This window comes from Euwallacea similis, chromosome 8 (assembly GCF_039881205.1).
Source record: "Euwallacea similis isolate ESF13 chromosome 8, ESF131.1, whole genome shotgun sequence".
Lineage (NCBI taxonomy): Eukaryota > Metazoa > Arthropoda > Insecta > Coleoptera > Curculionidae > Euwallacea > Euwallacea similis.
The window spans coordinates 2,242,321-2,528,730 of NC_089616.1; the positions used below are offsets into that span (position 1 = coordinate 2,242,321).

The window sequence follows — 286,410 nt, forward strand, 5'->3', positions numbered from 1 at the left end:
GCGGCGGATGAATTTCTAATAGGGTACTTTTAATATGTTATGACATAACACGTCGTTGCGTTTTAGTTTAAGTTACAACTACTGAGAGACTGCTTAAATACGGGGCTTTAAGGATATACAGGGTGGCACCAACAAATTGAATAAGAGTAACATACCCATCGTGGAAATTATAAAAGACGCTAAGTGGTTTAATCCAAATCCCAGAATTTTTCCAAATCTTCTAGATGGAAAACGGAAGTCAAAGTTCTCTATGTAATTTCCTTATTTTCGGCCACCTTGTACTTAAGTATATCACGTTCAGCATAAGCCCAGAGCTAAAACAATCATATTGCCCCCACAGCCAAAACACTGTTAACACTTCTAAAATTCTATTAGAAAATTGCCTTTTAATGGATAATTGATAAGGTTTCATGCCAACAATCTATCCGGACATTGATATAAATTATAAGCATGTAATCATCAGCAACTGGTCGCTATTAGGCTTAATTAATTAAATTTAATTTGAATTTACGTTAGGGGTTAACAGGTTCTCACGGTGGTTTACCAGAAATAATCCCCTTCGACAATTACGATTTGATTCGTACCTGCGATTATTTCATCAGACCTAATCAATATTTTAATTTATTCCAAAGAAGAGTCGAAAGCATCACGAAACCATCGCGCGTTTCCCACGTTTATTTTGGGGGTTTTTTTCAAATTAAATTTGGAATGAGTTTGTGTGATAGAAAGACCTGAAACATACGTGCATGTGTACACAACTCGATTATTCAATTAGTTAGGAAGCGTCCGGGGTAACGAACTATGAAATTTATGCTGCTGGACGCGCTTCCATTTCTAGGTGAGATTAAGATACGTCATGAACCGGAAAATGATTGGTAGGATGGCGTCATGAATTTGGGGGAAAATGACACAGTGGGGGAGACCCACTCAAAGTGGAATGTGAATACGATGGTATCAGCACGGAACTATTGGTAAAATTCTTGGTCAAAGTTAATGTCTGCTCAATCAAGTGTGGTTAAGACTGATCGGTAGTGGTCAAATTTGCCCATTTAAACCACTTGCTTAGCTAATTTGGCGAGGTAATTCAAAGCTACGCTTCATCAGTGCAACTTTCCTTCTTCTGCCAACAGGCGATTTCATATTCGAAATCTTACGTTTCGATTTCCGGCAACCATCATCAACTTTTTTTTTATCAGGAAGAGTCCCCACTAATTCTCGAAGCATAACGGCACTTTTTGCTGCTCCGTCTGGCATTAGTGAATTGTTCTAAAGCAAATCTTCGCTTAAGCGGAAATCTAAGAGATCTTAGAGCAGTAAAATCACCATAAATCAGCTTACCCGCAAATCTTATTTTAGGGTCAAATGGGTCTAAAGGACAGATGGAATTTCCGTTCCTGTCTGAATTTAAAGGGCCATAAAGATGGAGTGGTAAATTTATTAGTCACTGTCTATTTACCCCATCCCACATAAAGAAAGCCCTAACGTTTTACTATTCCTACTTACGTCGAAGCAAATCCGCTCGCTAATGCCCCGGAAGGTTAAAAAGACGATTTAATTGAGGTGAAATACTTGAAACCAGAACGAGGCAGGGCCCATAAATGTATTTACAGGGAGATAGGTAATAAAGTTAAATTTTCATTGTCGAAGTTGGAGGAGCTTTCTTGCATGTTAATCTGCCGAAATGGGCCCACTACCGCAAGATTGTTCACTGACATAATTTACGTGTTACAATGGGATTTGTTCACAACTAGTAATCTTTGTTTACTGCTATCGTTCATTTGCATTTCCAGCTGAGCATTTCTGCATTTAAATAACGACATCCCCATTTCATCAGCCGCGGGCAGTGATGCGTATCTCGTATTTCCGATAATGATCGTTGTGTAATATACACGACCGTGCATATTTTAACTCCATCTTAACACAACTAACGAGTAGCCAGCACAGATATGTCGATATGGGCGACATATGAGGGAGATGTATTGTCAGCAGCTAGAAGAAAACAATACATCAATCACACATTTATGTGATTTTTTCCAAGACTCAAGTATTTGCAACCTTCATTAAGGAGTTCATCCATCATTAGCACAAAAACGCCAAGCTGGACAAGTCTAATAGACAAAATGACAAATGAAAACCTCTACGCTTGCATGATAACGTTCCTTTTGGTATGGACTATTGCGAAAAGCATCTGGAAGTGAGATAATGATAATAACATATTTCGGATTGACATTTCTAATTAAAAATATTTTAATGGTCTATAAATTGTTCATCTCGGAGCAGTGGTGAAGCAATAAGAATTAAATCATGAGATTGCCCAATTGGGTAAAATCTTCACGTTCCCTGTAAAAATGAAGCTATATATGTGACCATAAAACAGTGAATCATAGGAAGCAAGAAAGAAATGGGATTATAGGCGATAAACTGTTACCGCAGCGGTCATTTAGCGACGAATTAAACGTTTCTGGGGTAAAATTTATTTATGTGACAGCTCAGGATACAAAGCGAAAAGAGGACCTTTTATGAGGTTCCGTCTTGCAACTGGAGATGTGCATGTCCGACAGGTTAAAAGATAATTTTTGGAATATACGCAGGCAAGAAAAAATTGGTAAACTCCTTTTGGAGTTGTCATTGGAAAATTATGAATATTGTTGCGACTACCGGGGTGCGAATGATTCCAGTGAACTCGCTTTCAGCATAAATACTTGACCAACAAACACAACTATAATTCTTCAACTACTAGTCCATTAATATATCCCTATTTTACTATTAAACACTTTAATATCGCCTAGTACCATTGCATCGTTCTTGTAACCAGCCTAGCCACAGACTGCCTTACTCTTAACAATAATCTCATTATACGATATCTCAAAATCTGGTCACTAGAGGATTCCATAACCTTCTTCCAAAATGTGAACATTAACATAAACAAACATACTGGAACATTCGACATACATAAAAGTACACAATAAATCATTCGGTCGAGCGCTCACGATAAACTCTTTTTTGCCTCTGTCCTTTTCCTTGTAGGGCGGTAGTAAGTTTATGCGGTGAAAAGTAAATGTCCGGTGACTCGGACAGTTTCATTAGAACCACAATGTTTATTGATACTTGCAATATTAAAGAATTCCTAATATCATGTATATAGTAAATCTACCTTGGTCAATCAGTAATTTCTGTCAAGCATGTCCCGCATCTATTATGACAATTTTTGAAATATTCAAGGGAAATTCCACAGGCATTCAGTAAAATTTCTCAATTCATCAAGGAGTATAACAGAAGAAATTAACGTTAGCAGAGTGACTGATTATTTGTCTGAAATATTTCTCGCTAAAGTCATTTCCAACAATGGAGACATACGTTGGCCAGCACGTTCACCAGATCTTTCCCCGTTAGACTATTATTTATAGGAAACTATGAAAGTCATGATTTATAAATCTTTAGCCACCGGTATTAATGAGCTACGAAGGAAGATCGTCACAACCTCAAGTACCAAAACAAGAAAAAGAAACTTCGTCAAGTAAGTTAAGGAAAAAGTGAGATACCTACGTAATTCGCCCGCAGAAAATTTGACTGTGCTTTAAGCTTTAATTTCATGCTGCTCAATTAATGTACCTGAATGTGAATTACACATGTGGTGGTAGAATTTCTCAATATTTGGAAAATAGTCCACGAGATTTTCACCAACGGTTCAAGAATGTCTGTGGTGAAAATTCAAAAAACCTTTTATTATTTTTTACGTAATCGGAACAAGAAAATGAAATTTTATAACATGTTTTATCAATTTAAGTTTTTAATGGTTTTTAAGTTATCGTTATGAAACTGGCTGTGCTATGCGGTGCACAAGATAAAAAGATATACGTAGTTAAAATTTTATGAGGCAGTTCCGACTAAATTTAATAGTATGGCTGTAATACGTTTAATTCCTTTGTCATTTGTTGAATCGTTTCTGTTTTGATATATGGATGCCCTTTCTAATATGCCATAATGTTATTAAATTTTGCAAACGGCATAAAACACGGGGCGCGTATGGATGTAAAATGGCACATGAACAGGTTTATATTACTGAATTAATGCAGAGTCTCCATAAACAGAGTAATGGCTTTGGGTACGTGGCATGTAATCTATTAGCGTATAGTTTAATAATGTTGCTTTACGGTTACTTCTTTGTCTCAAAAGTTATTGTTGTGAACCCTAAGATTTCTTAATGATAAATTTTACTGCTTTTCTTTATTACCATCCATGCTTCCCATTGCTCTGCGTTTTAAAGGAATATTACCGCACTCCTTATTATGTCTCTTTTTTTTTCATTTCTCCTTAAACCCTGTATCGACCTCCGTCTTTCGTAATTATAGTGGGTAGGCAGTGGCTTCCCCATATCACCTCTACGACCTTATTGTACCCCACTAAATGAAGCTATCACTGCAGCTTGCAATCAAGAAATGGAGGTGAAATTCTATTTCCATTTATAGCGGCATGGCAATCTTTTTTATTGACCGTTACTATCTTTGCCATTAAGTTGGCTCAAGCCCCGATAATGCAGGATTTTATGTATACTTCAGCTTATCTGCCGTATAGGCTTCTAGAAAGCCAGTTGAATCAATCTTCGCAACACCGTCTCCAAAATTCGATTTTATCGAGGAAGGCGGAGATCCCTCATGTAATAAAGCATTATAGGCCACTAATTAGTAATGGTTGCTAGAAATGACAATAAATGATATAAAATATGGTGGCATATGCTGAAGTAATTTGAATAATAATTTCTAATTCACCAGTACACATAGATAAAAAACAGAAGCTAAAAGTAGAATTAAAAGCAATTGCCGGCAGTAATTTTCATATTTATTGCCGTTCTCATAAAATTGGTTATTTATTGCATTGGCTTAACAATTATCGTTGAGTTGATTTAGCACTGTGCGGATATCATTTTATATGTAAATATCGTCACATGAGATAACTATGAAATATGATTCCATAACAAGGCAAAATTATGTACTTGCTGCGTGGCCTCATGAAGCACCCGCAAGGAATTTTCGAATTTTTAATATGATTCCGAGGCGGCAATCACCTCATCATTAAATATCATACGTTCATGGCCAAGCGCATGATATTTAACCCATATAAAATGGGCATAAACGCATCAGAAATCGCCCCAAAGCTTCGGAGAATTAAAGCGAGTAGCATCACCCCTCGAACTATAAACTTATAAGTCTGTTACTTATTTAATGGCCTCCATTTCGTTTTGTTTTAATTGCTCGTCAAAATTTGATTACAGGAAGCTACTTTATGTCCTTCATTTCTTGTATTTGTCTGCCTAGCTCTTGTAGGGCTCAGATTGGCCGACTCGCAGTAATCCGAAGAATCAAAATATTAGATGCTATAATGTCTCATTAAATTTCTTTGAAGCTGATCTTGGATGCTTAGTCATTATGGTCGCACTTCATTATAAGCTTTCCCACTTTGTGGTTAAGGAATTTCCATTGTTTGATTATAAGCAGGAGTTTCATTAGGTTTTGCTGCCACATTTTGAAGGTTATTAAGGTGGCAAGGTGATGACGATGAATAACGGCGGTCCTGCATCAATTATCCCGATCTGCAGCAGAAGTTCAAGATCCGAGCAAAGCTTCGATCGCAGAATTGCAATACCGCATCTGGATACAGATGCTGAAGGAGGAGTAAGATCCAGATGTTAATTCGGGATAATCCATATTACTGAAAAATCGGTTGTGAAAGCAGAAAGCACAGATGTCCCAAAAAAACAATAAATCAATTTTCTCTCTCTCCTCAATTCATTCTCTTCCGTGTTACTCCAATATCTCGAGAAAAGCTTCAAACAAAAAAAGGTCAACTTGATTTCTGGGGAATTGACATAAATAACGCAAAAATTCAATAATTTCGGGGAAGAGCGCGAATGGAAGAATATGAAAATAGAAATGAAACTAATAAAGCTCATTTCAAGTTAATGAAAAATCGCGAGCAAAAGACCAAATAATTGAAAGCTCGAGCTATTGCCAAATGGCATGGCGAAGAGGAGACCAATTAATGTCGGTTCAAGTTACTGAGGCATCACGAGAGATAAACAAACATGAGAAGTAAATTCAGGTCAGTTTAAGCGACTGAAAAATGAAAAGAGAGTAAGATCGCTTGTATTTGATGGGGCAGAACCACCACATTTTCACATGAAACGTTGAGAACAAAAGTACAATTTAAACTCAATAGAAGTTATTGAGAAGGAGATAGAGAGGATGAGGAGAGACAACAACCATAGAGAGGTTCACTTCCGCATCAGAAGAGAAATAATAAAAATTATAAAATAGTAAAAATGACTGAACCATGGTTCGGAAGTAACACCAAATCCAACGCCAAAAACTGATAATGCTTTAATTATGCAAATCTTAGCAACAAGACTTCCTTATCCGCAATTTCCAATTTTAACATTGCCCCAAAACTACCCTAAAGCAAATTAAATTTCTTTTGCTTTTCCACTTTTACTGTGACTAATAAAGTTTTTTTTATAAAGCGCAATATATATTTTATGGCTCGAATATATCTCTTTGTCTTCAGTTAGCAGCCCTGCGGTTTTAACGTTTTTAATATTCGTTTTGATATAACCTTTTACGTTCGCAGTTATACCTCAACTAAAGCGAATAGAAAACATTGGGATATTTCCGAAGGGTTTTTGAGCCTTAGCGAACGAAATTATTGTTTCACTTCCATAATAAAATGCTGAACGAAGCGAGTGGAATTAAGAGTATGGCTGTAGATGTAGAAGGTTCCTGGATATAAAAAAATTTATAGGCATAAAACGGGCATATATTTCAATGCAACATTACAATGTGTATAGTGTTGGAAATGTTACGTTGTTCATGATGGGTATATCTCAGAAATACCCCTCATGCATGAGCTTGAACAATTTATTCATGAGGATTCCCATATAGCTAAGTAAAAAGTCAGCGCAGGAAAAGTTACAGACACTGAAGAACACGAGCGTTAAAATCATGAGTTTACAAATTAAATATCAACAACTAATAAAATCAATAATTAATAAAAACAAATCATCAAAACTGCGCCTGTGTCGTGATTGGGTTGACGCTCTTCCTTATTAATGCGCAACTGGGTAATTGACGTGCACTGAGATCTGCACTTTAGGGATTAACCTTATTAAGTTCGCACCTATACAGGGTGATCCGCATTAAGTCTTCAATAATCAAAATGAATTTGTATAAATCCTAATCATTTAATTCCTCATAAGCCCATTTCGACCTTAAATCACGAAGTATATTTCATCAAAATAATCCCCGTCCGTTTGAACTCGGCATTGTGATTATTTAGCCTGTCCAAAGTTAATCCTTGAGGAGAAGAATTTTAATTACTTATTTCCCCTAGGGAAGTGAAAATGCATTTGAACGAGGACTAAGAATTAAGACCTGGTCCCACACAAAGGACGAATAATGTAGGTAAATTATCAAGTCCTCTGTTTTGGGGCCTTTCAAGATTGTCCATATCTTGGTTCTCCTTTACCCTCAAATGCTTTTATGGTTAATGTTTCAATTATATTTAATAGGGCACGAGGTCCGACTTTATCCACGCGTCTTTATCTAATTACCAACGATATCTCCACGGGTCGATAATGAATCAGGGCGCATGGTTATAGGGTAAATTGAACCGTATAATGTTATGGATATGAGTATGTCTCCACATCTATATTGTTTTCATAATTAGATGGCTAAATATGAAACCTTGCGGCATATTAGTTCCACAAATTAACTGCGATTTGATAAAATTCCATCAAAAGGAGCGACTGAAGCAAACCCCCTGCTCAAGTGACGATCAATCGATTATCAACTAGACATAATTCTGCCATGGGGCAACAATTTAATTCCTCCTAGTTACGATTAATTCAACTACACCCGATAAAAGGGTACATTTCCACACAATAAATTTGACTTGCATCTCGCTACCCTTAAGACCAAGGGAGGACTCGGTCACAAAAGCGGTTTAACCACATCTGTTGGATTTAAAAATGTTTTAGTGATCTGGATTAAATTTGTTATCAATATCAAAAACGGCTGCAAGTCTAAACATATGGGTCGCTTTTGAATTTTAAGCTTCAGTAAGATGCGAATTGTTAACATGCCCTGAAGGTCGCTATTGTAAGCTCATGTTTGGCGAGCTTAAAATGGATGGAAAAGTTAAAACGGATTAAAATTGGGGAGGCCCTGGTCCCATCAATTGATTTAAATTTAGAGGTATTTTCACGCAATAAATACTCATTTGGTGAGGCCTTTGGACAATAACAAATGTCTGTGAGCGGACAGGAATATTTTTAAACCAGTCGGGAGAGCTTTGTCTAAGGCTTCGGCTAAGAAAAGTAGCTCTCCAACTGTTAAAAGAACTGCTCCCTTTTTAAGATAAACAGTTGGAAATTAGTTAACGTCGACGTCGATATTTAAGAAAAGATCTACTTAAAAAAACGTGTCACCTAATCCATACTCGTGTCATGGGCCACATTGTTATCTCGGCATTTAGTAACTTGAACTTTTACACGAAACATGTTAGACATCTGGCACTAACAGAGAAACGAAACTCATTAAGTATCCCAAAGGTAATTGCCCGGTTCAAATTTAAAGAACTTTTGTTTTAGTGTCTGAGTTGGACTTTACCCGAACAAGCCCTTTGTGCAAAACTACCTGTAAATTTGATTGTATTTAGCGCCCCGGTTCATTGTCCATCAGCTCTAAAACTATTTCAGCAATCTCATCTAAGAGATGTACGAATTGACAAGTTTGTTTGTGCCCTTGCTGGACCTTCATCTGGAATTCCCTAAAGCAGTACTCGGATAATTACAATCAAAGGAGTTATTTGTGAAACGTCCGTACATCTGGGCGATCAATCAATAGATGCTATGCCCGGTGCGCCCTAATTTAATTTAGTGGTCAAGCCATTCATGACTTGCAATCCATTCCTTTTGATGACTAATGTATTATTGCACATGATTAGGGTGGCAATACCTCTATAGTTTTATTTCAGAAAATTGTTGGCTCAGGGTCTTCTACCACCTCATGAGGTGCTGCTATGCTCGTTATTAATGGTTTCACTACGACTTCGGTATTTGCTTAGGAAAGCATGACTTGTTTGAGCTAAAACCAGCCGTTGTGCTGATTTTATTGCTGCAGTAGTGTTCCCACCCGAATAAGCACCCAGTAGGTGCAGTTTTTGGTGTGTTTTTGCTCCGTCTCATTGCTGCTCCCGCTTGAAGATTTGCACAAAAGTTCAAGACATTTTTCCTCCACTCGTGATTAATAAAAAAACTCTGCCCTTTCTTCCTCTACATTCACAGTAATCGTGCTCAATTCGACCACAATGGTGTTCAGTTAGTTCTACTTCATTGTCCTTGGTGCATCCCCATTCCATGAAAAACATTTATGGCAGAAAGCCATTTTATGTAGAAAATGGGTGCAAAATTATGTAGAAAATTACTGATAACGAATTTACATCTACATGTGGGCATGCTCAACGCGTCACGCAACACCAATTCCATGAAAAATGCAGTGTCTAAAAGGGATTACTCCTAATCTAGGCTGCCTAAATTAATGAGGATGCTATTAACACCCGCCCAGCAAAAAAATCTCTATGTGTGCTTTGTTTGAGGCTATAAAGTACATATAATGAGTATTTTTAGACGCGAATTGCCCTCATCTAGAAGAGATTTTAGAATTATGTGGGATCTTTCGACAGGGGTTTGTGCACTTCCGCTCTAAACCCATAAAACTTTAAAAATACAAGTAGTGTGAGTTAAAAAACACGGCTCATCAGTCGACTGATAATCCAGGCGGTTACTCACTTGTTAAAGCAAATAAGGCCGTCAACGTGGCTTTTAGTAGCTCCGTCCTTAATGAGTGATTATCAGTTCACTTTCGTATTGAATAAAAAGTGGAATTTCAGAAATGAGTCACCGACTCGCAATATCCGTCAGTTTTGAGTACCATGTTACGGTCCTATTATTTCGTGTTAAAAGTCATAATGTCATGAATATTTAAAGGCCTTCCTTCAAGCTCTACCTGGAAATTTTCACCTTTATTTCCACCCTATAGTTATTAGAGTTGATATAAAAGAAAGAGAGGTCAATAGCAAATCGCGGGACAAATTATTTGGCCATATGTCAGTTCCCTGCATGTCTTATATACACCTTTCGTGATGGATTATTACTTTTGCATGTCAGCTTTCTCGCTGTTGAACCTGCGTAATTCGCTCTACCATCGAAATATTTATTTTGTGTATCTATACAGACTTTTTTTTAAAGCAATTTTATTGCTGGCAAAATCGATTCAGGATAAAGGGGAAAAGTTTTTTCCGTTGGTTCCCATCGCACGTTTAGTGGCGTGAATACAATACCTAAATATTATGGCCAATAAAAATCGCTAAATATACCTATAATTTATTAACAGTACCAGAAGAATCCTTTATTCTTCTACACGTGCTAAAATGCCCGACAGTATTTTATTACCCTTCACAAGTTAAAAAATCGAAACTCTTTTGTGTCAATGATGATAAATGAAGTGCATGTGTCACATAATGCCTCCCATAACGTCAAATTCGATTTACACTTCAATGAATTCGCAATTGTAAAAAATAACGCTGTGTCACGACATTCGATTTTAATGTTTGTCATTAAACAATTGTATTCTCCCTAGATCCAGTTTTATTACTGCCAAGTTGGATCTGATAATGTTCAACTTTAAATCTGGATCAATTTCAATGGCCTGTACAGCCATAAGTCCATTGAAATACTCAAACTGTCGAGGATTCCCAAAAGGCAAAGTCGGCCCCATAGATAATGTGCGCATGCGCGCACTTTACACCCTGATATAAGTGTGAAATGTGGGCTTGCCATGCTCTAATAGAAGAATGATAATATTGTTCCTTTCCAAAATAAATGATCCATTTATGAGTTACAGTGTTCTTACTCAGCGACTTAAGGCATCTTTCCATCGTGTTGAATGTTATTTTTGCCAAATTTTTTACAATTTCAAACATTAAAAACCTCAATTTCTGTGTCTATTGAATCAACTTTTTCCGGTTTTAACTAAATCAAAATTAAACCGGATCAAAATTCATAATATCCGCAGTTGTACGAAAAGTAAATTGTGAAACACGTGCGAAAATCGCTTAACACCCTCGTAACACACTGTGCCACTCGCCTTTAGGTCGTGTAACATCCTAAAAACCTAACTGGAACACCGATTTTTTAAATTCTGCTAAATTTGTATCCTGATCACAATGGATGAAAATTGAAAATAAGCAATTTCGTCGAACAAACTCTAGATAAAACTCATAAGACAATAGGTTATCCCCAGCTAAAGGCCATAAAACTCCCTTCCCGAGTTACTGTAGATTTTACTAGCATCGAAAACTTGCACTTGAATACATATGTTCCCTCAAACTGCTTATGACGCCTTTTCTAAGTCTATAACTCCACGGCCCGAAGAAAACGAAAATAAAACAAAATGAAAAAATATTTCATATCTCCGTCCGATAGAATTGTTCTCGAACGTATATTACTGTCAAATTGGTAGAAAGGTGGAATTTATTACATTATTAACTTGGTTGCTAAAATATTGTGTCAATATTGTGATATATTGTCCCCCCATGAAGATTTACACAGATTGCGAAGCTATATGCACCCGATAAGCGAACAAAGTGCTTTCTAAATCAAGGAGAGATTTTTCCTAATAAAAGCTGTGCTTCTTTGTTTTCAGAAATAATATTGACAAATGGCCGAATCGATTATACTTCTTTGTACGGGCAAGCCGACGTGACATATTGCGATTAGGAATCGGAGGAAACTTATTTCAAAAATAAAACAATATACTCAGGACGTTGATAAACGAGCATGGTTAGACTTTATTATGTGGCATCCCATGTTAGAGATTTTTTATGTACATCGATACACGGAATTTATCATTATTTATTGGAGGACAAACCATACAGCCTTTGTAATTTCAATTTATGGCAGTTGTGGATTTTATCCTGCTAATATTTATTAGAACAAACTCACAGACGTTAGAAGAGAAATACCATGACCTTCGCGAAGGAAGAACTCCCCTTCAAATAAATATTCGCTAACCCGAAAAAATTACCTGCGCATGTGCATAACTTAACAGTTTTTTACAAGTTCTCAAAACAGAAGTTAATCGTCTTAGTATTACAGCAACGAGATCAAATCAGAAAGTTTCAGAATCAATCCAAATCTGCTTGTATTAAATAAACTAAATAGTGTAATTGTCGCGCATGCGTACTGAGAGATTTCCCGGTTTCATACTCGACACAGGAACCTAATCAAATCAAATGCAAACATTAAATCGAGGAACGCAATTGTCGCGCATCCGCATTTGGAGGTTCCCCAGGTTCATATTCAGTCGCATTAGATCTATTTTTGAATATTTTCTGTGCAATTAGTTTAGGTATAGTACTTTTGGCACATTTATTAATGAAGGGACAAAGAGAGAGAGTGTTTAAGAAGCAGTTAATTAATACATACTTTTATGCGCCTTATGGGAAATTACCTGGCAGTTTAAATAATAAGAAAAACGAGGTACTAAACAGTGCTTGGGGACACCTAAAATTATGCACATTGCCGAAAGAAAATTATGGGAAAGTATTCATTTCAGCCCTAAAACACGTTTCTAACGTCATTTCAAACCAATTGAAAGCTGGACATAATAACAGTATTGTGAAGAAATAAAATTAAAAATATTTTACTTGAAGCTTGAATTTAACACGGCATGACATATTAATAATGATTGATTATTCCGTACAGAATAAGCATGTAATTTCCTTATGTGAAAGTTTAGCTTCTCGAAATTCGAGGGTTATTACCATCAATCCATATGGTTTCGTTCCATTTCCAGTTGGAATAGCGCTAAGATGACAAAAATTATTTTTTTAGCATTTAATAAAATTTTACTAGCGAAAAAGTCAGTGTAACGGTCCAGAATCTTGGAATAGATCGATCGAATAGCTCGTTTGGGATTTTAAAAGTTATTTTTGATAGTAGAAATTGCTATGGAATGACTGGACGAAGTGATGAGTGAACTGGATGGAGTGAAACTGGACAAATACATAAGTTGATCCTCTCAGTCCGTTTGGTAGGTCCCAAATAATTTTTCTTCATTTAAGATTCTTTTAATCGCTTACCATTACACCTACATCAAATAACAGGCCAATTATAGATTACGGAATTTCGCTATAAATTTCATATATGGGAAACTGGGCTTCTTTATGCTTTATTGATAAGTAGTTTTAGCGTACAAAACTTGGAATTTCTTGCCCTTGTAAACTAAATTATCATCTCTGATTCCAACTTTACTCAAAGGGCAAGTAACAAAGGAGCAAACGGAACCTTGGCCCTATAATACGAGTACTATCTGATGCTTCTGATGGTTGTTTATCGACCTGTTTACAAGATCGTGGCTCTAGATTTTACACTGAAACATAGCAATTTTATTGCAAGGTTGTTCGCCATATATTTTGTTAGTAAAGCAAACAAGTTGTTTTATTCTACAGGGCAATTCATTGGGAAACTTATATGCATACCCTACGGGCCGATGCAGGACACCCACGGAATGCTAATTCCACCATCATGAGTGACTCTTAATCGATTAAAAAATAAACGTTTTATTGGCCAGTTTTTGTTGCTCTTCAAAAGCAGTATAATCGCAAAATTTGCTTTATAGAAATCACTGCTTCTTGTAATATCATAAGGGCGCAGGAATATGAGCTCTCCTGGCGCATTCGCCACTACGTCTTTCTCCCTCTATCGTACGAGTCGGATTTTTCAATCTCCGGTTAAGTTTTACTCATAAGATTTACTGGTAACAGTCACCTTGTGGAATTTTAGACCATCCTACCCGTTATTGAGAACAAAAGACGGAAAGAATATGCTAATTTAAGGTGCCAAGCGCATGCATGTTAGTTATTACTGCCACCAAAGACGATTACACGACCTTTAACAGGGCAAGTTTTGAACTTAAAATCTGTCTGATGTGGTAATTTGCATGAGCAAACTGTTCCTACATCATAATTATTTCGATCTACAGAGTTTGAAAATTTAAAGCTTCATATGTATAATCTTTACAGCACTTAGAGAACCAAAGACTCGCATATTGCATAGATAAATACAAAAAATCTCATGAATCTCATCTCTAGTGAATATACTGACAAACAGCAGTAGAATACCGTTAACAGGGTATAACCTAATAATAACTACTATTTTTAGAACTAGTATGAAACATGTTTCTCATTAATTTAAACGCATAATCGACAATATTGACAATGCAAAATGAAACCAAAATACCACAAACCTCCACCACCTCACGTAGTTCCACTAATGGAATCTTCTAGCGAATAATGGGATGGTCAATAAAATGTCCCATTGTCGCATTATGGCTTGGACATATATGTACATGTGGTGTGTCATAGAAAATACAATTTTCGGCAATTGAAACCCGTTTTTAAATAGTACAATGAAGACAGGGTGAAAAGAAGCTGTCGGTTATTTAATAGCAAATTTAATTGCCTAAACTACAATAATGTTTTCGGTTACACTGTAAGGGTAAATCAAAAAGGGCACAGCACCGGAGTTGGCACATCACATACGAGCAACTATGCATCACCCTTTTAATTCCAGGGGTATTTTATTTCACTTTGACTATATTTTTTATAATTGCGACACATTAATTTAAAAAAATCCAAATAACCCTGAATGGCATTCTCCTTGGGCTCGCAGAATACTTCTAAAGCCGGTCCTGTGCATATAAGTGCAGCTTTTTTTATTACAAGTGTCGCCCCACACTTACGGATACCATTGAATCGGATTGTCGCGTTGGAAAATCTTAGGGTGCCTATGTTTGATTCTATTTAGGGGCTGAGGGGTAAATTGGGGGAAGATTCGCCATTCAAGACATAATAGAAACCATCAAGTTGTTGGTCACTGCCGATGTTCGACGAGGAGTGGTTAATTTCTCGCAGCTTTGCCTCGATGCCTTCTTATGGATTATTGTGAGCCGATACCGACTTTTGCCTTGAGGTTTTTTTTCCTAACTCACAAATTTCGATTTAATTTAGAAAAATTGCCAAGGTACACCCCATTGAGTAGAGCACAATCTGAAATATCATCGGCATTACAGCAAAAAGGAAAACACGTATTCGGAGCAAATGAATTGCACGACATACATTTGTCTAGTTTTAGTGATGCCATTTGTGTTTTGATTCACCCAAGTAACGAGCGTACATAAATTCCATCCCTCCCTTGATGGCGCGGTTTGGAATTAGTGATGTGACAAGAATTCCCTTAGAATTTTTCGATACACTGCACCAGCACTGAATCGCCTTTTAATTTGAGTTTCACAACTAAGTGAAATGGTTTTGTGGACGTTTTTGATCGACCTTCCATATATTCGCATTCCGCCAAATGCGAACAAAACTATCAACATAACACATGTCGATAAACTTTTAATCCCGATGTGGAAATCCTAATGGGCCAATACCTTTCCAAATGGCAAACCACACGTTTCATTTAATGCCAGTCAACCGATTTATATTTTCCATTAACTCATTATTGAAATATAATTAAACCAACGCAGCAGCAATTATTTCATATGTTCCCGTTGATTCCTGACAAAAGGACACTCGTTCTTTGTAAGCCAAATGAGGAAATGCATTTCAAATTGCTTTTATTGTTACGGAACATAGAGGTAATTTGTAAATTTTGAGGCACGAAAGGAGTGAAAGAGAGTCCATATTTTGTCATTACGTAGGTAGAAAAAATCCAGCTAAATTGCAGCGCTAGCAAGAAGACCCTGAACGTAAGTGCAATCCAATGGTTTCTGCCATTGGATGAACTTGGATTGGCCTAATTAGACTTATTTTTATTTTTATTTTTTATCTATTTTCAAGACGTAGTTTTTTATGTACTTTTAATTTCCTCGAATTGCCACTCCCACGATCTCCAGCTCTCTGTGCACGTTCCGACAAACCTATTGTAAAGTGCCCTTTTCCCTAATAATTTTCGAACTACTAAGAACTCTGAGTTTGTCTAAGAGGTAGAAAACAAAAAGATGTTTTTTAATGGAAAAATTGCAGCTGCTAAATTGATATTTAAGCGAAATGGTTAATAGCTCACCGCTTGTTATTCGACAATCGATTTCTGCTAAAAATTACACATTCCTATCCGAATGAGTAACCATTCCCCACATTACCCAAGGGCGAACTGAATTATGGTAAAATATTCCTCCTCTCTCTATTATCTATGTTTAGAGAAAATAAGACTTTTGTAAATGACGTGCTTATAATGTCTCTCGATCCTCAAGAATATAAAGAACACAAGATAATGGATTAAGAGGAGGAAAACGATACCGATATTATTGGGTAAGAGTATCTTTCTTTTGATTTATGGAACGTGGCACATGTTTTTATGACCCGTAGAATTTGCCGGACATATTTCTGGACACAGGGGGCTTTGCCTCGAGAGATATGTGCAAACGGACATATTATTCAGTTATAACATTTTTATTCATTTTATGACTTAGCAGCCAGTTCCCATGGAAGGTTAAGCTATTTTGTCGACAATTCTCGAGAAATTTTACACCTTATTAAACCATTAGGCGAATGTTTTCCTAAAAGCCACTAGAAATCAATTGAGCGTGCAGTTTCCATCAACAATATTTTAAGGGCAAGAAGGGTTAGATGAAACTTGTCTTGCGGGACCACTAGTAGCGGATTAATCCTTTGTGCGATTACAATCATCTGAAAACCATTATTCACCAATTGGAAGTTTATAACACGTGATGGTCCTAATGGATTGAGGGAGAAAAGAGCAGCCAGGTAGTAAAAGTGTAGAGAGAAAGTAAAAACTCTTCCCCTAGGGGAATGGGTTTTTTGAGCTATAATAAATGAGTTGCAAAATTTAATGGTAGCATCGATGGGTTGGGACGTATTAACGGATCGGCTAGGGGTAAGCACTGTAATTACCCACCACTCGATGACTCGAGTAAAAGAATTTTAGTGTTATTTGATTATTGCGGTTGAATGGATAAGGGGATAATTACGATTATCCCCTTATTAATAATAAGGTCATGCGGGTATATTTATCATCATTCCTTTATTTGTATTTGTATAACACAAATCCAACGCACTTTAAGTGGAATCCATCAGTAGTATTAAAAAGTGGCATATGCAAATTAAATCGAGATTTCAATAGCCGTTCTATTGGGTTAGAAGAATCGAATCACCTCTAATGGAGACAGCCAAAGTGAGTAAAGTTGGTGCATGTAAAGAAAAGCATGGGTGATAATTCGTTCTAACCAGTTAGGCACTCGGCCGAATGGAACTAACGGGCCTCGAAAAGCATTTAGGCGATACACTACACAAAATAAAAACAGTTTACTTAATAATGCTTAATAAGTATATACGATAGAATTAGCCTTTCACCAACGAGGGCTCAGCCTATGCAAAGCCCGCGAGATTTAATGCAGTAGCGAAAACACACCTTTCCTGAGGCAATTTAGGATACTCCATTAGCCTTACTTTAGTTGGAGAGTGTATCTTATACCAAAACCGGAATAAAGGACCAACAAACAAAATTCGAAAAACGAGCGAATAAACTTATGGTTTATGCGGGTGCCGGAATGGCGAACACCCATTATAAGTAATGCCTGGTGAATTGTTGATATTAACCCGGAGAACGTCTTGAGCTTGCTCTCCTCGCAACCTCATCTCTTATTGTTATGACATCGATTCTTTATGCGGCAATCTAGGGTAAATGGTTCGCTTTACAGAATATTCTATTCAAGGGCGTTAGTTTGTAACTACATTTGTGTTTTCACCTCATAATGTTTTCAACTCATAGATTTTTGTAACGCATTTTGCTCTGGAGACGCTTAAATGTCTGTCTTTGCTAAATGGGAAATTCTCTCGATTTGGGACTAATGGCCACATTAACATCGTAGCGCTATCGAAGTTAATACGTGAACTAACTGTAGCCATAACAGGAGTTTCTACCCTGTAGCAGCAACGGGCATGAGTGCCTTCAATGTAGCTACACGCACATCATGCTACGCATGTCCAACAGCACATATATGGATGTAGCCTGGAAACTAATTGTAGCCATGACAGGAGTTTCTACCCTGTGGCAGCATCAGGCATGAGTATTTTCAATGTAGCTACACACACATCATGCTTCGCATGTCCAACAACGCATATCTGGATGTAGTCTGGAAATTAATTGTAGCTATAACAGGAGCTTCTATCCTGTGGTTGCATCAGGCATGAGTGCGTACAAAATAGCTAGAGATACATAATGGAGACGAAATTGGACCTTGCAGATAGAAGTCAATCGGCCTAATATCTCGGATTTGGATAATTGTAGAAGTACATTTATGTGCACCAAGAACTGAGCTACTGTTGGACCAAGATTAAGCAGTAGTGAAAACTGTAATTGTGACCTGATAGGATTTATTTGTTCAGCCGCCACTATCCTTGTTAAATTTTTGAAACAACCCCAAAACCTGGTTCTGATTTATTTGTAAGATTATGTGAATCTGTATCTGCCCTTAGAGAAGTCCGTTATGACAATATTGGTATTAGTTGAAGTATTACGAACGGAGCACAAGAGAAGTACAAATAAAATACCATTATCAACGCCCATTATCTGTTTGGTTACAATAAAACCATGTATCGAGAGTCAACAAAAATAAAGTGAATATCTTATTGACATTATTGATGCTCTCGACATACCGTTATAATGTGCAGGGCTGGGCACCCTCTGTTTGATAAGCTATTGTGTGGGGCACTAGATAATAAAGCTCTCTTTTAATAATAAATATATCAGTTTAAATCGCTACTGTTACGCGAACATACGTAATTACGTTTTTCGTTTATTTACTTGCATTTTATTACCGGTTCACATGAAACTGAAAACGATCTAGTTAATACATGAATCCTATCACGTGCCATAAATACAGGTGATTCTGGTAAAACCGGACAAAATTTGCAGTTTAATTTAATGTTAATCGAAGTCATTAACTGTGTGTGTGTGTGTATTTAACTGCAACAACACTCGCCAAATGAAACCCTTGCAAATTTACTTATCTTTCCCTTAAGAAGCATATATTAGGACAGCGCTGAGACGTAATCCGAAACAATAAAATGTGGGCTAAATAACTCTTAGAGCCTTACCAGGGGTTTAAATTAAGGGAATTTAGGATAAGATAATGTACGAAGGTGCGCCATAAATCTGTAACATTTTCTGCAAAAATATCGCGTGGCCAATCTGAAATTCCCAGCCGCTAATAGAAGCGATACACGGGATTAAAGGGATCAGAAGAAAACGCCAGGGCGAACATAAGAGGCTTCTCTAGAACTTCACAAGAAGTATACTTTTGTTGAAAATGTCTAATTGCCTCCATCGTCGTCGAGCCAAGAGGGGATCTTTACTTAAGATTTCGTCGACTTAATAACTATAGTTACAGGAAGAAGTTCCTCCAAATTACGGGCAATTTTCCGGCGGCGGCTAATTACAAAATCTTGAGAATAACAAGAGAAAAATAAAAATAATTAGGGAAAAACCTTTAAGAGTCTCGATAAATTGACGATGGCACACGACTGAGGTCTTAATTGAACTTTTTTCATTATATTTCGTGCATATCTCGATTTCTCGAGTCTCCCATCACCAACACGAAAATCCCTCATGTCGGTCGGGATTTCACACTTAATTGCAACCATCAAATTTAAAGTTTTAGGAATCTGCCCCTTAAAACTTGCACCAAGTGCCATAGTTATCTTATATGATGGTCTAAAGTTTTATTAAACCGCTAGACAAGTTTGCTCTTGTATGGGGGTGAACAGGTGCGTCTAGGTTCAATTTAATACGTTAAAGGATTGTTTGCAACTTTTAAAACTGGATAATGTAACGTTTTCAGAGCTTCAAGGAGATTACAAATGGGTTTATGCTCGTTGTGTCAAAGGCAATATCGGAGCATTAGTTAAGGTTAATAAGCCGAACTTTCGTTTCTGTCTTGTTTAAACCGAGTTCAATTTCGCCAAAGACGTGGTTTAACGAAGAATTAAAGTAATCGTGTTTTAACTATACGAATATGATTTTTATACACATTTTAGGTAGGAAGCAAGTATCTGTAGACCAGTATTATGGATCAGCGTTTGATAGAATAACTAAACATTCAAAGACAGTTTTAAAAATTGCGCTTTGATCAGATCTAGTCTTGTTAACTTCGTCAGCCAAGCGCCATCAAAAAGAAATGTCCCAAGTGGTTTACAACTTACGTCTTTTCCAGACTAAAAGCTTTTACTTAATAATAATTAGGGCTTCGGCAATTTTGAATGAAGAGTCTTATTCAAGGACGGTGCGACGCGGCATCCCCCATATAAAGCTTTTTCCTTCCTCCATCAACAATGAATTTCAATCTTAAGATTTACTTTTTGAAAGCGATATTGAAACCCAACCGAGATCTAAGTCTTTTTGTTCGGATTCGGTGCTTTTTTCCCTACTGCTTCTCGACATAAAAATTTATGTGATGAATGTTCGAGTATTATTTGGTACAGATTGTGTGGGATCAGACGTGTTCAAAATGGTGGCAAATTGGACAAAAGTGAGGAAAATATTACGATAATTTTTTAATTTTTTCTTCTTTAGTTTTCATTTCATTTTTCTTCTTCATTCATTCATTCCTTCTTTTTACATTTTTGATGCTATTCATAATATCTCCAGAAAAATTATTCATCGGCCCAGGAATACCTCCTGAAGTTTCTCTCGCCACAAATTTGCCGCTCTTCGTCAAATTGAAATCTGCACTTGTTTAATCAATTATTCTTGGTCGAAAGTCTAATATTCCTTTTCTGTGCGACATGATGCCTCTACCGGCTTTCTTTATCAAAAATATTGATCTAACGTGAAGGCTTTCGGTTGGCTTCTCTTTAACACTAATTATATGGGCATTCGATTAGGATTAGTGTATCTCATTTCTTAGTGTGGGTGTGCCACTTAGCACCCATTATCTGTCTTCGATTTCTAATTATTCCTAATGAACGCGCAGTCCATTAGGTCTTCTATCGACAAAAACTGATTGATTAGGTTCCAAAAGACGAATAAACATAACAACTCGTTAATTCCAAGTCCTTGTACGTGCATCACTTAATAAACAAACTGGGGAAAATTAAGCATAATTGGGAAGAGGAACAAAGCATGATACAACACCGCACGATAGGGAGTCGCCACACTTCATGTACTCCAAGTTATCAATTACATCGCAGTATTTTTTTATTTTATTTCGTCTGGCGCTACACCGGTAACTTTTTGCGTTTCCACGATTTCGCCTTTTCTGTTTACAGCTCTGGAAATACCCTCTTTTCTGGATGCAACATCAATCAAAATCTTTGAAGCTTTCTAAATTTATAAAGCCGTCTCTCGTATTTCCTGTTGTCAGGATATCTATACTTGTAAATTGGATACGCCATGTTGTTAGAGCATATTCATATTGTTACTGTATTGGATATTTTGATTTTTCCAGGGAATACATCTTTAGAAGCACACGTTAATATTGGCGGAAATTTCAGAAATGTTGCCTCCGGATCGTAAAAAAATTCATTTTCATATTGAGACTTAAATCCACTACTAAAGGTGCACTGATACCCTAATGGAATCCACACACCTCTGTTAAAACTCGTTCATAACCCGATTGCTTTAGTTTATCATAACCCCCCCCCCCCCCTCCGCCTTCCACCCACTGGTTTTACGCTGTGTTAAACCACGTCTTCGAAATCGAACTCGGTTTAAACAGGAGAAAAATGAATGTTCGACATATTAACCTCAACCAATAAGCGAAAACAAACAGAATACAGTTCAGTTGCTCGTGAATTGCTCATTAAAACTTCAGTTGGTGAACACGAACATAACGATGGCTATTTATTGGGGTCTAAGGGAATACATTCCCACTTTATAGAAGGATATGAAACTGGGATGACAAATAATAGGGATTAGGTGAAAGCGCGCCCCGGGCCCGACGCCGAGCGTCGAGACGGGAAACCATTCATCATCTGACACGTAACACTGAACTTTCTATCTCACTTCTCGAGCTCCATCACAACGGGTTTTCTGGAGTTTAGATCTAAGTTATAAATCGGAAGCCAGATAATTGTCTTCATTTCACCCGGATTTCTCACCGAGGTATATACAAGTTTCCAGCCGGCAACTGGGATGAGATGAGGGTACAATAAAACTTTATATGGGTCAGCTAAGAGTGTATATCATATTTGTGCCTTTACTGCGGGTATAGAATTTTGCACGACCTTTCAGAAAATCAACTCCCTGCGGACTGCTTTATCGCTAGGGGTTAAATTTCCAATCCCTTCGAAAATTGGATTTAATTCGAGGGCCAATTTCTCAAACTGGAGACATATGTCCTCAAAACAAACTAATAATTAGAAGAATAATAAGTACCTGGAGCATTTTCACCTGCTGTTAGAAGTTAGACCGAAAGGGCGATAAAAAGGGGAGATCTACTACCATGAAATTATAACTCAGCTCAACAAGGTGCATATCGGACTACTTGTCGATATGCTTAAGCTGTAGTGGCAGAGACAATTAAATCCTAATTAAATGGTACGAGTCGCGCACATGTACCGAAAAATATGTAAATTTAACACGGCATAAGGGCCATTATCTCCTATAAAGCGACCAATTTTGAACCTTTTCCGGATTTGTTGCGTGACACGAATATATTAAAAGTTGCGATAAGGGCTCGACCTGAAGCACAAGGTGTGGTGGTTCTTTCTATTTATTTCACTGATAGACACACGTGTTTGTAAAAACTGCACAGTTTTTCTGACACAAGGTGCGCTTGCCGGCATAAAATTAACAAATTAGGATTGGTGCTTGTGCCAGAATATTTTCCATTCATTAACTTTATTAACTATACAGGGTGTCCGGGAAGTCATATGCCAAGTCTCGACGATCAATCTTCTATTAAAAACAGATTTTCGAACCTAGTTACAAAAAGTGTTTGGTAGTTTTTTTGCACTCATTGACTATCATCATTGAGTCAATGAGTGTGTCTGTGAGTGTACGTGGGAGTGTGAAGTGTTGCGAGAGTGAGAGCTATTGAAATGATGAGTTATCCGAATCCTCAAGTGTCTCAGAAAAACCTCACTTGTAATATACCTTGTTTCATCACTTCCTCTTGATTTCCCCTTTACATTGAAAATTCTCTGCTTTAAACCAATTACCAAATTATTAAAACAATTAATGTCCATTTAGCGTTTCCATTCAAATCAGCCATATGTATTTCCAATCAAGCCCGTTTGCAATTTAATTACTGTTCGTATACCTGATCGAAATTATTAATATCCATATTCAGAAATTCTATTAGCCGTGTCCGTTCGATGTACAACTATTACGCTAAACCCTATAAATACCTGTATATGCGGCACATGCAGGGTTAAGCGGGAAATTGTATGACGGAATAAGGATTCAAAATATCAAATTTAGATTTGAGCATGTTCTGCCTTAATTAACACAGGTTTGAGCATCTAATTAATTACATCTCTCTAGACAGATTACATATAATGTGATATTATGGTTAACTTGGTTCCAATTAGCCCAACTATCGTTGAATGTGTTTGCATTTGCCGGATTACTAGTTATACAGGATGTTCCAGAAATAATGCTACAAATTAGGTTTGGGTGCTAGAGAATAAAGCAATAGAGGAATAGTTCTTACAGTTTGTGATTGACAGACTTGGAATTGCTCCTGACAGCTGTTGGGCACGATAAACTCTCTGACCACCGCGAAGTCCAGATTTAAACTCATTAGATTCTTGTTTTTGTTTTTTGATGCAATTGATATATAACCACCCCTCTAAGAGCAATTTCAAGCCGGTGAATCAAAAACTATGAGATTTATTTCCGATTTACAGAATAAAAAAATTACTTTGACGCCTATAGAACGAAAAGAAGCGACTTTTGTGTAAAGCAAGTTTAGCTGAATCGCTCTATTTTTTTAACCATTAATGTCCAATTGTTTCTGAGATAGCCTGTATATGATATTATTATCTAGCCCATTAACATTTTTTGTATCACACTGTGGCGGCAATGCATAATTTTTGCTAGCAAACAATGAAATATTATGTCTCCCAGAACGAGTCTATTTTAGCCGTGCAGTTAATAACAAACAATAAACTAAAGCAATTATGCAATTTATTTTCTCTCCATCCTGTAGCATAAATCACAGAATTTATGAGTAAGAGCGAACAAACCGAAAAAAGTGCGCTCTTAATAATAAATTAGAGACAAACGGGCGCAACAGTCAGCCACTATATCATGGCATGGAAACGGAATGGGCGTTAAAGCCCAAGATGGGGTGAGAAAAAGGAATCAAATTGAAATAATACGTGTCATATCTGGACATCTAGTCGAAAACGCGATTATCGGTGGGCCGTGAAATATGGCTGGCTTACGAAACTAGATTTATAATGCCCTGCATTTGATAAATGTTTGATTGCCCGAGTTTTATTGAGTGCACGCTATAGCTAAATTATCCTTCAATCCCCTGGTAAAGATTAGTATTAGTTGAACTGGTGACCTCAGGTAGGGCATGCACGATTTTGTGATTGATTTACCAATTCTTTCTCGATATTAACTTAATGGAAACGTTTAATGAGGCAAATTGCAAATTAGCTGCGTCGAACATATTGCATTGCAGGAGTTCCATAGAAAGGACAGGATTTGATATCCCTTATAATAATCCCTAAAGGGCTAAATTGCAATTTATTGTAATGAACAGCATTGAATTGTGGTAGGGAATCCCGAGGCTACAATAAAGCCATACTCAATGTTTCGATATTAAGCCAATTTAAAGAAATCATAGCATCAAAGTTCAGCGCTTTAGCTCGATAATTTTTTGGGATTAGTTAGCTCACAGCTAGCCCTAATTGGGATATATATTTCATGACAATCATTCAAGTACTTTTGATGTAACAGGCAGGATTATCGAGACTCTACAACACAGCCATACTCAAGTTTTTTTGCAAATTCGTTTTAATTTGGATCTTTGAACTTTCCATCGGCCATTCTTTAACTCTGCTCCGCTAATGATTTGTCTTTAAGTCTCAGTAAAGTTAATGTAGAGCGATTTATACCTGTCAGATATATCGCTGCCAACCTGATTGTACGGGCGCACAAACGGAAGCTCGTTAACACGTTCTGGTTCGGATCACAAATTAGATACCATTCCGTTAAATATTGATAACTTCGGTATTTTTGAAATATAACCCCATTAAAATAAATCAGAAAACGTATCTGCAACCGCAATCCCGCCTCGGCATCTAGCAAACACAATACTGTAGCCGTGAGTGATTTTACTTCTTATTAATGGTAAGCAATTAAATACCCGCAATATAAAGTATCATCAAGACCGAGGTTATTTATTATATACGGTTAGTTGTTGTTTACATTTAGAAACCGGTGAGTATTCGAATTCTTATTCTAACAAAAAGCCATAGAAACATTTTCGCAGTTAGTACGCATGAACCTAGCTCGTGTGAGGCACACGCTCTACATCGGCGCAGAGACCATCCAGTAGAATCGCATAGCTTTGATGCCCGATGATATGCAGGATTATCATCCTCGATGTCTATTTGTTAGAGTATATGTGCTCTATTTTATTTGCGAATCAGAGTGTTTCACAAACATACTAAAACAAATATTGCCGCTGAAATATTCACTATCAGCACTATCCTCCAAATGTCATGCCCAAAATGATAATAAGCCCACATTAATTAGTTCAACGCTATACAATAAAATTCGGAGTTCAGTCCCGTGCAATTAAAATTTAATGATGTATACAGGTTCTCTGATCGTTAAACAATGGCAAACGCAATATCGCCGTAAAATAAACGAGCCACTAACCTAGACAAACTTATTACTGACCAGAATACATAATTAATGAACTAAATGAAATTGCCCTTTGTCTGGGAGATACGTTCCTAATCAAAGATGAATACCAACCCTTGTAACATATAAATTAGCGTCTTTAAGCTTCGGGGCCTTCCGGGCTACATGTCAGCGACAAGATAAGGAATTTGCATCAGTTCGCTCTGGTTGTTTGTCCTAAAAGTGCATTTTTGAAACTAGTTCGAAACGCAGCGTCAAATAATCAACTTCAGGACTGCCTTTTCTACCGCTCTAGATAATCTCATTTTAATCAATACATAATAAGATTATCATGTTGATGTCAGCCCTCTGGGTAGGCAGGAGAAAGAAGCAAAAAATAGAGAAATTAATTTTTTCGGTTGGCTGAGCTGATAGATGACCTCTCGTTACGTACTTTATTTAATCAGCGAGGCCAAAAATTGAAAACCCAGAGAGGGAAAATTCGACCGGGCCTCAGGAAATTGTTATCTGCAGCTTCGGTCAATTTTAATTAAGGGATTAATTAAGTTGAATGGCATTGGGAAGCACAAAGTGCAAAATCATCTTAAATGGCATAATATTGTGTCCATGTCGAACTCATGTATGTAAAACGATTCGATCCATGCAAATTCTGTTTATTGATTTGGAGTGATGAGTGCTGTTTCCTACAACCATCTCAGCGAAACAGATGTTCCACTGTCGAGAATGAGAACACTGTAAAATTATCAAATTTGAAGAAACATGAGAGCCTAACTCAGTACTTCATCGACGAAGCAAGACCAGACTTGCCCCTATTACCGACCTCAGGAAGATGTACAGATCTTGGAATCTTATCGGTCAGATAATTGTTCAGCAGCCCCTGAAAATGCCCTAAAATTGATGAGTTGGATCACATAGGGAAACACCGACTCCGAATTCGTCTTAAATAACATAATATTGTGTTCATCTCGATCTAACGGATCTGAAAGGATCCAATTTACCCAAATTCCCTTAGAGTATTTACTTAGACTTTTACCTAATAACCTCCATATTGTCCGCAGCACGTGTCACTCGACAAGAAAAATTGAGCAATCGATCTTTCCAAACAAAGAATCGGAAAAGGGAAAAAGCAACTGTTTGTCATCAATATTTACCAATGGCTGAGTATTATGGTTTTGATCCACGAACGTGCAGAGAATCAACCAAGTAAAATAAAACAACTACGAAGAAGGATTAACTTGTATCCCCGAAACATACTTAAGAGAACTGTGTATTTATAGCATTTACAGTTTCTTTCCCGTAAGATAAGGATTAATACATTTTTTAGCCGAATTTTTCTCAATTGTGGCTTTCATATGAGAGCGAAAAAATATAAAAAATCAATGAAATAGATGGAACGAAAACAAGGCAAAAGACGATCAGCCCTTCAGGAAATATTATTAATCAGTCAGTGCCAATGACAACATCAGGAATTGGTGGCATCTGTATCGTCTACAGAGTGCAGAATGAAAATTAAGTCTTCCAAGTAGAACTCTGCCAAGTAGATTACTGTTGGTAACTCCGAAACGGTAAGAGCTGTGAAACGGTCCTGTTACTGGAGCTCATTAGCGAAACCCCTAGGAGGTAGCCATATTATCAAAAGTTTCCAAGATATCTACGAAAATTATTTTATTTTAATTAATTTTTTTGCGCATATTTAACAACGTTTCGACAAAAAAAAACATCATCAGGGCATTTCTTAATTGAGGTTTTTAATCACGCTACAGAAAATTTTTCGTTAACCTACAATGAATTATTCTCATCAATTTTCAAAATGAGCACAGTTGGAGATATTGAAATCGGGTTTAAGGGTGACTTCGAGGAATTCGCGTTTAAAATGCGGCTGAAGAATTTTTTCGCACACACGAGCGCGGGTTTCCTTTACGTCGTGTAAATCCTGCCGACATCTATTTTAAGGTTTATTACCTACATGTAGTTACTTGGGTTTTTTGAAGATCACTGAATGCACTCAACAAATAAAGCCTTAAATTATATGTACCTATTCGTTGTGTGCTGAAACCCTGGAAGTTTATTGTTCCGAAAATTTAATGGCTCGTACATCGTAAAACTAAACTCGAGCAAATCTCTTCTTAGTCTTGTTTTGTCATTAGGAAAGATTAAATTCTACTGCTTAATGGACAGAAGGGCTTGCCAATAATATATGTCTCTTTGTGTCTGCCCCCAGATATCGGCTGCAGTAAATTTGATACTATACACTGCTAAATACAAATAAGTCATCAATTTACGACAGTTCATCAATCAAAGTTTTAAGATATAAATTTTCCTGTTGGTGACCAACTTTGATTATTTATGATGCAATCCAGTATTAAGTAACAACAGCAATGTATATACAGGGTGTTCACGGCTCAACCGTGAGAGTCTTACGAGGTCAGTTCAATTGGGGCAAAGTTGCGCGGTTTGGGGTTTGCCGTGTGAAATTTTGAAAAAATCCGACGAGTTTCGAAGATATTCGAAAAAACAGAAATTTTGGAAAAACGTTTGTATTTTTTCTTCAGCTTATTTGACGAAGAAATTTAAAACGATTTACGTTTCATCTTTACACTTTTTCTCTTCCACACCGAGACAATGCCATATTTGAAATCCGACGTTTCGATTTTCGACAGCCATCATCCACTTGAGTATTTCTCATGGACGCGAACTCCTGTGAAATAAGAAAAAGCTTATGCTGACTACATTTTAGTCCGTTCTATGTCCTTTTCTATCAAAACTCCCTTGAGTTTAAACTTACGTTAATTTCAGCCGAAGAGACACATCCGTCTTTCAAAGGATTCTTTATGCTTCCGACATCAAAGTTTAATATTAATCCATCTGTGCTCATACTGCAGAATAATAAATGTTTTTCTTCTGGAACATTAAATAAAAAATGCGAATTTCGAGGAAAACGCAACGAGAAGAGCAAAAGGGGGTAGTTTGCTTCCGGATTGTTAATATGTACATCAAAGACTGTTCACAGGCTTTAAAAGCTCATTTCTTTAGAAATATATTGTTATTATTGTCAATCCACATGCAAAATTGAATCCCAAGGGTGGGTCGTCGGCATACACGTTTTCTCCCCCCAAGTTTAACATTCGGATGCCTTTCAATCACCAAATGCTTTTTTAGATTAGAACAACGAACATTCATAACTTTTGAGGCAAAGTTCTCCACTCTATCAGGAAATAAAACATAATGAACAAAACGAGATGAAGTGAGTGCGCAGGGAAATTTTAAAGAAAATATTCCATTTCATTATTAAGATAAGATGAACTGCAGATACAGCAGGTATTTTATTTACTCTGGCAAATTGCTTTTTTAGAACAGAGAAACCTTTTAGAGGATAATTCTTTGTGTGGAGGATGTAGGAGTTTTAGAATAATTGAATTACACTTGATTCGCTTTTATGAAAAATTTCAATACAGTGGCAGAGCGCATAAAAAGGCCCTTAAGCCGGTGGTCATAGGGGTCCCAAACGCAAACTTTAAAATTGCCAATTCGGACGTGTCAAGATTTCCTCTTCGAGTGGAGATCTATCACCGAAAGAAATTGAATTGTCGTTTTGAAGTCCCTCTTCCAGTTTCAGCATTATTATTCGACAGATATCCCTGAACGTCCCTATCTTGTCCTATTATAATCCGATTTAGGGTGACAAAGATATCAGAGTTGTCGCTGACCCTTTGTATCCAGCGACTAATTTTTCATGGTTCATATATTGCGAAGAGGAAAAAAACGACTTTAGCTTTAAAATTTATATGTATTTTCCCACAATGGCTGTCCAGTCGTTGAAACTGATCACGAATAAAATTTTATGTCTCACAGCGCTTCACCAATAAAACCTAATCTAATTCAATGCGAGTGTTACTTATTCCAGATATAATATCAATAAAATATACAGTAAAGTTGGGTTTATAGTCCAAACGACTATAACATATTGCGGTACAGCACAAAAGTATTATTGACGAAAATAAGAAGGACAACGATGGCATGACTCACAATTGTAGATAACCGAACTTTTGATTAATGCATAATTCATATTACTAAGTCGCTATCACTTGTGCCGAAATGCTAAGCAGGCTCAGTAACAATAGAACCAAAATATCAGCATGACCTCAGCTGAGGCGCAGGTCACGGGCAGGTTTCTCTGGCTTTAGACGCGCATGACTCACTCTTAAGAAAATAATAATGTAATGCGTGTTAATCTGATTTGGATCCTGCTGATGTGATGCTAAGATTTCCCTGCTCACCTCGATAATTATCATGCGAGCATCCAGCCCCTGACATTATAGCATATAGCTGTGTGGGACGCCCCTGTGCTCTTCTACCTCGCATCAAAGTTTTAAAGAATGTATTAGCTTCGCTTCATAGCGCTGTGATATCATTATAAGTATCGAAATGGCATCAGAGAAAAGGAACCGATAGCCACTAAATATCGTGAACCAGACATCGATTCCAATTCAGAATCGGTACTACTGGCGCACTTCTAAAAACCCTTTTACATCCTTCGGTCTTCCGCCTCTGTTACCCTTCTCTCCCTGCTCCGGAGTTGGTTCCCGGACTCGGGGAGGAGGCATCCAGGGGTCACTACGTGGAGGTGCAAATAGGTCTTTGAATCTCACCTAACCTGAACTAAAAACATTCGATGATTCGACGAAAGGTCGCGAGCACTATAGCAGATAACTAAATCACGGCCGTTGTAAGATAAGGTTCTAAGTCCTAAATCAGAATCGTAAGGAGTTTCCAGATTAAAAGCTACTTCGAGCTGGAATTGCAGTGGGATTCTAGTGACAGTTAAAGACGCGTTCCATCATATCCAGTAAAAGAAAAAAGAATTTTATATTTACACTGGGGAAACGTCTACTTTTACTCCCTTTCCTCCCTTGTTCAGAAAGATGGAGATAATCGAAAATAATAGGTGTAATTTCACGGAAAATCTTGAATTGCCCTCTCGTAAATTTTAAAGTTGCTTGTCAGTATTTTTATGCCAAGCCCGGGTTTGAATGGGTATTAATTCCAGGAGAGTCCATTAAAATGATTAAAATCATTTCCCAAATGAAAACGATCATGTAATCTGCATAATTCTCCTATAAAAATTGAAAAAGTGTAATGTCAAAGCGTGATACCAAACGATTTTGCGGAATTCTAATGGCATTAATACCCCTTGTAGGAACTTTACGTTCCAATATTCGAGAGATTAGTTAAGCAATTTAATAATTAGTAATAATTTTTCTGGATGCATGTTTTGCCTTCTTCTATTTTCTGCATTAAGGAAATTGAACGGATTTCAAAGAGAACCTTTTAATTAATTAAACTTCAGTTTTTAACTCGTTTTAATTCGCCATTAAAAGGAAACAAAGTAGAAGAGATTGAGTACTCGTACCTTTGGTTGGTTTATTGACCAATATATTTCTGTATTTACTCTTCACGTAAAGCGATCAACTCTCGCTAAGTCCATTCAATCTAAAACATGATCCAGAGTTTGTGGTACTGTGAAAGTAAAAATTGATCAACATTCTTTTTGAAAATTTTATACACAGTATTAACCTTCAATTATGCCTTTCATTTAATAAAACATCCCTACGTATTTAAAGAACACAGACAATAAATCAAATAAATGAAATAGACTGAATGCAATTAGGGTCCTTGCTGGATAAAGAAAAAGTGGGCGAACTTTATTAAGTTTCGGCGATATTTAGAGGAAAAAATACGGTTCCAATCATTAATCTTGTTTGTTATCAGAGAGGGTTCACGTTTCCTGTCGCATTTATCGTCCGTCTAATGTATCGGTTGTATCAAATTCCAAGCACGAGACCTATGAGCTAATTTCTTTCGCTCGAGGTTCGTGTTAGTAGCAGTAAGTTTTTTTTACGTTTTAGTTTTCCGTTTTCAAATTAAGACATAAATAGAGCGAGGACTTTACCGAGCAGGTAGAAATAGAGTCGAATCTGTTGATTATATTTAGAATGGTGCAACGAGAAATCCGAGAAAATTCCAAAAACATTTCTTCTCTCGATGCGCACTCTGAAACTGTACAATTTTTCCCCCTCTTTGGGAATTTTTCCGAAAATTTCCTAGTTGCCAACTTTTTGCCGATTTTCAAGCTGTAAAGGCCTCTATATCTCGGAAACACTTGGAGCAATTGCTCTAAAAAATAGATCCAATGGTACGCTCTGTGACCCTTTCTCCTAGCACCCCCTCATCACTTTTTGCTGAGCTTTAAAAAGTGACGTCCCCCAGTTCGCAATGAAAACCTACGGAGTAGTTACTTCTTAGACCAGTCCTTTTGCAGCAGAAAATATTTTCGAAATTTCACCAGAACTGGACCATTGCCAAACCTATTGGATTAGTCTGTCTGTAATTGGCATATTTAGAACAATTGACTTGCCACGACACGCAAGTCGCTGATTGATGTTAATCTTGAAATTACATGTACGTGACCGCGGATCTGGATTCCGTCATACGATGGCCTACTCTCAGACAATGAAGTATATTATATGTAGCTCCATAACAGTTGGTTCCTTCTGCGCTATAAAACACTTAAGTGTTATTGAAATCAATTGCTAATTTTTCTTCGAACGCGTTTTAATGTCTTAAACTTTGGAAATTATTGCGTAACGAGCGCTAGCACAAAATGATCAAAACTTTTAGAGTGCTTAAGCACTTGTAATATAAATTAGTGCTCATTAAACAGTTTTAATGTCTGTTGCAGAATGTAGACTTGACACTACTACAAGAGCAATAAAGAAAAATTTACGATAAGCACTAAAATATTCTGTTTACACCATTATTAAAATGTTTCCCTAAAAATTAGTGTAGTCGAAAGGCATAAAACCCGAATAACCCTCGAACAGTAAAATCGCTTTTGTTTTCTTAATTACTGATACTTTTATACGTTTCTTTTCTTGTACTAACTTTTTGAGGCCCTTGCCCGAAATAATAATCCGTTTAAATTCCGAGAAGGATAAGCCCTTTATTTAGTAGCAGTGCAAACAGAAATAAATGCCCGCAACAGAAATTACAACCGAATTAAACCATTCAGATATGACGTTTAAGTCCTCGAGGAGCGCCTCTTCGTAAATAGTTAATTGGAAAAATGCTTTTCTTATTATGGCGTAATTCACATAAATTAGGGGGCCTGAGAATGGGATTTTTTCGATTATTACTTTACTTAGGTCGGTGAATTATTTATGAGAGGCTGATTAAATTCACTGCTGAAGATCAAATCTATGAAAATATAATTCCAGGTTAGTTCAGATTAATTATATTTACTCAAATCAGCTACCCAGCGGCAAACAAACATTTTTAACGAATTTTCCATGCCTAACCCCCCCACGAGAAGAAAAACTATGAGATGCATTCCCAATTTTGAGGATTAACAATATACTACAAAGAACACCCTGTATTTTGCCTCAACTCTCCTCCCAAGCAACCCTTAACTGTAATTTCTCCTCCCACACATAGAAACTCAAAAAAACCAGTTAGTAATATTGCCAAATGGTCGCTGATGGTAATTGGTGTATCGTACAATTCCAAATTATGAGAAGATAAATTCATGCACCCTATTACCATAAATTGTGAATTAAATTTGGAAATTTGCCTCAAATTCGCGTCAAATTGATCCGTTCAGCGCAGAAAGCAATTAGTGAATTAGTCGGTTAGAAGTTCTTGCATACGCATAAAGGAGACTTATTGCTTACAACACTTTAGACCAATTCAAACTTGAAGCAAAACAAAGCATATTTGGTTTTATTTAGGGGAATGCCCGATGAAAGCATATATTTTAGCTTTAAGAGGTAACCAACCTTTGTTCTCAGCATTCCACATACTAAACTTTTATGACAGAATACTTTACCCAGTTGCCTGAAGGTTCAAGAGCTTTTAGGCAATCGATACAACTTTAACGTAAGCATTTTCTGTTGATTACTCTCTAGTAGTCACTGCATAGTTTTCTTGTCTGGCACTTGCAAGTAATTAGATAGATCGTTTGAGGATTTAATATCAATCATTATTGTCTGCTTCAGCTAGAATTTTAATTAAGTCGTTTTAAAAGGAACTTGTTGCATTTACTCGAAAATTTTATTTTTAGCTTTAAAGGTGGATTTATATTACTAAAGAACAAAGGGCTATCTAATTCACCCCCAATTAGCTCGTCTAGTGAGCGCGTCTTTGTCATATAATATCGATTTTGCTTTGTTCGTCGCGATATAGGTCATTTGAACTGTACCCGCACTTGACTTTATAAATAACTTTTCAAGGTAAATTGTTTTTGTCTGCTCTTGTACCACGGAAGGACGATTTTTCCGAATTGCATAAATGCATTTGTCGTCGATAATGGCTTAAAAGCTACAGCTCTCGTGTAACATGATAAAAGTTTTTCATGGCCAGAACTATCGAAGTATTTGCAAGGGCATCGTAAACCATATTATTATTGCATCTACGGCCTTGGCGCGAAATGCAAGGAAATAATAACGAAATAAATGTAATCTGGAATGTCCTTGCTGCCTTAACTATGATAACATGGCTCCATTTTATTAGGAATAAGTAATGACTCAAATTGTTGTAGGACGTTTCTGCATTGGGGCAGAAATGTAATCCGGTTTATGGTAGCATCAAGGGCGAAACGCTGGATGGAACTTACAGGGTGATCATTTCGATTGTAAGTGTAAAAATGAAATAAAAAGTGATCTGCGTGTTTCCCGAGGTCCGAACTTCTGAAAACGGCAAGCTTTCGTTTGACCAGATGTTGTTCTTATCCAATTTTTAACTACGCATAAATTTTCAATTTAATTGTCTTAGTAAACATGGAGGTATGAAACATCAACTGAAAGGGTGCGATCGATCCCCTGTAGCTGCTGTTGGTGCTTACCGCCGTATGACGTAACCAGTAACCAGATGACATGCGCCGCGCGGTTGCCACAGTGTGCCCCCCCCCCCCCCCTAATGCGTCAGAGTTCACGTTCTTTGTGCAAAATATTGCGGTTCGGCTGGTATAGAGTACATGCACCTAAGCTCCGTTGTCTTCAAACTTCCTCTTATTTGACAAATAACCTGTTATTCGGGGACATATCTGAACATGATTCACTTTACACTAATTTGCCATTCACTGTAGGGCTAACACGTATTTGCAGATGGCTTGAGGCCAAATATCTATAGTATGTATTTAAGTGAACGGTAATATAGCAAACAAGTAGTAAACTAACAGCAAATAGAACCAACCGAAATGTTGATTCATACGTAACTAATAAGCCAGTCTAAATATGTACTTGTTCAATTAAATTAATCTTACGAACTTTGCAATTAACTTAATTACGGCACTATATTCCTTAATGCAGGATTTGAGACCTGCACTAATTAGTAATTTACAACTTCATTTCCCCTCGGGCATTGAGGATCTACCTACTCTTTGTTTGCATAGCGAAGCTTTGAGCTCAAAATAGGAAATTTCCTTGTAAGATGCTAATTGCGTTCATCCAAATCTCATCTAAAAAATAACGCTTCTTGACAAAGTCGCGATTTCTCAACGATATCTTCTTGCTTGGAACAAGTCATACCAATTCGCAATCCTATATTCATAGGTGTGATGGCAATTTACGCAATCGAGTTTATATCACCAAAATCGCATTGTGGTTTCGCATAATCCCATAGACATTAGATAACCTGAAACTGAATAATGCGGCTTAATTGACCGTCTATTCCATAACCGCAAATCAAATTAAAACTCATTTCCGTGGAAATATTAATAATCGAGGTCCTTGCGCATAATGCAAGCGTTAACCACGCGGTGCGGTAACAGTATTATAGATCAAGGTGCCGAATAGTTAATCAATCCCCTGTTGTGCTACATTATTAACCGTATAATATGATTTAATTGCACAATCTCAGTATGACTACAATACAAATTAGGCCTACATCGTTGGACGCATATTGATCTTGTTTTTTCGCTTTCGAATGTAGCTGTGTAGAGAAGAACATACTCCCGCATAGATGAAGTCCGTGTAGGAACTCATGCTTTGTATTAATACACTGAGTGTCCCAGAAAGGGCGAAGACAACACATTTCTTTTACAGCTTCGCTATAAAATTTTATTCGTTGCTACGCAACTGTTCTACGGTTGAGCCACTGTATTTTTCGTGCTGAATACGGAGATTGCAACTCGACGATCAATTTTTGCTGGGCCCCAAGACCTTCGATGCGCTGATTCACAGTTTGCACAATTCACAATCGAGTTGTTTAGAATCTTCAGGACGCGGTTCCAGAGCAAAAAAGTTTTGGCAAAAATACCAAAATAGTCCCATACGGAGAGGCGATACACGAGACCGTATTTATTAGTGAAATATGCCGGTTTAGGTATAGGAACATGGTACATCGTTTTAAAGGAAATTTTATTGTCTTTCAGAGCCTCGGCTAATGTACCAAACGTTCTGTTAAAAAACACATTTTAGGGAGGGTTAGTGTCTAACTGTGAAATCATTAATTTCCCCCATTCTTTTCTCGTGAACCCTTCCGAAACGATCTCCAAAACTTCTGCTTTTTGTGAATTCAAATCGCGTAGTAACAGAAGTTTCTTAAGCCCTTATTCTGGAGAAGAATAAGGGTCCAAGAAAGATAAAAACATTAATTAAAATTTCGAAAACTGCTAGAGATAGCGCCAGAAAAGCGAGCTTAAAAGTGAAATGACATACAGGGTGTCCCATTTATTGCTTCTTTATCTATATATTTGCGGTGATTGTCTTTGGTTACCTACAATGGATCAAAAAAATATTCGGACACTTATGTATGTATAAGCATAGCGTGTATGTATCTATACCATATTAAGAAACAATAGATAATGGATTTTTATAGTAGTTTTTGTAATGATATATTAACAATAACGTATAAATATTAACAAATTATTTCAACAGTTTAGAATATTTAACAAAAATACAACAAACTACAGTCAGTCATAAAAGTATTCGTACACCCACTAAATTTCCCAAAAAACAGAGAAATACTAATGTAAAAAAAAAAGAAAAAGAGCTACATATGAGATACCCTAAATGTATTTATTTTCAATAATTAAAATAAAAATTAAAAAATCAATGCGACAAAAAATAAATTAAAATGTACTTTTAAGTGATCACGAAAGTATTCGTACAGCGCGTCCCATTGGTTATTTTTCGGGTTTTGGGTAATGAACTAATATTTTGTAGGTAAGATGTTCAATGGGGTTTAGATCAGGCGACTGAGGTGGATGATCAAGAAGTTTCAGCACATTGTAGGCTAACCACATCTTTACGTTATGAGCGGTGTGTTTTGGATCATTGTCCTGTTGTAAAATCCAATTTTGAAGTCCCAGTTTTTCCACACATAATGGTATATTATCACGCAAAATGTTCATATATTGATACTGATCCATTTTGCCTTCAATAAATGCCAAACTTCCAACCCCAGCCGCTGACATTCCTCCCCAAACCATAACGCTGCCACCGCCGTGCTTAATGGTAGAACATAGATTTTTGGCCTCCAATGGTGTTTTTCTGACGCCAAATTTTACCTTTTCCATCTGATCCATACAAGTTAAACTTGCTTTCGTCGGTATATAGAATCCTTTTCCAAAAACTTTCGTCCTCGTCTTTATATTTATTCGCGAAAGCGAGTCGTTTCTGCCGATTAGCGTTAGAAATAAACGGTTTCTTTCTGGGCATTCTTCCGCGAAATCCTGCTGATCGTAGAACCCTTCGGACATTTTCTGGATGCACATTTTTACCACTCATATTTGATAGTTCACTAGCCAAAATTGGAGCACTTGTCTTCGGGTTTTTTCTGATTTTTTGAATAAGAAAACGCTCTTCGCGTAAATTTAAAACTCTTTTTCTTCCAGATCTTGGCTTTTTATACACATTTCCCGATTCTTTGTAGTTCTTCACAATATACTGTATCGTAGATCGACTTCTATTAACGATTTTACTAATTTCGGAATAGGATTTTCTTTCTTTATGGAGTTTAATAATTAAATTTCGAATATCTTGAGAACACTCTTGTCCTTTACGCCCCATTTTTACTAAATGCTTCAAATGTGTATTCAACAATTTTGATATCGTAGAAACTACTATAAACAACAATAGGAAAAAATTGTTATCGCTAATTTTTTTGTAAAACCCGAAAAATAACCGATGGGACGCGCTGTACGAATACTTTCGTGATCACTTAAAAGTACATTTTAATTTATTTTTTGTCGCATTGATTTTTTAATTTTTATTTTAATTATTGAAAATAAATACATTTAGGGTATCTCATATGTAGCTCTTTTTCTTTTTCTTTTACATTAGTATTTCTTTGATTTTTGGGAAATTTAGTGGGTGTACGAATACTTTTATGACTGACTGTATATATTTTGAACATTACAAAAATATTTGGACATTCAATCTTAAAGCTATTTATCACATCAAAAAAGTAATTAATACTTAGTATGACCTCCTTTCTGATCTATCACACATGGCAAACATCTAAGCATGAATGATATGAGATTTTTTTATAAAATGTGTATCAGTTTTTTTCCACTTTTCAAATAAATGTCGTTTTAATTAGTTTTTGTTTGAAATATCATGTTGTTCTTATCTTTGTATCTAAATAATGCCATACATTTTCAATGGGATTAAGATCTGGGAATTGGGCAGGAATTTTAATGACTTTTGGATAATTATACAATATCCATTCTTGCACAATTTTAGCAGTGTGCTTTGGATCATTGTCCTGAGAAAACTGAAAAGTCCTTATGCCCATGTCACTTGCACTTTTTAATAAATTAGTTTTTAAAATGTTTAAGTATATTGTTTTATCCATGATGCCTTCAATGAAAACCAATTCACCAGCTCCCTGAGACGAAATACAGCCCCATACCATCACTGAACTGTCGCAAAATCTGATTTTAGCTCCTTGTTTGGTTTCGGCATACCATTTGACGTCATTCCAAAAACCATCTTCCTTTAAAATAAATTCAGAAGCAAACCTGAATCTGAAGTTCTTATTTTTGTTGTTGAACTAGGACTTTCTTCTAGCTACCCTCCCATTATGTCCATTTTTGGTATGCAGCATCGAATAGCTTCAGCAGATATATTTTTTTACCCGTATTTTGTTCTAGGTTTACCTGCCGTTTAGGGGCGTCAATTTTGGGATTTTTCTTGACTTGGTTCATAATAAACTTTTCTTCTCGTTCGTTTAAAGCATGTGAACATCCGGTTTGTTTTAGGGAAGAAATGCTATCTTCATTCTTATAACGTTGGATAATGTCTCTAACTGTGCTTTTTGCTAAATTTAGTTTTTCAGCGATTTTGCGACAGGAAAGCTTCTTTTCATAGTCGAATATCGCTGATTATCTTAAATCAAAATTAATATTGCTTTTATTTTTAATTCGACCCATTTTCTTCGGGTCTAACTTTAAATTCGCGAATAATACTGATTTAAAATTGCCAAATTAAGTTATTTGTTGGAGTAAACATTAGAATATTAAAGAACCAACAAATGTCCGAATATTCTTTTGATATCCAAAATCGATACGGGATTAACCCAAATATGCCCAATGTCCTACATGTAGTACGGTCGAAACTTGTCAAATCTTGTTTTAAATACACGATATACAATAACGCGAAATTTGGTACTATTAGGTCGTGTAGTATGAAATGAGTAGAATTGAATTGAAACTTTAGTCATTTTTTTTTCATATGAAATGTTTTTATTGTCAATCGAAATATGCACCACCATTATCAATACACTTCTGCCATTTAACGGGAAGTTCATTGATTCCCCTGCTGTAAAAGCCTGCAGGCTGGGAGTCGATAAACTCTTGGAAGGCAGCTTTGACAGCCTCGTCGGAGTTGAATGTTTTCCCTACCAAGAAGTTATCAAAATTTTGAAATCAGTGGGTGCTAAGTCGGGTGAATACGGTGGATGACGAAGAGTTTCCAATTCCAACTCCTGTAGCTTGGCCAAGGTGACTTGTGCGGTGTTGTCGTGCAACAATAGCGGTGCGCTTCGATTGACTAATCTTGACTGCTTAACCGTCAGTTGCCTCATCATTTCGGTCAGTTGTCGGCAGTAGACATCAGCCGTAATCGATTCACCAGGTTTCATGAAGCTGTGATGAATGACACCTGCGTTGGACCACCAAACGGACACCATAAGCTTCTTTTGATGAAGATTTTTTTTCGCACAATGTTTTGGTGGTTCATCTTGATCCAACCACTGCGATGAACGTCTGGTATTGTCATATAGGATCCATTTCTCATCACAAGTAACAATCCGATTCAAAAATGGATCGTTATTATACCGGCACAACAAAGAACAAGCTTCGAGACGTCGTTCTTTCTGTATGTCGCTCAACTCATGCGGTACCCACTTGTCCAGCTTTTTCACCTTACCAATTTCAGCCAAATGAGTCAATATTGTTTTTTTGGTTACACTGAATATTAACGATAATTCGCTTGCACTTTGACGTGGATTCGCTTCCACCACGGCTTTCAGATAAACGTTATCCACTTGAGTTTCAGGTCGTCCACGTGGTTCATTTGTTAGGTCAAAATTGCCAGAACGAAATTTCATGAACCAACGAGATACTGTTTGCTGTGAAGTGACTTCAGTACCAAACACATCATTAATATTGCGAGCCGTCTGAGGTGTTGTGGTTCCACGGTGGAACTCATATTTCATTAACACGCGAATTTCGCTATTTTGCATGGCTGCACAAAAATGTTTATAAAAATAAAAGTTTTCAATAATTTTTAACACTTTAAACTCTGATCGAAAGAGGAAGAATGTGCCTTTTCCACATAAAAAAGTCAAGTCCAAATATAGATGTAGAGTGAAGTTATTCGCAGTTGAATGTGGCATTTCGAGAATCTACTCATTTCATACTACACGACCTAATAAAAAAAAGAAAAACTATCAATATGAGAAGAGACTTGACAATGAAGTTTTGAACAATATGAATCATTGTTGGTGAACGAACACCATCACAATTATTTTCTTTATTTTTTTATGAAGAACTAATAGGTACTTTGACTGAAGAAGCTATCAGGTATGCTTCCGAAAGGAATCGAAAAGGAAGAGCGGATTCAAACGACATGAAATGTTTTATAGGCGTTTTATAGACTTGATCATTGGATAATTCCTCAAGACAAACAGAGAAGGTGCGCATCATGTCATCAGAAAAGAATACGGTGTAAAAAATGCGACATAAGCTTCCACGTTAAGTGTTTTAAAGCATATCACACAAAATGAAATGGTTTTTTAAATATTAAATATCTTATGTGATGTAGCAAAGTATTTGCCCAATGTCTTATATGTAGTACGGCTTCAAAAATACATATTTTAAAAAATACATTTTTTATTAAAATTTGAGTTCCTAAAATTCAAATACTTATGTTTTGCCATTTTAGTCTTAACACCCTTAAAAATATATTATTATCCCTTAAATTTGGTCCTTGGGCATATCTGGGTTAAAGTTTTATCTATTTTTTTTGTATTAATAAGAAAATATTTACGTATTTTTGCATTTTTGTTAGTAATAAACGACCACAAAATCACATCGAAAAGCAAAACGAACACCCTTTAATTTTTTGTTAGTCATAAGCAAATACTGTTCAAAAGCATAGGTGTCTGAGTATTTTTCCGATCCACTGTATGGGTGCATATGAAGAGAACGATGACAGCAAGAGGACAGAACCCAATATACACCTAAATCAAACAGTAGTTGCCAGGAGAACCAGTTGCATTCGGACTATTTCACACGAGGACCTCTATCACTGAAAATGCACAGGGATTTCGGCGGTTTACCAACCGTCTCACACGCCTAATTTTCAACTGACCTAAGCATTAACAGCTCATAAAATTTTACTAACATCACACAAATTATTCGCCTTCTGCTGTCATAATAAACCCAGTGAATGACAATGGAAATAATTGCCTGAAAATTTACTGTGAGATTTAGGTCGACAAAGACAGTACGGATATTAAAGGCATTACCTACTTATAAAGCGAAACTCTATCTCTGGCAGTAAACTATATTGTCTATTTACCATAAACCGTTTTATCCATCTAGTTAATAGAAAAAATCGAGTATCCCTTGGTAAAATTCGTTATATGCCATAAAATCGTTTATGTGACGTTGCTTTGAATAAAGTAAGGACATAAATCACTGTTGTATTTATTTTTACTAGCCGAATTTTACTATCCCGAAGGGCTCTTGGGGTAGCAAGTCATGACTATCAATATTCACACGCTTATGTCAAAATCCCGTAGCTCTTAAAAGATCTCATCTACTTTTTTAAACGGCAATTTTATCGCTTTTCAGATTTTATAGATATTTTAAGGTTTATTGCTGTGCGCCAAATTGCCGAAGCTTTTTGTTAGTCCCATTTCCATAGATAAAGAATGCACCCCAACATACGTAGATAAAAAGCACTGATATCGATTACATTTGTAGGTATATGCTAAAGCTTGGGTATACCAGGTGTCCGTTTCTGGAACTCACCTTCTCGGCAACAATGAAGGATACGAGGTCGACTAAATTCGGGCAAATTTTTGGGGTAAAGTCGTTACTGGCCTCGTGAGGGGGGGGGGGGGGGGGTTGTTTGGCGATGGTCCAAAGCGACAGAAAAGGAGGGCGACGGACTTTCCTGTTCGGCGGTTTTTCTTCGAGATAGGAGGGCGGTGATGAAAACTTCATCCAGGGCGCACACTTGCTAAGGCCGGCCATGGCGCTGCTCAAAGATTGAAAAGTGGCAAAAGATGGGTACCACCCCTTTTTAATATTTTTCGAAAAAATGTCGAAATTTTCTATGTGCTGTTTATCGGTCCAATGGACTCATGGGCCCTATATTGACCGTTGATACCTGAGTTGGGGTTGCGGAGCGTCGAAAAGGCATTTTTTTCGAACTTTCATTTTTGGCACCAAAAAATCGCAAAAATTGAAGACCTAAATGATGCTGCATCCAGGAAACTTTAAAAGACATACACACGGTTTACGGCATCTTATAGAACTCGCCGAGATGATTAATTTGAGCTCCTTTTTTAGGCAATTGCCTCAAGTTGATCCCGATCTTATGAGGGAGTGACGTTGGACGGCTGACCAGGAAAGACGCAATTTTCTGGTCGACTATTTTTGTTGGAGGTAAGCGGGAGATGATTGGAGATTTCTTCCAGGGCGCCAGAAGACTTGCTGAGGCCGACCCTGGGCAAAGATATCGTCTTTAAAACTTGACTTATAGATTTTCGGCAATTATGATCGGCTTTGTTTTACTAAAAAGTGATCTAATAGGCCCAAGATCTGGTGAGCATGCCGGCCAACGTATTAGAAATCAGAAAATACACTAAAATCGTGAGATTTTTTGAGCAATTGTTTATTGTCCACTCCATGGAACCTTTCCCTTCTGAATATTTAAGATAGCAGAAATTCTCTCTAACTTATCGTCAGGTAGAGCGATTTAAAGTCCGTATCATCCAAGTAGCGGATTACACATGATTTTTCCTCCCCCTGTATTCATTGCAATAAAGCGTTTAACGCAGTCCATTGAAACATCCAGTTACTGCTGCCCAACTTCTCAAACACACAAGATCCGCTAGTGCATGTGCCTCTACAAGTCACCCGATGCATAGACCCATTTCGCACTCCTGCAGATAGTTCTAAATAATAGCGTGTAGCAATGTCACCCTAATAGGGTTGCAATGTTTTACCTAATTACTGGAATTAATTGGCATTAATTATTGGACACTGCTCCACATGCCGATGACTAATTAATAAGACCCGTGCCCTGCTGAAACCATACCGAACATCTATCCCTGCTTTATATAAAACTATAAATTAATTGGAGCAACATATGGCTCCTGAATGTGGATTACTGCCCACTAAGGCTTTACCTTAATCGCCCCGCTTGTCCGCTGATACTGTAACTCACGCAATGCTGTCGGAAAGTTTGGGACTAATTATATATGCTTTTCTTTTAGTGGTTAATTTACCTTGATTGTTAATTGTAACGAGTCTTCTGGAGAACAGAATGTTCAATTAAGGTGATGCCCCTTGATGCAGTTGAGTGCGTGAGTAAAGTAAGTAAAGATGTGCAGCAATAAAGTGTGAAAGACAAAGGGTCCATGCATTCAAGATCCATTGGAGGACAATAAATAATTTGTACTATAATGCTTGATATCGCCAAGGGTCAATCGTAGCAAACATGGATGCATTATGCTCGTAAATGCTGGGACCAAACAAAGGAGAAAGCGAAAAATGAATAAAGATCAGGCCATAATCGCCGTTAGAAAATAAATCCGTAACGCATTTATTCTGGACCAAAGCTAATACAAGCAATCAAGAAAAACGATTATTCTTGGAACGACTAGTTGGAAGGACTTCCGGCTTCCTGTAGTTTTCACTTCCAGTTTCCGGAGAACGCAGGTTTGTCTCTATTCGAGGATAATAAATCTCGTCATCGTCTTATATACAAGGAGATTGAGCTCATATTTTCTTCGTTAACGTTTATTGCTTCTGCAATTCACTGTTCCGACCAATAAATTTGCTCATTGTTTTCATGACGAATCAGTATTATCCGGTTAGTTCGCCCATTGAACCGAATTCAAGAAATTTGTCGCTCTTCCGGTAAAAGTCAAGTGAAATACATTTTAATGTTTCATAAAGAGATGCTATTACGCCATACTTTTCTTTTTTATCGATCCTTAACATCGATATTGGGGGTCCAGCGTCAACTAAGCAACCCGTACCGGCTTCATGTGGGGGGGTTGATAAAAAATTTCGCTCAGTGTGCCGGACTTGCTAAGGCCAGCCCTGTAAGCAACGTTTGGAACTTTGCGGGCGAGGTTTGATGTCACATTTAGAGCTAGATTTTTCTAAAACTTTGCACCTACGTTACTTAGTGCCTCAGTGCCTAGTTCCCCCAGTATCTAATACTTAGTCTCAACCAAAAATGTGTTCTTCCTGATTCGGGATTGAAATGCCTGCCGACTTAAACCATAATTCGTGGAACCGAACGACTTTTTTGTCCAAATGCACCCTGGACTAAACAACGTTTCATTTAAATCAAATTGTCCTTTGATCCCAGATGTTTTTGTCCAATACGTCAAATTGAACCAATAAAAGGGGCGGTTTATCTGCTGGGAGTCGTGAAGTCTTCTGGGACGAAGCAGTAAAATTTATAGCGCGTTTCATCTAAAATTTGTCATCCCTTTCAGCTTACAGGGTGTCCCAGAAAAAAGGGCCATTATTTAAATCAATAATAGAACTCATAAAAGGCAACATCTTTTTCAAGTACATTTTTTATGTAAAAGGTATAGTTCTTCTGCTCAATTTATTTAAAGATTTATCACAATTCCGCTACTTGCCCGTGGCACATAAAATTGTTTACCGTATTTCGGATCCTTCGTGTACCTACTTACTAAATGTTTTGCCTGGATCCTGATATGCATGTATTTTTTTCGAAAAATCAATACACACGTACAGATAAGTAGGAGGAATGTGCTGATTATTGGGGTTTTATTTATTATTAAAATAGTCTAAATTTTTTACTCCACTACGAAAAAAGCTACTTTAAGTGTCCAAAATCTCTTCAATTATTATCAAAGGATAATTACGTAGGGTGCTAAAAAAGTCTTGTCATATGACTTTATTAATTAACATTTTTCAAAATATTTTCCATCACAACTAACACCCTTCAACATACACTGAAACCACTCTGCAAATATTTGCTCCCATTTTTCTTGAATTATCTCGGAGCACATCTCATTCCAGATGTTATCGTTTCATTTGCATTTAGAAAACATCGACCTTTTAACTGTTTTTTTGCATAGGGAAAAAGTGCGAAGTCATAGATAGCAAGATCCGGGCTGTAAGGAGGATCTTCTAATAGCTGCAACCCAGAGTTTTCTAAAAATGTCGTAGTTTGTTGAGCACGGTGTACCGATACATGGTAGTGATGGAGAAGCCAGGTGTCGAGTCGTAAATTTGGTCGACAGTTTTTAAGGAACCGAATAACTTGAGGCAGGCAATGTTCGGTATACCATTTTGTAGTAACAATTTTTTGACTATCTAATACAATAGGACTAATTATTCCGTGTTTTGATACGAAAACAGCGATCATTTGTTTGCGAACAGATTTAGGTTATTTAACATTGTTGGAATTTCCTCATCTTTAAGTACCCGTACTTTTGACTGAAACTTAGTTGGAACATCAAAGTAATATAGCCACGTTTCATTACCAGTAACTATAGAATTAATACTGGGTAACTTTCTTGATTCAAATTTTTTTAGCACGTTTCTGCACCATGTTACTCGATGTTGCATTTGATCGTTGGTTAGCCGATGATGTACCCATAAGGAACAAACTTTTTTTAAATGAAGGCGGTTGTGCAAAATTGCGTGCACTGCAGGTGTATTAATCCTTAAAGTGTTCTCAATCTACCGATATGTCACATGCTTATTTTCGTCGACCAGTTTTTTTACAACAGAAATTTTTTCGTTTGAGATTTCTTCAGGTCGTTCTGAGCGAAACTCGTCATCCAAGTGAAAATCACCTCATCGAAAATTGAAATACCACCGTTCTATAGTCCTTAGGGATGATCCATCTTCACCAAAGACACCAAATAATTCATCAAAGCATTGATGAGTTGTTAAGCCCCGTTTGAAATTGTAGACGAAAATCACCCGATAATCACATTTGGACAATTCGACTATTTTACAAATTTCAATAATTCACTGTAAAATATTCAGTGAACATAAATGCTTAAGATTTGGCAAATATGCATAAAACAGTGTAAATTTAAAAACAAGATATATCTGATACGTTTTCGTTCATGTATATTATTGTACGACAACACTTTCTTAACACCCTACGTACATATGGCGTTGAAAATTTTTTTCAACCTTCAGTTCAGGTTTCCTCATAAGCTAACATCATATCACGGTACTCATTCATTGTACAACGCGACATTTTACATCACAATTTCTTAATAGTTTCAAACGCAGTCACTATAACAGAAACGACACGTATCAATTACAAACAATCCAAGCCTCGTTGTGCATCTAACTTGAATCACGGTTAGTAAAGAACCTTACGATAATAAAACATCCACAAAATAGTGTGCACTTCGACTTTTTTAATTCGCAGGCAGTTCCATAGAGTAGTTTTAATAAGTAAAAACGCCGGAAGTAAATGTTGAGTTAAAAAAAAGTTATTTTACAAAAGTTGTTACTTTATGGCTCTATAGCACTTATTTCTGGAACACCCTGTATATCTGCTCCTGGTAGTATACTCGTACATTTCGTCGCCTAGGGATTCCAGTAAATGCTCTCTTTCACGACTTTCTATCACACGAAACTTTATGACAATTGAACTGTATTTCACAGTAAAACTGCACAGTGGAATAGCGGTCGTTAGGCAGGTGCGTCCCGCTAAGGCATACGGAGTCAAAAATGTGGAATAAATCATGCTGAGACGCGACACCCTTAACCGGCCTTACCGGCAGCTAAGGAAAGAAAGTTTGACTTCAGATGTTAAAGTTAAAGGCGAGTGGACCTGTGAATCCTAAGATCAAAGAAAAGGCTTGGGATAATGAGGTTCGGGCAAATATCACATACAAATGAAACGAATCGGAAGCTATTACGTAAACAGGCATTTTTATGGTTTATAACGGACAGTAAATCACGACAAGTTAATAGAGTTGTTTGTCATAATCCATTAATACCTGATTGAGTTACTATACTTTTCCACTGCAGATATTGTTCGTGGTCCTTTAAGAAAATCTAATTATGAATCTAAATAAAATAATTCATAATTGCCAATTCCATCTCACCCTACAGTCTCCACGTTTGGTACTCATTCTGCCTACCAAACGAGATCCCTAAGGGGGGGGTTAACTTTTCGCATTACGTAATTCATATACCAACTTCACATCCCTTGAATCTTTTAAGTAAAAAAAAAACGCACAAGCTACGCTACAACTCAATCATTCAATTTTTCAAATATTTATTAATAAACGATACATACTTTAACCCATGGCAAATACAAGACGACAATAGAACTTTAATAATACACGAGAATCACATGTCGTCATACTTTAACATATATCTTCATACTTATATCAATATCGGACCGATGAATAAAACAACGCGCTTTTAGGACCAACTAATTTTGGTTGCATTACTCCGAAAATTTTACTTTCAAAGAGTTCGAGATGAAGCAAAATATGTCAGTCAGTTCATCAATCTACAAAAAGGATAATCATGTCAGTATTACTAAAACATTTACGCACAACGACTTAAGCAAATCATAATAGATAGCCAAGACAATCACACATACGGTTTAGCTTAAGAAAATCCGAAAGAAACTTACTATCTTCGTTGTTGGCTTTCCCGCTCCATGCCCAGCCTTGGTCTCTATTCTTATCAACAGTGGGTTTTTCTGCTGAGGTAGACTGCCTATTTTGTACTGCAAAGTTGCAATAAATTTCAACGAATGTAGAGGTACAACCCTGTCATCGTGATCAGCGGTTAAAAGTAGAGTGGCTGGATACTGACCACCATCTGCAAGTATATTGATAGAAATAGTACAATTGAGCCACATAAATAGCCACAAAACAAAGTAAATAATGAAAGTAATTAAACAGAAAATGAGATTTCGTTAAAAGCATAAAATTTACCTTTTGGAACGTTAATATTGTGTATTGGAGAATATTTATATAAATATCGGAATCCTTCCTCATCCTCCGAAGATCCATAATCAGATTTCCAGGCGTAACCGATTGTAAACTTGTGATACCGTAGCATATCTAACACTCCAACTTGACAAATCGCAGCTCCAAAGAGTTCCGGGGCTTGATTAATACAGGCAGCCACCAAAAGTCCTCCATTGGACCCGCCTTGAATAGTCAACTTGCTCGAACTGGTGTATTTTTCCTTAATCAAGTGCTGAGCCGCATACTGGAAGTCATGGAAGCAATTTTGTTTCTTTTCGAATCTGCCGCCGTTGTGCCAGGAGTCCCCATATTCCCTAAAATAATCCCTTAAATCAAAGAACAAGCAATATTTATTAATAAACCTACCCTCCTCCTCTAATATTTGCAAGAGCGTATATTCCATTGAAATTGTTTACAAATATTAGTCTTGATACGGCAAATGATGGAGTTAACTTTACGTTAAAACCACCATAACCATATAAAAGGCACGGACTAGAGCCATCCCTTACTGCACCTTTCTTGCTGATAATAAACATCGGCACCCTGGTGCCATCCTTACTCTCATAAAATTCTTGCTTGGTTTCATATAACGACGGATCTAAATCGCCTACTTTCGTTTCGTGATATAGCTAAAAGTGGCGGGCTGAAATTTTAGCTTTAACTGGATTTAATTCATTTCAATACCTCCTCTGTAATCTCTTCACCGAATTGAACTCTAGTGATGACGTTAGGAGTCAGAAAGGAGGACACACTATAAAACATCTCTTTGTGATATCTTTTTCCTCTTATTTCACACACAGTTCCTAAATTTATGGCAAAGTCGTAAACTTTTGTTCCAGAAAAATCAATAATATGCATTTTGTGCTATAACAATACCCAGTATAGAAAATAGAATTTTAGGTAAATTCCTAATACCTTCACATCAACCAAATAACAAACAACTAACATCGTATTGTTAATGAGGTGCACGTCATCCAGAACGGCCTGCTGCTCTGGTATAAATACTTCCCAATTACTTTCAGCTGGAGCGTTGAAATCTATTATAATCACTCTAAAGTTTAAAGCATTTTTGTTTGTTCGAAAGTAAAATCGGCTATCTACATTGGTGATATACTAGAAAATGATTAACAAAAGTAAATTTCCATGCATAATGAAACGTGAACAACCTCATAATCAGCCTCAAAATTTGTCACTACAGGAACGAGTTCTAGCTTTTCTGTAATTTTTTGGGACGGATCTACCTTCGCGAAATAAACCAGGTAGTTTTTACAGCCTTTGATTGGAGTGACTAAGAGATAAGTGCCACAATGACTAATTTCAGCACCACTAAAAATTGGAACTATAAAAGGCGCTGAATTTTGGCAGAAACTGAAGTTTACATTCTGAGCTCTTTGTCTTGAAATTCTGCAGCTACCACGTCCTGAGATTGATCAGTTCCTAATTCATGATAATAAAGTTTCTGATTTTCGCTTGAGGTAGTTTCTGAACCATCTGCTTTCCCCTCTTGATTTAAATATGCCTAAAAAAGATGTTTGTAAATACTGCTTTCGTTGCCTGGTCAATTACAAATACCCCATAGAAAAAGCCCTTATTATCATGCATCCAGGCCATGGGCGAATATTTAACTTTTTTAAGAGTTTCTGGATAATCTGCCCCTGTAAAAAAAAATAAATTAATAATACTTAAAAAATTCACCTATAGATTTTATTAGCTTATTGCTAATTTAATTTCAAAAATTATTAAAGTAATAAAAAATTGTGGTTTCTTCATTATAGGTTGTTGATAGAAATAGAGCTCTTTCCAAAAACATGTATTTTATACAGTTTCTTATATCCTAATATGGACAGGGTAAGGTTTTTCTTTGATTGATGAATGAAACAAAACCCGAAACCCCAAAAAATAATTTTGTAGATTTGTTTGCATCATGAAATTTTTTCCTCAGATTCACAAATTCCTCCCATTTAATCAAATCTTGTAACTCTGTATATTATTTTGTATCGCATATCGTCCTTTAGACCTATGGGCTGTACCTTTGCAAAAGGCAGATTGTAAAGTTTTTTGGTATGTTTCATACCAATAACATTTCTTAGATGATTCAATCAAGTAATGGAGTGTTCATTTATTTCAAAAGCTTGTGAGATATGTATGTTCCTAGTGAACCTGATAATTAATAAGTGAAAGTGGTTGCACTCAAATACTTTTTTTCTTCTTTTGTTGTGAATATGGATGTGCTTAGAGGTGCATTCCTCCCTCAAGACTAAATAGATCAAGGTCTCTATAAGTGCTCTCTCATGTTAAATCGCAGTTTCATATAGGGAAGTATGATAGGATCTAAAGACTAGGACCTTAGGGAGAGGAGACAACTCTGAGTGAAGATAGATGCCATCGGATGGTGCCACACTCAGGATGGAACAATGGGAGTAAAAGATTGTGACAAGATGGATTTGTGGTATAAATTAAAAGAGGAGGTTTTAATTGCTGTTGCATGGTTTACTAGGAATATAGTGAGCAAAAGATTTAGATTGTGATATAATGTTTACAAAGAAAAGTTTCCATAGTATCTACTTTCCACTTGTTTTTAATTAATAAATACGCCATTTTTTAAGAGCATGATTACTAATGATTTAATTAATTGAGGCAGTATTTACTAACTGTAATGGTAATATTTATCTTTGGTGTGACAAATCAGAATATACATATAGTTGAAATTAGAAACCCTCCATGTTAATTTTATTAAGAAAATAGAATAGTTTGAATGCCTCTTTGCTTACCAGTAGCAACATCTTTAAATTTTATCTCAATCCAATCTGATCCACTGCTGCTTAACCCATAAGCAAAGATATTTCCATCTTCTGAAAAAGATGTATCTGACAATGCAACGGTACCATCTTTGGACAATAAATTTGGGTCAAGAAACACCCTTCCTTCATCTTTTATACTCTCCATCACATACAAAACACTTTGATTTTGTAATCCTTAAATTGACAAAATTAAAATGTTGCCAAATTTAATAGGAAACCAAAAAAAAAATACCGGAATTTCTGTATTGAAAATATTTGTCTCCACGCCTGAAAGGTGCTGAACAACGAGGATAATTCCATAACTTTGTGACTCGACTTTTAATAAAATCTTTATGAGTGCAGCTATTGAGGTAGGGTCCAGTAATTTCATTCTGAACATCAACGAAACCCTTTGTCTCCTCAGAATCTGGATCCTCTAACCAGCGATATGGGTCCTCGACCTAATTTAAAAGACTTCAAGATCACAAAAAAATGTTGGACTTATAATAATGTAGATATAAAAGCTTAAACAAGAACTTACCACAGTGCCAAAATAGTGGTCCTTAACTGTTTCATCCCGTCTTGCTTTCGGATAGTTTGTAATGAAAGACATGTTTCTCGACAATGATACTGAACGTTGCAGCCTAACAATTGAACGCTTATTCTATCAAAGTAAAAAAAGACAAGTGAACGTATTATTTACCTAAATATAGAAATACCTTTCGAGATAAAACGCATTAAAATATAACAAATAACAAAATGATATTTTATAATCTTCCAACTCAAATGAGTAGAATGCAAAAGAGGAATAAAGGGGAAATTGAGGTTACTGCGAACCGCTGCGGCGTTCCTTTAATTTTTTTTAGGTGTTTATTCGAAAGAACTCCAGTAGCATGGAGCAACTCTTATTGAGACCCAGTGGTTCTATTGCCTTTCTTGCAGGTTTTTTTAAATTTGTGTCTTTGTGATTGTTCCTAACGCATCAAGTATCTCCTATTCACATTAAACGAAAATTAGTTTTCAAATTTCCCATTCTTGATTCTTCTCTTGAATATTTGAACATAAAGATTCTTAAATCTTTTCAGGTCTTTTCAAGTATTTTCTTCCTTCACCTTTGTGTCCAGAAAAAAAACAAGTTTTTCAAATTAATAAGTTTAATAAAAATTAGGCGTTTTTAAAATACACACTAGGAATGGCAAAATAAATCTTTTACGTAATAATAAACTATGTAAAATAAACAATTACTGACACAAAACAAAAATCACAAAAGTAACAAAACGACTAAACCTAAACTAGTAACTAAACTAAATAAAAAATAAAAACTTTGGAATTTCCAGCCTTTTTTCATCAGGTGAAGACATCATTAATATTTTGGAAGTGTCGTATTGCCAAATCCACGGGCAAGTCGAACTGGTATTTAGTTAGAACATCCAGGCTTTTTAAACTGTCTTGAAACCCTAGATTAGGTATTGTATAAATTAGATTAGTCGATTAGGTGTGAGCGGTATGTACCTGTCTTTGCAACATAACTCCACGGCAGATAGTAGTCTTTAATTAACTTATTGCACGTAAATAATAAATTCAACCATGGCACCATCTTCCCAGCACTAAAATAGTTAATAAAAAATAAAAAATGAATCACAAGATATCTATAAAAATCTCCGCAATAAACGCTCATCAAAAGAACAAAGTCGATTAATCTCATTTTCATAGATATATAATCAGCAAACAGCTTTAAGTTTCTCCCAACCTCTTTACAATACTTACTTTAAGGCCGAACATATAAAAGCTTTAAAATGTGAATCGTAACTTCTTTTATATGGTGTGTGAGTAGAGATGATTGCTCCTATAGCGCAGAGCATGTTATGTTTATTACTATTAGGAGAAGCACCTGCTATATCCAAGTTGAAACTCTGCGACAGCTTCCTTGCTGGAGTTGAATTATAGTTTTCTCCATTTTTAAGACGATAATAATCTACAATATATTTCACATAGTCACAGTGACATTTAAAGATTGTTGTGATGAATTCTTTATAGAGATTCAAAATTAAATAAAATAGTTTTAAATCCTTGTAAAAATCGCATGTCTAATTGCATCTCTAATCAGCGCACAGCACCCTAACAAAGTGGTATTAAGAATTAACATTCCACCACAAAAATATTAAATTTTGACGTCTCTTGTATAACTTTCAATCAAATCAAGTAAATCACGAACCTAAAATAAGTTCCCAAGGATGAATCATTGTGTCTGAGTATGAAGCTCTCCTTGCGAAACACCCAATAAAAGGAACTAGGCTAGTACTTTGAGATGAACAGGAACCGTGTTGTATCAAATCTCTTATGCAGGGCACTAAATATTTCCTCACGGCTGTTGTGAGATGTAAATTGTAAGGCGCAAGTGCTTGATTTTCAGTTTCACTGCTGAGACTTCGATTTGGTATCAATAACATTTGATTTTCTTTAGCATCTGCGAACTCTTTAACCCTTGCTATTGCCATTTCAAGTTTCGCACGAAGGTCACTGTGTGAAATGAAAAAATCATATACACCAATAAATTTTGTTACTTCTAAATCTTACCCCCAATGGTTAACTTTCATAGAGTTTTTTAGATCATTCTTCCTAAAATGAGATTTTGGCCCACATCCAAGCTGCATCACAGCAAACATTTGCAGTATTGTGGCTGTCTTTTGAATTAATCCTATGGTAGTCTCACTATGGAAATTTTTCTTTACAGAATGATATGCACAACCACAGCTACACTTTTTCTGTTTGCTCCCGTCATTTTGTAAATATCCTATAAACCGCTCTAAATCTGCAACTTGGGTTTTAAGTTGACTTACGAGGTGCTCCTTCACTTTTAATGGACTTATCAGTTGATCCAAAGCAAGGTTTATTTGATGTTTTACACATTCTGGTGTCATCTAAAATATGATTTGAATTATTTTTAAATATTTTCCCTTCAAATTGATGCTCACAGGTAATTTGAATTAGAAATGTAATAAGCAATAAAACCTGTAAGAACACTTACCGTCAAATAATTTTGTTCATCTAATTCAAGATGCATTTTACTCTTCAATTCATTTAAAATAATCCTTTGCCTTTCTAACAGAACATCCTGAGGAATACCTGCTTCTCCATTTTCAAAGGCATACTCCTCCAATTCTCTCAATTGACTTTTAAGTCTATCAATAAGTTCTTTTTGCTGTGAGCGCCTTAGCCTTACGGCTTCAGCCAAACTAGCTTCATCCATCTTTTCTTTCACTAAGCTTACATCTGGAATTCCTCGGAATGCAAATTCTTCAAGAGACTTGAGGAGATCTTCACGACATTCTGGAGGTGAATTGACCACCTGTCTCAAACGGAACTGGACTTGAGCAAAATGCGTTGTTAAAGCAAAGAGAGCAGAATTTAACAGTTCTTGTTCATCCTCCATTGTTTTCATTTTAGAAAGTGCATATCTAAGAAAGGGAAAAAAATCTTGAAACTGCTCTTTAATCATACCTAAGAGTTTAAATGATCATTGGGCAGTATAACACATGTAGATTATTCTCACAAACAATAACAAATCAACACAAAAACAAATCATGGAAGCATGAGCAATATTGGAGGACCTCAGAAGGAATTCTGAATGATAACCAACAAACCAGACACAAAACCTCAAATAAAGAATATGATTCAACTCAAAAACTACCTATTTCAATTATCCAAAGTGCAAAACAGGGCTTAGTGCAGGAGTTTCAGCAAAAACAAGTCTGCAACATCTAAAGACTTACGGGTCGTCGAAATAGTTTTGTTTGTCAAAATCAAAATCCTCATCATCATTTGGGGCCCCCAGAGGATCCCAACGCTCTCCTGTTGGACGCCCATCCAGAGAATTATCTGGAGATTCCATAACGCAATAAGTAATGGAATAAAATAATACCTACTGCCCACGTCTTTTTCAGGCCATATTGTTCACAGTAACTGGCGGTTTGTAAATAAACTGAAAGACGCCAGATACATACTTTTCATTACTATTTTCCTGTTTAACTTATTAAATCATTTTTCTAATCAAATCTTCCTTAAATTAAGAGCGACATTAAATATAATACAAAATTTGTATTGATGGTGTGAGGGGAGTTTACGTTTACGTATGACGTCACAAGTGCGTCACTCAGTTTTGACCTTCGATTTCATGTTAAAAGAAGATCACAAAGTGTTTCATATTGTTATCTTTTTCTATTTCGTATTAAAGAATAAAGAAACCAACATGGCCTAGGGAAATTTCGTTATCATTAGATTTCATTAATTTTATGTCATACTTGATAGGGAGTTTCGCTAACTTAGAACAGTTCTGAATACACTCAAAACGATAGAAATTGCCATTAAAATCCCAAAATAACTGGATTTCAATTTAGAGCTTCAATCAATTATCATGAACTTTGTTTTTTTTTCTTATAGGCGTTATCTTGAATTTTGATATTTTTGTATTCAACTTTTTTCTGATTACTATGATGGACCATGTCTTAAGGTTCAGCTTAACAATTTGGTGAAAATATCAATGATTCTGTTTCTGCCAGTCAAGTATTTTATTGAAGGTATAATAGTAAAACCACATATGATCTCATGGTGCTCAAATATGATGCCTTATCAACACTACTATCCAATGCGTAATATGGCATCCCCTGAATGCCCTGCACTGCAAAGCAAAAAGAATTTAAAACAAAACGAAAAAATAAATTAATAAATTTTTCCACAAAAATAAATTTTACTTTATGAATCTTAAATTGAGCTAACACGGAATTGTTTTCTTTATTTGACCCTTCTCTGAAGATACAACAAAAAAAAGATGGTACTGGACAAACACTGAGAAAATAGTTCAAATAATTGTACTATATTAGTACTATGGGAGAAGATATGCGGCGCTAGGCTAGCAAGCCATTAGCGCAAGCGCATTAGCGTGTAACGTACCTCTCACTCTCTCACGAACAGGAAAACGAATCAAATGGACTATTCTAAACAAAAAGTAGTCAGGTTTTGCTCATGTTCACAGTGATACGAAAAATTGGTTCGGTGTTTGCGATTATTATGTTGTTTTTCACGGGGCATCGTGTTTAATTTCTTTCTAAATGTAAGAAAGAAGTTGTTTATGTGAGGTATTTAAGTTATTTCACACGCAATCTTCCCATCAGATTGGTCAATATTTACAATTTACCTATTCTTCACATAACTAGTGAAAATATGTGCTTTTAACTGGATAAATTTACCGCTGCTTCGGTTACCTGACAGGTTTGTATAGTTATTCTTTTCTCACTATTTCTTGTAATATAAAATACGTTTGGTTATGGGTTGTTGTGCTTCAGATTGCTAGATATGGGCTATATATTGTAGTATTGTAATTTTACCATCCGCACACATTCCTTACATTCTTCAGAAAGGAATTCTTCAGTGTGTAGGTATAGGTACAGTATTACCTTCATTCATGTAAGTTGTTGTCCTCAGTTGTCCTATATCCCTGCAGAAAAGTATCAAATGAATTTTATTGGTCATTAATATGTAATAAAATAACCCATTATGGATATATTTAAAAATTTCTATAATGACTTGGAGCAAGTTGCTATTTCAAGGAGGATTTTTACCTGGAGTATTTGTTAATTAACATATAGGTACAACATTACAGATTGTAAACCCAGTTAGCCATAGGACCTTCATTTTTTATGAATTTCCCCTTTGCACATGTGCAGAACATACTCTTGAAGATATGTCAAAAAATTGCAACTGTCATGTAATGTTTTGTTCCCCTTTGCTTGACACTTTCATAAGCAATTAAAATTGAAACAGAACATAAGAGAATATTTACCTCTTATAGGTAATAATCTGTGTAGTAATAACTTGGGGGTAATGAGGAAGTATCTACCTCCTTAATTTATGTTGGTTATTTTAACCCTAACCTAACCTAAAAACTATTAAAGCCAAGTAAGTAGAAGGCTATAAGTCTCATTATTCAAAGTCAACATATAACCTACATCAGAATTTTTTTAGTATCTATTTAGAAGAATACCTGATGGGCCAGAGAATATGTAATTTTAGTTTTTCTCTATCTGACTCCCCTTTACACATATCCAGGATATACACAGAAACAATTCAAACTAAAATTTTCATGTTCCACTGGGGCCTACTGATTTGAAAATGATAAAAAAGTGCTTAATACTTTATATCTCTTTTTGTAAAATAATAGGGCACGTTCCAAAATTCATGGTTGTCAAGTGCCAATGGCACTGGGAACTACCATTACCTGGAAATGTTTCATACTCAGTTTTGTTAGTGCAATTTCACAAATTGTCAATCCTGAACCCTGGTACTGAAATTAGCCTGAAAAGGCCTTTTCCATATGTATTACACTTTTTAACAGCGAATAAAAGTGTTTTCTTCAAGGTTCCATTAAGAAAAGACTAATTTCTGCAACAATTTCGAATTTTTCTTCATTTTTTTCCTAATTGGGACTGTTTTTTTTTCAAATTGCAGCGTTTTCAAACAATTACTTTTATTGAACTGAGAACTTATCTTTCCAAGCATGATTGGTCATATTTGTCAATACATCACATTTAAATTTCGTATAGAACTTTGAAACCAAACCATTAACAGTAATGAGTTTTAGGATCGCATTCTTAAGAGAGCGAAGGGAATAGAGTAGGTGCTTGAAATCACTTCAGCGTAAACTGCATTAAACACTCAGATATTCCGTTAAGTTGAAAAAGTTGTTTTAAATCTGTCATAAATAAATCTGAGAAAGCCTAAACCTCCGTAATATTTCCAAGATGGTACCTGGTGAACCTTAAATCCCATGTTTAACCTCTCGCAGTGTTTAAACCATTGATTTATTACCGGTTCCTTAAATTTTCTATTAAATCTGATTTACTCAGATATTAAATATTTTAAGTGAGAATTTTAATAAATGACTGTGTGAACCTTCAAATATTATAAGTTACGCCTGTTTACGAGTGTTTAAAATATTACAAGATTCCTTAAAATACGAGTCGTGTTTAGAAGTTTCATATTTTCTCATATTCGTATCGTAAATCCGGGGAAAATCCCATCAAATAGTTCTAAACTCGTACCGAAGCTCATACAAAGTATGCATATTATAGGTACGCATGTGGATACCCATTGGTACGTACATATTTTAAAGGTAAACATTATTTAACATATATGTGTATGTCCTATCTCCATATAAACAATACACTTAAATATGCGAAAAATATGCTTGAAACAATATTGATAGCTATTTAATAATACCTCAATGTGCTCTTTGAAATGGCTAATTCAGTAATAATTAATTATATTTGTACAAATATGGTAAAAATAATATTGGTCATCTACTTTTTGAAATTAGCAGGACCGAATCATTTTTTTCATTTAAATTATGTTCTCATCAGGACTGACACTAATAAAACAGAGCAGAAAACTTGATTCATTTAATTTAATTACCCATTTATTTATTTATGTTATTTATATTCAGCAAACGAGTAGGTATTTTTGTCCATTATTTTTCTGCAACCACTCACATGTGATATCTCAGACCATATTAACTCATTCCCGAGATCATCTTGTCACCGCATCATCTTTGCAGAAGTGTGACGAAAAATTGCATTTAATGTCCTAGGGCTATGGCATGTAATATGTAAACATCCTGCATTATGCATGGATAACACCGACACGTAATTTGAGCCGAAATAAGCGTAGTATGTAGGCGCGGATTTTGCTCATTCTACCTTATTCAGCCTTATCCTTAAATAGAAAAAAAAAACAAGGGAAAACAGTATTAGATTACAAGCCTGCCAGTATACCATCGGATAAGTTATACATATAGGAAAGAACGAAAGTTCAAATTACACCACAAATCCTGTTTTAAAGTATGGCACTGAACTGCTAATTTATTTCCTGATGTAATTGAGAGCAAAAACCCGAAACCAAGTGTATTAATTTTGTTTCATGTTTATTGAGTAACACAGTGAATTTTTGTATTCTACGAAAATGTTCATAGTCCCGCTCCTGTATCGTACGGTAGGTACGTTTAAAAGTAAATTTCACTAAAACATCTTTACGATTAAACAACATTTAGTGAATTAATGAAATCACCAATAAAGGACAATTACTCGTAGGACGCTATTCAGTGCACTATTTATATTCTCCTCCAAGACAATAAGAATGTAATACGTGTTATATATGGAATTTTAAGTGTTAAAATGGTAGCACGTTATTAAGCATCAATGCTATAATTAGGTTTTATACACATATTTTGGCTTAGGGGCCAGAACTTTCTATTTCCCAACAAAAGTGAAATTCTTTACATGCACATTTATAATTTGCATCGTCGCCGAGAAACGAGGTGAATACTGTAAATGTTTTAGTATTGTAAAACCAGTATTTCACAATAGGAAATCGTTTGATAGACTCATTTCAACAGGGAATTTTTTCCATGTTAAAAATTTGAACTTTCAACTCCTGGACATGTAGGTTTTTTAGGATTCCAGAATACCAATTAGTTGGTTAACTTTTATTTTTATTCTCCCAAATTTGCACAAGTTGATTCGCCTGTAAAAATGCGTAAAATGAACTTTTGAAGTTAATTGCTGACTTAAATATAATATAAAGCGTACTTAAATAAGATTTTTCTTAACTGTTGACTTTGCCGTGGGAATAAGACAAAATGGCCTCCTAGATCGCTAGATTTTACCTCTCTTGACTTGATTGAAATGGGTTAGAAAATATGATTTTCTTTAATAATAAAATGTTTGCTGATGCATAATAAAAACTGCTAGTTTCTGAGATATTTCTAAATATCATGGAATGGTAGAACTAGAAAAATCCTTCAATTTTCTGTCACCAGTTCCAGTAGGCTCGAGATCGACCATAAAAATACAGTATTAACTAAAACACACTAGTATTTGATTAGGTACTAGTCACCATCAAATTGTCTAAAATATTTATTTATTTTGTTGCAGCTTGGCTGAAGCAAAGGATACCTACTTTGCACTTATTTCAAGTAAGTTAAATTGCTGGTTCAATCAAACAGTATATCGCAGCCTAAAGTATTAACCGTTAACGTGCTAATTGGAAGACCATTTTAACCTCGATTTTAACTGATTTCGCAGGAGGGGTATACACCGATTTTCAGAATTTATTATTAATAAATATTCTACCCTACTTTCAGTTATACTAAAAAGTAATTTGTCACGAAAAATCGGCTTAGCATGTTAACGCTTTAGATCGACGAAAGAGGGCAAATAAACACTTGAAAATACACTTCGATGATTAGCGTGTGAAAAGTGTACTGTGCACATTCTGGAATACGTGTTATACAAGGACCGTTTGATAAGTCAGTGACTTTTCGAATGAAAGATATTTTTTTCGGCTAAAAAACGTTTTATTTCTCAACATAGTCTCTTTTTAGCTCGATACGTTTAGGCCAGCGCCTTTCTAATGTTTTAACCCTTCCAAATAATAGGTTTTATCAAGATCCTCAAAATAGGCATTTGTTTCAGTAATAACCTCTTCGTTCGATTTAAATCTCTTACTATCCAGCCGTTTCTTTAGGTTTGGAAACAGGAAATAGTCACAAGAGGCTAAATATGGAGAATATGCTGGGTGGGGTAGCAGTTCGTAGCCTAATTTATGGATTTTTGCCATGGTAACTATACACGTGTGCACCCGTGCATTGTCTTGATGGAAGCACTTTTTTCGCCAAATGCGGTCGTTTTTACTTCAATTCAATATCGAATCTATCCAAAAGCTCTGAATAATATTCACCATTAATCGTTTTACCCTTTTCAAGGTAATCGATGTGAGTGAGACACCGCGTGCATCCCAAAAAACTGTGGCTATCACCTTGTTGGCCGACAGACCCATCTTGGCTTTCTTTGGTGCATGTTCACCTGGAGAAACCCACTGTTTCAAATGTTCCTTGGTCTCTGGTGTGTTGCGATGGATCCACGTTTCGTCAACGATTACGAAACGGCGCAAAAGCTCGTTCAAATTGCGGCTGAACATCGCTAAACACTCTTTTGAAATGGTTACACGGGAGCGCTTATGGTCGAGTGTGAGCAATCGCGGCACCCATCGCGCGGATAGCTTTTTCATATTCAAATATTCATGTAAAATGTGATGTACCCGCTCAGTTGAGATGACTTTCATTTTCCGATCATCCAATATCGTTCCATGGATTTTATCGACAATTTCTGGCATGAGGACCTCTTTTGGACGACCCGAATGTTTTGCGTCCCTTGTGCTGGTACGGCCACAACGAAACTCAGTAAGCCACTTCTTAATTATTGAAATTGATGGTGCAGAGTCCCCGTAGTATTTATCAAACCTTTCCTTGGTTTCAGTGATGGTTTTTTTACATAAAAAATAATGTTTAATCAGCACACGAAATTCACTTTTTTCCATTTTCGTCGAAATTCATGAGGTCGTCTGCTGTCAATGACTGTTAAACGCAAATTAAATGACGTAGCTTGCTCAAAATTTGACAGTAGTCTACTAACAGATGACATTTGACGGGAGCAGTGTTGCATTTAAAGTTATTACGCGGGAAATTCAAAAAGTCACTGACTTATCGAACGGCCCTCGTATATTAATTTCATTCTTATGTGCGATTCATTCGAATGCGATTCTCAATCCCTTTGTGACATCGCTTAACGATGTTCGTATCAGCAGGTAAGTTGTTGAGTAGTGAACATTTGATCATGACCTGGAGCTGGATGCTTTTTTTTCAATTTGATTGGATATTCGTTGTTCACCAAATATCAAGTCATGAATGCCAGATAGACGCATCGCATTGAGAGATTAATTAGATACCCACTTGGATGTTGGTTTTAGATCTAAAAGCCAGATTTTGAATATCCGCAATGTAATTATCATTTTGCCGACAAAAGGAATAGTGTGGACTGGTTTGGTTGCGAGTTACGATGATCGATTAACCTTTGTTTCTGTCAGTCCACTATGATAATTGTATAGGGGCATCATATCAAATATTCAAAAGCAAATGGTAGTGGTGCTATGTATGGAGATTTAAGTCTATACGTACTAAGAATGCAGTTTTCGATGTGGTATATCATCGTTCAGCACAGGTTTTCTTGAACAGGTTTTTCCCTTTAAAAAACTTTAGCAAGCACGCGAACAGGAATCTCTATTTTGTTTATTATTCGAGATATTATTATTTATACGGGGCGTTGGGCAATTATCAGTCCACGCTGGCTTCGTATTTTAGAGAAAGTAAAAATAGCTGTAGGTTTACATTATTTATTCATTTTTTTCGTCTATTAACCACCGGTATTAGATACGGAAAGCCGTAATTATGGTAAAGTCGGACCGAAATCACTAATTATTTAATAAGTCGTTTAGAACAGTCCGATTGCGCATAACGACATAACCATTTATTAAGTTTTTTTACTTAACACGCAAATTCCGGCACCTGTTTGCTGGCTACTGGGCACAATTACCAAATTGCTCATATTTTATTAGTCACCAACCTTCGCAAATTCATAGTCGTTAAAATTAATCTATTATGTCGAAAATTACATTGCAAGACACCTTTGGTTTCCCCGTGTCTTTATCAAGGCATTTGCAGCAAAGATTGATAAAAAAATACCAGTTTACCTTAGCCGCCTTAGTGGACACATGTGTGTAAGGCGACAATTTTTTCAAATATTTCTCAGTTCTATATCGATGATTAATCGATATTGCTTTAATTTTCCTCACATGCATTTAACCGGAACATGCGATTGATTTTATTAAACTCAAGAAAAGCATTTTATGCAAATCTGAGGTATGACAATATGATCCTGAAGAATGCTATGCATCACTTTTTCTCTAGCAAGTTGTAGAATATACATTCATACATGCTGAAATTGCCTTAATTTCCCACATTTTCTCTTTTAAATTTACAGTTTTACTATCGTTTTGTGGGAAATTCATTGCCTCCTCTATGGAATATTAACATTTGCCTAATGTATATACCTCACGAAGAGTGCTCAAAATGGAAACTTATTAAGCTTATATACCCATTATCATTTCAGCTTATCATTAAAGTAAATCGTGACATGTCATAAAGTAATAACATCCATGCATGCAAGGTTTATTGGTGGGTGAATCGTAGATTTGCAATTTTTCGAAATTTCATTCTCTGACAAACTTCGCCTCTGAGCAGCGATGCATTGTCAGTTGAATTTTCCCGATGTTAACGTTTCTTAAGTGCAATACAACGAAAGGTTGAACTCTTTAAAGCGTGTATGCCATAAGGCTTCATAAATATGAGGTCAATGTTCTTGGTGTATGTAAGTGTAAATCCCAGATTGTCAATATAAATTGTTTTAATTCAGATTCATAAATGCATGCAAATAATTGCTGCAACCTTAAATTTAAATTTTTATCTACCATAAAAATGTATTGTGGCCGCGCAACTCTTAAATTAAGCTTATTATGTTGCTTTGTGTTCTTCTTACAGTTTCTTAACTCCGTGTACACTGCACTTATTCACTTACATGTAATAAAAATTATCAGGTTGTGTACAATATCATTATCAGTCTCCTTTATACTAAATCACGAAGCATTTCGGATATGTGATTTATGAGTTAACAAGCGCAATGCAACATATCTGGTGTTCTGAAGGTAATTACCCTTTCAAAAAATATTTACTTAAGCTTTGCCACCTACTTTATGAACACTTCTTAGGGTCTTTGACATTTCCAACGTTTGTATTTACCTATCCGGGACACTTTGTCTTCCACTTTCTGACATTATTCTGCATTTAGTTACTCCGTACTAAAGGTATACTTAGACGTAACTGCTTCAGCAAGATACAGGTGTCGGAAAGGTTTTGTTTATATTAGAAGAAGGAGCACAGTTAGTTAAAGTTACGTTTTAACAAAGGTCTCTCTAATCTACCGGAACTATAAGGATTTCACCTAAAAGTGCTCTGTGTTCGATTCGCTGAAATGCACGTACTTCTCGGCTCACGTGAGTTCAAGCTCAGGACAAAAGCGCTTTAGAGCTTTTTCCTAATTATGGCTGGTAGTTGCCTAAATGGCGATCCAAATGCAAGGGAACGGGAGGTAATAAAGGGGAAATTTTTTAAAGGAATTTCCGGAGAAAGTAGGAAATTATCCATTACACTTGAGGTGTTTTTCGATTGAAACGAACACCCGTGAAAGACCGAATTCGTGTGATTAAGCAATTGAAGACGGCGATCGAATTCGTTCAAGTTTGTTAGGTATTAAGTAAAAGTGTTCTTCGTTTCTGTAAACTTCCTGTCGAATTATGTGTGCTCCAAATTCTTTTTAAAAATGATTTGTGATATTGCGCAAGGTACCCTGATTACAACCTGATCCGGGTAATTTCAAAATTATAGCAAATTCTTGATGGAGCGGCTTTCTGCTGGCAATTTAAGTAAGCATTTTTTCGACCGATTCTTTCATTGATCGAAAATTTCATAGATAACGACTTCAGCCAAGACAATTCGTTTTGCATCTCCGATCTATGCCTGTGAACGATGTGATTTTGTTTCAAAGCTTCACTCATTCATTTGAATTTACATGCATCACTAGGGGAATGAATTCTTTAATTTATGGTACCATACTATCCAATTAAACCGCACCTCCTGATAGAACCACATCAGACAATGTCGCTTTTTTTAATAGTTTTATTCTGACGTAACCCAAATAAAGCCGCCACCAAAAGGCGACTTTTACGGTTTTAGATCAACCTTCTTATTTTAGTAAAAGCCACTATTTCTAAGCGTTAGGAAGTGGAAGTAGGTAACAGGTTTGCCTTTTTACGGCCAATGAAACTGCTCCGAAAATGCTGACTTACCGTACGTTCCATCCGACTTCATATTTTAATTAGATGAATAGATTTAATGAAAAAGATAGCTTGGTCTAACCAGCATCGATAAATAATATGAAGCCGATTAATATGTCAAGGCTGTTCAAGCGATAAACATAGAACAATCTGGATTATTATTGTTACCGAATAGCTGCTATGGTGGATTAAAACCTTATAAGAACGGATTTTAGTTGCGATATGTGAAGCACACGTAATTCATCCGAAGGCAATTGAGATGAATTGCGCCACATTTAAATAAGGAGAAATTAAAAAATACATCATTACCGGCCATCCATCAAGGGCATACGCTGTTTTGCAGGTAAACCACAATTGATTACTTTTAAAAAGATTTAATTAAAGCTTCAGCAAAAACTTGGTACTTAGCCTCACTTGAAGACTGAAATCCGTTAGCAAGTACAAAAGTAAACATTTATTATTTTTAAGTCCTTAAACTAGGCATTTGGGAGCCCCTTAGGGTCGGGAGCTGAAAAGATCATCGCAGCTGAGATTATGCTATCACATGAAAGTGATTAATCCCATAATTAGACGTGTTGATCGTAATACATTATTATGGCTAGAACTTACAATCTAACTCAGATTTATCCACTAATTAGGGCGGCCTGTCGTTTATAACAGATTGAAGTAGTTTTATGGTTTAATTTTTTAATGTAAATATAGGTTAATAAGTCTAAATGGCTAGACTCGAGAGTTATATTGTGGATGTCGCCATTGGAGAAATAATTCAACAGATTAGACGATTTGCATTTAACGGATAGTTGATAACTGGCAAAATTTTAGGCTCATAAATAGATGCCGTTGACAAGATATTCCTAAAGCAAATTCTAGAGATATCGCTATCTAATGGTTGTTTTAATTTAACAACCAATGTAACAGTTCTATTCAGTCGTGCTAATTATAGGAAGAATTTTGCTATTTCCATTTGTAGGTCTGAGCACAGGTCGCTTAAGTTATGTTGTGCTTTCGCTTATTCCACTGCAGAATCGAAGGAACACCTCCAAAGGCTGCGTTTTTCGAATTTGTAATATTGTAATGAGTGAGGACGTAACATTGCACAATTCAATTTAATCATAAATATCGGTATTTTTCATCATACACCAATAAACACAGTCTTGAAAGGATTAAGAAGGTATTAGTTTACGCTTACGTCTGTGCAGTTGGATAACCGTTATATCAGCACACTGATTTATTATTATCCAAGATATTCCATGCGTTTTAAGTATCTACTTACTTTTACCTGGAGTTTTAGTCTTGGCTTTCGAGCCCATTAACACATTTATTGATTTATATTATTAGATTTCAATTTATATGAGAATTTATATTGCTCTTTGTTGTTTAATATTGGATTAACTTTACTACCCTCATACCTTAAAGGTATTTAACGAAAAGCGAATAAAAGTTTTAAAGTGGAATTCGTTTTCGCATGATTTATGAGAAAAATATGTGGAAAGCATTTTTCACAACATCAAAAAAAAATTGTAGGCATTTTGACCGAAATAAATTTTGCTTTTTTTTATTTTAGAAATTTTTTCTTATTGCTTGAAAAAATAATGAGTGCCATTTTTTCTTGGATTGATGACCGAGCACCATTTTTTCCCAACAATTTCCAGGTTTATTTAAGTCTGCTTGAACTCGAACTACCCAAAGAGAATTATTTTTGGTGGTATATTATGATCTTAAACAATAATCAGCTTTGAAACCTTTTCGATTTCCTCGAACGCACTTAGTCTCATTTCATCATGAATAAGGCGTTGCGAATTCTATTGTTTATATGGGAATTCACAGAATAGAAGAAACAGCAGATCTGTTATTACAGCGTAACTACATGTTATTTCAAAACTTAAAACTGAGACACATTGCAAATTTGTGCAAATCTACAATCGAGTAAAATCACGTAGAAACGATTTTATTACGAATTTCCGAGCTCTATCGTAATAGCTATTTGTTCTTGTTAAACATGTGAAACGTCTATCCCGGAAGGTAATTGTTGAACATTCTGTCGGTTTACCATGCTCGTTCATCGGATTTCGCTTCTCAGTCTTTTCAATTTGCTGCAAGAGCAGTAGCAAGAAGAATAGCGAAACTCTTTAAGGGGGGTGGGAAGAGGATGTCCGTTTCAAGGATGTTTTGGTGTGAATTTGAGATTTTATGCTGAACTAGCGAAAGCGAGTCTGATATCAAAATATTAGTTGGATGTGGAACTAAGAATCGATGTTGTGGATATATGGTTTAAAATTAGCTTCTTGAGTCACCCAATTACCCAGCAATGCAAGTGCACGTACGTATTTTTAAATTTAAATTGGCAAAAGGTATGAGGTTCTTCAATTTGGCTTACATACTTATTGCACAATCTGTTTATTTTCCACTTAACCACACAATGGGAACTCCTTGAGTATGCTCCCCACTCTTAAGAAGTAAACCATACAAAAAAACATTTTATAGATAATTTGAGGTATATATGTATGTAGAAGTCGATGTTACATATCGCTAATTGCTGCTGCTTCGTACAACCAATTGTCGCGGGATATGTTTGATCAAGATTGCCTTATCAGCTGATATGTAGATAAATTGTTTGAAATTTACCCAAAAACGAATTAATTCCTATTGTTTACAAATGGCATAATTTCAGTTAGCAATACAGCTAAACTCATTTTTACCACCTGCTAAATAAAACCATTTATAATTTGAAACAATCGTGTTAACTGTGAAAGTGTTACGAGAGCACGGATCATGCCGGGTCACCAATTATTAAGTATTACTGCAGGTTAAATTAGTCAAATACAGTGGCGTAACTCCTAATTTAAAATAGTCCTACCAATGCGGAAAAATCGCAGAAGGAATCTGCAAAACACCGTCTAACTAATTAGCATTGTTAAATCCCCATCTGCCTTATTATTGCTAATTAAGACCAGAACATGAGATCATTTTTCAATATCGGTGACTGATGACCACACGACCTTTTTGACCTGTCGCAACAGGTTTGAATTCGATTTTAAATTACCTTCTGAATTCACGATTTTCTAAATCGATATTACGGTTGATAATCATCATAAACCAATTGTAGAAAAACTGAAATATAAAAGCTTGAGAAACGCAACCAGACTAACGAGATTTGTTGGGTCCATTTCATGTCCTATCAAATTCTAGTTCCAGTGAAATTGAAATTTCATCCCGAAAGAATTATCAAGCATGAATTTTGGCTTTGGTCCAAGTAGCAGCCACAGGTTTAATAATACAAATTAGTATGCGAATGTATCCACTTGAACGTAAGTATTTGTGTTGAACATTGAAGGCTACAAGAGAAATGAACAGACTTAGTCAGGATTTAAATTTATAAAGTGAGTTTGGATGATGACGGAGGTGTCCTTTTAAAAAAGAATTTCAAGTCTCTTGACGTGACTAAAAGTTCATTTTTCTGGCACAGTGACGAAGAAATCGATACTTATAGAAGAAGATGTGACACAAATAATAATTCCTTTAGTCGAATATGTCCTTAATCGGAGTCGAATATGTAGTTTTACTGTTATTTTGATTCTTTGTGATTCATATATTTACACTTTGGTTAATACATTTTTAATGTTCCTGTTGACTGTTGGGTTCTCTACAAGATCATGTTGCAAATTCACGCGTTACCTTCAAAAATCAATTGTTCAAAAGACCTCCACCACTCTCCGAAAAACTCTTGAATGTACTAAGTGAGTTCACCACTGAGTCATATCCCCGAGGAGTTCAAAGTAGGGAAAACCAATAGACTACTGGTAAGTTGCTGGGACTGTCTTAAAGAATAAATTTTCCAAAGATATGGAAAGGAAATCCTAGAGTGACGACTCTGACGAAAACTTGTATGAAACTCTGTGTAGTGAGAAAACTCAAGGAACAATAAATTGTATATAAAATAATTTTTTTTACCGAACGTCGAATTCCTGATTTGCATGATAAAAAAACGTAAATGTAAATGTGCATCCGAAAGCAAATTTGTACTGAGAGACGAATATTTTAGCTCAATAGAACAACTGAAATGGAACCAAACGACCGGAAATTATCAGAAAGAATGCCAAGGGGAACCCTGTGAACTTTAAATTGGGCACATAGGCATCTAATATTGCGTTTTGTTTGAATACATTTGTTAGATTTATCCATCATGCAATGGTCAATAAACCGCACTGTGGCGGTTATTTATTTACTTAAAATGACGTGAAATTAAGCAGTCAACGTTAACAATTGACTCTGTCGCAACCATGTTTTGTCGAAGTTTTTCATTTCAGGGAAACTTACGATTCTCCTTAATGAAAAATTTGTTAACATGTGGCAACAAATGGTACCAATATTGCTGCTGTTGGGTTAAATGATATTTTTATACTTCCTAAATACAGGGCGTCTCAAAAACATCTTGTTGAATGAAGACTAGCAACTTTTTTATGCGGCACATTCACTCGAATTGCTTCATCCTTTCATCCGCTAGCACGCTATACTCATTTGTACCAACCTCTCCGGAATCCAAATCAAAATTTGTATGTGGTACTACATCATTTGCAAAGGCTTCTAAAGACAGGTTCAACTCTCGTATGACGGTTGAATAAACAAATTTAGACATCACTACCGAAAGTAACGTTAATCATTATGGTACCCTCATGAAAGCAAATCCTAGTGCCATTATCCCCCCTCTGCATTGCACGAAAACACCTGACCCTCTCTGATGAGTCAATTTATACACGGGCTACAAAATTTTGTGTTTTTTTTTACCTGATGGACCCCAAGGGCCCAATTCATTTCAACATTCAGTATAATTTCAGCATGCCGAAGGAATGCGATCTTGGCAAGGTTATGTGTTTCCTTGATCTACCTAAAGAACGGTTGTGTCTGCCACATACATTAGAACGGCGTATTATTTATTCAAACTTAATAAAGTTTTGGTTAAGGCGAATTTAGGAAGGTTTTGCGTTTAAACCTTTTGAATGGTTTCTATGAGGCACTTGGAAAGTACTTTCTAGGGACTGATCTATCTTTCGGAACAGAGCGGTTATCTTCGTATATCCGATAGATGTGCCATGTGCACTTTATTGTCAAGTCTTGTAAGTGATGTGTAAGTGGTATATGATACATATTGCTTTACTTAGAAACTATATAAGATTCGTGTTGTTGGTTAAGGTGACTGCAGTCGGGTACCAATCCATTTATTTCCCAGGAAAATAAATATTGCCAGGGGGTTATGTTGCACAATTGTGTCGTTTTTAGAGTTTCAGGAAAAGGATGCAGCGCTGTAGAAACAGTAGTTTTAAATTTCTTCATGTATTTATTTTACCGTAAATGACCATATCAAGGTAAAAGAGGTATTGCGTCAGCCTTCCGTTGCGTAAATCTCGTAACTGCAGCATAAAATTTCTTTGTTTTATTCTTTGATAATTAGTATCAAATCTGCTAATTAATTAAATACGTCTGCAGGTCCCACATTGTTGATATCGATGTAACAACAGTTGTTTCCACTAGTGATAGTCTGTGTGACTTTTTTAGTACTTTAGAAACAGTTGTTACACGTACGTGTGGTATTGCTCCACCTATGCAGCAACTACGCAGATTTCCCATTTTGCACTAAATGTCAGAGAAGCCATTAGTCCTTTCATAAACCCATGCGGTAATTATTTATCAACTAATAAGAAATCGCCATTAGAAATAATTATTATTGTTCTATAAAATATGCAATATTTGAGAGCCGGTTTGCAAGCATATGTAGGAAGTGACCATATACCTAGTTAGCACTTGTTGTCTTTCTACATAGTAATTATAGGTGTAATTGCTATAATAAGGATCTTATAAGTCTTATTTTTATGCTGTTTTTGTAGTGATTAAAACTTGAAACCTGAACTAAATTAAATCAAATTTATTGTAGTAGATAAAATTGTAAGTTCATGGTACAATGAGAAGTTATGAATTGCCTGTCGATTGCTACACTTTAGTTTTTCTTCCTTTATTGGTAAGAAATCTCTCAATGTCGTTGCATGTTGAAAAGTACAGACACAATCTCACAGAGTTAAGTAACGTTGGGCGTGGATGGTATTTGGATGCGTGACTGCTTGAGACCACAAGCGTAGATGTTTTTCATTTCGGTTTAATTCACCATAAATATACGAGTATTAACGATGGAGAGTTTATTTCTGATATATTTGGAAGGAAAAAATGGCAAAAAATCATTATAGCACAGTCGCAAAAAATGTGTCTGTCGCAGGAAGGTACTAAGAACCAAACGTCGCACGGTGAGGTGATGCTCATCAAACCAATTTGCGGATAAAATAAAAATAACTAATAACAACATTTTAAGATTAATAAAATAAAATACGTTTTGTTAAGTGTTAAGTCTTGAACTAAATTTTCTCATTATGATATGGGTTTTATTTTGAACATCCCTTATAAGAGCTGTGGAGTGTGTCTAAGTAATGGCCGAGTATAAAATTGCTAAAAGACAAGAAAGTAAAACCTTTAATAAGGAGTTTGTGATCAAATTTGATCAATGATAATTTACATTTTCATTGTTATCTTGATTGTTCGTTTGTATAAAATCGTGTTTGAAATTTTTCTCGTGAGTTATATATATTTATAGCGAATAGCTAACTTCAAAAGTGGAACGTTTCCTTAATATAATTGCCATATAAGTATTCTCATTTTAAGTGATTATATAACAACTTCCATATTCATGCTAATGTTTGCTTAATCCGCACAGTAAGGCGTGTAAATATTTTACATAGATCAGAAAAACACTTTATAACAGATTATGGCTTTTTACTCCAAAAATTCCGCTGTGCAATTAACAATTTATTAACAATTTCAAATGGGTAATTGTCTGAAAGTCATGGACGTTCACGAATTAAATGTGTCCAACGAATTCTCTATAATACAGGGTGTCTGCTAATTGGTCGGTAAGAACATTCCCTGTGCAAGAGCTGTAGCGAAGCGCTTTTCGATTGAAATACTAGCGAACATGAAGGCGATACCAGAAACATAAAAAACGATAATTACTAATTAAAGTTAAATACATAATTAAACGATATTATAAGGACAACTTAGCATAAAATTCCGAACATTTGCGTGTTAACGCGAGCTTTCGTTCCAATTAAGGGAAATCCCAAAATGATCCAACGCGCACGCAATTTATTTCAGGTATTTTTGTCTTTTGCCTTAATCTGAAATTTCTAATTTGCACGTTCGCGGCTTTGATATTGTTCAACTGAGGCAACGGATTGTAACGACTTCATTGAAAATACGCGTTTTTATCAACACGACCGTTATTCGTACTTTACCTTATTAGCAACAAGCCGATCTCTGTGGTGATTGAATTTAGCCACGTTCCTCGCAGATCGACGTGAGAGTTTTCAGCAAATGGAAATTTTTCTTGGATAACTTAATAACGAATTTATCGTTAAAAATCTGAAGCGGTTGTTGCTGAAGGATTGCGTTTGGCCGTTGGTGCAATTTACACCTTCTTGGAGTATTTCGGGCCGCGTGGAAAAGGATCTTGCGTTAATTCCCATTAAAGCCCGAGAAATTCAAACAGTTAATTATCATAACGAAATGCTTATTCTACTGCACATAAAGTTTCCTCATTTCTGCGCCCGGATATTCCTCTTTAATTTAAAAGTAAAAAATTACCTGCACGCAGATATGATTAATTATTCGTTATGCATATTATATTGCTGCCTATTTCCAAATGATTTTGGTTTTTTTTACTAACAGTTCGCAATAAATAAAATTCGTTCCAATGAGCTCCTATGCAATTTAAAATTGAGCTGCATGGGTGTAAATCAAAATTTTCCGTGCCTAATAGACCTTTTATTATACCTTCTCGACAAGGCGCAATTGAAATGTTGCCATATGATAATGATATGTAATTGTGCCGAGAATAAAAAAATATCTCACCTCGCTTTTACAGAAACCAGCGAATAATCCAATTCTCATCAGCTCAAAGCCGTGCATTAACAAACAAAGGGTGTTACGGTACGCGGATTAAAGTTTTCTCCTTTGCCTATTGTTTTTTGCGTCACTCAGATTTATTATATTTGTTACAGTTATATTAATGGCAAAGTTCTGAACTTACACATTTATTTGCCGCACCGCGAACGCCCTGCCTGACCTTTGGCTTTATGGGGCACCGCACCACCAACAGACCTCAAGCAGGAGTTTTTTGGGTGTCCGCTCCTCGCTGATTATGAACATATCATGCAGTGAAAGCATGTGTTCGACCATTCAAATCATTCTAAAACCATGAACAATTTGACTGATTTTGTGCTTTTTTTGTTGCAGAGATCAAAATGACAAGTATGAAATGCTGAACAAACGAATATGGACAATCAAAACCATGAAAAAGAAAGCTGCGAAAGACGGGTAAGCAGGATTGTCACACCTCGTTTAGTGGTAATGTCCGTGTGCTATATCGAATAGTTTTTACTAATTGCACACTCTTTGTGTTACCTGTTTAAGCGCATTTTATTTATCGTTCCATCATCTAATCACATCGTCGTCCAGCGGCATGAAATTTATGAGTTTAAGCGTAGAAGTTTGCGAAGATAAAGCAACCTGACTACTGGAAGTGACGGATAACGAACATAAATCGGAATAGATTCAGATCAGTCCCATCATGAAATCTGCAAGTGCATTGTTCCATTCTGATCTGGGCATTACACAGCATTTTGAACGTTGATGCAAAATGCTTCAATTGTTGAGTTGAAGACGCTTTAACACAGAGAGTACACATTGGTGAGCGGACGTGCGCAAGGGCTCATCAAATCAAGCAGTTTGGAACAATGGAATTACGTGCTAGAAAAATAAAGTTCCGAAACTTGGATGGCTGCAATTTGTTCCACCAAGAGCAACAAGAAGTTCGTTTTTTAGAGATTGAGACCACTTCGTGGTATTAAATTGAATTCTATGAGTAAAATGTACTTCGCATCACCACAACTAACCTTAAAACGGTGAAGTCTCCGGAGTAGCCGTGTTATCGGAATTTAAATTAAATATAGCTGTAAACCAAGACAACGTCGTATTCAATATGGGCTTTGATTCCACGCTGTAATCGCGAATTGTATTATTAGTTCCGATATGTGCAGCTTCATGATAAGTGATCCTTAGCGTCACTTTACGAGGCATTTTAATTTAATTTATTCTCCTATCACTAACAATTAAAAAGTGTCACACACGAGAAAGCGGCAAGTTGACAAAAATGCCTTAATTAAACAAAATCGCCTTGTTTTGCTCTGCGTATATGCAAATCGGTGTGGGTTGGTGCTGGTGTGCATGTAAAATTTTGTCCTGGAGCCTTGAAATCCAACTACATTTATTTACGGTGATATAACCGACCGTGCAAAACTAACACTGGCAATGAATTGTTGAAAACCGAGAATGCCATTGAAATTGCAAACCTACTGAAGTGGTTATTTAGCGGCAGTAGAGTATGTAATTTTAAAAGGCTTTTTTATTGAACAAAAGTGGGATTTCAGTTATAGTAAAGCACTTCGTGCGCAATGTCGGTGAAGGAAAATCAAACTTGTGCGTCAATCATTGATTACCCTTCCGGTCGTATTGGAGACACAGGTGTACCAAGGAAGGTGAATGGAAGATACTTTTTCTGCACGTCATCCGAACTCAATTTTTGCACGATGTCTGCATGAAAAATCGAACGTATTACAAAACGTCCGCAAATTCAGCCAACCAGAATTACAAAATAGCAAGTTTAAGGCTTGACATTTACTATAAGATTCGATCGTGCTTGTTCGCTCTTGATTATCCGTCATTGAAAGCAGCGCACTACACCATCGACTTTGTAAGTGGTCATTGGTCGCAGGGCTTCAGTAACTAAATACCGGAAAATGTCTCCATTCAACTGAAATCTATAAACAAAACGCATTCCACATTTGTATAAGAGCTGTCGGTAATGCCGTATTTATCAACCAAAGTTTTTGGCTGTTTAGTCTACATCTAAGTTTCGGGTAAGTGTTACTAAAAGAAGTTTAGAGTAGGGGTTGCCTACCCTAAACCTTACCCCCCTTAAAAAAACTGGTGGAAACTCCTGTGTTTCGCACGTTTCAATGGATATTGAAAGGTTTGCCTATTTGGTTTCTGGGTTCAGATCTAAGAGTACAATTAACAGCAGTTTTGCACGACTTGTCACGTATTCGCAGATTTAAAACTTAGAAATGTAAAAAATGCTTTTGAAAACAGATATTTAGCTAAAAAACTAAGATTCTGCATCTCTAAACCATGACCTAAAGATAATTTTATATATATTTTTTTATTAATGTCTGTATTATCTGTAAATGACCTGGATTTTTTGCTCGCCTCTGTATTTTGAACGTGAAACTAGCAAATTTTATTTAAAAAAACTAGGATTAGATACCTATTATAACCTTCTCGTCTTCGTATCTTAGAAGTGTTATCTGGAGAGTGTTTTCTTCGGTTGATTTTGGCCATTTTTGAAAAAGATCACGTTTGTTCTTCAAACCTCCCGGAAACATCTCGACCAATTGATGCATTTGATTAAGTGGGATATTCCGATTAAGAATTTTTCTCACCTCTCCAGCTTTTTTTCATCAGCCCCCCCGTCCCCAGGACCCTTTTGTAAATTACTAAATTGTTCCCTATGGTTGATTTTCGAACTTTTTCTCGAGCATGAGGGATTTAGTTGTTTATAGAATTATCGCTCTTCTTGCCTTTGATTAACTGCTCATCATCTGCTTTGCTCGCATGAATCAGGCATGGCTCAGTTGCCCTGCACTACCGTATGCAGTATTAACTAGCATTACAATGATGCGAAATTTGAATTTTCCGATTAATTTTCCTGTCACGCCGACCATGAGCTCTCACACCAGCGACGAATATTACAGTGATCCATCATTGGAGATAAAAACATCGTTGCGTGTGCATCTTCAGAGCACAGTTCCAAACTTGCGATTATGGCTTTTTGTTCTTTCAAATTGTTTTGGTAACGTTATAATAATTACACGAGCATCCGGCTACTGTACGAGGAATATCTGATTTAAAAATGCCTTCATGTCTGGTGTAATTTACTCAAACTGTTAGTTTTCTACATACAAGACCATTAGCACTGCTACGCTTTTGGATCGATGCCGATTTTGTAATTACTACCTGCAATTTATTTTCAGTTTGCCAACGTTAAATGTTACAAAATAATATAATATGTCTTTCCTATCCGCCATAAAATGCTTCACGATCTACACGAATATACGAATCAAAAGTAGATCGTATTTTCTGCATGGTGCTAATATACTTTCTGATTAGGTTAAGAAACCCATTGGTTACATAAATCCCTAGAGGTAACTCGTTAGTTAATGGAGTAGTAAAACATTAAGCTGTTTTCTAATTAGACCATATTCTGGGCCTCTTACGTGGCTCATTAATTAAACCCTTGATTCATCAAATTGCTGACTAATAAAATAATTGGCTGAATGGTAAGATGACAAAGTAAATATTTCATTTGACATAGCCAATGGGTTTAACAGCAACATACAGACCACGAATAGGTAGCCAAAATCCGAAATCGATCGGTTTGGGCTTTATAGTAAACAACGGCCTTGGCGAAGCGATACAATTGACTATGACTATGGAGGTGAATTACACTTTCTAAAATCACATACCAAAGTACAGAAGATCGTACAGGTAGCCACACAGTAGGAAATCCTAAATGAACAAATAAGATTACTGCTTTAAATAACACAATTGAGAATTACTCATCAGGGCTCCTTCCTGTCCGTTGCCTCATTCTCGAACAATCCTTGTCATCTTGATCAATCATGAGTTAATTAACGGGTATTTTTCTGGCCTGAGTGGGATAAGCCTTAAATATGTCGGTAATGGTTAGTATCCGCACAAAACAAAAGTCAAATGGCTATTAGGGTCTAGTTATTATTGTTCAGTGCACAAAGGCCAGAAAGGTCTAATCCATAAAGGTTTGGTGGATCAGGGAATATGTTCAATATCCTCCATATTTACCCGACGTCTATAGAGAATATCTAGCCCTTAATCGTAAAAGACATGAACAATCTATAACCGAAGACGTAGTGCCCAATCCTTGATGGCTGCTTACTCAATGAGACACTGTCGACCCTTTCCCCCTCCTACCAGATTGTTCACGGATCTACACATGGGGCTATGCATGGGTTACTTATTTCTACAAACTATGAGAAGTACTAGTGATTTTATAAAATTTTTGATTCTGAAATTCGTGGTGGTATACTCAACGCATTTTACAATAGCATGACCCATAATCGGAGGATTATTCTACGAATGTAAAGAAGTCAACTGGGGCCTTTTTCTTGGAAAATTTTGAAAAGTCACGTTGAAATTAAATCTTTTGCCGGTAGAGGATCACGTACGACCAAATCGAGCACAAAACCCAAAACTATAACAACTTAAAGGCTCCTTACAATCAAGCCCCTTCTAGGTATACCAGCTTCAGTGCTATTCACATATTCTGAACCCTAATTAAATGCCAGATGCGAAACCACGAGATTCGAAGGCACAACATATGGCTCTTAATACCTGTTTTGACTGTGTGTACGGTACCTTTAAGAGCCAGGGTTCTCGTATCTAACACAAAATGTGATGAATTTAGATTAAAAGTATCGATAGATTAAAAATATCTGAACTACCAGTATTTATCTTAATCTAGATACTCTAAAGTATCTATTTATTAAATATTTTCACAGCTCTGTCGTTAGATAGGTGCTCGTTTATATCTATAAATTTTTAAGGGAGAAATGTGACAATTTGGTTCTGCTTTATCGCACATTCTTCGCCTCCGATTTCATTATCTCTTCTCGCTTTTATTTACAATGGTCCCTTGTATTTCACAATAAACTGTGCCTTGACTATCTCTGGCCTATTCACCCCTGTTTAGGCGCCATTATTTATTATTCACTCTTTGGTGTTAAACTACTGATTGTAAAGTGCAAAGCTTCATTGTTTCCTTCTCACTTTATATCCGATAAAGCCCAACCTGCCTACGGGCGTGAATCGGATGTTTCATCTGAAACGATTAATTTTTCATTATTCCCTGATAGTATTGTTGCGAAGAGCGGGAAAGCTGCTTGGGACAACATTTAGTGGGAAAAATTCCGTTGATGTTAGAAAGCTACATAATTACTACCTACTTTTGTGAATCTTTGTCATTATCTTTCCATTTCAGATGGGAATATTATTCCGAGATATCGAAAATTTTGTAGTGCTCTCTCACCTTTATGTCACTTTGGGTTAAGTCGAGAATAATTTTGAAAATTCGATTAAAATGCTCGACCTCGGTACATGGAAAACTCGGGAATTTTCTAGTAATTTTTAGCAACTTCCACAGGTCTTATTCCCTCAAACAGACTTGGGATCAAAAGTAATTGAACTGGAGTAGATTTAGTTAATTTTTGTTCTTCTTTGAGCAAACACTGTTTAAAACTGAATATTCAGTGCTAAAAATTTTTTTTTAAATTTAGAATTCCAACACTGAATACGTTCCCACAAAATGCCGCGTTACAAGACCCCCTCCCCCAAAGCCTGCCTCCAATCCCATGCAATTCGTGAAAGTTGCCCCTCCGCCTTTATTCAAGAAAGCCCAAGAACAAATAAAGAAGGTCGAGGAAATCAAAAAGGAAAGAAAAGAGATTCGAGATGAAACGGAAGACTGGCAACAGGCAAGTTTTCATGCTCCATGCTTGTGCTTAGGCAAGGCACCCAATAGCATTTGAAATATGAGTTCAGGGTAGATTTTAGTCTCTCATTAATTTTTTTTTTTTTTATTAGAATTTGGACAATTGGAAGAGTTGCCGTAGAAAAAGGCAGGAGCATATAATTGAACGTGTAGTGGAAGTGAAAAAGCTGACTGAGCAGGAAGAGCTTGAGAAGAATAGGAGGAAAAGCAAGACTTTTAGTGAGATGTTAGAAGAAAGGTAAGTTATAGCCAAGTTAACTGCGAATTTTCTGAAATTTTAAATGCATAAAACGTCCCAAAGATAGGATTGATTTGCGCCATTGTTTAGAAGCTTATTTGGCTAAGCAGTTACTACTCATTAGCATTTTGATGTTATACTTTTAAGACCCAAAAAGAAACCCATGTCTTGTGTTTAGAACGGCTAATAATGAAATATCTCTCTTATTTTCTTACAAAGAGTCCATTTGCTTAAACACTTATTAGGACTTTCATGTATGTCAGTTTTGTTCGGCTTACATATCCAGCGTTCACCAACGAGTTGCACGTAAATGCCGCATATTAACATGAATTTTGACTTTATTTTATGTGTTTTTAGTACAAAAAAATATGTTACATTCTAGTACGAAAAAAAAACTGGTGATTACCCGCTTTGTCTTTTAATTAAAAATCGACTGGGATAGCAGTTTGTAGAGTTAGCAGTTACTTGATGATTAGAGTACCGAAAGTGCTTAGCTTAAAGAATTTTTTGCGTCCTTTAGTCGTATTTTTGTCACAGCATGTTTTGACAAAGCGCTGAAAACTTCCCACTACACGGAATGATTGAAAACATTTCTTATAACACATTGCAGTAAAACTACTAAGAGTTTGACCATGCATTATTTTTATTCAAGGCCGAGGCAGGAGTGTTAAAGACTGTTTTAATTTTAAAAGTTGCTTTTTAGATGAGTCAGCTCTCGCCTTTTATAGCAGAAAAAGTCAGGAATTTCTGTGCCTGGTATTTTTTCATCGTTGCCCTCATAATAATTTTTGCAAATTACCTTTTCGCATTCTTGTGGAAAGGCCGGCAAACGAAAAAAAAAACTTTAAATGACTTATGACGGTTTTAATCAAAATTATTATTATTGTCTACGTCCGCAACAACCTACTTTGTTGTGTAAAACGAAAGTACCGGTATAAGAATTTTACCATTTTTCAGAATGTAGATTCCGGGCTGTTAAAAAAATACCGTTTATCTTAATTAGAAATACTTTCTCAAGTCGCTTTAAACCTGATAAAATCTAATTGAAATTTTTATGTATCCGTATTACTCTTATTTCATTAGCATTATTGTCGTATACAGTCGCACTGTGAGAGCGCAAATAACGGTATCATTGATTTCTTGGTTTCTAAGGTGTTCTACAGAGTTTAGCAAAGCATTTAGGGCATAACAGCAGTAATGTAACTGTATCACCCTGTAGTACTTCCTTTCCCCCCTCACCATCTTTTTTAAACGAAAATGTTTATAAACTAATATGCGCAAATGCTGAATTTTCAAGGCGTTAAAGATTCCTTATTTTCTCAAATTCTTCTTCTCCCTTCTAAAATATTTTAGGTTTTTTTTTCGAAAAATCTATGGAGTTTCATACTAATTAACCCACGAATTTCTGGAAGTACTTAGATGGTTTAAATACGTAGAAATACATTAAAGCGATTCCCATAATACCAAAAATAAAGTTGCTCCAATTCACGCCCTGACTCTCCCTTTTTCGTTTTATTTACAGAACTCAAAAAGGCAGGAAAAAAGTGTCATTACACATTTACAATGATGATGAGTCTAACGACCTAAGTGATTTTGGCATTGGAAGTGTTAAATCGCCGTTATCACCATCTAGCATTGCACGAGATGGTGACACTGACGATAGCTTGAGCTTCTCGGTGAGAGTACTTTATAGTCTATGATTTTCCAAGTTTTATTTGGAGCTCTTTGCAGGACGAGAAGAATAATCACACCGTTAGATCGCCTACATCTCAGGAAGTGTCGTCTTCAGATCAAAGTGAAAGCGAATCTAGTAGTCAATTAAAAGTCGAAACCATCGAGACTGTGATTTACACAAGCAATAATTCCACTCTCAATTCTAGCCCGGCTAAACCATTAGTCTTTCCGAAATCCAAACCTGCAATTCCACCAAAGTCCAATCTTTTAGATAGTAAATTTGCCGAAAACCTGAACAAAGACAGCTCGGAGCAGTGTACTTACGAGGGAGCTATTCAAGACTATAGATCGTGGATTCAAAATAAGTTCAAACCTGATACATCTGTATTTAATAAAAAGGAAGTCAACAAGTCGAAAGAGTTCTCCGAGGCTCAAACGGTACTTCCCAAGGGTGAGATTTCCAAGCGAAAAGGGTTGTTTGAATCTTCGAAATCTATAGAAATGTTGCACTCCGAATCTCCAACTTCCAGAAGATTATCTGAAGATTTCGCTAACGCGAAAAGTCTTAAGGACCGATTGAAGAGTTTAGAAAGTGCCACGGATCAATCTCTAACCAAAGTGGAGCCTAGTGAAATCCAGGTATCAGTCAAGCAGCGACTGGCCAATTTTAACAAGCAACAAGACAACGAGGGCAAATCATCGGTACATTCGATACCACCAAAAATAAGCAATTATTTATTGGTAAAGTCGAATAGTAATTCGCAATTAGAAGAATTCCCCAAAGTTGAGCCCACGTGGAAACCTCCTGAAAGATGTTCTAGTCCAGAAACAGAAATCTACATGAACAAACTCAACATGTTCAACCACGATTTGAATTCTTTAATGGGAAGGAAATCTGGTGATGAAAACTTCAGTGATTACCCTGCGCTGACCTCTGCAATGGATTTAACAGGAGTCCTCTCAGATAGGGAAGATAGCGGTATTCATACTGCTGACGTATCATGTTCAGTCAGTCAAGCTGATGAACCAATTGATACAGATAACGATGCCATAATTAATACTATCCCAGATTGTATCGAAAAGTTAAAGACCGAGGAACAAAAATTGAATACTCAACTTGAATCACAGGTGATAACTGCCCCAATTAGTTCAGTGATTGATCAACCCCGCGTGGTTCAAAACGAACCACAGCTGGGATTTACTAGGGAAGAAATTATAGACTTTACCAAGGAGTTTTTGGACTCGCTGATAAAGAGTGCAACTGAAGAGATCGCTACGCAACAATTTCAAACGAAACCTGAACAGCAAGATTTGGGAGATAGTTTCAGCGAGAGCTATCAGGAAATTGCGCATAACGAGTCAAACGAAAAGTTCTTTAGCCCAATTAGTGACACTCCTAACATGATCACAGTCAAAGAAAACTCCTCAAATTTTATGCCCACCGATTTTAATTTGCCATCTTCAATATTGGAGCCCCCTAAAGTTAGGCCCCCACCTCCACCAATGGAAGAGCGTGAGCCTCCTCAAAGGCCCATCAGAAGGATGAATTCCACTAAACGAATCATAAAAGAAATACACAGCAAGCGTTCAAGTTTCTTAGGGCTAGAAGATACGAATGACGATCTCATAGATCCTGATCAAATAATCGAAAAACCGCCCGACATCAGTTCATTTCTTCAAAAAGAGCAAAAGCTAGAGAAATCGCTCTACAAGAAAATGCAAGAGGAAGTGAGAACTGGTCATTTGAGCAAAGTCGAAAGCCAAGATTCTGGTTTGGATATTGATAGGGGAAGGTTATCCAGTGATACCTGGTGCAGCAGCGTACCTAGTCATGAGAGACAGGACAGTGAGGTAAATTATAAAAAAATATTATTATTTTAATTAAACTTTTATTTGCAATTTGCAGCAAACTAACAGTATAACCTCAGAAGAAGATGAAATAGCAAAGAAAGAGCGAGAGATTATTGAAATGGTGGAAAAGGAGGAAAAGTCTAAGGACAAAATAAGCTACGTGTCGAATTCGTCGATTAATTTGCAATCACCAAAGAAGGAAACAAGATCTTTTGAGCCGTTGGGAAGCGAGAAGTATAATAATCCTTATTTCCCAGAGGTAAGTAATATCAGCTGTAACAGCAGTTTAATCAACAAATATGTAGCTTTCCTCCTGCGGTGGCCTGATGGCTAGAAAATGCTGAACAGATTATTATCAATTTGTAGGTATCATCCCATTACATCGACGATCAAGACTCCGAAGTTTTAAAAGTGGAACGTGAGCTGCGGCAGCTAGAACAAGAAGAGCTTGAAAGGCAAAAGGAAAGCATCGTGTTTCGAAAGAATCGAACTAGAAATCGACTCGCCAATAGACATTCATTAGAAAACATTTGCGACGATTCATATGCGAACTATGCCAACATTAGTTATAGAAAATCTTTACCTGATCTCCAACAAATGCCTGTTGAATTCAGGCAGTCAATGGGTGACGTACCGTCTGCTTACAGTGAAAGATCTCAATACAGCTATCAGACGTCCAACCCCAGTATTAATAGTTCCGAACACAATTTTGCCAGCAACAATCTCTTGACGATATGCAACAGGAAGTCGATGCCGGAACTGCAGCATGTAAGTAAGAACTCCGCTTTCATGGCACCAGTCCCAATTGATAGGAGACCTATCAAACCTTGCACGAAACCTTTGAGGCCTACTCCTAATGTGAAAACTAGAGTTTTAACACCGAGCTTAAAAACTCTAAGCGCAGTGCCTAGGAGTAGGCACAGCGACAGTTGGATTACCCCAAAAACCACGGATGGCAAAAATTACAGCCAGCATTGGGTTATTCAGGTAAGAATCTCCTTTGATCTTGGATGATATTGTATATACCATATTTTTTTAAGGAAGCGGAGCTCAGAAGGTTGACAGATCAGCAGAAAGTTCCCTCAAATCGCAATAGTTGGCAGCAAGGGAAACACGACAAACCTTTGCCCGACTCTGTTATACAAACCATCACCCAAAGAGTGCAGAATAGAAACAGCATGAATGAAAGAAATCAACATAATGTGAGGTAGGTGATAGTCCACCTTCTATATCCACAATCACAGTTCAATGTAGCCCATATCTTTCGTGTACATTAACATTTAAATAACTTTTGTGTCTGGTTCCGTTTCAGACATGATCAGCAATTGAATTCAGACTACACCCACCACCCAATTTATGTGAACCATCCTCCAACTATGGGACATTCGATGACATCAGTGCCTTTTTCACCCCCTGCCATTGACGAAGGTCTTCAAGATGGAATGTTAAGCGTTAGTGGCAAAAAGAAATGCTCATATTGTAGTAATGAACTAGGTGAGTTAGCTTGAGTATTATGTGTTAACTTAGCACATATTTTAATATACATTACGGTTTTTATAGGACGAGGGGCAGCAATGATAATTGAAAGCCTGTGCCTCTTTTATCACATGGAATGCTTCAAATGCTGCGTCTGCCATATCCAGCTTGGAGATGGTCGCATTGGTACTGACGTAAGAGTGCGAAACCAGAAACTGCACTGCCATAATTGTTATTCCAGTGATGACGGTGTTAAATTTAGTTGTGTCTAAGAGTAGTTTCGGTTAAATTGTAAATCGGTCATCCGATTGTCACATTTGCTGTTAAATTTGCCCGATGTATGTTTGTATATATTTTTGTGTAAATATTAAGTAAAGCGTTGTTGTATTTATGTTTTGTATAGTTCGTACGAAAATACGGTAACTTATGTTTCCCAGATCATCTGAGTAGCAGTTTAGTTTTTCAAGGTTTCCCTATATTAGTCCCTGTTATCTGATATGGGACTGAGTTTTCGAGGTATTTATTATATATTATTGTAATTTTTTGAGAAATTTATATATTTGTTATCCATGTACAACTGAATGTAGGTACATTAGATTCGTGTCTTTACAGTTTACAAGTCATTTTGGAAACCATCTACAAAGAAAGATAATCTCCTTCCGAATCATAATCTTGACCTAAACCGGAACGTTATAAGAAAACTGTTACACCTGTTCAAGTTTAGAATTTCTTTCATGTTACACGTTTTCGTTGTTATAGCAATAGACAAAAACTTTTTAGGTACCTAAATAGCCTTATATTTGTTCGCAATATTTAGTTGGCATAGCACTAAACTCACGACATTTTCATGATGGGAATTTGTGTATAGGATAGAATATACCATATACCAAACTATTGATTATATATGAAATGATACAAAAAAACCATTTAGTGTTTAATAAGTTATCATTATGAATTTATTAGGTAAATAAAGTTTACTAAAAACGTGGCTGATCTTTCATATACTTCCCAAAAATAATCTAAATTTATGAAGGTCGGAGTATGGTTATGGTTAGAATATTGCTTTGATGTGTATACTCAGATTTCTCGAATTTAGGGTAGGAAACATTTTAACATTGGAGATGTCCAATTATGTATCAATTCATTTACAACACACTACAACTTTCAAACCAACCATTTTATATTATGTTTTAAGGGTATTTGGTTAAATGTAATAAAAATGTATGTGTATAAATTGGAAACAGAAAATGTATTAAGCAAACAGAACAAAACACAAACCGTGAGTGTCACAAGTCAAGCTAATAAATTAAGAATCGATCAGTATTTGTTTAGACGGACAAATTAGAAGAAACGCTTTCTTACAGGATACATACGTTCAACACAAAACAAGTTTACTCTAATTAATATGTTATAAAAATTGCTTAAAAATAACAAAATACCCGCTTTTAGCGTGAGCCGAAGGTTTTCCATTTTTTAGCATGACAATAAGCTACAATAAAATTAAATTTGTCAAAATACAATAGAATTAGTAATAAACATTAAATGGTTTAAACTAGTAACAAATTTAACATGAAACAATAAATAATCCTATCACATCAGCTTACACAAGCCACAAAGAAAAGGCTCTCAGCAATTTTTTCAGTGGAAAAACCAATTAATCCAAACCTTATTTAAAAGAAGATAGATTTTTCAAGGTAGAAACAGTCTTTAACTTGCACCTAAAGCATAGCACCGTACACAGCAATAAAACGGTGTTGTTTATGTAAATTGTCTAAAATCTAAATTACTAATCAGAATTTCCTATTAAGTCACCAGAGTTAATTTTCTTAAGCAAACAATCTGTGCTAGTTTGGTTATGAACTATTTACACATATACAAATTCAGCACGGCTAACATTATACAACTAAATTTACATTGATACGCCGATTAGGAGTTAGTTAAACCTAATTTCCTATAAATTATTCTATTCTGGAAGGCGTTTTACTTACTTGAATTATGAGCACACAGAAGTATTTCGCGAATTCAGGTCAGGTTTTGATCTGTTGTGGACCAACTGCATGCACTCAAGAAGGCGCAAATAGAAATGTTGCTCAGAGTGCATATCAGACCTGAATGTTCAAATATTTAATATTTTCGGTAAATCGATATTTCTGTTCACCAACATGGCCACAGATTTTTTCGAACAGACGAAATATCGACAAGTGACATTAAATTCCGTCTATACTCAAATGGCCTAACTAACCCGATCGCATAACTCGACCATCATCAAACATCATTACATAATGTATTGACTCAGGCATTTCCGCATGAAAACCACAGCAGCAAACATTTTTCCTAAATGTATTGAACCATGATTTTCCATACGCATTGGATTCCACCAATAAAATAACAACCCTAATTAGCTTTAGTCGAGCTAGCATTACGACTAGAAGTAATTTGGGAAAAGAAAAGTATGATTATATAAACATTTTTCCAATAAAATACTGTGTCAATTACTTGGTAAAAAAAGGGAGGCAGTTACTATTCAATCCTTCTATAGCACTATATACATAAATAATACGACAATTTTCGGTCAACGATAATAAATTAATTGAAAACAATATAATACAAAAACTTAATTCTACACTTCCAAACCGATAATGCAAATATTTGGCAAAGAAGTATTTATAGTATTGCATAAGATTGTTACTTCGGAACAAAGGATATACCTACTATATTGGATAATAGAAGCACTTCTATAAATTTCATGTCTTACGCGTGCATAAAATGAGGATATCTATGTTTTAAGTAGTCTTTAAAAGACAACTTCAGATAGTACTTTAATATGTATTTAAAATTAAATTTTTTGAAATTATAAGAAGGTCATTTCTACCATTTGGCAGAAGAGCTGTCGACATGAAGTCATCACCGAGCTCAGACAAATATCGACAACATAAAAAATTCAAAAACGGGTCGTGTCTTTCGAGGTTCAACGTCGATTTGTATACCAAAAGGATACCACCAATAACGAGTCTTAATCACCTCTTAAATGAATAAAATCAATAAATTTCTAAACCCAAAGGAAAAGTGAACAACCTAAGTCCACTAAGGTAATGAGTTGAACTCATATCCTGTAACTATAGCTGCTGGTATTAAGGCCATTTTTGAGTTCAACTAATGCCATTGCCCCTTGAATTTCGTCGTTAGATATTTCTTTACTCTTGCCTGAAAACAAATATGTCAAGATAAAGAATTTGTAAGTATCAAACAGTATATCAACAAAACGCAGTAACTTACCTCCTTGAACACAAACCAATACTGAGGGCCTTTTTTGGTTTTGGCATCCATTGTTCACGTTTTCATCGACGACTGGTTCTTCAGGTTCGGCGCCACTTTCTTCACCCCAATTAATTGGAGAGGCCAAATCCGTGGTAGAATCCCAAAGCCGCTGTTCTTGGGCTGCTTCACGCAACCATCTCTTTTTCGGCAGTTCGGAAGGTTTGGGTTGAGGAGAGCCTGATATAAGATTTAACACTTACTATGCTAATTTTCAGCGAGGATCAACTATTATTAAACCATATATCACAACACCTACATAAATTATAAGAACATTGTTAATTTAGGTTAGTTCAGATTTAAATATGAAATTGTATATGAAGTAACTTACCTATATAATTTTCACACACTCCTGAACTACAAATGGACGTATCCAGTTCATCAAGTTCTGATTTTGGTGAATTTTCAATATCATCATGACTATTTTGTGAGCAGCTTGAGTAACACGCTGAGCTGCCACTGCTAAACGTCGACTCATCCGATTTAAAAACTATTGATTTTCTTGGAGTACTCTCTAGATTTTCATTTGAAGTAGGGCTGGTCTTGTTGCGCCTAAAATTTTGAAGTTAGCAATATACTCACAGATAATTTTGGACTTATAACTTACTTGTCATAATTTTGCAACCACTGTCTTATTTCAGCAGAGTGATTTTCATCACAGGCTTTATCAAAAGTCGGGTCAGACTTCATAATATATCTTTTCAAAGTGAATTCGGGATGGTCTGGGCAATGTCTGTTGGCATGAGTAAAACGCCTGGCACAGTTTGGCGCCACACAAATGAAAGGTTTTTCACCAGTATGGAGGCGTTGGTGAGTCTTGAGCTGACCCGACTGGGCAAATTTTCGAGAACATTTTGGAAAATCACATACATAAGGTTTTTCCCCTGAAATAAAAGGAGCATTTTTAACAGAAAGAAAAAGCCCAACATCACCCTGCTTGATGCAGAAATATATGACAAATGCAAGGTGTGTTATTTAAAAATAAAAAAATTACTGAGTTAAAAAATTAAAAAATCCAAGTCATCTATTGTTGCACTGAATAATCCCTAGAAGTCTGATCCCATAGTTCTGAATCACCCTGTATAGTTGAGGAAATTTTACTTTTATTTGAATACCTGTGAAAATTATCGAAATTTTCTAAATTGTGAGATATTTTAAACTCCAAATTAGGCTACTGCATCCCTGTTTAACCACCCTTAAATTCTTTTTGGTCACCAAGATCATCATAGTTGAACTCCAGAAACGGATACCTTATATGTAGTAGCAATGAGACCAAGTGGTCTTAAATGCACCATTAGGCACCACTTTTCACAGGCTCAGTTTTGATAAAAATCAGGTTATAATTTAAAATAAATTAAAATTCTATAAAAATTAATAATAAGGAAAAACAGTGAAAAGGAAATACACAGGAATTTAATGTATTTATGCATCGGTGTAGTGCCAAGAGAAACGTGATTAAATGACCTAGACATTTAAAGGAAATTAATATTTAAAGCGCACAGTACACTCACCTGTGTGTGTTCTTAGGTGTGCTTGTAAGGATTTTTCCCTGGGGAAAACTCTATTGCAATACATACACTTTATCGAACTGGGAGAAGTGGATCCCTCGAGAATTAAAGAATTTAACAGATCGGCTCTGGGCCTCCCTCTTCTAGCTTCACCAGGGGATATAACAGTTTTGTCCTGTACGCTTGGGCTGCTTCCATTTTCTAGCACTTTGTCTCCAATATTAAAACACGATATCTTTAAAATTCTCCTGTTAGGAGTTTCAGCAGCATCACCGACTTCACTATCGAGGGATGGTTTATTTCTTTTTGGCGTGGAAAACATAATTTCCACTCAGTTTAGCAATTATTTTGAGAGATTTTACTTAGCACAGCCTCAATCAAAACAAAAATGCCGTAACTGTCGAGAGGGCGCTGGCAAATTGGAGGGAAAACTTCATATATATTGCGAAATATATTTCTGTTGGGAGTTCGGGCGTATGTTTTCCATGTCAGGACGTTTTTCCAGGCTAAACTTCTTCATTGAACTGATGTAGGACTTTCCAAGAAGACCCTTTAAAGAAAACCAGTTCATGTTAAAGGGTACTGGAGCACGGTCGTGGATTAGTAAACAATGGACATTTTGTCGGTAATTAAAAGGAAGAAATCTTTGATTTAGGCATGCACAGTCGTGTCATGTTGATAAAGCGACAGATGTCGCGCGTGTAGTAATAGTGAAACAATTAACAAAAAGACTTGCGCTTTGGCCGTTTCGTTAGCGGTACGCTCTCCACACAGTAAAACTGCTGTAATTAGTTCGTTACTTTTTCTTTTATTTTTCTTAATTAAAGTCGAGTTTCAGCTCAATTAATTAATCACGCATCTCAATCAATGTAAATACTCATGCTTTATTACTTATTGCATCGAACACACTAATAAAATCTAAGTAATAACATTGACGCCGAAGTGGTCCGTATGCAGCCGCAAAGTGGGTAGCGTTTCCTTCCAATAAGCCAAATTTAATTGAGGAATTTTTGCACAAGGCACGTTCGAATTCTCCTTCCTCCATCCTTCCATGACTCGAGGCTGTATGGCGTCCAGAATATCTGCATTATCGCAAATGATCAGTGCCAAGCTGGTCTTACGAATCTCCTGCAACTGGTTGGGACTGAAGACGTCTGGGTTTTCGTACCAGTACCGATCTCCAAATTTCAGTCTTATGAACTGATCTAGAATTATGCACGTTAGCGTTGGACCTAGAAGGGATCCATTTAAAGGTTTTTCGCTCAGTGCGCCGGTGTATAAATCAATGCCCTCAATGTGCCTGAAGGAGACGAAATACAGGTAAATTACAAATAGAATCAATGCAGGGCTCATCAGCTTACCTATATACATCTTCAATGCTTTGCAACGAGGCGGGGTCCATTATATCCCTCAAGTCATTAAAACTCTTCGTTTTTTTGAATCCGCAATGCTCCTTAAAATGTACGTAGCCTGGCAAGCCATGATCCCTCCCTCGTTGAATATTTAAGGAGACCAAGTCCAGGCCACATTTTTGAAACGATGCATCATACATGCCATTCCTCTGGAACAAATGGGCCTTAATTTCGTCGGAGAAATAAGTATCTGAAGCTTCTATGCTGGTATTAATGGCCCCCTTTAAAAATCCGTCTAGCTGACCCTCTTGGTATAGCTTGAAAGGGTCAAAGAGCATTTTGCGCATCTGGACAAACTGGACACTTGAATGATCTTCGGCTAAAAACTTAACTAATCCGGGGATTAAAGTATGTGCAAATCGGAATGCTGCTGCCGCAAATTCGTTCGCAATGCTTGCATCTAGGCTCTCGTTATATTTGCGGAAATAGTCGTTTGAATAGGGTAGCAAATCGTGTGCTTTTAGCAAATTATCATCTGAAATTTCCTTCATGGGTTTCAAGGTCTGATGCAGCTTTCATACTTAACTAATTAACAAAGGCAGAAACTCTCTGTACGTTATGTGCTGCATTTGGGCAGCTATGACTTTCCTGCTTTCCTGAAATAGCGTCTCATCAGTCCAGTGAGGGTTGATGGCGAAAAGGCCTTTGGCTATATTGTTGTGCTGCCTTGCCCATATCAAGTGCATACTAGTCAAATGCAAATTTTCATTGGCTCTCGAGTCACCTGAAAACGTAATTTCTTACTTTGACGGGTGAGTTCACGTTAAACACCCTAACCAGTTACAAAGCAGTATCTCCCCCTTTTCTGCTCTTCAAGCCTATTACATCCATCATTCATATCATAAGACACAGGCAATAGGTACTTTTTATCACTAGTGACGTGCATTTTTAACTGGCCTCTATTCATCGTGCGAAGAGATTGCACCAAGCTTTCATCGTTTCCATAAATAACCGAACCATCAATAAATGCGGATGCTTGGTTCATTTGCTCCCTTGGACCTATGAATCATGCATGTTTACATGAATTTATTTAGCATTCCTTACCTAAGCAACATTGCGGAGCCGGAGCTGATCTAACAAACTCCATGCAAGTAACGTTAAACTCGGTGAATGGATCGTCTGGATCTAACACCACAGGAAAGCACTCTGGCGATATATTGGTACTGTTCTGGCAGCAGGAAATTGAGTCTCCATTTAATTTCTGGTTCAAGGCAGTGGCTGTTATATCATGGTCTAGGAACTGGCCCCAAACAGCCAGCATCACAGAAAATTTTGAGTCACTTTTCATGTAAGGCCTATGGACTTTCAGACTCACTGTTCTAGCTGAAGGGAAAGGTTCGCGTGTTTTTGATGCTCGGGGTTTGCTTATACCTGTAAATTGTATAAAGGAGAACTTAGATAATCACTACTGTATTATACGGAAACTTCTTCTGATATCTGTTCAGAGCATCCAGGATATGATGGTGATGATGCTAGTGATAATGATAATGTAGATAATGATGATGACGGTGATAATGATGATGATTATTATTATTATAATAAGAAAAACATCCCTATTTTTGTAAAATTGCCATACATTTTACTAACGAGTATAAACAAATAAATTAACAAAAACATCTAGAGATATTGTCTCCAACAGCCTCTATCACAAGTGTAAAAAAATCGCATTAGTTCTTTTCGTGAAAAAGTAGATCAAAAAAAGGTATAAATACTTACCATCCGCATAATCAGGTTTAAGGGCCCGCCTAAAGGGACGATAAGCAACCCCAAAGGTGTCGGAAAATTTTAGATTATTGCAAGTGCCATTATAAGATCTGTACTTGAAGAAACTATCGCAAACATCTGTTGGCGATAAGTGGGAACAAATATTGTTCAGGCTACTGTTGGTGTAATTCGTAAAACACAATAATTTACGATTTTCTTCACTTCTGTTCCTATTTCGAACAAAATCGATTAAGACTACACATTGAAATTAAACTCAAACTCACCCATAAACAAAATATGAAACCCCCTCCATTTTATATCCTTCCCTAGTCAAATTCCTAGCCTTTGCATTAGTTCCCATAACCATTTGATGCCTAAAGCTCGGACTGTCCACTGCTAAAGATGGACTGCATTTCTCCCTTTCATCTCTATGATTCAAAAATGTTTGTCCTATGACTAGTGCGTCATTTAAATTTACTGTGGTATTTTCCATGTGCCGCCCTTCTTGGTCACCCAACGGCCACTGTTTTTCCATTAGCACTGTAAAGACATCGCTGGTAATTGTGTCGCTCTGATTAATTAAGGGAACCGTATCAGTTGAGTTATCTGCTGGAGAGAAATCTACTGCGTATGATATCGTTAGGCCAAGGGCTATTAATATGACTAACCTGAAAAATGAACCTTATTGCACATATCTACCGGTGAAAAATACATTTAACGCGACCTTACATTAAAATAGAACAAAGATAAACTTCTTTAAGTTTTCGTTTTGCCAAGAGTCGATTTGCCCGGAAATATCGAGGCTGATTGGGTTCCAAGAGTCTCACGCGTTCACTAGCTTCCTGTCGGTACATTTTAAAAATGCGTTAACATTGATTAATTGGGTTAAAAAAAGTTTTAAAAGCTGAACGATATGTAGGAGAGACAATTACGACTTGTAGGCTCTTACTAGACGATAATTAATCTCTTGAAACCATTGAAGTGGACAGAAACCTTAGTGCATATGTCGATGGTAATACGAGTAATTTTGTATTTCCATATACAGGGTGTGCCTACGGATAAGAACTTAACTTCATATATCTTCCGGAAATGAAAAACAAAATTGAGTTTTTTCAACACGTCGGAAGTAATTGAGGAGGGTCGAAAAGACCCTGAAAAGGAGCAAATTATATATCAAAAATCCATTTTTATCCTGTTGTAAAAGCATCAATTTATGTCGTTGTTGGCACCGTGTACAGGTCGTGTAAATATAGATCTATTTCATCTATTACACTGATTTTACTTCATTCCCTTTAGACTGAACATTGAAAACGTCTTTCTGCAATTGAATGGAGATTGAATATCATTATCACGTTATTTTCCCATGATTTCGCTAAGCCATGCCATTTGGCTGAGTTTTCAACTTTAACGTCCCACATCGTTACAATTAATAAATTGATAATTTCGTTGTTATTAATGATCTGTTTTGCCGGTATATCTGTACTGATATTTATTGTCACATTTTTCTCGTGCCACCTGCTCAGGTTGGTCGTCGGACGATTTGGTATATTTTCATGGAATAGCGCTAGAAAGGATATTTAACGATTTGATCCGATTGAATTGCTATGATTTTACAACTTCTGGAAAAAAATTACTAGAAAAACAGTGTAAATGTTACGAAATGAAAAAATGAAAACATTATATAAAGGTCATTAAGCTGCACTTTCTTGAAAGTCTAATGAGCACTCAAGCAGTAATTAAGCGGCTAAAAATACAGCCCTATGACAATTCCATCTGATGTTTACAAAAGAATAAAAAGATCATTGGAAATAAAATTAAGCCTTTGACTTCTGGTAATTAATGTCAGCTCTCAAATTTGATGATCACGAGTTCATGACCACATAACCGCATACAAAATTCGTTAAAGATGAACATAAAAATCCCGACAAAGATCAAATTCTTCTTTAGAGTCAAGATAATCCTTGGATTCGACAAGGGTTATAACAGAAGAAATGAACGGCTCGGAGAGTGGCTGATTATTTGTCTGAAATATTTCTTGGTAGGGTCATTTCAAACAATGGAGGCATATGTTGGCCGGCACGTTCACCAGATCTGGCCCCATTAGATTATTGTTTATGGGGAACTATGAAAGACTTCGTTTATAAATCTGCACCCACCGACATTAACGAGCTGCGGAGAAAGCGCATCACAACTTTAAGGACCAAAATATGAAAAAGAAAATGGAGGGTCCTTCGAGCACCTTTTATAATTTTCCAAGATGATGCTTACAAGAAAAAACAAAGTAGATGATGGTCGAAAATTGAAATATCCGAAAATTCTAAAATTTCAAGTTTTTCGAATACTTCCATAAGTCACTAGATTTTTTTTGTAACGACAAGTTTATAACGGGACACTTCTCTGTCTTCATATAAAAGCGAAAAATTTCCCTACCGAATCCATTGCGTGTCGTGTGCGGTTTTGCGCACCCCCCAGGACGTGCAAAACCGTCGAATATTTCCCATCCGCATTTCAGCACAGAATCTTCACCACGTATCTTCCGAGAAAATCACCTGTAGTGTAGTGCGACCGCAGCGCAAGCGCCGCACTCGTACTCGGTCGTACTCTCCTACTCTCCACTAGAAGTTCGTTGCACACTTGTTTGTCTTGCTCGTTTGGTGTCATTTTTGAATAACTAACGAAGCAGATGTGTGATGTGCATATGTGGACTCGGCCGTATAGTTTTCGTCAGTGGTACTACCAAGTCACGTACAATTTCAAGTTAAAATGAGTATGTGTGTGTTGACATGTCGCGGATTTTTGTGCTACAGTTTGCTTCTCCTCTGAAGAATGATTTTGTCAACTAACTCCGAATAGATTCGCAGCTGCTCTTGGATTCTTTGGAATTTGGTAGGCGTTAGTACTAAGTTGGGTCAATCGACTATTCGACGGTTGTCCTAGGTTGCTATTTGACCTAAATCGGCATGTGTGTGGCAGGTTATTGTACTGTTTCAATGGCATTAACTATTCCGCCTAACTGGCGTGTGAAAAGTCCAGAAAAATTAACTGGAAAGGAACGTGATGTTGTGAAATACAAAAAATATAACAAACAAATTAATGGAAAAAATATAATTAAAGTAATAAAAAATGTTGTTAGGTGAAATTTATTATTTAAAAAAATTTTATATACAATTTATACAATTTTTATAAAAATTAATATATATAAGTTTTTGGGCAAAATTCTTCAAAATTTCCCAAAAATTGGTGCCAACTGCAAACGAACATTGCTGAGTTACGAATTATTGAAGCATGTTCATTTTAAATTAAAACAACATAAAATGTATCTTCCTTCTGGGCGTGAATTCTTGACCTAATTAGCATCAACAACCTACACTGGCAGACCTTAGTTATGCAATTCAATATCAGATACAGTAACGATTAAATCTACATTAATGACAAGAACGTAGTAGGTATCCGATATTACGTGGTCATCCATCATATGAATGAATGGTGCGTAACAATACCTCTAGCGCATAGATATGATATAACACAAGACACAACTTGCCTTTTAAGAACCAAACAAGTTTCCCTTGGTAGAGAGTTAAATTCATCAAAAGTGTAGTTGTCGCAATGTCATGATGAGGACGAACAATACCGTTATGTGTAATGCGACTAAAGATATCGATTTAAGGATTATGCAAAAACAGATACCTTGGACGCAAGCGCAGATAGACCCAGCTGAAAATTGACTTGCGAGGGCACACACTCAATATATTGAACCGGTATAAAGTGCGATCCAAAATTACCATTCCATCGATTGATCATCCACTAGTTTTGTATTCAGTACATGGATTGGCAAGATTAGTATACATTTTGAGTAGTGTCTGAGATTGATTGACACACTAAGAGATGCAAGTAGTAATGCTAATATTTGTCCATATGATAGCTTTTACGCATTAATTTCTATGGACTATAATTTGATTCAAAAGCGTTTTTCTATACACTGATAAGGTTGTTTTGGCAGATTTAATCTCACAATCAGTGTAATAAGCACCATTTGGTTCGTCAACTGGTACCCAATTAATTTAATCTAAGAGATAGTGTTTCCTAGAATCATAAAGAGAGATCTTTAAAGAATCTCCATCAGTCCATATTGGTCCTTCGAGACAGAGATATGACGAAAAACTGGATATGAGAAGACGTATCGTATATTTTATCGACTCCTACTTTCCTCAGCGAAATCCTTTGATCCTTTTTGGGTCGAAACCTGACTCAAGACCTGAATGCAGGAATTCTTGAGCCAATGGATAAAACCAAGATATTCTTGCCCTTGCCCCATGTTTATGAGAAACAGCAGTACCTCTGTGCAAACATTTACCTTTATGCTTGGCTGGGACTTTACGGGCACCACTCATGATATCATCAGTAAATCCCCAGAATTTGCTACAACATTCTGGTTCTCCTCACATTACATCAAAGCAATTAATTTTGTAAGGTGGCGAAGATCACGGCAAATCTTCAAGAGTACCAGGGCACCGAAATATCTGATAGAAGGTAAAGGCAATTATCGGTTCATTATATATTCTTTTTTGCACAAAGAAGTCCCCTGGTGGGCTACCTTGCCCTTTATAACGTCGAGGAGAGATACTGATCGAGAATCTTTATAAATGAATAGAAGCTACATGATCGATTATAAGATGCAAACCAACGAACTACTGGGTACCCGTAGGAGGTGCGTTTTTTTGGTTTAATTAATGGCTGAATGTGAAATCAAGGGGCCATGATAACGAAGCAAAAGGAGTTCCTGTGGGAAGGTCGGGTTCATTGGCGTTCAAATTTTTTGCTTTGGCTTACCGCACAATGACTAACTAAACAGGATGCCATTACTCATTTTTTCAGAGCGGCATAACAACGAAGATAATTATGGAAGAACATGCGATTAAGCCTCAATTTGTATGTTTATTAATGATGTTACATGTGATATGCACTCTTGGATTATAATTATAGATTACCAACAAATGTTAAAGATCTTCAGAAGCTTAAAAGTAATTTTAAATAATGCGACAATTAAAATACAAGAATCTTTCCATTTGGCCGTTGAAGGGCCTCTTCCTCTTGGGTCTACCGGTTATTCAGTGAACCGGTTCAGAAGATTAGCGAAGGTTGAATTTGTTTACTTACCTGACGACATTTATATATCAAAGAAGAATATTTAGGATAATATATAGGGTGTCCCTGAAATGAGTGTACAACGCTTGACCAAAAATTCCTTAAGTAAAAAGAGGGCATTCTGGGTAAACTTACCTATATCCAATGTTGCTTCACTTTGCTGATACAGAGCGCCAAAGTTCTCCAATTAATTCGAAATAATTGCTAAACGCTTTTATCGATTTTCGCTAATTTTGGACTAAGAGTTACTACATGAATTGGCGTGTTTTGACGTAAGCGGGATCTTTTTTGATGCGTGAAAATATTTAAAAAAAGGCGCGTGATTAGTAAATAAAAGTTTGTACTTTTGTTACCACCTATATAAACGACTTTAATTTTTTTCTACCAGCTGACTTTATTTTGAAACTTTTTTGTTTCTTGTAAAATTTTCGCCAGACCTATGATTTCTCGAGAAAAAAATTCTTTATAATATCTTGCATATTTAAAATAAAAAAAAAAAAAATATGTTTTTCGTTGTTTCAGGTCGTGCATAGTTGAAATAAAAACGAAAAAGAGGTATATTTGGACAATAAAAATGCTCCTAAAGAACACTAAAATTTAAAAAAATACCTTTTTTCCGTAAAAAAATCGTCAAATATCCGCATCTATGTACCCATTCTCACATAGTATTTTCTGTAAATTCGTTTAAGAATCCTCTAATTTAGATTTGCACGGACTGGAACTTTTATTAAAGAAGCATAGCGGGCCTGCTCATTATACGAGCTGAAAATAGTCCCAGTTGAATGACACATGCATTTCAATATGCAATCTACAGCAAAGTTTTCTCCAAAATCGACTAAAAACGCACGCCCTTGTGTCTATTTGTGTCACTTTGGTTTCTTGAAAGATGAGGATTTTAAATTTAGATGTACTTTGAATAGACATGATTCTTTTGAATTCTGCCTGGCATTTTGGCAATGTTTCCAATGCGTTTCGTTCAAACGCACGTTATTTATTATCCACCTCTAGTTCGCGTTTAGGCATAACAAAGTAGATCCTTAACTTGGATCTAGTCAGATCCCTTTTGTTAGGCAATTGAATTGGACTCGAATTGGCCGTAAAAAGAAGATATGTGGTCAAACAATACATAAAATTTTGCGGTGATTTTCAGGGTGAAGTAAATTATGCCCATGTCTGATGTTCTCATCACTACGAGGATAATTTATTTTCTGTAAACTTTTGTCTTTGCTTGAATAAAAGGTATCTAATTAAGTAAAAAAAATGATAAAACTAAAAATTTTTTAAAAGTAAAAAAATTTTAAAAATATCCCAATAATTTTGTATAACCGGTTGGAACGCTTTTAATAAAAGCTAGTACGGTTCTAAAATTAAAACAAACATACTTTCGTTCCGATTGTACGCAATAAAAGCATGCGAGGCTAAATACTCACATGATTCATCCAGCCTAATTTCGATTTTGTCTAGTGACTCCATACGTATGCGGATCCCAAAACGCTTTTGTTAGGCCATTTTATCACCATACATACATTTTCAAAAAAAATTACAAAAAAGAAACAAAATTATACGATGATTCAATGGAAGAATCTTTCTGCTCGATTAAGAATTTGAAAGTAGTTTGATGGATCAATGAAACTATTTTAATAATGACGATGATGTGGCTGAAATTTTGTAATGGTGGAAAGTAGTACCAATCAGTTCACCGCTCTCGGTACTACTTTTCTCAACCTATAATCATCTTCGCTTACATATTTTAGTGTAAAGATAAGTCGTCGGCATTCCACTAAAGGATTATATCTATGTCAATTCGGATGTGTAAATTTCAAAGTGGCTGGAAGGTTGTCCTGCCTTTTTAGTAGATGAGGCACTAATCTATGGCGCCGGCAATTGCGCCCGCGCATGGCACATCTCTGACGGAAAAAAGGCGTCATAGGGCACTAATGCATGGCGGCGTTCCGCTTAAAAGATTGTTCGTCACTTCGTCGATTCATAGAAATCGATTGTTTCTATTCATTGAAAACAAACCTCCGCATAACAAAAAGTGAATGTATATTTTCTGTTAGAAAGCTCACCGTGAAATATTATTCATATTCCGCCTCAATCGATATCACAGTAATTGTGCAGGTCCAATGATATTCATGCTAATTTCCACCCACTCCCACTTTACCTCTTATATTGCGATTTCTTAAATTATTCCAGTTAATATAAATTCATTTAATATCCAAAAAATCCATTTCTACAGGGTAAATTTCTATTTCAGACCAGTCTAATCCCAACTGAGTCCGCAAAATGTCTTACTCAAAATACAGGCCGAATGTCTCACCAATAAGAAGTTTGGACAATGGTAAGTCGCTTGTTTTTGGTCAAAAGATAAAAATAGTAGAAAGATTTTTTTTATGCGATTAACATGGCAGTACAATTAAAAATCTAAATTCTAGTGCATACTGATAGACTTTTTATCTTGAGATTAGAATAGCTAACAGACATTATGTAGGCAGCAAACAGTTAGAAAGTGAGCACGCGAAACCTTTAGGTTTTTTTATTTAATTGTGAGCAGTGAGAAGAATAAATAAAAAATGCATATACATTATGAGGAGTACACTAACGACTTCCTAGGTAGGTATTTTGGAAGTTTTTCTGTAAATAGTAGAGTGATTTTAGGCGTATTTAAGTGTTTATAGCTGTACAGATTAAAGTCGTCACTTTGCATTAGCCTTCGATTTTATATTACAACGTCGTTCGTTTTTATCATACGATAAGAGATAAAAACAGTTTTTAGTCAGCTGCAACCTAATACCAACCTTAGTCCTCTCTAACCTACATGGGTACAAATGTTAGACAAAATAAACCCATATTGATCTTCCAACGCTTATTGATAAACCAACATGTTAACTATCGGAAGAAGATTATTAAATAGCAATTTTTTTAAACTTTATTGAGATCACGCAATTAAATAAAACATAAGAAAAAAGACGGAAAAAATAGATAAAAAGAAAGACAGAGAAAAGATAAAAAAGGAAATATTAATTTAAAAAAAAGCGATAAACAAGATTTAGCTGGACGTAGTTTTCTAATTCCAGGATACATTTGCTGGTACGACGAATGTACCTGCTGCCCTTATGGGTACCACATCGACTTGGATTTCGTTCGATACTGCGAATCGATCAGCAAAGAGGATAAGACTCGCACGGGATCTATCAAACGCAGAAAAGATCGGCGTAAGCAAAGGCACAGTATGGAAGTACTACTTGGACTATCTACACCAGTGCTAAGTAGTCTTAATGATGGACATGCCAAGGTAAGCTTATCAATTTAAAAGGCGTGCAAATTTCTCAATAGGATAAAATTTGAATAATGGAAATCTACGATTCGCTCTCTTTGGATTGGAAAATTTTGATAGCGCATAAGTATAGATTTTGATCGTATTTATGTTGCTAATCTCTGTTGATAGACACAGGTAAGACCGTTGTCGATTAATAAGTTTAAACTTTCTATAAACATCTTTTATTCATAAAGTTCTTTTCCTTAAACTCTCTTAAGGCTACATTCGCATCAACAAATCGATATAAATTATAATTGTGAAAGGACAGATAAAAAACTTGCAAAGCTCATAAAAGTCATCTCGCTCGGCCCAAACATGATCCAGTTACAAGAATCTTGGAACTTAACTGCTTACATCATTGTTGTAATATGGATATGGAAATGTGGGTTTTTACACGATTTTGATTAACACTAAGCCGATTAGTTAATAAGAGCAATTCGCTAATAGCTGTAACTGTAGGCTGGAGATACTGTTTATCATTAATTACATTCAAAGAATTATAATTCACTTAACGCTCTCTTAATTAGAAATGTTACATTTTTGGATTCTTTATGTTATTTCCTGTGACACAAGTGTCCTTACTATTTTCGTCAAGTTCATGCAGGTCTCAAGTTAAATTTGTGCAGCACGCAGGAAGTTATACTGAAGAATGAAACATGGGTTGAAATTTGGGGGAATAGGGGTAATGTGGATCCCAAGGGTAGTTCCTTTAGGAGCGTAGCAGTGCAGTAATTTTTATGAACTTTTTGAGACAGTGAAAATCGAAAAAAATTCAAAATTGAACTTATTGAAAGCGGATTTTTTTCACAATTCAGGATAAACGGGATAATTATTTTTGTCACTTGATGAAACAACAATACAAGTGACGCAAGTATCTAATGAGAGAACACTGCAGTGCAAATTATCTGAGTCATGTCTTATAAATAGAAAATAGAAACGTGTCTGATTAACATAAAAGGCAAAATATCACATAGCTCAGTACAGTACCGGCCTTATGCGAGGAGCGAAGTTGGACGACAACCCAGGATGGTAGACTTTCGTGGTTGACGGTTTTTTTGGGGAAGAGGGGCGGTGATTAAAAATTCCGTCCAGGGCACCAAATTTTCTAAGGCCGGCCCTGGCTCAAAAGATATTCCGTTTTTTCCATTACACACGTACGTAACCCATTGACCTTTGCCAACGGCTTTAATTCCAAGAGGCTCTGTTTATGTCCTTAATTATGGGGATGACTGAATGATTTGAATGAATGATCATTTCCTTGAAAGATAAATATTTCGTAATGGCATAATTTATGTTCGTTCAATATTGAATCAAGTTGGTCGTAATAGCGGACGACCTTCTCCGAGTATTTTTCAAGAATTTCTATGAATCGCAGATTCTCCACGTATTTCCTCCTCGAAAAACTGACTGAACTTTTTAATTCCAGTTGAGTTACGTGCCAGAAACATCATCAAAGCCAGTTCAGAAACCTCAAGAAGTGCAACATTTTCGATTTAACGAAGGATTTGATAATGCTGTATCAGACTTCGAGCGGGCGTTACAGAGATCCAAGAATCATCAGTTATCGAATAATTTGCCGGATGTAACTGCAGTCTCAGGTTAGTAATTTGTAATACGGCATGCGATGAAAGGCTGTGAATGTGATGAAATATTTCTTAAATGCTTAAATTGGATCTATTAATCACCGATCCATGCGAATCGGTATCGAGACACTTTTCTTAAATGCGGGGTCTTACACCAATTATAGCTTTTTTGATTCACCGAGCACTTACCGGGCCGAGCAAAAGAGGATCATCAGACGTTTATTAGATGACTGGCTAATTAAAACATCGGTTTGGTCAAAAAGATTTGGAATTTCAAGCGAACGGAAGAGAGCAAAAAACTGGAGAGCTAAAAAAATGAAAAGATCTAAATAAACTCTTCCTAAAAAAACACTTTCCTCCCCCTTGGAAAAATTCTGGAAATTTTTACTTAAGACGCTTCTGGATTATTCTACCTTTCCGGGAATGTCTAAGAATGTCAGAACTATTTGGAGAGGTCAGGACCGGATCCAGATTTTCATCGCTCTGACCGTTTTTGCCGCCTTTACAATTTGATTTTATTGATTTATTTAGGTTGAGTTTTACGTAAAAGCTGAGGTCTCGAATTTATAGATTCATTTTGTGGTTCTCAAGTTTTAACTCCCAAAACTTTCTGCCCTGAGCACTCGCCCAGTTTGCCCATCTCCAAATCGGGTTTGGGAGGGATTTCACATTTCGCTAACAAATTGAAATTTTGACCTAGTTTCAATTAACTGGCCACCCTGTATGACTTGCAATTTAAATTCATCGATGAAAAATTGTTTGTATTGCATGCGTTACTAACGGGTAATCAATAAAGAGACCCAATAGTACGCGGTGAACCGTACACGTAGGGCGTTGATTAAGTCATTTGCTGTTTACCATCAAACATCCGACTGAAAAACTGGTAAGAGATGAATTTATCCAAGACATGCCTGTGATGTTTCTCACCTACTCGAGGTTTTTTTTAATGATCACACCCTTTATAATAGATGTAGTAATTGCCCGAAAATTACTATAGTTGCTCAATACTACCATAAGTTTTACTCGTAACTATTACTAGCGGTGCTTATTGTCCCAAATAAAAATAGCGAAAAGCACATAAAATAATTATTACTAAGTGACGATGTATTATAAAAAGTTGCTTGAATTGTATGTCCATCTACAAGGTGTCCCAGAAACAATGATACAAATGAGTATTAGGGAATTTAAAAACTCCCATTTCATTCACATTTTGCAGAAAATGGCCGCCAGGAAGACCCGACTTAAACCCGTTAGATTTTGTGTGTTTTTTTTTGAAATCATTGATTACAAATTTGTACCTAATAATAGATGACGTTTATAAATTTATCGTACACAAAAGCCCCCTTAGGGGCAATTTTACAGAATCAAAAATATACTGTAACTTCCTGTGGGGTAACAAAAAGCAGCTCTTGTATAAGGAAAGTTTTATCAAATTGATCTATTGTTCGTCCGCTAGCGCACTATGTGAATTTGTTCTGATGTTTCGGGGACACTCTGTATATGTCGCTATTACTAACTTAATAATATTTGATAAAAAAATTGATCGAAGTACACCTCCACCTACATTCAGCTGTAACTTAATGGTCTCTGCCATTTGCCGCTAAAACAAAAACGGTTTTGTAGGAAGCAAGTAGTCATCGGGGCATGAACTTTTAAACTTATGTTGCTTAACTAACCATGACCGCTTTTATTCAGAACAATTTTATTCTTATTTCTACTTTCGACCCATGGCTGCACGTTTCATTTTTACCTGGCGCTTTACGTGAACTCGATATTTCATGGCGTACAATAAATTCGAGTTTAAAAGAGTGTTCTACGTGTGTGCGTGGTTTTTTTGTTCGGCATTGTTACAACTAATTCTAATAATCGATCGTGTTATCTACGCCGATGTGTTGGGAACGCATTCATATTTAGATAACAACAGTCTCCACGAATTTAATCGCGTCTCGTCCATGAAAACTTTTCACACGGATCTGCTATTATGTGTGCAACGGCTGCAAACGGAGTTCCTAACTCCCCTTTGCTTCCCCGTTACAGTTTCTGCGTCGCCGGCATTGTCAAGCAATCAAGATGGATCCCTGAAACCGGAGTTTGACATGGTCAGCATTGAGTCATGCGGCCTCAGTCCAACCGCACTGCAGAACATCAGGGAAGCCCTAGCTTTAAGCCTCGATCGGATGAAACAACTGGAGTTCCAGGTGAAGCTTATACCGGAATTGCAGGTAATTTTCCGCCAAGACTTTACATAGATTATAAGGAGATATAAAAATGTTCGTTTTAGGACGAATTGGCACACTTGCGTGTGGAGAATCGTAGATTGCTTCACGAGCTAAAGTCAAGTGAAAGTAATAAATTACACAGCTTAAATGGCAATTATACTAACGTCCCTTCGGAATTCAATATTAAGCGTTCGCACAGCTTTACCTATCCCGAGAACGAGGAGATCGTAAAGAAGGAGTCATCTCCTTCCCCTTTGCCCCGGAAAGACTGTGGAGTTATGTGTGGAGTTTTAACTCGGAATATCGGAGTGGGCCATCAATATCCCAACACAAGGGATGTGTCAACGATAACTTCCGAGTTCGCCGACAAGTGGCTGCCCGAGAAAGCGAAATTCTTGAACACGCTGCCCCTCACCAGTCCAAAAATATGCATCACCAAAGGCACTCAGACGTTTTTGGGTAAAGAAAAGCGAGATATGGGAATACAGATCTCCCTTAACGAGCCCAAGAAGGTCTCCTTAGGCATCCAAGCCTCAGTTCCTGAGCCTAAGAAAGTCACCCTTGACGGCTTCACCCAAACAGACGCTATAAAAGTCTCAAGGAAAGACGTGGGAGTTCAAAAAATCGTAGAGTCAGTCACTGTGGGCAGTTCAAACCATACAATAGATGAAACAATCTGTGATAAATGCAACACTTTTAATAAAAAAACTGACACTGTGTTAGATGGGCATTCGCTATCTTTAGCTTCCTTAGGCCATAAGAGCAAATCGTTCCATTTGGATGGAAAGCTAGAACTTAAGAAGAAAAGTCGAAGTGTGGCATCACAATGTGATGTGTGCCAATTATTCAAAAGTGATAAATCTGCGCAAGTGGAAGTAGCTACTCGATCTAAATCCACACAGCACGAAATCAAAAGTGCTGAGAAAAGTGTTCAATACGAGAGAAATACTCTCTCTAAATATACAAATACCAAAGACCTGAACCAGCCAGAACCTGAGCGTAAGAGACCTGAAACAGTTGATAGGGCTTCGTCACCGCACAGTTTCGCAGAGGAAAAAGAAACCTCTGAGGAAAAGGTGTTCGAAAGGTTTATTAGTAAAGAAATTGACAATAGGAAGGAAACTCCTTCAAGCCCTACACCAAGTAGAATTCCTATACCAACGACACCGGTCGAAGCGCGAAAATTCAGACGTCAGGATACATATACAAAAGTGTATGCAACGTCTCCTACGGAAAAAAATCCAGTTTTTCCGGAAAAGTAAGTTATAATTTTTATTGGTATTAGTTGAGAGTAGGGTGAAGGTGTAGTTGAGGGTGATGAGTTCAGAACCAGAATAACTGGAGAATTTGCCTTCCTCTCGATGGCTCTGCTCACGTTGTTCGTACTCTCCGAGGATGAGTTCAGGTTTCCTAATTTTGCAAACCTCCTGTAGTTTTTAGATTCATGGCAATAATGTCTGCCACTATTCTTGCTGGCAGCAACCCTTCTCAAGGAAAGTGTATTTAAAAAATCACATGTTCTACCAGTTCCATATTTTCTGAAAACTCTTCACCGACTCGTTCTGTAACCCTCATTAAAATACGTTTTCTGCTGACTGCTAAGCCCTCATCATAAGCCTGGGACGCTCTGTATAACGTCAGTCGTAGGTTGTCCATCGCAGGCTTTATATTTATATTTTTTCTGGTGGTTACGCTTTCCCTAATATTCACTGTTCCATTTCTTGGACACCGTTTCTCATCTTGGGACAGACAAATCCCTGATCGATTCGACAACTTTCCCTTCAACCCTGGTAGAAAGGAGGCATGTGAGGGGGAGTTATGCTCAACAGCGCAATCGCGAAGTAATATCATTTATTGATGAGTGCAAGCTTCTTTCAGTGTCACAATCTTATTTTTGATTTCTTCAGCAAAACGCTATTTTGCGCTTTTTTCGTTGCTATGGCTTGAAATATCTTCAAGTTCTCTTACGAATGTTAGCCTCTAAGCAAAACCGCAATGCTCAGTGTTCTTATATGCACCAACATATCCTTTTAACTAGGTAAACTTTAGATGTATGTAATGTGTACATGTACGTATACATGAGCATGCTCATGAACACATATGTACATGAGCATGTATGTGTTTTTGTTACTAATTATTTCTATAAGAAAAGTGTGTGTGTGTGTGTACCCCAGTGAATATTTTATATTTAGTGATACAATTGTCCTGCTCTTTAGGGATTAAATTGATGATTTATGTTCTAGACTATCAGGCTTAGATCTAACGCCCAAAGCAGCGTCAACAGAATCAGTTAGTCCGTTCGACAAAGTGAAACAGAACCTCAAGCTTGATGTCCCTGGAAGCGCTTTTAGCTCAAAGTCTCAATCACAAAAAATCCCTACTCAGGAAAGAACACTGCCAGTCTCTGAATCCACGATCTTCCAGACCCCTTCTCAGAATCGAAAAAAGTAAGTAAATTTGGATATACATTGCACCTAATTGAGAATAATTATGAATTTCTAGAGCGACCCCCAGCAAAGAGATGCAGGGTGCTTTGAAAGTGCTCAACGACGCTCTGCAGAAAAGTCCTAGCAGAGCAGTGAAGAACCACAGTGCTATAAACATAGTGCAGCAGGAATGGTTCAAGATTTCCAGCCTCGTTACCGCCAATCCTTTAGATGTCGAGGACTATTTAGACGCCTTTGAGGATATGTCCTCAGTGCTCTTACAATACGTCGTGAACATGACTGATATCAGTGGAAACACTGCCATGCATTACGCAGTGTCCCATGGGAACTTCGACGTCGTGTCAATTCTTCTAGATTCTAAAGTTTGCGACATAAATAAACCCAATAAAGCCGGGTATACTAGCGTTATGTTGGTGTCCCTTGCAGAAGTCAAAAGCCAGACCCACGCAAACGTTGTCAAAAGACTGTTCCAGTTGGCAGACGTTAATATCAGAGCTGCGCAGGTAACTGAGGACTTTCCTGTCAAGTGTCATATATAATTGTCAATTTTTAGCATGGACAAACTGCTTTAATGTTGGCTGTAAGTCATGGCCGTCTAGACATGGTGAAAATGCTTCTGGAGGCGGGTGCAGACATTAACATCCAAGACGAAGATGGAAGCACTGCTCTCATGTGCGCGGCAGAGCACGGACATATAGAAATCGTCAAGCATTTTCTCTCTCAACCGGACTGCGATTCCAGCATCACTGATGTGGTAAATGCACTAAAAGTTTCTTTGCCTGATGATGTCAGTGTAATAAACGTTTCTTTAGGATGGGAGTACAGCACTGAAAATAGCCATGGAAGCTAGTCATCGCCATATAGGGGTCCTGCTTTATGCTCATGAGCGAAATATTCAAAAATTGCAATCCGCTAAATTAAAGAAGATTAACTCGAACAGTCCAAAAACACCCTCATCTCCACTCCCCATTAGAAGTAGTCATCGTGCCTTAACAGATACAAAGAAGTAACGTTTTCCTTCATCTCCTGACGGGTGTTGATACTGTCTACATGCTCAGTTGCCGGTATAAATTGCCATGGTCAAGCATTTCTGTAGCAACCCTCATTATTGAAGTTACTTGTTTGCTACGATTTTTCTGTGTAGCTGTCTATAGTAAATTTAACTTGCGTTTCTACAGAAACTTCTTGTAACTCTAATACTTCAGTCCACGGTTGATTTATTGGTATCATCCGCCAAAAACTGACTGTATGAACTCCCTGTATAACAAAATTGAACCTATTTTGTAAATATACTTTTAATAACTTAAATATACTTAAATGCAACCAAGATGTTGCAAGTTTATATTCATACCTTTGTTAATATTTTATATACGGATTTTATTGATGTGAGAAACCATTGTTACCCACTGTTCAATGAAATGTTTTTTGTTGGTACTCATGTTTCTATTACATTTTAGCTCCTCATTTCTCTCTTATGTACATTTTTGGCTGCGTCAGCCTTAGAGGAATGTTTATAAGGTCCATAATAAGTGGTTTGACACACTGTAACCCGCACCTTTAGCCCCTACTTATACTTTATAATCTCATCAACCCAAACTAACCGTTTAACAATGGAACTTTTACTGGAATTTATATGTGTAAAAATTAACATTCCATTATTATAAGTTAAGACAATTGTAATTGTTGCCAACAATATGTAATTAAATTAGTTGATTCTTTTACCCCATTTTCCATAGAAAAAAGTAGTTTGAAACAGATCTTGGGCGATTTTATTGAAATATGAACCTGCCCTTCAGTAATTTATATAATAATTTTGCTGAGTTAATTAACCCTGTGCAAAATCCTAGATGAAAGGGTAGCGGAAATGAGCTTTAAATCCCTTTCTTTATAAAGGAAATCCATCCCCCGATGTCCGAAAATGAACCGCAATCTTTCAGTTCCGGAGGAGTATTGTCGTTAAGATCTATCTAGGCAGTAAAAAACTATTACTGCCGAGCATCTGTCAAATTGACACTGAGCGTAAAACATTTTACTGCCTAGGCAGTAAGTCCACTTCATAGCTTATGCATCAAAAGTGGCACATTACGACTTGTTTTAGGGTATTAAAAGGTCATGCTCTAGCGAATCAGAGAGGAAACATTTTCTTTATTTCGAGGCACAGCAAAACTTGTAACAGGAACTTTGAAGTAACGTACATTTCGGCAAGATAAAAGACTCCTAAGAAGTTTCACAACGAAATAAAAAATCAATATTTCATCGCTACAAAGGAGTCCGGAATTCGGAGGTTGCTGGATGTCTCTTAATAATAAATAAGAAATTGAGGCGTCATAAGAGACATCATGAGTCATACGGCTCACGCACTCACTTGCACTAAGTTCGCTCCACAAACTCAAAAACATGTCGATTCCGTGCTCAGTTCTATGAAGCGTCGCCTATCGATTAATGGCGAATTGGTCTGCGCAAGCAACGCGGTCATGTGTCAGCCGACGTCAAATTTACTTCGTCGTAATTCCGCAAGAGTCGCAGTGCTTCATTGATGAGAAAGAAGCATACTTGTTTGTCGTCACGTAGATATAAATACATCCATTGTAATTTATAAAATCGAATTTCAGAGAGAAGTTGGAACTTGCGGTTGAATCGTTGTGATAATTGGAATTTATTTCATTTTAGTGCCGCGAATTTGCTATCGTCTCAACATGTCATCCTCGAAATCCAGCTCAGGAAACGATGACGTTTTAGGAGGTACGTACATACATGTTGCTAAACTGCTGTTTACCTCCATATTTTTATTGTCTATTTATTTTTATAATGAAGACGTCGGGGATATTTTTAAAACGTGTATAAAGAATTATCCTTGTATGTCATTGAACCATGATATTTCTTTATTCAGCAATTATGCTTTAATATTTTAATCAAAGTTGATTTCTATGCAAATACAGAGATTGACTGCCATGTATTCTATGTGAGAATACAACTACCTTGTATCTTCTATGAAAATACAGGGACTACTGTGTATTTAGTAGTATTATAGTAGGAGAATATAACATGTTAACACTGCTATACAATGGGGACAGTGCCATTGATTTGTCCTTCTAGGGATTATTTACTAAATATTGTCATCACTTTAATCCTCCAATAAGTTCAAGAATTTTTGAAGTCATCAACAAATCATTAATTTAAAATAGTGAATTAAGTCATAAGTGTAAGTTAAATCAAGGAGTTTAAGCTCAATCAAATTTTTAATAAATTATAGCCAAATGTCTAACCAAGCAGACACTCTGCAAAGAATGTGTATTGAGGAAAACATAACTGAATGTTTTCCAGTTGTTTGTGCTTAAAACTGGTACAACACCACATTTTCCAAATTTACTATTGTTTCCAGGATTTATACAAATAGCATCAAAGTTATTTTGATGTTGCTCAAAATTTCACATACAAATAATATCTAACATTTGCTCCTCACATCTAGGGACAGGAAACTGCTTTCCCTCCATATTTTTTCTAAATTATTATAAAATGTAATTGTATTTTACAATAAAAGATAACTTATCCTTTGTTTATATCGGTTATCTTGATCTGTATTATCAGCTCTCTTTGTCATACTAGGAACTGCATAATAGGTGATAAAGAGGTCATTTTAGGGTATCAACAGCTTGTAGGTTGGCTAGAAAATTTTGATTTGCATTACTAAATAACACCTACAACATAATAAAAGAACCTAAATTTAGAATTTCCTAAGGCTTTGTTCTAAATGATCCTGGTAATTGTTGCAAATGAAACATTAATGATACTTTATAATGATTACTCCATCATATCTGAAAAAATTAATTTTTAACAAAATAAAACAGCTTCTTATTTACATTAATCAATTTACAAAAGTCATTGTAAATGAATGAAGACAGTGGGTATTTCCATACATTTACAAAGGTTTCCTGGTATTTAGCCATAAAGACAAATAATTAAGCCCTGTAATGAAACTTTATGCTCCTTAATAACTCAACATTTGTTGTGATTATACAGGGTGTAATCATGGAGATATTTCAGAGGGAGATAGTAATCTGCAAAATTAAAAAATGCTATTAGACCCATGGTCAAAAACGTACCATTTTCGATGTACAAGGTGGTAAAGTTACACATTTTTCTTGATGTCACAGAAACACATTTTTAACAATTTTTTGTTGTAGAGGTTCTTAAAGAAAACAAGTGTATGAAATTTTACAAATATAATTGAAAGCATAGCTGAGAAAATTATAAGAATTGTGAAACTTTGCCACTCTTTGTACATTTTGTTTCACTCATTGTACAACTTTGTATATTGAAAATGGTGAACTTTTGATCATGGGGCTAATAACATTTTAAAATCGTTTTGCAGAGTACTATTGTCCCCTGAAATGATCTCCATGATAATATGTTGCACCTTGTACATACATAAAGATATACAAAATAAAAGTATTGAATTTAACATCCAATCAAATTTAGCATCCCTTTTAGAGTCCTGGGTGGAAGTCAGTGGAGCAGCTTCCCATGGAGGGGGAACCCCTGCATCCATCACCCAACAGTTGACTGTTGAGGACTATTTGCGTTTACTCAGAGAGGCTCAGGAGTCCAATCAGTCATCATGCAGGGATTCGCTGGCCAGTTCTCGAAGGGGCTCTCCTAGAGGCAGCCCCAAGTCGCCGCCCAACAGCCCAGTGGTACAAGGAACAGCTCTAAATCTTGAATGGCAGTCTTACTATGTAAATTCAGAATCTAAGGAGGTAATGAACTACGATTATTTTAAAAGATATGGGCTGATGTGGGAAACAGGGATGGTACATAAATGAAAGCAGGTGTATGACCGGTCGCTCACAATCCAACCAATTACACTGTGGCAATCGCGCCAGATTGACTCATTGTTTTGGCTACGTGATTTGCGTCATAAAATTTTTAAGAATAAAATAAGTGATTTTGAATTCAAATTGGATTGGGGCGTAAGTGTCAATCGCTAAATACTTCAAGAATAGGTACTTCCGTTTCAAGTTATTATAGAAGCAGTGTGATACACTTTCCATTCATAGCAATTTTCGCAGTAACTTCCCACAACTACGTGCGGAGATAAACACATTATTTTTTACGATTAAATTTAAAGTGAATTGTAGTTATTTGTTCATCACAAAAATAATATTTCTGATTACATCTTATGGCCCTTATGATTTTCGTATTACCTTCTCTGTGTCAGCAAAGGTCTTTTCCATTATGTTCAAAACATCTTCACCTTTCACATATTCGTATTTCTTGCAGAATATCTTCTGCCATCAAATAAATCTATGTGATGGACATACATTTAACACTTTCTGAGAGCATGCCTAATATTATAATTTCACAACTTTAGTCTAATAACTCATCATTGTTTACAGGATTTCCTTCCCTTTGACTGGAGCAGCCGTCCTGACAGTATGCCATCAAAGCCATGGAGCTTCAGAGCGCCGCACAAATATGATATGTTCAGTCTTCGTTACGCAAGAATAGGGAACACTCCCCTTTTTTCCAAAAGGGGAATCTGTATCATGTTCCTCACTAATCTCTTTTCGCTTCTGTTTGGAACCGGAGTTGGCGTTTTTCTTAACCGCTATGGTTTGTACTTCTCTGTTCCAGCCATTAAGGTTCGTTAGATTGTATCTGAAAGATGCCCAATGCTAAGAAATAAAATGCCGAAGTAATGTTTTTGAAATGTGCAAAGTAACATTCCTTCCATTATTAACATGTATCAGAATGTAAATGTATATTATGTGAATTATTGCTAAATCTAAATTTAACTTTTTGATGAGTGTAGATTAGACTTGATATCAGTACTGCAAGATGGATCTGCAACGGCGTTGAATGTTGATAAAAGTCTCAAAGGATTTTGATATGGGTGTCTGTATCAATAAGGCGTGTCACTTTCACATTAATATGTTTGAGTCGGTGTTTTCCTATTGTTTTTAAATAGCTTTGGGACATCTAAAGAATGACTGAATGAGACTGGACATTTTTTCTACCTAATGGGCTAGGAATACTATAAAACACACATTCATTTTGTTTGCGTGATTTTCGTTTCTGTTCAGAGTTGTTTAATTTCAAGTTTACTCTCGATTTTATTAAAAAGGGACATAATTTCTATATAGAGATTATTGGTTAACTTGTTACGATCGTTTAATTTAGGTCTGTATTACAATTGAATGTTATAACAATTTATTTAAATATTGAATGCACGATTATTCTAAGATAGAGTACTAACCAGAGTGGAAAATAATATATATATAAATATATATATATTATCTGAAATGTACATAGAGATGTGATAAATTATTATCGGGCGGAACATAGTGAATTTTTGTCTTACTGTTGGCATGTAGCTTGATCTCTATGTTCTCTTCAGAGCGATGAATAATCATATTCTTAGGTTAACTATAGTTTTGTAATTTAAATTACATGTTAACTAATAAATTTTGTAACTGACATTGGGTTTGCGTTACTATGTTTCCCGCTTTGGTAAATTTTTTCTTTCCCATTGATAACACCTTTGTTAGAACTCTCTTCAACAAGTTTTAGGTATTTATCATGAATATGGAGATTGGGCCAATTAACAATCACTACTTTAATAGAGATAACAATTAAAACTACTCGACATAATAAGAAATCTCTTTATTAGTTAGGTACTAACTATTAACATTCTTACCCATACCTCTTTCAGCACAAATAGCTCACTTATTCTATTCTAAATACAACTGAAATTTTTTTTAACTTGTAACAAAAATTAGATGAAATGAATCAAAGGAAAACTGTCAATCTGGACAACTTAAACATGACATGCTTCTTTGAAACAATACCTATTAATGAGTTGACAATGATCTCTCATTTACACACAGTAGATAATAAAAATAAATTATCCTCTCACACAATGTTTAATGATGTACTAATGTTTTTTGGCCACCTTGTTAAGTTTTTCATAAGTATTGTTGCTGTTGTACCAAAGCACCAAGGGGATCACTAATGATGGAGAGGTCATAAGGGCAAACGCAAGCCAATCCCAATAATGTGCAGAAAATTTCTTGTCAAAATCACGATATGCCACAATTCCTCCTTCACCTGGTTCACTGCTGAAGGCAATCTGCGTCTGTAATTGTAAACTAAAATTTATAACTGAACTTGTGGGATTTAAAAGCGTTGATAAAATATTTAGTCGGATCTTGACTGCAACATATGTCTGAAGAATATTAACAAAAATTTAAGTATCTCTTTATATTGAACATTACCATTAGTATTAGAATGTAGCTTATTTACCTTAGCATCAGCAGCATCAGAAACTTTGTAGCTGACTTCTGAGCTAGTGAAGTTGAAGTATCCATATTTATTAGGTCGGACCACCACTAAATGTGTGAAGTTCGATTCTGGCGGAATTCTTGAGAATTTTGAAGTCAAATGTCCCCCAACAATTTCAAAAGCATCAGAATTGAATCCTCTGTCTGTTAGCTGTACATTAACAGCGGGGACCTTTCCAATATTGTGTAATGTATACCGAACTTCAATGTCTCGTCCTTGTACAAGATACCTATTCAAAATTTGTTTTGATACCAGAAGTCTGGCACCTTGCAAATCTCCTGTTTTCTCTTCATTACAAAATCCTAAGGCAAGCAGGGCCAGGAAAATTGTGAGTTTATTGAGCATTTTCTGAAAAGGTTGAAATTGTTAACACTGACACGAGTTTACTTGGAGAAAACCAACTGGTTAGTTTTACACTTACCGATGTGATTTTAGAACTAGGTTTCAGTCAGAAATATCTAGGTGAATGCACGAGGTTTAATCAGACACAAAACCGCCACGAATCAAAATACATTTAATTCATATTTTCACTGGCGATTTGTATCTTTTGACTTTCCAATGAATCTGCGTGGACGCGTAGCGGTTCTGACGTGACGAGAATTGTTAACGTGTGTGTCGTCAGCGTAAAAGCACTTTCGGGTATTGTTATCAAGAGTGAATGGAACAAATGAAGTTAGTTTAATGGTGTAAAGTATGTAAACATCATGAACAGATAAGTTAAATTGGCTGAATATACGCTCAGATTTATTACGAAATACAGGAAAAAGTATATAATGTGGCTGATTTATTAGCATTTAGTTAAAACATGTTGATTTTGTCGTATTCTGAGACTTACGAATGTGCTCTCATCATATGCTATCTTCGTTGGCGCCATATATCTTGACAAAGATAAGAAACCTATGGAAACTAAGAATCAATCTTTTGTTTATTGTTTACATTTTACATCTGATCGTGATTGTTTCCTAATTTTCTTTTGTTTTGATTTCAAAATCATGTAGTTCTTTGGTCTTTGTTGTTAGATAATTCCTTTCAGATTTAATGAACTTCAAGCATAAAGCAGTATTGAATTAAACAAGTGATAATGGTAAATATTATTTTATTTAATACTCATCTATATGTGCTGTATTTACGTGTACGTTAAGTTAAATCTGATCTACAGAAGTAGAACCAACCTTTATCAAAGATTAAAGCAGGTGTGTAGACAGCATGTTGGGGATCTACAAGGGGTTTGAAATTAGTTCTACATGTATCAGGATTTTGGTTATCATAAGTGATATAGAATTAGTTAAATGAGCCTAATTAGTGAATTCTTGGTGTTAGCTGTTTGACGCATTGATTTATCAACATTCACCCTTATGTCAAACATAAAAAAATGACCTTAGTTCACCAAAATATCAAGAACGCCTGAATCTCTGCAGGAATTGATTCTATAATGAGTATTTAAGATATAACCCACGGAACTTTACCTCTTTCTACGTCCTTTTAGTTAAACTAGACACTATTAGAGCAGTATAAAAAGTCACAATCTTAATGATCATGACTCAATTTCCTTTCTTCAATCAAATATATCAGTACAGGATTGTTTTTTTTTCAGAGATTTCGATTCAATGGAGATGCTGATTGTCCTGATTGGATTCTAGCTGAAATATACACATTATCCAGATTGTCATCGATAAAATTAAAACTTCTAGGACAAATTGTCTGTCAAGGAATAATCACACCACCAATTCAGGTATTCACTTTTCTAGATAATAAGGCTCTATAAGTGCTTTGATTCCATAGTCGAAGATAATTATCAATTTTCTGCACTCTTCTAACTTCGACCATTTTTATTTCAGATTGATAAAGTAAATAAACTGTTTGCCGAATCAAAAACTGGTAGGTGTGATCTTTTAACTCAGAAAGAAAGTAAAAATAAGTGATCCAAAACACACTCTCCTTCTCAAATCCTCAAAATTCACTTGTCTGTATCAAATAGTGAATAGCAATTTTTGCCTTTTCTTTCAGATGCAGATATCAACATAACATCATGCATATCTTGTCTATCATTTCTACTTTCATCAGCGACTCGATTCAATTGCGACAGTACTGCTTTGCAGTCCGAACTGCAGCAATTGGGACTGCCACGTGAACACAGTACTTCAATCAGAAAAGTTTTCGATGAATATAATGTTTGCTTAGTGGAAACTTTCAAAGCCCAATCATTGAAGAGTACGTTGATTCAATTTTTCTTGACAGTAAAAATATTTTTATCACGGGAAATGCTTATTTTAGTTCAACCATTGGAGGACGTTTCTACAGCCATAGATCCGGAAGTTGGGTGTACGAGAATAGATCTTAAAATTCAAGGACAAAAGAGATCGGTCGTTATAAGCCAAAATACATTAGATAGTTTATTAGATGATCTATCGCACATTAAGAAAGTTATGTCGGAGTTAAAAGGTTCTTAGTAAAACAGGATCTTATCTTTGTTAATATAGAAATTGTAATACAGATAGGTTTTTTTTTGTAGGTAGTTAACTAAAAGCTTTGCGGTAACGTTCAAGTTAAGAAGCGAGTGAATTGACAAGCGAATACTGTAATAAATGATTTTAGTCGAAATCGAAAACAAGAAAACCACTTGATCTAAAAAATAACGATGGTTTCAAAGTTCATCGTATTCGTTTTATAATTTTCATTAAAATAATTATCAAAATCACTGGTCATTCAAATATAAAACCTTTCGAATTAAGCGGGATTTCAGATACCCAAATCGTATCCTTAATGACAAGAAAAACGTCCAGGCCCAAAAAGGGATTAAGTGTGGTATTTCGATGACATTGCAGCCAGGATGGATTAGTTTTATTACTGTTTTAATCAGACTGGGATTTAAAAAGAAATTGCCTTGGAATTTGCAAGTGGTTTTTACATTTTTTGAGGTCGATTTATTAGGCAATAATAGCAATTTACATCACCCATACATGACAGATTATTCGTAATTTACTTTCCTACTATTATCTCGATACCTGGACAGAAATGGCCTTGCACATGCAATAACCATTTCGTATTCCATAAATTTTTAGATAAGAGAATAGATTGGAACCGAATGTTACTAAATACGAATCGGAAGGAATATATTCAGAGGTAAAGCCGGCACAAGCAGTAAATGAAATGCATTGCGAGGAAATTTGAATTTTAAAAGAGGATGCTTAAAATCCTTGCTCGATTCGTTTTTGGAGCAATATCATAAAATTGTCTTTTCTTGGAATATTATAGTGATATTAAATGGTGAGCTCTGCCAAAATGGAGACCATAATAAATGGATATATGCTAAAGAAATGTGTGTGATTGAAGAAAACACATTAAAAGCGTTAATTTACTCAAATGTAGTAACAGAAGAGATATCCGAAGGAATGTCTGATCGATGGTGCCGGTAGGGCCTTCGGGGTGAAGAGAGGAAACGGGGTTTATTCGGTCGGTATTCCTTGGACGAGGACGTCAACTCGACATAAAGTAGGCACACTAGATCGCCTTGTGCCAGTCCCATAATGTTTGCTTGCAGGTTTTCCTGAATCTCTACCTCTATTAAAAAAGAGTAACAGAAGAGCATAATATCTAATCTTCTTGATACTTTGGTGAATACTAATGTTTCTATAAAATAACCTTCAATTGTAGATTTTTAAAAAAAGTATTTGTGGCTTTTGTATTTTTAATTTTTTATGTTAAAAATATACTCATACAAGTAAATTACAAGTGTTTGATTTTTTGGCATTGTACTAGTCATTTTTGTAAAAAAGTTACTTGTAATGCTATTAGTTATTCCTAATACTTATTTCGTTTCTTATACTTTCTTACAATGATAAATATATCCTATGTAAACTAAATTAATCGTATACAATCAATGGATCAATGGAAAGTATTTCTATATTGTCAAAAATGGAAAATAACGGATTCAAAAGTACAGGATTCTTGATAAATTGATGAATTCAGATTAACTGTAAATTATTTTTGATAATTTGGCGAATAACATTGTTCTGTAAAATAATGTTCGCTTGTAAAATTTTATTATTTGGTTGGATGGTTAGATCATAATATATCATATTAAGCCACTAGTCGACCCATAGTGCCAGATTTGTGCTACCCCAAGTAGAAGGCACTAAAAAAAATTTAAACTCCCATTAATATTCCCACGAAATAACAGAAATAAATTGTGTTGAAGATTAACTTGCAGATAACTAGTTATCAGCACGTATAGACGTTATTAAATATGTACCCCAAACAACCGAAGAAACCAGAGATAATCTTCTGAAATAAACTCCCCGTCATGAGTTTAATACTTTTAAATTCTAAATGAAGAAAACCACGAAACAAATAAGTTTCCATGTCAGTGGCGAATCGTCATACGATAGTTACATCCCTCAATTATTTTTATTAAGCTGGTTATAAAATAAGGCTATAAAAAAATTTATTTTCTGATCACAAAAATCAAGGCACCCGCCTCTGCTTCTATTCAACAATGTGATAAAATACAAGGAAATGCCTATTAGGCGTGTATACGGATTTTCCATGGTGAATTGGTGTTGTGAAGTTATCGGGAAGTCGTGTGTGAGGCGCGTGCACGATAACACTATATGGCAGTTTAATGTGATTGTAATGATTCCTGCATGCGAATCGCATGTGTTGACATGCATCCCCTTGGTGCCACAGGGTAGACTGATTATTATACTCTGGATTGTGTAATAATGGATTCCCATCCGTGGAATTTCTCACTATATAAACGAAATATTGATTTTATTGCTTAATGCCTGGCTTGCTTCATGCCTATCATAAACAGGAAGGATGGTTTATTAGGAGGCTGGCAGTATGTTATAGATCCATCTACTTAAGTGAAAGGAAATACCTATTTTCTGCGATAAATATATTAAGTTTGGGATTTTTAGCGTTTACGGAGAAGTAGGTACAAACCCCAAAAAGAGATTATAAAAAAGCTGAGAAGGGCTTCTTCTCAAGGCATCTTTAAATTGCCCTGAAATTGATACACATAAATGAGGATTAGTAGCTACTTAAAAGAAGATGACTATCAATTTTCTATTAAAAATCGCCATATTATCTCTAATTTATAAAATAAGAAAATTGAAACGTGCCTGGGCCGCCGAATTTCTACGTCGTCAATCTCATATCGTATTGCGGAACTCCTTTCATATTAAAACCGCTTTGAAATGCTTGAGTGCATGCGATTGGAAGCCGATTGTCGCTTATCATTCTTCCGAATGAGCTACGACGTGCAGTTTATACTTCTCAAGGGAGGATAGAATGCGGGATTATGTACGTCACGACCTTCATCTGTATGGACGGTCATGTATAGGGCGAGCCAAAAAACACGTTTTTTCTTTTTGATTTTTTGTCTTTAAGACTCGACAACAGAAAGGTGAAAAAGTATTATACATTACAAAGCTCGTGTAAGGTGACCCAAATGCTCCCAAAGGACGAGGGATAGGAGAATGATGTGTGCGCTATAGGTTATATAGGAACTTCAACAGAACATCACCAAGAAACCTGAAAATGATTCCCTTTTCAATAAATATGTAATAAAAAATTATCATAAAATCGACAAAAAATTTGCCAACGCCGTAATTAGATAAAGTTAATGGTAATTCGTGACAAATCAAATGCCATAGAAGGAAACCAAGACTGTTACGATATCACCTTAATCTGATCTGATGTTACGATCACCTTAAAACTGAAGACAAACCCTGATTACTAATTTCTCGATATTTCTTAGCTACACCTTTTAGACATCTTTGTTAATCAAATGTGGTACTCTGAATGTTCCAACATCATTAATATTCTCACACTTCCCCAAAGTTCCGTCAATGATTTAGCCCCACATGTTCCGCTTATTTAAACCTGAACACGACTACATTCATAAATCAAAGAAAATTAAATATTAAAAACGTTCAAAGTTTTCCTTCGCGCTCTAAATTTAAAATGAATGTAAAGTAGATAATTCGAATTTGAGAAATTTGAGCCATTCTTTTCGTAAAGGAAAGAAATTTAATTTAATAGTGTCGACACATGTGCTTGTCGTTTCAAGATTTGGAATGGTATTTCCATGTTTCCAAGTCTCCCTAGTCGGGGGGCTAATGTTCCAGATTGGAATCGTCCACTAATTTGGCAATAATTAGCTTTAACCCGTAACACTTCAATTAAGCGGAGGAAAGAGATGGAGAAGAAGCATTTTTATTCGATGACAGTGCAGTCTTTTCCATCTTTTAAAGCACAGCTTTTAGCGCCCCACAGCTCCAATTGGAGAAATTCTTACTTCTCTGATATACGTACATCAATTAATCTAAAAGTCTCCCAATTCTCAGTTCGTGCACTACATTGAAATACGAATTTAATAATTTAGAAAGACTTTTCCTGGCAATTATGTAATCGCAGACATACTGCTCGATTCTTGCCGCGTTGGTATTTGGCGCCAGTCAGTCGCGACTTGCGCAGAGCGAAAGTTGCGCAATAACACGGCAACAAAGAGGTCACTTGGTGTAAACATTCGTGCACGTGTAAACTTTTTCTTCGCTTGTTAGATGAAATAACAAAAAAAATGTCACGTATTTTTCACGACAACTTAACGATGTTCAGATCTGGAAACATTTAGCATCAGTTGAGATGAAAATATATTCGTTTTCAGTACATTTCGAGATAGCAAACAAAAATCAGTAACTTCGAGATCTACGGAGAGCTTAATCGACAACGCAGGGAATCGCACAAGGGGTGGTCAGATGTCGACAAGCGCTAACTTGGCATTAATGGGAAAACGATTGGAAGCAGTTTGTTATGAATTTCCTCCTAAGAAAATTACTTTTTCATTTTGCTTCCTAGCAGGAATTCTTAGGATATAGTTTAAAGTTCGATAACGTCTGAGTGTGCAAACTGGCAAACAAACTAATTCAGTGTAAGTAACAACAAAATACCTACCGAGATGCACTCCGGTTAGGGACAATGTTCCATATACGGCGTACGTACCTCAAAAACAAAACGATAACCCATGAATATAAAAATTGAGTAAAATCACAAGGAAGAGAAATAAAATTGTAGTCGGTTATAAAAGTTTAGGGAGAATAAAATATTTCCATGATTTCCGACAGTAAATCCGCAGAAGTGGTCCAATATGAAGATATTCTGTATGCGGGATCGCGAATACAGGTACAGGCCTACACAGCAATATATTATACACAGTGTCTTCGTAATTGAATTCTTTTTATTACCCTTTTTTATTGCCAGGAATTTCAAGACATTCCGCGAATTCTTCCACCGTGATCATGCATTATTCGGAACTAGGCAGACCGAGAAATTACTTCAGTGCTCGACAAAAATCAGTTACATAATCCGAAAAAAATCTGACTTTGATACGCCACTGCTTAACCTAGTACTTTTCATTTCCTTCGAAATATTCATAAGAATCGATAAAGCAACGTTTAGCAGCATGCAAAAAATTGCTGCAATTACAATTAGTCCGCTGAAAGAAAAGCTATAAATTAGAAGTTTACAATGTGTTTCATTTATGTAATTTGAATTTTCAACTTAGAGTTAGGGCTCTTTGCAGTTGGCAATTACTTATAAATTGACGCTTTCTGGCAGTTTGTATAGAGCGGGGGTAAAAACAAGTTAAATCTCCCTAGAGGGAGTTGTTTTCGATTTAAACCGACATAAATAGGAACATGTTGTTTAAGAAAAGCCCCTCTGACTTCAGTGGACACAGCCTCTTCCACGTAATCGATCAGTACCACTTCTTCTGTTTATGGGCTGCAGGACAATTTATTTGTGTAAATATATATATATATATATATATATATACAGTTTTTAACAATTTTTCTATTACTAATTCGAAAAAAGTTCTGAGCTGATTTTTAATTTTCCAAATTATTTCAAAAGTTAAAAAAATATATTTCAAAATTTCTCATTGTTCATGAAATTTGATCTACTCGACGAGTAAAAACGCTCAGTTTGTGGCTTATCAAAATTTTGTCTCAATATTCCGTGGAGTGCCTGAAATACCTATTTTTTTCACTCACTCCACAACAAAAGTCCTATCAGAATTCATTTCTAAACACTCACAGACTATTGATTTCTAGTAACTATTTGAATTGATGACTTTCTACTGGGAAGAACACGCAATATGAGCTATATATCACACTCTACCCAATAGCAATATTGTTTTTATTGCGGAAATATCAGTTTTTTGGAGGTAATAAATTTTACATATTTATGATTACCGGGGAATATATATTTATGCAGAAACTGTTAGGCCACTTTCGGAAAAAAATTGAGACAGGAAGAAAAAAGTTCGTTTTACCTCTAAGGGGAAAAACAGAGACAGAGTAATTTACTGTAAGTTGCTTAGTTAAGGATTCTTTTGCAATGTCAAATTTGAAGATTTGAACAATTCGTTCAATGTAATTAAAATAATTGCCATAAGTCTGGAGACTATAGATCCAGCGTTAATCGAAGCGACCCTCTACTACAAGTACTTAATGAAACACTTGAAATCTCAATTGAGCACACCGTTATAGGCAAAAAAGTATGAATGATTTAAGTGGGCGGCAAGAACTGTATGTGGCGCCCTCTATGAGCAACATAAAAATCATTTGGCATCTCACCCCAAAAAAAGGGCGAAATTGAACGGTTCTGTGTAAGAACTTAAAAATTTATTTTTAAATTATAATTTTATCACCCTGTATCTCTTCTACAATTCTTCGCCGGTAGCTCCCCCAGCTGATTGTGGTAAAGCGTTGTAAAAACCTTCTAGGAAGACGCTGTAGCTGGATAGCTGTCGTTTCCTCTTGGGCCGCGCGTTCTTGGTCCTTGTCTTGATTTCTTATATTGCTGTTTTGGTTAAAAGGAAAATCAAAACTAAAGTGAGTTCTTAGTATAGACATTCTGTGAAATTATTCCTTCCAGTCATTGAACTCGATATCGTCAAGAACTGGTAGTTTTCAACTAGAAAAATTCTAATGTAAAATTCATTTTGGGTAGAATGCATCAGTACATATTCCGATGATTAAATGATTTTTTTTTACTTTTTAACACGCAAATGTGCTACTGGACAAAACCAGTAGCAGTTAGCAAGTCACTGCGCTAACGATGATATTTTTCCATATGTGAAGATTAGTAGGGCAGTAAAATTTTATCGACTATGTTCGAATCAATGTAGAAAAGTAGTAGGAAAAGAAATTTAATCAGTACAATATTAAGAAAAACAAAATGAAGCCGACAGATTTTTCCCCATTGAAGATAGAAAAATCGATACGAATATCGATATTATGAGTTAAATCCTACAGGATGCATCTATCTGGTCATTAACATGTTTTCATTTATTTCGATCTACAGATCGTTAAACGATCATTAAACTCTACTCCGAACTTGTTATCCAAGGATTCAATTATGTATTAAAAATAATTTGATTGATGTTGCTTCTAATCTATACAGCTAGTAATGAATTTTTAAATAATATCGAATGAATAAAGCAGCACCTTTATAACGATTTTAATCGTAATTTCTTAGTGTATATTAACAGCATGGAGGTTTATAGCTCATGCGTTAATACGAATTAGTGAAGAATTTGCTGATGAGGCATCTTCTTTCTGCATCTTCACTTAGTTCGAATTAAAATAGCCTGCTCTAGTGGTCATTTATTACATTTCCTCTCTATAGTCTTTTGATGATGGGTGCTGAGAGATGAGAACAAACTGACACAATCAATTATAGGGTTGCAGGATGTGCCACAACTAGACGTATATGGTTCATTTTTGTAACGTCTTTTAATCGATTTTTGTCGATTGTTTAAGATCCATCAAAAACTTGACAGGACCGTATTAAGGAAAAAGTCGATAATCATTGTCGACGAACGAAATGTCGTGGGATGAAACTAAGACTGTCAATGTATAAAAATGCAATAGAAAAGTCGATTTAGCTTTCATTTCCCTTACAATAGTCATAACTGAAACTCCGTTTGAATCCCTGTGTGTAAGCTTGCTACCGAGTATCCTGCATAAGAGTGCATCATCAGAATCATCAATTATCCTTCCACCAGCTGATTTTTAACACTCAGCCAAACAACATATCCTCATAAAGATTCTAGATTCCAAACTCTAAAAACTGAACGTTAATACCAATAAAATTCCAAACTTGTAGCGTTTTTACGACACAAATTCCAGTTTTAAAATGTAAAATGATCAAACAGTGCGCGTTTTCCCGCATAAACCGTATAAGCAAAGGCATATTATTGAAGAATATATAGGGCTGGACCTCAGAGAAAAGTCCCAGGTGTTAGTTTTGATTTGAAACATCCAAGACGGTGCCCGATTTCCATATACCCGAGCGACTAAAGCTGGGGATATCTATCTCAAGGGATAAACAATTGAATTTGAAATGCGACTGACCAATACCAAGTGCAGATTACGATTCCGAAAATTGAATTCAAAAACTTGGCCAGAATCTATAATGCAACCTTCCCAAATATATTTCTCTCCTTTGGCTTCCGATTTTCGAGCCCCAGGGACGGACTGGTTTGAGTTGCGGGTTTGCTCAGCAGAGAGGATTTGTAGTTAGAAAATGCATTTGAGCCCATTAACTTGAGAATTTTTAATTCCATGTGTGAAGGAAATATCAAGGTTCTATCGTGACATTTTAGTCCTCTGTCCGGCAAGGACGAAGTCCTTATTGTGGAAATAAAAATACTTGGGGAAAACATCCCTAAATCACCATAAACTCCAAAATAAAACCAAATGAAGGAAATTTGATGGGCGTTTTCAGGCCAACAAAGCCGATCCTGAACGGAGTCATAATCTAAAGATTCGGAGGGTTTTCATAGTTGATGCTTTCGTTCTCATATATTGCATTGACACTGCTGTTTGTGGTCCGTTCGCTAAGTGCCCATTTATTTCCTTTAAGAGGACCTTTTAGCACGTCTACTCTACTTTCTATCTTCAAACAATTAGGAGATTTTTAGCCGTTCGAGTTATTTAGTATGCTCTGTATTGGGGAGCTATTCGAGTAGCTTTGAGTCACAAAATCGAATTTAGTGCGAAGTAGAAATTTTAGGTGGTTCAGGTTGGTTCAGGTTAAAAAGGAAGAACACAGAAGCCCGAAGAGCACGAGCTCGTCCCGCAAGGACAGCTGAAATACCTTGGACTACACGGTTTGATAGGGGCATGAGTTTTGCTGAACGTACATATACGTACATAAGATCACAAAGGAACAAGAATTTAGGGCTTCATCTGAGATTATATCGAGCATGGATAGATCCGGCAAGTGGAGTGTCTTAGTGCTAGTTGTTTCTTCTGTCATGCTGTATGCGGCATCAGCATGACGGGAAGTACTAGAGTATAAGAAGTCTGAGGCACTACTAGAACGATCGAATTACCCATTGGCGATAAGGGTAATAAGTATTTATAGAAAGATGGCAAGGACTATGTGCTGGTGCTAGTCAAGATTCTGTCCCTTAAGCTGAAAGTGGATGAGAGGAGGCTTGTGAAGGACAATGAGAAGGAAAGTAGAATGTATGTCAGGGAGAAAATGCTGAAGGAACAGGAGAAAATATGGTTTATTATTGAACGGATTTGTACAGGGTGTTTCGGTTGATTTCAGATAATTGATGTGGGAGAAAGACTTCATCATTTTAAGAAAAAAAGTTCATATGAACATGAGTCCAACATTGATCGGTAGCGGAGTTACGGGGTGTTAAAATTTAAGAAAAAAATAGGTTTTTATTTTATTGTGCTTGACCTACTACAGATAGACCCTTCAAATTTTATGCAGATTAGGTAATAGGTGTTGCTTAAAACGAGAGTAAATTTCCTCCAATTAGCTTCATCCATTGCCATTTTCTCGTATTGGTTGATGAACTGCTTGAAATGCTTTGCGATTAGGGTGTCAACGATTCGCTGATCTACTTGCTTTCTTGTTGTCATGGAAAATCAGTATGTCAAATAACGAATGTGGTAAAAAACGTTATTTTAATAGTTAAATTAATATAAAAGGTCAAAATAACATGAGACTCTTGACGTCTGTAGATCTGACTGAATTTATAAATAAATTAATTTTTGAGGAAATGGAATAGAATTCGACCAAAAACTAAGAGAGACAAAATTTAGGTAACAGATGGGAGAAGTTAAAAAATATATAAAAATTCACCAGTGGCGCACGAGCAATTTTTTTTAAAGGATTTTGTGAACCAGACCTCGGAAAATACAATACCCTGTATAGGAATTAGAGGAAATTTACTCTCGTTTCAAGCAGCACCTATTACCTAACATGTATATAAAGTTTAAAGGATCTATCTGTAGTAGGTCAAGCACAATAAAAACCTATTTTTTTCTTTAATTTTTGTTAAAGTAACAAAAGTAGTATTGACTGATCTAGTGTATAAGATTTGGTTGACACTAAACTTTTTCGTTTTGTTTTGGTAACAGAGAACCGATTAAGATGATGCAGCGTTTTGACGATTTTCTGGACCGTTTTTGGGTCAGTCGTTTTTCAAGCGTTGGTCTAAAGCTCTGGTTAATGTTTTTTCTGTTTATCCGTTAAATTATAAATATTCAAAGTTACGAATTCACTATTTTATTATTTTTCACCAATCACACAAACCACAAAAATTTTAACACCCTGTAACTCTGTTACCGATCGAGATCGGACCCACGTCCATATGAACTGTTTTGAATGGTGAGGTCTATTTTCCATATCAATTTATCCGAAATAAACCGGGACACCCTGTATGTCTAAACCATTAACGGTTATAAATATTACGGCATAGATGCAGGAATCCTGGAAATAAGGGTTGGACAGATTTTTCACGACTTTCGTATCCCTCATCTGGAATTATCAAAAATCCTCGTATTCTCAATTTCCCAGCCTCGACTCTTCCATACCAGTTACAGATGTTTAATCTGATGTATCTAGATTTAGACATTTTCCAATTTTATTTTTTTATTTAATTTACCCAGACCATTTCTCAGGGTATCCAGAAGATTTTTTAAACTTGCACAAACCTTTGTAGCATGAGAAATTATCCGATTTTTTTATTTAGCCATCAATTCTCTCGAAGTTGGATTTGCGTTTCCTTTTGCAGGGTTTGAAATAAACATTTACACTTTAATATTTTGCAACTCATTTGTGTCTGTCTTACAGTGTTTCATTGTTCCCAGATGACTTCTCATGATTCCCACTCTTGCAACGAGAGTGATTATCAAAATCTTTATTTTGTTTGCTTTTTCAGTCTGGATCTTCTATATCCCTTGCGAAGGAGCCTGAAATGTCTAAATAAATTATAGAGATCTCTACTCAATATCTAAGCACAGCATAAAGCTGCATTTGTGTTCTAGTTGGATAGGAACTTTGTGGCATATTATTTTGGACCATTCATTGTTCCAAAAGAGTAGAATACACCTAGCAGAAAGTTGCCTTTTCAATGCCCTTTACTGGCAGATGAAAACTTCCAACATGCTCATGCTTAATGATTATGACTTAATGCTTATATGATTAATTTAGGTTCGGACGTTTGAAAACATCTTGATTCTTTCCACTTAATGAGGAGCTTGAGTTTTTTAACGATCACTCATGATCTTACCGTGAGCTGGGTAAATGAGCCCCGACTTATCTTGAAAACTGCGACAACTCCCTCAAGCCCTAGAGCTCTCGCTCCTCTATTTGGAGGACATTGTTTCAACTCATTCTCATTCACACATCTGTGTCGAGATTTCAGTGTTTTTCCTGGGCAAGGTTCACCTGAAGCTTAGTTTGACCAACTTGGTCGATGTACATATATTTTGCATCGACTTTATGATTTTAAATTTTCCCCGTTTAAACTTACGCGAAGCTCAATTTTGGTCCTAAATAATTCGATTTGGCAGTCACGATTTCTGGCTACATTTCGCAGTTGTGACACGCTTAAACAGAATTTTCGCTGTTTTAACTTATTTACAGCTTAATTTGATAAATTTGGTCTATTCAGGTTGATGTCCATCCGCACGAGCATCGACGCCATAAGGTTAAATAGCTATTCGGCCTCTTTGTGTCCATCCGCAGGTCCGGGGAATGGCTTCCTATAAATAAAGTACCCCCGAATTAGATAAGTACGTATTTAAAGGGTGCACATTGAAGCCTCCATAGGGTCATAATTTACAGATTTTTGATGGTCGCAATATACCACCCCAGCAATTAGGTTTATTGCGTATTATAACGCGGTGCATTTTAATCTCTATGAGGATCTTTGCTAGATTGTTGAACTCCGTTCAGCAAACATTGGCTTTTGCTTTTAAAAACTAAGTCCTCAAAGCGAATGTTAGCAAATATAAAAACAATATGGCCGAGAGGTAAAAGGGCATATATTAAGCGATTATACTAAAGCGGTCTGAAGGAAAATAACACACAGCGATCATTCCCAACAAATGGTGCTCATTTCTTCGTTTAAATTGTTCGTAGAAATCATAATACATAAAAGGCGATCTAAAACACACCTTCGCTCAACAATTCAATGTGAATGTCTTGGAATACATGTGAGCCGACCCTAAACTTTTATTTGATTTAATATTATTAGCATTTACGAGCACTTCACCAATCTCTATAAACGGTGTTCCCGTGGAAGGTTTATTTCTTTGAATTTTGATGCCGTTGCTGAGCTATGCAAATTTATGTGGTAGTATGAGATTAGAGGTACGAGGCTCTTTAATTGGTTTTTCAACCGAAGTGTTTGGAAGGCATCTTTCACGAAATTTCCTTCGCATTAAGCGACATTGTTCGCGAAGAGCCTGAGCAATCAACAAGCTTCGGCAAATTATACTGAGAACGTCGCTAGCGAGAAACCGCTAATGCCAGTTAAGAAAAAAATATTTGCGACTAAAATCTACACTCCCGTTCATTTTGATACTTTCCAAAAATTCCACGATAAAAAAGCCTCCATTTCCTATTAGACGAAAACTCCCAACTCAAAAATCACCCTGTAGATGGCGAGCATCCTGAACGGGCTCGATCTATTTTCAGAGACTCCTGACAAATTGATGATCAGCTTCGTTCGCAATTCCCTCATTTCAAACTGGATCCACAAAGCGCAGTCAGATTACTTTTGAAGAAATCTTAAATTTCAATAGAATAGATAGCATGGAAATGGATCAAAACCAACAATGCCAAAAATAAAACATCATTCAAGATTGGTCACCAACATAGGGCAAGGGCGCTCTATTAGACGATCATCCTCAATCAGATCTGGGCAAAGGAATCCTCAGGGGGAGAGTTGAGATGAGTAGTGACATGTGAATGAAGTATAGATAAGAACCTGAGGTTCTTAGGTACTCTCCATTGTCCGTGTCAGAATACAAACCCATTGAGGGATTGGATATCTAATCTTCACACTTGAAACAAAGCGAAACACTGCAAATTCTACATCATTCTAATCAGGACTGGAACATCGAGACACGTCGTTAACTGATCTACGCACTGAAGAGTCGCACTTCTTTTGGGGCGTAAATTGCTGTGTCGCTTTTCTACTAATTCACTTAATCCCTCTGATTACTATCTCCTTTTGCTAACCTCTTGCATCTTCCTCTTCAATATTTATTCAAACCACCAACATGAGGCAGATTTTCGACTTCACACAGCAGTTGCGCCATTGTCACTCCCTCTGCTAAACTCAGTTATGATTTTCTAATGATGCCTTGATAATCATGGAAGATAATCAGGAATTTGGTGTGATCGAGCACCTTCAAGGGGCAATTCATCACTTTCCACTTACCTACTCCTGGAAGCTTAACATTTAAAATACGTTTGCAGATCAGGGGTGGAATGGGGAGATTTCCTCACAATTTTTTGTCCACGACAGCCAACAACTTTTTGAATATTTTAAACGAATCGTAGTGGTGGTCAGGATTCGAGGGGTAATCAGGAGATTTTTGTCAGATAAATCCGTTGAAGAACTGTCTCCTTTTTTGAGCATTCTGCCGTTATTCTTCGGTGTGCCTGGGCGGTTAATTTTGCTTCACTAGAAGGGTTAATCTTCGAGATCTTACTAGAACCTTATGCTTACTAAAATTCTGGACAGAGATCACGTGGCATGTGGATTGGGATGAAATCGATCTTGCGGGGTTAGTTTGATCACAATTTCCATTACATACATATTCTGATTTGGTGCCCGAAAAGCTCATTTCTAGTGCAGTAAACTCATTTCGCGTTCCTAGGCGCCTATAGTGATCACTTCATATTGAACTCACGTGTAAATAATATTTTGCAACGATTTTATGTTCACATCAGCCTTTACATTGCTGCTGGCGTTACCCTTCAAAATAAGCTTGTCCCCAATCGTTATGTTCAAAAATTATTTCCTGAAGTTTTTCAATACCCATATCCATAAATCGTCCTGTATAAGAAAATTAACTGCCAACAGTGTTTGAATTTTAAATTCTTCCAATAAGAGAATTATTGAAAGTCGTGGGGGAAAGTTGGGATTTGGGGAAAAATTTCATTACGAGCCTGTTCTTATGAGAATAATATAATTGATTAATGGCCGGAGTAATTGAATCACGAGGCGCGAACAAAAAAATCACTCACGAATAAATGATAAAATTTATTTCGTTATGAAACTTAAAAAGTTTGTAGTGACAGTTTGCAAAAGAGGGAGTGTTATTGGAATAAATGCTTCCTGGCTCGAGAGGGAACCGCAGTCGAGGATCGTGATTTAACATGAGGGCTCTAATTTAATATGGGCCCCTCTGCATTATTAGTTGCATACACAAATACTATTAATGTAATGAAGAAGTTGTAATCCGATTTGCCACAGTGATATCATTTAATAAATGACTTCGGGTAACGATGTTTATCATGTTTTATAAGCGACGAACTGCTGTGTCCTTATTAAAATTAATTGGTCCATTCTGTTAAATTCTGTGATTACTTTGCTACAGTTGCTACACTAATTATAGTTAAACGCGTTGCTCACTCAAGTTCAACATCTGCTCTTCAACGGCCCAAAAATCCGTGCATTACAGGTTCAGTAAAGCAAGTCGGAGCATCAACACTGTCTAATGCGAATTGAGAATTCCTTAATTTAATTCTGAACAACGAATAACTTCGGTTAAAGCCTCAGCTATAAAGCTTTAACCGGAGATCATTTCAAGATCGGACTATTTTCAGTGGCGTAGGCAAAACTAGGTTCTAGTTGATTCTCCGAACCTCCAAACAAAATTTAGTTATCTTTTTAAAGTTGGGTACGCCTCTGGTTTTTGAGCGTCAGATTAAATAGTTTTTGATATTTTAAAGACATAAAAAAATTGCGCGTCTCAGTGGCGTACGGAGAAACAGACACTTCAAAATCTCAAAACAAGATTGTTGCCTGAATCTTTCAAGTCTTTCAAAAGTTTTAGAGACGCCTTTGGTTTTTGGTCGTAAAATTAAATAGAGTTCTTGACATCTTAAACTTCTGGACAGACATCAAAAACAGCGATTTTCAGCGGCGTACGGGCCATGAAGATTCGTTAACTTCGGAAAGTATGGTCATCGATCCGAAGCACGTCAGCAAGAGAAACCTCCTCTTGACAAAGCAATATTCAAAAATATTGAGCAGCCTTTTTCCACTCTACAGTGAATTAAAACTGATCTAATATTAACCCTTGAAATTTCATACGGGAGTTCTAAAAACTATATCTATCCCCTCTCTCAGTTCAGTAATATGAAGGAAAATCTAAAGATACTAACATAATATACGTATGAAATTTAGAAGTGATCTAAATAGTTAGCATCATTCAAATAGTTTCACTCAATTAGGCTGACATTTGGATGCAGTCGTCTCATACAAAGGGTGCCCCCAAACAATCATCCCTACAAGCGGGGTAGCAATCGCCCCATCACTGCTAAAAGCCTTTTCGTATTACACGTTTAAATAGGGTAAGTAATTTGATTACTGAGCGATGTCACTCTGTAGTGCTTAGTTAATGTTTTAGCATATTTCACTTACCATATTAAATTCTTATTTGAATCTATGTTGAGCCAGGGACAAAAGCAATTCGCAGGTAACGTGGAGGTTTATTCCTCGTACCTATGAGAAGTAGGACTTTTGCTATAAATTTAATAAATTAAGTGAATTAATGCACATATATTATATTTATCATAGGAAAGTAGTTCATTGGCCTTGCACATTCGCACTCGCTGAACGCATCAAAACTGGCAATTTTATTTTCTTTAGTATGCTACCTACCCAAAAAATCCGGGTTCTACCTTGTTTTGTTATGTCTGGATCAATGTGCCACAGGCACGTGAACTTTCTGTGATAAATATGCATTTGCTACTACAGATGCATTGGGGTGTTTAACTAAAAAAGATTTTTTTAACACCGCTAAAACACAATTTTGTCCAGCTCAGCAATTAGCCGAGAGTTAATCAGGGATCGAAGAAAAATGTCTAGAATCTCGAGATTACAAAATCGCTGCAGCGGGCATCAATGCCATCACAAGCGTAGCTTAAGCTCAGCGCCATCAGAGCATAGTTAAACTTTTGAAAAATTAAAATTCAGCGCATATAGAATTTTTTAGTGCTTGTTTGGTAGTTCGAACTAGGTCCAGGGTCAAGTGACCATAGGTCAACACTCGCAGAAGCGCAACAAAAGCGATTGAAATTTTTTTAGGGGTATAGCAAGGATGGGATAAGTAATGTTTGAATAAGAACTTCTCTCTATATTTCGGTTTCTCGTTCCAGTTTCTTCAGCTTACTGATTCATAACCATTCTATGCTCGGCAATATAAAATCAGACGCTTTTGTTCAATGTGCTCTCGTACTACTGGAAATATGAATAATAAATTACGAAAGGGTTATTCAAAGGTAGCGCTCAAAGCTAACCCTATAAGATAAAAAAAGAATCATTCTTAGGAAGTTCGGAAGAATAGACATCGGCATCCTAACATAAGATAACTAAATTTAAGTTTAATTAAGATTAATGATATGCAGAGTAGTTCTATCTTCAGTTTGGAGGCCGTCACGGCTTTCCCCCCCATTAACATTATCTATGGCTCTTAGCCTTTATGCTTTCGCCTTGATGCACCAATACGAGGAAAATTTCTCTGTATTAGTCTTTGTGAAGAAGTTTTTACATTCTTACCATGCCTTAGTTGCCGACTGTTGATAGAGTAATTTAGATTTTTTGCAACGGGGGAAAAATTTCATCTCTTGAGCGCATGTGAACGGTTCCCCAAACCAATTTAGACTCTCACCCCGATTTAAAACGAATTTAAAATGACCGACCATTGCGAACAATGCAATGCATCATCATTCGTCTTGCACGGTCGTCGCATTATTAGCCTCCACACAATACTGAAGGAGACTTGCCAGGAAGTAGACGTATCGAATGTGATCAGCCTCCTCCAAAATTTATAAATCTTTCCAAGCACGGGATAGAGGTCCTTCTAAATAAGCTGCATCGTCAGGAGCGACTGTTTTCACTTTTTTCTTCTTCAGCTTCTTTCCTTCTTCTTGGTTCAATCAGCTTTCATGGTCTATATTGACTGCTCCAAGTTGTTTCCTTTTGGAGTCTCCAAGAAAGCTGCAAGTATCTGCATACCTTACATCCTCTTTTCAGGTATTTCTTCATTCATCAGTAAAGTATGATTATGGATAAGGGGCAGTGGGGTTTGCTAAGATTTATTGTTGCCAATATGATCATAAAGCTTGGAAATAGCTTTCTTTTGTGTCCACTCTGGCCCCTAGAACATACATTTTTAGCAATCCGTTTCACATTCCACTTTCCACCAAGGGACTAGTACGTAGACAATTTCCAAAAATCGATAAGAAACAGTGAAATATTTCCAAACATTTGCCTTTGCAGCAGAAACCTTTATTAAAGATGACGAACACCTGTGTCCGCCCCGGCGCCTCAAAGAGGACACCGGCGTCTGCCGCGGCAGTTAATGTGGCATACTAAGAAGTAATTAGTCTCATGTAGGTACATTAAAGTTACGCAGAATGAAAGAATTGGTTGTTTGGAAAAATGATCTTAGTGGCGCTGGTAAGGGTGTGTGCCAGGCAGCGCATGAACTGAGCGAACTCAGCGACGTTAAGAGGTGCACTTAACAGAAACTCTTTAATCAGACCTATTTAGGAGAGAGTAGGGAAGCTCTATTCCACCGCGAATGTGCTTATACTATAGTAAGATCGAGTTTTAGAGCTCCGTATAACAAATGGAACAGAGCAGGGAAACCGGAGGGGGAAGGGCGTGCTTGCAACCAATACCGGGCGTTTCCACCAAACAACGTTTACGCCAATCACGGCGCGCACCGCAGCGTCGCGTTCCTCCTTTCCGCCAATGAAAAAAGCATTAATCTCTTTTAAAAATAGAGCAGAGTGCAACCACGCAACTACGCGACACGCACAGAATCGCTAACTGCCATTGAAGCTGCCGTAATGAGCTTCACAGTAGAACATATTTAACATGCAGTTCACTCTATAGATATCCCCACTGCTGGTGCCCGCAATTCACCTTGCCACCGCCCACTTAAAACTCACTTCGGCGAGTGCATAGTTTCCTTACGAATTTCTCGTTAGTTCATTGTCAACTAACACTCCACTCATTCTCAACTCGAGATAGAGCTGAACTCTAAACTGGCTCAATACCACCCCGTGAAAGTGATGTGCGTGTAGTGATTGCGTGTCGCGTTACTCAAAAAACATTAGAACAATCATTGGGAGACGCGGCTAGTTCGCGTCATTTACTCTTTAACCACGGCTTCTCCAGTTGCAATGACGCAACATAGCGATGCCTCTAGTGATCGTTCCGAGGTGTCCGTGACACCACCGCCTCCAGTTTCGAAAATGTTGGAGTTTGCGACTCATCAAAATCTGAGCCTTTTTAACTTGGAGCATAGAAACATGCTAGCGGCCCCATTAGCGGCGTTACATTCCATGGCAGAAATGAAGCAGCATCAAAGTCACCTGAGTCCCTCGTCTGAGCATTTGCACGGTCAAGACAAGAGCGATAATGATCTACTTTTAGAGAGAACTACTTTGCATATGGAAAGATCGGGGCTGACGTCGCGGAGCCCTTTAGGAGCTACAAGTAATAGCAATAGCTCTCAAGGAGCTAACCCCCATGGCATCGATCACATATTGTCGAGGCCGTCGCAAATCACCACTGGTCCACTGCATTTTCCGCATAATTTAGGGTTTTCTCAAAATTCTTTGGGAATGACGACGAATAGTGCTCAAAATGCAGCTAATCCTGGATTGAGGGGTTTTAACATTGCCGCAGCTGCCTTCTTTCATCATCACGCTGCTAATTCAGTCAACAAACCTCCGGTTGAGTTAGGAAGAACCACGGGCGGACTTTATTGGCCCGGAATCCAAAGTTTAAATCCCATTGCATGGAGAGATCGACTGAGCAACAGTAAGTAGTTTCTATGTATGCTTGAGGACAACTTTCAACAGAATGTTAGTATATGCTATTAAAACCTTTGGGATTAACACTTGCTTATGCATAGTAATTACGTTTCTAAAGAACATTTTGGTTGTTGCCATTAACTTGGCAATTTAAGGGAGAAGGGCAATTAGGGGTCTTAATGATTCAGAGAGATCCCTTTTCGCTCTATCTCTTCTCGGTATCCGACTGGTCACAAACCAGTTTCATGTCCTTTTGATCATTTTGGTGGGATTTTTTCCGCTTTATGACTGATAAAGACTAAAAGCACCGATAACTTCAATACTTTTACGAATTTTAATAATCTGAAGTTTTTTGAGTCAAAAAGGTATTCTGGAAAAAATCTCTAACCGTTTTCGAGATACTCTTTAAAACCAAATCTTCGTTGTCTATTATTGGAAAACTATTTCTCATCTCAATATTAGTGAATTAATTGTTTCCCTTATTATTTTTTGGGATATTTTTCGATTGAGGATTTTGCTGGTTAACCTTAGCTTCCGGGCACCTCGTATAGACAAATACAGAGAAATCATTTTTGTCATTAAGTTATGAGGATATATTTATTGAAATTCATACATTTTGTTTTATAGTTCCAGCAGTTTTCGAGCTTCCGGCAGCTGGCCCACTGTATAAACTGACTGTATGACTGTATGACTGTATGAACTAACCTGAACTCTGTATAAAATATATATACGGGGTGTCCTAGATTTTACCTTAGAACTCATCATTTCAAAATCTTGTAAAGATAGCAGAACATTTTAAATACGGAAATTTTAATTGGGAGGCAAACGTATAGCCTGAATATAAATTTAAACATACGGGTGGTTCAAAAAAGTTTATCAGGATTTAATATTATTTTATATTATATTGTTGCTTCTTTTGATTTCGTCCAATTTTTTTAAATAATTAAAATTTTTGCGATATTATAAAATTTCCTGCAATTTCCGCTCTTTTTTTGAACCACCCCGTGCATTTAAAATTATGTCCAACCTACACCTTTACGTCTATTTTATCTCTATTATATGTAACCTTTTGTTCTCTCTCTCGCTACGAAGTTTTGAGATACAACTTCCATAAACTAAAATCACATAAATTAGAGGAATATAAAAATAAAGTAACGAATAAAAATGAGGCCTAATAGTAGACAATCCACAATTATTCTACTCAGTCACTGTGCATGCGTCTAATTTGACTAATCGACGTCAGCAATTCAGCCATTTTTAAACTATCACGTGGTGCGCAGTAAATATGCGTCGCAGAACTATTTCGGTCCTTTTCGAGATTTTTCACAGTCAACTAAGATGTTTCATTTCCAATCTTTGCCAGGGATTGCGGTTAGCCCTATGTTATCTGAGAGGTATGAGATTAAAAGTTGGGACGCCCTGTATGTTTATATACAAAAAAAACTCAAACTTCGCATATTCAACCCGGTATAGCTCGGTTTATCATTTTTGCAACGCAAGTTGCAACAAATTATGACAGTAAAACAATTATGCAATCCAACTAGTTTTTATGTTATTTCTGTGATCTTTTCCCCGAGAATGGCCAAATGTAGGCCGCAACGCCGACAAGATTAGGTCACAAACCAGCTGCTGAATTAATTATTGTTGGAAACAGTATTTTTAAGTTATCATTGTGATTTAAGGTAAACTTTTCCTAATGGCACAAACCTTATTGTGACAACTGTGTATTTTCCGGTGGAGTTAAAATAGTGAAACCGCAGCCCCAGCAAGGAAAACAAACGTCTCTTTGGGGGATTGATATACTCTTCTACACTTAAACAACCTGAGGCGAAATCAGAACCAAAGTTTACCGACGTTTAGAAAAATAAACGATAAAGCATAATCTCTTAAAAAAGCACATAATTTAATAAATTGTCTTATTCGCTGGACGATTTGAGGAATTTGAAAGGAAGTCACTCAGTCGACGTCCCAAATACAAGATATAATTTATGGTCTATAAAATTTAAGGGTCTTTATGATAATATTAATACGGTAAAGCGCTTTGAAATTACAGGTTAATCTCACCATATGTCAAGCTGATAATATCATTTATTTCATGAGGAAGGGGCTGTTTATGACGCGAACACGTAACGACTTTGATTACCTACTACTAAACACGGTTAATTTACACCTGGTAACAGATTGAGATTGAGATATGTTAACTAGCTCTATACGACATATTTCAAAGAACATTATTGAACCTTCGGTACATGTTACGGGAGATGCAAATATTTCTTTTCTGATATGATAATTGCCTCTGGCCTATCACAGAGTCAACAGTTCGCATACCAGTTATTAGCTGCGAATTGTCCTTGCATTTCTGTATTATTAATAATGCATAACGTGTTTCGGCGTGACTACGGCATGTTGATGATTTCACGTTCTCACCAAGTTTACCTATCTAACCGTAATTCTCGTCGTAAACAATAATACCCTCACGCTTACACACCGCTAAACCAATTGTGGATCTCAAATGTTTGTTTCTCCACATCATACAAACAGCAATATTGTCATCCCATCCTATTTACTCAGTTTCTGATAATAGTGATTTTGTTGACATGGGGCAAACTTTAGGAGTACCTTGTTCATTATTATTAACTTGAGAAAAGGGCCCATTTTCTTTGTGTCAAGACCTCATTCACTCCTTACTTTTTGTGTCAACAACCGCACGAATTCGCATTTTAATGAGGCACTTACCTACAGCGATGAAAATTTTTAACGCTTTGGTATTTTGAACCGATACACAGGTCAGATTAGGGTCTCTTGCTTTACAAGGTGTTGGTTTCTGGAGCTCAACCGTGGTCATCTCGGTGACCATAAAAGGTACGAGGTCGCCCAAATTAGGGCAAAGTCGCGGCGCTATTCGGAGTTCAGCCAGATGTTTTTTTTTATTTGAAAAATTCCGATGACTTTCGGAGATATTCGAAATGAACTGAAATTCTTAAAAAACGTTTTTATTTTTTCCTCAGCTTATTGACCGACGTAAGTCATAACGATTCATCACTGCAGCTTTTCCGCTTCCACAACGTGGAGATGTCACGTTTCAAATTCAGCGTTTTAAGTTCCGACAATTATCATCAACTTTGTTCTTTTTTATGGGTGCCATTATGAATTTCCCCATTTTTGAAGTCAATTTTTTTTCTGATTGCAATGAGGTACCACACTTTAGCGTTCAGTCCTGTAATTGGCTGGAAATATAAAATGTCCTGCTTTTGCAAAGATTGATTTGGAAATAACAAAATATGAAATATGACAAGTTAGAGAGAAAAAAAAAGAACAAAATTACAAGAGGTTCTCGAAGGGTTCAAATTCGAAATGCGATTTCAAAATCGAATCTCAGATTAACCTCAAGTATGTCAAATCAAGTGAACCGAGAGCTGACCTGTTGAACAAGCCATTAGCGGCTGTTAAATTTAACTATTTTAGAGATAAGTTAAATGTTGTGAATGTATAATTGGGAGGGCGTGTTGACTGTTGCCAGATTTACGTGTACAGTACCGTCTTAACACTGTACCCTTATGTTGGCATATATCATTTTGTCAATAGAGGCATTTGGCAGACGCATAAAAAGATTTTTTCGATCGGGTAAAACGTTGCCGCAACCGCTTCACTCATTTCCACGGCCCGTGCCGTGGAAACCCAACCTACTACTATTATATTAATTTTACCAATGTCTAGACTCCCAAGGAACTTCTACAATTAATGTTTTAATGGAAATAAGAAAAAAATATGTTCTGGAATGACAAAGAGCCTGACTAACAATCATTGTTTGCTAACCTGAACTAACTTTTTTTCCATGAGGAGGTGAAAATCTTCAAAAAATATTCGGCCGATTGATGCCCTCCGCAGATAGCTTGGCAGGATCTGTACTCTATTGCCAGAGGTCTGGTACAAAATTACTATTGTCAGGCATTCTTAACAAATGCTAAGTAACGGCAACTGTTCAGAACTATTTAGGATATTTTACAGGATGTCTGTTTAGCGATTTCTGAGAAGAAAACCTCAAATTATATAAATGTAGTACCAACAATAACAATAAATAAATATGGCCAAATCATGCCATGTTTTTTACAGTTAGTGTTGCTACTTTATGGTTCATAAGCGAGACTTTGAGTTTGAGCATGATGTTTCCTGCATTAAATTGCAGTAAACTATTTGCGATACATTAATGTGGCCGCAAACGGGTCCTTAATTAGATGCGATAGGAGTTGGGCCGCACTATCTGGCCATTGCTCGCAAAAGGCAATCTAAAAAAAAACTGCGTGAATTTTTTTTTTAATTTCTAAGTAATTGCGAAAACTTTACAGGGTTTATCCCCTGTTTGTTCCAATCTGTTTTTTCCTCGTAACAGGAACCCATGTGGGTTTATCCGCGCTGGATAAATTTTTGCCAAGTCTGCTCGCGGTGTCAAGCACCGAAAAATTTCTAGGTTGCAAAAACAGGTATGAACTTTGAAAAGTCGTACCCAGTAAGTTTTTATGAAAAAATTGTAAAATCTCAATATAAAGGTTCTAAGAAATTGCGTACTACATCCAGCAGCTTTTCCGTTAACATCCGAATAACTCGATACTAAAATAGGCAGTTCTCTGCCGAAAATTTCCGCAACCGGACAGGTTAGTGAGCTCAGAGATAAATTCGCAGGGTCCACAAATCTACGCAAATCAAGTTATTGACAAATTCATTAGAAGCTATTATAGAATAATTATTAAGCGGAAGCGATACATAGACGGTGAACGTGATGTATCATCATCTGTCTACGGGGGTATCAGATATGAATAATTAATATCTGAGTTTGTTTGATTTGCCTAGTTAATAACGTGAAGACCAGATGGCGCCAGAAATCAAATATCACATACGTCAATGGTCATTATGCCAGAGGTCTGGCTAAGCAATGGTCCAAGTTCTCAGTATCAGAACTTTATGAGTAAAAATAATTGGATGTATTTATTATTGTTTTATTATACGTTATTATGCGATATGAGTTCAACGGAGAACATACAAACGTTGGGGAAAACTTCCGTGAAGGAGTTAGAGATTAAAATCCGGAGTCTGATTACTAAGATTCGGAGTCCGAATCCAAAGTTTTCACCCACTGTAATCAGTTTGTTTCCGATTCCGGTTTGAGCCGCAGCAATCACCTTTTGCTTTGTATTGTGATATATGATGTAATAATGTTGCAAACATATGTGACTCTTGAGCCGATAACAAAATTGTTATTGATATCGTCTAATCAACTAGACTAATGAAGAAAAGCATATGTTGCTTGTATTGTAAAACTAATAATTATAATTTCATACGCGGATGTAGCTTTAGCAATTTTGGATCGACGTCGCTTTTTAATTTTCCGCTGAATGTAGAGATTTGATTTTAAAAAACCGTGTTATTATAACGGATTTCTAATTGATCTGCAAGTTGCGGCTGGGGAGCCGGAGTCCGATAAAATGTCTTAAAAAAGAATTTTTAACCGAACGTAAACGATATCAGAGAAATACCAACAAGCGATGAAACTGCGAACTGAAAAACGGAATAGTTGTGAATTTATTAAAAAATTAGAACGACAAGGGAAGGAAAAAGGTCCGTGTTTGTCTTGAACTTGACATGAAGCTGGCGTGAACGAGTGATAAATTTAAGTATTTTCTTCATCTCCTCCTTCTAGCCATTCTTAGTAGAGAAAACCAAAAACCAGACAGACTTTTAGCAACTGACTTTTCAGGGACATTAGTAAGTTACCTGGAGAACTATCCAAAATGCCTCTATGGAAGAATTGAGACGAAGAAATATGCCATCAATTTTTTCCTCTACAGGGTGTCCCGAAATTAAGGCACCATACTTAAACAGCGTAAATTACGTCCAAAAATAACACCAAAACTTTATATAAACATATATCGAAAAACGCTTTTTTAACGATCTATGGCTCTTTAAAGACATAACTCTGATGATGGTTGTTTTGACATATTTCCAAAACGGTGTAAGATAACTTTATGAAATTTGGTATGATTTTATACCTTTTAAACCTTAATTGACTGACGTGGTTGAATGGAAAATATTTCGTCAGAGGTGTGCCGCACGGGGGGCGTCGGAGTTAAAAAATGCTACATTTTTTTATGTGCCCGGTTTTTTAGCTGCTGATGCAAAATTATGAAATCACACATGTGTCCAGAAAAAAAAGGTACTCTTGGTTCACATTGATAGAACGCTCCATTTCCGAATAAAATTAATTTGAACATTACATTGCATGACAAATACAAATGATGCTTAAAACGATAATTTTTAACCATATCAAAACTATTAAACAATAATAAAAAAAAACAACAAGAAATTTAAATGACACATTTTTAGAGTAAGTTTTCAAATAAGTTACTGTTAAAAAAAGAAAATCCGTTTCAAATTCTTCGTGCCTCCCAGAGCATAAAAAGACGATCTAGACTGTGTATCCAACAAAATGGTAACTTATTTGAAAACTTACTCTAAAAATGTGTCATTTAAATTTCTTGTTGTTTTTTTTTATTATTGTTTAATAGTTTTAATATGGTTAAAAATTATCGTTTTAAGCATCATTTGTATTTGTCATGCAATGTAATGTTCAAATTAATTTTATTCGAAAATGGAGCGTTCTATCAATGTGAACCAAGAGTACCTTTTTTTTCTGGACACATGTGTGGTTTCATAATTTTGCATCAGCAGCTAAAAAACCGGGCACATAAAAAAATGTAGCATTTTTTAACTCAGACGCCCCCCGTGTGGCACGCCTCTGACGAAATATTTTCCATTCAACCACGTCAGTCAATTAAGGTTTAAAAGGTATAAAATCATACCAAATTTCATAAAGTTATCTTGCACCGTTTTGGAAATATGTTAAAATAACCATCATCAGAGTTATGTCTTTAAAGAGCCATAGATCGTTAAAAAAGCGTTTTTCGATATATGTTTATATAAAGTTTTGATGTTATTTTTGGACGTAATTTACGCTGTTTAAGTATGTTGCCTTAATTTCGGGACACCCTATATATAACCCCCTTCCGTGGTCGTCCTAGAGAGCAAATCTAAATTATCGCACATGAATCTGGTTATTATTTAAAAGGAACGATAAAGTGAATAAAAGTCTTCTTTGTACATTTTCTCTATAGATTCTGCCTAAATTCGAGTTGGATTCCATCATTCTCCAGTATATGTTCATATTTGCGAGATTCTACAGAGAAGAAACCAGATGTATATATAATAATCTATATATGCTGACAACGCAGGATATAGCGTAAGATGGCTCTCACGGGACATATAAGGCCCGAACGAATTCAATAATGTACCTATATATTCCCTCTTGTTCTTGGGAATATCAATAGTCGGGGTATATACGAGCATTGTTACAAGAGCCTCTGTTGGAAATGTTTTAGGCAATGTAATGTAAGTCGGATAAATATGCGAGTTGAAGGGGGACTTGTGCTTGAGGTTTAGATAGTTGACGACGACTCCATGGCAAATTTCCTGATATTTTATCTACCTAAAATTCATTGGAAAACTATTTAGGCACATTTCCATGTCAAACACATCCCTTACAGCACCTAAAGTGCATATGAAAAAGATATCGCAGCCATAATTTTTATTTATGAGATTATTCCAGTTTATATTGGTGATATCTCCTCTATTGATATTGGTTGGGATGCAGGAAATGGGATGTTCGCATCATTACGGCATTCAAATCTTAGATCGCCTGAATTGCTAAAAGAAATGGTATTATTTGTGTTTTTTCCTGATGCGAGCTTACTAGTGGAAAAAGGACAGACGTAGTAAATTCAGTGTGAGAAGTGAAACAAACTCAAGAATAGTTTCTTTTTCAGTAGATAAGTTTTAATTGCCTTTAAGCTTGATAAACATAATTTACGACAATACTCCAAGTTTCCCTTCCATAATTTAATTAAGACAATGTTGCTGCCCTACGAAGAATGAGCCGTTATCTCGACTGTGTGTCCTATGTAATGTCCGACGCGGTGGAACATAATATAACGTCGGCATCTCCACTATTATGGCAGCCAAGTTTGCTAATTGAAGACCCGGCTACTGAATTAGTTGTTCATTTAATGGTCTATCATACTTATCTACGTCTGTTTGTTAGCGTTTACTGCTCTTCCAGACGCTGAAGTTATCTCAAAATAGGTGAAAGTGTATGACGACTTAGGAATAATATTACGACTGGGGCATAAATTAAAATCTCTTTTATTTTCGTCAGTCGTAAGAACGAGCAATGCAATATACGAGAGTTTTAATTAAATAGTCGGCTTTTTAAGTCTCACCACAGCCTTCGCTTTTCACTGCTACGTACCACTCTTAACTATACGACTACCACAATTAATTGACGCGAAAAATACACAAATTGCTAAAAACACCCTGAGAAAGTAGAGGATTTTAAAAGTTCTACGTTTTTGAGAAATATACAGGGCGGGGTAGTCCTGTACATGGCAATGCGACGCGTTGATGGAAATTACAGTCAAAGTTATGAAGCTAGTGCCAAACAGAGTTTGACGGAAAGTTTCGATTTTGCCGAAACTTTCTGAGAAACCGTTCTTAAGAATTTTACATTTGAACATTTTCTTCTGCTAATAGTACTTGAATCACCTTTCTGCTTCTTCCAGGATATCGGGATGCTATACAATATTGGAAGAATTATTCGCAGTAACCAGAGTTTTGTCCTGCGAAAGGCACAGTGCAGGAGTTTACAGATGTTCGATTCTCAATGAGAAAGGAAAAACAGTGAGCGACGAATTTCATTTTCGAGTCCTGTGTGATTGGCTCCGAGCCGTCGCATGCTCGACCCTGTGCAACCCCCCGTGCAGAGTTCAAAATTACGTAGCATTCATCGTGTCTATTAATTTATTACAACACAGTGACTACAACTTTCCAAGAAATCCGAACCAATTTCCTCCTTCTATTGAACTTGCCGGCGCTCATCATCAGGTACTTCTCGCATTTCCTTTCCATTCACCTCTTCGTTTAATCTTGGCAAAAAAGTCCCATTGTTCGTATTTATCTTGCTACAAAGTATTGACGATCTTGAATTAACATTAATGACCTTCTCCCAAACCCCTCCACCAACAAATCATTTCTATGTGACTCTCGGACTGAATTTTTGTCCTGGACATTACGCCCCCACTCAGATTAAAGAGGCGCCTTTTAGTAGGACATAATTAGCTCTCCCTCCCCATCGAACCTCCACATTTGCCTTAAACGATAGGTCTGTCTGTTTGATAAAAGAAATTACACACATAAAAAGATGGAAATAAGTGAATGAAAAGGGCACGCAAATTTAATTATGAGACCTTATGCACTCGTACGAATATTCTGTTTTTTTTTTATTAATTTAACAGATACTCACTAAATGTCATCAAGCGCCGAATGCTGATGTGTGAAAACAAAATGATCCCCTTTCAATAATTATTGTTAGAACGTAGCCCAACGCGCACCCCATAAGCAGTCGCAATATTGGATCATGTATGATGCATAGCCATATATCCATTGGCGTATCTTTTAATTGAAACCATAAAACCGTCCCTTTGTTACTCTACCCCATATGTAATTTCATATTTTGAATCTCCCATCTATAAATCACACCATTAAATCGGCGAACAAATTTTGTTGTTTCATTTTTGATGGCATGTTGGATAAACGAATAATAATGCTTCCTCCGATAAGTGCGCGTATAATGGATTCACTCAATTAGTGCAGATAAACTAATTATTCATAAATGATTCAAAAATGAATCATTCAGATTATGGACTTAAATAAGTGCTATGCAGCGCTTGAAAGTCATTGATTCACGGAGCGGCACCGCCATCGACGTTGGGTTTTATGATTTTATCCAACAGTTGGACGTAGAAGAAGTCCTGCGGAAGCAATTTATTTGGCCTCGTCAGAATCTATTTTTCCCGAAAGGTTAATGTTTCCAAACTTTCTTCGCCGTACGTCGTGCCCATCAATAGAGATTCTACCGAATGAAGTAGATTATGAATTTCCCTTCTACAAACGTTCAGAGAACGTTCCCAAAGAGAGTCGAGGAGAGAATATATCCCGCCAGAAAGAAGAGTTGTTCTATTTTATTAACTTTTTCTTGTTTCCGTCATCCCATGATGGTAAATGGCTCTAAGGCAGGCAGAGCTCCCTTGCAGTCCTAACCCCAGGAAGACGTCAGTGCTGTTGACTAACCTGAGCCAACAAATCAAAATTTACTACTCCTTTAGCAGAATCGATACACTGAGACTAACGGTACATAACACTTTTGTATACCTGGGATCCGGAATCTCTGGATACAAGAGCGTTATAGCAACAAAGCATGTTGATTGAGTAGCGAAGAAATATTTTTAAGGGGGTTAAAAGCCATAATTCCACTAAACATTACCAAACGAGGCCCAAACAACATGATTTGAAATATACAATCAAGATATTAGTATAACGAGAGGGATAACACACAGCAGACATAACTGAAGCTTGTAAGAGTGTGCTAGCGTTTTGATAAGCGAGATGGGGCGATACTAAACTGAATAATCTCTTGATCCCGTTATCTACAAATATAATTATTCCAACGGGGTGTCTTGCTTTAAACAGCTTGCTTCATCGGCGAAATGGCTTACAGTGGGTCAGAATTGCCATTATAGGGGGACAAAATTCGGGACTGCTCCGTAACTTGTGTCTTGACACAGCTCGGTGGAAATAAAAATTACGTGAGTATTTTATATTGATTCTGCGTTATGAGAGAGACATCAAGGTCGGAAATAAAGCTGCGATGAGCGTAAGAATGTGAGAGGCAGATACACACAAAAACATGTTTTTTGATGTCATAGTCCCTGATTTTGATATACGGTTTTGTTGATAAACCTGCCCCGGCATTTGTGTTTTATACCGCGCTCGAATTCAATTTTAACACAATTTAGCCACGCATATTATGCATGAAATTTCATTTGCATTTGTTCTACGTCAATCCATAAAATCGAGAAAACTTTTGTGTATTTGTCGTTGCAAATAGTGTTTTGTTCTCATTGTGCCGAAGGTTCTGGAGCAAAACGCATCTCGACTCGGCGCGCCTCCACCCCTACCCCTATTTCTCGTCTCTCTCCCTCATCCAGAATTCCGTTGCTAGGTTACCGCCTTCGGCAACCGCAGAGACACTTCTACAATGGTGATGCTTGTTCTACACGACAAGCACAACACTTTTCCTGATACGGAAGATGGATTGAGATGATAACAACATTTCCCTTCGCTGACAAACAGGGGCGGCTCGTTAAAGACTCCCTTAGTAAATAAAGCTGGCTGTGCGGGTCGGGTTTCGGGATGAAAATTTCTAAAGAGAGATTCTGTTAATAAGGGAATTTTCCAGCTTCCAAAAGTTTCCAGAATCGGGTTAGGTCAGGCTCGATTTCCGGCCAGATTTCAAGCTATGATTTGAAGGATTAATAGGGAAATTTGGGTATTCGGTGTTCCCGCAGCGACAAACACTAATATTCTTACCTCTAACATGCCATGCAAAGATCCATCTGTGGCGAAATTTCCTTTCCTACTATACAAGAATTTGCATATTTCCCTCCAGATTACTTAGAGCCTTTTAATCCCTCGGCCGATTGGTTCCCCATAGTTGGCGGCTCACGACTATAGATTTGTCACCATAATTAGAGGGCGAGTACAGTGTCAAAATTATAATATGTGGAAAACTGAAGAATTGAATTATTGAATAAATAAAAATTTTAAAAATAGTTCGCGAAGAGACCACGTGAAAGATCGAGATATTCGCATCTGGATCAAATCCTTGCGCTCTTCCAGGTTAGCGTTGTGCCAACCCCAAACAAATTGAACAAAAATGGGTTTTAAACAATTCTTCCAAAACCTAATAGGTTTCGCTAACAACATGCTAAGCGTTGGTAAGATTTCCCTTGCAATGGTGCTGGAGACTGCAGATTCCTCTCGGTTTAAATGGTGTGGGTAATACACATTTACCTATCTAATTTGATCTTAAATCTGATTTCCCTGATCGAGCCAAAATTTTGCACCTGCACTACTGTCGCTTGGGAATAGTGAGTTCATATCCGATCCTGAATATCCTCCAGCATATGTAGCCGTTATGTTCAACGCTTCTCAAAGCCCGGAAAATACCCCATCAGAATTTCCGATTTAGATGTTTCCTAATAGAAATTCAATTTCCCAAATAAAGTACGATTTAACTTTATCCGGTTGTTTCACTCCGCATTAACGAAAAGGATTCAATACAATAGTTAACCAATAGCGCAGACGAAGAGAATTGAAACGGTGGCGGCGGAATACAAATTCACTCGAAGAAAATCATTTATTGTTGGAATCTCTTTATCCCTCTCTCTCAACACATGTTACAGACGTAAAGACCGCAAGAAAACATGAGAAGGGTGAAAATAAATATACGGAAAAAATTGCCCTTTCAGCGAAGATGTGGTTCGAAACGAAATATCATTTATTTTATTTATTTAGTGTTATGACTCTGCGAAATCCTGAGAAAGAGGGCTTTAGGGTGATGAAGAGTGCAGTGCCACTCTAAAGTGCCATAATTGATTGCACGAACCACAAAAGATCAAATTAAAATCGGGCGCTTAAATGGACGTAATCAACCAAACAAAACCTCATTCTTTAGAAAATTTACCATTGTTGAGGCATCAGAATGATAATTGAAACCGATATGGGATTACAATATTACGAGACCATATTTCTATGGGGATTATGACAGATTTGACACGTCAGCATCGCACATGTGTAACAATATATCCAGCTTATTCGATTTTATATTTTGCTAAATTGGTCCCTGGATGAGCCCTTTAAAAATGCACATACTAATATTCCTATTTGACCAGTAGTTTTCCATTTATATAATAGAAGGTTTTCAATTTTCAGTGAACCAAAGCAATATGGCGATGGGACTGGGCCACGACAAAGACGCCAAAAAGAAACACACGAGGCCGACGTTTTCGGGGCAACAGATATTTGCATTAGAAAAAACTTTTGAACAAACCAAATACCTTGCAGGCCCTGAAAGGGCGAAACTCGCGTATGCCTTAGGAATGACTGAATCACAAGTTAAGGTAAGAGAAGTGACTTGAAATCGGTTCAAACATCCCGCAAAACATATTTTTCGTTTTTTTTGTAGTCGGTATTTAATGTTGCGGCTTTAAACCGACAAATGAAAATTATTCAATATTGAATAAACTGGGGATAGATTTATTCAATAAACTGAAAATTGATCTATTCAATATCGAATAAATTGGAAATTGATTTATTCAATATTGAATGAACCAGAAAAAATAAAGATGAGTCGTGCTCCCTTCTTTCGAGTCCTTGGTGTTTGGCACCTGATTTGGTCGAAAAATGGCAAAAACTTCAAATTTTTGCCGGGCACTATTCTCGAATTCATACCGGGTGAGAAAGATAAATTTAGTGGACTTTGTTACCATAAATCCAACCATCCTTAAGTAACCCGCGGCAGAGATACACCATAAACCGCATTTTATCTATTAAATGGTACTATTTTATCACTACCAACAACTGTCTATTTGCGACCATCAGTGACTAAGGTCGTCGATTGAATTCCATAATTGAAGAAGTAGCTATCTCTTCTTTCACAAAGCGTAACCTTATGACCATTCATAAAACGAGCCTTAAAGCCTTGAAGTTACGGTGGTGCTCTCTCCTCTGATCTTGAACACCTCATAAGATTCTGAATAAAGAAATCTTCGATAACGGTTTTTTGCGACTTACCCAAGGCATTCGACTATATGAATCTGCTGTGTTTTGGGCACTAGAGGTTTGCGAGGTTTCTAGCTCTCTTGGAGGGTTCGAGGATGTATTACAGTTAATTTTATTAATAGAGTCGGACACAATTCCGGGGCTGCTGGTGCACATGACTTTTCCCGTGGTTGCTAATGAAGTCATTTCAAATCTCTTTAAACATTTTCATTGATATGTAATTGCATTGCTGAAAACGTACTTTTGTGAAAATTTTAACTGTTATTTGACAAAGGTCCTAAGATAAATCTCCTGTGTAATTACAACTCTTTAAATTCCTGAAATTCCTCCTCCTTTGGAATGAAACTTTCAAAAACGTTAAAAACGCTTCCAGTGCTTTCGCCCTTCGTAAGCCTACCTCACATTATATTTCATATTTGCCTCTCTGAGGGTAATTTATGAATGAAAAAAAGTCGTTTGCATGGCAAGAATTATAAAAAGCCCTGCTACTGACTTCTCATTAAAAAAAATAAACAAAAGTGAAGAGTTGCGGGTATAATTCGACACCCGTTGCGAAAGCCGTTCATATTTTAATTTAATTAAACTTGTAACAAGATAAAATTAATTTTTAATTTTTGCAGGACGAAGGTAATGAAGGTAACGAGAATCTTAAAAAGTCGGCGTTTAAATGAGTTTTACGATGACTTCTTCGCTGCTAAAATGCAGCGCAGGGAGAATTTTGTCCAGATTATTTTTTGTTGTATACTCTGAGGACCTCTTACTTTAATGAAGCGTAGCAACTCCAACCACGGTTTAATGGCTTCCTGTAATCCAGGTCTGTAATAATAAAATTAAAAGTTATATACTCTTTGTTCCAATTTTGGGTTTATGCAACAATACCATTTGACGAAACAGATAAGAACGTCTACTAACCCTATTATCACCACTTCGGGCCATTGGAGAAATGGTGGAGAAAATGGACTGTTTATTGACCTAGCAAAGATTGCCGGATTCCTCGTATTCACTAGAGAAAAGATACTATTCATAAGCACTTTAGATTTGACACAATTTTTCCTCTTCATAGCCTTGCAGATCTCACACCACCTAAAGTCAGACCATGCAGATGGCATCCTTGGAACGTCGTTAAGTGTTAATTGTTTTCCTATATTTTTCTATCCATTCTTCTTTTTTCTCTGTCTTTTCATTCTTATCTATGCAGCGGTATTCTGTTTAGCATTTCATCCCACTTTCTCCTCGTTAATTGCTGTGCTTATGGTTTCAGTATATAGAGGGTTCTTTCCTGCCAGTCTCTGCATGTTGGAAAGGAAAATTCGCCATGTAACTCAATTAATTAATATCAAAGCGCATTACTTCACAACACGATAGCGTTAATAGTAATGCAAAACATAAATCACGATCTCAAAATTAATTAGTTACTGATAGACAATTTTGCATAATTTTAATGGCACCAAATCCGGGACATTTATCTTCATTTTCAGTGACACTAGTTTGCTTTAAACTATCCGACCTGTCGAAACTCATTATTTATTAATTCAAACATATATTAATACACAAACTAATATTGAATTAAAACATTATTAAAACAATGTGCCTTACATATTGCCGCTTTCAATAATCAGCATTTGAATAATTGCATCCAGTCTGTTAGTAGAATTATCCAGGCAGCAACAGCTGCAATAAATGCCAGAATTTTGGAATATTTGACAACCAGCGTTTATTTATTTTCATTTTGTTGGTTGTATGAAGTGGTGTTTGCTCAATAATATCAGATAATATCTTGGCTAGGGTCCAGCAGGTCCGGTACCATTGGGCAGTATAGAACTGGCTTTCCAAACTATTCAGTCTGAGCATCACAATTCAGACATTGATATCATTATTAGTGACAATAGCATGACATGTCCTTATACTGACTCTTTGGAGCCTCATTCCCTTTGTCCTGGCTTTTTACCTTCTATTTTAAAAATGTAGGATTAAGTGGGGCAAGTTGACGGTACTAAGGGGCAATGTGATGTAAAAAGAATGACATGATTTTTATGGAAATAAAAATGCATGGATAATAAGCTTTCGTATATTGCTTTGAGTAAAACAATATTAATGGAAAAATATTTTCGGAAAAATGATGAAGAAATGTGATGATATTTTTTTCGTAAATTTCGTCCTTTTGCACCTATGTGGGGTAAGATGACGTCCACATTGACGCCACATGGCGAAACATTAAATGCTTTGGTTTGGTTTGCTTTTATTTTTTAAAAGCTCACGTTGGTGTTCCTCTGTTTTCTTTCTTCTTTTTTGGCGTTTCTGATTTTCTTCGTCTTCTAAGCGTTTTTTATTCGGTGAGGAAATTATCACGGAAGCTTTTTAATTGATATTAAATGGTTCTCTTGCCAGGATCGTCGGTTACTTTTACACTTATAATTTCTTACCATCTGTAAAAAATACACAAAAACTAGAAAATGACGGGTTCCTCATCTTGCCCGCATCATCTTACCCCCGCTGTACATGTTCAAGAATTTTTTGTGAAAACTAAAAAAAAACTCAAAATTATAACGATACCTGCAAAATATTTTAATTATCAAGAAATTTCTAGGAAACATAAGAATATTTTTTTATCGAAACTTACCTTTTCGTTGAAAAATCCCTTATTTTCGAGTTGACATTTATTACATCCAATAGCGATTTTTTAAAATGTTGTAGTTAGAGACTAAAACAACAGATTAAATTCCCATCTACTGGCTTAAATTAGAACTTCATACATAAATATTTCAAAAACTGTCATCCTATAAATTAAACATCTTTCAGATTTCCAGATAACTTGAGTTCACCATCTTACCCAGCACGTCATCTTGCCCCACCTTACCCTATGTATTAAACTTGCATCTTTCATAGTCGAATGAGATTTGGAATAATTGTTTTTGTTAATATTACTGCGATTTCCGCGGTTCGAATGATTTGAATAAATTGAAAACGTAATATTTCACTACTAGACGCTTCAATATCGCTTTGTTCTCATAGCTGTACTAGTCTTAAGTCTAAGAGCCACTCTTAACAACAGTCTTCTTATATTGCTAAACACGCTATGACTAGATCCCACAATGTTCTTACAAACATACAGACATTAACATAAACAAATATTAGAATATTCTACATGCATAAAAGGAAGTAATAAATCACTCAGTCAAGCGCCCACGATGAACCCTTTTTTGCCGCTGTCTTTTACTTGCGGCGGCCGAACGCCAGCCGTAACAATATGGTCCTAATTGTAGAGGCATGCCAGGAGTCTCATCATTTTCCCTATAATTGACCATTGTTCCAGCTTTCGCAGATCTATTAAATATACTGCTTGTTAAGCAATTTTTAAGTAGGATCCAGACAGATTCCGTCGTCGTGTGATATTTCTCTAAGTTCTTCTTTTTGAGCGTTGGAGCAGTTTTGGTAGTCGATCCAATCAATGTATTTCCCAAAGGGTCATCTTGTATAGTTTATAATAAGATATAATTTTATATCATTTCCAACTTAAAAGGGACTAAATTCGTTACTCAAAATGCCATGGGACGAGGAAAACATAAGCCAGCAATTAGTTAAAAATGCTTGTGGAATATTACAATGTCAACGTATCTAATTTGTATTCAGTAAATCTGTCATCCAAACGATTAGTAAAATACCCTCAACATATCGGCGTTTGAAATGAATCCGATTAAGTTTTTAAGTACGTAGATCGTGGGGTTAAAATGAGTCGGTCGGCCATTAAAATCCACCATGGGAAATGCCGCTTGGACTTCCGTTGATGTAACAGATTTAGACCTGAACAAGGGGGTTTTACATCAAGCACTCTGCATGTAGAATACTCGGGAATTAGGCCACCCTTATTAGAATTTTTCCAATTGCTGGAAAATGAGTTTTACTAAATAGCGCTGAAAGTTTTCGCGTAATAAACTGAAGTATATCATCCACTAAAGAATAAAATAAAGCCTCACAAAAAGCGATATCCCTCGTTTCTGAAATTAATGAAACCAGGAAATCCCCATGTCGCAGAAAAGCCCGCAGGAAGAAAATCTTTCGACAAGTGTAAATGTCCCCTTTTGTTACTCACTAAATTTGCATTTTTATTGAATCTGTGGCAGCCGAGATTGGAATTGAAGTCTGTATGTTGACAAAAAATAATACGCCCAATATTACGGTCTGGAAACATCCCCCAGGCAAACTTCGCTAACTCCGAATATTTTAATTTTCTCAATTAAATCTATAATCCGGCAATTATATTCCCGTTATGCATTCCATAAGCTTCGAGGTTTACGATTATATTATAACACGAGAAACATTTTCAGGGTTGCAATAATTTAAGGGAGAAAATCAAATCGGAGGGTAAGGAAGCATTAGAATATCGCCACGTAAACTTGTATCTTGTCGATTTTGGTTTTTCATGCGTTTCATCATTTCGGTTTGAGCTAAGGTCAATCTGAAAGATCCTAAACAGACCTCCTTGCATAGATTTCAAGATACTTTTTGATCTTCTGGCTAGCTTAAAGAGGTATCCGTCAAGAATCATCGCTTTTCACGGAGCTTTTGACAATGTTTTGATCGAGAATGATCACTTTGGTTAACTCCCTCTAGAATTCAAAAAGCTTCATTGACGAATTTTTGGGAACCTTTTAGTATCTGACCCAAACCAAATTGCACAAAAAAAGATTTTCTCACGCAACGTTGTTGGACCAGATCAGGAATTTTGCAAATCCTCTTCGTGGGTTGAGGAAGAGTTTTAAAACCTTGAGTGGCCATGATGACAGTGTCGGCCAACGAGTTCATATTAAGAAGCCTCTGCCGCATATGTGTCGTCAACGACCTTCACCGATTAAATATACTGCTAGGAGCATGGCTTCGCACTTACATTCCAGACACGTTAGGGGCATGTTGTGGAAGTGTTTACAAATAGGTTTTTGGTACGTGGTCCAGGATTTCGACTTCAGCATCGTCCGAGTCGTGGTAAACAAGAAAGTTTTTTTCCCTTTTTAATTTTAACTTTTTTCGAACGTTCTTAATAAAGACTAACCTAGTGCTGGCTAAAATAGATATTGCACGTCCAGTACAGAGCCGTATTGGCCCCAAAATCTCCCAAAGTCTACTCCATTTCTGCCGATTTTCAAAGTACAGTGAAACCGCGGCATACGACCTAAGCTACTTTTTGATGTTTACGCTTATGCTAAATTAACCTTTCCTGTAAGAAGTGATGTAAAAATGATTAATCCGTTCTCATGTAAAAAAACACCTTTTGATATGGTATATTAATGAGATTGTAAAATAATTTAAACACTGTTTAAGCACATTAATAAGAAAATAAATTTTATTATAGATTTTTAAAGTTATTATATTGTATTTGAGTGTATTACATTATATAAATCGTTAAATCAAAATCAAATCAAATCAAACTCTCCTTAATACCAAAATACACTACTGGACAAAAAATCTGGACAAGTTTATTGTTTAAATTTTCAAAGAGAAAAACATGAAATTGGATGGTAAAGTATTTTTAAAATAAGATAGAGCATCAAATCCAATATTCTTTTACTATATTTTACAAAATTATTGCTATTAGCATTTGTTTTGAGAAAAGTAACATAAACAGAATAATCTCAGATATTAATTTCAACGTAAAAAGCAATATTTAGTCGTTTTTTTTTGCATTTTTAGCAATTTTTTGGATTTCTTTGAAATAAACAAAGATATCCTATATGTTAAATAGTGTTTATCCTATTAATTCACAAAATGCGGCCCAAAATAGCGGCACAAATTTTTGCATTAAGTCAAGTTGGTTGAACCGTACGATATATTGCAGTTTAGCTTTTCTTGAAGTTACTATTAATTTGGTTTCTTTTGTTAATTTTCAATTAAAATGTTTCCTTTTTAATTTTATCATGTATTTAATTTTTCCTAAATTTTTTCTAATATAATTATGTGAAAAAAACAAAAAAGTTTTATATCATTGTTTTCTAAAACTGTTGTTATAAACTTTTCCTGATTTTTTGTCCAGCAGTGTATTAAGAAAAAAAACAAATAAAATTCTATTCTATGAAAGAAGAGTCCCATTCTAGTTTTTTTGCTTTTCCATTTTCTGGCAGCTTAGAAAAATAATAAAATTTAACTTGAAAATTAAAATGAAAAGAAAGTTGACAAAGTTACAGATCGTGACACGTGGTATGTACACCAACCAACAACTCTTACCCCCAGAAATTAGATAACAACGGAGTCATTCTCCAAGTTGAGACAGAGTTATCCGTACAATTTCCAAAATTAATAGCTATTTTAACCCGAGATAACCTGAACTAACCTAATTGATTAAATAAGTTCCTACTACCATCTCTCAAGAAAAGGTGACACGCACCCTCCATCACACTTTTCCTTGTTGAGAAATGTCGGTCTTAACAGCTCAAGGTACATATTTTATTAGACCTATAGTTTATACGCTTGTATTTGTAATTAATTAACGCAGTAAGCCAGAGCCATGAGCAAATGAGGCAACGTTCAAATTTAAATTGGCTAAACGATATTATTCACGGTACATTTTGTCTTATTTAACGCTTTATTTGAATTATAGCCTAGTAATAATGTGGGCTATTAGACAGTACATTCCAGATGAGGAGAAGCTAACGTCTATACTTGGGTTAGTCCAGTGCCGGACTGAGACAGGTTAGGTTCTTTATTTCCTCATTAAAATGAAAAGGCACAGAAATTTGTTTGCAATACTGATTATTAAAGACACAGTGTAAGAAAAAAAAAACATATTTTCCAAAGAGAAAAAAAAAAGAAAATTTCGTTATTAAATTAGAAAAATTGACAGAAAATTGGAGTAAATTCGACGGTGAAAAGTGACGAAAGTAAATCAATGAATTTCATAATAAAATATATAAAATCGAAGATATTAAAGTGTCGTCAATGGCCAGTACGTCGCTGTTCCTCATCCCCTTTACGAGATGTCAATGGGGTTCGGAGACCGAGCTGTACTGTGTATGATGTATCGTTTTTAAGGGAGGGTTTGCAGCCACCGCGGCATAATCTTCTGACAAATTGAATAAAGGCGGCACAAAGCTGGGGAGGCTAAAGGGCTGCCACTTGTTTATAACAAACATCGTCATAGCTATTTAGACTTAGCCACCCTGATTGATAAGGCTGAGCCTAAACGACTGGCGGGAAATTTCGTGACGCATCCACTTCGTTTCGTGAAAATCTGTTTCAATAAAAATGGACCCGATCAACTAGATGTTTATAATAAATTGATTTATTTATATATTTTGCATGTGTGCAAGGTGGGAACTGATCGAGGGCGGATGATAGTTGTTATGCGTTAAAGTTGGCGAAACTGCAGAAAGTGGTCTGCGGTTGAGTTCCGTTTCACAGACTTTAGGGTGGCTCTCACGCTACGTCAGGTCCTGAATCACAGAGGCGGCGAAGGAAATGACAAGTTGATCAAGTGGGGTTCCCAATGGTGCTTCAACGACCTTAACCATGTCTAGGGGTTACTAAATGGTGCGTGTCTCACGTACTGAAGATATGCGCTTTGGAAAAAATGAAGACAAACTGGATACGGTCATAGGCTTATAGCCAGGCCAAGGATATCTCGAACAACCCTGACAGACTCGAGGCACCATGGCTACTAAGGGGGATTAAGCAATGCATTGAGGACCTAGTGGGGGGAGGTTTCCAGGTAAGTGCGCCTGCTTTCTCAGTGGTACTAATGAAGCACGCGCACTTACACAATTGCAGAAGTGACTTTACCGTCCAAAAAATGGTAAGTTTTTTAATTTATTTTGGCAAGCTGCTCTAGCCAATTTTTGAAACTTTTATTGTCATTGTTTAGCAGTGCAAGTTCCAATCGTTCCCAACCAAATTATCCATAAATGCAACTTCCCTTCCGACCTTTCACGCCGGTTTAAAAAAATGTGCCTGATCAGTATAGGGATGAAGCTTTTTTTGTCCACTTCTGTTTTGCAGCGAGCCTTTGTGTATTGACGTTTTGATTTATTGGTGATCCCGGCAATCTACGTGACATATATACGTTTTTATTGTTTTGCCACTGGAAAATGGCAGGTTTTATAATTCGAGATAAAATCTTGAAATACTGTAGCTGGAGCCATAGACATTATTTCGGGAGTGTCACTTTGGGGAAGATAGAAGCTATAAATATCGAGAAATTAGGGACGCTGGTAACACTAACCCAGTAGTTTCGCTCTATTTACTGCACGATTATAAAGGGAATATAAAACGTAAGCGAAATCAGTGGTTATCGAGGTGTTATTGACTTAATGGAGTTGTTCGTTGTAATGTAGTGGCGGCAAAAACTATGTTCGCTCTGGTGGATCCAATTAACCGTTTAAATTCTTCTATACCTCGAAACTCTGCGACTCATAGCCCAAACTTATTTTCAGGCTACACTGTGAAGGAAACTTATCTACCTAAAGAATAAAACACCTCGCGGAATGTAAGATATTGTCATGGAGATGTTTCAGAGAAAAAAAGGTCTCTGCAAAATAATAATTAAATGCTAATGGACCGATGGTCAACAGCGCACCATTTTCGATGTACAGATTGGCAATGTTTCAAAAATGTTTTTCACATCACGGGAGAACATTTTCAACAGTTTTTGCTGGAAGTCACGAAAATGCTGCAAAGGACTAAAAAGTTGAAGAACGGGAGAAGAAATTTAATGAGTACCCCCCGTTAAAATAGACAAAATGCCCTTTAATCTAAATTGAAAACATAACTGAATACATATGAAAACATACGCTATAACCTTTTAATGCTAATCAGTTGTGGAAAATTCTATTACCCTCATCCCTTAAACCAAAAAAACCCTTAAACCGCTATCTTCTCAATTATTATTTTTAACTTGAAAGCTGATTTTTGGAAAAATCTGAAAAAATTACACATATAGAGAAAACCCTCGCGCATTAGCTACATTCTTTTTTCTGCTAATTCTAACCTAAAAACGATTTTAAAATTTCAAAATGAAATAACTTTTTTTTGCGGAATGGGATGCAGGTCCAGTTTTTTCTTCTAATGATGGGTATTTTTATGACAAATCTAAATGTATGTAAAATGTGTCACTTTATAGACTGCGTCATATTGAAAAATGCAAAAAACTTAATTTTTTAGCGTTTTTTTTTCAATACCGAATTAAGTATTTCTGCTTTTTTGGGTATTTGATGCATTTTTTATGTCTGTTTGTGAATAAAATATTTTTTCAATTCTATAAATTTCGCAGTCATATTAAAAGTGTCGTTATAAGTAGTAAAACATCCTTTAAATTAAATCGAGAAACAGCAAATAAAATGCATTGAATAGATACTATTACATTATAAAAAATGAATCAAATGCCCAAAAAAGCCGAAATGCTTAATTCAGTATTGAAAAAAATGCCAAAAAATTAAATTTTTTGCATTTTTCAGTATAGCGCAATCTAAAAAGTGACACATTTTATACACTTAGATTTGTCATAAAAATGCCCACCATTAGAAGAAAGCACTAGACCTTCAGCCCTTTCTGAAAAAAAGTTATTCCATTTTGAAATTTTGAAAAACGTAATGTGGTGAATGCGCAAAGATTTTCTATACATATATGTGTGATTTTTTCCAGATTTTTCGAAACACAAGTTTTCAAAATAAAAATTACAATTGAGAAGATAGTGGTTTAAGGGTTTTTTTGCTCTAGAGAGTGGGGGTAAGAGAATTTTGCACAACTGATTAGCATTAGAGGGTTATAACTATATGTACTTATATGCCCATTCAATTAGGTTTTCAATTTACATCAAAGGGCATTTTGACTATCTTGATGGGGTTACTCTTTGGTGTCACAATTTACATCGGGTGTGTCAAAAAAACGTACAAAGCAGAAGATAGTACATGACCCAAAAAAACATAACACGCTCTACCAAGGATTTTGTCATTTTGTTGTAGAGTCTTAAAGAAAATAGGTGTATAGAATTTCAAAAATTTATCTCAATTCATACGTGAGAAAAATGCAAAATATGGAAAAAACTTCATCACCCTATATAATGAAAATAGTACGTTTTCGACTATGATTCTATCAACATTCTTTTATTGTTTTGCAGAGTACTATCACCACCTGAAATATCTCCATGATGATATATTACACCCTGTATAACTGTTATATTGCCATTAGGTTGTCATAATAATAGCTATATGTTATATGATTTTGCTCTTTTCCGTTTTGAAATTTAAAGAATTTCTTACCTCCCTAAAGAACACAACTAACGAAATTTGCAGGACCAATGTCAAAGTCTTTTTTCCTCGACATTAATCACAACTTTAAAGGGCGAATAGACGGCGTTAAATTAATATCTCTGTACAGATTTTTCGCCTGGGAAGTTCTTATTTTTAATTAAATCCAGGATAATAATTTAAAGTCAGTTTAAGACGTTACGATCTTCTATGATGCGGATTGAAAAGAGTTTTTTTCACGGATCTGTCACGGGAAAAAGTGCAGCTGTTTCCCATCGAAATTTTAATAATCGAGGCGCCCAGTCATTGGGGGTAAATCGCACTATAATTTGAAGGGGGATGGATTGAAGACTAACACCGTACAACCAATCAAATATTTTCGGTAAAGTCAATGAAAATATAACAAATAAATTTGAGCAATTGGAGCGAAAACGTATTGGAAAAAAATTTTCATCGAAACATTAGGGTTCTCTTTCGTTTGACCGTTCTAAGCCCCGTATGCAAATGATAGTCATTAGTGTGTCGTTAACCGTTAACGTAAGGCAACCGAATCGATTAACGCTAAGTGACTTCGTAATTAGCTCTATATGTTGCTGGCAGCGGTTGGCACTGTTTTACTCTATGTCTTTAGAGCACCCCCTCATCTAGATCGAATCTGATATATCCAAATTATATCGGCCATACTGTGGGTAGGGTAAGGAAAGTGTCAGTAACAAATGTTATTAAATTGCAACTATGCTTCATTAATTTATCATCGCGAATACTTGTTCTGACTTACGTTACTCTAGTTTAGTAATAAGTAGCAGCACGGCTCGTTGGGTATAATGAATATGGAGATATGATAGACTATAAATAGTTGGAAACAAAATAAGCGAGGTTTACCTTTAATTAATGCCTGTAGGCGGAAAATTCATTATACAAATTTCATAGACTTCTCCATAAAACGTAAAGGTTAATTAACATATAAAAAAGTGTATAGGATTTATTTTCAGTGAAATTAATCCGACACTTTAACACCGTTTTAATGCCATTAGCGAGACTAATTTGGTTGGCATTTGATAGCGATTAAGCTGATATATTTGATCAGATCCATTTGGTTTTACTTCTAAGTTTTGCCTTTCGGGGCTCGGCAGAACTAATAGATAAACGAATTTTTAATTCATCTGGCTCTTGTTAGTGTAGAAGGCTCGTGTAAAGAGCCCAAATAACCTACTTTTTCCAGTACAACATTGCAGTTTCAGTCTAAGTCACGTTCTAAAAAAACCTTCCCCACTTCTATAGAAGAAACTTACCTAACTGGCCGTTTGGAAGAATGGGAATTTGTTTGAATTTTTCTAACCAAACGAGTGATGAATTTCTTCATTTTTTTGGTACTTAAGTATCGAGTTTAGAGAGCGAAATTTTGTTGCGGTTTTAACAGTTACGACTGTTCGGAGGATTCAGAACGCTACTAATTAAACCTCAATCAAAAGTCGAAACGTTTCATCTGTCACCATTTTGTCTACATTACGAGGAGCCTGTATTTTGATAGAGAGGTGCGCCTTGAATCTAATAGGACATGTTGCCCCTTCTCTGGGGCAACTAGGAAAGCAACGTGACGATATGAATTATTTAAAATCACTTAAAAAAATTATAACTTTATGAACCACATTATTTGTTCGAAGAAATTCTGAGCGTTAGTTCACCCGCAAGCTTAAAATCCTTGAAAATAATTTGAATAAACCGAAAACACACCCCTTTTCGATTAACCGCCACTCATTCCGTAGTAAGGGGTGAACATCCTCGTGCGGTGCCTAATTAGGGCGAAATTTTAAGGGACAATACAGCAGCCGACCCTGCAATCAAATAGCCCTGATTGGCCGTCAAGGGCTGACAGGGCGATAGTAAAACCACATTCTAATGCCAGCCTTGGCTGGTTTTCGACGCCATTGTTGTCTGGATGCTCACCGATTCATCATATTACACTGACGGGTATAAAGCGTTTTATTTTTTGGCGTATTGATGTGCTCTCGTAATTTAAACCTGGATATATGGCAATGTTTATGCTCCGCGTTTTAAACCCGGGGAGATGATCAGATGCCACTGTTAGGAAAAATTACTCGAACAGCTATTGTTATCCTGGCTAAGTAAATCTTCCAGAATCCATCTTTTACGGTAACGTTGTGCAGAGAGACACGTCTAACATGCCTATTTTCTTACACTGGAAACATCAATTTGCACTTCTCTGACTGGGACCTGAAACATTGAATAACAGTTCTCGTGTCCGTAACACAGCAATCAAAATTAAGTCTCGACTCACAGAAATCATTATTATTATGAGCAGTTTATATCGTGAAATTAGTAATAAAACAGGAGCGTTCCAGATGTCGGAAAGTACAACGCCATTCGTAGTTCAGCACTGTTTGTTAGATGTTAATATCTGCGAGGTAACATCTTCATTTTAATTAATGGTTGCTCTCTTCCATCTCCGTCTAGTGCGCTTTTTATTGGATCCGTCATTTTCCTTTTCACTTTCGTTCCGCAAATATCGAACCATAGCCCCGGATCGTTGCCGTGCCTGTATTAACCCTCCAGACCCTATTTGCATGATTTATGGTCGTACTATAGCTTTAAATACCATGTAATTCTCAAATATAATATATAATTGAGGTATTATATGAGAATTAGTGAAAACAGGAACTTTATTTAACAACTTTAATAAAGGGAAATATTTAAAGATCTTCTCCTTCATTAATCTTTTCATGCTCCTTTGTTAAGCATAAATCTCAAAATTTATTTAACCTCTTGAAAATATCACTTAATTACGCTCATCAATTTTTTTATGGTTTGAAGTAGTCGGGCTTAAGATTTTTTTAATTTTTAGGAAGGTGAAATGCCCACAGACAGAGAAGTGCAGCTGTAACAGCGATCATTAGCGCGCCAAGGCCAAAAGAAGAGTCAGTGATGTATAGTCTTTTTGATTAAGTTTTTATTAAATAAAAATTAAAAAGTTTATTAAATAGAGTTCCTTTATTAGCCCCATTTGTCCTCCTGACCTGCATGTGCTCTATATCAAGATTGACAATTTTATTCTCGATTTTGTTCGTGTTTAAATTGGTGCACGTACGCGCGATATTTGAATTAAAAAAAAAAGTCCAATGAGAGCTGAACGATTTGAACGACCGAATTTTATATCCGATTGATTTGGCTATTCGAATTATGACAAATTCTCGCTATAATAACTCCTGAAAATTGGGCAACTTTTGAAGAGAAATGGGGGTGTTCGGACGCACCTTTCGGAACGTAGAGAAATTTTTGGAGATTTTTGGGGACTTTTGGGAATTATTTTAATATTCATGTAGTCGAGACATTCCCGGAGGAGTCTGGAGACTTCTGGCAAGCTCTTTACGGCAAGACCGCTAGGAACCTCCAAGGCCCTTGACGCTAGTACCAATCTCCATAAAACCGGCGTCTCAATCTCATCATAACTACCCTGAGTTGCGACCTTCAATGTCTTTTTCTATTAACAAATTACACGTCTCTACAGCAATATTGAGACGCATCACCAAAATAATTAATTCTTGTTAAACCTTGCTGCTCCCGCCTAAACATGACTCTCTTTGCTGCAGGTTTGGTTTCAAAACAGACGGACAAAATGGAGGAAGAAGCACGCAGCGGAGATGGCAACAGCAAAGAGGAAACAAGAAGTGCTTGATAATCAAACAGACGAAAATAGTGACATTATTTCTGATAATGAGGAAGAGCACACGGCTAAAAGGCAAAACCTGCAATGAGTGTTTAACATGGGTTGTGGTAGCGATAGCTTTTAAGGCGCATTTCCATAAATTGGGTAAATTAATTTCAAAGCTGGAATGTGAGGCAGAAATTTGCTTATGCTTTGAGCAGTTTCCATTTAGTTGGATGAAATGTGATTAAAATTAGAAAATTGAACCTGAGCAATTGACACTGCAGTCGAATTTATTAGGAGCGAAGTTGTTTGTTTCGATTTAATTTTTCCTTAAAATTGTGATTACCGCAACTCATTAGTATTAGTCACTCCCATAGAAGAATTTGTGAAGTTTAAAACTCTGTAAATATGAGATAATTTGGTAATGTAAAAACATTCTAACGACTGCGTGACTAAAACGCGCGAATGTATAAATGTCTCAAAACAGGCAACTCTGTACGTACTGTCGGTTTAAAATTTTTTAAATTATTTATAAAAATGAAACACACCAGGCCTAAAGGTGAGACGGTTTTCTGTGCAGCTTTTTGAGACTTCACAGGCGAATTTAGCACTTGTAAATACCATCACGAGCCATCTGCAAGATGTGGGAACCTAAGTGAGAACGTTGATATTGTTTAATACGTAAAGAAATTTTCTCCAGAGCTTTCTCTCCTCAGAACACATATTTATTGCCTTCAGAGATCTTTTCCCACAAAAACCTGTAAATAGTACCTAACAAAGTATGTAATATATCTGCTATTCACAAGGCTTGAAAATGTTCAATATAATGTATATTACATGTAGAATTTAATTTGAATAAATCTAGTCAAAGATATTTTTAGTGTTTTCTGTGGATAGGTCTGTTTAATTTTCGCAGTTAAATGAGATTTTAAATCCTCAACATTCGCTTAAATGAATCATTTCATCTGCTCTATGTATAAAGTTTGCACTGAATTGGTGAGTATTTTGTTTTTGTTTGTACGTAATTCTGTTGTTGCTATCACACGATATAATTAAAGTTGTACATAACTCCGTGAATAACATAATATGTAAATTGTGTATGGATATGCCGAAAAATTACATTAAAGTGTATTCGACATTACTTTTGTTTATTAATGAATTATGTTTCACGTAGAATTGCGAACGGAGATAATATCTGAAATTGCCCTTTATTTCGATATTTCATAAATAGCCGAATATAGTGCAATTAAACATTTTAAATTCTGTTTATAAAACACATCGTTTTGTTCGTTACTGCTTGTAATAAAATGTAATTTAGCGTATATTCATATTTATAGTTTTTGCTTAACAAACGCCAGCCTAAAATTATATTTGAACAAGTTAATTTTGTTGCGAAATGACCAAGGAAATAACGCCATTCTGCGTTTTGCAATTACACAACGTGGAATGAAGCCACTCGACCAAAATTTTTTACATTTGTTCTTACTTCATCGCTTCTCGTCAAAACCTCTTCTTATACATATCCACTTTTACCGTGTTCTCACATGACTTAAGCATCTTCTCACGCATAATCTTCTTTTCGTCCCCCTTTTACCCGCTTCTGCACAGAAGATACTTCAAATTTTTGCTCGAATGGAGATTAACAAAACGAAGACCACCTAAACCGACAACCGAAAAATCAATTATACCAAAAAGCGCCTGATCTAGGAAGCTTGAAGAAGGATATCAAAAGTTGCGCAAAATTGATGAAATCAATAAAATCCCGCTCATAATTCTCATCAAAGATGATTATGAAGGCGATGATAGTGATTGTGGATACTGAGATTATTATTACAATGGTGATGAAGCAAATGATGGCAATAGCTCTTCTGCAGGCTTTATTGGTAATCAAATAAAAAAACATGGTGGAGACTCAAATATTGCTTAACAAGATTAGGAGACCCTTCTTAGTTGCTAATGTCGGTCGCTATTACCAACATCATGCAAAACGTAACTAAGACTCAATATAGCCGCATTTTCGTGGTGGTTTCATTACATGAATAAGCTTTGAGATGGGTGGAAAATGGGTTAGTGTAAATTTGCTTGTAGGTAGTTGTTTCTTCCTGATATTGACCAAAATTAGAGTCAAACAAGCTTAACGTGTCTATTTCTGGTTATTTCGCAACTGCTCCCGATTCTGCATGCAAGATTGTTGATATAAGTAGGTAATGTATTTTTATAACATTTTCTCTCATTTAAATGTGCCAAAATTTAAATGTTTATAAGAAAATAAAGTGCAATGTTTCTACGCATAAACTTTGCGGCATAATTGCAGCTATCTTATGTACTGTATTAAAAGATCTTGTATTTGTAATTACAAATAAAAATGTTCAGTGACACCTACAGTTTTTTGTATTATTAGACAGGTACCAATCAACCCCGATCCATCGATGGCTTGAGTTCGCGAGAGCCGAAACTACAGGATTATTTACCTAGGGAAATTATCGAATCGAAGACACAAATGATGAAGTTAAGATTATTAATTGCTGGCAAAATCAATTTCATGATAACAACAGACAATTTAAAATGACTGGCAGTGAATAATATATCGGTGATAACGACAAATTTATGTTTATCGGGGATGTAAAATAGAAGCGAGGATAAAATGTAAATTACAAATAACCCATCGTATAATTCGGCGTTGTGCGGAGAGTTTTAGGGTTGTCGTGATGAAAATAACTGCATATTTTCCGGAACATTCAACCTTTAAGTCTAAGATCCGAGGAGATTAATGGTGCATTGAGTACCCTAGAGGAGTTAGATGAGGAGGTGAAATGGGGTAAGATGTGTTAAAATAGTGTAAAATCGAATAAAACGACGAGCTCAAAACTATTTTGAATTTTTTCGAAAAATTTAAAGTTCAAAATTTTAAGTATTTTCTCCCTTTTCATGTGAAATCTCGAAAATGATTGAAAATCTAAATTTAATTACTTGCGAAACAGAACAACGAGGTAAATTAAACAAAAAAAGATATATTATGACGTTTCTCGTTCCTTTGTGATCCGCTAACATTGTTGCGACGTGCGTACCCATGCGCTTCAAGACATTAGTCCCCTTCCTTGTGGAAGCAATAATTCCAAGAAAACACAATCCAGAAAGAGCCCCGAAATATTTTCTTATGAAAGCTATGAACGAAAGCTATAAATTTGGCTGACCACAAACACGCGACATCGAAAATAGCTGTTATATGACATGTTCGGCTTTTAAAGCACCCAGAAAAGAGACTCGCTCTCCGGAATGGATTTAAAGGAGCCGTATAACGAGATGGCGTCGTTGTCAAGGCAACCACTGGCGCCTAGCCACCTATATTATTTCTCCTCCTTCTCTTGTACTATTCCAAATAAATTACGTTGCATATCTTACAGGAAAAAGTTTCGGATTTATATATGCACAAAACATGACATGGATTACTCTCCTGTATTTTTATCTATCAAATGAGATTGCATGCATAAAATACCAAAAACATAAAAATATATAATACTCGGGACTCGATTCACTTCAATAATCTACTATGTTGAGAATAGAAAAATTGAATTTATTTTACATGGGGAACTTCGTCCCACTTAATTTCGCGACCGTTTTTGAACATTTTGCCGGATTATGTTATATAAAATGCCTCAGACTTGGCCAATTAGGAAATCAATTAAGCGACAGCTCTTACCTCATAAAAGTTTTGACCGGGGTATGGCACGCCACTGTCAATTATGTAATGCATTCATCAATTTTACACGACATTCAGGAACGTTAAGGAAAAATTGCGGAAATACCATTGAGAAATTTTTGGAAATTTTAGTTCTCTGGATTTTTTAGATTAACTAATCTGAATTTTGCAGCAGCTGAATTTTATGGGGTGTTAAGGAACCTTTTTGATGAACTTACGGTGACACAACGCATTTTTTCGAATAGAACGGCCAGTGCACTGGCAAATGCACCGAAAGGCGAGTCAATTTTCTTTAAAAGATATATCGCGTTTCTACACTTAAATTGGCACATTTCAGTAATAAATGCTATTTGGCGTATCGCCTCTACGCACAGGACTATTTTGGTATTTTTGCCGAAGTTTGTTGCTCTAGAACCGCGTCGTGAAGGTTCTTCAAAACTCGATTGTGAATTGTATAAACAACTGTGAATCAGCCCATCGAAGGTTACGGAACAAGCAAAAACTGATGGTCGAGTTGCGATTTTCGTACTGCACGCAAAATGTACAGTTCATCGAATCCAGAGCAGTGGCGTCCTTAACAGATTAAGTTTTATGGGGCTGTTGTAAATCGAATTTGTTATGCAACAATCCTTTTCTTTATTTTCTTCTACTCCCCACGAAAAACGAATACCCTGTATATGCCAATAGAACGACTACATACTAACTATTTAATGACGTCCCTGTTAATTTTGTTTTAGGTTTAATCGTTATCGCGTTACCCAACAGTTTTAAGCAAACCGCTGCAACCATAATTAATTAAGGGCAATTGCAACGTCTGAGTGTTCCTAATTACTCTTCCCAATAATTATTCGGCTCCTTTGTGCAACAAGATGTCGTTTTAATATCAGCGTTTATAAATAAGGGGGCAAAATGACCCATGCAAATCCACTTAGCCGCCGGCCGCCGCTCCCGAAACTTAACGCAATATTTTGGGGCGGCACATTCTCAGTTGTTCGTTTTTAATTATATTGCCATAAATGCCTCCCCAGAAAACATGTGTTACAACGCCGGCTTTATTAAGTTAACAAGGAAACCGAGCTTAAATTGTTTTATGCAAAAAGGGAGAATATTATATCTTCTCGGCTCAGAGCCTGATAACGCACTTAATATGAGATGCTTATTTTAAGGGTTGACGCTTAAAAAGCATATTAACTGTAAAATTTGCCACTAAATTTGCAAAATTTAATTACGGCTCGGCATCATCCTGTGTGATGGTCTTCGTTAAGGGTGTCATCTATATAGTTTTGCCTTTTGCATGTCGCGAGTAAACGCGCACGAATAGGCTAAAAAAGCCGGATGGGGTTCGAAAAGCTCGTGGCGAAATGGCTTCCAAAGGAAGCGGGCATATTGAATGACAAGATAGGCATTTAAAAAAGAATAACTGCCATATACATATTTTATATTATATGCGCAAGCATACAGACAGCCAGTCAGACTAGTCGCCAGATAATAGGGCAGATGCCCTTTATGTATTAGTAAATTATTTTGTACCTACCTGAGCTATAAAATTATACTTCCATCCTTTGTAAGTGCCAAACGCTATCCCCTCTATTTACGGCACCCTTTATTATTTGTCAATTGTAACGTAATAAATTAGCGTGTATATAAAAGGACGAGTTTTAAATGGACGCCAGGGACGCAAAAAGAGTGCTTATATCGCCTTCATAATTAATATTAATTTAACAAAAAAAGACGGAATTTGATCGCAGTTGTCAATAGAATTAGAAGATGACACAATCTAGTTTGGATGGAGAAAATCAGCAATTATCGCAGGCTGGACGATTACCGGACGATGACGCGCTAAATGGAAAGCGGTTAGTGCGGAATAATCGAACGTCCAAGAGGCGAACTTTTCAGAATTGACTGGAGCGAAAGGGAAAATTGCTTTACCTTAATTCGCAAAAGGGAAGTTTTCGCAGCGGCCGCAACCGATACGTCGCAGCAACCACAACCTACGTGTCGCAGCAACTGCAAGCTGCACGTCGCAACAACCACAACCTATACGTCGCAGCAACCGCACCGTAGCCGTTACTGGCCCCCTTTCGGTTTTTGGAACTTAAATTCCGGCTGGGTACTGCTTCAGAAAGTCAAAGAGACTGCAAATATTTTTGTTCAAATTTTAAGTAAAAAGCATTCCCCTCTGAAGGGGCGTTACAGTAGCTCTTCGGTCTCACTGGTGATCAAACTACTTTTTGAGAGCGACTAAGATTTATCGAATGTTAGAGATGCGCAAGCACTTATTTAAAATATGGGCACTAAAAACCAAATATATTTTTTATTTTATAATACACCATAATCCTGAGAAGTGTGAGGTAATGAATAAAAATCTCTGCCAGAGATGGGATTCCTTATCACGCTGCGAGATGACCACTAAACCAGTAAATATTCCCGTAAGACGTCTAATAGAAACAAATAGATTTTTAGAGCTGATCGTGGAAAAATGGGGGTCGCCGCCGGACATAGGTTGATAGGAAAGAGAATAGAAAACCCTTGTTCCGCCCTTATTGTCCCTTTTGTGGAAATCTGAAGGATTAAATGGTGCTCAGCCCTTAGGATGGGGCAGCTTTTCAATTATATGGATTTACTGCCAATAACATTAACTGTTTAATTTCTTTCAAGTACTCTTCTAATCAATATATCTAGGAAAATCAATCAGTCATACGTGGACATTCAAACTAAGTCGGAGCCCAGAAGAACTGCAAAATATAAATACCCGAGATTTGTTATGCGGAGGTGAAATGAAAAAGTGTTGGAACATTCAACGTAAATGAATATCCATCGTCATAAAATATAAAGGTGTAATTTCATTTTACCCTCGAAACTCTGGGATTCGATTAAACTATGAAATTACAGTTGCATCTTATTAAGGAGAACATCCATACTTAAGCCCCCTGATGAGCTGTCATTCCAGCTAAATCTAAAATCCAGGGAATAGTCATATAACGAGATGACAGATTTACAAATGAGATGACTTTAGCCAATTTATATGACAAATTGGTACCGATATTTCTTTCTATAAAAATATTTATTTAAGGGCGGATTCCTCTAATGCTAATGCTAAGCTTAAAATAAAATATTCAGAGAGTGAAACAATGCGCTCTGGCGTTGCAGTTTTAGACTGGAAGGTATCAATTATCACTGGAATATGTGATTTTTATTATGATACGCTGTCAATTTAAGGACGAAATTGCTGCAAAAGAGTAACATTTTTAATCCCCATTCATGGTATAATTAGATTTTATAGCCCCCCAATTAGGTGTCAATTATAATTAGTAAAGTCAATCAGTAGTAAGAACTTGGTAACGGTTACTAACGGCGACTAGAATGTTACGATTCCCTGTCGCTTTATCAAAACATTTTATCTTCCTCTGGGGTCACGTATATTTTGTCATGAAGTGGCAACAGGACAAACGAAGATGGAAAATTTTGTGGAGACGAGACTGACTAGAGCAATGAATTACTGCAACTTAAAATAGAACTAGATGAATTGACCTAGAATGAGATCGATGAATTATGTCAATGATTGAGATCTTAGATAGGCGACATTTCAGTGCACCTGAGTGGCAACAGGATGAAAGAAGAGGCTATACTTTGGGAAAAAGAGACAGAGTACAGCAAGCCTAAAATAAAACTAGATGATCTGATCGAGAATAAACTTTTAATTGCTTTTTTAGGTTTTCGCATTTAAAATTTGATTAAAGAATGGAACAGGTATCGAAAAAAATTGATACATAAATATATCAGGATAAAAACCATAACATAAAAAGGAAATAAAACGGAAGACGTTTCTACAGATACTCCAAGAGCTTCAATTAAATTTTGCCACCAAATACCTGGTGTACTGATGGATCACCCGTTTGTTGCACCACTTCTTGAGCTAGTAATGCGTCATTTTTACAGGAAAATGCAATTTTCTTCTGTTTTTACATAAATTTTTCGCAATAATTTGTGCCTGACTTACTAATTTCGAACGTAAACTATTCAGTTATGCGAATTTTAGAATTGATTAGTCAATTACATCACCGATTAAAAGCTAATCAACTTCATTTATTTGCATTAATTGCACTTAAAACTGATTGCGATATTACTATGTGTCTATTAATAGAATGTGTTATATATGTTTAAATTTCTTTGCCAATAATTTAAAATAGCAAATACTCAATGTCCCTTTGACTTCGTGCTTTTACACCACTTCCGGAACAAATCTCTTCGCCACCTGTGTGGTGAACATTGTTCTTAATGGCACTGGTATTGAGTTACCCTCAGTAACTTACTATTTTATTGCTGACCCGGTGTATTATTTTACCTACAGCAAGGAGTATTTTTCCGACCCATTTCCAACGCTATCGCACTGATTTTCCATGAAAGTTGTGTCTGATATCTCCTTATCATCGTGTGTCTTTTGATTTTCTATTATTAAATCTCGTTTGTTTAAAGGTATTTATGGGATGTTTGATGAGACGGTATACAACGTTAATAAAATACGTTAGGATGACACAAACTGCAACAGTAATTTTGTTCCATAAAAGTAAATAACAACTTAATAAGGGGGTATTATAAATACTTTAATGGTTTCCATAAATCTTGCTACTTCGTGTAGGAATAAATCTATTGTGATCTATAGGTTATAAAGCAATAAATGGTTTTTGTTTCTCATTAATGTGGTAAATTCGTATTTTAATAGCTGTAAAAGATAGGCCTTCGGCGATTTTATATCGAAATGATCTCCAATAAAGTTTATTTAACCGTGAGTATAAAAATATAATACTGTTAACAATGGTAATTCCATGTTAATTGGAGGAAGTCTGATTGTTGGGTTAAGACGTGATAAATTGGTATTCAATTATGGAGAGTGATAAAACTAAGAAAAAAGAGCCCGCTTTATTAAGGTTTTTTTTGTTCCAGTCCGCCCCATGCGCCATGTTATTCTAGTGGTACATCAATACAGTCATTATTAGTAATAAACAGGATTTTTTTTATTTCTCAGATTGAAAAACAGAAAAAAACGAAAAAATTACTAAACCTTCGCGTGTGCCACAAACGGACCACATTTTATCTGGAACCCTGTGTAATTGACGCCACATTTAAAACCTACTTGAAATCCAATTTTAGCCTCTACATGTTTTTTTTCAAACCTGTTAAATGCCACAAGGCTTTCCTTATGATTTAATCTGATGAATATGATGGATCAAATCCCATTATCTTAACTTGTATAATATTTAATTAACTCATATAATAAATCCAGCATGGTGAAATAGTTCAAAATACCATCCAAATTCTAAGTCCCACTAGTGGGAGTAACAAAAAAACACTCCGATCATTAGAAAAAAGTCAGCTTTTTGCGTCTTTCTTCAATCGAACAATCTCTTCTGCACACTTAAGTTCCTAACAAAAATCAGGCATATGCCAAAGCGTAAAAACCTTTAAGCCCTATAATCCTTATTGACGGGTTTGCAATAAATCCAACTGTTATTATTAGAGAGTACCTAATTTTAATAGAAGAGAGGTGATATAGGGCCGGTCAAGTTAAGTCAACGATGCAGAAAATGAGGTAGGGTGTGCTCGACCATAAAGGTGTGTAAAGTTACTTTCCGAAAGGCCTTTTGGCAGTCGGCACACCTGGGTAGATGTGAGTATACAGGACTGTATTCTCAACAATACTTACGTATGTATGTATGTATAAGCTATCCGTGTTGCTAGGTCATGTTAGAGTTAACACTAGGTGTGAACCCAAAAAGGTGATTTTGGCAGAAAGACAATTGATACAACAGAAAGTAGTTCTAACAGTATTTATCTAGATGTGGCGCAGATAATGATGTAAAGATTTTCTGATAGGGCCTTTTACAGATTCTCGTCCGGCCCTGGCAAGACCGAAAACTGAATGGAGTTACTGGGTTTAAGAATTCATTGTGGAAGACCCAAAGTCAGTCCTGAATAGACTTTTACACGAACTTCCTGTTTTTGATGCAATTTGTCGTTTTCAATACCTACGTTAACAATAGGCGTACCATTGAAAATCTGACTTTAGAGGTACTATTAAATTTAATGTGAGACTTTTTCTATTGTGCCCTCTTTTGGGAAAGTTATTTGTATACCTGAATCCGATTAGTATAATCGTTTAACTATTTATTTTCGGTCTCCTCAGAATGATCAATCTTTATTATGAGTTTACACATCCTGTGCATTCAAAAGGGCAGAATAATCTTGGTCGGGTCTTTTACCACCACCGGGTTTCACTTTTAATACACCCCTGTTTAATTATCGGGCTTTAATGAACTGATGATGTTGTGGTCATCTTGTCGAAAGTTGTGGTTTATTGTACGCCCATCTCCCAGCAGTAAGTTTCGCCAGAATGATTCATAACGAGAGATATTTCAAGATGTTTTAGCCAATCAATTCAAATCAAGTTAATTAAGTTCAATCAAAACAAAGCAAGTTAATTTACAAGGGAAAAAGACAAAAGTTGATTAGACGCTAAAGCATCATTGGACACGTTGCCTCGAGACAGAGCACACAAAAAAGAATTTTTTTGAAAAAAATTTAACGACCTATTTGGACTGTGAAGATGCAAATCCGATCGAAGTTTTCTTTTGGTTACTAAAGATCTTGATAAGAAAAGAAATAGATTTTCAAAATTTGGTTGTTTTATGTTTTTTCAAATCTTTTAAAGGATTTCCTAGGGTCAAAATCTCAGTAACTGCAAGAGTGAGAAAAAAATTATGTGAAAAACCGACTTACTTTGAGGTCGTCCACATCCACCAATTCTATGCCCATTAGGTTATAAATCGCCCTGTACACGGGGTGTTTCTTAATTGATAGTAAAAAATTAAATAAGTGAATCATGAGCTTATTTTAAGATAAAAATTTCATATAAAGGCATGTCCTAAATAAATAGCTTCCATTTTTATTTACAGGATGTTGAAGTTTCATTTTCTTTTTCGATTTTCAACAATTTGCCTGTTGGTTATAAACATAATTCACTCAAAATTGGTAATAACAATAATTTTAGTATTACGAACAAATTGAAATAACAATTATTTAAAATATTCCACAGGGCTTTACTTTTCTCGGGGTCGCTCTTAATATTTGACATCAAAACTTTTTTATAACATATTTAGATTTTATTAATTGACTTCATTTAATCTCTTATGCCTTTTATTCACTTTTTTGCCTCTTCAGTTTTTTTACTAGGAATAATAATATAAGAAATTTGCAAAAATATCTAACCATGTTCGACCTGATTGACCTATAGGTATGATGAAACGGCAAGGTAGTGAATGCTACAATTAGGTATAGTAAATTGTGGAATTTGTATTTATTATTATATATATTTTTGTTTTTTTTTTTGGAGAAGTTTATGATTACATATAAAAATTCCACAGCTTACTATGCCTAATTGCAGCATTCACTACCTTGCCGTTTCATTATACCCTTAGGTCAATCGAGGGAACATGGTTAGGTATTTTTGTAAATATCTTTTAAATTATTGTTCCTAATAAAAAAAACTGAAGGGACATAAAAGTTAATAAAAGACATAAGGGATTAAATAAAATTAATATATAAAATCTAAAAATGTCATAAAAAAGTTCTGATATAAAATATTTAGAGCGACCACGAGAAAAGTAAAGCCTTGTGGGGAATTAGAAATAATTGTTATTTAAGTTTGTTCGTAATTCTAAAATGATTGTTATTACCAATTTAGGGTTAATTATCTTTACAACTAGCAGAGAAATTAATGAAAATCGAAAAAAAATGAAACTTGAACACCCTGTAAATCAGAACTGAAGCAATTTAAAACATTCCTTTATATGAAGTTTTAATCTTAAAATAAGCTCATGATTCACCCATTTAATTTTTACTACCAATTAAGAAACACCCCGTATAAATATTATTTTCTGATTTTCTTATGAGCAATTATCGATATAAAATTCTCAGGTTTTAATATATGATCTTTATGAAATTATTTATATGTAAACAACATAATTATAGGTTTTTTCAAATCTACATTATTTATCATCATTCCGCGATTATCCGAATCCAGTAACTGTTACATTCATTTATTTGCCACAAAGCTAAGCCGGTATCTAATATACATTATCCTGTTGTATTAACCACAATAAAATATAAACGAATCTAATCACAATGTAAACTTCTCCCCGTAATTAAAGCATATGTTGCAATTGAATTATTTTATTGATATATGACGCAGGTAAATTAGGTCTATTATCTGGTTTATAAAATACCATATGTAAAAGTATTGATCTATAACCTTATATAAATAAATAAATAAAGACCGGACAATGGTAAGGAAAAAATACTGACCAGTAAGTTTAGTTAGATGCATACTTAGGAATCGATATACAGGGGGGACAAGAAAGTTTTTTGTCATTATTATATGAACGAATTCAAAATAAAATGAAAGTTAAGCGCAAATGGCATTAAAGCAATTTTAATACGAAATTTAAATTCCCTTTAATTCGATAGAGTACCTACCAGATCATCAGCACCAAACACAAAAATCGTAACCATTAAAATTTGGTCGCAACACTTTCTGCTCCCTCTGTAAGTAGATAGCTACATTATTTGAATACTACTAGCACTAATCAATATCATCCTAAATCAAATTTGTCCATGAATTTTATGAATTACAAACATCAAGTATTTCGAGACGCGTATCAATTTATAAAGACTATCAAATGCGAATCATTAACTGTTAATTAATAATAGTAAAAATTAAAATAATAATGAAGTTTCTTTATCCTATTTTGTGCTGCCATCTGTCATCAAGGCGTTAATTCTCGCTATTCTCTGATGAGCCAATTTGGCACGTAAACCCTGTTTAAGCTACTTTCCCTGCGTCTCTGTATCGATTAAACGTGATTTGAATCAGTTTCTTCTAACCACGGAAAGAGGGCGCTCACTTTAGCTCTTCAGGAACTTGATTCTTACAGGCAGGGGTGCATAGATTAAACCGAGCCCTGAAATAGGTTGGTAAATATTGCTAATTGGCGACCTTTAGCGCTGTTTAGGCTTGCCCTCCTTGATAGTAAGGGCCCTGTTATCAAGCGATCGCTATTTTCATATTTTTATCGTCAAATGCATCAACAGCAGGTGTATGTACATTTCCTGTACATACACCATACCTTAATTTTCTTTACTCGGGTAATAAGGCTGTATTTAAAAGCACCCTCAAATATAGCGATCGACCTTAAAAAATCTGATGATAAGTGAACGATTTCGAGAAGAACAGGCAGAGCTGCATCACCGAAACCTACCTAATACTAACCTGAACTAACCTAAACTGGTCCGAAACTAATCTAAACTGACCTGAATTAACCTGAACTTCTACTATTTAAGTTTCTGACCTGTAGTCGATAGCTACTTGAGCACCCTGTACAATTATTGAAAAATATTTTATACTGAAAAATTTCGTGGGAAAAGACAGAAGAAACGGTAATTAAATTATTAAAATTCATAATTAACCAGTCTTTCTCACCGCCTAAACAGTATTTTTGTCTATTCATGAATTTATTGCGCGTTCTTAGAAATACTCGAACATAATTGAGTCTTATTGGATTTTATTACATGGCGTAAAATCGTGATAGTTGCTTAGCAAGTTCACGTCAGTAAACACGTTGAAGATGCATTTTTCTCTTAATAATTAAATTTTCTCAACAAAGATGTTATCAGATTAAATTGGAAATTCCTGGAGAACGGTGCCGCTCATTCAAAAGATTTTATGTAACATTCGGAAAAATTGTTCTAATTTAGGTTCGGATTTTTTAAAATTCATTTTTGTTCTTTACCTTTTTTAATTTTTTTTATTTGATCTCAATTTCGTGGAATAAGACACTCGGCAGGCATTTATTAAAACACACATTTATCACCTGGTGTTTCACTTTGGTATATTAAGTACTTGTAAAAAAGTCCGACAGCATGCAAAGTCATTTGCAATATAAAAAGTTTTAAGAGATCGTAAAACCATTAAACAATATATATATTTTAAATTTTAAGCTGAGAAATACGACAGATTCAGCTGAGCCCTTTTAAGGGACCTATTGCTTTAATTTACACTGGCTTATGCGCCTCTTAAGGGCGGTTGTTCTGAGTTAAAATCCAGCGAATACGTACGCAATCTGCAAAACAACGCACGTAAAATCTGATTGCTTCGAATTAGGCTTAAAGACAAAAAGTACTAAATAGGTCATACAAACGACTATGTAAATACGTAACAATTTATGTTCATTGTTGTTACTCTCGGAGTTAATTAAAAAATTAATAAATCAAACACATCTACGAACATTCACATGCTTAACTACACCCTGTTTTAGCCTAAAAATCTAATTAAATTTGTTTTTTTTTGTAAAAATTATTTTGTTTTACACTATTCACAGCAAATTCAACAATTTATTATATACAATAAGCAAGTCACAAAGAGAAATTCCTCCTTTTTTGGCATTTTGGCAAAATACTATTCGAATAAATAAACAAAATATTCTCAGTGTGACTCAGCACACGCATGATTAGCCGTAGTATCGAGATGCTACACATGGATATCTAGAATAGTTGCCCTACTATTATGGGTGATGATTGCTGAGCGTCGAATGCTCTTCTCAGTTTGCGACCCTCCGTGAATACAAAGCCTTGAAAGCAGGAATCAACACGAGAATCAAATCATGTCGGATTAATATCACTCGCTTAAGCACTTGAAATCAATTATACCAGAGTTTTAGAGGGTTCAGCGACACTGAAACATAAATTCAAGAGAACGTCCTTGGCATCATCCACCTGCTTCCTATGAGGATCCTCATTCTGCACGGGGCTTTTTACTCTAGCCCCCACAGAGAAGTCTTGTAAAATGTCTTTGAAAGTTGGTGGAGGGTGATGGTCTGAGACCGCTGATGATACAGCTGAGCCTTTGGAGTCGCTTTCCATGCTGGAGTTGGAGCTTTGGCTGTGACTGTTTCCGCTTGACCGTTGGAGATTTTGGGAATTGCGCCCGTCTTCTTTTTTCGACGATCCGCCTTTGTGTTCCGCTGCTTCTGAGTTGGAGATATTGTCGTTCTTTTTCCATTTAGTGCGACGGTTTTGGAACCAGATTTTCACCTGAAAAGTGAACCCAATAAAATTAATGGGGTGATAGAAATAGGGACTTGACGAAACATATTTCTTGCTTCAATATTTTCAACGCCATTTCCACTATTAAAAGCCACAATAGCAAAGTAATGTGACTACATCGTTTAATGGTCAGTAATAATAGTAGCACTGCACCTATAGAATAAAGTATCCACTTACAATTTTAACATAAATAATATTTAGGATATGCTTTGCTATTGCGTGAATTTCTGGAATTAAGAATGTACGTGACTTATGACTTTTAACTTTCATTGACCTCGCATTATATGGACAAACAAGCCTATCCATTCCGTTTATTGTTCGTATTTAAGCGTGGGAAATCTAATCTTTTTATATGATGCTAATCGAGTGCAGGTTAAAGTAATTTTCCACTTATTAGGCATTTTTTACGTTGCTTGAGCTGCTGAAAGTCAGGAGTCAGTCACATTGTTTGTTTAAACCAGTGTTGGAGCTTTAAGGTGTCACACAGGCCCAAAAGTGACCTCACGTATCTTATTTAGAACCATTTAGTGTTCTCCAGTGCGCTGAAAATAATTATTTAACTCTTCATGTCTATAGCGAACGGGACATTATTACGACTAGCCCCATCTGTGTTCAATACGTGTAAGCCACATGCGACCCCTGTATGACGGGGATTGTCCATATGCGTATTTTACGGACAAGGGCAGACGCGTCCCATGTGCTATCACTGTTATCATGTTTTATGATGTATATTCTTTAAATGTACCTTATATATTAATTCTTGGATGTCGTGTAAATATAGAAACACCAATGTCAGGGGACCGTAGAAAAATGTTTCCTTTGCTCAGCGAACGTAATTCAACCTTCTTATTCTGCCGATGTATTATCCATGTTCCCTTGAGGGGTGTTTTGGTTTGTGAATCCTTAAATCGCGCAGAAGTTTTGCCTTGTTCACCTTAAATTCAAACTAATGTTGCCTCCATTAACCATCCTCTTTGATAGCACATCTTTCAAATGATACCCATCTAGGTTCAGGAAAAACAAATCCAACGACTAAACTGGGGAATTATCCAATCAGAATTGACAATGCCGTGGTTCGATTGAGACCTATACAACTAGCCACTAATAATTTACCATCTCCATTATCCTGCTAACCGCAAGGTTTCGTAACATCAATCCTGCTTATTATGCCCAAAAGAATTTATTTAACGGAATTTATTGTCTCGTTTCTTCCACTTAAATTTTTCATTTATGTAATTATAAAAAGAATAATGCCTTTGCCTGACATTTTTGTTTTTTACCTGATGCCGTGGAAGCGAAATTATGTATTCAGGGCAATAATTCTCAGATGGCAGTAATGCAATAAGTCCTCTATTTTACAGTTGTTTCAACAGCTAAAGAACTTATGGCAACAGAATTGTAATACGTATCGATTCGCTTCATAAAAATTTGATCACCGATCGTGAAATACTGAAAAAAGCAGATAATTTGATAGGCGTAGTCCAGCTTCCAAATTCTCATAAGAGTAAAGCAAACATTCAACAGACCCGGAAAATCAGCAAAGAGCAAACAGTCCCTGCTAATTTCACTTGTTTAACAAGACTAAACCAGGAATTTTTAGCGTTCGTTGTCAGCAGCCAACATAATCGTTATCAAAATTTATTAAAAATCACAAAACGGTATTCTCCATTATAATTGGGTAAAGACAAATAAGCTCTAATTTGATACTGCCCAACGTCACTAGAGGGAAATTTGAAGTCCGGCCCTGATTTCAAATGCGTTTATGACGTAATGTATCTCTACCTTGTCAGAAGGGTCCTAGCTCATTTAAATTTTCCCCTGATGCCTATATTGAGGGGGCTATTAAAATTGCTGGGATGAGTTGCAAACGTTTGTGTTTGGATATCGAAAACATGCGGAAATAATTTATGTGGAAGAATGGAGAAAATGTAATATTTGATATTGTGCACAAACCACCTGCCTCCGGCTTAATTAGCTACTTCAAATGAATGCTATACGAGAGACAGCAAAGCAAAAACAGGCAGCTAAAGAGTCGGGAAATGCATTATCTCGAATAAGTCATATGCTGGCAAGTAATGTAGGAAAACAAAGAGAATTTGTGTTTAATTAGAGATACGCCCTTAATGAGAAAACCGCAATAAATGTGCCCTATAATTTAAATTTAACTTGAGGTAAGAATTCTTTATGCAATTTTGCAGGCTTGCGGGATGCAACGTTTTTGGAAAAATACGTGTCAGGGAAGTCATTTATTTCAGGTTTTATGTGAAATGGACCACCACAACTCCTTAAAACATATTCGCTTTCAGCACAAAAATGACAAAAAAACAACCTTAAAAGGGACCAATTCAAACTAATTCTTGGTCTAAATGTCGCAAAAACACCGCAATTCAGAGCATCAAACTTAATTTATTTTTCATCAAACTCTCTGATGAACTCTAAAGTCTGTTGTTGTCAGCCATTGGCACAAAGCTTTTGATACAGCCAAAGAAATTGTTGGAACTCTTCTATCCTCCCTGATAAAAATATCTAAAATCTACTGAAGTTTTAATAACTCAAATGCAGTTTAGATGTTAATCAGAGGAGTATTATGGAAAAGTATGGTGGGGTGCAATTGGGGACGTACGTAATTTTTGAAATATTTCAAATTTTGATTTCGGAAATTTGTGGAGCAGCTCCACAAACCAAACACTGATAGATTTTTTCACAATTGTGAACGTGACTCTAAAAAAAAGTACCAAATATGGAGAAGGTGACACTTTTGAGTCTGAGACTCTTGCCAGGCGTTCCTTGGGAATCTGTTTGCTCTATGGAACGCTCTCGGTCTTGAATACCCAGACAAAGTTTAATTCAATCTGTGAGAACAGATTTTCCTCCGCAAAACTTAATTACTCTTCTAAAATTCCTGCTTTTCATCCCAAGTCACCCATTATCACTATAGAACTTCCCCACTATTCAAGATGATTATGACAATTTGCAGCATATGGCAGCGTAATATCAAGAGATAAACGTTGGAGTTTGAGTAATTTCTTTCCTTTCAAATATCTTCTTGACGAAATAATCAGAACAGACAGCGAAGGTTAATATTGAGTTTTAGCCTTCTGAGGACCTGACACTAGGCTAATTGCCTAGCAGCGTCTGATGAGCACAAATAAGCCCGAAACGGGAGAAGGTCTGGCTTGGGAGTCTAAGTTCACTGCAATGTTAAACGTGTGATTTCCAGTAAAACGAATTAGGGTTTGTGGCCTTTGTTTTCGATTACCGCGGTAACAAAATAAAGAGCAAAAAAGCGAGTTATTCCTTTTAATTTTCCGTCTCTCGAAACTTATTCTAAAAACCATAAGGCCAAAATGTCGAGCTATCCCAATTCCGCCCTTGATGAGGAGAAAACAGGAACTTTCTAATTATCTTATCTGAGCATTATTTAAATCCGCCCCTGTTACCCCTCGATGTGCTATTGATTAATTACAACCCCGTTGCCGTTTAATACTCGAGTTGTGCTAATTATAATGCCGACCTATTACCTACCATTCCAATTTATGGATACATACGGTTTTGTTGTCTTAATTTGTTGTTTTCATGTAGTAATTTCCTTAAAACGCTATCGACCTCTTTATTAATGACCAATGGTGGCGTTTACGATTACGGCATAATAGCAAAATCGGCCTCATACGCTCCAGATATTGTAGGAAACGTTTGTGTTATTGAGAGGTTTTGCGGTTAAGATTATTATTGTCTAAATTTTTCTATACGGCCAAGCGAATAGTAAGTGTTGACATGAGGTAACAGCTCTGTTAAAAACCCCAAGGGAGCGGTGATTATTTAACGAGAATTGCCAATAAATATGCGGGTGACCTCATTGCCTGGTTCCAGCTGTCATAGATCGATTAGGGCAGTTCGCAAACGTGAAGAATGATTCCACTAATCGAAAATCTTTGGCAGGCCTTCCGAATCATGCATTTGGATTCCAGGTTACAAACATTATTTATTTAATGGGTCGACATGTTCTCGATTCGAGTTTTTTTCGAAATGTCGATATCGACGAAGCGGCAACTTGATGGTTACGAGCCACTTTCCACTTGGTGTATTCCAAAAATTTGCTCAAAAGTTGAGCGTGAATGGAGTTTTTTCTGAAATAATCCCGATTAAAGTTAAAGAAAAAAAATTAAAGGAGTAATGAGTTAAACTGGGGGCGTCTATTAATATATTCAAATGACAAGAAACGGGACAATACGCGCGGCAGCATCAAGAAAATGGATTTTTTATTACCGCACTAAAAACTCAATTAGACGACTTTTTGGAAAATAAACAAAATTTTAAAAGGTTACTTAACACGCTTTTTTTAACTTTTCTTGCCGCGCCACACAAGCCAAACCTGACATATTTAAATCTTATTATTAGTATTGTAATAGCTGGGCCAAATGCAATTAGATAATAATGTCATAGCACACATTTGATTGCAATTCCGGAATGATATTAACATTCCTTTCGTGGCTCATGGAGCATATTATACCTGATATTGATATCACTCATTTCACTAATTATGTCATTACACATATAATAACTGTTATTAAATATAGTTATGATAATAATATAAACATAATTATGTGATGAATTGGCCATAAAATAATTAAAATACTGCATACCACTCATGGTTCAGGCCTTTGAGAGATATTCGCTAATCCCCGAGAGACGCGGTAGCAGTGCGGTTTGGGGTACCTGCTTGGCTACGTTGAGGGGACAAATGTTGGAAATAATTGCTACTTAGTGAGGAAAATATAGTTCGAACACCATATGATTCCTCCCAAATTCAACACATTAATAAAACATTTTTGTCGGTGTGGTGTTGCCATGCTGATCACGTTCAAAATATTCAACGTTATTAGCAATTGTCCACTTGTCGATACTACTGGCGAAATTATGTGCGTGAAAAAATTAATTAATGCCACTCATCGTTTTAATTGTTAAACTCGATCAATCGATTAATTAATATTAAATTAATTTATTTATGTGGCCCATTTCAGTCAACATGTAAGCCACGGGACAGAAACTGTGTACATATAGAAACGCCTCTTCATAGTCTTCGAGTGAAATTCCCCAATATCCGGAATTATCATTATTTCATATATTTACCAATATATTAAGACTGCCGGTAATTACCAATATAGTTTGGCAAAATGTGCATTAGTTAAACGAAATGCAGCTCAATGAGCCAAATTAAATTCGCAACTAAAAAATAAACAATTATTTAGCCTGGCGGATTGTTGGGTTGCTTTTACATATTAATGAATATTGATAACAGCAATTATTTAAACAATACATTGCCAGTTCTATATCTTTGAATATTTACTATACGTAAACTGCAGTATATAGGGTCGAAAAACATATATAATTAATAATTCAATTTATTTTGCTCTGCGAATTACAGCCGATCTTTCATATGTAATTGTTTAATCCAAATCGATGCGATTTTTAAATAGTTATCTCTATATATTTATTCAAATTTAATTCCAACCGATATAGTTCATATCTGTGAATATGACCGGAAATTCATAATAAAAGATCCATTCAAATAATAACGCTATAGCTATCTGTTATTCCAGGTGAGTTCAATGAGGTTTAGTTTTATTTTCCAGTAATATATAGGCCAACGCGCCTACCCTCGCCCCCCTCAACGGTATGATTTCTTGTTTTAAAGCGTAAAAACCGATTATCTATATGTTTTAACGCTAATTTTTGCTATACAACTTGTCCTCCAGATATATCAAAAGGAAAAGGGGAAAACAGCTGGCACTACGCGCATGCTAGGGCTAAAATTATCTTTTTTACACACACTACGTTAGATTTGAAGTGATATGTAAATTTTATGCAGTGACAAATTTTGAATGTAAACTAGGGAAGTAAAATACCAACCTAATTTACAAAATTACATTTATAGACTTAATTGACTTTATCTTTGAAGCTTTCATATGCGCGATGACCCAGATGAAGAGAATTTGGTTTTGCTTCTATCGCAAGTAATTAGAATAGTTCGGATTTTACTGCATTTCTTGTAGCAGTAAGAAACATTCCTCTGATTTGCATCAGTCAGTGAGCGCGCCAGTCGCAAGGGGACTTTCGGCGTGCGCCTCGCGACTGGCGCGCGCAAGAGCAATGTGAAAAATCACATGTCCAAAGCACCTATATTATACTTCCTAGGGAAGTATTCACTCACGAAGGAGACTTTATTTATAGAATATCATACGACGAACATATCAGGTTAGTTCAGGTTAGTTAGGGTTAGATTCAGTTCGTTCAGAATCAAATGGTTAATCGCAAATATTCGCAACATGGTGAAATTGATGATTTCATCATACTGTCTTCTATGAACTGTGAAGTGTCCAGCCACTTGAAAAAAATTTGAAACGCCCAACTGGAAGAAGTCAAAATGCAACAGGGATACTATTTTCAGGGAAAACCATCTACCATGCACATAGATGCTATCTGATCTTAATGAACTGGAAATATTCATTCATTTCATACTACACGACCTAATAATATCCCCAAACGAATCATCTTTAGATGGGTAGAAAGCAGAGGTGTGCTTAGATATTTCCGTGCACTCAAAGAAGTGAGAGAAAGAAACTGCTTTCAGGTGACTTGGCCATGGACTAGCTCAAATTGGGTCTAGCCCAATAATTTTTTATAATATCGTTATTCCTGCGGGAGCTCACTAGGAGGCTCGCAACTCTTTAACTTTCGCCAGAGAAAGGACGATGACTTCTGTGTCCGGAAATATAATCCTGGATGCTTCATGCGGATGATATCCGATGTGGACGGCCTGGAAGTGATGTCTCCGGTTCCGGATGGGGAGAGTTATACCAATATATCGGGAAAATTAGCAGGAGGACAAAGAAATGGGCACGGGAGATAAGGGACGAAGAAATTGCAATAAAAACGTGAGCAGTCTCAGATGTAGTCAGAGAAGTAAGAAAGAGGAGCTGCGTTCCAGGTTTCGGAGTGGAGAGCATGCTTCTCTCTAATTATCTGCCAATTTGTCGCTCTCAATGGCAACGACCCAGGAATGCTGGGGATGTACTGGAATGTAATTGGCACCCTTCTGGATTCGTTGACTGGAGACAACCCGAATAACGTGTTCTGGAAGCACTACCAATTCTCATCAAGTCTTGTTTTTCATTCCAATGCCTCGACGGGTTTGTTTCTTGTTTCCATTATTCCACAACAATTATCAAAGCATTTATCTCCGTAATTAAGTAGTAGATTTATTTTCTGTCAGAAATAGTTTAAGGATTTAATCCAAAATTAATTTATCTCTGTGTTGAATTAATTCCCCAACCACCCACCATCTGCAATAAGCATACAAAACGGTTGAAAAACACGAGTTCGCGTTGATCAACCCTTAATTCGCCAATTTTTAAGTATACGGAAGATGGCTTGTTTCTCATCTCTTTGAAGCGGTAGCGAACTTGAAGCTGAATAATTTAGCTTCGAGTCAAAATTCGCCTTCTCGAGAGCTACGTGAATGATTGTCATTACCTCATCGACCTAACCAAAAGTCTAGTAATGAACGGTTTTTTGAAATATTTAAAAACGAAACCTGATAGATTGCAAACCATCGAGAAAACCTGGAAAGCTAAATTCCTTAAACAATTAATATATCGCAGAAACGTTTAGCTCAGTTTACAATAGGTATTGATCGATCCAATGATAATAGGGGGGCCGAGGGAAGGAGAGAGCACTGACATAATTTGTGATTTGTTGCCGACGCTACGATATACAGATTTGCCGAAGCTGCATCAAAACATAATCGATATCATCCCAATATATCCCAACCGGATGACGAAATTACATACGCATGAGTGTAATAATCATATCATTAATAAATGGCAAATCATATTTGCTTAACAACCAATTGTAGTGTGAGAAGGCCTGTTGATTTATGTGCAGACGGAGACTTTTTATTAGAAGCAATACCAATTGCGGACCTCTTTGGGAAATTAACCGGATTTGAGATTTTTAGTCAAGCGTAATAAAACTGAATATAGCAACATTTCCTTACATACGTCAAATTGCTGATCAAAGGCGTGCAAACATAACAGGAGGAATTGGTTGGCGTCGTAAATTGATTGGGTGGAATAGAGAGATAAACAAGGACAAACGATGTTGTATGGCCAAGCCAAAATAAAGCTGGATGATTGAATTTCAAGCGCTTAATGACGACTCAACCGGAAACGCCTAATTACGTTTGACGTGAACCACTCAACTGACAACAGCGATGTAAGCTCTCCCCGGCTATATTAACGTCCAATATTTATATTGCCAATTCTGAAAATGTATTCATCAGTTATCGAATACTTACAGACTCAGCAATACTACGCGTAATTGCTGGGTTAAAGAGGATTTAAGTTTGGCACTCGCATAATCCTAAAACTCATTAATCAGGTCACATTGTCAACTTCGGAACTTACAAATTACCCAACTTCAGTTTAACTTTTGTAAGGGGATTTATCGTGTAGTTCGGGTTAAAATGAGCATTGAAATAACATTCCTCGTGATCATTTCTCGAGGGCGATCGTTGGAAAAAAACGGAATATCCGAGGCATGTCGTAGATAAATTCACGCAATTCATCTGTTATCAGTTGTCAATCAGGTGTTTGAGGGTAAACCGCTGGCTGACGGCGTAATCAACGCGCTACGTCCGCGCTTCGCAGCCCGATGGAAGGCGCTTCCTAATGATCGCCAGTGATGAAAAAAGAAATATGCAAGGCGTTTCATAACGGTGTGTCAAAAATTCTGGGAATGAATTTATAACTGATTTTAGGAAAAAAATTTCATGTGAACGCGCATTCCGGCATTAAATATTTTTATGAAAATTGGGGAGCATGAAATGGGTGCAGAGACGCATCTTTTAGGCGGAAAACGATGTTTTTAATTTCGCCAGTGGCGCCCCGATTCATGGAACCTCGAGCATTTTAAACGAAAAATATGACACGCCACTGGTGAGAAAAAAATAAAAATTATTTTCTCGGTGCTCCATGTTTCTGTGAAAAAAGGTCTCTTGAAGAACTTCCATAACGTTAACCGTAAAAATCTGAGAGATTGTGTCTTTAAAGGTCAGTTTTTATTCGTCTACAGGGCGAGCTAAAAAGGAAAGTTATCAAAGTTCAACCCGGTGCACTTGACAGCAAACGTAAGTTCGGTGCTTTCGTTTTAGTGAAGTTTCGGAATCTCGGTCAATACCTCGGGATGAATTTGTCCTGTATTTTATTTTCATATAAAAAATTATTTTCGAAAAATAACATTTTTGTGTTAAAAATCATGTATTGCAGTAACATCGAGAACGATTTTTATAGCAAAAATTTATGGTTTAATAGACTCAATAGCTCAGGTTGGCCGGTTTTCACTTTTTTCCGGATATTTACATTTCAATAACACTCAAACATTTTATACACCTGCGAGCAACACCGAATTGTGCATGAAATTTTTCCAATTTCACCATATAATCTAATTTATATATTTATCTATAAAAAATCTCCCATAGAACAACGCAAATAATGACTTGCACACAGTATTGGTGGTTCATTCAGATCATTTTAGCAATCATTACTAAGAGTCTACTTCGTTCTTACATAGAGGCAAGGAGCTTCCGCAGAAGATCACTGGATGTCAAGAAATTGAACCTTCCTCTTAATCTTCACAAGAGAGAGCGTAAAATATTGAAACGTTGATGACAGAAGTGTTCTTTGAAGTCAAGCCTTGTTTTCCCATGGAAAGCACGGTCAAAGAGTTATTGATACTACAACAGAAGTCATTACGTCTTGCTTCCATCAGCTTTCATTTCGGGAGTTAAACGCGTACCGAGGAGCGTTGGCAACAATAAATAATTCAGCAATCACTTAATGTAAGAATTTTCCAATTAAGCCACTCTTAGAGGTAATCAAAGGCGGTCTTCTCAGTTTACCCAAAGCTAAGCTGAACGCTTTACGATATAAACATCATACCACATAATCACCCCTAAAAATATACTAAATATTAAATGAGTTCTGGCCTATCGATCTGGCAATAACGTAATTGCTATCCCCACTTACGAGGTTAATTATGGGGGTGCAACAACGCTCTTGCCAATTTGCGGAGCGATTCATTAATGTAAACAGACAAAGAGTATTAATAGTCCACAGAAGCTAATGCAGACTATAGCTGTTTGCCATTAACAGTGGGAGGACGGTTTTGTTAAACTGCCTGGAATTTATTTTTCACTAGTAAAATTGAATTAGTAAGATGTCTAACGAAAGGATCTCGTCAATGTGGAAACTTTTATCAACGGCATCGGTAGAGCTTGATGAGTATGAGAGACTTACTCCCTTTTGGCACATTGTTTTATGAGGCATTTGCAAAATTGACCTATCGGTGAAAACAGATTAAGGAAGTTCATGCCTTTTATCTACACTGCTCAAAATAATTTAAGGAAGAAAAATAATGATTAACAAATCCTCGTATTGAAGAATGGGCCAATGCGTTATTCGCAGATGAGTCTCGGTTTGGATGTCGACGTGATACCGGAAGGCAACGCGTTTGGCGTGAAACAGGACGATTAGAACGAGAGAGGCATTTTCGGGAAGTCCGTAATTATGGAGGAGGTTCCATGATGGTGTGGGGTGGTATCGTATTGCATCATCGAACTGAGCTCGTTCGTTTAGCACAAACGCTGATCTAAATGCGACACCAAGATCAAGACGTGCTCGAACCTGTTGTCACCCCTTTTGCATATGCTGCTAGCCCAGAACTCCTCTGTATGCAAACTAATGCTCTTCCACATGTTAGCTAGGCTGCTACGCGTTGGTTCAAAGACAGCAACTTGACTTTTATGAAATGGCCACCACAATCACCCGACTTGAATCCCATGGAGCACATACGGGACATGATACGAAGGCAATTCAATCCGCTTATGGCGCGTGTTCATGGCAATTTGACTCTTCAGAACATCCTCAGAGAGCAGTGACAATTTTTAGTAGAAAACGCTATAATTGGGGTGATGTTGAGCACGTTATCGTGCTGTTATTAATACTCGTGCTAGTAACGTGAAGTATTGAAGAGTTTTTATGTGAATTTATTGTGAATCAATGTTATTACGTAACGATTATAGCGAAAAGTACGCTTGTTCTTTAAATTCTTTTGAGCAGTATACATTAAAGTTGAAAACTTAAATTTAATGAATTGGTTCGTAAATTAGTGCAGTAAAGCAGACATTAACAGATTTTAAGGTCCGTCTTTAAAGGCATTACGACCGCACTTATATCCGGTGGTGCGACAATTAATTTATTGCTCTAAGAATCTAAATTGACGCTAGGCGGTAATATACTTAAGCTGTCAAAACAGAATTTACATTTATTCGAGCTATTAATGGTGCTCTCTATGTTTCACAGTTAATAACGTGCATTAATGAGGCCGATCTATAAAAAGAAACACATATTTTCAAAGGAAACAATTAGCGCTTATTTGTTTAGCTGTCTAGAGAACATCTGAGCTGATGTTAAGTGTTACCAATTCATTGGGAAGCGATAATATTTTAAAGCTCTTAAAATAGATCTTACCTCTCATTTTAATACGTATTTATTAGATTGATTTTTATCCCCTGCCTGACACTCTCGGGCTATTTTCAAAAACCTCTCGCTTAATTGTTTTGCAAGTACCACTGAAAATCACAAACATAATACACGTGCGATAATTTTAGACGTTGCCGTACACGCACGAGCATTCGCTCCATCAGTTCCACGTGGATTTTCGTGAAAAAAAAAATGTTTCAACTCCTTTTTGACTTCACGCTGCTGCTAACTATTAAAGTTATCAAACGTAATTCCTTTTACAATTACGAGAGTAGCATGAATAATTTTAATGTCGTTTAATTTTCCTAAATGACTCGAGAACGACTATATTCCCTAGGGGATTAAACAGCTGTAAAGTTTTCATCTAAACGAAAGTATACAACCCCAAATGTTGGGGATCGATATCGAATGCCGTTTTAAACGGCTTTATACCGGCTGAAATTTACTCCGAGTAATCAGGAAATTCGGTGTTTTACACAGTATTTGTGTACAATAGTTTGGAATTGCTGCCTACGGCAAGAATTATTACCGAATTTTGTTTTTTTGTGGATTAGACAGGTACTGACCTGCGACCTTTTTAGAAGGGAAAACATCGAGTTCGGAAAGGAGTAAAAATCTTCACATAACGCAGCTGAGTTTCTTCCTCTTTTTTGCCATTTTTCAGTAAGGATATTATAAGAAGGAACCATACTATCATCGTGCACGAAATGTAGCGAACGAATTTCAAAAACGAAAGTTTTGTATCCGAACACCTGAGCTATTGAGAGATGGAAAGAACACCTCCAAAAGAAACTGTGACGACCAAGACCTCTTCCATGCAAAACTGCATCCGAAGTCCCGAACTCCTAAAATTCATATCGCAATAATCCTGGAAGCAGTAAATCGAGCGATCTTAAACCTGAGAATCGTCCTTATGGATGTCCACTTGGCTAAACCGCATTTGGAGAAACTTATATCATCATCCTTCGATTCCAAAAAACACCTCATTTCGTTACGGTTAAATTAGCACCTCCTCAAGTTAGAGCTGGATTGACTCTATCAACTCTTTGCAACTCCATTGATAATTTTTGGAGACGAAATAAAATGTAGAAAACGCAGTTTTGCTTGCAGTTAGCCACGTCTCACCGCTGCCCTTTCCATGTCTGCTTGAACCTTCGTCCCTATACGAACTTATCACCAACTTTTCTTTCAATTATGTTTATCCGCCCAAAGTTTTTCCATTTTTTAACGTTCCTTGCTGCGTAAATCACAACAGGTATTCATGGCAAAGCTGCCATTGATATCCCGAACTAATTCCCGAAATTAGGGAAACTTTGGGTATTTTCACAATAGACTGAGCTGACGCCTGTTCGTCCTTCTCCTTTTCTTACTTTCATCCTTTCCAGGCCAGGTCGCATGAGCATACCTCCTTTGTACATTCACAAGCCTGCGGAACCCAATAAGAGGGACCCATTTCGCCAATTGCCCAAGATGATCTTTCCATTTCTACTTGAACGCCTAATTCCTTTTGCTGAGTTGCCGCTTCCTTTTCCTTTTCATTCGATTCAAACGACTAAAAATAACGAGGAAATTTCTGCAAATTTCGGTAAGTCCTGAACACATAATTTTTATCCTAAAAAATCTGGCAGCACATGCCTCGATATGTGCCACATATACGTCCAAAGAGAAATACAAGATCTAGGATCAGTTCAATAAAAATGTAAAAACCTGAGGATCACATAGAATGCATAGAGAACAGGAATACTGGAATAACATTCAGCTTGGTACTAGATGGTGAGGATAAGGCGTTCCACTTCATTTTGCATGACAATCTTGGCATTAAATGGTAATTAAAGCAAACATGAAATTGCAATAGATGATCTGACCTGCTTCCTGTGGTTTAAACTCCACTTATTGTCTTAGGAATATCATAATAAAAATACAACTTCTTGGTGGTGCGTGGGAAATTCCTTTAGGAATTTGTTTCCATGCCCAAGAGATATAAGTAACATGAGGAGATACAACATTCATCTCTCTTGACTGATATTTCCACATATTTTGGAAAATGTTATGAAGCATAAATCAACCGCTTTTATTAAATTTTCCATTGGGTGAGGAACATAAACTGAACCAACTTATTGATTTAAAACCGAAAGGCCTGGGCGCAAACTGAAATTGCTTGATGGAAAAAAAGTTCGAATAGATGAGCTGAGACATTGTCGTTGATCAAACATTTTGCTCTGATTTATGAAATGACCGGTAAAGGCTGACTGTGACGAATACAACTATTTTCAAAACCGGAATAAATTACTCTTCATCTCTTTTGCAACATGCAGGACGGTTCAGGGTAGTGGCGTAGACTGTGAAAGAACTTTTGTCGAAAGAACACGGAATAAGTAAACCATTTTCTGCTTGATTTCCTGTGATCTGATTCCAAAACATACCATGTTCAAACATAACAAAATTATCAATAAATTTCTAGGTACTGTGCAATTCGAGGTATTCATAGCATGAAATACCTAACTTGCAACTCTGAAATACTTTGTAAATGTATTTTAAGCTGCGCTAAAGAGAATGTTGTGAAATTTTGATTTTATTAGGTAGGTATAATGCAAATACGAAATTCCGGCAAATATTTATCTTCAATGTCTCTCTCTTGTACCATTTTAGTTATTTCTGATGTTATTAGAGGACAATTAAGTAAATTTTAATGTGGATACAGAGCGCGAGCTTCGTTCATTCCTTACCAGAACCGTTGAATTAAATAATTCAATATATATTTGCATAAACAAAGACATGTTTTACCGTGTACTCTGTCAGCACACGCAGTAATTCCATAATATAGCCTCATAAAAGCATAAGAATAATCAATAATTTTTCTTAGATCGCGCAAATATGATAGTGGATTTAAATTACAAAAAATTAAAAAAATGAAAGAAAAAATTAAATTGAAAAGAACATCATTGTGCTTATCTCATGAGAATTGTGTTTCGTTCTTACTTTGCTTTTTTTAAAGATTTTTTTTATGATTTTACAGGCAACCTAATTGCAAAACAAAAAAAGTACCTGCGTTTCTGTAACGTTTAGCCGTTTCGCCATTTCCGACCTGTCACTGCTACTGAGGTACTTCTTCTGTTCAAACTGTTTCTCCAGCTCGAAGATTTGCCTCCCTGTAATAGAGCGATGTCTCATTAAATGTACTGAGTACAAACAGACTCTCTGTTTGGCCATTTAAAAACGTGATTGATTTTCTCACCAGTAAACGTTGTCCGAGCTTTCTTTTTGCCTTTCTTGTTCTCAAATATGTCGTCAACAGTTGTGGATGGTGCTGTTGTGTCAATTTTCGAGTAACTTGTTTCTATGTTAGGAACTTCAGCTTTGTCTTCTGGTAAAAGTGCTCCGGGATCAACACAGTCCCTAGCTTTCTTTCTTTTTTTGGGGATGGGCTCTGGAAATTAACATAAGTGCTACTGTGTGTCGTTCCTATACAGGGTGAGTCAGAAAGAATGGGCCAACACTAAACTGGAAGTATTAGTCACCAAAATATTGTGATTGAGCTCAACATGGCTTCTACCAATGTCGTTGGTTTAAGAGATACAGTGTGTTCGAAGTTTAAACTCTTTTCTGAAATACCTCAATAATTATGAACGTTTTAATAGTAAAAATCTGAAAATTGGTAGTTTTATGTTTTTTGGTGTGAGATTTACGAATTTTAAGGTTATTTTGACACTACTCCTAAAGGGCGCCAGTTTCACTGTGTTATTAAAATAATTTGGGACGGTTTTTTTTCTGTTGAGCCACGCTTAAAACAAGTCGAGAATTTAAAAAAACTCTCAATTCTACCGAGAAAATGTACTCTTGTTTAGGTTATCTAAATCTATAAATTTTTAAGTTATTTGTATTTAAAAGGTTCAATGTATTTTGCTATGATTTTTTTCTTTTTTTCACCTCTACACTCTTCAAGAGCTGCGGCAGAGAATACAAGAAACCACGAATATATTTAAAGGTAATAGGGAAATTTTGTTTATGATTCAGAGACATTTCAAAAAGTGTATGTTAAAATGTATGGAGGTAGGTGGTGAACACTTCCAACATTTGATTTGACATTTGATTGATCACTATTACCAATAATTGTTATTGTTATTTATTGTTGCTTTGATTATTTTCTTCGTACCTTTTCATTTTTTAAGAACAAAAAAACTATAGCAAAATACATTAAACCTTTTAAATGCAAATAACTTAAAAACCGATAGATTTAGACAACCTAACCAAGAATACATTTTCTCTATAGAATTGAGCATTCTTTTAAATTCTCGACTTGTTTTAAGCATGGCTCAACAGATAAAAAAAATGTCTTAAATTACTTAAATAATACACTGAAACTAAGGCCCTCTAGGAGCAACGTCAAAATGACTTTTAAATTCGTAATGTATCAAACCAAAAAACATCAAACTACCAATTTTCTAATTTATACTATCAGAACTTTTTTAATTATTGAGAAATTTCAGGACAAAATTTAAACTTTGAACACACTGCATCTCTTAAACCAGTAACATTGGTATAAGCCATGTTGAGCTCAATCACAATATTTTGACGACTAGTATCTCCACTTTAGTGTTGGCCCATTCTTTCTGACTCACCCTGTATATGGTCAGTGGAAAATTGCACAGTCGGTACAAGGTCTCCATGCACAGAGCATTTCTTTGCCTTCATTTAATTTCATGTTGTGTTAAAATACTCTTTTCATTTTACCCCTCATTAAGTCCTCATTAGATTATCGGAACGTAAATAACTCGCTTAAACCGAAAAATAAACTGTTTGATACGAATTTAGAGAACCCTAGAACTTACTGAAATATCATAGACTTTCAATAATATAGTCCATACAAAGAATCCTGAATGCGCCCAGCAAATTTTGCTCAAGATTGCCTGTTAATATTAAATTATTTAAGGTCAAATAACACTTAAAGCCAATTCGTTCGTTAAATGCTGAATGTAGGTTGATCTCAATACATTAGCGGTGATAATGCCAGTTTTACTAGCATGCATTACATTACAAGAATATGTGCTCCAGTATATATTATTGTTTATAACGAACATGAATTATAATCAATCTACGAAAGGTTAGTGGCAAATTCGCAATAAGAATCGAGCGATCAATCAGAAAGGGAAAGAACATGTTAGGCAACCCGGAAATACGTGTTTTTGCTTATTGGCTTCATCAGGCATGTGTGCGTACTAAGTAGGTACTCACACATCATCTTGCGCATGTTCAAAAACATTCACATATGCGGATGTAGGTTGGAAAAGACAGAAGGAAGAAAAGAAGGGGAATCACAAGGTAGCCAGTTTGCTCAACACCCCCGTATCAATTCTAGTTAAACGCTCAATTTCTTTTGCGGACTTGTCACTAACTTTTCCATTTTTGAATCCATGGCGGAGCTGGCGTGAATATCATGAACTTATCAAAGAAATTTGAATGTTTACACAATAAGCAGAGCTGATGCCACGTTGTGGTTCCCTCCCTTCTCTTTACTTAGCTACTTTACTCTTTATCTAACTTCTCCTGCAGTGATGTTCATCCGCGCTAAACTTTTCCATTTTACATGACTAATATTGGTAAATAAAGAAATATCACTTTGAGGGTAATGTGGGTTATGGAAATGAAGTAAACTTAGTTGGTCATTTCATTAGAATATAATTGTTAAGGCCACCGCACATAAAATTAAATAAACGTGCCATAAATAAAGCACTGACTTACGTGTGGATGTGTTTTCCTGAAGGAGAAAATGGAAATGTTCCCTAATTAAACAAATTCGAAATTTAAATTAGTTGGTTGAGTGCTTTGCACAATTTTTACTTAATAATACGAGCAGAGACTACGCAATAAAATATACTACAAATGGCTGACAAAGCATATACACTAAATAACAGGTGAATGAAGATTTTATAGCTTTATTTCTACCTCTATTTGAGGCTCAAATTTCCATGTTTTAAGCAAATTATTTGACGTGGGTTCTGCTGTTCATATATCATTATTTTAAGGTGGTAGTCCGAGCAATCGAAAATCCCGCTATCGATGTGAACTTATAAAAAAGCATTGAATTTGTGATGATTCTGCTTTAGTTCGTAAAGTTTGATCATAACTGTGTTATAAAGCACTTCAAATTTAACTGCCTCTAAAACTAATATGCATCGCTTATACAATCTGTCCAAAAAGTACGAAAATCTTCAATTATCTCGGGAAATACAAGAGCGATTTGAACATGAACAAAATTTGGCATTTATAGGTGGCACGCAATTTTGAATTCCATGGGGAATCGACGATGTTGCTACTTGTTACGTCTCTGAGATAACACGTCTAGCTTTTCTCCGGGAGGTCTCATTTTCATGACTTTTTTATAGCGATTTCGTCACCCCATTAAAGGACGGATTAAAAAATGTAAATGGAATGGGATGCTCCTTTGCCCGAAATTCGATTCAGTTAATCAAAGGGCCTACCGATTTTTTTCCCTTTTTTTGAATTTTTTCAACGAAAGCACGAATAACTTAAAGAAAACAACAAAAAATCTTGAAAATGTGCCACAAATAAGTTTGTTGGCAAAATTCCATTCTATATACAAAACTGTGTATTTCTAAAGAATGAAAAAGTAAAAAGTAATTTTGGAAGATTTCCCTTTTGTTTTAAATTCATTCACATTTTCGCGTTTGAGACAACGTTAAATTTTGTAAGAAAACCCAGCTTCCGTGACCGTTCCATATTCTTTCTGTAAATTATTATGAACGTCTATATGGCACTCAGATGCAAACATGTGCGTATTTTCCCATTGGTAATGTGTATGGAATGGATATGGTATGGAAATGGAATGGATACGGAATAGAAACGGGATGGATATGGGATGGAAGCGGAACAGATGCGGGATAGAAGCGAAGTGCGCAGTGATAATCAACCTTAACGCATCCAGCGCATATCTGTTCCATTTACATGTCGCCAGTCCTATCAATTGAACACTACCAATTTCTACGAAATGAAGTGGGTCACCCTGTATTTTCATGTGGTTCTTTGTAGATATGACAAAACTCGCTGCTTCGCCCATCCATGATTTAGTAAATTGTGCCGTAACTGCGATGATGAGCTTGCCTTTGAAACATGAAAAATTAATACAGCTATTTCCCATATCGACTTGAAAATTACAGTTTTCCGCATCGATATGATGTATAATCAATAACGACATGACGATCAAAATCTTTGATGGCGAGTTTTTTATATTGAAAGTACCCGGTCAGTATCGATAACTGCCCACGTACATTTGATAATCAACATAAAAATAAATATTGATAATGATAATATTGGTAATAAGAATATTGATAAATTGGAAAAACTCTCTAAAAATATTTATAAATAAGATTTTCTTCCAAAGATGAATTTGCTTTGTGATTTGAGCAGTTTTCTGGTTTTGGTGCGAATGAAATATACTTTCCTGAGACTCCATGTCACCCTAATTGAATCCTTAATTCGTTATCGAAGCTTGTCACCCCGCTCCCCGTTTCGATGGACTAGTGTGACAATGAGTTTACTTAAGAACCTCAGTAACTTAATTTATTTCTTGGGGGTACAGGCAATCAGATTCATATCACAACACTGAACGTTAAAAGATCACACGTTACCTTTAACACACTTAGTTCTAATTGTCAATTCACTTTTTACGGAAAGATTCAGAGGTTCGTTTACCTCCAAATTGACCATCGTGCGGCAAAAAGTATTCTCTGATTGGGAATTTCCATTTCCCAAACCCAAGATATTTTCAATATAATGCGGAGTAGGTTTATTGGAAAGTTTCCTATATACGTGCTCGTGCCAAGAGAAGCGGTCACAACTCATATCGAAAGTATTATGAAAGAAAGCACTGCAATTATTGAGTTCCGTGGATTCGGAATCAGTTCCGTCAAGATTGGTGGTTGGTTGAGGTGAAAGTCGGTACTCCGGAGACTGATCTTTGATTTCCGCCGACATGTCGATTGAGTCGATTGAGTTTTAGGAGGGAAAGCACGAAGCACACTTTTTATTTGTTGACAATTTATCGCGTGCTTACACGTTGTCGTCAATGAAGAAATACGACGCGTTCGGCACTGACGACAAGCGATGTCTATTAACCAACAAAAGCAATCTAAAGCTCGTGTAATGGTAAACGATGGGGGTGCGCTGCTACGAGCGGCGCAATTCACAACTTAGCCCGTGCTTATTTACAAACGATTATCATTATCTGCCATTATAAAAGCATACACGCGGTAGCCGTTGAATAAATATTATTAATTGGTTTAACAGCCTTTTTGCTTTTTCCAAACGTTTTATTATTCCCAGGCTTGAACCCATTTAGAGCTTACTTTTCACGTAAGTATGAATGTTGAAGGAAGAATGACCTAATCGATACAAAAAGAGCGTAATCAGTTTTTAATTGTCCCTCTCCCATCGAAGAGGGATGCTCAAAATGTCGTTTATCTCTTCCTATTCAGAATTGGACTTCACTCCCACAGCCTTTGCCGTTCAGGCAGATGGATGTCATTACGTATAATTGGGGTCGGGGTTTTGGTCTTTATATTATAATCAAGAAATTAGGAGAAAGCATTGTCTTAAGGTTGAAGGAAGATGCTTCCAAACTGGAGGTAAGTCGGTTCACGAGGAGCTCGAATAGCGCTTCCCGTTTAGTTTTACCGGAAATTCCTCCGAAAACCTCAAGCCACACATTAATTGGCTCAGGATTTTCTGCGTTGCAAGAATGGCCATTTCTCGAGAGATGAATGTTATTTTTTTGTCACTTTAATTACATATCAATTCTACCCCTACTTGCGAGGCCTTCTTCCCAAATAGAATAGAAGGTAAAAAGCAGATTGTTGCATAATACCTTAGGATAACGCATTCGTTCTAAAATATCGTCAGAAAATTCAATTTGTTACCTACACCACTGACGTGGACTCGAGCCACTGTGTTTTTAATGCTCTTGACCTTTCCACAAAAATCTCAAAAACTTTTGCTCTTTGAATATTCAAATCGCGTTGCAATACAAACTTTCCCAGAGCGATATTTCTAATAAACAAATAAGAACATTAATTATTAATTCGCAAACCGCAATTCTTCAACTTTGTCAACTTTCGTCGTAAATATGAATGTTCAAGGAAGAACGTTCTAATCGATACAAAAAGAACGTAATCAGTTTTTAATTGTCCCTCTTCCATTGAAGAGGGACGCTCAAAATGTCGTTTATCTCTTCCTATCCAGTATTGGACTTCACTCCCACAGCCTTTGCCATTCAGGCAGATTGATGTCATTATATATAATTGGGGTCGGGATTTCGATCTTTATATTATAATCGACAAATTAGGGAGAAAAATTCGCATGGTAATATATTATACCAACTCTAATGGATTTATAATTGAACGTTTGTTTAGTCGTCGTCAGTGGTAAGTAAAATTGTATCTTTAGCAACTACTTGGGAGTACTAGGTCGATTGACAAAGTCGGAAATCATTATCAAAGTGATATAATTGACGATACTTGGATAGCTACCTTGATTCTTTTACATTTAAGGGGATTTTGCAAGAAAACTCGAATCTTTAACGGTTTTCGAGATATTTGCAGTTAAATGTAAGTTACGCATATGGGGTAGGTGAGACACCTACTATTAGCTACATTATATTTCCGTAGTCATATTTATAAGTGTATTTCCCAATATGGAATAAACAGTAAATCGCCTAAAGGTGTAAAAGGTTTATGTGTATCCTAGTCTTGATGGTTTGGCGAACGCGCGTGTTATGATGAGCGTCTTGTTAGCGGATTTTAATTAACTTTTCGGTAACGATTCATGAAATCAATTATAATCATCCAAGTTTTTTTGTTAAGATGATTGATAATAACTCATAATGAATGATGAGTTTCAGATTATCCTATTTTTTATGAGATAAATGCTATTTAGAAACCACAATAATTTTTAAAAATCATTTTATTCGCCTGAATATCAAGAGCTCAAGCCGTTAAAGTAGAAATAACTAACTTTCAATCCTCAAGTAATACTTATAAAATTTCTTAACTTGATTAAGAAATTTTCCTTTTTCCTTCTTAATTCTTGGATTTTCGCACATGTAGATTTTCTAATAAATTTACAGCTTTCAAGGAGATCCAAAGGGCGACACATTAATAGTTGTGCTAAATAAAGTTTAACGAGAAAGCTAGTTCTGCTGAATCTGAAAAACTAGAAAATGCAGATAGATTTTTAGTTAAATGAAAAAGTTCCATCAAATTTGAAAACTCATCAAAGTGATTCGGTAATATAACACTACCAGTCCGAAATCAAGATCAGATGCCGCAATTGTATTTACTAGACCGAATATGACTGTCATGCCCGACTGAAGCAAATGGTAGCGAACCTGTACTTTTCAATGCGCCTAGGTAAAAGAATTCCCCTCTAGGTAAACGGCTAACTGTTTATGTTCGTACATTTTACCTTTGCATTGGCAGTAGGCACTGTAGGCAGTACCCAAGTGAAGTGCCTAGTGAAAGTAGCGTAATCGTTGAAATCCATTTCGTATGGCAATGACAGTGTAGATGAAAGAGCATCTTTCTTTTCTTGTGACAAGTTGCAAATTCCCTTAAAAGCTGGTCCAAATTCGAGAAACCAGGAGCGTTGTCGACCAGGAGGAACGTGTAAGTTTGTTGCATACAGTTCTTTTGAAATTTGCTGCATAAACAATAATTATTTGCTTTTTGGACAGTAATTGTGTTAAACAAATAGAGAGTCTTGGTTTCACACCAAAAACACCTATTCTGAGATGTTGTAATTCTTTAATACTTGTCACATGCCCAATTAACACTTGATTTTTTGTAGAATATTCAGAACGAATAATTCTCTGATCCTAATAGGTAGCTAGAAGATGTTTCAACATTCGGATAGAGAGCGTCAATATTGGTTCAAATAATGAAGGAACCCATCCTTTCCTTTCTGTTGTTGAAACTTCTAAATCTCTAAAACAGTAAACAATGGTTCGAATTGCGAAAGCGCATTATTGTTCTCGTCAGTATTAATATGCAGATTCGACCATTTTGTGTTTTGGTAATATTTGAAACATTTATATTTGCTGCATCAGCAGGTCTACGCTCGGATTATTAAACAAGATTTGAAGAATTGATATTACGGACTTCAAATCGTAACAAATTCATACGAGTTTAGGTCTCTACCTTCTATTACCTGCTTAGGTATGCAGACTTAATGTCTTAGTCACCGCAAGAGCGGCTATTAAAATCTGTTACATAGTTTTCTCATGTGTTACCTCAAGAAACTATGGAACAAACTGAACATCTATTCTTATCGGTCATCAGCTCCTTCGGAGGGTTCTCGTGAGAAAAAAGTGAAACCGAAATATTTAGCTGCAGGTGGATTAGCAAGTGCTGTACCCGCAGCATTCACAATGATTTTAACGGCGTTATTCAGATTTCAGATGACGCTGATGGCCACTTTCATTTTCGTTAACTCTTAAGAGGAACCGCACCTCTCGTGAAAGTTGATTCTTTTAAGGATACACCTCGGAAACTAGTATATTGTCCATCCCGTCTCGAAATGGCGATTTATTGCCTCTTAATGGTTGTTTCATTAACTTTCATAATTAATTGTCCATAAGGTTACTAAAGGTCGTTATTTTGGTTTCAATGCTACTAGAATTCGGTTTTTTCGAGGAAAGTGGTATTTGAAAAATCTATTTTTTTTCCTTCCTCGATAAAAACGTATCAGCTACACAAATGTTTAGTTTACGCCAAGATTCACATGAATCGACACGTGTAGTGGCACCATGTACTTAACTTGTTTAATAGATCGGTTTGAATGCTTAATTGATCTCGCCTCATTTAATTTTTCCAAATACCAGCATTTCATTTAAAGCGCACACTTTACCGTATATATATGAAGGCTGGACTTGAGCAGGTGTCAAGGCAAGTAAGAAAAAGATAACATAAACCTAATTCATTCTGTATAAGGCCTCATGCCACATGCTTTCGTTTACGTGACTGTATTGGTAGAAAAATAAGGATTAAATCATACAGCTTTGGGAAGCTGCAGGACAGCTCATCGTTCAGCAAAACCAGAATATCTATCAGTCCAGCAAATCGACAGTCTGAATTCGATTTTTTTTACTTTTTGGTCTGAAAATTACCTACAGAACTTGATGATTTTTCCATTTTTTTTGTAAATTTTTGGCTTTTTTCCTCCACGAACTGAAACCACGGTTTTTTGTGCCGTTTCGGGTGAATTTTTCCTTTTTGGTGAACGAAGAAAAACCGCACAATTTGAATCTTCTGCAGAAGTTCCATCTACATTTCCGATCCGCAAGCTGAATGTGTAGCACTAATTTTTTTGTAGTTTTTGATGAGAAAGTGAAACCACAGAATTTAATTTTAGCCTTTACTTTTTGACCTTTAGGTCCTTCAATTGGTGCTTCAAACTACTGGAGGTCAAGGGCGCAACACTTTTAAATTGTAAAAATCTCACGTTCCATTAAGCCATAAATCTCGGATGGAAATCTCTGTGATTCCCCCAGCTGTGAGACTGACTTGGCATATGTTGAGGAGTCTTACCGATAGATGCGAACTCGCGCCGAAATATTCCAAAGAATATCCAGACTTTGCTATATCAATTCTGAAAGTCAAACAATTTTGCCAGAAAAATAAAGAACTTGGCAATTAAATTCCATGTTCGGAAGGCGTTAGGTCGGCCTTGTTTTGCTCTTGACGAATTAAATTAAAGTCCTTAAGCTCTCATTACGCAAGACTAATTAATAACAAAGACAACTAATTACTCAATTTCTTCAGTCTGGTTTATAATTATCTTACATAATAGGACATCAGTCGAACAATAATAATTATTTATTTGTTATTCAATTCGCTCATTCCAGACTTATGAATTATAAACTGCGGTCATTCGATCGAAGAACGTGAAAGCAGCAGTCCCGATAATCTAGCAATTCATCTAATCATACAGCTTCAATGTAGAATATTTAGCAAAACCAATCAACACGTCACAGTGAAAACAGTTATCACAGAATTTGATCAATTTATACCAGAGAACACCAGAAAGCAGTTTATATTCATATTTTTATGTTTAACTGTTTAAACATGATTTTTACACTCTGATAGCTCTGAAGCCGGTCAACTTCAGTGGCGTTACTGATACTGCAGACCGCTAGTCAAGACGCTTTAATTTCCTTCTTGAAATATATTCAGCCGGGTTTTCATGTTGATGGTGGATTAAACATTCTCATCAGCTGATTTGGTTTCAGTAAGAGAATCACGTAGCATAGACCCCCGGATTACAATTTTATGGACGATGTCGAAGCGTTATTAATTAGTATTAAAATATTCGTCTGTCCAGAGGACTTATGCCCTGAAAAACCATAAAGTACCGATTTTCAACCTTCGTCAACATTGAGGTAACGTTGGATGTTGTAGGTGCGCGAATTTAAGGTCGTTTTACAGTGGGGCAAACAAAGTTTCAGAAGGCAAATTGTTTTCCATTTCAATTTGAGTCGTGTAATAAACATTCATCCACTTCAAATAAATTAATTTAGAATTCTACAGATGCACATTTACACTTTACGTGTATGGTGAGAACAGGAAAATTCTTTCCAAGTGTGTCAAAAGAAACCTTTTAGTTGGTATTCAGCCGATATATCTTCCTGCTAATTAGTTCATTCTTCCGTATAAAAAAATGTCACTTTCTCAGTCTAAGGTCGTCTCAGAAGTGTTTACTGCTGGATCGTTATCTTTTTTCTTTCGTCGCACTAATCACCTTCCGGAAAAAGCCATTTCGGTACCAGATCGCAGGATAATTCACCGCAACAGCTCTTCAGAAGTTAATAAGATATATTATTCTATAGTTAATGGGTCTTTCAGGGAGTCAAGTTCAGACTTAAAAACCGTCTGTTGTTGATGTGGACCCGGACAGTTCAGTTTGATATAGAGATGGAAGATTTGAATGACGCTGAGGAAATTCTATAGGCGGAAAAATGAGCTTTTACTTGTGAAACCTTGTTCCGAAATCCAAATAAAAGCAAAAATGTGTTGTAAGCTGCAATTACATCGAACATTGGACGTGTGCATTTCATTTAAATGTTATGCGGAATAGAAACATTTTCAAAGCCGGATTTGGAAAGGTATGGGGCGTAGTACCGTTTAATAGTACCATTTAATCATATGTACCATATGGGCAAAAAAACAAAGCCATTAAAGATTTTTTGAAAATTTGTTACAATTTTGAAAAACGAAGTACACCACTGACATTAACGCTCGGTAACCATTACCTCATTGTATGGGTAGTTGTTTTTGAACTTGAATAAAACTGTACTGAAGTTGCAGATAACGCAAGTTTTTTAGAGAAACTTCGGTCATTTCATTAGACAGCGCTTGTATTGTTGAACCGGGTGTAGAGTGTACGACAAAGAAAAGCGGCTTTATGTATCTCGGAAACCATAAATCTTGGAAGCTCAAAGAAAAAATTTTCTTAGGGAATATGACTAAGAAAAACACTTTAAAAATGTTTCTGTAACTGCTACGTTCCCAGTTCTATTCGTGTGATCTCATAGAATGGCAACCCCTGTGTTTGAGGTAATTTTCGGATACAAATTCCACCCTTTCAATGTAAATATTGGTTCTCGATATATCAAGAAATGAAATAATAATCAGTGTGATCTAGATTCATTCCTTAGACTCCCATAATTTCTTAGTATTAATTTAAATTTACTCCCATTAATATTAATCGATGTAGTCCAATTCTCTTAATGCCATTAAATGGCAATTGAATTGCAAATATTTAATAGCACCAGGAACTTCTCATTTAAGTTTGAATAATTTTTGAGTACAAAAGGATCTAAACAAATTACCTTTAACTAAAAAGGTAAAATATTTTAGCCATCGCCGAGTCTCAGAACGGTAAATATCAAGCGAACGTTCTGCGGTCTAATATAAGGAAAAGGGACGTTAAGACTTAAAAAAAAGTAAACGGTTAGGTGAATCTAAAGGGAACACCTCCTGCATGTCTCGAATTTACAGATAATGAGTTTTCAAGAGGCAACCTGCAAATATGGGCAACATTGGAAGTCACAGCACCCAAATCAGCGGTAACCGCTTAGATCGGTTTTGGACGCCTCATCAGCACACTATAAGAACATGCCCTAAAATTAACTCTCAGGTAAAAGTTCTGCCTGACCCTGACGGCAAGCCAAGACTCCGACACACAAATAATGGAGACATTTTGCAATCCGGAGGTACTTTAAGCGGAAGACACAAGCTGCCGCTAAAAGATGTAAGTGATTGCATTAAAAATCACTTTTTATACTAATTTCGCATTTCCTAGGTGCCTCCGAGGGCATATTCATCTGGCCAATCCCTTTTGTTCAGTAAGGTGGACAATAGAAGCCACCACTATAGGTCTAGTCAAGGTAGACTGAACTCTCAGTTTAAATCCTATAAGTCTGAGCCAGACTTACGCAACCCATTGTCGGTCAACCACATAGGGAAAGAGAACCGATCTAAGAAAAAGTACAAAGCACCGGCTCCCCCAAATGGGAAACGAGAGGTACATTTGAACATCTTATAGAGGGACAGTTTTGAGACTTCACTTTTCAGGCAAGAATAACTAGTTTACATGATGGCGACGTTGAGGATTTCCCTCAGAGACGGACGCGACTGTTCAAGACAAGAGTTGAAACAAAAAAAGAGTCTAGTCAAATTACTTCAAATAGTGACCAATTCGACAATAAACCAGACGTTATTGAAGAAGAGATATTAGCCAACCAAAATACTGCCATTTACGCCCGGCCTAACAGGCTCTCATTGCCTGCATTTAATTTGATAGGATCCTCAGTAGATTTTAAAGAGGAGCTTAAGCAGGCAACGAGTCGTTTTCATGATCACATGAATCCCGACCATCAAACAAGCCTGACGGAAGATCTTAACACATCTAACGAAACAGCCAAGTCTCAGATCCGAGGTGAGCCCTCAGGCAAAGAATCGTCAACCCCGGAAATGTCGCCTGATTTGAGGGCCCTTGAAAATCAGAAGCCCCGGGCATTTTATTTTGGGATGGAAAGGGAAGACTCGGATGTGTCGAGTAGCTGCCATGCGGAGGAAGAAGATGAAAGCTCTACAATTGCTTTACGTCTTCGTCCAGTTTTACCAAGGAAACCACCTCAAATACCTCATTTCTCACCTGCAGCAGCCTGGCGGCTTCTAGATGCCCGTTCCCAGGATTCTGGTATATCTGGAGATGCTCGCCCTTCATTTTCCTCCTCTTGGACTCCACAGCAGGACCTAGGGGACGATTCTAGTTTGGAGGAAATCAGAAAGGATTTCCCAAAATCTGTTACGAGACACGTTCCTCATGTTTTCAGCCTTTCCTTGCCGAGAGACTTGCAGCCGTCCTCATTCACTACACTGGGATCAAGTAAATCAGGAGTAAGCAATTTGAGGAAACTCAAAAGATCTGTCTCTGGAGTGCTCAACACATTGTCGCGAAGGGACTTGGAGCAACGGGAATTTTCCAAAGACCAAGACAATCCCAACTGGTTCTTAAGCAGATCCGCCCCAAATTCTATCAATGATAACTCTGCGGACTCAGAGCTACACATTTCTCACACAACAAGATTAATGTATTTACCTGAGAACTCAACAAAGACTGCCGTTGCTGAACCTACACCATACTCATTATCAAGATCGTGTGAAGATCTGAAAATGCCAGAGTCGCTGCGCGATTCCGCTACCGTTAATCAGCCATGGTCAAACGGGGAACCCATAAAGAAAACGAAGAAGTTCACCTTTCAAAGCACAGTTCGTCAAATCGAAAGGAGGAAAATGGCTGAAAAGTTGTCCAAAGAAGCGGAGAGGAAGGAGAAGCAGAGGCTCAGAGAGTTGGAGGCGATGAGGCAAGTGGAGGAAGAGTTCCAAAAGAAACGGGCTAAGTAAGTGATTTTGTAGAAAGAATAGTAGTAGTTGTGGTGGACCACCTAATCGGGATCTCTACAAGTGAGATGTCCGTGTCAGAAATGAAAAAGATGATTCGTCACGGAAACTAATGCAAAAATGTAGATTTTCAATTTTTCAGGGAAAAAGCAAACATACGCCAACAATTAAGACTATACGCCCTAGACGAAGCTCAGTGGACTAGCTTACCATTTGAGCCAAACAATGAGAAGTACGAGGTAAAATTTCCATCCTCCCCAAATGATTTACATTCACCTATTTACTGAATATTTCAGGAAAGACAAGAACCTGAGGGGGCACTTTCGTCATCTGCCTCATCTCCTTCACCCAAACAAAAGTATCCTCAATCTCAGAGAAATGGTATTTCTTTAGAGACGAAAAGGATAACACAAGCAACTCAAGAATTATCCGAATATAGGCAAGTTCAGAGGGACTATAAGGACTATCGGAGCCCTACAAAGATTGCTACCGAAACTCGAGTATTAAAGCAGACGACTGTGCATCCGGAAGTAACCTGTAATATGCCAAATGCTAAAGGTAGAATTACTGTTAAGATAAGCTTCTTCTGTGAATCATTAATTACATAAAATACTGTTAAAGAAGAGAAGGAAGATTCCAAAAAGACATCGATTTCTTAATATGGAGTACGCAACTCTTCAGTGCAGAGACTTTTAAGCGATCGTACTCACAAAAAGATTCTGGAATGTTCGCGAATTTTCTTAGTGCGCCAGCTCACGAACTACAAAAAAATTGTATTAAGAAGTTTTCAATTAAATTTCATATTATATTTTTTTAATTATTCTGATACGATTTGGCCCTGTACAACATTGATATTAAATATTTTTAATGTACCTTGAACTAACCTCTGCTTTTCTTTTTAGAGTCATATCACGAAACTGGAAACTACAGAAAAGAATTTGCTTTCGGCATGAAAAGCTCAAAGTCCGTAGAGAGTAACCAGTCCGAAGATTCACCTCAAATGTACAGAAGTAAATTTTCCCCCATTACAAGGTTCTAGTTTTTGTGAATTTATTTTCTTGCTAACGCCCATATATATGTTTGTTTTATTATTGAAGAGATATATAATAAAGACAATTACATAGTTGAACGATGTGTTTTTCCACCACTTCTAGTGCTACATTTTCTCAGTTTACTGAACACGAAAAATCTCTTTTTATCGCATTTTTCATTTTCAAGTGAGAACCAGCCACCAAAAAAATCAAATGGGAATAATAATTTCGGGAAATCGCTGAATCTTAAAAGATCTGTTACGCCATTGACGTAGTGCACATGAGTGCTGTGCAAGTTCTCTTTACAGCATGGCCCAGGTTGGTTCTACAGGTATGGGGATCTGGGTTAGCATCAGAGATACCGGGTCGCTTGGAAACACCTAAACTTAACCGAGGTCCCATACCTGCAGAACCGATTTGGGACACGTTGCAGAAAGAAGCTTTACAGCGCTCACCTTCACAGGAACACAAGCGGGAGAGCCAGCAATAAAGGTAGGCAAAGGAAAATAAAACAAAGTCAATAAATGTTATAATAATTATTTAATTCTACTCATTTTCATTTACAGTCTAGAATGGATTTCGATATCTGTCAGACAAATTGATAATTCTCACAAATAAATTGGTATTATCAATACAGGTTAAACACATCGCCTCGAATGGAGTATTAATGTTTTACACATTACAATTATTCAAATTTGACTTACAATAGAGCTTATTTATTATCTGTATCAGTGGAAGACTCAATTTTAGTATATAGCATAGATTTTCTTAGTAATATAAATAGACACTATATATTAGGTAATCACCAATAAAGCAATACATTCACTTAAGCACTTATAGTAAAACTAGATGTATGTATATTAGAGTACTATCCCAACAAATGGAATAACAATAGCGTGAAAACGTATTGGATTACTGGTGAGTATCGATTAATTTAGACGAAATGGGCTCATTACCTACACTTCGACATCAGCTTTTCAAGATCAAAGCTAAAAACATATTTATACGTAATTGCCAAATAAATTTAATTAGAAGTTTATCAACACATTTGCTGCGTTATTTCAATTTTACTAATGAAGTTCCTATGGTGAGTCCCATCAAAGATCTTTCAAAATTCGCTAATTCTTAATCCACAATGATAGGCCTATATCTACTAATTAACTTCTCAGATAAAAAATCTACAAAACTATCGCTCACGAAGGTTTTTGCCAGCAATCAAATAAATTTTGTCCACTGTCCCTGCATCGTCATGCGGAATACAAAATATACGTATTGCAGTTTTCTAATTTTATATGAATTTTGGGCATGACGATGGAGCGGTGACCGCTGTCCATAGCTTAACTGTGACACCTAGTCATTGTTAAACCGACAATTAAGTGAGAACGAGTCATTAACGGTTTTAAACTTCATCAAGTATTTAATTTTTTAAAAAGCCTCATTAAAGAATTATTAAACTTAACAGAAAAATTATCGAATATTCTAACTGTTTCTACTATTTACAAAATATATTAAGTTTCTACCTACAAACGTTATAGTTATTCACAGTTTATTTTTAACCAGTATTGTCGTTTTCTATTAAACCACCGTTGTTTATAATGCTCACATAGTATTGCGTGCGTTCACTGATATTTGACGAAATAATCAATATATTGATATGTTAATCTCTCAAGTTTCATCGGGACCAACTGATAGAAATGTGAATTTTCTTCGATACAGATCTACTGTTAAAAAAAACTACCGAGGGCATTAGGACGCGTCCGTTATGACATGCTTAGCGGCTAGAACTCACGCTTTAATTAACAACTTATTCAAGGGCCTTAACGGTTATTATTACGTATAAATACATAAAATTAAATCAGTTCTCAGTCACGAATCTTGGTATACTAAATTGTCCAACAGAAATGAATAGACCTTGCACAGATCACTTCAGACCTTTTATGGGCAAGACGAGATAATACTAAATTACACTAAAGCAGTATCGATCTATTTAATAAATATTAGGTATATTGCCTGCATTTGGTATTGTCGAGTCTTCGAATTAAAGGGGAATAAAGAAATAATGGCCGCCTTTTCTATTGGTAGGTACATACCAATTAGTAATGGAAACAGCTCGAAAATTACATGAATCATAACTCATCATTAGGTATCGGCAATGCATCCTTTTTATGTAAAATTGTCTCGTAATTTCCTCAAAGCATCGGTAAAAAGGGGCTGGCATACCGGGTTATTTATTTAAGTGTCCTATTAGAAGTCCTGGAGAACGAAAGACCAACAATAGATCAGCTAGATCAGAGAATAAATCACCCAGCCCAGGTACAGATCACTTGGATACTAGATGAAGAAAGCAGTTCTAGTTTCTGGCACTGAATATGCAGGACCAAATCCGGAAAATTCTTATATTAGGAAACTTCGACCTCTTATCAAGGAAGACGGACCAAGGAATTTTGGATCTAGAAGTTCAGTTCAGTGTCGAATTGTCTCAAGACGGAACTAAAAACGTGCAAGAAGCTTGGGGATATATTCCGGAAAGACTTAATTATACCGAAATGAAAGAAGATCATTCTGTATTTTTTTTTTGGAAATTTGGAGCTCGAAAGTTAGATACCGATGGTTTCGATTTGATTCTGACACCTCAGCCGTCCTGGCTAGTTCTGGTTATTCCTCCTCCTGGAGAAGCGCACCAACCTAAGCACCCTCCTTCGGGTCACAGAGGCAGAGAGGCGAGAGGCCAAGAGAAAGACCATCCGAGAATGGCTAACACGATGGACACGACTGGTGATCAAGGACCAGTAGACCAAGCGATTGATCCCTGACCTTAACTCATGGACGTCGTACAAACTTAAGCGCCTGAATTACTATCTACTACAGATGCTTAACGGACACTGCATTTTCCAGTGTTCATTATTCGGAAAGCAGCAAAATGTGCTAAAAAAATATGTGAACAACCCAACTCCAACATTCCTCATTAACGAGATGTTGAAATGCAAAATAAAGTGAAACCGCCGTAACGATTCCATTTCTGCGGTGGTTAAGAAAAAAAAGCGCATGGATCACTCAAGAGAAATATTAAAGTCGGGCCTAAAAGCAATTGACCACAAACTCCCCAAACACCTTGACCCTGAGATTTTATCCCTCAGCAACAGTTCCAGGTCGTTGCAGACTGCAGGGAAAGGAAACCCGAGATTTTTAGTGGATGTGCGCCCTGAGGAATCCCATACCATCCGGTCGCTAGAACATCAGACCGAGTGTCTTTCAAAGATTTTCCTTGAGGCAAAACAAAAAAAAAGTTCAGGTTTCATCGAAAATGAATTCCAGAGAAGAAAGCTAGACGCCAGTCGCTCACGTCCGAAAATCTGGAATGAAGATCCCGGCCATTTCAAACTGAAAATGAGATCGTGCAAGTCGGAAAGACGGGCCCCAGGTGTTCTAACTATGGCACCAAGGCCATACGATGAATTTAGATATACCGTGGGCGACAATTGATTACTCTCACCTATTGATTTGGTCTAATTTTCTTTATTTGTCAAATGTTTGTTTAGTAAGCTACAAATATGATTAGATTAAATATTTTAACAATATTCGTTCAACATTCCGTTTGATAGTTTCGAATTCTAGAGTTAGGAGAATTTTCCAAAGCAAATGCTATTAATCATACTGCGACGCTTAATTACTCTCATTAACTTTTTGAGGTCCTAGATGGCTATGTACGCAGAATAAACAATATCATATCACTTGACAACAGATTGACAGTTGATTGATAACAATTTACACATCGTAAAAGCTTTTGATATTAACATGGAACGAGGTAGAACTTTATATTTGGAAGAAAGAGGGCGCATTCAAGCATATCGACAGGAGAATTGTTGAAATGAAGAAATTGCAAGAAAAATCGGACGAAACTCATGGGTAATCAATGCTTATATAAAAGACATCATTAATTGTGACAGCGATCGGCGAGGACGCACCTCAACTGCAACAACACCAAAGAAACGGCGATTCTACGAATTGCGTCCGATTCTTCATCTACAGCTAGGCGAATTAGGAGTCGGAGTGAAAGTGACGCGTCCGTACAAACCATCCAAAGAATAATAAAGAAGTGCCCACATTTGAAAAGCAGAAATATACACAATAAAGCTTTACTTCTCGCGCGTCATCGGCAAGAACTTTCAAGAAGTTTTCACGCAATCACCATATCTGGATAGTGGAATGGAAAATAAGTGGTCTTCAGCGATGAAAAGAAGTTTAACCTGGATGGTTTCCAATATTACTTTCATGACATGAGAAAGGAAGAAAAAGTTTTGGCACGTCGTCACAGCCGGGCAGAGTCGGTAATGATTTAAGCGGCTATTTCAAGTTGAAGGAGAGTTGGTATAGAGTTTCTGGAAGGTCGGCAAATTGTTAAAAAATATTTGGAGTTGCTTCAAAGGCAGATTCATAGCATAAGAGTTTTATTTCCAGATCAAGAATGGATATTTCAACAAGACAATGCGCCAATTCACACCGCCCAAGTAATCCAAACATGGTTGACTGCCAATGATATTCCAGTTTTAGAATGGCCTGCTATTTCCCCTTTAAATATTATCGAAAACTTATGGGGTTAGTGGGTCAAACGCGTTTATACTGAAGGAAGACAGTTTAACAACAGAGAAGAATTAATGGCTGCCATTAAAGCCGCTCGCCATTCAATCTCAATGAACCTAACAGAAAATTATTCAATTCTTTACCTCATGGAATGTTAGCAGTCATTGAGAAACAGGGAGGACATACTAAATATTAAGATTAGCAATTAGATTTTGATACAAATTTCTGGCTTAATTCTAAAAGTGAAAGTAATTGTGTATCGCATTATCAATTTAAATTTTAGCTTAAAATATTATCGCACGTGTAAAGTTCGAAAGTGTTAAACGAAATGTTGAACAAATATTGTAAAAACATTTAATTTAATTATACAGGGTGTTTTAAAAAAAAAGGGTTCAGGAATGAAGGGTGTGATTCCTTGACCCATTCTAAGAAAAAAAATTTCCTATTAACATGGGTCCGCAAACGCACCGTTTTCGAGATACAGGGTATCAAAAAAAAAGATTTGCCGGAAAAAACATAATCAAAAACAGTTTTAATTTTTTTCCTTACTTAAAGAAAATGTTCTTCATATCCACCTGCCATTTATACACAGAATTTACTTCGTCCCCTAAAAGAAGCTCTTATTCTTTCGAACAACCCTGGATTTTGTCTAATTGTTTGGCAGTCATTTTTTATTCGCTGTTGTAATTTACCCACATTATTAATTGGCCTCGAATATGCCATTTGTTACCAGTTACTAAATAACATTTGCAACATTACATTTCCATTAACAAAAAGCAATAGCAACAACAACAAAGACAACAACACCGGTATTCTTTTTTTGACACCCTGTATCTCGAAAACGATGCGTTTGCGGACCCATGCTAATAGGAACTTTTTTGCTTAGAATGGGCCAAGGAATTATATCCTTCATTCCTGAACCCTTTTTTAACACCCTGTATAAGTAGCTTACTAAACAAAAATTTGACCATTAAAAAAAATTAGACCAAATAAATAGGTGAGAGTAATCAGATGTCGCACAAAGTGTTAAATTTACAAAAATCTGTGATAAGAACGAGGGTGAAGGGAGGAAACCTGCCTCATATTGAGACTTAACAGAGTCGGTTTTTTGGAATATTTTTAGGTTGAATGTGGCTTGACCCATGTGGTATTTTCGATCGTTAATTTCAGCCATTGAATTTCGCATTATTATAGCAATAAATGCAGGATTTTCAATTAGATAATAAATATCACTTCCCGTGAACGTAATCGTACCGCCTAGAAAGCAACGCCTAACTTATTTAGCCGCACATTTAAAACATCACGCACTGATACTTATCCGAATACATATCTTATGGTTTATTTATATTGTTGCATTTTGTAAAAAGGTACATACAAACAATAAGTATAAATATAAAAATTGCTAAAACTCTTTACGTTAGTATTATTGTCGCTCTCATTCATTTCCCTTCAAAAACGCATATTTTATCTTTCAAAAATACTGAACTTTCTAATCGATAGACGTCTCATTTTTCTCTAACAATAAATGGTTTCATATTTACACTTTTATTTTAATGAATGTATATTTAAACGTTGTCGTCTCTTAATGTCGGACTGGAATTTTTACATGAATTTTTATTGAGTGGATATGTGAACCAAAGATATGCACTTTTATTAGCTCGAATGACGCTTACTTTATAATATAAATCACACTTAATTCCTATTATGTATGTATAGAAACCCTGTTGATGTAAATCGCTCAAACGGTAGTTTATACCTAAGTTACTCATATTACACATACGGTCAAATCCATCACATCTCCAAATAAACTGGACCGAACGACATATCCAATCCGACATATCGAAGTTTGCGAATAAATGGCAAAGATGCCAAATTTGGTGTAAAGTGAAAGGAATTTTGTCAGTTTTATAAATTATATGAGCGTCTTAGTTCGACATCCAAATGTTGTCTGTGACTACTACTGTTACAAAAATCCCTACTTAATTGTACATGCCTAATGGTATTAACGATCACGAGTTAAATGCGAGTAAGCAATTCATTGCGCACAAAAACACCGAAATTTTTGCCATCATCAGCGTAGTTCCTTTGCCGCAGATCTTGATTTCGATTTCCTAAAATCAGAACAAATGCAGTCAAAAGGAAAACGAGTTTCAGAATTAGGCCGAAGAATGATGGAACTTCATGGCAGGGGCTTCAAATCAATATTTCAATCAGTTCAGAGTTAGAATGGTTAATAGAATGGTCGCAGTAATGACACTGATGATACACAAACCGAACCCAAAAGAAATTCAGATAAAGAGAACGCACTGAATCAACAATATTCTACGCTTGAAGTTGAGTTTATATCTGAAGTTAATTTGTCCTGGATCTCTGGAAACTCTACTGCCAGTGGATCATCATCAAGCTAATCCCAAGCAGACGCTATGGACTTGCCGCATTCAGTTAGTGATCAATCTAGCAAGGTCTGACAATATTATGGATCATGAACGACGTTTCGATCGTTGTAGCAGAAAAGCCGAAGAAACTGAATTTATTTTGAGTTCTTTTAACGAAAGATCCACAATTGTGGCACATGCTCCTGCATCTGTGCAGATCACTTCAGAAACTATCAGATCAATGTTCGAAAGAGTGTCATTGCCATTCCAAACAGTTAAACATTTTCAGTTGAGAAGGCATTAGGAACGAAGGGGGAAGACTTATGAAATCTATCAGAAGCACCATAAGCATGTAATAAGCATATAAGAGCTAGATCATCATAAGCTCTAATTGGCCAACATCTGAAGGTTTTCAGATTCAAGATTTGCAACTTACCTCTGGATGATAATTAATACACTTTGGGGGCTTTTTCCGATACAAATTAGCTCTCGGGCGGTGGATACAACCACTTGGCTCTTTGGACTCGTATGCCAACTCCTGAGGCATGATGCTTAGTTGCTTGCTTCCACATGGACAAAGAGTATCCACAGCCAAGAGAATCAGATTGCTATGCGGTATTTTTTGAACGCTAAAAGGTCTAGAAAAAAATTTCCAGGTTTAAAAACACGAATTAAGGTTGGAAGATTCGTACCTTTCACAACCAGTCACATGGCAATTGGTGAGCTTTCCTTTTAAAGGATTACTTTGGCCACTCGTGTTCAACCTTTCGGCTTGCAGAGCGTACAAATCGACCTTGCGATCGCACGGCCGAGTGCCCCATTGGCCCAAATCCACCCCATCAAGAGGATCTGACTCAAAGAGAGGTACAAAATCCACTGCCGGTGGAGCCTGTACTGGATTTTGCTCGTTTAATAGTAGATCATCCCCACTGTCGTAGTTCTCAAAATCATAATTCGAGTCCTCTGAAATCATGTCGGAAGTATTAAATGCTAGATGAGATGGAAATGATAGTTTGAGTTAGTTACCTTCTTCCTGGGAATATGCCAGCGCTGTGCCATAAGCCGTATTCAGTTTAGTCAGGAACATAAAGAGAGTGTGAATGACGAATTTGAACACGAGATTTATCGATGAATACGCTTCTAGTCCCACTGCACTACCACTGAAGGGATTCTTGCTGTTAGAGCAAGACCCTTGATAGTCGTAGACGGCAACCTTCTTGTAAATCCTATCTTGGACCAAGGAATCCATTATGGTTCCATCGATCTGACCGAAAAATCTACCCGTGTGTTCGTTGTTTTCAGAAATGATAATAAATCCATTATTGTCTAATACGTAGCAATCCAACTTGTCACTTGCGCAAGTCTTTTTACATGATGAAGTACACTGAAAAAATTATTTTCTCGCAACAGTAAGTGGAGATGAAGTACCTACCTTGGAAGTAATATTATGGAAATGGGCTGCTATGGAGGAATGCATGTACTGGACTCCTACAACAGCAGCTGGAGCTCTATGTCCTTTCGATTCAATAAACACTGCGTGTGTTGCAGTTAAAAGAACGCTATCTACAGGCGAGGATCCTGGAGGTCCATCAGCAAAGGGGACAGAAAACACGAAACTTTCTGGTTCCACTGCATGTTGGTCAACAGCTCGCTGGTACCAAGATTCATCAATGGCACGAGCGTTGTTCTGACCAAAGGGACTAAAATTGGACGGTGAGAATATTTTATGCAAGTTAGATAGAGTGAGCTTTCCATAGCTCGCGCTATCCAGAATCCATGGGAATAATCGGGGGAAAAATAAGATTTTCATTGGCTGTTAGAATCATATTAGAGCCATTCAGACCCGTAAACGTAACGAAACAAACTTACGGTTCATCAGGATGAGTATTTGTAAAATTAATCCATCTTAAGAGTCCACTTCTAGTGGCCACGAAGGAAGTGGTACTGCTAAAAATGTCGTATCCTTGGCTGCAAATAATACTGTATTAGCATGTGAGCTAAACGGGGAAAATGTTAATTTCGAAATTATCTCGAAAACGTAGTATAACACATAAAGTGCAAAATTATCTTAATGTACAATAACAAAATTATTACGAACGTCTTCATCAAATACACCCAGACACTAGTAGGGGTTAGGGGGCACATTTTGTACTCGATTTTATGAAATTCTATAAGGAGCGGCGAGGAAATTCAATTTTTGAAACAAAATTCATGTAAATTTCTTGGTTGCAATTAAACTCAACTTACCATATCCTGAATGCTAATTAGGTTAGATTTTCGAGACACATTGGAATATATACGGCAAAGATTTAGTTTTTTGCACGCACAAGGATCCTTTAATTCAGTTAAAAAATGTCATTGTAAACAATAGAAATGTTGTGAAAGCTCTTATCTCAAGAATACAATTGGAAATATCTTCCGGACATCTTCGTCCACAACTGCAGCAGACGTTATTAAGGGCTATGCAATAGCTAGCGCTCTAAGGCCCAGTTGTGTGCCCTAGGTGTAAACTAACTGAAGTTTCAGTTTCAGACATATCATTGTTTAGCTGGCAGAATCTTCAATTTTACCGAAGGTGGATTTTAAGCTAAAGTTATAAAACCAAAGAAGTTGATGGTGGAGGTCGGAGATTAAGAGCGTATAAAGTGCGAATAGCACGCACTACCAATCCAAATTGAGTCTCGTTTTTACTGTACATTCCGTTTACATATTTTTTGCAGAACTGGCCAATACTTTGTCTTTTTTCAATGCATCCATGGATGTCCTCTTGGTAAAACTTCCAGGGAATTGATCTATTACCTCTAACTCGGCTTACAAGCTTGTGCTTCTCATATGCGTCACGCTCCGATGTTCCCTCATAAAGAGCAAAAGATGAAATTGTAAAAATTTGAATACACCGAACTCTCCCGTTACAGAAAAGATCAAAAAACGAAAAATTACTTAGAATTTTAGAGAGTTTAGAATGCTTCGAGAGCATAGCACGCCTTTGATAGATAAATATTTCCATTTGCATTCACTTTTTGTTCAACATTTCTTATTGTTACACAATATGTTAATGGTAATTTAGGCAAGCACGATTCAACTCAAGGTTTTCGGGATATCATAATACTCAGGTGTACATTTAGTTCCCCAAAACTACCGTTCTTAACATATAATCAGAAATATATGGAATAAACATTTACTGACGACAAAATGCCAAATTACCACTTTTCAAAATCGTTACCAAATTCGTGATTATTCGTGATTATCTCGCAAAGAGCCACTACCTTGATCTGGTAACGATTTAGAGAAAGAACAATATATGGAAAATCGTTCGTGTTCAATTAAATTCTTTACCTTTGCAATTGTACCAAAAGTGTGCCTATAGGGCTAATGTGCAGAAAATTAATTAAAATTAAATGTGCAGATTAGTTGAATAACATCTTAAAAAATCTCAGAGCATGCTCCTTAGTACAAGCTGCAATCAATACTTACTGGTCATCCATTCGGGGCCTGTGCTTTTCTAAGCTTTCCGTAACCATAGCGTCCATCACCAATGACTGCACTAAAGTTTTATCACCTGCGCCAAGTTGAATTTTTCGCTATTATTCGAGGGGTTTTAGTTTTAACGGCACTTACAATAATATGCGTCTTTATCTTGCTTCATTGAGAAGTGATGGTGCTCTCGTTGTAAGGGTGAAGAACGCGGTCTTAAGGACATCCACTTCCAACCAGGTCTTCGGCTTCTAGAGAGGAAATGTAATACTCTTTCTTCTGCCGTTTTAAACCATTGTTCTCCCGATGTTCCACTGGTGTATTCGCAATATACCCTGTTAAACGTATTTTTTATTTATTTTTTTATGTATACCTAAGAAGTCTAATGAATTAAAAAATTCAGGATTCTAAAGCCTCAAAAACCTAATTAATAAATTATTTAATAAAACATGAAACGTTATGGGTTAGCTTACCAGTCAGGATGAACCCTCCAGTTGGTTCCTTTAAAATAGTCTGTGACTGGAAGAAGTTGAATATATGAAAATTAGGAATTCCTACTTGGTTTATTTTGCTATAATACTGATTATGGTCATCAAAAATTCGCTTGGACGAGCTTTCATTCAGCTCAACTTTCTCCTCGCTTTTTGTTAGGTGAATAAGCAAATTAAACGACCAAATTTCATGGGAAAAACTCCATTTACCGTTCTTCTGACTGTGCTTGATTTCCTGTTCGGCAGCCAACTCGTACATTCCATATCCTTCTGGAATAGCTAGACCTAATGAAAACGGTGTCCCTTCGATACTGTTATAGAAGTACTTATATCGTCTTGTTGTAACGCGTTTCTGGGATAACAATTAAAAAAAAAACAGTAGTGAGTGTTCCAACCCCAATGGAAACAGTTTCAAGCTTACCATGTCGTCATAGTGGATCTTCAACGTTAATTCAGTTTCCCCTTCTTTCTGATTGATCATATCTTGTCTCAGCTGTAAAAACATACTGATATCGTAATGAGCTTGAAAAATTTGAATTCACTCACATCAAGAAGTGCGCTATGATTCTCCCTAGGACCGTTTTCATTTTCAATAAGCTCCACTTCAGACAAGTCTACAGACAAATACTGAGGCTCTAGAGATTGCTCGTATTTCTCACTTGTCCTCTGAAATTTGAGTCGCTTTTAATTAAGAGCAGCTTAATTTGTGCAAACATTTTACCGGTGGCTTTAAGTTAGGGTGATACAAAATGTGCCCGTTATTGTTGACTATGAAGGAATAACCATTTACTCCCAGCTATAATAGAAATGTGTATAAAAAATCATTTTAAAATCCTTTTAAAGGTCTGGCCTACCTTGTATGGAGGCACAAGTTTCTTGATTTCATCGATAGAAACATCAGTACCAACAATCCCTAAGAGATTTGCTACTCGTACCTAAAACAGACGAAAGTCGTAGGAAGACTCCGATGGTTTCGCGTGTCAACTTACTGAATGATTTCTTCGATCAAACACCGGGGTGGAGACGGTTGTCATTAACTGTCCAATTTTGTCATCAGAAAAACTATCCGCCTAAAATAATTTAGCGCCAGTTATAGGCATTAATTCCACTAGCTTCCATAACATACCCTGCCACCCACATAAGCCGGTGTCCAGTGAATTGGATGATCATTCTGGTACATCACCATCGGCCTGGCCAGCACTTCGATGTAGTGTAGCACTCTGCTCCTTATAGACTCATAGTTCTCAATCCTGCTGTAGAAACCTGGAACACACCTCAACGCTCAAAAACTTCTTCAGGGTAAATCCTGAAACCTTGCCTCTGTTACTGCACGCCATGCGATGTAATTGACTTGCAGCCCCAGAATCCGACCCCATCAAGTAGGTAAACACCCGAACAGGCTTGTGAGGAAAGTTGTATTTATTAAACACAGAATCGTAGTCTAAAGGTGGTCCATCAGTGACCAACATTATGGCTTGGTTGCATTGACAACCTTGTCCTGAACGATTGTACTGCAGAGAGAGAGATTTAGATATGAATTGTCTAAACGATGAAAAACTGTAGAGTTTACCTTTTGTAGAAGGTCAAACCCTGCCGATAACGCCGAAGAAAGATTTGCTATGTTTTCCTGCTTAATTGTCCCTAAAGAGTCCTTCAACCACCTTATGTTCTCTTGGGTAGCCTGAAATGGGCAGAGTTGGAATTTGGAAGAAAATGTGAATTTCGCCTCCCTATACCTGCACTAACTGGTCCTTGAAGCATGGCAAAGTAACAAGCGTGGTATCAGAAAACTTCAGAATATTCACAAAATCGTTATCAGTCAATGTGTCTAAAATGGCCTCGACAGTTGCTCTGGCTAAATTAGCTCTGTGTCCAGCCATCGACCCAGAGGCGTCTAGGAGAATTGTCAGATCTTTCGGGGATGTAGCCGCCCCAATGTACCAGGAAGAAGACCGGAAATCGTAAGGACGCCTCACTGCTTGTGAGTCTTGTAAAGTGGACAAATCTTCCGGAGGCCAGGCTATCCCGGGGTACCTCCTCAGAAAACCGGTGGAGCTTCCAAAAAATTGCCAAGCTAACGAGGGGTCACCTTCGTAGTTGCTTACAAATAATGGATCTAAGTGGGCTGACCACTGAATTGCTCCTCCAACTTCTACATCTGGAATGTTTGCTTTTTAATAATAGTAATGTCCATTATAGCTGTGACTTCTTGCCTGTATCGTATACTCTCGAAGGAGTGAGGACGGTACTAAAGCTAACATTAACAGGAAGATGATCGAAATGTGGGTTCGGAGTGAGTACCAACTCTCGAGTGCCATCTGCAGGTCTACCATCCGGAGCAAATGCATTTAGACGTTCAGCATTGTAGTACCGAGGAGGTAAAACGGCATTATCCGACCGCCAAGCTAAGGCGGCTTGTTCTGCGGAATCCATTATTCGCTAAAACACGAATCGGTTGTTCGTTATCAGTCAAAAACTTGTGAAGTTCAATAGTATTTCCAAATTTGGCACTTAAAATCATCGAAAACCTTAACTAAGTATGTCTGCGTTTTAAAGATTGCGTACATTGAAGCCAAATCAATATATATTTTAAAAAAGAAAATTGTTCTTAAAACCCAAAAAAAAACTAAAGCAGCGAATTAAGTAAAGGAAAAAAGGCAAATAATAAACGTCAGTCCCTCAAGAGGGTTGTGCCACTTGTTTCGCGTGAAACGCAAACTTTTCCACCGGGGATGATAGGCTTCATTATAAGCTTGTTCAGTAATAAGCTATTTTACACGGAAATATTCCTCTATCCCGTATCATGAATTTTTTCTAACGAATCCTAAGGACTAGGTCTCGAAATACTCACCAAAACAGCACTTTTCTTGAAATCCATCATGTTTTTGACTTCCAGTGCCATTTCTCGGATTAAAATTAAGCCATCCTTTCTATTTACAGCTGTGTCTACATCACGATATTTCTAAAATTACAGTTAAAAAAGACTCATATATTTAGTACACATTTCAATCGCATGGTAATTCAAAAGAACATTGATGAGCTTTAGCAGGCCATTCCTGGCATTCTTTTAAGATGCAAATTTTCACATCTCTCGGGATACTTTCATTTTCTTCCATTTTTCTGTATTTCTGCCTCGATGATGGATCTGATTGACAGATCGTATAACGAAAATAAAATTGAGAAATAGTAATTTCGGTTTATCCTCTCTAAATTCAAGAAGACATTGAAGGTGATTTATTACCACCTTTGCTTTTTATTATTAAAAATTAAACGAAAATGTCTTAGTTTGCCGTACACACGTCTTCGTTTGAATTTCTTTAGTCCATTTCCATATTCCAGTAGGTCAGGAAATTTGTACGTTCACTCCACCTCCCCTAATCAGATTATTAGAATGATTAACAGATTCTTTTAAAATGAGTTTTGTTCACTATAAATATTCACAAATTAATATATTTCCTGTCAACTCGATGTAATCTAAGTACTTTGCATGAACGATATTTCACTGAGTTTATTATCCCCTTAAAGCTCCTTCGACTAATGGGATAGGTAATGTTTCCACTTATCCAATAAACTTTATTGCTTTAACGTAATTTTAAGCTTATGCGTTTTAGGAATATTGCTGTGCTTGCCAGTACACTCAGGATTTTGTCTCAATACATTCACTCCCTTTGGAGAGCTTAAAGGCTGAGTAGATGGGAATGGCCTAAGCAGTAAGTAAGAGATGGAAATAGAGACATCGGAAGAGTCTCGCTATACGAGGGCAGGAGTTCTTTGCAATTAAGTTTTTAAAATCTCTTTTGAACCTTTCTGTATGTAAAGTGATTAATTTTCCCTCAATTTCTACAGAAACCACTTCTTTTACCTCGACCTGTTTTCTTATATTGTTGTGTATGCTTTCCCAAGGGGATGTAGGAAAATTTGCATCACATTTCCCCTATTGGCACCAATTCAATTCTTGAGTTAAAACACAAAGCCAACAAATAGCAGCCCGCGTTATTTGTGTTAACACAAGAAGAAATCAGAAAAAAATCCACTAATTGTAAATATGTTTCATTTAGGAAGCTTAAAACGTAATACAGTGAATTCCGCCTATAACGTACATGGGATATAACGTACTTCCGGTTATTAAGTACGTATTTTATTGGTCCCGCCGAAATATTCTTGATTTTTTGCCGGTTATAACATATCATGTATAATATTAACTTCCTTTATAGTGTCGTTTATTTTCCCTTTATTTCGTTGCCAATTCCGGGTGTAAAGTACATTTGTACATTATAACCGAATGGTGGTCCCGTAGTTCCCCTAAGGCGCCGGGGATTACAATATCCGATGTCAATTCTGTGTACAAATGGCATTGTAGAACATCTTTAAGTAAGGAAAAAAACTGTTTTTGATTGTGTTTTTTTGACAAATCATTTTTTTGACATTCTGTATTTCGAAAACGGTGCGTTTGCGGACCTACGTTAATAGGATATTTTTTTCTCAGAAAGGGCCAAGGAATCACACCCTTTATTCCTGAATTTTCCTTTTTTTTAAACACCCTATATACATACGTACATATGTACTTTGTACATATGCATCAGCATTTTTTGTATTCATGTACATATGTATTACATTCAAAAGTTGATATGTACCTAAGTTACTATGTGTAATTGTATTTATTCGAACTTTTAACAAAATAAAGATGTATGTGCGTAACATACATTACATGTAAAAAATATTATTTTTTTTATTGTATTTCTTTATAGCGTACCTCTGGTTATAGAGTGCCCTATTTTTGCTCTCTAGAAAATACTTTATAAACGGAATCCACTGTAATTGTATTACTTACTCTATGGAGTTCGTTCATCTTCGTTTTCATTTTCCCATATTCCCATAAACCGACTCCAAATTGCAAGGCCCAATTTCGAACTCTAAAAGTAGTCAGTACTGGTTATCATCAGGTACTTACTCTCTTTTCAAATATTATTTAGATATAACCTAACAAGGCGCTTTTAAATTTCAATAAACACATGGAGGTTTTTTACCGTCACAGCGAAGTTACTTGCTACTCTCTTTAATCACCGATTACAGTTCGGTCAAGAAAAAGAGCGATTATTGTTATAATTACAACCCAGAAAAACTCGACTAATACCTATTTAATTTTTTAACAGTTGAAGGGAATTTACTTAGGAACAATCTAAGTTTTCATTATGTACAAATAATGAATGTGATCATTTTTCCTTCTAGGTGGGTGTGTAGATTTTAACACTTTGAAACAGCCTTGAGTTATGCCATTTTTCCTTTCAGATTTAATCTTTTATTTCTATAATTATTATGTAATATTTCTATCAAATTTCACTTTACCAACTATTTCTGCTCCTACTCATCTAAGTAAACTAACCTGAACTAACAATTCCATAAAATAAAATTAGTAGGTATCTTGTTCAAACTTCAGAGCACGAACGTGTAAGGTACAGTTATTACCTAAATTTGGAATGTAATTTACTTGATTACACCCTTCATGCCCGCTTGTTTGATTTTAGAAAATGATGTGAGTCATAATCTCTTAAGTTACGAAAACCCTTTGCCTTTTAGATTCAATCACTTATTTAAATTATTATGTAATATTTTTATCGAACTTGATTATTACAATTTTTTTTTATTCCTTAATATCCCAACTGCCCCATTGAAGTGGCGAAATAATAAGTTCGAATAAAAGTGAATAAGGGGGAAGCTAAAGACGGTATCACAAATTAACCGAAAATAATTCCTATTTTGAGGTATTTAATCAGCCCTACGTGAGTTTGGCATGCAGAAATAGAGGTGAAAACATCCGGTGTTACATAACTGCCCTAAGGTATAAGCGCGGCAAGGAAAAATTGGCACCCGTCAAACTTACTCGTTGTGCGGAATTTCCTCGTCTTGTTCAAGGGCCGCTGGCCCAACTAGGGCGAGCAAAATAATTACAAGTAGAACCATATTACACTTGTCACATTGACGCGGTCGGTTAGTAAGACACGAAATGCACACAATTTTCACTATCCACAGTCATTTTTAGAGAATTTGCGGGTAACTTTTACATAGTAAAATTTAAGTGGTGGATAGTAAGAGGAAGGGGCTATTTTTGCTTTGCCTGGCGCGTAGTACACACCCGACGCGCCGACGCAGAAAGCGCACCCTCAACATTTGAAGTCGATATTACCGCGGCCGCGCTCGGGTCATATGCCCCTGTTTCGTCCCTTTACCTACATACACCTTGCACTTGCACTCCTCGACAGCCCTTTATATTTCATCCCTTGCACTGAGGTGTGGTCGTATCCCCTCGATCCTCCACTAAAATCATTTTCGCTGGACAAACACTTTTCAAATCAAAACAACTTCGATTAGATACTAAAAAGCATTTTTTTCTTACGCTGCCTATGTTGTAACATTTTTCCCTCGACTGAAGGACGTGCAAGGTTTTAGGCAATACCCTGTATTAGCACACGCATGTACTACGAAGCGACCTGCTACTGCCAGTCGTAAAGAGGAAACTCTGTTCAATTAAAAATTTCAATGAACACCTAAATCAGTGGTTCACGAATTATTTGATTTTTGTCTAAAATTTCACCTTTTCCGTTTTAGTTGTGGAGTATACATTGATAATATGCCCTCCCTTTTCAGGACCCCCTGTATATTCTCCAACTTATCAACATTGAAACCTTGAAGCGCATGCTCAGAGACAGAGCTCGTCTTGAATATCGTACATCGGAGAAATGACCGAAATCACGTCTGCATACCGCTAAGTACCATTAAACCAACACAGGTCAATGGGTTGGGTGTTATATCTTGTCAAATGGATTAAAAAATGACATCGAGATATCCCATTCGAGTGTTCGAAAATTAATTTAAAATTACGAATGATTAATTCTATAAGTGTAGTAGAGATAAAAATGTGGCACAAGACTTTACGTTCAGCGGGCACAAGGTTACGTGCATAGTATTTGTTGTTTCTGCAGTCCAAATTCCACTCATAACACATAATTCCCTTACTGAAAAGCAGCTAAACATGAAAGAACGAACCCCCTTGTATAATACAACGTAGGCAGCTATTTTCGTCTCGAAATACCTACCGTCTATTATTTAAGGGTTTCCATGAAGTTTGCCTTCAGATAAGTTGTCTCTATAGCAAAAAGCCCTACTGGCGGAATACTGCAAAATGCATCTTTGCATTGGAAATAAAAGAGGAATCTCAATCGAATCTCTCATTTTCAAGTACTTATATCTGTTTGTTATGTGGAGTGTTACTATTCGTGAAACTAGCTTGATAGTTTTGTGTAAGAAATTAAGACAATAGAAAAACTTAAGTGAAATCAGTATTCAAAAACTTGACGACTTTCAGGTGCTTATTTCAGTATTTTCAAGACAATTTTACTTTGACTTTAATCGTCCTTAGGTTCTCACTCAGTATATAAGTATAAACATATGAATAGACAACGCTCACATTACGATGAGCTTCTGACTACATTTATTATTTTTTATGATTCCTATATATATAACGGGAATCTCTGAGAAGTGCTTCACCCCTATTAATTTGTCTGTTTTCCGACCGATTCAAAAGTAAACTTTTGTTACTAAGAATAAAACTGTAAATTTTTTTGCCAAGCCCAAAGACTTTCTGGACAATATGGCGAAAAAAACATAGAACTTTTAACTGCAATTAACATATATTAGGTTTCCCAAGGGAATTATCAATGAATCTCAACGATACATAGCCATTACTAATGCAATTAATAATAGCAGCTTAAGGTACTGTTCCTAGAGGTCGTTGTTATGATACGGCTGGTCATTTATTATGGTTGATATGAACTCAACGCGCGATTTTTCCGTGTACTGAGATTCATACAGAATTAACTTCTGAATAAGAAAGTTGCAAATCTAGTGAAAGATTTAAAATCATGTCCCAGATATTTTGAAAATCTCATTTTCTGAAAATCAGCAATCGGGTTAGTAATAAATGAAATATCAAATACGCAATTCAATTTATATTAAAAAAATTCAGACATATTAGGATGTGATTCTTCAATCTAATGTTAAGTAAATACAGATATTTTATTATATTTGTTTTGTCGGCAAATTCGAACCTGCGGTCACTGGGCACTGAACCCAATACAGACCCGCGCAACAGTTATTGGTTTGGTGAGACTGAAATATTAAAATTCGTCACCTTCATCTTAATATCATATCAAATGCTAACACAAAATCACAGTATATCTTTGCAATTACATATAATTAAAACTGCCAAATACAATTCCCTTGATTTGAGAATTCGATGACAGTCCTTAGAGATAATTTTCTAATAATAAATTAAATATTATTACTGAATTTAATAAACTAAATTGATTATTGCGGAGATTCCTATATTCATGGCGAAGGTCAAAACTATTAAAGACTTTAGAAAAGAAAGTAGGGAGAGAACTTTAAGTCAATAATATCTTTTAACTAAAATAAATATATAAATTAAATTGAACTAATTCGTGAATTTTTCATAAACTAACATGACTAGACATATATTGGGAGTGACGTGTAATAGATATGGCGCTAGTCCCTTGTAGAATCCCTTGGGTCCTTCATATTTCCATGTCTTTTGTACACAATCCCAAGTTCCTTTGTAATGGTGATGCTGATCTTGCAAGCGAGTTCTCAAAACTTGATATGGATAAGTCGAGGCGGCAGCAATCAATTTACTTATGGCTGCAAATCCTAGATATTCTCCAGTAGCCTAAAAAATAAAACACACTTTCTAATTTTCACGTAAAAGCAGCAATTGCACATAGTAATAGTTTCTGAGGAACAAATAGCAGAATTATTTAAAATCCCAGTCTAAAAAAATGGTTGATGATAATTATTACTTTTTTCAGATGTAGATGTCTATCCATGAAAATATCCATGGAATCGTCAGAGACTTGACGGATTGTGTTCGAATGCTAAACGGAATTTGGTCAATAATTTGAAGCCAGCTTGACGAGAAAGGGAGCGTCCGGATATGAACTAAATAATGAGGTCATACAGCCTTTATAGTAGATAGTTACTGAACTGCTGTGAATTTAAAGGCGGTTGCGACTTTGTAGCAAAAGAGTATTTAACGGTAATGTATGTATAGCGCGCCAAATATGGAAATTCGGCGCATATTTATAATCTTGATCCTTTGTTTGTTTTGCGTTGCACATAACACTGAATCGGTCTAAATAAATAAATCTCTCTAGTTTTCTATGTAAGTCCAAAACCTTACATGAAACCAAAGGACAATGTTGTTGGTTATGTTTGATTTTATTTCAAGCTGTTTTTTTTTTCGTTTGTGGAGATTTACCTCTTTAGCTACCTAGTAGCAATTAAAGCAAAAGGAATCTACATAATTCCTGTGTATATTTTTGGTGAAATTTATATTGGGTCAGAGGGATCAGAAACCTGTTGATTCTACTATGCAACAAAGTAGAATATACAATATATACAATAAAAACAGAACTTTGCATTCAGATAATTAAATTTTCACTTACTAATTTATTATCATAGGGTAACATCCTAGATCTATTGTAAAAAGACTTCATTTCTTCATAAGTCATGAACTGAATAGCTCCATGCACTACTCCAAACATTCCAGGAACAAAACCCTACAAATAGCACATGAGGAAACTCCAAATCCTCTACTTATATTCATGTTTCTGTCGTGGCATACACCAAGCAGGACAGACTGACCCTATAAAGCCCTCTAATTCCTTCGGTCTGATAAATTTTCACTAGGGCATCTGCCATTCCATTGTACCAAACAGTGGTATCTGGAGAAACAGCACCACTGATTCCATATTGCAAACATAAACGAGTCTTTACAACCCATATTGGATTTGTCACCAATAAGGTTAATACTCCTGCCTCAGCAGCTGCCAACATGTGCCATTTGGGACCTAAGGGGCAGTGACTGTCCCCTTTTTGAATCCAATTTTTAATGGAGTTGTAACTAAAAAGAGATTTGAAAGCTTTGGTGAAATATTTAAGACTACTTACGTAAGTAGGAAGAGACTTTTTTTGTGGCTTTTAGCCTAATTTGATGAATCAAAAGTATTGTATGTAATGTCATTCATTAAACAAGCAATACGATACTTACAAGAGAAAATAGAAACCCCAAGCACTACCTGAACCCCACACATTAGGAGCCACTCCTCTATATAAACCTTTGAACCCTTCTTGCCTCACAACAGTGTAAAAGGCGCTGGACAAGCTGGTGTATTGTGGAACGGTGGTTCTCCCATCACTGACTGAAAACAAAGAGAGTATTTTACGTTAAAGGAAACATTACTGTAGGCTTCTTCACAAACTGGTGTACCTTCTATTGATATAAGTATTTGGGAATGCACTCACCTGAGAAACGAATTTTCATAAGATCTAAGGGATGTAAAATCAAAGTTGATATAGCTCCTCCTGATATCCCAGCAAGGAGATGCTGATATTTAACATGACTGAGAATAGAAAGGTTACCATTTCCGTTCGAGTGGTTCTTCATGCTTGTTGCAGAATTTGTCAGCTGTTGACTGGAACTATTGTTTGATTCAATATGGAATGGTACATCAACATTGTCTTTTACTTTCACTACTGTAGACATGCAAGCCGTGTTTTGATGATTCTTGGTGGATTCCACGCTAAAGGTTATGTAATTTTGATAATAGGTGCACCATTCTGAACAAACGTATATTGCAGTTAACTCATGAGCTTCTTAGAAATAATCTTATTACGGCTTAAATTTGATTTATCTTTGAGCAGAATTTGGGGATACTAAACCCTAAACTAATTCTTTTTTGAACCATTGTCCGGAACAAAGCTGGGAACTAACCCAAAACCTGAATCATCTAGAAACGTAATCATTTCACTCCAAAGTTTTCTATTCCACCACCACCAAAACATCTAAATATATTCATGTCTTTCTATGCAATGCGAACGCGACTGAGAAAGAGCTAATAGAATCACATAGTCTGATTTATCATTTATCACTAAAACGAATCAGATTGACAGTTAGTGTGATTTACTAATGACAGATCAAATGTCAATTTGATAACGTTCCGCCAAGACGTGTAATTAGAATCATAACCTGCCCGATATGAACTACTAGTGTTCGAAAAATTTTAAATTGGCAAAAAGTTAGGTTAGGTAGCCTGAAACAGCCCCTTTTAAATTATTTTCCTCCAGACAGCGGTATAAAACTTAATTTTTCCCATATAAAAACAAGTAGCATTTTCTCTTGCATCAAAGAAAAGTGACCACCATTCCAATCACATTTACCCTGGTAAAGTTTCTTAAGAATGCAACAAGAATTGCATCTACGGTTATTTTTCAATTCATTTATCCGGGACAGCGCGTACGCAGTCCCGACTACCAAAAATTACGCGCCCGAGTTATCCGCATTAGGGATAATCGCAGGGGTCAGCCCAACCGTGGTGCAATGGAAGGGCCTCACCCTGGGGGAACCGCCTTATTGATCACGGTAACCCCTACGCCAGGTAAGTATGCTTAAAGCTGTTCAGACCAATTCATGTCTAGCCGCCTCTGTCTTTTTTCGTAGCATTATTTTAGAACACTGCCATCTGTTGGAGTATTTTCAGGTTTCAATATGGCTTCAAGTTTAAATCGATATCGGCCAGACTACACTCAATATTTATGTCTGAAAAAAGTTGGAAGAATGGATTTCCGAATTTCTGCAATAAAGCCGAGATAATAAACTCGGGTGAGCAATAAACCCGCGGAATCGTCAAAGATTAATATTTAACAGTTGATAATAGTTTACTGTTAGTAAATAAAATCTGGAATTTTCCGAGTACAATACCCGTCGTAGATGGGCCATAGCTTAACTCTCAATATCTGGTGTTTGCAAGAACTACAAATTGGTAACCTTAAAATCAAAGGCTGACAAAGGATAGGCTCCGGGATCATACAAACTTATTTAGCCCAAGTTTTTCACTACAAAGTGACAAAGGCAAGATAATTGGTCAGGATTTGGACTAACCGACAATGAAGAATTCCAACCGCCTTGGAATTTAATGGTCAACCTTCTCCATTGGGGATGTCCAAGATGTTGGGACAGGGAAGATTGATGAGACCAGGTCATCAATTCCTTCTGTGATTTTTCGGAGAAATTTCCAAGTTACTCCTGTCAAGTTATCTGATAGCACTGTACATTAGTGTACCATTGCATATTACAAGCATATACAAGCCATGTATATTCATCACTCAAGGAACTCAAGTTCTTTCAACACAATCAAGCTAGTTATTCTTGGAAACACCATCGACTAGATATCTTTTAAAACATCGACTAAGTAGTTTGTCCTACGTGCTTTTATTGAAACTACGAATTAAAATATTTAGGAAATCAAGTATGAAATCAGTTTCTGGCAAAAACGAGTATTCTTCGGTATTAACAATAAAACCCAGCCGCGGAAGCAATGCCGCTAAGTGTTAGAACAGTGCCCTGGAGAAGTGCAATCGATGTCTGCTTTCGACTTCACAATTGTGCAAGAAATTTCTTGAAAATGTTTTACAATTGTATAAAGCCGCCGAATGAATAAAATTGTCTAAAAGTTGGTTAAATAAAATTCTTGCTAAATAGCTAGAAATTAATACTTATAACGATATTGATTTTTTACTATCGCTTCAACGATTTATAAAAAATCGTAAATACGCATTTCATATTCTTAAAAACGAGAACGGAACTCGACACCGACAAGGAGACAGTACTACCCCCGTTAGGTTACAACCACTCAGACTGCCTCGTCTCCATTACCAACGCAAACGAAGGTTGAACGATCATCGAAGTCCACCGATTCACCCAAAATTAGGATATATCGGAGACATATCTCACGCTCAGGAAACGAGACTACGTCTCATCCTCATGGTTGCGATAACTCTACTTTAGAGTAGAGAGTATGCGAAGATATACTACAGAAATGATCCTGTGAAGTATGATCTTAAATTTGCCCAGCAAAAGTGACAATATGAAGTCCTTAAATCTTTGACCGTCAGGCGATTATATCTACTAGCGACATCTCTCAGCCTACCGAGCACTAATTTCATTTGAGTCATTTCGTGTAGGAAATCCACACTAGATTTATTAATAAATGTTTTCTATATTTGTAATAATGTAAAAATAATTAGAACTATATTTCTGCTTGGTCCAGAAATTTTTGAGAGGTGAATTGCTTCTGAAATCACATTGAGATAAATATTATTTCAAATCTGCAATATGAAATCCTATGAAATGAAAAGATAATGTACAGTGGCTACAAAAAGTATTCGTACACCTTGAGATTTATCAGTATAATTGATATAACAAATCTTAATGATAGTTCATTTAATTAAATACTTTATTAAGGTTACCACTACATTTCTTTATTAGAATATTAAAATAAGACGAAAAACAATGAGTATTTTAGCATTAGATAAAAATTTATTGAAAAATCAAAATCTGAAGCCAAAAAAGTATTCGTACATCTACTATTATAGGAAAACCGTAATAAATTAATAAATAAGAATATATTTATCAATACTTTGTTGAATACTCTGGGATCGATAATTCTGCAACCATTGTGGCATTGAACCAAATTTTCAGTAACTTCCTAAGAAATTCTTACGGAAAAATTTTTCGCAAGGCTTCTTTGCTCGTTATATCATGTTTTTTAATTTCTTTCTCTAAGTATGATCACAAGTACTCAATAGAATTGAGGTCTGGGAATTGTGGAGGCGTTTCTGTGAGAAACGTTATATGGTAGCCATTCTTGAATAAGTCTAGAGGAATGCTTGGGGTTGTTTTGTTGGAGCCAATAAATGTGTGAATTCTTAATTTAATGACATTGCTCCAGATTTTCATTTAAAACATCTCAGTACATAAACCTGTCTATGGTTTTATCAATAAAATGAAGGTTTCCAACACCTAGAGACATACAACCCCAAACCATTTGACTTCCGTCACCATGTTTCACAGTGGGTTTTAGATGCTGTTTTTTTAAAGATTCTCCTGATTTTCTCTACATGTCAGATGTCCGTCTGATCCAAAAATATTAAATTTTGATTCATCGGAAAAGATTACTCTACACCAGAATCCTATTGATTTATTCAAGTGCTCCTTTGCAAATTGAACTCTCTTCTTGCGATTGGTTTTATTAATCCAAGGTTTTTTTCTGTCTACTCTGCCATGAAATCCAGTTTTTTTAGAACATTTCTAAGTTTGGGCAGATACTCGAGTCAGTAGCTTTTTCAAGATCCGATGCGAGTTTAGCAGTAGTAATTGAAGGGTTTTCTTTTACTTTACGGATAATAAAATTGCGATACTGGTTTTTTATCTTTATTGGTCTTCCTGTACGGACAGTTGATAGAACCTTTTCCGTATACGTAAATTTGTTTATAACGTACTGAACGGTGCTATGAGTTTTCTTTGCACTTTTAGCAATTTGACGTAACGATTTTCCTTCTTTATGGAAGTCTACAATTAGATTACGCATATTAAGACTTAATTCGAACACTTCGAGGCATATTTATAGTTACGAGTTAAATTATTTAAAACTTACTAGCAACAGACTATTAATGCAGAAATCTAATACTTCAAGCTAGTAAAAAATGGCAAAAATATATATTTTATCTTGTACGAATATTTTTTTATCGAGCGTTTTTGATGTTCATTCAAAAAAATTTATAAACTTAGTGAAATTTAAAATACTGTATTGATATGAAATTTTACTATAATAGTTAGAACGGATAATTTTATAAAACGCATTTTCAAATACTTTAAGGAACAAAATATTTACTATTTATTAGTCAAATATACTTTTTGTAACCACTGTACATATATTTCGAAGTTTGGATTTGAGGTGAAAGAGAGATTTAAAAAAAGATTGGCACAAAATATGAGCTTTTGATTTACTAAAATTTATAAAGGCTAAAGGTTAGTGGAATTGTCCAAAAATAGTCCTACACGTCTCTAAGCTATGTCCAATTTATATTACTCAGGGCCAGGGCTAAAATCAAATGCCTATCATTCCTTACGAGAATTCTTGGCAATGCGTGCCGAGTCAATTTTCGAACAGAGCTTATAAATAATAATTAAAATATAAACTAACACTGCGCAGTTTCCAAGTATAGGTATACAGAATGATGCAAGTGTATGGAATAAATTCATTTAAAATTCAGCGCTACCCCATAGCTACAGGTAGGTTGCACTCGATAATAATTTACATCAGTCGACGATCCTTAGAATGCTAAAAAACTAAAAATGGCATTTATACAAAGTGCATCTGGTCTAAGAGCTGTTTTAGTTACTGATATGTTTAGACGTAAATTTCTCGATAACTGTTGGTGTAGGACATGATACATAAAACATACTTAGAATTCGATGAAAAATCCGAAAATGAAATAAAAATAGGGGTTTTCATTTGAAAAAATGAAGTTGATGGTCATAACTCATTTTTAGGCCACCTTGTATACATGACTACTCTCAGAAAAACCGCAAGAAAAAATAAAAATCCACGTATCCGAGCGTTTTTCCAAAAATTACACCGCTGAATTTTAAATCAATTTATTCCATACATTTGCATCATACTGTATATGTATATTAGGATAGGGAGCACATATCTATCATAAGATAATCTAAATCACCATTTGAAACAAAAGTTCTATGAAAATCGAACACGACACAGTATTAGAGCCAAAGGACATAATTACTTTGTCATAAATTCCAAAAATGTTCTTGTGAAAAACCGCGGTTGTTTAGAAACGTACGTTTCCGTAATAAAACAATAAATAAATGATAAAAAATCTTTTATTCCAAAAAATGTTGTGTCGTCACGTTAGCATAGAAAATTTTAGCCATTAAATAACGGTATATGTATAAGGCATAACTTGTATCGAGTTCCACGTACATATTATATTTATCAATTATTTTCCTAATTTTCATAATTATTGCCACAATTTAGTATATTCTAATATACTAAAATCTGATCATTTTTTTGTCTTAAAAATGATTTGCATATTATATTTTATAGAAAATTTAATTCCCGCAAACACAAGTTCTAGAATTTGTGCATGACGAAGATTCACTTAAAATTATATGGTAAAATTCATTCGCCATACAATCAAGAAATGTTCTTTTCCCCCATAAATACTCTGAGTAGTAATCGATTGGCTCCATTTTAAATATACCTTTATGTAATTTATAGATAATGTTAATGTATGTCATATATTGTAATGTGTTCATTTAATTTTACGTAATACATTTCGCTTTGAGAAAAGATGCATGTAGTGAATATAAATAATATAAAACGTATGTGAACCAGCAGTTGAAAATAGATTTTTCGTTATTTCTTAATGCTAGATGCATTTAGCTCATTATATCACTGCACACTTATTATAGAATATTAAGAATTATAGTTGAGAAATAATGTATTTTCCCTTGTAAAGATTTATTTATGTTTAACGCGAGATCTGACGAGAATGAATGCTTTTGATTGGACAATTGGTATAGGACAGGGGTTGGGTCAACTCCACTAGATGGAGCCACCAGTATAGGCTTTTTGCGTCGTCACATTACGTTGAAGCTCCTTTAGTAAATTTTAAATTTAAATCTAAGAAGTTTCGCTGGTCATGTATCGCTTCTCGGCCTTTTGGCTAAGATCAAAGTGTAGTATCTGTTCTTATCAGCTTAATATCTGATACGCCCCGCATGCGGGGCCAGTATATTAAACTGATTTTTGGAAATTGACGGAGGTTAGGGGCTTGCTCCACCTCTGTCGCGGGTTGGCCCAGTATTGCAGTACCGCTGGGATCGGCCCATTTTAAGTGAATTGAAAATAATTATTTGCCATGTAGTATTAACAAACCAAAAAGTACGATTTTCTTGTAATTGCGTTCAATTCAAAAAAATACTTCGTGCATCACGGCTATAATTCAATTATGAAATTGTTCAAGGAGTGGCTTCATTCCGCATCGTTTTCCACATGACCCTCCCAAATATATTAAAGGCCCCTCATACAAAAATGAAGCACTCAATTTCCAGAAATTCATAGGCAAATTACCAATTTTGAAACATCGCACACTACTCAAAAATATAAAACCATAAGACCAAATCCAGATGAACACCGTTTAGCATGCTCCAAGTAGTTCCAAGTCAGGAACTAATTTCAAGCTATCTATCCAGGATATTGCAACAAGAAAAAGCGATCATTCCAATCATTACCCTGGTGCAATTAGAACCATAACTTCTATATAAAACCATATATTTGAAGATCATCTTACATATAAAAAAAAATCACATTACCCTGGTAAAATTAAGGTAAACAAAAATTGCATCTACGGTTATTTTTCAATTCATTTATCCGGGACAGCGCGTACGCAGTCCCGACTACCAAAAATTACGCGCCCGAGTTATCCGCATTAGGGATAATCGCAGGGGTCAGCCCAACCGTGGTGCAATGGGAGGGCCTCACCCTGGGGGAACCGCCTTGTTGATCACGGTAACCCCTACGCCAGGTAAGTATGCTTGAAGCTGCTCAGTCCCATTAATATCAATCCGTTTCTATCTTTTTTCGAAGTATTATATTCGAATACTGCCATCTGTTGGTGGGTTTTCAATTTCAATGACTTCAATTTAAAATGCGAAGCTCAAAATTACACGGAGCTTATTACTGGATAAAAATCCCACCAGCTGGAAGTAAGGACTTGTGTCCTTTATCGAAATTTATATTTCCTGGAGTAGCTCCCTTTATAAAAATGAAATGCAACAAACAATATTAACCAGTGTTGGTTTTATAGTTTTTCTTCTAGTAGTGTATACAAAAATACAGCGTTATTCACATTCGTAAATACAGAGGCTTCATAAGTCTTTGACCATCACGTGACCACTAATATAGACAACCAAACATACACTGATTGGCAACGTTGTTTCTAGAAATAAATTCACTAAATAAAATCAGCTGACAATCCTTGTTTATAAAATTGGGTCTTGAGGGTTATGTTATTACATATTATTGGATATTTTGTATGAAAATGTTTCATTTATTTTAATTATTTGCCAATAAACGAAAATTCTGCTTTCCAAAATTTATTTCATTCTAAACAGATCATGTAGAAAAAAACATTAGTTTTAAGAACAAACAATAATTAAGACTTAAGAATCATGGGCTACTTGTAAGAAACGTTCTAAAATAAGGTTTCGGTATCTTTCAGCGTTGATAGTCATTCAAAAATATACATAGGTCCAATAATTCGTTTCTTTGACTACCCATGCCAACTTTAATAGGATGTAAGCTTGTTTCCAGAAAATTGTGAGGATTTTCTGTAGCCCAGGTCCTATAATTTTGACTACCTATCCTGAAAATTAAAACCCTGCTTTATCAGTGAAAAACGTCGAGGAGTGACAAAATTATTCACAACCAGTCATAATCGGTAATAATTGAACTGTTACTTTGTATGGATATATCGTGTTTTTAATGCTTTATGACAAATTCCAACAGAAAGGCCAGTTTAATCAACTAATTTAGATATGGATTTATTAGGGCTTGGTTGATTCCTTGAACATCTTCCTCTGTAACTTGGCCTGCCGGACGATTTTCCTTTGCAGATACATTATTTAGTTTCAAATCGTTGAACAATTCTTGTCTGTCTCACGAAAATGTCAAATTCAGCTTCAGGAAACTTACATATTGGTCTATACAAGACTAAAGAATATATCCATGTTCCATTTTCTTTCCGATTTCCATTACGAAAATGAGCCATCAAAATGAAGCATCTTATTCTGAAGTAAACATCATTTTTGGTTTCAACTCGAACTGAATACACTATTTTAGCTTTTAAAAAAGGGTTTTCTGCTAAGTAGGCGAAAATTGCAAAATTGAAAATAGAAAACGTGTTAACAAAATCATAAATTTAAATTATATGCATCAAACTTTTACACATCGCCGTAACAACCAATTACAATTTTTAAGAGGTTACCAGTTCATAAGAAAAATAAAATTAACCTTGAGTCGTGGTCAAACAAAAGATTATAATAGTTCGAATACAACCAAAACACGTCAGCCGCATCATCAAATCATGTTTAAAGGTTTCGATGCATATATCATCAAAACAATTTTTAGTTTTTGCAAAGGTGGGAATGAATATGAAACAGATTTTGTTTGTATAATTTCCAAACAGCCAGTTGGTCTGCTTTTATTGTTAAAACGTTTGGATAAAATACTATGACAATTCGGTATTTTTACATACTATACGCGTTTCACCAACGGTCAGCGGTATATGGCTTTTGCGTGTTTTATTTCAAAAGTTAAAAAAACGAGAATGGAACTCGACACCGACAGGGAGACAACAGGTACTACCTTCCCCCGTTAGGTACAACCACTCAGACTGCCTCGTCTCCGTTACCAACGCAAGCGAAGGTTGAACGATCATCGAAATCTACCGATTCACCCAAAATAAAGATATATCGGAGACATATCTCACGCTCAGGAAACGAGACTAAGTCTCATCCTCATGGTTGCGATAACTCTACTTTAGAGTAGAGAGTATGCGAAGATATACTACAGAAATGATCCTGTGAAGTATGATCTTAAATTTGCCCAGCAAAAGCGGCAATGTGAACTCCTTAAATCTTTGACCGTCAGACGACTATATCTACTAGCGACATCTGTCCGCGTATTGGATACTAATTATATTTCAGTTCAATTCAATTTCAGTTATTCAGTGTTGGAGGAAAATCAGATGTTCAATGGATTTATTAGTTTTTTTTTGTCTGATTCTCATTCTTCCACTTCATTTCAGATCTTTTATACTATTTTATATTTATTTATTGTTGGACCTAAACGCGTTCGTGATGGAAAATTCTAATATTCCAAATTAATAAAAATGTAAATAAAAAAACAGTATGCACAAGTGGTTTTTCAAGTACAGTATATATATATATATATATATATAAATCTAGTTATTATATTCAATAAATTATCTCGTTCCTATTTCGTCCAAAATTTTATAAAAATAACTGCTGAAAATGAGAATTTGGGGAAGGGGGGAAATGTGAAGGGGAAAAACATTAAAATTATAATAATCGATGCAGATCATGTATCACGTATTCAAACATCCTTCTTTGGTTTTGGGAACTTCAGATTTTATTTTATCTTTAACGTTTTATTGCTGACCTCGCACACGGGGAATTTTAAATTGTAGATATTTTCAAAACCCTTTTAATTCCAACGACATGATGTGCTGTATTCAATCAAATATTTAAAGAAAAAAAATTGAGTGGGAAATATATTTAATTAATATGATTTAATTCAATTAGTAGTTAAAGATTTTATTTATTAAAACGTAAAGGATTATTTATGGAGAAAACAGCAAATTTCTTGACTTTATGGCGAATCAAAATTATCTTATAATTCTAATATCGAGGGTATCGTGTTTGACTTGTCAAGAACTTTTTATTGAAAATAACGTTTTAGTTTATCTTGTAGAAATTTCTAACGAGTAACCTTAATACGAGCTCTACGAAGCATCTGCGATTATAAGTCCAGCTCACATAAATTGTGAAACGTACTCTGATATGTAAAATTGTAGAACTGTAAGAAAACAAAAATTTGGAATGTATACATATATATTTAAGAATAAATTATAGAAGAAATATTTTAAAAATCACAGTAGATATGTAATAATTTATTAAACATGATTAGATATACATATGCTCGACATATACATATACACTATAAAAGGAATTTACCGGTAAGAACTCTCAATCTTACCGTACGTTTAAAATTCGTTATGTTCATCCGTACATTGCGTTGAAACCCATCTGACTCATATTAAAAAAAAAACCCTTTATGTATATACATATTTAGAAAGTTAATTTTGATATTTTTACGCTTGACTAATATTAAAAAATCGGTTTATAGCAAACTTAGATAAAATCAAAATGAAGTCTTAATATTTAGTCATCCAATTCTAGAACGTATCCATGTAGATGGTGATAGACATTCTAAACATAAAATTTAATCTGATTCTCACTTTGACACGTTTTTCAATGTCCTGAATGCTACATATCAACTCGGCTTTCGCCATTTAGTTCACTTTTATCATCATAGAGCGCGCCACGTACTTTTCGATGCTTCGGTTTAGAAATGAAGGAAATTCAACATACGCATTTGAAGGCACTATCTTTAGCTTTGCGCAGTGGCATTATCGTAACCAATGAGGTCTATCCGAGGTGCGATTATTGCTAGTTGAAAACTTTAACCAATACCCCGCCATGTGCACGTGAAAGACCGTGCGCTAAGGCAATTTTTGTAGGCCTCTACTGAGGCCGTCTATGATAATAAAAAATAAACCTTTTTTGATTTCAGTGAGCTTTTCATGATCTCTATTTGAACTCTTTCGTACAATTTTTTTCTTGATTGTACAATGAGACAATTGAAAAGCGAGCTTTTTTCCCACAAATCTATTTAGTTTATCTCCAAGTAGATTTTAGTAAAAGTAATCATAACCATATTGTACAAATGTTTAGTCACTACCACCATTTAAGGACGTCATTATATATGAATGTCTTCTACGTGCTTTATCCGTGGCATATTTCAATAAAATTCAACGTTTAGCAAATTTTGTGAATTAAAAATGTAATTTAATCCTAGTTTTTCGATGTAATGTTAGTTTGTTGCGAATTTAGCCTGATTTTTTTAGTTCTTGACAATTTACTTCCCTCAATAGCCGAGACGCAGTGTTGCCGAAGCGAAATTCCAATTTTTACATCTATATTATTCACTTGGAACTATTATATAAGGGCCTAAAATTACATCCACATATTTCACCCATTATTTTAATGTGATCTATAATCTGGATTAACTGATATTGAGTCACCTCGATTTTATTTGTGCACTACACGTGGTATCCATTCACTCGCTCATATTTTTTGGTTGGCAGTCAATATAAAGAATTTTGAGGGCAGAAACTAAACCAGCTGAAGCAAAAGATGGAGCCACTTGTAGCCAGTTCCATCCTAAATATTGACTTCGAATTTGATATTCACTAGTTAGCGGCCCATTCGTTACCCTGGACTCTCTTCAAAGCGAATAAATCTTTCGCCTTTTACTAAAGATTTCCGTGGAGAGGGTCAACATAAATGGGTCTTACGTAATTTTTCCTAAGCCCGGCTTCGGTTGGGCGGCTGATCTAATTGAAGAATAATAGCCTAAAGATTTTTTTTTAATGGTTTATTATCTGGTGATAGAATCTAGTCTTTTCGTAACGCCTGGGTTTCATTTCTTAATTCTGTCAATACGATGTTCATGCTAGAGGCTCATACGTTCAGAAAAAATTATTTCGTAAAAATATTGGATAAATAAACCAACTCATCTAGTCTGGTACATGTAACAAATATGGTCATGATCTCTTTTTAAATGAAAACGTATTAGAACAATTTTGAATTATACCCTTTTCAAAATGTCTAGCATTTTAATATTTTGCATGTTGAAAAGGTACTGAGACGTAGCTGTGTAGTGCACGATTGAGCCATTACAAAAACGGGTCAAAATCACCTTCCATCTGTAGTTACGGGTTAATGGACATTTTCTAATATATAGGGTGACCCAACTTTAAATGGCATAATTGAAAATTAAATTCTGATAAAATTAAGCATATTTTGTTGTATAAACTTTTTTTTGGTTCTTTTCAAGATATTGATAAAGATTTTTAACTACGTTTTCAAATCACTAAAATTTTTCAAGAACCAAACAGTAGGCAAGTTGATTACACGTTCTGAGACATTTAAATTACTTTCAGCATAAACATAGCACTTATCATTACTGCTATCCAATTTTAGACGCATTTAAACAAAGAATGATTTTGTCAATTATTCATTTCATTTCAAAACGCTGTAAAGCGTCAGAAAAACTTTAGTGTCCTTTTCTGGAAATCCTCTATCATGAGTATCTTCGATTGGTTTCCAGAAAATCATTTGAAACAATTTATCAAATTCTTTATTAAATTAAATTATTAAATTAATCCCAAGGAAACATTTCAAAATGGCCTCCATTTTGTGCTAGGCAACAACTTCGAAACGTGTATTTGCTATCGCACTTTGTCATCAGTTGAGAAGCCTGGATTAGTGCAATTAGTTCTCTTGATTTAGGATGTCTGTAAACCATCTTTAAGTTCCCCACAAAAAAAGTCAAGTGAGATCTGGCGACCTAGGTCAAGGTACTGGTCCATTTCTTTCAATCCAGAGCGGAGTTGATATTCAACTAGTTTTGGACAAGTCGGCTGTGATGAATAGGACACCCATCCAATGAGCGTTTCCTCGGGATTAATTTAATAATTTATTTTAATAAAGAATAAAATTGTTTCAAATGATTTTGTCAAACAATCGAAGATACTCATGATAAACAAGTTTTCCAGAAAAGGACAAAGTTTTTCTGACGCTTATCTACATTTTGAAATAAGTGAATAATTGAAACTATTGTCTAAATGCGTCTAATGGATAGTAGTAATATTAAGTGCTGTTTAACATGCTGAAAGAAGGAATTTAAGTGTCAGAACGTGCAATCAGAATTCCCTACTAGGTTTGGTTCTTGAGAAATTTTAGTATAAGGGTTTGAAAACGTAGTTAAAAATCTTTGATTGTCAATATTTTAAAAGGAACCGGAAGTTTATACAAAATATGCTTAATTTTATCAGAATTTAAATTTTCAATTATGCCGTTTAGTTGGGTCACCTTGTATAATATAGTTGGATAGTGATGAACTGGTAAATTCCAATAATTTGGTATCTGCCCAAATTTAGTGGTGTAGATAATCAATTGTATGCATTAATAGATCGATTAATGAATCCACTTGGACAGCAGTTTTTAAGCTTGGTCCTTAATTTAAAGCAAATTCAATAATGCTACACAAATTTTAGTACATGTAATTTCAAAGCTACTATGGTCAGTCCATTGCAATCAAGTTAACAGAAGGGGCCTAAAACAAGTTTCGAATTTGTTGACTACATAGGGTTTCAAAGGAATGACTGATATTGTCAGGGGCTGTTTGAAGGGTAGTGTAATACATACATTAAATGCATTACATTTCTTGACTCCCAATAGCTTAATCATAAACTTTTCTAGTAATACCAGCAACAAACTTTTTACAATATTGTAATGTACCTATCTTATGAATTAGGATAAATTGACATTCGAGCTTATTTGTATTTCTCATGAAGAGTTGTATTTGTTCTGTACTAACTTGGCCTTTGGCCCAACCAATAATACTAACTTAACCTTGGCCCCACAGATAAAGTAATTAAGCCAAGGTCCGGGGTTTTTCCAATAGATATTGCATAGTAATTAGTTTTGTAATCACCCTTCTATTTGATTAGATATATACATAAATACAGCTTTAGGTTAAAAACAAGAACTTCCGAATAGAATCTTGACCAGAATAGTTGATTATAGTAGTGACTAGTTGAACCAACGCGTTTTTGTTGACCAAACCTCTCCCTGCATCGGGATACATAATATTGCTCGATTAGGATGTCCACCTAAGTACACCTTTTCTTCTTGCTACTTTCATCCATTTTCATTTTGTTTTACAATTCACTCATTTTCCATTTCTTTAGTTCATGGAAAGGGCATAATTTCATAACGGCTTTGATGAAAATATTTAAATTACTTCTGAAACCTAGTTACACAATATACTGAAATGCATTGATTTATATTTACTAATTACTTTTCATGTTTTTATTTATAATACTACTTTACCCAAATTATAAATTTATATACTGTAAGCATCATTTAGGGGTTGGGGACCCCGGGGAAAATGAAAGAGCTCTGCCATGCCTTCAACTTCATTGTTAGATTAGGGCTTTATTTCTTTCATTCAATTGGATGCGTAGGTACTCCTGGACCATTACACCCTTTGCTGCTTAAGTTTGACCCTTACTGCACTGGCAGCATAAATATCTATCTGATAATGCAGCCACTGCTCCCGTTTTATTTTCATAGCACAATCGTGAAGTATTAATACGAAATATGCACTAGGGATGTATATTCAACATTTATTAACGTTTTTGGAAAAAATACATAATTCTTCAAAAACCGACAATTTCCACCCGTTCTCCCATATAATTCGTTGTTAATTTGGAGGTTATTGTTTACTTGTGTAAATCGATCTAAATTCAACGTTGCTAAATTTATCTGAATAATAGGTTCATTAAATTTATTTAAAATTTTGTTTAAAATGTATCGAACAAATCAAATCACAGATATTGCTTAATTTTTATGCTAAGCTAGCTAGACCAAGCATGTTATAATTTTATTTGGGCATTAAATGTATTACACTTGTATGTAAAGTTGGCATCATCGCAAGCAGTTTTGGAATAGTATGCGTCACAATCCCTTTAAGAGATGGAGCCACTTGTTGCCAGTTGCTTTCTAAACAAAGAGGTTGAAATTCAATTGTAGTAGTCCTGAACACATTCGTTACCCTGGACTCTCTTCAAAGCGAATAAATCTTTCGCCTTTTACTAAAGATTTCCGTGGAGAGGGTCAACATAAATGGGTCTCATTTAATTTTTTTAAGGCCAACTTCGGTTGGTCGTTTTGACTTAATCGAAAAACAATTTGATTTATATTTAGATCTTTTCAATCTTACGGCGTCATTCATTGTCAATAAATAGCATTGATTATACCGCCTTTAAACTAATCCGACGAATAATTTTGATCCCCAACAATTTTATGGTTAATTTATGAACTTACAACGTACCTTTTGATCAATGTTAAATTCATTTATAAAATACCTATACTAATTAATTTTTAAAGGTTAGTTTCCAAAAAATAATAAAACATCTGTATTTTTAATGTGAAAAAATCGTTGATATAATAAAATTAACGAGTAACCGGATATGATTTGTTCATACAACAAACTTAATGCCTATTAATCGTTGCCCAGTATTTAATTTGAAAATTCCGTGCCGTAATCAAATGCCGAAACCCGCTTTTTAATTTTAAATGTTTCTAATTTCAAATTGTAAATATTAAATTTCATACATCTTCAATTTCATACAAGTTTCATCTTGTGCAGGTTCGGGGTACAACGGAACTGCAATTCATACCAATATTAAAATTACCCTTTACGTTTCATTTGCTTTGAGTTCTAAATAGCATTTCATGATTAGAAGAGCTTTTCATATTCATATGGAGTTGCTTCTCATTTAATGTAGATACAAAAAACGTTTCGTAATATCCTTGGGCATATGCGAATGTCAGGCACGGTGCCCCATTGTAAATTAGAAATTGACTGTCAAAATAGATCATTGTGGTAAAAGGTTTATCATCTCACCTAAAAACATGGAGGTGCAAATATGATTAAGGGATGTAAACGTGGGAAGAATGTGGAAGGTATGGTGGCAGGCTTTTTGGAAGAAAAGCAGATGCACCCGGGGTGACGCATCAAAAAGGGATTCATTCCCGATTCTAGAGAAATAGTATTGCCTAAACGTTTTTGTTTCTCGAGTTAGGAATCTGACGTACCTTTCGATTTAACATTATTTTATTTATAATTTTACCTGAAAATTACATTTTCTTCGTGTAATTTTGATCTTCAACCATTTTTTGACCATTTTATTTTTTAGTATTGAATTGCTGTCATGCTCAACTTTTACTGCCAGACCCCCCATATTGCATAACCACCGTTTTAGTTGATTTTTTTAGGTCCGTATTTGGTTTTCTTCATACCCCTTCCGAGCCTAATTATTTTTCTCCAAATGTTCCCAAATTCCAACAGCTTATATTTGCAATTTTTTTTTAATATGTACGTTTTTTCTTAGCACTACCCGTTTTTAAATAAATTTTGAACGGTTTTATAATTACCGAATACTGATTGATTTTGACGTCTTGATTTTACTATTGTCTAGATTTTTTCCTTTCCATACCTGTTCAAACCTATTTTTGGAAATTGTGGCATTGATTACAATTTGCATAATTATGTATGTAGTCAATCAACAAAATTTTATGGTAATTTTGATCTCAAAAATTTGTATGCAAACCCATTACTTCTATCGCACTATGCATCGAATCTACCTCCATTTATGAATAACCTTTTTCTAGTGTAATTTCAATAGGCAAGTGGGTAATAAATAAAAGGACAATGTATTACGGTTTTATGCTACGTTACTGCATACATGATCTTTAATCGTTTTAAATCATTTTAGTAACTACTTATTTCACTACCTATTTACACCTTGGAGGGCTGTTTATACGATTAAATTATATGCTGTTTTTGGCTGTAGTACAAGGGCGATACCTTGGAGCATGGCACTTGTAACGGTTTGTAAATCGAAATTAGCCGATACGAACATTACAAGCTGTTTAATCTTTTTGCCCTATTAGCATCATTAATATGAGAATATTGACCTTGGTATTTTGTCTTGCACCTTAAGCATTTATTTTTCTTTGGTTTAAAAAAATGCCAAACGCCTGTAGTTATGAAACAAATTCTTTGACCATTTATTTACGCCTTTATCTCATTTTAAGAATTGTGTAAGTGTACTAAACATTGCCTATAGCCGAAAAACAATGGCGGGGTGTCCGGGGGTAAAAGGCAGGTGAGACTAGTGGTGAAATAATTCTGATTTGATTTAATGCCGAATAAATAGGGTTAAGATATTTGCGCGTAGTTTCGCTGGCAAATGCGACTTACTGGAAATTACTCCATTTAAAATGTGCGGCATTATTTCCTGGGGCATTTTTACTTCCATCTTTTTTTGTCACCTTTATTCGCTAGTACCATGTCTACAGGACCGTGGCTAATCGAAAGGGTTTTTAAATAAAAATTTTTGCAAACCCTTTTTATCCATTTAAAAAAAAAATGGTCGAGACTGCTTTTGGTGGTCTAATTTCCTTGTTTTCTTTAACATATTTCGATAGTAATGAAATCCTTTTGTCGCGTGAACTGAATTCACTACAGAAAGCTTGCTTTCTGAAAATTCTTGTATAACGGCATTTTGCAATTACATTTTTAAAGGATTTTGCAGGCATTGCTTGCCTTTGGTAATGTACGGTAAACAGGATTTTTTCAGTAATGATTTTTATTGTTTTGATCTTTAGTACGTTTATCCTGTCCAGCATTTATGGAGTTAATTTGTCAATAGTAAAAGTAATTGGATCTCGAATCTATCAGATATCCATAAAATCTTAGATTTTATATACAATTTTAACCGCTCATTTTAATCTAAAATTTAAAAAATATGTTGACTGACGTTTTGTATGGTTGCCACGATGCTTCGTCAGGATTAAGATAACTCACCAACTTTTATTTCACTAGTTTTAAATGAGAAAAATAAAATGGTACGGGTACTTTGTGAATAACCCCTGATAGACGAAACCAAGTCCCAGAGCCAACACAACTACCTTTTAGAGGCCTTTTTGCTACTTATACAGCCATCTGCAGTATTAGGCACCCCTGTTCGCTCTTAAAAATCAAATACCAAGTGCCATTCTTTCTAATCGATTTTTTCAGACATTGTTTTTCATTTGCGCCCCTTTTTCGGCTTTTCATCTTTCGATGTCCTGGAAACCTTTTAGCCCGGTTTGTACAGCACATCGGGAACATGTGAAAACCCTTGAGTAAGAAAACAATTTGGCTTTGTTTTGCAACAATTCTCGTTTTAGGCATTTTTCATCACAATTACTAAGAAAGCATCTCAATACACTAAGATATTAATTCGCTCAATTTTCACTTATTCAGCCATTAAAATCGATAATTGCGCAAAAAAACTAAAGGAATTTACATTCCCATGTGTTCAAATGGTTCATTTTTTTTCACTTAACGATTTGAGTTTTGTAATGGAACTCGCGAAACAACTCGGGAACTGGTAGATTTTTATTCCACTCGTTATGACACAACCCTTAATCTTTTACAACTAAAGATCTCGGGATTAAACTGACATTTCAATAGAGCCATGAGTTAATGAGGGAAGTGACAAAATTCCGGGAGCGTCGAGTTATAATGGTAATGGTCAAAATAGTTATGGTCAAAATGGTTATGGTCCTTTTACAAGCTTCGGGGTATCTTAAGTACCAAATCTGGGGGTCAGCACCCATAGGCGTACTCCGGTTTTAGGCAATTAACAAGACTATCCACAGATGGTAACTTTCTAAATCCTTAACCCGTAACGTCAAGATAATGGTAAGAAAAGATGATTTACGGGGGAGTTGTAGCTATAGTGAGATTTTAGCAAAAATATGGATATTTTAGACTTTTGTCTTGACGAGGAAAAGGAGTGAGTTTTTATGAAGGGTAACCCTTATTGGAAAATAATGGGTTCCCAACATGGCCATCCTGGACATATCACTAAAGTAGTGGAACTTCATAGGCGTAGCCTAAGGGTACATTACAGTTGTTTATCAGTAATTCATTCAATAGTAAGGAATTTTTTAAAAATCGAAATTTCTTAAGGGTGCCTAATACATTGCACATAACTGTATGGGAAACTATATGCATCAGATTTATGTCTTAGGAATGTAACACTAAGTTATGATGGGCAGACTAACGGCCATTCTGAAGATAAAGTACTGTTGAATGTCTATTACCGACGCAATTATGTAGCCTCGTGTGCAATTTGTCCATGGGAAACAGATTAGCAGGTACGTCTTTTGGATTTTAAGGATAACCAGGACGGAAAAGTTAGGACAAAGAAACAAGGAACAAGCAGTTAAGATAGAGGTTAGTATAAACAATATAATTGTTCTGTAACATCAGTAAGGATGAAGTATATGACTAGCCAACAAAGCAAAAAAATTTAACAGGTACCAGACAAAATTTTCAATTTATTACAAATAATAGTTTATATTCTTTTACCCGATTTGACTTTTTACTATGGTAATGCGTTAATATAATGTAACGGGTGTAATAAAATTTTATCAAGTAGGATGTGAACTAAAAATTATTTATTTGTCAACACTTGTAATATCGATTTCAACGCAATAAATTCTTAAAATGTATGAATTGTACAAAGCGGTATACGTTCAGAAGAAAACCAAGTCCATTATTTGATCACGTACCTGTATACCGCTATTATTGTACCATGATTGTTTTTTTTATAATGCACTCTTCTGTACTTATATTAAAAGCTAAATAATTTCAAACTTAAAACGATTGATTTTATATATAGAATAAAATATTTAAATATTAACTGGAAATAAATAACTTGGTCAATTGTGAATTTTTGAATATACATATATTACAATTTGATCATTTTTTTCGTTTAAATTTAAATATTTTATATATTTTGGGTTAGTCCAATTTTCGAAAATTTGGACTTAGCCATTTTCTCTTGTATACATGAGTACTTAAGACCACCATCTGAAAATGATAGGTTTGGTCGTAATTTCTTCTAAAATAAGCATGAGGTAAGAGAAAAATGATTCAGTCAGGAAATCATGGGAAAAAGGCTGAAATGTGGCTTATCAGTGCTCTTAAAAGAGGATGCGCTCGGGTATGGCTGAGTATCGGAATTCATTCTGGACTTGGTTCTTGAAAAGTAAAGGTATGCTTCAGACATTTTTATAACCATACAAAAATTTACATTACCGTCCATAAGTATTTACCTACCTCAAAATTTTTATTGTTTTAAGGTTTACTATATGTATATAAAATATAGATATTGAAAGCATTTTGAAAACAAATTACCTTTATTTTCAGTCTTAAAAATTAACCTCAATATGACGCCTTTATTTTTTATAATTGCTGCACAACCGTGGCATTCTTTCAAGTAACTTAGCGTTTTACTTGATATTAAACGCCATACTTGCAACATTCTCCACGGATTCCTGAGATGATGGACATTCGCTTCTTATCTTTTTGTCGAGCTCATCCCACAATAACTCGGGATTGAGGTCAGGCGACTGTGGCCACTCCACGTTTATTTTCGGTTTTTAATTGATTCAAATGAGATTGCACACTGGAATTGTTTCGCATGGTCCTGTTGAAAAATTGTTCGGACTGAAAATACGTCCAGAGGGTAACATTTGCTTTTTTTAATTTCTAAATATTGTTTTTTCTTCATTATTCCATCATTCTTAAAATTAAAAAAATACTAGGATGGACAAATACTTATGGACGGTAGTGTATATATAGCAATATTTTTAATACAATTGAAATGTGACCGGAACAAAATTAGAAAATACGTAATTGCATATCAGGGAAATTTTGAAAAATTTTGTTACCCAAAAAGGCCTTGAGCAATGAATTTTGAAATAAATACTTCAGTGGTTGTATATACAATTAACTTAATTATCAATAAAATGTAGTGAGAAGTTACAATACTTATAACTTTCGGTCAAAGATTGTTATGCACACCGATTGGAAGTAGTTATATTTTTTTTGGGGAGGCGACGCGACCCCAGGAATAAAAATCTTGGTAAGACAATACCGGAGTCCGTACTACCAGCCTGTGGGGTTTCATCCACTAAAAAATTCCGTGTTTGCAGAGGATTTCGAGCCCGTGCCCGAAGTCCTCGATCGCGCTTTTGGGCCATTTTTGTTTTTGGCATCAGATAAGTGGGATTATCGCTTTTTACTCTACCATCTCTCTAAGCCTTTGTTGCCTCTTGTAGGTGAGTCGGAGACTTCCCGGATCTTTAATTTCCTCGCCGATTTGGGATTTTTCTACCCTTTTCTGTCCGTCTGAATGATTTTTTTCGTCAGCTTCATCTTTTTGGTTATTTGTCATACAATGAGTCAGAAGTACCAGAAAGGCTATCTGACCCTTCTCCTTCCATCATTGCGGGAGATACCTTTTGACTTGTCTGTTTTTCATTTCAAGCCTCTTAGCTTGTTGATCATGTGAGTGGATCCCCCCTGTCATCTGTTTTCCAGCAACTGGTATCTAGGTTTCTTGTGTGATATAACGTTTTGGGGATTGTAGTCCATCGCTCTCTTAATCAGCTTATTTGGATGGGTTTCTGTTCCCTGGAAGATCTTAATTGCATGGTCTTTAATGACGTCCGTCATTGACCTGTATTTGAGATCTCTATCGTTTTATTGCTGACGTACCAAGGCGCACCTAGAGCCGTTCTCAATGCAATATTTTTCCCTGCCTGAAGACCAGATGAGTCCTGCCTGCATAACCCCATGCCGTTGATGCGTACGTCAGTTGTGGTTATATAACGATTTTGATGAGCATGATCTTGTTTTTAAGTGGTAGTTTGGACTTCCTACTTAATATCGAGTGGAGCCTTGCTCTTGTCATTTTGGCCTTTTTCTGCTTTTGTTACGTATTGCTGCCACATGAGATTTTTATAATTGTCCTCTCCCAGATACGTGACATTGTTCTCTCGATGTGATATCTCTTCATTTTTTATTACTATTTGGTTTTCAGTTATAATTTTTCTTTTATGTCTGAATACGATGCCCTATGTTTTTCTGCATTTATATCTATTTTTCATTTCAAAAACCATTTTTCTTAGTTTTGGATTTCCTATTGTAGGTACCTAACCAGCATCGTTCCGCACCAGGATCTAGCCAGTATCGTTGTGTCGTCGGCATAGTGCCAACTGTCCCGTTCTGGGAGGGTCCGTCAAGTAATGTACAGGAACGGAGATAGTACCGCTCTTTGCGGTACTTCAGCTTCTATTGTATGTCGAGTGAATTTGTCCCAGTTTGGTCCGGAAAGCTCTGCTTCGGAGAAAAGATCCGACGAGTTTGATCAGCGCGATTTTGAATCCTGCATCTATCATTTTAATCAGTAGGGTTTTGTACCAAGCTCTGTCGAATGTAACAGTACTGCTCAAGCGTCCAAAAGTACTGCTCCTGCAGCCTGATTTCTGTTGAAACTTTCCGTTGTGAATTCCGTCATTCTCAGCACCTGAAATTCTGTAGGTTACTGTCTGAACTCAAATTGTTCTTGTGGGATGATTTTTAAACCTTCATCATATTTTCGTAATCTTTTCAGAATAACTTTCCACGATTTATCCCACGAATGGCAGGAGATTTATTGATCTGTAATTCTGTGAAAAGAAGTGATCTTTTCCTGGTTTGGGTATCTTGATAATATCAGCTTTTTTCCAATTCTCGGGGAAGTGCTGTGCCTCAGGACTGCATTCGCGATGTTTACCAATACGGCTATCCCTCGTACTGGCAACTTAAGAATCTGGTTGCCGATCTGATCGCATCCCGGTGCTTTCTTTACTTTCAGGTGTCATGATTTTTTAAATTTTATCTAGCGTTGAGTGCCTGATCCCCGTGCTCGTTCCCCGTAGATGGGAGGAATCGGTTTTCTCTTTTTCATGGCCTTCAGCATTTTCCACATGCTCCTGTCCTGAGGGTTTAGGGATTTGAGGTGCACCTGCCACTGTTTTTTCCTGATTTCCTGTAGGGCCGCTTTGACCCTCCTGTTCAATTAATTTAGAGTATTTTTATCAGCCAGGGCATGTTCTCAATGCCATTTTCTTGGCTTGTCTTTGCTGAATCAGCTATTTGGTTTCCTCCGGGATTTTTTTTATAGTAGTTCTTTATCCTTGGCTTAATTGTGATTTTCGAGCTCGTATTTAGGGCTGTTTTTATGTCTCTCTCCAGAGTTGAAATGGCCTCTTTGATTTTAGCTCTATTATCTATTCTACTTATAACCAATAAGTCTCTTTGCAATATTGTCCTGAACGGTCCCCAGTTGGTCTTTCTGAGTCCGATGGTATTCTCTGTAGGTGGTCCGTTTCCAAGTAGTACTCGGATTGGATCGTAATGCGAGAATCCTTATTTTAAAACATCCATTTCAACATTCATGGCAAGATTCCTGGCAAGTATAATATTCAAAACGTCATTTGTCCCCTTACTTGCCAGGTGTGGTTCTCCTATTGCCATAACGGGAACGTCTACCTTCTTCCTTTCTAAAAGTAGCTTCAGTTGCCTGCCGTTTTGGTTGGTAGATCTGCTATACCAATCGGGTAATTTCGCATTGAACTCCCCGATTGCTATTGTCCTCTTTGGCTCTGAAAAAGTATGTTTCAGGTCGTTTTGCAAGAATCTTGTCATAGGTGGGTGATAGTAGTAGGCAATTCTCAATTTACCCTTGATGGTGATGACCTCTACTGCTATGGCTTTCATTTTTTCCATTTGTATCGGTGGCAATTGGACGTGCTGGACGTTGTTCTTTACTAGAAGTGCCGTTTCTCCGTATGTTACTTCTTGGGTTTCCTTGTCTTCGATGTGTTACGTATTCTGGGATCGCAAAGTCGTCTGTAGGCCTGTCTCAATTCTTGGACAGCTACTATATCCGGATTTTGGTGTAGTAGCTCCTGTAGTTCTATTTTATGCCCCTTAATAGGATTGATGTTTCATAATATTCTGCAATGTTGAAAGTTTTGGATGTTTTTCCATTAACCTTGTATTTTGGATAAATTAGCAAAGAATGCACTCATAGCTAAATTCATTTACATCTGTTTTAAAGCCTGCTGGAAGTCAATAAGCTTTTCTTTTTTAGAGGTATTTTTTGTTGCTTTTCCGCTCCAGGGAAGCTGGTTCCTGGCTTTAAAGGCGGTGGGATTGGAGCTTACTTCAATTCCGTCTTCTTTTCGGGTTTCTTTAGAGGTTCCTCGGAAAGTTTGGTGAGTTGGGGGACTTTTTTGCATCTCCTGTAGCTCGCAGGATGTCCTCACAGTTGGCGCAGTACCTGCTTTATGTTATTTTTACCTGTTATTGCCAATTTCACATTATTAATTCATATCAGATAATACATCTTTGATCAAATTTCTCGAAACTGCTGAATTAAAGTTAGTCAAATTAAGGATTATTATAACGAGAATCGAAAGCCCTTTCAAACAAGATACTACTCGATCCTGCTTTCCCTTTAAGATTTTAGGGGTATAACACCCCGGTTAGGGGTTGATGAGAAGGAGCGAGTGTACGTTCATAGCGTCTCCCTCGAAGTTTGAGCATTTTTAGAAAATAAATTTTTAAATACCTGAAAATGCCTGTTTTATTTTCGATGCGCTACCTTGTATACTTAGATACTAAAAGCAGCTAACCTCAAAGAATACGTAACCAGTCATTTTTCTTATACAGAAAATGTTCATTGAAGCTCAGCGAAGCTAATTGCAACTAGTACCCAGTACGTGGACAGATGTCGCTAGTAGATATAGTCGCCTGACAGTCAAACACCTGAGGAGTTCACATTGCCACTTGTGATGGACAAATTTAAGATCATACTTCACAGGATCATTTCTGTAGTATATCTTCGCATACTCTCTACTCTAAAGTAGAGTTATCGCAACCATGAGGATGAGACTTAGTCTTGTTTCCTGAGCGTGAGATATGTCTCCGATATACCTTTATTTTGGGTGAATCGGTAGATTTCGATGATCGTTCAACCTTCGCTTGCGTTGGTAACGGAGACGAGGCAATCTGAGTGGTTGTACCTAACGGGGGGGGTAGTACCTCGTCTCCCTGTCGGTGTCAGTTCCGTTCTCATTTTTTTAAAATATTGAAATATAATTACGCATTACTTGGTTGATGGCAATTTTTGATAAATTTCAGACGTGCATCAATAAGGCGATTATCATTAAAATTGTATTAATTTCAAAGGCCATTTTAGTAAGAATGACTTTCGTTTGGCGACTTCTATACAATTGCAAAACATTTCAAAAAATTTCTTGTGCTAATTTAAGTTGAACGGGGGACCTAATTTAATTTGCCCCTTGTAGGTCGAGATTCCGTTCTCGCGTTTTTGAAGTTGAAATGTATTTACATTTTTTTCATTTTCGATTGGATTACGATTCATAATGTAATCGAGTCGTAATTAGTCGCAGTATTTTTTTCGTCCTGTGTATATTATTTAGTTTGCTATACAACAAAATATATATGTAAAACATAAAGGGCCTTTTGGTAACCTAGTACATTAATAAAAATGCTAGTCCTGAGGTTGCTACGGTTACAATGGATGCGTTTTCTGGACCATTTATCGTTCTGATAAATGTCAAAATTGTTCGTCAGAACGTCATAGCTAAATTATTTGACGAATATCATAGATTAATCTATTTACTCAAGTAACGATAAAATTGTGTAATTTGTTTCTTGAATATTCATTTAAGTTTTGCTATCAGAAAATTAATCTAGTTAATAATTAATATTTATTATAGTAATTTACTGAAAATTTTACTAACTACAAAGTAGGTCAGAATAAAATGTTCATTAAGACAACGAGAATTCCATGTTATTTGAAAATTGAATTTCACAAAATTTGGCGATTTTAGAATGACTCGAAAAACATTCTTTTACATTCTAGAAAAATTCAAGAAAATATTTATAAGAAAATCTGAGAATGGATCACCAAAAGAAGTTACTTTTCTCTCGTTTTTCTAATATGTACATATATCCCTGTTATATTGTTTATTTTTCATATCCCACAAACGTTTATTTTCATAGATTGTGTTTTTCGCTATCCACTTTGTTTCAATACTTCTGATGAACAAATCTGACCTATTTGTTCGTAATATAACAAGTATTGTATATTATTTGATTATGTGTGCGGACATATTCGTCAGAAAACGTATTTACTATAACCGTAGCTTAACACGTCGATACCGTTAAAATCAATAATTATTCGAAGACGGAAAATGTTAGAGCGAATTTTTAGATATTTTAAAACATCGAGGTTGAGAAGTCAGAAAATAGTGAGAAAATAAGTATAAGCCGTAGGAAACATAACCGGTACATTTGTTTTCAATGTGGTTTCGTTAGTAAATTTTTTGGGCGTCCACAATAAAACGCATTCTATTAATTCTATAAAATTCTAAACATTCTTCGAGAAATTCTTGTGCAAAAAAAAACATTTAGGCACATAATCATGGAGTTATGACAATAAATGGCAAATTGAATATTTTGAGAATATAAATATTGAGCATGCATAAAACCGGTCGATATTGATTAATCATTTTTAAGTGAAGCCGCATTGAAACTTGAAAATACTCCAATAGATGGCAGTGTTCTAAAATAATGCTCTGAAAAAAAATAAAGACGGATAGACATTAATTGGCCTGAACAGCTTTAAGCATACTTACCTGGCGTAGGGGTTACCGTGATCAATAAGGCGGTTCCCCCAGGGTGAGGCCCTTCCATTGCACCACGGTTGGGCTGACCCCTGCGATTATCCCTAATGCGGATAACTCGGGCGCGTAATTTTTGGTAGTCGGGACTTGCGTACGCGCTGTCCCGGATAAACGAATTGAAACTTAAGTTGGGTTCGGGAATATTAATCAGATTGTGTGAAGAATTTTGTAAGCAATAACCCCATTTAAATTTTCATTATCCCACAAGTCAATTAAAATGAACTCAAGGTCGAATGTTATTCTCGCCGTATTTATTATGTACGAAGCCATGTTACGTTTGCACTAAAATATAACCGAATCAAGCTTCATTTTACCTTTATTTCTCTACATCTTTGTTTACATTGTGTTCTTCAATCACAATAGTTGCGACACCTAGCTTTACACATTTGCCCTGACCTTGAGAAATAGCCATCTAATCGCTGTCAGCTGTCAAATGAGTTTGGTGACATATCAGCTGTTGTTTTGTTTTCATTGGGGTACTATGTTATCGCAGTTTCCAATCGTGTAGTGAAAGGTACCGAGGTACAATCGATTTTTGAAGTTTCGATGGATAATTTTATCTATACGGACAGATCTTCAAAAAGATAGTCATCGGGCATAAAATAATAAAAGTATATAAGGTTCTGAACGAAAATGAACCCCAACTGGAAGATGAAGGTACCACTATGTAGGTACTAGGTATGAGAACAAAGCAAAATAAGAAATGCAGGTAAGATTTGGTTATTTTTTATTTAAAAATGTCTGGTGCTTTACATGGGGATTACCTATACATGGAGATATCTATACCATATATTTGGCTACATAATCTTAATTTTCAGGCATTTCTACCTAATACCCATTTGACGTGATAAAATCTTATGTGAAAGATTCAAACTAAAATTATGAATAAGTTATTAAAAAGGGTTCAGTCACCCAGTAAGAAAGACCAGATGATTAAAGAAGCTGTAACCACAAGTCTTTCAAACACAATAAAAGAGATTCAGTATGCAGCTATTGAAGCGAAAAAGCTAAATAAAGTAACTGATATGACTGAGGCAGCCAATGAATTGAGCTCTATTATTGAGGCCATTTTTTTGCATGGTTTGAGAGACACTATGTCTCACAGGTTTCGCAAAGTACTTGGTGGTGTACAGGAAAAGCCACAGTTTCCAGATTTTTGGGCTCCTTTACTTATCATATCTCACAAGCAAATAATTGATCAGGTAATTATCAAATTCACATTAGCTTATGTGAGGGTCAATTTTGTTTAAATACTTTATTCCTCTTTAGATAGCAGATTTAACACAGATAACCACTCAAGTGGGTCAGTGTAGGGCATGGATACGGCTTACACTGAATGACTGTTTATTATCATCTTATTTCCAAGCAGTTAGGCAAGATGCCTCAGCCCTCAAATCTTATTATAATTCCAATGCCTATATTCGGGACAATGAGTTAATGGAGGTAGCCCAAAGGCTTATTGAAGGGGTGGAGGCCAGCAAAAATTTTACCTTACCGACAAATTCAAGTTTATTAAATACCTGGCAAACCCAAAGTCTTATGATGGCAGGTATTTGGTCATCAACTTTAAAAAACACTCCTTTGGCACCATGTGATGATGTGGCCTTGACTATTGAGGAGGATGCAAAACTCTCATATCAAGAAGAAATTTCAGACACTGTCTCACTTTGTTCTGCAGTTTCATATAGTTCACAAAATTCAGGTTTAAGACAAGCTCTTGCCTTAACTGAGGATGAAGTTTTGAAGATTATATTGGCCAAAGATAAAGTGCAAAGCGGGTCAGAAGTACCCTGTTCTCCTTCTAGTAGCTCTGATATGGAAACAAATAAGAATTGTATTGAAGATAGTATTAATCATAATATAGGAAATTCATTGAACAGAGAAGGTTGGTCTTTTGATGAAAATAATGAAGATCATGTAAATAAAGATATATTAAATGACACACTGAATGAATGTGTTAATTCTGAACATGTGAAAGCCATGGAGAGCAGTTTTACAGCTCTTGTGGAGAGCTATAATATGATTGGAGGCAGCTATATTAGAACACCTGATATAAGGGGGTTGTGGCAGAAATTTGAAGACAAGAGAACAGAAGGTAGAAGTAGGAGTCCTTCTCTAAATCCAGATAGTGTAAGTATTCAGAAATGTAAATTATAGCTTTTTAAAATAAATTCGCTTAGAATTGACTCCACCTCATAGTGATAAGTAGTATTTTGGTATAAAGCTAAAGCTTCTACATATTTCAGGATCAACAATCAATGATAAACTCCATATCAAATGCTAGCCTCATGAGATCAGAGTCCACATCATTATCCGCACAAGTTTTCCGCATCGCTGTTGAAAGGGGACTTGATAAGCAGGATTTTGAATGCGCGGGATGTAAAATGTCCTTGGATGGGCCCAATTATTGGTAAGTTCTTACTGATTATTATCAATTCATTAATTTATGCAAAAAAATGATTGATATCTTTGTAGTATATGTTGCTACACAGGAGATTATTTTTGTGCTGACTGTATGCATCCAGAAGAAATGGCAATACCAGCACGAATAGTACATAACTGGGATTTCAAAAACTACCCTTTATCCCGAAAAAGTGCAAACTATTTGAATGAGATTAAGGATTACCCTGTGATCGATTTCAAAGTGAGTAACGAGAACGTAACGTTGATTTTAGATGCTTTAGTAAGGCTTTATTTGCCATTTATTTTTCATTTATCACCATAATCCAGTTTTAATGAGTTATATGGACCATAATAATCTATTGCAATTTTAGATAGTAAATCCATATATTTATGCAGTAACAGAGGAAATGGCGGAGCTGCAAGTCTTACGAAACCAGCTTAATTTTTTAAGGGCATATTTATATACCTGTAGAGAGCCAATTATTGAACAGTTGCAGAAACAAATGTGGCCCCGAGAATATATGTATGAGCACATTCATCAATATTCAATATCGGTAAGTTGGTTAATTGGTAAAAACTTTAGTCACAACAGCAAGGTGTATAATACAGTATCATTCGTGTTTTTCAGGATCTGCATGATATTCGCAACAACCTTTTAGCCTCACAATTACAGAAAGTAGTGAAGTTTGGCAAAGATCATGTTTTTGGTTGCTGGCTATGTAGTCAGAAGGGTTTTGTTTGTGAAATATGTAAAAATCCTAAGGCATTATTTCCCTTTGACGTTGAAAATGTATTTAGGGTAACTACTATTTGGGCTTTTGATATTTCAGCATATTGAACAAATTAAAAATTTTTAGTGTGAAGTTTGCAATGCTGTCTATCATAAGAGTTGCCTTAACTCAACTCAACCTTGTCGCAAATGCGAAAGGAGAAAAAGGCGAGAAGAACTCCCTCTCGATAGTGCTATATGTCCTGAATAAGATGTTGGATGGACCTGTATTTTTATCTAAACGCTTACCTACCTTTATTTGTTTTTGTATAGTGTTACGTTCTATATTAATGATTTTAGTTCATTGGAAGAGATACGTTTTATTGGAAGTTAAATACGATGAAGGTTGTGCAATTAATTAATACCCTTTATTCACATATTGACAATTTTTGTGTAACTTAGAAAAATATACATATTTTTAACATTTTGAAGTTCTGCAGATCTTGTCACATTGGCGAAGGAGATTAATGCGGATTCAACACGGCTCTTTAAGGGGCAAACAGAAAATGAAACTTGCACATTTTCGTTGTAGTTTTATGACAAATTGATCAATAATAATGTGGAAAAATAGTAAATTACGAGTAAGTACTGTTAACTGGTAACTTTGCTACAATTTTATGGTTGGCTTAAATTTTTCCTCGTATTGTTGATAACGTTTCAACAGGTAAGACTTCTCGGGAGCTACTAGACCTTGCTAACAGCCTCTGAATACCATACCTGCTCAAAAATCCTTCGACTTTCCATTAATCCCCAGGCTTCGAAAGCGGTTTGTGTGCTGCGCTATAAGCACGTGAGTATGTCTACACTTTGCCTCATTGTTTGAGGGAGATTACACTTACATAGGTGTTATTAAACCAAGTCCCTTCTTATTGAAAATTTATTGTTTTACAGTAAATTTGAAAAGATAGAATATGAAGAAATAACGCTAACTATACAAAAAAAGTATCGTTCAAGTAACATAATTATAGTTTTTAAGTTTCATAAATCTTTCTGGGTACAGTATCTCTTCTAATTTAAATTTTACAGTAGCTACATACATATTTATTATTTAGTTGAATTTCCTAATTATAACTTTCAATTGTACGTCATTGTATTGTACGTCACCTATATCACTACAATAACGCCTTTAGGGCCCATTAATTTAGAATATATAAGAGAAAATATTTGGCTCTTCCGATCCTTTCTACAAATTAACTCATTAACATTATTTAGTAAACATTGCATTAACAATTATCAACTTACGCTACTCACTGATTGATTAGTCAGCCGATGTTGAACCGCATCGTTTATCCATAAATATTTGTTACAATAACTAAAATGTATTAAAAATGAGTATTTTGCTTATTTGCTTGTGATCTTTGTGGGGCTTTCGTAGAGCTTAGAAACCTTTAGACGTCTTCAACAATTGTGGCAAGATTAACGCTATGAAACTTACTATCTACTAGCAATTGTAGTGAACATTTACGACTCCTTTAAAAAGTGGAAAAATAATTTGATATCTATACGTATAAATAAACACATCTATAGTTCATTCGTCATACTTTTGGTTACAGTTCACACGGCTTGTATAAAGTCAGTCGCGCGATGTTACCACGCTTTCAGATCTGATAATTCTCAATAAATTGTTTCAGAGTACGTATTACGTAGTGTAATATATAATATACGCATAGTATACGCAGGGTTCAAGACTCAATTAACTGGTCCATTAAAAATAAAATGTTTGTGATTTTCTAATCACACATGTGGTATGTATTAAAAACGTGTAGTTTTAAAGTAAGATTAGTTGGTTTTTGTAAGTCATTTATTAATTTAATTTAACTTTTACATTTTTGTGACGGATTTTACTTCGTGCACATAATAAAAATGCGTTAGGAAGTATCTTGGGCGTCACATCTAGAAATAAACCAGCTACAGACCAACGAAGTGTTACCCACGACTCAATAATTATTTTCGTTGTCACTGCAGTAGTCACTAGCTTCTTACTCCTACCACACAGCCACTTAAGCATTTCAAATGCACACAAACAAGTTCTTAAAAGAACGATTTATATTAGCTCTCAGTAAATAAATTTGGACTGAAAGTTTGGAATAAAAATCACCCACGCGTAAAATACGGAAATGTCGAACAGAATAGTTTTGAAGTTATGTTCGGATCCCGAGAAAAACATAATTGGTAATTTCATGGTAATTTAATATGAGACACTGGGTAATCTCGCAAAAAAACGTCATCGATGATCTCTTTGGATCCAAGAGAAGAGGATTCAGTTGAACGTTATTTTATAGATTTAGATAGATATAACACTACAGCATGTATTAAAAACAGTTTTGTTCATTACTAAAATTCAATATTTACTTTTAAATGTATATATTATCAATATTGAGTGTGTCTTAAAGTGGAATCCAATTCTGAATAAAATTACTTCGTTCTAAATTTGTCACTCGCTTAATTTTGTCTTCTCATTGACTGGTGACGTGCAATCAAAAGCATAACGAATGAACTGTATAATCATAATTAGGAAAAATTAACCGTAAAAGTCTTATAAAAATGCATAAGATAAGTCTTCTCAATGTTAGAACATTTTGAAACGTGTATCTCAAAACTTAATTTTCTTCAAATTGTAACACTCCTTGTTTCAACAAGTATTTTTAGAAGAATTTTTAATATTTTTTACACATTTTTGTTCAGCGATACAAGTGAACAGAACATTATGGCTTGCAAACCTTAAATAATATCACTTCTGGGAGTGTTGGGGGAGCTGTGGGATATGTGAAGATCGGCCAACAATTGACGAGAATGAAGTCTCACTTTGGAGATTGGAAGAGGCTGCTGCCAAGTTGAAATTCCGGGGCATGTGACATCGTAACTAATAAAGTGAACGTGTAACGAAATCATAGGAAAAACCCATAGTTGATTGATGTAGACGAATAATGGTCGAAATCTAGTAAAAATCGGTATTAAATACCTTTAAACCACATCTAACATCTCTTGCACTTCTTTAAAAATATGCTCGTATTTTTTATGCCGGTAGTACACTTCATCAAGATGATGTAAGCACAACAGAGAGCGAGAAAGTACTGGACTCGCTCGGCTGATCTTGTGATGTGTCTGTTCCTCGTTTCGTAAACGCCCCATCGAGTTGGTTTTTTCGGCACGAGTCAAAGGCAACAAACCGAGGCGACTGAGTTCATTCCGGTACGATCTTGTGAAGTGCCTGGTAGGCGAACGCGAGAGTGTACTGGAAGTGCTCGGGTGAAGTAATCGCAGTCTCTCCTCGTTTAGATTTGCCAAGTGATCTCGCCGAGCCGTTTCGGTGAGGATACTGCCGGCATTCAAATTTAATGAAATTAGATTTTTAATTGGCACCTAGTTTTCCAATAAGCAACAAAATAATACAGGTAGCGGTCTAACCTGAATTCAACAGTCAGGTAATAATGTTCGTGGGGTAATTCCACCTATAAATTATTCGAGCCATTTAGAAATTCCGGAATATTACGAATATTCCTCATTCCCGCCAGCTTCATTAAAAGTGGTAATAAAGTGTTCTTTTCTATGGTTTGCCAAATCCTTGCCTATTAGAGTTCTCTAAGCGACTGTTTGTTTGGCTAATATTCCTACGAGGAGGGAGCCTCGTAGGCATCCTACATACCATTACAATATTAAAAATTAGATTACCTTTTTCTATATTTTAGCATTAATTAATGGTCATTTTGCATCAGAATACTTAGTCGTAGGTGGAAATTCAGAAGATGACTAAGACTAAATTTATACACTGTATCTCTTACATACATATCTCTCACTAATACATATTGACAAGCTTAACACTTCAAAGTTCTACTCAAAAACAGTTTCAATAAACGAATTACTCTGTAGATACAGCACGTTAAATATTGAACTTTTTCGTGGTTTTTTAATATTTTAATTAAAAATCTTTGAAAACTTATTAAATTGTACACATTTTCATATCATTTGTCGACGTTTCGATGATGCGACGATTACGTAAATATGCTACAAACACAAAACAGGAACCTTGAACGTAGCTCAAGATCGACGCTTTTCATTGGATCATTAAATGGACATGACTTTATGAGGGTACTTTATTACTAACGGATTTAATAAGTACCTGTAGCTATTTAACAACAAACAGGAACAGAATCTAGAGGAAAATGGGTGTATTCAGAATTAAATCCAAAATAAATTGGATGTGTAGAAATGGCTTTAAAGTGAAAGGAATGTAGTACCTTCCACACGCAGAATCATTACAGCATAGTCAAAGATGAGGATGCGTGCTATACTAAATGGACTTTGGCTTTCCCGAATGACAAACGTATTTAATATTTACAAACGTGATTCACTCCGAGAAACTAATAAATATATTTTCATTAAATTTAATAATTTTGAACCCATTCGGGATTATATCATAAGATACTCTCAATTCTGGATACACTCGATGAGTACCTAACTACGTAGCGCAGACATACGCATAATTTTGGCTGGACGCCAAGATGATATCAATTGGATGCGTTGTGCGCTGATTTTATTGCCGCGAATGGAAGGCATTGCGCAGACTAATACGGGATTACTTTACTTTTTGTGCCCACATTAGCGTATTAAAATCACCAACAAAATGGAAAAGGAGTCAGTAAAGTATACGAGGTCCAATCAGAAGAAAAAGCTCAATTTAAACATTTTAAAATTCAAGATGGCACCTATAAAAAAACAAAGTTGGTGATGGTTGTTAAAAGTCGAAACGCCGGATTTCAAATGTGACATTGTCACGTTTGAAATCGCCACGTTGTAGACAAGGAAAAATTGAAAAGATGAATCAGTTATTCTGAATATCCCCACCAAACAAAGATGGTCAAACATTAAAAATATTTTCCAAAATTTCATTTTTTTATGATTTTTTCATTATCTTCAAAAACTATGCAAATTTTTCAAATTTTAAAATGGCTCATCTAACCGACCTCGTATTTTTTAAGGTAATCGAGGAGCCCATGGTTGAGCTTCAGAAACTGACATCCCGTATATAAAACAAGTCGATTTTCAATATATAATTTTTTTTCTCACGTCTACAGTTGCTGACATATTGGCCTCAGAACAGCCAAAAAATTGAAAATTATTTTTTTGCATCGTTTAACAACAGAATTTAGACTACACAGAACGCGTATTTTCGATTAAAGAAATCCCATTTTGTTGGAGTTTTGACATCAATTTTTGAGCATAAATTTCATTTGTATTGAAGATGATCATCATGCCATATAATGAGTTTCGGGCATAATAGAATATCGCGCTTAAAGGTTTAATTGTTAAAGGCAATTTCGTGATATGTCTAGAAAGACGCTTCTACGAGGTATGTTCCATCCATGCCGCTGCCGGTTTGGTTTGCTTGAGCAGTAGACGCAGCTGGCATATATTTCCCGCAAGTGTGCTGATACCTACGCAGAAATCAATAATTAGCGAATCGATTTGTGGATAAACAAATCACGAAAAGAGTTTATTGGGGATTAATGAAAAATGAAGTAAAAGATGGGCTTAAATATAAGGAAGTTAATTGCAAGTCCGCCAATCTGGTCCCTTCCATATCTCCAACATTTCAACCACAAGTGTGCACATCTACTTTGTTCGCCTGATGAAGCCAATGAATAGAAACACGCGTGGCAACATATCCCCTTTTTTCATTTCTACTGTTTTTTTTAGTATTTGGTAAAACTTAAATTTTTACTTTTATTCTTGTTTTTTCCACAATATTGATAATTTTTTTAAAATCACTTTATGACCCTTTTGTGCTATTTTTAATTAAGTACCTTCTCGGACAACATCGTCCGCAACAAGATTGGAAGAGTCCAATTGATACAGCTGAATGAGCGGGGCTAGCCATTGGCGACGGCGACCCTGGCCTCTTTGGGTGTCCATTGTAGGGTACCTAAATAATAGAAAAATCAATTCAAATTGAAACATTCAAAAACCATATCTCATCTACATCTACAAACAATTTTCCTTTTCCCGTAACTCCTTTAGGGACACCAAATGCGCCAAAAAAAATCTTTTACCTCTAATTCGACAAACTCTCGATCTGTGGTTTTCTCTAAACACCGCAGCAGATGGTGATGCTGCAGTTCGAAGATATCCTCCTCTCTATAGTTATCATCTAGTTCGATGCCTGATTCTTGTGCAGCTAGTCGAGCCTCAGCTGCCTTCTTTTTACTCACGAAAGCAGCTCCCGAAGAAGCTTTTGCGATGCGGATGCGTGCGAGCCGAGCTTTCTGGAAGAGGAACACCTGGTGTATAGCAGCAATAAAGAGGTAATCTGCAATACCCTTTGCGCTTTCCTTTTGTCCGCTCTTTGATTTTGATGATATATTCTACTAAAATTTGATACTATGACTGGTACTGGAAGGGCGATCACCAGCACTCCGCTAAGGGAGCACACACCACCCACGATTTTTCCTGCAATCGTCGCGGGTACCATATCTCCATATCTGAAACATTACAAGATGTTAAGAATTTAGTTGAATGATACTAAATTTGCTTTATAGGGAAAGTATCAAATGCTGAGTTAACGAGGGACTGCATGAAGGTTCATCCACTATCAGGGGTAGTTCAGTTTAAGTGCAGCAAATCGAATGCGATTCCGTCGATATACACCGCCGTAGTAGCAGCGACCAGAGCAATAAACCCATACTTGTCTGCCTGTTAACTAGCACATGAAATCCAAAAGCAGGTACTAAAATGAAGTGTATAACCTTCAGGGCGAAGCTCTCATTCATTTTTATCAAGTTACGAATTTCGTTTTGAAATGAAGCGTAGGCCAAACTACGAACTACTACAATATCCGCCTTTGTCTCGGCTATTGAATTTACCGTTCCACTAACACCATTCCAATTTTATCTCCCTTGAGTAGAGCCGAGAGTAAACTCAATGAATAAAATGTATTTTGAGCCGCCTTGAATGCACAGAAGCGTCAGCCTGTCGGGCCAAATATTCAATAATTTCTCCGGTATTTCTTACATCAGTTTCAGCGTTTTAATCAGCCAAAAATTAATTACTCATTTCCATGAAGATGGATTGGAATCAGTGTTGTGGAAGCGCCGAAATTTGATTGGTCCCTGTTGGGTTGACTAAACTAAGTGGAAAGATGCGATATTGAGCACTGATTAATAATGCCGTTAAGTATAGCTCGGCTCGTCTAGGAACAAAAATAAGTTATCTGGTTAACCGATTTGAGTATTGTATTGGGGATCGCTAGGGCAGAAATAGACGCAAAATCAATAACTCAAAACCGCATTAATTTTCAAGCGGTTTAAAGGATATTGACAGACTGGATAGAATTAATCATCGAATTCAGAAATTTTGTTGTTGAAGATGGAAAGTGGGACACAGACGAGTGGATGCGACTTCGGCTACGAGTGCTGAAATCGGAGCGCCATTAAGTCATCAAAGGCCTCACAGAATACAAACAAGTTGTATTGCGTAAATGCATGAGTGTTTTATCGAAGTATAGAAATATGAAGGATGGGCATCATAAATCTAAAGTAGATATGGAGGAAAATATGAAATAATAAAGAAACATCGTAGAAGTATTTAGCGTAAGTCACACTCATCACCCAGCATCTCACTATTAATCTGAAGGAACTCTGGATCGTCCAAATGAAATGCCTCACCTTGAGCAGAAGAAAGAATGAAAGCTGTTTGAAGAAGGACCAGATAAGCATTATCGCGACCAGGAAAAAAGCTAGCAAAACATCATCTTGAGCAGAAGGAACAAAGCTTTCAAGAGAGGACCTTTAGCAGCCAGAGGCCAGATTAATGGAAAAAGTGGCAGTTTCTCATAACATATAATCAACGATATTTTTTGAAGAATTTTTCTAGATACGTATTGACATCATTAGTTGAACGAGAAAATCTCAGATCATGTTAAGGACGTTGTTAAAACGTAGGATTGTGAAGAGCGATGAAGGAAAGGAGTTAAAATTGCAAGAAAACTAATGATGAGACTGTTTTTGTTTCTGTCCTTGTAAAGATTGAAATGCTCAATTAGAGCACCGTCACACAGGATGAGTTAGAGTTGGTATTCAAAGAAGATTGAAATCAGACTGTTTCCTTTCTGTCCCTTTAAGAATTGCTAGGTAATTAAAGCTCATGACTGTGATGTTCAGTTAGTACATCCTCGCGTTGATAGTTTCATTCACACTTGATAGTTATCCTTTCAGCTTTTGATATTTCATTCATGCGTTAGCTAACGCATGCGATAATGCCTGAATATTCGCTTCCAGCTTCAGATGCAGTAGGATAACAAATAAACCGGCAGTACATTCCCGTTTACATTGTTTGCATCAATCAATTAAAATAATTTATAGTAACATAACTCATGCAAATTATGCGTATGTTTATGTTATTAGACATGTTAGTTATTTATAGCGCAAAGGTTCAAATGTGAGCAAATGTTATTATTTTTAGAGTCAGGTACGTGGATATTAGATTCGTTTCGACATTTCCGACACGGGCTTATTAATTAATGAATATCGCTATGCGGGAATATGGATGATGTACTTCGAGATCGAAAGGCATTTTGGGGATGAAGACAATGAGGAAAATTTGTCTTGATATGAAAATTCTCGTTTTCAAAGGAATGGGGGGAATTAAAGCAAACGTGCTTCAGCCATTGTTTAGGAAATTCCTTATGATTTTTTTATGCCATTTAAAAACAGGTACGTAGGCCAGGAAAGCAATTCTGGAAGGCCACAAATGGTGCATTGTTTCAATGTTATATAAAAAATCTTTAAGGCTGTGATCAGCCCAGCGTGAGAGGATACGTAAAGAGGAGACCTTGACCACAAAACCGGACCATAAGTAGCTGTGCTGGGCAACAGAAGGCCAGGCTCTTTCATTGTAAGATTATATACAATATCCCCTGGACTTATATGGATCGCTATGAGCACCCTTTTTGAGGATTTAGGGGGAAATTTGTTTCTCTTGCAGACCCTATATCAAGCTCTAGAAAAATGTGGTCAAACCAGCATTTACGGTTATTCATTCGAAGTTTCGAATGTTTAGTTTTTCTCCTCACGTATTCAATTTTGAAAGCATTAAATTTGAGCGAGAGGGGGCATTAGAGATGCAAAATATTGTTTTCCACCAGTTATCAGCCAATTTTTCCTTTGTGTCTTATTCTATAGAAGAGAGAAAAATGAAGTTAAAAGTACTTGATATAGAGCTTGGCTCAATATTGAGGGAGATCGGGGACACATCATCAATTCGTTTCTTACTTAAATTTAATCTTATTAGCGGTGAGAATTTCTCTACTGCAATGCGACACTGTCACAGACAAAAAGAGGAATTTTTTTAGATGTCCATAGAGATATATAGAGAGGAGTCAATTTTTTACGTCACATCGCTAATGTTTTATACAAATCTTATACATTTAGGACAACACGTGTCACGCAATATGAATAATGGAGAAAATGATAAGTGAGCGCTGTGGTTATGAAGGAAAACAACATTTAACAAACACACATTGTTCGAAATCTAAAAGATCTAATGGAAGAAGCGAAAAACTAGGCCAAGCGTTAATTGCGTTTTAAATATTTCGGCATGCCAAAATAGGAGACAGACAGATCAATATTATGATCTTGTTAATGGAGCTATCTTTTAATGACTAATAAAGGTCACAAATTGATTTGAACTGGAAACATCTCTTAGACTTGACGTTGATGAAGACAACATAAGGGTTCTCAATTTTCAAATCGATATCGCGAAAAATAATAACGGAAAATCGGTCTTTGCGCTTGTTTGTGCGAATAGCGGGTAGAGGAAAATGGAAATTTGACCTATTATTAGGAAATTCGTCGCATAATTAAATATTTTAAAATTAAAACACACGTTTTGATAATATTTCTTAACGATCACGTAATTTTCAGTCAATTGTTCTGCGCGTTTCCGAGATATCGACGGTTGAAATTTAAAAAGTGGCACAAAATGGGTTGGAAATTTTCGAAAAAAATCCAAAATTTTATATGTGTCATTTTTCAGTCCAATGGAGTGGTGTGGGGCCTATATTGATCCTGGACACCTCACTTGAGCTTCTGGAGCCATTGGGGGCTTTTTTCTCTTTCCCTGTTTAACCTCTATTGAGTCAAAGCTTTATACTGCAGTTGCATGCTTATTGAAATGTTAATATACACAATTTCCATCGAATGCAAATTAACAGACGTATGCCTTGAGTCGGCATTAATATGAAATATTTAAATTTAATGTGATTTAAATCTCATTCTGATATATTGTAGAAAATAAAGTCAGAATTACATAAAAAAAGCTGGAACATGCAAGTTTAGTGCTGCCTTTTACTGCCAAATGCAAATCAGAATAATGACACTGTATTGAATGGTTTAATGTGCCCGCGTGTTCACCATACACTCTAAAATCGGGATTTCATGCGTTTATCTCTGATTGTGTTTTTTAATAGAACCAGGACCGGAGCCGGAAATTTCCGAAATTCAAGTTTTCTCTAAAATGACGAAACTTTGTTCCAACTTCGACTTGATAGTGCCTTCAATGAACCACTGTTGCGTTTAAGAAAGCGAAAACTCTATAACTGAATTCTGAGTTAGCAGTGAAGCTCTTTGAAGTGTTTAAGTTTTATTATTGAAATAAGAGCTTAAAACACTTTTCAACAAATTTGTCTCCTTATTAAAGACGCCTGTCAAAATAGTGCCTTTAATGGTAAAAATACCTTAAAAAGTTCCAAATAAACACGTGGCGTAATGGAATATGTATAACTTATGCAAAACGGTCACTGAAGTGAATTGTGATACCATAGGTATGGTATATGTTAAGTAATCAACGTGTTCCTAGCTAAGTTTATTTGAAGCAGGATCCTGGAAAATGACTGATTTAGCAGGAAATGATTCAGCATAGTAGACATGTGAAGACTGCAGCGGAGTGAGAAAGAGTGCTGATGAAGATAGGCTTTTACAAGCTTTCATCCAGAAAACTTGTCAAACTATCTGACCCAGTCTGATCTGAGCTCTAGAAGTCTGAGTTCCAAAAGAATCTAAGTTTTCTTTGTAACTCCATGGAGTACGATCTCCCACGTTCAATGCCCGCAATGACAATTAAATGCAACAATTTCACATTCATCATTAGTCTACAGAATTTATTTCGCAGAAATTCATACCTCTGCTACCATTTCCTGAAATATGCATGTGTGGGTCTCAGTGGTCCTGTAATTATGAATAATTACTACAATTGACGGACGACAAAGTGAATCCACATCGGATGATAAATTACCATAAATGGTTAAATTTTGGGAGCTGCGCTGATTGGAATTTATCATGCACGGAAATATATTAAACGTCAATCCGCCGAAAAAGTCCTGGGGGTGTTTCCAAAATAGCTCAAACTCCATAATCAATTTACAGAGGAATTTAAATTAATTCCAGAGCTATTGCTCTATGCTCTATTATACCTCCTGCTGTAGATGTTTCAAAGATGAACTGAAACATAATAACAGTGAGCGGAAGTGAAGGGGATGTAGAATTGCTCAAATGAAATAGAGGTGTTCTTAATGTAAAATATGTCTGGAATTCTAGATATTGCAAGGAGAACGGGGAGAAAAATATATGTTACAATCAGATATATTGCAGGGATGATGTACTCGTGGTGCTGGAAACATAGTAAGAATATGCTAAGAATGATCCTCTTTGTAGGAAGATCTGGTATATTATGGGAGTATATTTGTCCTCTTGGTTGGGGATAACGTTATTAAGAAAATAGCCTAAGGCGTAACTTCCTCCCGGTTGTTTATGCAGTTTATAGTTAAACGTACTGTTTTCCTACCCATCCAAGACGCTTAGGCGAGAGTTCTCAATATTGGTTTATAATGTGCTAATGCAGCAATGGTAATGAGCTGCTAAGAAGACGATCATAAATACCCTACCAAGGGATTATGTTGTCAAAAACCTTAAAAAAATCAGGTGATTTTTTTATACAGGGTGTCCCATAAGTAATAGGACAAAGAGGAACGGCAGATTCCTGACATCAAAATATTAAGATCCAGCGCAATTGTTTTATTCCGAAAGTTAATATTAACAGAGATACAGGGTGTTAAAGTTTAAATTTTATTTTTGATTTTTTTCGTATCTTCAACATTTTTTGATTTATGGTACTGAAATTTGGTATACGGGGGTTTTTGGACTTGGGAAACTGGTTAGGACTGTCGGTTTCATTGTCGCTAATAGGGGGCGCCACTTTAAAACGTCTTGGCTAGTTAAAACGGCTCTAATTTTTTTCTACGTAGCTCCAGTAGCCCCATTAATTAAAATTATTATTCTGTTTAAAATTCTAAACAAAAAGGTATACTTATTAGAAGTCTGAAAATTTGACCGTTTTCGAGATATTCCCTAGATTAATACCTCATAAATGTTCGTATTCTTGTATGTATTCTTGGATAGAGCCGAAAACTTGCGAAGTCAAACGAAGTAAATTTACATGGGCGCCATTTGTCAAAATCGCTATTAATTTTTTCTTCAAAATTTACTGAAATTGAAATTTTTCTGTTAGTTGTAACGTTTTGCTCTTTATTATATTGTATTGCGATTTTGACAACCTACTACTTTGTCACTGACAAACAGGTATTCAGTTTAAAAATGGCGCCCATGTAAATTTACTTCGTTTGATTTCGCCAGTTTTCGGCTCTACCCAAGAATACATACAAGAATACGAACATTTATGAGGTATTAATCTAGAGAATATCTCAAAAACGGTCAAATTTTCAGACTTCTAATAAGTATACCTTTTTTGTTTAGAATTTTAAACAGAATAATAATTTTAATTAATGGGGCTACTGGAGCTACGTAGAAAAAAATTAGAGCCGTTTTAACTAGCCAAGACGTTTTAAAGTGGCGCCCCCTATTAGCGACAATGAAACCGACAGTCCTAACCAGTTTCCCAAGTCCGAAAACCCCCGTATACCAAATTTTAGTACCATAAGTCAAAAGATGTTAAAGATATGAAAAAAAATCAAAAATAAACTTTAAACTTTAACACCCTGTATCTCTGTTAATATTAACTTTCGGAATACAACAATTACGCTGGATCTTAATATTTTGATGTTAGGAATCAGCCGTTTCTCTTTGTCCCATTACTTTTGGGACACCCTGTATATAGGTATATAGGTATATCTAATGAATAACGAATAAGTAATAAGTGTAATAAGCAAGTACATAATAAGGAATAACAAATAATGAAAAATAATGAGTAATAAGACTAAGGAATAATGAATAACAAGACATCGATGCGGTTCATCATGGAATAAAAAACCTTTTACAAAGCATACCACGTACAAATTTCATATCTTATTTCCGAAAACGAATGAAGTCTTTTCTTCGACAAGACAACTTCGTTGAATAATATACATAGAATAACAAAGGAAAGTTAAATGTATTCTCGTGTGGTGGGCACTAATTAACTCATTTAGAATCGTGTTTACTGAAATCATTTTCCAGTAGATTGATTATTTTCATTATTGCTCGACAAACAAGCATAGAAGGTAAACTTGTCAAATAATTATGCCTGTGCAATTATTATGGAAGCGCAAATATTAGCCTACATAAATCATATTAGTCCCCTAGTTCTTTCAACATTGGGCTAATATTAGCTGGATAAATACAATGGAGCTGTCGTATGAGTTACATTGATAATATTATATGGCTGAAACGGATTAAATACATATGCGTCCTGTCTACCAAAGGAATATTGCCGTTTGCTTATTTATTACTATGATTGTTATTGCAGTCAAGGCAATTAATTAAATTTTACGTTTTACGAAAACAATACATTAAATTTAATTTATTTACATTTCGGTATCGAAAAATTTGATTTCGATTGTAAAATCTCGTGCGATAGTTGGAGCAGCGGGCAAGTTCGGCTAAAACTCTACCTAATGACAAAAATTGTAGTTTTACTATTTGCAGAAATTCACGTTCTCTGTAGCCATTTCGCTTTTCGTTAAATCAAGAGCTAAATTAGATCGTAGATTAAAGCTATTCATGTAAAGTTCGTATATATATTGTCCAATGAAAGTTAACTCATTAAGTTAATAACTGCAATTGAGCGCACCGGTTTAGTGGCTCAAAAGCAATTATTTCACCTGTAATAATCATCACAATTCGGTATATTCATTTATTTGTCTCGTATGCGATGGAAATTGATAAGCGTGATTTATAGGTTACAACGTGTTGAAAACGCTTTTCAAGACCTGGAATTTTAGTTATTGAAATTACGTAGGTGATTCTCAAAACTAAGCCCCACAACGCTCTAGATTTATTTGTACCAGGTATGGGGTGGCTCTGCATATTCTATTACAATAATATTATCAACTGGAAATATTCAGGGGTGTTATGCATAAAACGCGATGTGTTATCAGGGAAAGTCGTTGTAACTTAAACGGGCTTCTTGGCAACGGTCTCATTCGAAATTAGTTCCAAGATTTTTCCTCATAATTCAAATAGTGTCCGGCTATCTCTACTCAGAACGTGATTCAAATGCATTGAAAGGAAACCGATTCACTATTAGCCGTTTTAAGCGAAAATCATTTGAATTGAACCGAAGAACCTGATTCCTATTCCATTGTCATGACATTAATATCAGTTACTAAACAATAAATAAGTTGCGCAAGCCTGTGATGTAGAGGAAACGTAGGCGACGCGCAATCGCAGAAAACATCTTTGACTTTTCCCGGAAGAATTTCCCCTCTCATACCAATAAAATGGGACATGATAGGAATTAATCAAGCACTTTAAGTTAATACTAGAGTTCAATTTAACTGATAATCGATGTCAAATTCTAGAACCGCTTTCGCTAATATAGGTGAATTTGGCAAACTTCCATTCTCTACCATTTGGAAGTTACGGCTCTTCGGGGCTATTATGTAAAACTGGCTCTTTGAGGATATTAGGATTCCAGACAGCACAATGAATACCTACCCGATTTTTTATGAATCCTTGAGAGGGATACGTTTATTTTCGATGATACATGTAAGGATGTTGGAACGTGCCCAGTGATCTGTTTAGATGCAAATTTTGTTTAGAATGTGCCCAAAAAAGTAGCCCAAGGGCACCGCGATAGGACCAATAGGTTGTACGTGTAATATTTATTTGATATGTTTGTTTTCGCAGAATTCCTGACAGCAGATTTCTTAATCTTTCTGGACAGAAAAACATCGTTCAAAGGCAAAACCATTATAATGTTTGTTTTCAACTTGCGATGCAAAAAGCTGCCTAATGGCTTTGCTTTTTTGAGCATTTCATGTATCTACATTTTTTATTTTTATTTTATATGTGTTTGTATATTTCATATATTCTATGCGATCGGAAATAAACAGTTCCTTGTAAACACACGTTTCACCTCTCCTTTACCACCGATCAACTGTAAATTTTTTTTCAATGTAATTTTAATTAATCATGTCGAAATTTAATATCAAATAAATTACGGGAAAGCGCGGAAATTTGCCCGTCATTTTTAACGCCGGCAATAAATAACACATTGGAATAACTCCAGTTATTGCAAATTTGTCGCCTAAAGAGAGGATGTAACACACAAATATTTAATTGCGCTATTTATTACACGTGCACTAATGACGTAATTTTCAAATCACGTGAGATCACTTTGATTTTATAACATTTTGGTTTAAAAAAAAATTTATTTGGAAAGACAGAATGAGAAAAAGAGAGACAGAAGGAGAAAGAAAAGGGAAAAATGAAAAAAAAATTAGAAACTCATAAGAAGCAAAGGATATCTATTCCGTTTCTCTTCTCAAACTGAAAACATATTTATGGAGAAAATCACCTCGTTTTTGACTCCCCACGATAAACAAGTATTAATCTCCTCCATTTTCTGATTCAGTGTTTGAAGTAGATTAAGTGTAGGTGCAAAGCGTAAATCGTAAAACTAGTAAACCAGTTTTGAAATATAATGCATCATTCTTTAAGGTATAAAAGTCGAGAATAATTCACCATAAGGTATAAGACTACGGAAAATTTATGTGGCTGGAATATAATAGATTAAACCCTGCGGAAATTTCTGCAGACCCGTACGTGGAATAAAAGAAGGAAATAAAGGACGTCAACGTCTAAAATGATAAAAAAAATGTGGATAAGGCAGCGGCAATTCTTCAAAGCAAACAATTGTTGGGAGAGTTCAGTTTGACCTGTTTTCCGTAAGCACAAAAGTCTGTTTAGGCAACAAAAAGGCGAAAGTAAAGCGTTTTCCACCGTGGTCCCTTTGAAAGTTCAGTTGAAGAACTGAGCTTTAGTTTACAGCTTATTTCAGATATGGACCAGGTACTTACTTAATTTCTAAGTTTATGGAGGCTTTATGTAATTTTTGCTTTTTCTACCTAATCCAACAATCCTTCTATATGTATCTTTATGTTCTTGTTTCACATAATAATACTAACAAATTGTTGCTTTCATTTTTGGTAATAAGGGTTATTTTTAAAAAATTCATGTCCCTCATCGGACTCAACTTTTTGGATATGAAATGAGTGAAATTCTTCGGAGAAATTGTTAAAATAGTTTCCGATCAGATTGACAATTGATATCAGCATCCCTAAAGTGAAATACACTACTGGTGTACATGGAGAATTTGCTTCTTAGCGAAGTCACTGGACCACATTCTCCAACAAACCTTGAAAGTTTTATTACCATAGTGAGGGGGGACCAAGGACGAATGTTCCAGATTTGGAGAAATCTGAATGAAAGATTTGTGCTGTAGTGGTTTGACTAAAACGTCTGCAAGGGATAGGTCGTAATGGATGATCAGTGGGCTGATTCAATAGGGAGTTTCATCTTACGGTAAATCCATGGTGTTTTTCCACAGGAGAGTAGAACTGGAAATAACTCTGGAGTTATCTGTGCATATTGGTTGTGAAAGAGAAACTCTTGGTTCAGTCTCGATAAACAATGGGCATTTCAAGGTGCCCAATTGTATACATGTGTATTATTATGGAGAGCCAATGGATACTTTTGAAAATTCAGACTGTTTAGGGATGGAGAATTGGAAAATTTGTATGAAGCCGTTAGGCGGAGAAGTTTATCCTCAATTTAACGGCATAATAGAAGAATCAATCAGTGCAGAACTGACACAGAAGATACAGGAGGGATCAAAAAAGAAAACCAATTTTCAGCAAGTCAAAAAAATAAGTTGAACACGTAATTTCTTTTTTTTGCCCAACATATTTTTAACACTCGTGTGACATAGAACATATTTTCCGTGGTTTTAAAAGAAATCGATATCTAACAATTTAATTTTACAGAACTTTTAAATAACGTGAAGTCAACAAGAATATTACCTTTAGAGGATTAAATTAATACACGCAACGCTATTTGTCGACTGAAAGCGCTCTTACTTCGTATTCAATACTATTAACTCATTCTAAACGAAAAATACGTGAGTATAACGTATTGTCCGTTCTACTCACGTACGCACTTCACGTGATATTGATTTTCTACAATTTGAGGTATGAATTGGAGGTCATCGATATGGTAGTGCGAGGTTTTTCTCAGGCGCAGCTTTCTAAAATTGAACATATAATTCACCGCATACACCCATAAGGAGACTTCTCATTACGATTTCAGCGTCCTTTAATTGCACATACATCATCATCACTGAGTCATCAGCTTCGATCATTTAAAATGACCCTCAAGCGAGGTTTATAATTAGAAACAGTTGGAAAAATATCAGATCACCTCGTTTGAAACGTTCTCAGGTGAGCGCCTTAATTAGACAGTTTTAGACAAATCTACGAACAAATCCGAAGAAAGCGTTTAGGCCATTTGTGCCCTAAGAAGGCTCGAAGAAGAATCAGGAAGTTACTTCTAATAGATGTTACTCTTCTGATCTCTCCAGCGCTGGATCTGCCAGAGAAATTTATGGGCCTCACAGCGGCAGATCAGCGGACCCAACTACGGCTTAATGTGCCTGCTGTCTCAACAATGATTTTAGGTTGACTATATGGGCTATTGCACTTGATTAAAAATCTTAGATATTTCGATAACTTTTCCCTTTCAACTATACGTAAAATATAAATATTTGTGTTTATCAACTGTAAAATCCCCCGGATCACATGTATACGGATTCTCTGATAAGTTCCATGTGAAAAACACATGGCGTAAGTACTTTCAACAACATGCGAGAAGCATTTTGCACATTGTTTTGGCAGGGCGTCTGCAATTCATTATCAATTGAAAGTAATCTAGCTATCCACATTTTATTTTATAAATAGGTTGTAGTAAATGGCTCTTCTCGGTCATTCTTTTTTGTTTTATTTCCAGATGGAGAAGTCGCTCAATATTCACGTCTCTGGATATAAAAGTAGAAAGCATTATTGAGCGTGTCATTCGTCGGGCGTTTATTGCCCGGAACAGTTTGGTGTGCCAAGATTATGCACATCGATTCGAAGTGGCAACTCTTTGAAATTATGGAAAAATCGCCGAGCTATTTAGAACAAATGATTGTATAAACGTTCGTAAATGTTTGAACGCTAGTAAAAAGTCGATAAACAATATCGCTGATCTAATCTTAATTTTCAAAAATTGTTTATAAAACATTCATTTAAACGTTTGAGTACAAGTTGCTTATTTTATGTGCGACCATAAAACTTATTTAAAGGTCATCAAAGCGCAATCTCTCAAATACCCACCACTTTTATCGGCTTACCCAGCGTGGGTCATTTGCTCACGAACTCATTAACCTACGTGTTCCACGAATTAAATCCTCTAAGATTGTTGTTGTTATTTTAATTCTAATTAAATTTCGGCTTTAATGTTTATCAACATGGCTTCTGTTGGTTGGCCCCATTGCGCTCACATATTCAGACGCTAAGCTCCCACGCTTGTATACAGACTCGCTTTGAATGTAGGTACTATTCGTACAGAGTTTATGGTCGGGATTCGGCCTAGGGAATTTGTTTTTACATTTGTTTTGGATGGAATTCTGAAATAGTGAGCTTAAAATAAATGTGAATAAATTTTCTCTCCAAACATGCCTAAAGCATGATTTGTATACACGATAAAATTAATAGAGAGCGAAACTTTGGTAGATGGTTTTAACACCAGGGTGAAAGATACAAAGAAACAGTTTTACTTTTTATCAGATAATTTGCTGCTCATGGTCCAACATAAAAAATGATTCATAACAATAATTACTTGAGGATCAGTTTAATTATAAGCGGTTGACAATTAGTTCAGAGCGTGAATCCATAGGCAGGAACATGATGAACTTTTTGACGAAACATTTAATGGTTTACACGTACCTGGGTAGGTGCAGTTAATCGACAGTAAGTAGATTAAATCACGTCGAAATATTTTCGCATCTCTTGATGCGGTTGTCCAGTGAAAGTTGTTCCAGATGCTCTGACCACATGTGCGGAAATTAGCCAAGGCGGTGAGGTAGGTCGAAGGCAGTGAGGTAGGTCAACGGCAGTGAGGGAGGTCCAAGGCAGTAAGGAGTTTTAAATTTACAGTAATATTACTGATTCAGAACTTGCAAGGAATGTCACGAGTTGCAATGCCACCTCTCAAGCGGGAGATCTTCTTGTGGGAATTCTTTCTATGATTTAAATCACGTAACTTTTGATCCACGTCACAAAAATAAAATAAAGATTGAGAGTCGCCTTACGTAAAATGACAAGTCATATAAATTTAATATGCTAAAAAAAGATAAATATATATTTGAATGTCTAAACATAAGCCTATTTTTTGCACTGTTATCACTTAATTGTTGACGTTTTGGTTTAATTTGATGTTTTAAACCGTTGCGTTGTTTGTCCATAAACTTTGGCGGTAAAAATTTGTTCTTTTGAAAACTAAAATAGTACTCCTGGTTAATTATTATCGGTATTGTTATTATTATTGTTGGTATAATGCCCAAGTTCTTAAACAGTTGGTGTAAGAAGCTTGTACTGTCTCTTATCAATTATTTTGAAAGAGAATTGGAAAATAATGGACCCTTGTTACCATTGAATTCAGTTAGAGAGGTAGATTGAATTTATTCATTGGTATGATAATTATTTGCTCTGGATTTAGCAATACTGTCAAATACCGTTAAATACTGATAGCGTACATATTCATTTTGAAAAGATGTGACATCACTTCTGATATGCATCTGTAACGTGCATAAAAAGTTATATGATTTGAACCATAGATGTTTACCACAATGAAAAGACAATAACTCAAGTAAAAGAGAGAGAAAATATTTAGAATTGGGGCTCGAGTACGGATGAGCAAAACAAGATTAAGATTAGACTGGTCTTGGTCTTGTTGACCAAGTTCCGGCTTTGGACTTGGGGGAACCTGTGATATGGCGAAGGTTGACATATCCACCAACTCAGCGTCTTATATTATAATCGATCAACTATCTGATTCAGAAATTAAGAAGATTATTAAAGGTTTAGTAATTCCAGTTAATGGAGTTAATTTCAAGAAATGGGTGGAACGTGGCTAGCTAAAGTAAGACTTGCAACAGTATTGCTATCAACACTTGAATTTATTTCAGCTTTGCAACAAGAAACGTAAGTCTGTGGAGTGGATGAATGCTAGTGAAACATAAACATAACACACGTTGGACAAATATTTCAATTCTTCCAATCGTCCAGTAATGATGTGTATCAAGCCAGTAATCACCCCTGGGACTCATAATTTATGTATGGTATTTTATTAACTATCTACCAGCATGTATTCTCGAATTAAGTGATAGCTGTTCTGTTAAAATGAATATCTTCTTCGAATGATAATAATACAGTGTGTGCAAGATAAAGACGTTCAGTATGGGGATTTTTTCTAACACGGCCCTGGCAAGGTTTTTGCGATTTTAAGATCACTCTTTATTGCACATAGAACTTCCAAATCAATTGGCGTATTATATTTAACACAATTTAGGGCGCTTTTGCGGTTAAAATTGCTTCCACATTTTTTACTCTTTGAAGACTCGATTCCTTTTATTAGTAGGCGGTAGAAAAATGCGTATAAAGCAATATAAATAGAAATTTATCGCTGTGCATGCGTACTCACTGAATTTAGCTAATATTTCTCACGAAGGATTATTCAATTGCCCCCCTCGCACAACTTAAGTCGTCCTCTTCATGAACTCGAATGTGTCCGCAATAAGCTCAAAATGTTGTGAACACGAATCTGGTAAAAAATATTTACCGAGGATGACGCCAGCAATCGCGCAATTTTGTAGGTACGCCGTACATAAATATAGTATTTACGAGACGCTACATGTGAAGCATTTATATCAAAGTAATATCTAATTATAAAAATAAATTCGGGAAACTTACCCTAAAGTCGTCATTGTCACGATGGTGTACCAGAAAGCTGCTGGAATCGAAGTGAAAGTTTTGCCTTCGTTTTTCTCAGCATAGAACATAACAGTGGCGAAAATGATGATGGCCATGGCTAGGGAAAATACTAAAAAGCCCAGTTCGGAAGCGCAGGATTTAAGCGTATAACCCAAGATTCTAAGACCCTGTGAATGTCTTGAAAACTTAAAAATACGAAACACTCGAAATACTCTTAAGGTAACAAAAGCCCCCGAAACGTCGTCATTGTCAGTGATACCAAGTCCGATATAATACGGCAAAATTGCCACCACATCTATAATACTCATCACAGATCGCACAAATTTATATCTATTCGGTGCTGCAAACATTCGTAAGAGATATTCTGCGGTGAATATCATTACGCAAGCAGTGTCTAGGCAGAAAAATACTATTTTATATCTCTCACCACATGGGAGAGAGCCTGCACCTCCAGGCCTACTTCCACAAGGTACTGTTTCCACAACATTGGCCATAACTGAAACGGCGATGAAGAACCCGGTAACGTAATAAAATACCAGAGCAGCTGTTGACGTGTGGGGGTTCTCGAAAGCTCTCCACATCTTTTGCCGAATATTGGTGAGTTGTTGCAAATGTTGGTCTCCATTCTCAGACAATTTGTCATCCATAAGTCTCTCAGCATTTTCGCGCTTTCGATCCCTGTAATCCTCGTAGCAGCAATCACCAATAACATCTGGAAGAATTCCGAAAAATGCCAGCTCTTCATCGTAGCTAGTCAAACATTCATGCTTTGGATAGTGAAGCTTTCCGGTTCGGTAATAGTTCAGTATGTGGCGGAAAATGTCAGGGTCACGGTCAAAGAAGTACTCTTTGACGTCTTCGTCGTAAAAGAACTCACGTTCGTTGGAACCAAGCAAAGTATCTGGGTATTTTTCCAATGTGTTTCTCCAGGTCTCAAACCGCCGTCCGGACACATTGATGAGGAGTTTCTCGTCGTCGGTCTTCCGGCGGTCCTTGGGTATAGGAGGCGGTGGTAGCGGATGGGTGGCTATGGGAACCCATCCGATGGCCGCCGCCCGCGCGAAAGGCAGCCAAGCGGCGACCGAGGCCATGCTGTGCGGAGGAATGTTCGCTTAATATAGGAGGAACCAAACACGCATGGGTTCCTCTAGCAGGTGTTCACCCCCTTTAAGCAAGTTATGCAGTACGGAAGCCTGAAGCGGATGACGATGCTGTACTCTTGGTCTTGGCGAAACATGCACCCCCTGGGCACATTCACAAGTTTATCCGTTAGCTAACCGCACAATCGTACTTACACATATCAACAAATCTAGTTCAAAAATAAACACAAATCTATTTCAGTCACGCGGCGAATACTCATGTTGTAGTTCGAAATACTGCTCGCTGCGGTCAGTGTGGAGCTACAGCCGCCGCGTCTAGGCCATCTTCCCACCGACGCCGACGCCGACGCTCGACAATGCGTTTTACTCGACGCTGATTCTACGGCACAACGCAAGTCGTCTTTCTATCGATCAGGAAACGATATCTGCCTCGTTAGCCTTTTACGATATTTTTCATCTTTCTTATTATATCGCGTCCACTATTTTTTTTTTTTTTTTAGAAAATACCATCACCAATCACGAATTTCTTTTCTCCGCTTCACCATATCTATTCTCAATAGCTCATGACGCCTATTTCCGTCCCAAACCGAAACTTTCTCATTACTTTCCTCTACAATAAAATCATTGAACCCATTTGTACCATTCAGAAGTTCCTAAGTATGAAAATACCCCATAAAATACTCTTTCAGAAATCTGATGTTTTGGATCATTTAAATAAATTTCCGGCTGAATGACGCAAATGCCGAGCTGGAAGGTCTCACAGGAACGACTGATTAAAAATATAGGTCAAGTTTAAACCAAATTGAGGAAGGCTTGTTTATGCTGAATCATTAGCAACCTTAATGTCAAGTGTACTCCTATGGAGCAACTTGTAATCAGATTTCTAAATCCAGAAGCATTGTCTTAATATAATCCTAAAAAATTATCAAAACAATTGGCTTTCGTGGAACTGACACAGGGCCTGATCCATCGATTGTGACCTCTCATGAAGCATGACTCTTAAACGTCTTTTTAATCAGACTTAATTACTCTTCAGAAGTCACTTGGATGCTTTGAATTGGACTGTGTAAATCTTAGTAAGTTGTTATCTAAACTATGTGGGTATTGCTCTTAATTCTGAGGTGGGTAGTCCTCAGGTGCTGCGATTTGATGGCGATTCCATCGAAGGAAGAAGAATTGGAAGTCCGCTGTTGTTTTTGGGTCATTTTCAATTTTTTTTTCTCTCTGTTGTTTATTTTAATTAATTTTGTCCCCATTGGATGATAATTTCCCACCCACGAGTAGCCCCAACTACTGTTTACTTTCTCAGTTGATTAAATTTGAATTTTTTTAGCATCTACCATAATTTTATTATGCTGTAAATATGTGTATTTCACAAATTTTAATTCAAAAATTTGACTTAGCCGCAATAGAATCCATTAAAACGACCGAAGGAGCAATTATTGGCAAGAAGAAGATTCAAGGATTTGTGAGATAAAGAAACAGAACCTTAAAGTTAATTTATTTTAACGAAAAAAATACGTTTCCTAATGGAAAATTTGTTTTTGTTGACTTTTACAAGAAAGCAGAATTTTACCTTGTAACTCGAATCAAATCTCGTAGAATCTTCAGATGAAGGTGTTTCTTGGTGGTTCCTGACTCAAACTGTGTTAACCCTATTTCCTTTAGTAATAAGAAAGTGCTCGAGGGAAGAACTCCTCTCTGGCCATCCCTTGCCAATTCTCTAGGTTTATCTGAAATTCCTTATCCATCTTGGGCTTTTATCAATTTTTAATACTCCCTTGCATCTAGCTTGGAGTTAATTTTATATCTAGTACCAGTTCAAAGGAAAAGGCCTATTCATTATTAAACGGTCAATTTCTAGTACATTGTACTCTTGCACCCCTCGAAGGTTTCAGAAGATTTAAGTACATAATGCCGAAATTGAATAATTATTATTAATTTATACACTGCGGAGGATCCTGTGGAAATATTCCGGGAATGAAATCAAGTTCCTTGTTACGTCGAAGGATTAATTTAATGAGATGTAAAAAGCTAAGAAGATGAGGCAGGAATGGACCCGTGGGGGACTCCGTTATAAAATATATCTGCAGTGAAAAATCTAATTCCCAGCGATTTTTCTGCTCCCTCTTCTTTCAAAAATATCAATTCGCATTGAAACCAAGGCAGTTCAAAAAAGAAATGTCATTGCCCAAGAAACAAGACAGGGCTGAATATTAATTTTAAATTATAAGATATCCCAGGGGATACGTGAAAAATCGTAGGGTTAGCCCGTTTAAGTAAATGTATCGGTTGGTCACCAGCTCGTCATAACCTCAAGTCATTGCTCCCTCTCGGCTCTAAGTGATCTCAAGTGTTTAAAGTTTAAACACAGGGGTCGATGGGTAATGGGGTGATGGGGTTCTTCACTCCAAATGGGATTTAAGAAATAAGATTTTTTTACCTATTTCATAACCCCTTTTGGGGCTTAAATGACGACATGACAAAGTCTGCTTACCAGAGACTTTAAGGGTGGCGAACACCGAAGTAATACTCACAGTCAGTTTTCAATTTCTTTAATCAACCTATATTTCTACATAATTAAGTGTGTAGATTTATGATGCCACTCTAGACTGGGAAAGGGATATGGTATTGCCATTTTACAAGATTTCTATTGCACTAAAATTGAAATTATTCAATGTAAAATTTTGGGAAATTCCTCGCCGATACCAACCTCAAGTGGGTCTGCTTGATAAGGCATAAATTAATGTCGCTTCTTGTAAATGATTTTGACCGAAAACAAGGTGTAAGAATTAAACAATCTTGAAATGAATACAAGTGCAAGATTCGTAATAAATATATGTTAACGTAGCTGCTAGTGAAAACATTTAATAACTTGCTAACGAGTATTATAAACTGTTTACTAAAATACGTCAAATGAGATTAGAATGTTTTCGGTTTTACGAAACAAATTCCTTCTTAATCCCTAAGTATCCACTTTTATGCCACTAGTAATAAAAATATCCAGATTAAGAGTTCTGTATGTACAGACGTATGAAAAACTGATGGATTTCTTATTTTATCTCGAATATTACCTATTTGCTTGGTACGAAAATATCATGAAATTTGCAAGTAAGAAGTTCTACAGCGACTACAAATAGGTTTTACAAAATGGGTATTCTCTTACGTTGTATTCATTAATTAGTAGCTACAATGCTATATTAACATTGCTGTGCTTTGCTGTGTCAATGCTATAATCAATCTGAAATTTGTTTCGTTATTTCCTTCTATCTACAAAAGAGTTGTTTCATCCCTTGCCATTTCCATGTTAAATAAGTAGTTTCAATTTCTGTTAATTTTCGGGGGTCAATTTAGGTAACTCGGGTGATTTGGAGTAAAAAAATATTACCAGCACCTTCGTGACCAACAACCCTTCTGCACGTAGAATAAGTAGCTAAATTTGACTAATCTGTACAAATTTGGAACAGAAAATTTTTAAAAATATTTATCAATGTAAAAATACTAGGAATGTGTCAGTAGCATCAGCTTAATTGGGTATTTCTATTTTAATTGAACCAAGACGCAGACTATTTTTTGAAGTTAAGGATAATTACGTTACTTCATAGCAAAAAGTGTTCCCAACAATACTAAGTATTATATAAATATTTGTTGTCGATTATGTACAAAGATTTTTAACAGTTCTATATAGTATTCTATCACTGAACTTACAATCAACGCAATAATAGAAAAATGACCTTACGGTAAAATCATGGTTGATCGTAGGTGAAAATGGTCTGTTTGGTTTATATTAGATCATGAATTTTTGCATATGACTATGTAGACAACTTAATACCAATGCCTCACTGAGAAATTACAAGCGGAATTTTTTATAAGAACTGCATTGGTTTAGTTAAAAAGTCTGAAGGAAGCGATTTTGAGATACTGGAGATGCTTTGAATATTGGACCGAATTTGAGGCTGATCGAGACTGCAGAGGGTGGCAATTTTTCGTTAATTTTGCGTGGTACACATCGAACGGTGATAGATAGGAAAAAGTAAAATAAGTGTTACCAGCTAGATTTTTGGGCTTAGTCCGAAGGGAATCGGACTATCTGCAGTTGTTTCCGATGCCCGGAGGAATTTTGAAAATTGTTGTTTAAGTTAACGAAAAACTAAAAATGGTTCTTTATAAACGTTTTACTGTAGAAGCCAGGGGCGTTTGCAGATTTTTGTAAAACTGTTTTCGAGTTATTAAACGAAATTAATTTTTAATGAGACACCTAATCAATTTTTATAGTATTACATGGCATTTATTTTCCTCTCTTTAATGATGTAATTAAGTTGATTTATTTGATAAACATTTTTTATTATTTGAAAAAATTTAAAAATTATTTTTTAATGTTTTTACACCCTTTTTGGCTTTACAAAAACTTTTTTACAATTGACGTAGTTCAGCAACAAAAAATGTATAAAATCATTAAAAAATAGTTATTTTTTCATTTTTCTTCCAGAAAGCACTAAAATATTTTTTGGATAAACTTAATTACATTAATAAAAACGGAAAAATAAATGCTGTTTATTCACGTAAAAATATACAATAAATTTAAATTCATTTAATAGCTCAAAAACTAAGAACTTTACAAATAAATATTCATGCCATAGAACGTGATAAAAAGTTATTTTCCTATATCCAGCCGATTTTGCATAAAATGCGTGGAGCATCGAGTTTCAGTCACGCTGTACATATACTCTCCCTTTGGTATCTCAAAATCGCCATGCTAATAATTATCTGGCAGCTGAAACATAATGCGTGAAACTTCAGTATGAATTCATGAAATGGCTGATTTTTTTATTGATCTTGAAAGAAGGCAAAATAAAATTTAACAATTAAGCAAAAATTGAATTTTTTTTGTTACATTTGATTTGGGAATAAAGCCTCACATGCAAGTAGAGGTTGGTGGAGCGGT

General features: G+C 36.0%; 16 protein-coding genes, 1 long non-coding RNA gene and 10 other non-coding genes across 35 annotated transcripts; 13 read left to right on the top strand and 14 right to left on the bottom strand.

The window, feature by feature from the left end:
- Positions 1-47,977: 47,977 nt before the first annotated feature.
- Positions 47,978-52,319, bottom strand: LOC136410575 (prolyl endopeptidase). Its single transcript, XM_066392778.1, has 13 exons — positions 52,187-52,319; positions 52,025-52,127; positions 51,737-51,944; positions 51,475-51,678; positions 50,276-50,358; positions 50,083-50,222; positions 49,870-50,029; positions 49,619-49,816; positions 49,388-49,567; positions 49,070-49,332; positions 48,668-49,017; positions 48,361-48,551; positions 47,978-48,234 (listed from the first exon to the last, which is right to left on the bottom strand). Exons 1-13 carry the CDS (start codon positions 52,219-52,221, stop codon positions 48,169-48,171), a joined length of 2,181 nt encoding a protein of 726 aa, XP_066248875.1. The 5' UTR covers positions 52,222-52,319; the 3' UTR covers positions 47,978-48,168.
- A 440-nt stretch (positions 52,320-52,759) lies between these two features.
- On the bottom strand, positions 52,760-55,637 carry LOC136410410 (RUN domain-containing protein 1). Of its 2 annotated transcripts, none has more exons than XM_066392555.1 (7): positions 55,257-55,637; positions 54,512-54,941; positions 54,061-54,404; positions 53,699-54,003; positions 53,251-53,458; positions 52,996-53,090; positions 52,760-52,940 (listed from the first exon to the last, which is right to left on the bottom strand). In XM_066392555.1, exons 1-7 carry the CDS (start codon positions 55,373-55,375, stop codon positions 52,831-52,833), a joined length of 1,611 nt encoding a protein of 536 aa, XP_066248652.1. In that variant the 5' UTR covers positions 55,376-55,637; the 3' UTR covers positions 52,760-52,830. The 2 variants fall into 2 exon arrangements, with proteins under 2 accessions (XP_066248652.1, XP_066248653.1); XM_066392556.1 differs by having other exon boundaries at positions 52,761-52,940; positions 55,175-55,316.
- Positions 55,638-56,467: 830 nt separating this feature from the next.
- On the top strand, positions 56,468-85,284 carry smash (smallish). Of its 2 annotated transcripts, XM_066392770.1 has the most exons (12): positions 56,468-56,751; positions 60,468-60,508; positions 73,654-73,734; positions 78,846-79,043; positions 79,153-79,298; positions 80,821-80,974; positions 81,030-82,823; positions 82,879-83,082; positions 83,190-83,810; positions 83,864-84,030; positions 84,136-84,317; positions 84,384-85,284. In XM_066392770.1, exons 3-12 carry the CDS (start codon positions 73,693-73,695, stop codon positions 84,569-84,571), a joined length of 3,696 nt encoding a protein of 1,231 aa, XP_066248867.1. In that variant the 5' UTR covers positions 56,468-56,751; positions 60,468-60,508; positions 73,654-73,692; the 3' UTR covers positions 84,572-85,284. The 2 variants fall into 2 exon arrangements, with proteins under 2 accessions (XP_066248867.1, XP_066248868.1); XM_066392771.1 differs by lacking the exon at positions 60,468-60,508.
- A 245-nt stretch (positions 85,285-85,529) lies between these two features.
- LOC136410583 (zinc finger protein 143-like) lies at positions 85,530-89,738 on the bottom strand. Its single transcript, XM_066392795.1, has 5 exons — positions 89,126-89,738; positions 88,222-88,498; positions 87,946-88,166; positions 87,576-87,794; positions 85,530-87,503 (listed from the first exon to the last, which is right to left on the bottom strand). Exons 1-5 carry the CDS (start codon positions 89,442-89,444, stop codon positions 87,403-87,405), a joined length of 1,137 nt encoding a protein of 378 aa, XP_066248892.1. The 5' UTR covers positions 89,445-89,738; the 3' UTR covers positions 85,530-87,402.
- Positions 89,739-89,967: 229 nt separating this feature from the next.
- cd (cardinal) lies at positions 89,968-93,306 on the bottom strand. The gene is made up of 8 exons (XM_066392608.1): positions 92,968-93,306; positions 92,523-92,906; positions 92,251-92,468; positions 91,579-91,905; positions 91,312-91,533; positions 91,061-91,258; positions 90,484-91,009; positions 89,968-90,422 (listed from the first exon to the last, which is right to left on the bottom strand). Exons 1-8 carry the CDS (start codon positions 93,090-93,092, stop codon positions 90,041-90,043), a joined length of 2,382 nt encoding a protein of 793 aa, XP_066248705.1. The 5' UTR covers positions 93,093-93,306; the 3' UTR covers positions 89,968-90,040.
- A 1,527-nt stretch (positions 93,307-94,833) lies between these two features.
- Kank (kank) lies at positions 94,834-108,654 on the top strand. 2 transcript variants are annotated; one of them, XM_066392207.1, is made up of 10 exons: positions 94,834-95,124; positions 99,641-99,724; positions 100,461-100,678; positions 102,129-102,300; positions 104,323-104,507; positions 104,567-105,762; positions 106,748-106,951; positions 107,007-107,454; positions 107,505-107,705; positions 107,764-108,654. In XM_066392207.1, the coding sequence occupies exons 2-10, from the start codon at positions 99,670-99,672 to the stop codon at positions 107,959-107,961; spliced, it is 2,877 nt and encodes a 958-aa protein (XP_066248304.1). In that variant the 5' UTR covers positions 94,834-95,124; positions 99,641-99,669; the 3' UTR covers positions 107,962-108,654. The 2 variants fall into 2 exon arrangements, with proteins under 2 accessions (XP_066248304.1, XP_066248305.1); XM_066392208.1 differs by lacking the exons at positions 94,834-95,124; positions 99,641-99,724 and adding an exon at positions 99,881-99,996.
- Positions 108,655-109,468: 814 nt separating this feature from the next.
- Positions 109,469-113,430, top strand: BNIP3 (BCL2 interacting protein 3). 2 transcript variants are annotated; one of them, XM_066392225.1, is made up of 3 exons: positions 109,469-109,693; positions 111,431-111,708; positions 112,348-113,430. In XM_066392225.1, the coding sequence occupies exons 1-3, from the start codon at positions 109,648-109,650 to the stop codon at positions 112,600-112,602; spliced, it is 579 nt and encodes a 192-aa protein (XP_066248322.1). In that variant the 5' UTR covers positions 109,469-109,647; the 3' UTR covers positions 112,603-113,430. The 2 variants fall into 2 exon arrangements, with proteins under 2 accessions (XP_066248322.1, XP_066248323.1); XM_066392226.1 differs by having other exon boundaries at positions 111,443-111,708.
- Positions 113,431-113,598: 168 nt separating this feature from the next.
- SsRbeta (signal sequence receptor beta) lies at positions 113,599-114,892 on the bottom strand. The gene is made up of 3 exons (XM_066392224.1): positions 114,714-114,892; positions 114,254-114,640; positions 113,599-114,086 (listed from the first exon to the last, which is right to left on the bottom strand). The coding sequence occupies exons 2-3, from the start codon at positions 114,635-114,637 to the stop codon at positions 113,886-113,888; spliced, it is 585 nt and encodes a 194-aa protein (XP_066248321.1). The 5' UTR covers positions 114,638-114,640; positions 114,714-114,892; the 3' UTR covers positions 113,599-113,885.
- A 317-nt stretch (positions 114,893-115,209) lies between these two features.
- LOC136410255 (COMM domain-containing protein 4) lies at positions 115,210-117,023 on the top strand. Its single transcript, XM_066392311.1, has 5 exons — positions 115,210-115,376; positions 115,887-116,024; positions 116,131-116,170; positions 116,300-116,503; positions 116,567-117,023. Exons 1-5 carry the CDS (start codon positions 115,374-115,376, stop codon positions 116,740-116,742), a joined length of 561 nt encoding a protein of 186 aa, XP_066248408.1. The 5' UTR covers positions 115,210-115,373; the 3' UTR covers positions 116,743-117,023.
- Positions 117,024-134,842: 17,819 nt separating this feature from the next.
- On the top strand, positions 134,843-164,234 carry HGTX (HGTX homeodomain transcription factor). Of its 2 annotated transcripts, none has more exons than XM_066392796.1 (3): positions 134,843-135,686; positions 148,601-148,803; positions 163,302-164,234. In XM_066392796.1, the coding sequence occupies exons 1-3, from the start codon at positions 135,044-135,046 to the stop codon at positions 163,464-163,466; spliced, it is 1,011 nt and encodes a 336-aa protein (XP_066248893.1). In that variant the 5' UTR covers positions 134,843-135,043; the 3' UTR covers positions 163,467-164,234. The 2 variants fall into 2 exon arrangements, with proteins under 2 accessions (XP_066248893.1, XP_066248894.1); XM_066392797.1 differs by having other exon boundaries at positions 148,616-148,803.
- Positions 151,687-152,463, bottom strand: LOC136410591 (uncharacterized). The gene is made up of 3 exons (XR_010752261.1): positions 152,295-152,463; positions 152,085-152,241; positions 151,687-151,987 (listed from the first exon to the last, which is right to left on the bottom strand). It is a non-coding gene; the product is annotated as an uncharacterized lncRNA (long non-coding RNA).
- Positions 164,235-176,991: 12,757 nt separating the features above from the next.
- On the bottom strand, positions 176,992-197,934 carry LOC136410475 (homeobox protein Hox-A4-like). The gene is made up of 4 exons (XM_066392642.1): positions 197,464-197,934; positions 193,053-193,244; positions 192,863-192,966; positions 176,992-178,205 (listed from the first exon to the last, which is right to left on the bottom strand). Exons 1-4 carry the CDS (start codon positions 197,807-197,809, stop codon positions 177,816-177,818), a joined length of 1,032 nt encoding a protein of 343 aa, XP_066248739.1. The 5' UTR covers positions 197,810-197,934; the 3' UTR covers positions 176,992-177,815.
- A 2,373-nt stretch (positions 197,935-200,307) lies between these two features.
- LOC136410364 (uncharacterized) lies at positions 200,308-207,919 on the top strand. The gene is made up of 7 exons (XM_066392498.1): positions 200,308-200,493; positions 204,883-205,135; positions 205,187-205,408; positions 205,459-206,789; positions 206,933-207,029; positions 207,087-207,348; positions 207,693-207,919. Exons 2-7 carry the CDS (start codon positions 204,914-204,916, stop codon positions 207,827-207,829), a joined length of 2,271 nt encoding a protein of 756 aa, XP_066248595.1. The 5' UTR covers positions 200,308-200,493; positions 204,883-204,913; the 3' UTR covers positions 207,830-207,919.
- Positions 207,920-208,342: 423 nt separating this feature from the next.
- On the bottom strand, positions 208,343-224,946 carry stol (stolid). The gene is made up of 24 exons (XM_066392180.1): positions 224,624-224,946; positions 223,574-223,655; positions 221,594-221,704; positions 220,956-221,181; positions 220,479-220,900; positions 220,313-220,423; positions 220,061-220,253; positions 219,869-220,005; positions 219,732-219,812; positions 219,597-219,677; positions 219,464-219,538; positions 219,289-219,408; positions 219,164-219,235; positions 218,953-219,094; positions 218,725-218,770; positions 218,396-218,586; positions 218,252-218,336; positions 218,114-218,146; positions 216,647-216,745; positions 216,210-216,477; positions 215,804-216,161; positions 215,470-215,740; positions 215,214-215,415; positions 208,343-214,513 (listed from the first exon to the last, which is right to left on the bottom strand). The coding sequence occupies exons 1-24, from the start codon at positions 224,701-224,703 to the stop codon at positions 214,412-214,414; spliced, it is 3,588 nt and encodes a 1,195-aa protein (XP_066248277.1). The 5' UTR covers positions 224,704-224,946; the 3' UTR covers positions 208,343-214,411.
- A 1,787-nt stretch (positions 224,947-226,733) lies between these two features.
- On the bottom strand, positions 226,734-229,621 carry LOC136410394 (solute carrier family 25 member 32). Of its 3 annotated transcripts, none has more exons than XM_066392533.1 (6): positions 229,343-229,620; positions 229,120-229,289; positions 228,866-229,016; positions 228,460-228,718; positions 228,261-228,374; positions 226,734-227,485 (listed from the first exon to the last, which is right to left on the bottom strand). In XM_066392533.1, exons 2-6 carry the CDS (start codon positions 229,259-229,261, stop codon positions 227,234-227,236), a joined length of 918 nt encoding a protein of 305 aa, XP_066248630.1. In that variant the 5' UTR covers positions 229,262-229,289; positions 229,343-229,620; the 3' UTR covers positions 226,734-227,233. The 3 variants fall into 3 exon arrangements, with proteins under 3 accessions (XP_066248630.1, XP_066248629.1, XP_066248628.1); XM_066392532.1 differs by having other exon boundaries at positions 229,120-229,295; XM_066392531.1 differs by having other exon boundaries at positions 229,120-229,621.
- Positions 229,622-230,098: 477 nt separating this feature from the next.
- LOC136410631 (U1 spliceosomal RNA) lies at positions 230,099-230,260 on the bottom strand. Its single transcript, XR_010752264.1, has one exon. It is a non-coding gene; the product is annotated as a U1 spliceosomal RNA (small nuclear RNA).
- A 1,241-nt stretch (positions 230,261-231,501) lies between these two features.
- Positions 231,502-231,715, bottom strand: LOC136410642 (small nucleolar RNA U3). Its single transcript, XR_010752275.1, has one exon. It is a non-coding gene; the product is annotated as a small nucleolar RNA U3 (small nucleolar RNA).
- Positions 231,716-235,381: 3,666 nt separating this feature from the next.
- Positions 235,382-235,572, top strand: LOC136410641 (U2 spliceosomal RNA). The gene has a single exon (XR_010752274.1). It is a non-coding gene; the product is annotated as a U2 spliceosomal RNA (small nuclear RNA).
- A 536-nt stretch (positions 235,573-236,108) lies between these two features.
- On the bottom strand, positions 236,109-236,270 carry LOC136410639 (U1 spliceosomal RNA). The gene has a single exon (XR_010752272.1). It is a non-coding gene; the product is annotated as a U1 spliceosomal RNA (small nuclear RNA).
- Positions 236,271-238,121: 1,851 nt separating this feature from the next.
- On the bottom strand, positions 238,122-238,335 carry LOC136410633 (small nucleolar RNA U3). The gene has a single exon (XR_010752266.1). It is a non-coding gene; the product is annotated as a small nucleolar RNA U3 (small nucleolar RNA).
- Positions 238,336-239,932: 1,597 nt separating this feature from the next.
- Positions 239,933-240,073, top strand: LOC136410634 (U4 spliceosomal RNA). The gene has a single exon (XR_010752267.1). It is a non-coding gene; the product is annotated as a U4 spliceosomal RNA (small nuclear RNA).
- A 738-nt stretch (positions 240,074-240,811) lies between these two features.
- Positions 240,812-240,930, top strand: LOC136410636 (U5 spliceosomal RNA). The gene has a single exon (XR_010752269.1). It is a non-coding gene; the product is annotated as a U5 spliceosomal RNA (small nuclear RNA).
- A 3,289-nt stretch (positions 240,931-244,219) lies between these two features.
- LOC136410635 (U5 spliceosomal RNA) lies at positions 244,220-244,337 on the top strand. Its single transcript, XR_010752268.1, has one exon. It is a non-coding gene; the product is annotated as a U5 spliceosomal RNA (small nuclear RNA).
- Positions 244,338-253,930: 9,593 nt separating this feature from the next.
- LOC136410632 (small nucleolar RNA U3) lies at positions 253,931-254,144 on the top strand. The gene has a single exon (XR_010752265.1). It is a non-coding gene; the product is annotated as a small nucleolar RNA U3 (small nucleolar RNA).
- Positions 254,145-255,782: 1,638 nt separating this feature from the next.
- LOC136410640 (U1 spliceosomal RNA) lies at positions 255,783-255,945 on the top strand. Its single transcript, XR_010752273.1, has one exon. It is a non-coding gene; the product is annotated as a U1 spliceosomal RNA (small nuclear RNA).
- A 471-nt stretch (positions 255,946-256,416) lies between these two features.
- Plekhm1 (Pleckstrin homology and RUN domain containing M1) lies at positions 256,417-259,428 on the top strand. The gene is made up of 8 exons (XM_066392784.1): positions 256,417-256,547; positions 256,657-257,040; positions 257,108-257,968; positions 258,085-258,248; positions 258,314-258,482; positions 258,613-258,795; positions 258,870-259,040; positions 259,099-259,428. Exons 2-8 carry the CDS (start codon positions 256,720-256,722, stop codon positions 259,219-259,221), a joined length of 1,992 nt encoding a protein of 663 aa, XP_066248881.1. The 5' UTR covers positions 256,417-256,547; positions 256,657-256,719; the 3' UTR covers positions 259,222-259,428.
- A 445-nt stretch (positions 259,429-259,873) lies between these two features.
- Positions 259,874-281,957, bottom strand: Shal (Potassium voltage-gated channel protein Shal). Of its 2 annotated transcripts, none has more exons than XM_066392793.1 (5): positions 280,345-281,957; positions 265,327-265,489; positions 265,061-265,273; positions 264,815-264,909; positions 259,874-264,445 (listed from the first exon to the last, which is right to left on the bottom strand). In XM_066392793.1, exons 1-5 carry the CDS (start codon positions 281,454-281,456, stop codon positions 264,340-264,342), a joined length of 1,689 nt encoding a protein of 562 aa, XP_066248890.1. In that variant the 5' UTR covers positions 281,457-281,957; the 3' UTR covers positions 259,874-264,339. The 2 variants fall into 2 exon arrangements, with proteins under 2 accessions (XP_066248890.1, XP_066248889.1); XM_066392792.1 differs by having other exon boundaries at positions 264,815-264,933.
- Positions 281,958-286,410: the final 4,453 nt, after the last annotated feature.

What these genes read in the sequence shown, in the direction of transcription:
- SsRbeta (XM_066392224.1), bottom strand. Translation starts at nt 114,637, where the DNA reads ATGCTCAATAAACTCACAATTTTCCTGGCCCTGCTTGCCTTAGGATTT. An exon ending in CTGATGCTGCTGATGCTAAG is followed by an intron (nt 114,087 to 114,253) that starts GTAAATAAGCTA and finishes TTACAATTACAG; the next exon opens with ACGCAGATTGCCTTCAGCAG.
- stol (XM_066392180.1), bottom strand. Translation starts at nt 224,703, where the DNA reads ATGGTTCTACTTGTAATTATTTTGCTCGCCCTAGTTGGGCCAGCGGCC. An exon ending in AACTTGTGCCTCCATACAAG is followed by an intron (nt 219,539 to 219,596) that starts GTAGGCCAGACC and finishes TTTCTATTATAG; the next exon opens with CTGGGAGTAAATGGTTATTC. An exon ending in AGATAAAGACGCATATTATT is followed by an intron (nt 218,337 to 218,395) that starts GTAAGTGCCGTT and finishes AACTTGGCGCAG; the next exon opens with GTGATAAAACTTTAGTGCAG.
- LOC136410394 (XM_066392531.1), bottom strand. Translation starts at nt 229,360, where the DNA reads ATGTCTACAGTAGTGAAAGTAAAAGACAATGTTGATGTACCATTCCAT. An exon ending in TGGGGTTTCTATTTTCTCTT is followed by an intron (nt 228,719 to 228,865) that starts GTAAGTATCGTA and finishes ATCTCTTTTTAG; the next exon opens with TTACAACTCCATTAAAAATT. An exon ending in GAATTAGAGGGCTTTATAGG is followed by an intron (nt 228,375 to 228,459) that starts GTCAGTCTGTCC and finishes TGCTATTTGTAG; the next exon opens with GGTTTTGTTCCTGGAATGTT.
- LOC136410575 (XM_066392778.1), bottom strand. Translation starts at nt 52,221, where the DNA reads ATGCGTTTTATCTCGAAAGGTATTTCTATATTTAG. An exon ending in CAATATTAACGTTCCAAAAG is followed by an intron (nt 48,552 to 48,667) that starts GTAAATTTTATG and finishes ATATACTTGCAG; the next exon opens with ATGGTGGTCAGTATCCAGCC. An exon ending in GAAAGCCAACAACGAAGATA is followed by an intron (nt 48,235 to 48,360) that starts GTAAGTTTCTTT and finishes TCCTTTTTGTAG; the next exon opens with ATTGATGAACTGACTGACAT.
- smash (XM_066392770.1), top strand. Translation starts at nt 73,693, where the DNA reads ATGGACAATCAAAACCATGAAAAAGAAAGCTGCGAAAGACGG. An exon ending in AAGAAAGCTGCGAAAGACGG is followed by an intron (nt 73,735 to 78,845) that starts GTAAGCAGGATT and finishes TTTTAAATTTAG; the next exon opens with AATTCCAACACTGAATACGT. An exon ending in AGAAATCAACATAATGTGAG is followed by an intron (nt 84,031 to 84,135) that starts GTAGGTGATAGT and finishes GTTCCGTTTCAG; the next exon opens with ACATGATCAGCAATTGAATT.
- cd (XM_066392608.1), bottom strand. Translation starts at nt 93,092, where the DNA reads ATGTACCGACAGGAAGCTAGTGAACGCGTGAGACTCTTGGAACCCAAT. An exon ending in GAGATACTGCTTTGTAACTG is followed by an intron (nt 91,259 to 91,311) that starts GTTAGGGTGTTT and finishes TTACGTTTTCAG; the next exon opens with GTGACTCGAGAGCCAATGAA. An exon ending in AGCATTGAAGATGTATATAG is followed by an intron (nt 90,423 to 90,483) that starts GTAAGCTGATGA and finishes CGTCTCCTTCAG; the next exon opens with GCACATTGAGGGCATTGATT.
- LOC136410255 (XM_066392311.1), top strand. An exon ending in TAATCACACCACCAATTCAG is followed by an intron (nt 116,025 to 116,130) that starts GTATTCACTTTT and finishes TTTTTATTTCAG; the next exon opens with ATTGATAAAGTAAATAAACT. An exon ending in GTTTGCCGAATCAAAAACTG is followed by an intron (nt 116,171 to 116,299) that starts GTAGGTGTGATC and finishes CTTTTCTTTCAG; the next exon opens with ATGCAGATATCAACATAACA.
- LOC136410475 (XM_066392642.1), bottom strand. Translation starts at nt 197,809, where the DNA reads ATGTCGGCGGAAATCAAAGATCAGTCTCCGGAGTACCGACTTTCACCT. An exon ending in TAGAACTAAGTGTGTTAAAG is followed by an intron (nt 193,245 to 197,463) that starts GTAACGTGTGAT and finishes GTTAATTTCCAG; the next exon opens with AGCCCATCCCCAAAAAAAGA. An exon ending in TAAACGTTACAGAAACGCAG is followed by an intron (nt 178,206 to 192,862) that starts GTACTTTTTTTG and finishes TTCACTTTTCAG; the next exon opens with GTGAAAATCTGGTTCCAAAA.
- LOC136410410 (XM_066392555.1), bottom strand. Translation starts at nt 55,375, where the DNA reads ATGGAATCTCCAGATAATTCTCTGGATGGGCGTCCAACAGGAGAGCGT. An exon ending in CAAAACTATTTCGACGACCC is followed by an intron (nt 54,942 to 55,256) that starts GTAAGTCTTTAG and finishes TCCCTTTCTTAG; the next exon opens with ATATGCACTTTCTAAAATGA. An exon ending in ATGAAAGTTAACCATTGGGG is followed by an intron (nt 54,004 to 54,060) that starts GTAAGATTTAGA and finishes CATTTCACACAG; the next exon opens with TGACCTTCGTGCGAAACTTG.
- HGTX (XM_066392796.1), top strand. Translation starts at nt 135,044, where the DNA reads ATGACGCAACATAGCGATGCCTCTAGTGATCGTTCCGAGGTGTCCGTG. An exon ending in GAGAGATCGACTGAGCAACA is followed by an intron (nt 135,687 to 148,600) that starts GTAAGTAGTTTC and finishes ATATAATAGAAG; the next exon opens with GTTTTCAATTTTCAGTGAAC. An exon ending in TGACTGAATCACAAGTTAAG is followed by an intron (nt 148,804 to 163,301) that starts GTAAGAGAAGTG and finishes TCTTTGCTGCAG; the next exon opens with GTTTGGTTTCAAAACAGACG.
- Plekhm1 (XM_066392784.1), top strand. Translation starts at nt 256,720, where the DNA reads ATGAATAAGTTATTAAAAAGGGTTCAGTCACCCAGTAAGAAAGACCAG. An exon ending in CTTCTCTAAATCCAGATAGT is followed by an intron (nt 257,969 to 258,084) that starts GTAAGTATTCAG and finishes TACATATTTCAG; the next exon opens with GATCAACAATCAATGATAAA. An exon ending in ACCCTGTGATCGATTTCAAA is followed by an intron (nt 258,483 to 258,612) that starts GTGAGTAACGAG and finishes TTGCAATTTTAG; the next exon opens with ATAGTAAATCCATATATTTA.
- LOC136410364 (XM_066392498.1), top strand. Translation starts at nt 204,914, where the DNA reads ATGGGCAACATTGGAAGTCACAGCACCCAAATCAGCGGTAACCGCTTA. An exon ending in CCCCAAATGGGAAACGAGAG is followed by an intron (nt 205,409 to 205,458) that starts GTACATTTGAAC and finishes TTCACTTTTCAG; the next exon opens with GCAAGAATAACTAGTTTACA. An exon ending in CAAACAATGAGAAGTACGAG is followed by an intron (nt 207,030 to 207,086) that starts GTAAAATTTCCA and finishes TGAATATTTCAG; the next exon opens with GAAAGACAAGAACCTGAGGG.
- Kank (XM_066392207.1), top strand. Translation starts at nt 99,670, where the DNA reads ATGTCTTACTCAAAATACAGGCCGAATGTCTCACCAATAAGAAGTTTG. An exon ending in AATAAGAAGTTTGGACAATG is followed by an intron (nt 99,725 to 100,460) that starts GTAAGTCGCTTG and finishes TTCTAATTCCAG; the next exon opens with GATACATTTGCTGGTACGAC. An exon ending in AATCCAGTTTTTCCGGAAAA is followed by an intron (nt 105,763 to 106,747) that starts GTAAGTTATAAT and finishes TTTATGTTCTAG; the next exon opens with ACTATCAGGCTTAGATCTAA.
- BNIP3 (XM_066392225.1), top strand. Translation starts at nt 109,648, where the DNA reads ATGTCATCCTCGAAATCCAGCTCAGGAAACGATGACGTTTTAGGAG. An exon ending in AAACGATGACGTTTTAGGAG is followed by an intron (nt 109,694 to 111,430) that starts GTACGTACATAC and finishes AATCAAATTTAG; the next exon opens with CATCCCTTTTAGAGTCCTGG. An exon ending in TAAATTCAGAATCTAAGGAG is followed by an intron (nt 111,709 to 112,347) that starts GTAATGAACTAC and finishes CATTGTTTACAG; the next exon opens with GATTTCCTTCCCTTTGACTG.
- LOC136410583 (XM_066392795.1), bottom strand. Translation starts at nt 89,444, where the DNA reads ATGTTTTCCACGCCAAAAAGAAATAAACCATCCCTCGATAGTGAAGTC. An exon ending in ACACCTAAGAACACACACAG is followed by an intron (nt 88,499 to 89,125) that starts GTGAGTGTACTG and finishes CTTTTATTTCAG; the next exon opens with GGGAAAAACCTTATGTATGT. An exon ending in AGTGTGTGAAAATTATATAG is followed by an intron (nt 87,795 to 87,945) that starts GTAAGTTACTTC and finishes ATCTTATATCAG; the next exon opens with GCTCTCCTCAACCCAAACCT.
- Shal (XM_066392792.1), bottom strand. Translation starts at nt 281,456, where the DNA reads ATGGCCTCGGTCGCCGCTTGGCTGCCTTTCGCGCGGGCGGCGGCCATC. An exon ending in GAGAGTTTGTCGAATTAGAG is followed by an intron (nt 264,934 to 265,060) that starts GTAAAAGATTTT and finishes TCTATTATTTAG; the next exon opens with GTACCCTACAATGGACACCC. An exon ending in GGACGATGTTGTCCGAGAAG is followed by an intron (nt 264,446 to 264,814) that starts GTACTTAATTAA and finishes ATTTCTGCGTAG; the next exon opens with GTATCAGCACACTTGCGGGA.